Raw genomic sequence first — 248,705 nt, forward strand, 5'->3', positions numbered from 1 at the left:
GATTTGAATACGTAACGCCTCACTATTCATGTGTCTGGCCTGCTTAACTCTTTGAAAAATAGGTTGTAGAGCATGTGACCTGAGATATTAACTGCAGGCTGCTCGCCTTGTGTCTTCACATTGCGGGATGTGAGGGTTCCTCACAACCATCTAGGAGGTTTCTGGCGTGAGTTGACAACAACTTCCAAACACAGGTGACCGAGCAGCCAACAAGGAAGGGTGGTCTTCTGCCCCTCCAACTCACAAACAAGGGAGGACTTGTTGGGGATGTGAAGGTATGGGACAGCCTTGGCTGCGGTGACCGTGAGCTGGTGTGGTTCAGGCTCCCGAGAGGAGGGAGCAGGGCAGAAACACAGCCCTGGGTTTTGGGAGAGCAGACCTTAAGTCCTACACAGATCTGCTTTGAAGAATCCCATCAGGTACACCACTGGAGAGGCATGGTGCCGAGGAGAGCTGGTTGATATTCAAGCATCTCCCCTCCAAGCTCAAGAAAGGCCCATCCTGACAAGCAGGAAATCAAGCAGAGGCAGCAGGAGGCCTTCATGCAAGAGCAAAGAGCCCCTACCTGAAGTCAGGCATGAGACTGAGGTGTACAAGAGGTGGAAGAGGGGCACGAGGCCCAGGAGGCATATGGAGCTGCAGTTTGATCATGCAGGGGTGGGCTTAGGAAAGCAATAGCCCAGCTGGAGTTGGCTTGGGCAAAGGGTGTGAAGGGGACCAAGAAAGAATGCTACAAGCACATCAGCAGCAAAAGAGAGACTAGGCAAAGCTGCTCAGTAGGGCAGGGAAAGTGGTGACAATTGACATGGAAAAGGCCGAGGTCTGCACTGCTTGCTTAGCCTCAGTATTCACCTGTGAAGCCAGACTTCAGGATTCCCACGCCCCTGAGACCCCAGGAGAAGACTGGAGCAAGGAAGATGTGCCCTTGGTGGAGGAGGATCAAGTCAGTGAGCACTTGAACTGAACATACAGGAGTCCATGGCGCCTGATGGGATGTTGTGATGGATACACTTGACCCCTAGCCGTACTTTGGTTCGGGCTGACTGAGGCGCCACAGGCCTCACGTCCTTGAATTTTTGAGCTGGAAAGCCCCTGCCTCACATACAAGAGAGTGAAGGTGCCTTGCTGAATCTTTCAAAGGCTGGTATCGAAACACAAAAATGCAAGATAACCAAAGTACAGGAGATAGAAGCGGTAACACGAAAACGCCTGTTTTGCCTTTACTATTGATAGCAGCCAACTACTTCACTCTATAAATACTACCATCAGGATGGGCCCAGATTGAGCTCTCCCTGAATTGCAGCTGGACTGCACACAAGGTGACTCTTCCCTTGAGCAGGGATGTCTCTCAAGGGTAGCCATTCCTTACCTGAGTCTGAGAGATCCTTCCTTACCCAAGGCCGAGGGATCCCTCTTGTGGTGTTTAACCCCAGTCGGCAACTAATCACCACACAGCCGCTCGCTCACTGCTCCCACGCCAGTGTGATGGGGGAGAGAATTGGAAGAGCAAAAGCAAACCCTTGTGGGCTGAGATAAGAACAGTTCAATAATTAGAATAATATAGTGATAGTAATAATAGTGATGATAGTAATAATGGTTATGATGATGATAATAATAATAACAGTAATAATAATGATAATGTATTGAAAAGGAAAATAATGAGAGAGAGAGAGAGAGAGAAATGAAACCTGGTGGAAAACAAGTGATGCAACTGCTCACCACCCACCGACCATCGCTGCCAGTCCCCAAGCAGCGATCCCTGCTTCCCCGGCCAGCTCCCCCCAGTTAATATACTGGGCATGACATCATATGATACGGCATATCCCTCTGGCTAGTTTGGATCAGTTCTGTTGGCTGTGCCCCCTCCCCTCGGGCTTCTTGTGTACCCAGCAGAGCACTGGAAGCTGGAGAAGTCCTTGACCAGTACAAGCACTACTTAGCAACAACTAAACATCAGTGTGTTATCAACATTATTTTCATACTAAGTCCAAAACCAACACTATACCAGCTACAGTGAAGACAATTAACTCTATCCCACCTAAAAACATGACAATCCCTTACCCGCACCAGGTCCTCAGTAAGTGACTGCGAGCATGATGAATTAACACTATGAAATATTATTAATCCATGTAGCTACTCAATGCTACTACAAACATTGTACGGATAATTGCATTAGACATAAACCATTGACCAAGTCTGAGGCTAAGACTGGACCCAGCCACACCTCAGGGTGCACCAGAAGGAGTTTAGAAAGCAAGGGGGGACCACTCTGAACGTCACAACTCAACGGGAGGGTCCTCCTCACTCTTTGTGTCTCTAACTCTCTCTGTGAATCTCTCTAACTCAAGCCTAACCTCATTTTCGTTTGTACGTTTTCCCATGTAGTAATTAATAAGGTGAACCTTGCCACCAAACGTACTGACCCTTGTCAAACCACTTTTAAACTTTGTTAAATTCCATCAAACTGGCTGAACAGCAGAGCTCAGAGCGTCATGATCAACGGGGCAGAGTCTGGATGGAGGCCCCTAACTAGCAGCGTTCCCCAGGGGTCTGTGCTGGGCCCAGCCCTGTTCAACATATTCACCAATGACCTGGACGATGGGATAGAGTGTAACCTCAGCAATGGTTGAGTCTGAGCAGTAGCTAGGGGGAGACCCTACGGTTGAGTCACGAGGTTCAGACAGGACCCCCTTGCTTTCTAAACTCCTTCTCAGAGAGGAGTCTAGGCACAGCTAAATCCAGTCTCAGACTTGGTCAACGGTTTAATTTCTAAGGACTGTAGATGTAACCACCCCTCAGAGTAACTGCTGTCATTAACTAATGTGGCAGCTGCCCAGGCCGGTCACATTCAATGAGAACGCTCACGGCTAGATTAATGTATAGTACGATTTATTAAAGCAACAGGTACACAGGTTCTTTGGATTACCGGGGATGGAATTGCTGGTTACAAGACACACACAAATACCGAGAAAATTAGTAACACTGCTAGGCGACGAGTGCGTTAAGCAAATGCAGTATGACTCTAATGCATTGGAGGTTTAAAGTGAAGCTATAGAGAGGTTTATAAGTTTTCCCGGGGAAACACTTGATATAGTGTCGTGGTTTAGCCGGCAGCTCAGCCCCACACAGCCGCTCGCTCACTCCCCACCGGTAGATGGGGGAGAGAATCAGAAGGGTAACGCTCGTGGGTTGGGATAAGAACAGTTTAATAATTAAAATTAAAAAAAACAACAGCAGAAATGGAATGTAAAGGAGAACAACGAGAGGCGCAAAGCCCCGGGGGAGGGGGGAGGGAGGGGAGAGGGGGAACAAACCGCAGAAACAAACCGCCCGCGCCGCAGCCGCTCACCGCCCGCCGACCTGCCGCCGCACCACTCCCCCGTGCTGCCACTGCCCCCCCTCCATATATTGGTCATGGTGTCACATGGTATGGAATGAACCTGCCATTGGCCAGTTGGGGTCAGCCGTCCCCACCATGGCCCTGCCCCTCCCAGCTACCCCCCGCCACGCGGCAGAGTGCGGGAAGCTGGAAAGGCAGCCGACCCCCACAGTGAGGAGAATTAACCCCTTCTCAGCCAAAACGAGCACATTCTCCACCCCTTATTCCATACCATTTACACCATGACCAGGTCCCATATGATGCAATACAACCGAACCAACCACCACCCCTCCTCTTCCCATCCTTTAACATAATACACAGACATCATTCCCTTAGTTCATGGACCTTCCCTGTAAAATGTCCATTAAAATGTCCATTGAGTTCACCCAGTCCATGACTCTGGGCTCCATCTGTTGTATCAGTCTTTCCGGGTGGGAGAGATGGTGTGTGGCGTTGGGTTGCTGCATACCGAGTCAGCCATCGTTCCATCACTGCTGCACGGCTTGTTTCATAGTTGATCTTCCATGGGTTGGGAGGCTCGTACTCTGATATCATTGATACAACACAGAGGTGACACACAATATTATATAGCAGTTCACATTGTGCCATTCAGTTCATTGACTGTTTTCACCCAAAATCAAATCCCCTTGAGGCACACATCGGATTTCTCCATCCTCCCGCATCACCCACCAAGTGCACCCAGGTCCTCGAGCAAAAGCAATCCCACGAATGGGCTTGCCTTTGCCGGAGGCAGGAAGAACCCAGACTGTTTTGCCCAGCATACTTTTTGTGTGCACTACAGGGACTCTATCCCCTTCCACAGTATGTAGGATTTCTGACTGGGCAGGGCCAGCTCGGTTGGCAGATCCCCTCGTGTTGACTAACCACGTGGCTTTTGCTAAATGTGTATCCCAGTGCTTGAATGTTCCACCCCCCATTGCTCTCAGTGTAGTTTTTAACAGTCCATTGTACCGTTCAATTTTCCCAGAGGCTGGTGCGTGATAGGGGATGTGATACACCCACTCAATGCCATGCTCTTTGGCCCAGGTGTCTATGAGGCTATTTCGGAAATGAGTCCCGTTGTCTGACTCAATTCTCTCTGGGGTGCCATGTCGCCACAGGACTTGTTTCTCAAGACCCACGATAGTGTTCCGGGCAGTGGCGTGGGGGACAGGATATGTTTCCAGCCAGGCAGTCGTTGTTTCTACCATTGTAAGCACATGGCGCTTGCCTTGGCGGGTCTGTGGGAGTGTGATATAGTCAATTTGCCAGGCCTCCCCATATTTATATTTCAGCCATCGTCCCCCATACCACAGAGGCTTTATCCGCTTCACTTGCTTGATTGCAGCGCATGTGTCACATTCGTGGATAACCTGTGCAATAATATCCATAGTCAAGTCCACCCCTCGATCACGAGCCCACCTGTATGTTGCACCTCTCCCTTGATGGCCTGAGGTGTCATGGGCCCATCGAGCTAGAAATAGTTCACCCTTATGCTGCCAGTCCAGATCCACCTCAGCCACTTCAATCTTGGCAGCCTGATCTACCTGCTGGTTGTTTCGATGTTCTTCAGTGGCCCGACTCTTGGGGACGTGAGCATCCACATGCCGTACCTTTACAACCAGTTTCTCTACCCGGGCAGCAATATCTTGCCACAGTGCGGCAGCCCAGATGGGTTTGCCTCTGCGCTGCCAGTTGCTTTGCTTCCATTGCTGCAGCCAGCCCCACAAGGCATTTGCCGCCATCCAGGAGTCAGTATAGAGATAGAGCACTGGCCACTTTTCCCATTCAGCGATGTCTAAGGCCAGCTGGATGGCCTTTACCTCTGCAAACTGTCTCGATTCACCTTCTCCTTCAGCAGTTTCTGCTACTTGTTGTGTAGGACTCCATACAGCAGCCTTCCATCTCCGGTGCTTTCCCACAAGGCGACAGGACCCATCAGTGAACAGGGCATATTGCTTCTCATCTTCTGGTAGTTTGTTATACAGTGGGGCTTCTTCAGCACGTGTCACCTCCTCCTCTGGTGATAATCCAAAATCTTTGCCTTCTGGCCAGTCTACAATCACTTCCAAGATTCCTGGGCGACTGGGGTTTCCTACTCGAGCCCGCTGGGTGATCAGTGCAACTCATTTACTCCACGTAGCATCAGTTGCGTGGCGTGTAGAGGGGGTGTTTCCTTTGAACATCCAGCCCAGCACTGGCAGTCAGGGTGCCAGGAGCAGCTCTGCTTCAGTACCAACCACTTCTGAAGCAGCTCGAACCCCTTCATATGCTGCCAATATCTCTTTTTCAGTTGCAGTATAGTGCGCTTCGGACCCTCTGTATCCCTGACTCCAAAACCCTAGGGGTCGACCCCGGGTCTCCCCTGGCGCTTTCTGCCAGAGGCTCCAGGTAGGGCCATTCTCCCCGGCTGCAGTGCAGAGCACATTTTTTACATCTTGTCCTGCCCGGACTGGCCCAAGAGCTACTGCATGGACTATTTCTCGTTTAATCTGTTCAAAGGCTTGTCGTTGCTCAGGGCCCCATTTGAAATCATTCTTTTTCTGGGTCACTTGATAGAGAGGGCTTACGATCAGACTGTAATTTGGAATATACATTCTCCAAAAACCCACAACGCCCAAGAAAGCTTGTGTTTCCTTTTTGCTATTTTGTTGATCACATCCATTGGAATCTGACGACGACCATCTTGCCATTTGATTCCTAAGAACTGGATTTCTCGTGCAGGTCCCTTCACCTTACTTTGTTTTATGGCAAAACCAGCTTTCAGAAGGATTTGGACTATTTTCTCTCCTTTCTCAAAAACTTCTTCCACTGTGTTGCCCCACACAATGATGTCATCAATGTATTGAAGGTGTTCTGGAGCTTCTCCCTGTTCCAGTGCAGTCTGAATCAGTCCATGGCAAATGGTAGGGCTGTGTTTCCACCCCTGGGGCAGTCGATTCCAGGTGTACTGGATGCCCCTCCATGTGAAAGCAAACTGTGGCCTGCACTCTGCTGCCAGAGGGGTTGAGAAGAATGCATTAGCAATATCAATTGTGGCATACCACTTGGCCGCCTTTGACTCCAGTTCGTACTGAAGTTCTAGCATGTCTGGCACAGCAGCACTCAACGGTGGAGTGACTTCATTCAGGCCACGATAGTCTACTGTTAGTCTCCACTCTCCATTAGACTTTCGGACTGGCCATATGGGACAGTTAAAGGGTGAGTGGGTCTTACTGATGACTCCTTGGCTCCTCAGTTGGTGAATGAGTTTATGGATGGGGATCAGAGAGTCTCTGTTGGTGCGATATTGCCGCCGGTGCACTGTTGTGGTGGCGATTGGCACCTGTTGTTCTTTGACCTTCAGCAACCCCACCACAGAAGGGTCCTTTGCGAGACCGGGCAAGGTAGACAGCTGTTCAGTTTCCTCCGTCTCCAAGGCAGCTACACCAAAAGCCCACCTGTACCCTTTTGGGTCCTTGAAATACCCTCTCCTGAGGTAGTCTATGCCAAGGATGCACGGAGCCTCGGGGCCAGTCACAATGGGGTGCTTTTGCCACTCATTCCCTGTTAGGCTCACTTCGGCCTCCAATACAGTTAGCTCTTGGGATCCCCCTGTCACTCCAGCAATGCTGATGGGTTCTGGCCCTATACAGTTTGATGGCATTAAGGTGCACTGTGTGCCGGTGTCCACTAAAGCTTTATACTCCTGTGGGTCGGACGTGCCAGGCCATCGGATCCACACAGTCCAGTAAGCCCGGTTATCCCTTTCCTCCACCCGGCTGGAGGCAGGGCCCCTCTAGTCCTGATCATGGCAGTCACAACTCACTTCCTGTAAATGTGAATCAGGAGTCCCTCTATTACACTTAGAAATAAAATCTGCGCTTCTACTCCTCTGTCTGGGGACTTGCTCGCTGGAAACTGGAGCAGCAGCTTTCCTGGAAGAGCCTTCCTGAGTGACTGTTCTTCCTTGCAGTTCATGTACTCGTGCCTGTAGGGTCGAGGTAGGCTTGCCGTCCCACCTCATCATGTGCTCTCCGTGGTCACGCAGGTAGAACCATAGGGTGGCCCGTGGTGTGTATCCCCTTCTTTGAGCCAAAGGACGCTTATTCCTAACAGCTGAGACACTGCTCTGTCGAGGTGGGGAGTAGGACAGATCTTCCTTGAGTTGCTGGACCTCTTGGGATAGTTTCTCCACAGCAGAGACAAGCGAGGAAGAGATATTTGTGTTGTAATCCTGGAGTCTATCTATCACCTCTGCCACCGTTGGTGTCTCGTCATCTTTCCAGGACATCACTGCCAATGAGTTTGCATGCGAAGATGGTGCGCTCCGTACAAACTTCCGCCACATGGGTCGTGTGCACTCGGCTTCATCTGGATCTTTGGATGACCGTTGATCATCCAGGTCACCATAAATCACCTCAAACACAGCTAATTCCCTTAGATGCTGGATGCCTTTCTCCATAGCTGTCCATTTTCCTGGGCGATATGTAACATCTTCTTTAAAGGGATACCTTTCCTTCACTCCAGACAGGAGTCGCCTCCAGAGGCTGAGGGCTTGTGGTTTTTTTCCAATTGCTTTGTCGACGCCCCCTTCCCCAGAAAGGGATCCCAATTGTTTGGCTTCTTTTCCCTCTAGTTCCAGGCTACTGGCCCCATTATCCCAGCATCGGAGCAGCCAGGTGACAATGTGCTCACCTGAACGACGGCTATAATCTTTTTGCATATCTCGCAACTCGCTTAAGGACAGGGATCGGGTGGTCTCTATTTCATTTATTACTTCTCCCTCCTCTCCCCGCGATGGCCCTGGTTCTTCATCATCCCGTTCTAAACGAGTTGATGTCCGCTTCCAATATTTCGTCTTGTGTATGGGGGCAACTGATACTGGTACGGGTTTATTTTCTGAGCTAGCTCCGGTACTTGTTGTGGGGGTTTGAGTGGCTGCAGTGCCTGTCGTCCGGGCTGGGTTGTCTACAGTGCCAGTCACTTTGCATTTCAATCCAGAGACATTCTCTTCCCCCTGGGGGCACTGAATGCTGTTGAGCAGGGCTCGGTATGCATGGGCCAGACCCCAGCATGTTGCAGTTATCTGTGTCTCTCTGGAGTTCCCAGCGTAACAACATACTTTCTCCAAATATTCTACTAGTTTTTTAGGATTCTGCACTTGTTCGGGGGTGAAACTCCAAAACACTGGGGGTGCCCACTGCCCTAGGTATTTGCCCATGCTATCCCACATGCCCTGCCACTCATAACTATCAAGCCTCGGGGCAGATTTCTGGGTGATATTCTTAAGTTGCTTAGTCAAAACCAAAACAACATGCCCAAAAACTAACAATAAGTGCACCTTAACCACCCAAGGATGTTCAAGATACAAAGACGTTGTTGTAACAAAGGCACAGACATCATAGAACAAAGTTGCAAAGGTATTATTCTGTATTTCCTCCATATAAAATCTCTCAGAGGAGGAGGTATAATTGCTAATTGCCTCAACAAGGTGGTATCCGAAGTACAGTAACGGTTTCAGCAAAAACCCCAAATACCAGATAAAGCTGAAAACGAGTGTTTGTATAACAAATCTTGTAGGCAAAACATTACTAATCACAGCAGAACACAGCAGACTCAACAAACCAACACCGATTTTTAACACCAACTGCAAAAAAGACAACATGGTGCTGTGACCAGCAGCTGTTGTTATCTCCAACCCTTGAGCCCCACGTTGGGCACCAAAAAGACTGTCGTGGTTTAGCGGCAGCTCAGCCCCACACAGCCGCTCGCTCACTCCCCACCGGTAGATGGGGGAGAGAATCAGAAGGGTAACGCTCGTGGGTTGGGATAAGAACAGTTTAATAATTAAAATTAAAAGAAACAACAGTAGAAAAGCAATGTAAAGGAGAACAACGAGAGGTGCAAAGCCCCGGGGGAGGGGGGGGAAGGGAGGGGAGAGGGGAGAGGGGGAAAGAAACGCAGAAACAAACCGCCCGTGCCGCAGCCGCTCGCCGCCCGCCGACCCGACGCCGCGCCGCTCACGCGTGCTGCCACTGCCCCCCCTCCATATATTGGTCATGGTGTCACATGGTATGGAATGAACCTGCCATTGGCCAGTTGGGGTCAGCCGTCCCCACCATGGCCCTGCCCCTCCCAGCCCCCCCCCCGCCACGCGGCAGAGTGCGGGAAGCTGGAAAGGCAGCCGACACCCACAGTGAGGAGAATTAACCCCTTCTCAGCCAAAACCAGCACATATAGCCAAGTGCTCAAATCTTACCCAAAGGCGTCCCAGTGAGGGTAAAAGAGAGGCTCAGCCCATCGACTGGTCCCAGAAGTCAGAGTGGTACGCGATGGTGTCTTCCCCAACACCCCCTTTCTCTAAGCCTAATTTATACTATTTTTGACCTTTCAGGTGGAGCTTGAGTGACTCTAGTCATACATACCTTTATTATGACTGGTGTAAAGTTTCCTTGCTTTGCCCAGTGAGGGGTGGTTGCACCTTAGAGGCAGGTAGCTTTTGGGATGGAGGTGTGCTTTGGTATTATAATGACAAAAAGCACAGCCTTTTGTCAAAAGCATGACAGAGTGTTGGCTCAAGGTAGCAAATGTGCAGTGTACCAGCTCCATGGTACCGCGAGTTGCCATTGACCACAGAGCCTGGCCAAATGTGCAGTGTATCAGCTCCATGGTCACGGAGCCTGGCCACAGTGTCTCCACACCGTTCCATCTCTGGACAAATCCTCTTAGACGCAGTACACCAAGTTCCCCTGGCATTGCTGACGTCTAATGTTACGAGCCTAGGGAACTGCCATAGAATGGATTTCTGACCTGTCAGCCGCACCCTCCCCTGCAAGCTTCTTCCATGATGTACCTTTGCTAAAATCATAACTGTAATTTCTAAGTCACCCCCAGCGATTATTCCACAACGTACCAGAAGATATCTGTGATCAGAAGAATAACAACGTACTGCTTCTGTTTTATACATGTCCTGGTAGGTTTTGGCAAGAAGGGCTGGATTTCAGGTCCTCAGCAATCAATTGCCAACACAGTTTTCACTCTGATTAACAAGAGTTGCCCACACAGGACACTCTCATGGGATGCTGCGGAGATGAGTAACCTTTTCCTTGCACCTCCCTCCCTTCACCATAAACGCCATTTCGTATTTCTCTTTTCATCATCACTTTGTTGAGCTTGCTGGTCCTTAAGTCATTTCTTCTTCTCCCCTGAAAGTGAGGGAGGCCTGACAAAATTAAGGACTTGCCAACAGTTCTTTCTTGGAAGAGAGGGACCCTTTCCATTGCCAACACACAGGGGTAGGGGTCTCTCCTTGCCTGCCTCTCCGTTGAGCCCTCTGCTCATGGGCACCTTTTCATGCCAGTCAGCAACACACCAGCTTGCTGCATGTGGTCAACCACCAGCAGGAGGGAGGACGAAGCAGCTCATCTCCTCAACACCCTCGCACCCCAGGCTCACCAGTCACAAGGGAGCGCCCCACAGCACCAGCCCCATGCATCGAGATGACCCTCTGCAATGGCTGTTGACAGCAGCCCTCACCAGCCTCGCTTTTGTTTACCAGTCTTCCTTTCCAAGAGGTGCTTGCATCTTATCCAAACTTCAAAATGAAATCCTGCGGCTGTGCATTTCTGCCCACATGCAAAACCAAAGCAAAGGTGCCTTCCCATGGTGCAGCTGCCCCGGTAACTGGAGGGTGATGGCCTCCCGCTGTTCAGTGGAGGGCAGCATCAGCACAGGGGCACCCTGGGCACTTCAGCACGCTGCAGCTGGGTGACTAAGCTGACACAGCAAAAGGAGGTCCCTAGTGGCATGGGGGAATGCCTCCCACCCACTCACGTACCGTGCACCTCCCCTCAGCTCGCCGGGTGACGGCACGCACTCACTGCTCACCACTGGGCCACACGGAACCACTGGACTTTTTATGTGTGAGCTCAGCACGTAAGTCTGAGAGGAATGTAGCAGATTGATAGAGGAAGAAAAATTACTTCAAATTGACTATTTTAGCTCCTTTCTACACCGTTGCTGATGGGGTTTAGCTTGTCAATAAACTTAACCCCCCGCCATGGTAGCAAGTTGAAGAACGACCATTGGATGTGACAAATGAGTCATTTCCTCCTCCCACTTGTTTGGAGCTTTCTCCACCTGAAGGGCTTTATAACGTTTTTCTCTCCATTTCATTTCCAGGTTTAACCCACACGGGCAACATGTTGCTGCTCCCAGTCCTTCTTGCAAGTTCTCTGTGGTCCCGTAAGCCCTTTTTCCTCTCCCCTCTCCTTCCCGTGTGCCAAGAGCACAGTCGGGGCTCCAAACTCCAGTGGTTTCTTCCCTTCACACAATTTCTCTGCTTCCCCTTCCAGGTGGAGACACACAGGCAGTGCCAGTGCAAACCCCAGCCCTCCAGACGCAGGTGAAGGGCAGCTCTGTCACCATGAAGTGCCAGATGAGAACCAATGACATTGTGCACTGGTACAAGCAGCTTCCTGGGGAGCCACCAAAGAGGATACTGTACATGTCGGGACAGTCACCTGTTTTTGATGATAGTGGTGATAAAAGGAGATTTGAAGTTTGGAAACCTTCATCAGACCCCCTCTATGTTCTAAGGATAAAATATTTAATGCTGAATGATTCTGGCACTTACTACTGTGCCTATTGGTTTTACCAAGGCATCACAGTGTTAGATCAGCAAAGAGAAGCCATACAAAAAGGTCGTTTTGCACTCTGAACCGCAAGTTCTGAACTCAGTACATTTCAGTACTGACCCATATCTGCAACATCCACAAATCGGAGATTCCCAGTCATTTCAGCATAAATAGAGTGAACATGGCTCTTAAGATGAAGGCTTGATTCTCTTAAGAGGAAAGCTTGATTGTCCTGAAAGCACTCCCCTGACAGTGAACACACCCGTCTCTTTGAACAAATGTCAACTGCAAATTTATCTTCTCTGTTAGAATCCTTGGAGCTAGCAGAGAAAGACATCTCCATCCCCTCTGTGTTTTCTTTTTAAAAAAAACCTACATGAATTTAAAAGGAGGGAAGACCAGATGATCTTGCACACTCTCCTTCATGTGTTGTTTTTTTACCTTCCTTTGCATTTCGCTCTTGACAAATTTCTACAACACCCCAGAAAGCCCAATGTTATTGTCACACTTTCTCACTTGGTGTGTCCAGGGCAGAAGTTAAATCCTCAGCCAGGGGCCGTGCCCCTGGCAAGCAGAGACTCTCAGGCCCTTTGGGTTAAGTGCACTGAGTGTTACAAATCAGGGTCTATGATGAAAGACGAGTTTGAGGAAAGCTGCCATTTGCCATTTGACAGCTACGTCAGAAAAACTGAGACAGTTTTGTGCCTCTGAGTTCTGCGGTAGGACAGAGTGCACATCCTCAACATCCTGTGAGATACTCCTTTAATGCGTCTGGGCCTTCACAAACGACCACAAATACCTCCATTGTGGTGGTTTTCCAGTTCCACAGGCTCTGAACATCGTTTTGGCTGGACTTTTGGAAAGATTTGAATACGTAACGCCTCACTATTCATGTGTCTGGCCTGCTTAACTCTTTGAAAAATAGGTTGTAGAGCATGTGACCTGAGATATTAACTGCAGGCTGCTCGCCTTGTGTCTTCACATTGCGGGATGTGAGGGTTCCTCACAACCATCTAGGAGGTTTCTGGCGTGAGTTGACAACAACTTCCAAACACAGGTGACCGAGCAGCCAACAAGGAAGGGTGGTCTTCTGCCCCTCCAACTCACAAACAAGGGAGGACTTGTTGGGGATGTGAAGGTATGGGACAGCCTTGGCTGCGGTGACCGTGAGCTGGTGTGGTTCAGGCTCCCGAGAGGAGGGAGCGGGGCAAAAACACAACCCTGGGCTTTGGGAGAGCAGACCTTAAGTCCTACACAGATCTGCTTTGAAGAATCCCATCAGGTACACCACTGGAGAGACATGGTGCTGGAGGAGAGCTGGTTGATATTCAAGCATCTCCCCTCCAAGCTCAAGAAAGGCCCATCCTGACAAGCAGGAAATCAAGCAGAGGCAGCAGGATGCCTTCATGCAAGAGCAAAGAGCCCCTACCTGAAGTCAGGCATGAAACTGAGGTGTACAAGAGGTAGAAGAGGGGCACGTGGCCCAGGAGGCATATGGAGCTGCAGTTTGATCATGCAGGGGTGGGCTTAGGAAAGCAATAGCCCAGCTGGAGTTGACTTGGGCAAAGGGTGTGAAGGGGACCAAGAAAGAATGCTACAAGCACATCAGCAGCAAAAGAGAGACTAGGCAAAGCTGCTCAGTAGGGCAGGGAAAGTGGTGACAATTGACATGGAAAAGGCCGAGGTCTGCACTGCTTGCTTAGCCCCAGTATTCACCTGTGAAGCCAGACTTCAGGATTCCCACGCCCCTGAGACCCCAGGAGAAGACTGGAGCAAGGAAGATGTGCCCTTCCAAGAAGCTGAGTATGTAAGTCTAAATAACTGACAGAGAGAAAAGCACAGAAAAGCAGCATTCTGCACCTCAACTGGTATAATGCGCTGTGCTGGGGAAAAGGAGCCCTCCTGTGCGTGATGGCGTTACAGCTGAATGTAGACAGTGGCACAGTTTTGTCTTTCAAGAAGGCAGATACTTCCCCACATACAGTCTGTGCTGGCAAAAATGAAGCAAATGGCAGGCAGGCAGCACAGGAGGGGCATATTTGCACTGAAGAGGTAGCCTGGGAGACTTCACACCCAGGTCACGATGGCGATACTGGTGATGCTCCTCACTCGTCACTCCCACCCTAATGTTTCATTGATGATGGTCACTCAGTGATGAGGAGGGCTGCTTCTAACACCGATACGCCCTAGGACCCCTTGTTATAGGCAAGGGTCTGTAATACTGTGCCTCTCCTGAAAAGACGGCCCCGAGAAATTATTGTGAAGATCATTTACGAGAGAAAGCTGCAGACTACAGCAGTCCAAAGTTGATTATCTCTTTTGGGTCAGAAAATGAGAAATCATTCCCAGCGTAGAGAGTGCTGTGTGGTGGCTGCTGCCCAAGTGACCGTTTGCCATGCAGCCTGTGCAGGGCACCTTTGCAGGGCTCTGAAATGAGGAAAAGTACAAGCAACAGCAGAGGGCAGAAAACGGCTGCCTGGGAGACACGCACGCTTCACCCTGGCGTCACATCACCGTGTCTGGGGTAGATGGATAAGGGGACGAGGCAGTCCGGAGCTGCTTTAAGGAAGACTCAGAGGTGACAGTTCACTATGACTTACCTGATTTGTGCTACCAAAGCAGGCAGTATGTTCTAGGAAAGGCTGCTGAAACGTGCTTCTGGGACAGCTTTGGGGTGTCTGAGGTCAGGAGAACGTCCTTGGAAGGGCCAGAATGTAACCACTGGACTTTTTATGTGTGAGCTCAGCACATAAGTCTGAGAGGAATGTAGCAGATTGATAGAGGAAGAAAAATTACTTCAAATTGACTATTTTAGCTCCTTTCTACACCGTTGCTGATGGGGTTTAGCTTGTCAATAAACTTAACCCCCCGCCATGGTAGCAAGTTGAAGAACGACCATTGGATGTGACAAATGAGTCATTTCCTCCTCCCACTTGTTTGGAGCTTTCTCCACCTGAAGGGCTTTATAACGTTTTTCTCTCCATTTCATTTCCAGGTTTAACCCACACGGGCAACATGTTGCTGCTCCCAGTCCTTCTTGCAAGTTCTCTGTGGTCCCGTAAGCCCTTTTTCCTCTCCCCTCTCCTTCCCGTGTGCCGAGAGCACAGTCGGGGCTCCAAACTCCAGTGGTTTCTTCCCTTCACACAATTTCTCTGCTTCCCCTTCCAGGTGGAGACACGCAGGCAGTGCCAGTGCAAACCCCAGCCCTCCAGAGGCAGGTGAAGGGCAGCTCTGTCACCATGAAGTGCCAGATGAGAACCAATGACGTTGTGCACTGGTACAAGCAGCTTCCTGGGGAGCCACCAAAGAGGATACTGTACATGTCGGGACAGTCACCTGTTTTTGATGATAGTGGTGATGAAAAGAGATTTGAAGTTTGGAAACCTTCATCAGACCCCCTCTATGTTCTAAGGATAAAATATTTAACGCTGAACGATTCTGGCACTTACTACTGTGCCTATCGGTTTTACCAAGGCATCACAGTGTTAGATCAGCAAAGAGAAGCCATACAAAAAGGTCGTTTTGCACTCTGAACCGCAAGTTCTGAACTCAGTACATTTCAGTACTGACCCATATCTGCAACATCCAGAAATCGGAGATTCCCAGTCATTTCAGCATAAATAGAGTGAACATGGCTCTTAAGATGAAGGCTTGATTGTCTTAAGAGGAAAGCTTGATTGTCCTGAAAGCACTCCCCTGACAGTGAACACGCCCGTCTCTTTGAACAAATGTCAACTGCAAATTTCTCTTCTCTGTTAGAATCCTTGGAGCTAGCAGAGAAAGACACCTCCATCCCCTCTGTGTTTTCTTTTTAAAAAAAACCTACATGAATTTAAAAGGAGGGAAGACCAGATGATCTTGCACACTCTCCTTCATGTGTTTTTTTTTTTTACCTTCCTTTGCATTTCGCTCTTGACAAATTTCTACAACACCCCAGAAAGCCCAATGTTATTGTCACACTTTCTCACTTGGTGTGTCCAGGGCAGAAGTTAAATCCTCAGCCAGGGGCCGTGCCCCTGGCAAGCAGAGACTCTCAGGCCCTTTGGGTTAGGTGCACTGAGTGTTACAAATCAGAGTCTATGATCAAAGACGAGTTTGAGGAAAGCTGCCATTTGCCATTTGACAGCTACGTCAGAAAAACTGAGACAGTTTTGTGCCTCTGAGTTCTGCGGTAGGACAGAGTGCACATCCTCAACATCCTGTGAGATACTCCTTTAATGCGTCTGGGCCTTCACAAATGAACACAAATACCTCCATTATGGTGGTTTTCCAGTTCCGCAGGCTCTGAACATCGTTTTGGCTGGACTTTTGGAAAGATTTGAATACGTAACGCCTCACTATTCATGTGTCTGGCCTGCTTAACTCTTTGAAAAATAGGTTGTAGAGCATGTGACCTGAGATATTAACTGCAGGCTGCTCGCCTTGTGTCTTCACATTGCGGGATGTGAGGGTTCCTCACAACCATCTAGGAGGTTTCTGGCGTGAGTTGACAACAACTTCCAAACACAGGTGACCGAGCAGCCAACAAGGAAGGGTGGTCTTCTGCCCCTCCAACTCACAAACAAGGGAGGACTTGTTGGGGATGTGAAGGTATGGGACAGCCTTGGCTGCGGTGACCGTGAGCTGGTGTGGTTCAGGCTCCCGAGAGGAGGGAGCGGGGCAAAAACACAACCCTGGGCTTTGGGAGAGCAGACCTTAAGTCCTACACAGATCTGCTTTGAAGAATCCCATCAGGTACACCACTGGAGAGACATGGTGCTGGAGGAGAGCTGGTTGATATTCAAGCATCTCCCCTCCAAGCTCAAGAAAGGCCCATCCTGACAAGCAGGAAATCAAGCAGAGGCAGCAGGATGCCTTCATGCAAGAGCAAAGAGCCCCTACCTGAAGTCAGGCATGAAACTGAGGTGTACAAGAGGTAGAAGAGGGGCACGTGGCCCAGGAGGCATATGGAGCTGCAGTTTGATCATGCAGGGGTGGGCTTAGGAAAGCAATAGCCCAGCTGGAGTTGACTTGGGCAAAGGGTGTGAAGGGGACCAAGAAAGAATGCTACAAGCACATCAGCAGCAAAAGAGAGACTAGGCAAAGCTGCTCAGTAGGGCAGGGAAAGTGGTGACAATTGACATGGAAAAGGCCGAGGTCTGCACTGCTTGCTTAGCCCCAGTATTCACCTGTGAAGCCAGACTTCAGGATTCCCACGCCCCTGAGACCCCAGGAGAAGACTGGAGCAAGGAAGATGTGCCCTTCCAAGAAGCTGAGTATGTAAGTCTAAATAACTGACAGAGAGAAAAGCACAGAAAAGCAGCATTCTGCACCTCAACTGGTATAATGCGCTGTGCTGGGGAAAAGGAGCCCTCCTGTGCGTGATGGCGTTACAGCTGAATGTAGACAGTGGCACAGTTTTGTCTTTCAAGAAGGCAGATACTTCCCCACATACAGTCTGTGCTGGCAAAAATGAAGCAAATGGCAGGCAGGCAGCACAGGAGGGGCATATTTGCACTGAAGAGGTAGCCTGGGAGACTTCACACCCAGGTCACGATGGCGATACTGGTGATGCTCCTCACTCGTCACTCCCACCCTAATGTTTCATTGATGATGGTCACTCAGTGATGAGGAGGGCTGCTTCTAACACCGATACGCCCTAGGACCCCTTGTTATAGGCAAGGGTCTGTAATACTGTGCCTCTCCTGAAAAGACGGCCCCGAGAAATTATTGTGAAGATCATTTACGAGAGAAAGCTGCAGACTACAGCAGTCCAAAGTTGATTATCTCTTTTGGGTCAGAAAATGAGAAATCATTCCCAGCGTAGAGAGTGCTGTGTGGTGGCTGCTGCCCAAGTGACCGTTTGCCATGCAGCCTGTGCAGGGCACCTTTGCAGGGCTCTGAAATGAGGAAAAGTACAAGCAACAGCAGAGGGCAGAAAACGGCTGCCTGGGAGACACGCACGCTTCACCCTGGCGTCACATCACCGTGTCTGGGGTAGATGGATAAGGGGACGAGGCAGTCCGGAGCTGCTTTAAGGAAGACTCAGAGGTGACAGTTCACTATGACTTACCTGATTTGTGCTACCAAAGCAGGCAGTATGTTCTAGGAAAGGCTGCTGAAACGTGCTTCTGGGACAGCTTTGGGGTGTCTGAGGTCAGGAGAACGTCCTTGGAAGGGCCAGAATGTAACCACTGGACTTTTTATGTGTGAGCTCAGCACATAAGTCTGAGAGGAATGTAGCAGATTGATAGAGGAAGAAAAATTACTTCAAATTGACTATTTTAGCTCCTTTCTACACCGTTGCTGATGGGGTTTAGCTTGTCAATAAACTTAACCCCCCGCCATGGTAGCAAGTTGAAGAACGACCATTGGATGTGACAAATGAGTCATTTCCTCCTCCCACTTGTTTGGAGCTTTCTCCACCTGAAGGGCTTTATAACGTTTTTCTCTCCATTTCATTTCCAGGTTTAACCCACACGGGCAACATGTTGCTGCTCCCAGTCCTTCTTGCAAGTTCTCTGTGGTCCCGTAAGCCCTTTTTCCTCTCCCCTCTCCTTCCCGTGTGCCGAGAGCACAGTCGGGGCTCCAAACTCCAGTGGTTTCTTCCCTTCACACAATTTCTCTGCTTCCCCTTCCAGGTGGAGACACGCAGGCAGTGCCAGTGCAAACCCCAGCCCTCCAGACGCAGGTGAAGGGCAGCTCTGTCACCATGAAGTGCCAGATGAGAACCAATGACGTTGTGCACTGGTACAAGCAGCTTCCTGGGGAGCCACCAAAGAGGATACTGTACATGTCGGGACAGTCACCTGTTTTTGATGATAGCAGTGATGAAAAGAGATTTGAAGTTTGGAAACCTTCATCAGACCCCCTCTATGTTCTAAGGATAAAATATTTAACGCTGAACGATTCTGGCACTTACTACTGTGCCTATCGGTTTTACCAAGGCATCACAGTGTTAGATCAGCAAAGAGAAGCCATACAAAAAGGTCGTTTTGCACTCTGAACCGCAAGTTCTGAACTCAGTACATTTCAGTACTGACCCATATCTGCAACATCCAGAAATCGGAGATTCCCAGTCATTTCAGCATAAATAGAGTGAACATGGCTCTTAAGATGAAGGCTTGATTGTCTTAAGAGGAAAGCTTGATTGTCCTGAAAGCACTCCCCTGACAGTGAACACGCCCGTCTCTTTGAACAAATGTCAACTGCAAATTTCTCTTCTCTGTTAGAATCCTTGGAGCTAGCAGAGAAAGACACCTCCATCCCCTCTGTGTTTTCTTTTTAAAAAAAACCTACATGAATTTAAAAGGAGGGAAGACCAGATGATCTTGCACACTCTCCTTCATGTGTTTTTTTTTTTTACCTTCCTTTGCATTTCGCTCTTGACAAATTTCTACAACACCCCAGAAAGCCCAATGTTATTGTCACACTTTCTCACTTGGTGTGTCCAGGGCAGAAGTTAAATCCTCAGCCAGGGGCCGTGCCCCTGGCAAGCAGAGACTCTCAGGCCCTTTGGGTTAGGTGCACTGAGTGTTACAAATCAGAGTCTATGATCAAAGACGAGTTTGAGGAAAGCTGCCATTTGCCATTTGACAGCTACGTCAGAAAAACTGAGACAGTTTTGTGCCTCTGAGTTCTGCGGTAGGACAGAGTGCACATCCTCAGTATCCTGTGAGATACTCCTTTAATGCGTCTGGGCCTTCACAAATGAACACAAATACCTCCATTATGGTGGTTTTCCAGTTCCGCAGGCTCTGAACATCTGAACATCTGAACATTGTTTTGGCTGGACTTTTGGAAAGATTTGAATACGTAACGCCTCACTATTCATGTGTCTGGCCTGCTTAACTCTTTGAAAAATAGGTTGTAGAGCATGTGACCTGAGATATTAACTGCAGGCTGCTCGCCTTGTGTCTTCACATTGCGGGATGTGAGGGTTCCTCACAACCATCTAGGAGGTTTCTGGCGTGAGTTGACAACAACTTCCAAACACAGGTGACCGAGCAGCCAACAAGGAAGGGTGGACTTCTGCCCCTCCAACTCACAAACAAGGGAGAACTTGTTGGGGATGTGAAGGTATGGGACAGCCTTGGCTGCGGTGACCGTGAGCTGGTGTGGTTCAGGCTCCCGAGAGGAGGGAGCAGGGCAAAAACACAACCCTGGGCTTTGGGAGAGCAGACCTTAAGTCCTACACAGATCTGCTTTGAAGAATCCCATCAGGTACACCACTGGAGAGACATGGTGCTGGAGGAGAGCTGGTTGATATTCAAGCATCTCCCCTCCAAGCTCAAGAAAGGCCCATCCTGACAAGCAGGAAATCAAGCAGAGGCAGCAGGATGCCTTCATGTAAGAGCAAAGAGCCCCTACCTGAAGTCAGGCATGAAACTGAGGTGTACAAGAGGTGGAAGAGGGGCACGTGGCCCAGGAGGCATACGGAGCTGCAGTTTGATCATGCAGGGGTGGGCTTAGGAAAGCAATAGCCCAGCTGGAGTTGACTTGGGCAAAGGGTGTGAAGGGGACCAAGAAAGAATGCTACAAGCACATCAGCAGCAAAAGAGAGACTAGGCAAAGCTGCTCAGTAGGGCAGGGAAAGTGGTGACAATTGACATGGAAAAGGCCGAGGTCTGCACTGCTTGCTTAGCCCCAGTATTCACCTGTGAAGCCAGACTTCAGGATTCCCACGCCCCTGAGACCCCAGGAGAAGACTGGAGCAAGGAAGATGTGCCCTTGGTGGAGGAGGATCAAGTCAGTGAGCACTTGAACTGAACATACAGGAGTCCATGGCGCCTGATGGGATGTTGTGATGGATACACTTGACCCCTAGCCGTACTTTGGTTCGGGCTGACTGAGGCGCCACAGGCCTCACGTCCTTGAACTGGAAAGCCCCTGCCTCACATACAAGGGAGTGAAGGTGCTTTGCTGAATCTTTCAAAGGCTGGTATCGAAACACAAAAATGCAAGATAACCAAAGTACAGGAGATAGAAGCGGTAACACAAAAACGCCTCTTTTGCCTTTACTATTGATAGCAGCCAACTACTTCACTCTATAAATACTACCATCAGGATGGGCCCAGATTGAGCTCTCCCTGAATTGCAGCTGGACTGCACACAAGGTGACTCTTCCCTTGAGCAGGGATGTCTCTCAAGGGTAGCCATTCCTTACCTGAGTCTGAGAGATCCTTCCTTACCCAAGGCCGAGGGATCCCTCTTGTGGTGTTTAACCCCAGTCGGCAACTAATCACCACACAGCCGCTCGCTCACTGCTCCCACGCCAGCGTGATGGGGGAGAGAATCGGAAGAGCAAAAGCAAACCCTTGTGGGCTGAGATAAGAACAGTTCAATAATTAGAATAATATAGTGATAGTAATAATAGTGATGATAGTAATAATGGTTATGATGATGATAATAATAATAACAGTAATAATAATGATAATGTATTGAAAAGGAAAATAATGAGAGAGAGAGAGAGAGAGAGAAATGAAACCTGGTGGAAAAAAAAAACAAGTGATGCAACTGCTCACTGCCCACCGACCATCGCTGCCAGTCCCCAAGCAGCGATCCCTGCTTCCCCGGCCAGCTCCCCCCAGTTAATATACTGGGCATGACATCATATGATACGGCATATCCCTCTGGCTAGTTTGGATCAGTTCTGTTGGCTGTGCCCCCTCCCCTCGGGCTTCTTGTGTGCCCAGCAGAGCACTGGAAGCTGGAGAAGTCCTTGACCAGTACAAGCACTACTTAGCAACAACTAAACATCAGTGTGTTATCAACATTATTTTCATACTAAGTCCAAAACCAGCACTATACCAGCTACAGTGAAGACAATTAACTCTATCCCACCTAAAAACATGACAATCCCTTACCCGCACCAGGTCCTCAGTAAGTGACTGCGAGCATGATGAATTAACACTATGAAATATTATTAACCCATGTAGCTACTCAATGCTACTACAAACATTGTACGGATAATTGCATTAGACATAAACCATTGACCAAGTCTGAGGCTAAGACTGGACCCAGCCACACCTCAGGGTGCACCAGAAGGAGTTTAGAAAGCAAGGGGGGACCACTCTGAACGTCACAACTCAACGGGAGGGTCCTCCTCACTCTTTGTGTCTCTAACTCTCTCTGTGAATCTCTCTAACTCAAGCCTAACCTCATTTTCGTTTGTATGTTTTCCCATGTAGTAATTAATAAGGTGAACCTTGCCACCAAACGTACTGACCCTTGTCAAACCACTTTTAAACTTTGTTAAATTCCATCAAACTGGCTGAACAGCAGAGCTCAGAGCGTCATGATCAACGGGGCAGAGTCTGGATGGAGGCCCCTAACTAGCAGCGTTCCCCAGGGGTCTGTGCTGGGCCCAGCCCTGTTCAACATATTCACCAATGACCTGGACGATGGGATAGAGTGTAACCTCAGCAATGGTTGAGTCTGAGCAGTAGCTAGGGGGAGACCCTACGGTTGAGTCACGAGGTTCAGACAGGACCCCCTTGCTTTCTAAACTCCTTCTCAGAGAGGAGTCTAGGCACAGCTAAATCCAGTCTCAGACTTGCTCAACCATTTATTTTCTAAGGACTGTAGATGTAACCACCCCTCAGAGTAATTGCTGTCAGTAACTAATGTGGCAGCTGCCCACACCGGTCACATTCAATGAGAACGCTCACGGCTAGATTAACGTATAGTACGATTTATTAAAGCAACAGGTACACAGGTTCTTTGGATTACCGGGGATGGAATTGCTGGTTACAAGACACACACAAATACCGAGAAAATTAGTAACACTGCTAGGCGACGAGTGCGTTAAGCAAATGCAGTATGACTCTAATGCATTGGAGGTTTAAAGTGAAGCTATAGAGAGGTTTATAAGTTTTCCCGGGGAAACACTTGATATAGCCAAGTGCTCAAATCTTACCCAAAGGCGTCCCAGTGAGGGTAAAAGAGAGGCTCAGCCCATCGACTGGTCCCAGAAGTCAGAGTGGTACGCGATGGTGTCTTCCCCAACACCCCCTTTCTCTAAGCCTAATTTATACTATTTTTGACCTTTCAGGTGGAGCTTGAGTGACTCTAGTCATACATACCTTTATTATGACTGGTGTAAAGTTTCCTTGCTTTGCCCAGTGAGGGGTGGTTGCACCTTAGAGGCAGGTAGCTTTTGGGATGGAGGTGTGCTTTGGTGTTATAATGACAAAAAGCACAGCCTTTTGTCAAAAGCATGACAGAGTGTTGGCTCAAGGTAGCAAATGTGCAGTGTACCAGCTCCATGGTACCGCGAGTTGCCATTGACCACAGAGCCTGGCCAAATGTGCAGTGTATCAGCTCCATGGTCACGGAGCCTGGCCACAGTGTCTCCACACCGTTCCATCTCTGGACAAATCCTCTTAGACGCAGTACACCAAGTTCCCCTGGCATTGCTGACGTCTAATGTTACGAGCCTAGGGAACTGCCATAGAATGGATTTCTGACCTGTCAGCCGCACCCTCCCCTGCAAGCTTCTTCCATGATGTACCTTTGCTAAAATCATAACTGTAATTTCTAAGTCACCCCCAGCGATTATTCCACAACGTACCAGAAGATATCTGTGATCAGAAGAATAACAACGTACTGCTTCTATTTTATACATGTCCTGGTAGGTTTTGGCAAGAAGGGCTGGACTTCAGGTCCTCAGCATACAATTGCCAACACAGTTTTCACTCTGATTAACAAGAGTTGCCCACGCAGGACACTCTCATGGGATGCTGCGGAGATGAGTAACCTTTTCCTTGCACCTCCCTCCCTTCACCACAAACTCCATTTCATATTTCTCTTTTCATCATCACTTTGTTGAGCTTGCTGGTCCTTAAGTCATTTCTTCTTCTCCCCTGAAAGTGAGGGAGGCCTGACAAAATTAAGGGCTTGCCAACAGTTATTTCTTGGAAGAGTGGGACCCTTTCCATTGCCAACACACAGGGGCAGGGGTCTCTCCTTGCCTGCCTCTCCGTTGAGCCTTCTGCTCATGGGCACCTTTTCATGCCAGTCAGCAACACACCGGCTTGCTGCATGTGGCCAACCACCAGCAGGAGGGAGGACGAAGCAGCTCATCTCCTCCACACCCTCGCACCCCAGGCTCACCAGTCACAGGGGATTGCCCAACAGCATCAGCCCCATGCATCGAGATGACCCTCTGCCATGGCTGTTGACAGCAGCCCTCACCAGCCTCGCTTTTGTTTACCAGTCTTCCTTTCCAAGAGGTGCTTGCATCTTATCTGAAATTCAAAATGAAATCCTGCGGCTGTGCATTTCCTCCCACATGCAAAACCAAAGCAAAGGTGCCTTCCCATGGTGCAGCTGCCCCGGTAACTGGAGGGTGATGGCCTCCCGCTGTTCAGTGGAGGGCAGCATCAGCACAGGAGCACCCTGGGCACTTCAGCATGCTGCAGCTGGGTGACTAAGCTGACACAGCAAAAGGAGGTCCCTAGTGGCATGGGGGAATGCCTCCCACCCACTCACGTACCGTGCACCTCCCCTCAGCTCTCCAGGTGACGGCACGCACTCACTGCTCACCACTGGGCCACACGGGACCACTGGACTTTTTATGTGTGAGCTCAGCACGTAAGTCTGAGAGGAATGTAGCAGATTGATAGAGGAAGAAAAATTACTTCAAATTGACTGTTTTAGCTCCTTTCTACACCGTTGCTGATGGGGTTTAGCTTGTCAATAAACTTAACCCCCCGCCATGGTAGCAAGTTGAAGAACGACCATTGGATGTGACAAATGAGTCATTTCCTCCTCCCACTTGTTTGGAGCTTTCTCCACCTGAAGGGCTTTATAACGTTTTTCTCTCCATTTCATTTCCAGGTTTAACCCACACGGGCAACATGTTGCTGCTCCCAGTCCTTCTTGCAAGTTCTCTGTGGTCCCGTAAGCCCTTTTTCCTCTCCCCTCTCCTTCCCGTGTGCCGAGAGCACAGTCGGGGCTCCAAACTCCAGTGGTTTCTTCCCTTCACACAATTTCTCTGCTTCCCCTTCCAGGTGGAGACACGCAGGCAGTGCCAGTGCAAACCCCAGCACTCCAGAGGCAGGTGAAGGGCAGCTCTGTCACCATGCATTGCCGGATGAGCGCCGATAACATTGTGCACTGGTACAAACATCTTCCTGGGGAGCCACCAAAGAGGATACTGTACATGTCAGGACAGTCACCTGTTTTTGATGATAGCAGTGATGAAAAGAGATTTCGAGCTCGGAAGCCTTCTGCACAGCCCCTCTATAGTCTTCAGATAGATCATTTAACCCCGAGTGATTCTGGCACTTACTACTGTGCGTACTGGGTTATATCAAGGCAGCACAGCGTTAGCTCGGCAAAGAGAAGCCATACAAAAAGGTTGTTTTGTACTCTGAACCACAAGATTTGAACTCTGCCAAAATGCAGAAAGTTCCCTATTCCACCCCTCTCTCATGATTTTCTGTAGCTGGATAAGAAAAATAGGAAGTTGTTCATGACAACTGCTAAATTTATGATGTTAATTATCAGTACATCATTTCAGTACTCACACATAGCTGTAACATCCAGAACCAAGAGAGTCCCAGTCACTTCAGCGTAAACGTAGTGAACTTGCCTTTTAAGAAGAAAGCTTGATTGTCCTGGAAGCACTCCCCTGACAGTGAACACGGCCTGCTGTGAACCTATGTAAGCTGCGAATTTCTCTTCTCTGTTAGAACCCTTGGAGCTAGCAGAGAAACATATCTCCGTCCCCTCAGTGATTTCTTTTGAAAAAAAGGCATGAAGGAGAGAAGACCAGACGATCTTGCACACCCTGCTTCATGTGTTTGGTTTTTTTGGCCTTCCTTTGCATTTCAGTCTCTACAAATTTCTACAACATCCCAGAAAGCCTAATGTTATTGTCACACTTTCTTACTTGATGTGTCCGGGGCAGAAGTGAAATCCTCGGCCATGGGCCGTGCCCCTGGCAAGCAGAGACTCTCAGGCCCTTTGGGGCCTTTGTTGCTATAAGACTTTTTTGTCAAGGTCCAGCATAATGTTCCTGCTGGTGGCACGGGGCACGGGATATGTTTCCAGCGTCGGTGGTTGCTTATACCATTTTAAGCACATGGCACTTGCCTTGGCAGGTTTGTGGGAGGGTGATATAATCATCTGCCAGGCCTGTGCAATAGCATCTGTGGTCAAGTCCACCCCTTGATCACAAACCCATCTGTATGTTGCATCTCTTCCTTGATGGACTGAGATGTCATGGGCCCACCAAGCTATAAATCATTCACCCTTATGCGATCCACCTGAGCCACTGCAATATCAGCAGCCTGATCCACCTGCTGGTTGTTTCGACGCTCTTCAGGGGCCCTGCTCTAGGGGACGTGATCATCCACGTGACATAGTTTCACAACCAGGTTCTCTACCCGGGCAGCAATGTCTTGCCACTATTTGGCAGCGCAGATGGGTTTGCCTCTGCACTGCCAGTTGCTCTGCTTCCATTGCCATAACCACCCCACAGGGCATTTGCCACCATCCATGAGTCAGTGTAGAGATAGAGCACTGGCCACTTTTCTCATTCAGCAATGTCTAAAGCCAGCTGGATGGCCTTTACTTCTGCAAAATTATTCAATTCACCTTCTCTCTCAGCAGTTTCTGTGACCTGCCATATAGGACTGCATACAGCAGCCTTCCATCTCCAATGCTTTCCCGCAAGACGACAGGACCTGTCAGTGATGAGGGCATATTGCTTCTCATTTTCTGGCTGTTTGTTATACAGCGGGGCTTCTTCAGCACGTGTCACCTCCTCCTGTAGTGACAGTCCAAAATCTTTGCTTTCTGGCCAGTCCACAATCACTTCCAAGATTCCTGGGTGACTGGCGTTTCCTATTCGAGCCCATTGCATGATCAGTGCGGCCCATTTACTCCACGTAGCATCAGCTGCATGATGTGTAGAAGGGACCTTCCGTTCAAACATCCAGCCCAGCACTGGTAGTTGGGGTGCCAGGAGCAGCTCTGCTTCTGTACCAACCACTTCTGAAGCAGCTCAAACCCCATCATATGCAGCCAATATCTCTTTTTCAGTTGCAGTACAGTGCGCTTCGGACCCTCTGTATCCCCGACTCTAAAACCCTAGGGGTCTACCCTGGGTCTCCCCTGGCGCTTTCTGCCAGAGGCTCCAGGTACGGCCATTCTCCCTCGCTGCAGTGCAGAGCACACTTTTTACATCTTGTGCTGCCCAGACTGGCCCAAGAGCTACTGCATGAACTATCTCCTGATTAATTTCTTCAAAGGCCTGTTGTTGCTCAGGGACCCATTTGAAATCACTCTTCTTCTGGGTCACTTGCTAGAGAGGGCTTTCAATCAGACTATAATTTGGAATATGCATTCTCCAAAAACCTACAGTCCCTAAAAAGCTTGTGTTTCCTTTTTGCTAGTGGACGGAGACAGGGCTGTTATTTTGTTGATCACCTCCATTGGGATCTGATGACATCCGTCTTGCCATTTTATTCCTACAAACTAGATCTTCTGTGCAGGTCCCTTCACCTTACCTCGGTTTATGGCCAAACCGGCCTTCAGAAGGATTTGGACTATTTTCTTCCCTTCCTCAAAAACGTCTTCTGCTGTATTGCCCCACACAGTGATATCATCAGTATATTGTAGGTGTTCCGCAGCTTCACCCTCTTCCAGTGCAGTATGGATCAGTCCATGACAAATAGTAGGGCTGTATTTCCACCCCTGGGACAGTCGATTCCAGGTGTACTGGACACCCCTCCAAGTGAGACCAACTGTGGCCTGCGCTCTGCTGCCAGAGGGGTTGAGAAGAATGCATTAGTGATATCAGTTTTGCAATACCACTTGGCTGCCTTTGACTCCAATTCGTACTGAAGTTCTAGCTTGTCTGGCACAGCAGCACTCAACGGTGGAGTGACTTCATTCAGGCCACGATAGTCTACTGTTAGTCTCCACTCTCCATTAGACTTCCACACTGGCCATGTGGGACTGTTTAAAGGGTGAGCAGGTCTTACTGATCACTCTTTGGCTCTGCAGTCGACAAATGAGCTCATGGATGGGAATCAGGGAGTCTCAGTTGGTGCAATATTGTCACCAGTGCACTGTTGTAGTGGCAATCGGCACCTGTTGTTCTTTGACCTTCAGCAACCCCACAACAGAAGGCTCCTCCAAGAGACCAGGCAAGGTAGACAGCTGTTGAATTCCCTCCGTCTCCAAGGCAGCTACACCAAAAGCCCACCTGTACCCTTTTGGGTCCTTGAAATACCCTCTCCTGAGGTAGTCTATGCCAAGGATTCATGGACCCTCTGGGCCAGTCACGATGGGGTGCTTTTGCCACTCATTCCCTGTTAGGCTCACTTCGGCCTCCAATACAGTTAGCTCTTGGGATCCCCCTGTCACTCCAGCAATACTGATGGTTTCTGCCCCTATTGAGCTTGATGGCATTAGGGTGCCCTCTGTACTGGTGTCCACTAAAGCCTTATACTCCTGTGGGTCTGATGTGCCATCAGATCGACAGTCTGGTAAACTCGGTTGTCCCTTTCCTCCACCTGGCTGGAGGTAGGGCCTCTCTAGTCCTCATTGTAGCATTCACAACTCACTTGTAAATGTGAATCGAAAGTCTCTCTATTAAGCGCAGAAGTAAAATCAGCGCTTCTATTCCTCTGTTTGGGGAACTGCTTACTGGAAACCAGAGCAGCAACTTGCCTGGGAGAACCCCGCTGAATAACTGTTTTTCCTTGCAATTCATGTAACCACGCCTCTAGGGTCAAAGTAGATTTTCCACCCCACTTCCTCATGTCCTCTCCGTGGTCATGTGGGTAAAACCATAGGCTGGCCCATGGTGTGTATCCTCTCTCTTGAGCAAAAGGATGCTTTCTCCTAATGGCTGAGATACTGGTCCATACAGGTGGGGGGTAGGACATATCCTCTTTGAGTTGCTGAACCTTCCGGGACAGTTTCTCCACAGCTGAGATGAGGGAGGAAGAGATATCTGCTCCATAATCACAGAGTCTGCAAATCACATCCACCACCGCTGGTGCCTCGCCATCTTTCCAGGCATTATGGCCAATGAGTTTGCATACAATGATGGTGCACTCCTTACAAACTTCCGCCACGTGGGTCATGTGCACTGGGCTTCATCTGGATCTTTGGGTGACTGTTCATCGTCCAGCTCACCATAAATCACCTCAAGCACAGCTAATTCCCTCAGGTGCTGGAAACCCTTCCCCATGGTGGTCCATTTTCCTGGGCGATATATAACACCTTCCTTGAAGGGATACCTTCCTTTCACGCCAGAGAGTAGTCACCTCCAGAGGCTGAGGGCTTGTGTCCCTTTTCCAATCGCTTTGTCAATGGCCCCCCACCTAGAAAGGGATCCCAGTTGTTTGCCTTCCTTACCTTCTAATTCCAAGCCACAGGCCAATCTCAGCATGGTAAGGGTTGGAAGGGACCTCTGGAGATCATCTTGTCCAACACCCCTGCTTGCTGCTTGAGCAGGTACGCCTAGAGCAGGGTGCGCAGGACCATGTCTAGGCAGGTTTTGAATGTCTCCAAGGAAGGAGACCCCACAATCTCTCTGGGCAGCCTGTTCCAGTGCTCTGTCACCCTCACAGGAAAGAAGTTTTTTCTCATATTTTCGTGGAACTTCCTAAGCTCCAATTTGTGCCCATTGCCCCTTGTCCTTTTGCTAGGCACCACTGAATCGAGTCCAGTCCCCTTGTCCTGACACCCACCCTTTAGATATTTATAAGTATTGATAAGATCCCCCCTCAGTCTTCTCTTCTCCAGGTTGTCACTGGAGTTGGAGTGGCCATGGTGCCTGTTGTTTCTTTGTCATTTTAGATCCGGATGCCTTCTCTTCCCCTTGGGGGTATGAATAGTGTTGAACAGGACTCGCTAGGCATGGGCCAGGCTCCAGCACATTGCAGTGATATGTGCCTCTCTGGACGTACCAAGGTGACAACATACTTTCTCCAAATACTCTACTAGTTTTTCAGGATTCTGCACTTGTTCAGGGGTGAAGTTCCAAAACATTGGAGGTGCCCACCGTCCTAGGTATTTGCCCATACTATCCCAGATACCCTGCCACTCCTAACTATCAACCCTTGGGGCAGACCTCTGGGTGATATTCTTAAATTGCTTATTAACCTCAGATAAAACAGAAACAATATGCCCAAGCAATACCAATAGAAGTATCTTAACTGCCCAAGGATGTTCAAGATGTTGAAAAGTTTTTGTAATGAGGGAGGAGACATCATAGAAGAAGGTAGCTAAGGTGCCATTCTGTATTTCCTCCATAAAAAAACCTCTCAGAGGAGGAGGTATAATTGGTAATTGTCTCTGTGAGGTGGTAGCCAAGGTACAGTAATGGCTTCAGTAAAAAAATCAAATACCAGATAAAGCTCAAGGCTAGTGTTTTAATAACAAATATCCCAGGCAAAACATCGCTGATCACTGCAGAGCACAGCAAACTACAAAAACCAACACCAATCTTAAACATGTACAGCAAAAACATGAGTATGGTGTAGACTGAATAAACTAATAATGAGAACAGCTGAGTCGATGATGTGACCAGCAACTGCTATTATCTCAAACCCTTCGTTGCCCACATTGGTCTCCAAAAAGGAATGTTGTGGATTAGCCCCGGTCAGCAACTAAGCCCACACAGCCACTTGCTAACTCCCACCACCACAGTAGGATCAGGGAGGAAATGCTTCTGAGGAGGAGATGCTGAGTGCTTTCATCCTAGCGGCTGGTTGTTCTTGTGCGTGCTCTGCTCACCCCTATGTCAAATGTCAACTGCAAATTTCTCTTCTCTGTTAGAATCCTTGGAGCTAGCAGAGAAAGACATCTCCATCCCCTCTGTGTTTTCTTTTTAAAAAAAACCTACATGAATTTAAAAGGAGGGAAGACCAGATGATCTTGCACACTCTCCTTCATGTGTTTTTTTTTTTACCTTCCTTTGCATTTCGCTCTTGACAAATTTCTACAACACCCCAGAAAGCCCAATGTTATTGTCACACTTTCTCACTTGGTGTGTCCAGGGCAGAAGTTAAATCCTCAGCCAGGGGCCGTGCCCCTGGCAAGCAGAGACTCTCAGGCCCTTTGGGTTAGGTGCACTGAGTGTTACAAATCAGAGTCTATGATCAAAGACGAGTTTGAGGAAAGCTGCCATTTGCCATTTGACAGCTACGTCAGAAAAACTGAGACAGTTTTGTGCCTCTGAGTTCTGCGGTAGGACAGAGTGCACATCCTCAATATCCTGTGAGATACTCCTTTAATGCGTCTGGGCCTTCACAAATGAACACAAATACCTCCATTATGGTGGTTTTCCAGTTCCGCAGGCTCTGAACATCTGAACATCTGAACATTGTTTTGGCTGGACTTTTGGAAAGATTTGAATACGTAACACCTCACTATTCATGTGTCTGGCCTGCTTAACTCTTTGAAAAATAGGTTGTAGAGCATGTGACCTGAGATATTAACTGCAGGCTGCTCGCCTTGTGTCTTCACATTGCGGGATGTGAGGGTTCCTCACAACCATCTAGGAGGTTTCTGGCGTGAGTTGACAACAACTTCCAAACACAGGTGACCGAGCAGCCAACAAGGAAGGGTGGTCTTCTGCCCCTCCAACTCACAAACAAGGGAGGACTTGTTGGGGATGTGAAGGTATGGGACAGCCTTGGCTGCGGTGACCGTGAGCTGGTGTGGTTCAGGCTCCCGAGAGGAGGGAGCAGGGCAAAAACACAACCCTGGGCTTTGGGAGAGCAGACCTTAAGTCCTACACGGATCTGCTTTGAAGAATCCCATCAGGTACACCACTGGAGAGACAAGGTGCCGAGGAGAGCTGGTTGATATTCAAGCATCTCCCCTCCAAGCTCAAGAAAGGCCCAACCTGACAAGCAGGAAATCAAGCAGAGGCAGCAGGATGCCTTCATGTAAGAGCAAAGAGCCCCTACCTGAAGTCAGGCATGAGACTGAGGTGTACAAGAGGTGGAAGAGGGGCACGTGGCCCAGGAGGCATACGGAGCTGCAGTTTGATCATGCAGGGGTGGGCTTAGGAAAGCAATAGCCCAGCTGGAGTTGACTTGGGCAAAGGGTGTGAAGGGGACCAAGAAAGAATGCTACAAGCACATCAGCAGCAAAAGAGAGACTAGGCAAAGCTGCTCAGTAGGGCAGGGAAAGTGGTGACAATTGACATGGAAAAGGCTGAGGTCTGCACTGCTTGCTTAGCCCCAGTATTCACCTGTGAAGCCAGACTTCAGGATTCCCACGCCCCTGAGACCCCAGGAGAAGACTGGAGCAAGGAAGATGTGCCCTTGGTGGAGGAGGATCAAGTCAGTGAGCACTTGAACTGAACATACAGGAGTCCATGGCGCCTGGTGGGATGTTGTGATGGATACACTTGACCCCTAGCCGTACTTTGGTTCGGGCTGACTGAGGCGCCACAGGCCTCACGTCCTTGAACTGGAAAGCCCCTGCCTCACATACAAGGGAGTGAAGGTGCTTTGCTGAATCTTTCAAAGGCTGGTATCGAAACACAAAAATGCAAGATAACCAAAGTACAGGAGATAGAAGCGGTAACACAAAAACGCCTCTTTTGCCTTTACTATTGATAGCAGCCAACTACTTCACTCTATAAATACTACCATCAGGATGGGCCCAGATTGAGCTCTCCCTGAATTGCAGCTGGACTGCACACAAGGTGACTCTTCCCTTGAGCAGGGATGTCTCTCAAGGGTAGCCATTCCTTACCTGAGTCTGAGAGATCCTTCCTTACCCAAGGCCGAGGGATCCCTCTTGTGGTGTTTAACCCCAGTCGGCAACTAATCACCACACAGCCGCTCGCTCACTGCTCCCACGCCAGCGTGATGGGGGAGAGAATCGGAAGAGCAAAAGCAAACCCTTGTGGGCTGAGATAAGAACAGTTCAATAATTAGAATAATATAGTGATAGTAATAATAGTGATGATAGTAATAATGGTTATGGTGATAATAATAATAACAGTAATAATAATGATAATGTATTGAAAAGGAAAATAATGAGAGAGAGAGAGAGAGAGAGAAATGAAACCTGGTGGAAAAAAAAAACAAGTGATGCAACTGCTCACTGCCCACCGACCATCGCTGCCAGTCCCCAAGCAGCGATCCCTGCTTCCCCGGCCAGCTCCCCCCAGTTAATATACTGGGCATGACATCATATGATACGGCATATCCCTCTGGCTAGTTTGGATCAGTTCTGTTGGCTGTGCCCCCTCCCCTCGGGCTTCTTGTGTGCCCAGCAGAGCACTGGAAGCTGGAGAAGTCCTTGACCAGTACAAGCACTACTTAGCAACAACTAAACATCAGTGTGTTATCAACATTATTTTCATACTAAGTCCAAAACCAGCACTATACCAGCTACAGTGAAGACAATTAACTCTATCCCACCTAAAAACATGACAATCCCTTACCCGCACCAGGTCCTCAGTAAGTGACTGCGAGCATGATGAATTAACACTATGAAATATTATTAACCCATGTAGCTACTCAATGCTACTACAAACATTGTACGGATAATTGCATTAGACATAAACCATTGACCAAGTCTGAGGCTAAGACTGGACCCAGCCACACCTCAGGGTGCACCAGAAGGAGTTTAGAAAGCAAGGGGGGACCACTCTGAACGTCACAACTCAACGGGAGGGTCCTCCTCACTCTTTGTGTCTCTAACTCTCTCTGTGAATCTCTCTAACTCAAGCCTAACCTCATTTTCGTTTGTATGTTTTCCCATGTAGTAATTAATAAGGTGAACCTTGCCACCAAACGTACTGACCCTTGTCAAACCACTTTTAAACTTTGTTAAATTCCATCAAACTGGCTGAACAGCAGAGCTCAGAGCGTCATGATCAACGGGGCAGAGTCTGGATGGAGGCCCCTAACTAGCAGCGTTCCCCAGGGGTCTGTGCTGGGCCCAGCCCTGTTCAACATATTCACCAATGACCTGGACGATGGGATAGAGTGTAACCTCAGCAATGGTTGAGTCTGAGCAGTAGCTAGGGGGAGACCCTACGGTTGAGTCACGAGGTTCAGACAGGACCCCCTTGCTTTCTAAACTCCTTCTCAGAGAGGAGTCTAGGCACAGCTAAATCCAGTCTCAGACTTGCTCAACCATTTATTTTCTAAGGACTGTAGATGTAACCACCCCTCAGAGTAATTGCTGTCAGTAACTAATGTGGCAGCTGCCCACACCGGTCACATTCAATGAGAACGCTCACGGCTAGATTAACGTATAGTACGATTTATTAAAGCAACAGGTACACAGGTTCTTTGGATTACCGGGGATGGAATTGCTGGTTACAAGACACACACAAATACCGAGAAAATTAGTAACACTGCTAGGCGACGAGTGCGTTAAGCAAATGCAGTATGACTCTAATGCATTGGAGGTTTAAAGTGAAGCTATAGAGAGGTTTATAAGTTTTCCCGGGGAAACACTTGATATAGCCAAGTGCTCAAATCTTACCCAAAGGCGTCCCAGTGAGGGTAAAAGAGAGGCTCAGCCCATCGACTGGTCCCAGAAGTCAGAGTGGTACGCGATGGTGTCTTCCCCAACACCCCCTTTCTCTAAGCCTAATTTATACTATTTCTGAGCTTTCAGGTGGAGCTTGAGTGACTCTAGTCATACATACCTTTATTATGACTGGTGTAAAGTTTCCTTGCTTTGCCCAGTGAGGGGTGGTTGCACCTTAGAGGCAGGTAGCTTTTGGGATGGAGGTGTGCTTTGGTATTATAATGACAAAAAGCACAGCCTTTTGTCAAAAGCATGACAGAGTGTTGGCTCAAGGTAGCAAATGTGCAGTGTACCAGCTCCATGGTACCGCGAGTTGCCATTGACCACAGAGCCTGGCCAAATGTGCAGTGTATCAGCTCCATGGTCACGGAGCCTGGCCACAGTGTCTCCACACCGTTCCATCTCTGGACAAATCCTCTTAGACGCAGTACACCAAGTTCCCCTGGCATTGCTGACGTCTAATGTTACGAGCCTAGGGAACTGCCATAGAATGGATTTCTGACCTGTCAGCCGCACCCTCCCCTGCAAGCTTCTTCCATGATGTACCTTTGCTAAAAACATAAGTGTAATTTCTAAGTCACCCCCAGCGATTATTCCACAACGTACCAGAAGGTATCTGTGATCAGAAGAATAACAACGTACTGCTTCTGTTTCATACATGTCCTGGTAGGTTTTGGCAAGAAGGGCTGGACTTCAGGTCCTCAGCATACAATTGCCAACACAGTTTTCACTCTGATTAACAAGAGTTGCCCACGCAGGACACTCTCATGGGATGCTGCGGAGATGAGTAACCTTTTCCTTGCACCTCCCTCCCTTCACCACAAACTCCATTTCATATTTCTCTTTTCATCATCACTTTGTTGAGCTTGCTGGTCCTTAAGTCATTTCTTCTTCTCCCCTGAAAGTGAGGGAGGCCTGACAAAATTAAGGACTTGACAACAGTTCTTTCTTGGAAGAGAGGGACCCTTTCCATTGCCAACACACAGGGGCAGGGGTCTCTCCTTCCCTGCCTCTCCGTTGAGCCCTCTGCTCATGGGCACCTTTCCAAGCCAGTTAGCAACACACGCTTACCACCGGCTTGCTGCATGTGGCCAACCACCAGCAGGAGGGAGGACGAAGCAGCTCATCACCCTTGCAATCAGCAAATTGCAGCCCAGACTCACCAGTCACAGGGGATTGCCCCACGGCATCAGCCCCACGCATCGAGATGACCCTCTGCAATGGCTGTTGACAGCAGCCCTCACCAGCCTCGCTTTTGTTTACCAGTCTTCCTTTCCAAGAGGTGCTTGCATCTTATCTGAACTTCAAAATGAAATCCTGCGGCTGTGCATTTCTGCCCACATGCAAAACCAAAGCAAAGGTGCCTTCCCATGGTGCAGCTGCCCCGGTAACTAGAGGGTGATGGCCTCCCGCTGTTCAGTGGAGGGCAGCATCAGCACAGAGGCACCCTGGGCACTTCAGCATGCTGCAGCTGGGTGACTAAGCTGACACAGCAAAAGAAGGTCCCTAGTGGCATGGGGGAATGCCTCCCACCCACTCACGTACCGTGCACCTCCCCTCAGCTCGCCAGGTGACGGCACGCACTCACTGCTCACCACTGGACCACACGGAACCACTGGACTTTTTATGTGTGAGCTCAGCACGTAAGTCTGAGAGGAATGTAGCAGATTGATAGAGGAAGAAAAATTACTTCAAATTGACTATTTTAGCTCCTTTCTACACCGTTGCTGATGGGGTTTAGCTTGTCAATAAACTTAACCCCCCGCCATGGTAGCAAGTTGAAGAACGACCATTGGATGTGACAAATGAGTCATTTCCTCCTCCCACTTGTTTGGAGCTTTCTCCACCTGAAGGGCTTTATAACGTTTTTCTCTCCATTTCATTTCCAGGTTTAACCCACACGGGCAACATGTTGCTGCTCCCAGTCCTTCTTGCAAGTTCTCTGTGGTCCCGTAAGCCCTTTTTCCTCTCCCCTCTCCTTCCCGTGTGCCGAGAGCACAGTCGGGGCTCCAAACTCCAGTGGTTTCTTCCCTTCACACAATTTCTCTGCTTCCCCTTCCAGGTGGAGACACGCAGGCAGTGCCAGTGCAAACCCCTCCTCAGCTCTGGAGCCAGGTGAAGGGCAGCCCTGTCAGCATGGAGTGCCGGATGAGCGCCAATAACATTGTGCACTGGTACAAGCATCTTCCTGGGCAGCCACCAAAGAGGATACTGTACATGTCAGGACAGTCACCTTTTTTTGATGACAGTGCTGATAAAAAGAGATTTCAAGCTCGGAAGCATTCTACGAAGCCCCTCTATAGTCTTCAGATAGATCATTTAACGCCGAGTGATTCTGGCACTTACTACTGTGCCTACTGGTTTTTTCAAGGCATCACAGTGTTAGATCGGCAAAGATTAGCCATACAAAAAGGTCGTTTTGCACTCTGAACCACAAGATCTGAACTCTGCCAAAATCCAGAGGGTTCCCTGGTCCACTCCCCTCTCATGATTTTCTGCAACTGGATAAGGATAACAGCAATTTGTTTCTGACAAACGCTAAACATATGATGATAACGATCACCATATCATTTCAGTACTCACGCATGTCTGTAACATCCAGAAACAAGACAGTCCCAGTCACTTCAGCATAGATGGAGTGAACATGGCTCTTAAGACGAAGGCTTGATTGTCATCAAAGCACTCCCCTGAAAGTGAGGGAGGCCTAACAAAATTAAGGACTTGCCAACAGTTCTTTCTTGGAAGAGAGGGACCCTTTCCATTGCCAACACACAGGGGCAGGGGTCTCTCCTTGCCTGCCTCTCCGTTGAGCCCTCTGCTCATGGGCACCTTTCCAAGCCAGTTAGCAACACACGCTTACCACCGGCTTGCTGCATGTGGCCAACCACCAGCAGGAGGGAGGACGAAGCAGCTCATCTCCTCCACACCCTTGCACACCAGGCTCACCAGTCACAGGGGAGCGCCCCACAGCATCAGCCCCACGCATCGAGATGACCCTCTGCAATGGCTGTTGACAGCAGCCCTCACCAGCCTCGCTTTTGTTTACCAGTCTTCCTTTCCAAGAGGTGCTTGCATCTTATCTGAACTTCAAAATGAAATCCTGCGGCTGTGCATTTCCTCCCACATGCAAAACCAAAGCAAAGGTGCCTTCGCATGGTGCAGCTGCCCCGGTAACTAGAGGGTGATGGCCTCCCGCTGTTCAGTGGAGGGCAGCATCAGCACAGGATCACCCTGGGCACTTCAGCACGCTGCAGCTGGGTGACTAAGCTGACACAGCAAAAGAAGGTCCCTAGTGGCATGGGGGAATGCCTCCCACCCACTCACGTACCGTGCACCTCCCCTCAGCTCGCCGGGTGACGGCACGCACTCACTGCTCACCACTGGGCCACACGGAACCACTGGACTTTTTATGTGTGAGCTCAGCACGTAAGTCTGAGAGGAATGTAGCAGATTGATAGAGGAAGAAAAATTACTTCAAATTGACTATTTTAGCTCCTTTCTACACCGTTGCTGATGGGGTTTAGCTTGTCAATAAACTTAACCCCCCGCCATGGTAGCAAGTTGAAGAACGACCATTGGATGTGACAAATGAGTCATTTCCTCCTCCCACTTGTTTGGAGCTTTCTCCACCTGAAGGGCTTTATAACGTTTTTCTCTCCATTTCATTTCCAGGTTTAACCCACACGGGCAACATGTTGCTGCTCCCAGTCCTTCTTGCAAGTTCTCTGTGGTCCCGTAAGCCCTTTTTCCTCTCCCCTCTCCTTCCCGTGTGCCAAGAGCACAGTCGGGGCTCCAAACTCCAGTGGTTTCTTCCCTTCACACAATTTCTCTGCTTCCCCTTCCAGGTGGAGACACGCAGGCAGTGCCAGTGCAAACCCCAGCGCTCCGGACGCAGGTGAAGGGCAGCTCTGTCACCATGAAGTGCCAGATGAGGACCAATAATGTTGTGCACTGGTACAAGCAGCTTCCTGGGCAGCCACCAAAGAGGATACTGTACATGTCGGGACAGTCACCTGTTTTTGATGATAGCAGTGATGAAAAGAGATTTGAAGTTTGGAAACCTTCATCAGACCCCCTCTATGTTCTAAGGATAAAATATTTAACGCCGAGTGATTCTGGCACTTACTACTGTGCCTATTGGTTTACCAAGGCATCACAGCATTAGATTCAGCAAAGAGAAGCCATACAAAAAGGTCGTTTTGCACTCTGAACCGCAAGTTCTGAACTCAGTACATTTCAGTACTGACCCATATCTGCAACATCCAGAAATCAGAGATTCCCAGTCATTTCAGCGTAAATAGAGTGAACATGGCTCTTAAGATGAAGGCTTGATTGTCTTAAGAGGAAAGCTTGATTGTCCTGAAAGCACTCCCCTGACAGTGAACACGCCCGTCTCTTTGAACAAATGTCAACTGCAAATTTCTCTTCTCTGTTAGAATCCTTGGAGCTAGCAGAGAAAGACATCTCCATCCCCTCTGTGTTTTCTTTAAAAAAAAACACTACATGAATTTAAAAGGAGGGAAGACCAGATGATCTTGCACACTCTCCTTCATGTGTTTTTTTTTTTTTACCTTCCTTTGCATTTCGCTCTTGACAAATTTCTACAACACCCCAGAAAGCCCAATGTTATTGTCACACTTTCTCACTTGGTGTGTCCAGGGCAGAAGTTAAATCCTCAGCCAGGGGCCGTGCCCCTGGCAAGCAGAGACTCTCAGGCCCTTTGGGTTAGGTGCACTGAGTGTTACAAATCAGAGTCTATGATCAAAGACGAGTTTGAGGAAAGCTGCCATTTGCCATTTGACAGCTACGTCAGAAAAACTGAGACAGTTTTGTGCCTCTGAGTTCTGCGGTAGGACAGAGTGCACATCCTCAATATCCTGTGAGATACTCCTTTAATGCGTCTGGGCCTTCACAAACGACCACAAATAGCTCCATTGTGGTGGTTTTCCAGTTCCGCAGGCTCTGAACATCTGAACATCTGAACATCTGAACATTGTTTTGGCTGGACTTTTGGAAAGATTTGAATACGTAACGCCTCACTATTCATGTGTCTGGCCTGCTTAACTCTTTGAAAAATAGGTTGTAGAGCATGTGACCTGAGATATTAACTGCAGGCTGCTCGCCTTGTGTCTTCACATTGCGGGATGTGAGGGTTCCTCACAACCATCTAGGAGGTTTCTGGCGTGAGTTGACAACAACTTCCAAACACAGGTGACCGAGCAGCCAACAAGGAAGGGTGGTCTTCTGCCCCTCCAACTCACAAACAAGGGAGAACTTGTTGGGGATGTGAAGGTATGGGACAGCCTTGGCTGCGGTGACCGTGAGCTGGTGTGGTTCAGGCTCCCGAGAGGAGGGAGCAGGGCAAAAACACAACCCTGGGCTTTGGGAGAACAGACTTTAAGTCCTTCTGTGAAGGGCAGCACCAGCACGGGGGCACCCTGGGCACTTCAGCATGTTGCAGCTGAAACAGAAAACAGGAAAAGGAGATCCATAGCGGCATGGGGGAATGCCTCCCACTTCCTGCAGACCTCTGGGGGACAGCACACACTCACCACCCACCAGTGTGACCTCCGCGCTGGAACCTTCACACCCCAATATACGGCTGGAGCTGATCTGACTCACAGCCCTTCCTCAGTGGCTCTGGCTCAGCTTTTCAAGGGCTACAGTCCCAGGACCTGGGTACAGTCCTGAGGCAGTTTCCTTAAAGAAAAGCTGTAGTTGCTCACACCGGACTTACCTTTGGGAACTTCAGTGGGTCATGGAACCTTCATACAGAGGCAGAGGAGACCTCCTATGGCCCCAAAAAGCTCAAGGCATTTAGAGGAGCTGCCACTGGGTGATGGCCACCTGAGTCACTCATTTGTCCTCCTATGTGCTGCTCCCTTCTGCTGGGGACGGACTCTGCTCCTGGCTGGTTCACGGAGGCAGGCTTGGCATCACACGACCCAGATGTTGCTGCTGAAGGTGCTTCTGGCTGCATCAGCCCTTTGCTGGTGATGTAAGTTGCAGGGGTTTGGGAGAGTGACAATCTCTGAGCCCTGGGGGCTGGTTGCTGCTGTCACAACAGTGCTGTTTCTCTGCTTTCCCTGCGGATGGATGCAAAGCCTCAGGCAGCCAAAACGTTCCACCAGCAGAGCCGTGCAAATGACCGTGCGGATCAGCTGCCGTTTCTCTGGGTCACACTTTCTGAATACCTTCCTCCACTGGTACCAACACAACCCTGGAGGAACAACAAAGTGCGTTCTGGACATGCAAATGGGGGACCCTTCTTTTCATGACAAATCTTACAGAGATATTTTCTGGGACGAGAAGGCGGGGATGGAGTCCACCTGTACTCTGACAAGATATAAAATAAAAAAGCAGCAAGAGGCTACCTACTATTGCACTTACTGGGACCTCACATCCTTAGAAAACCATCAGGCAGCTAACACAAAACTTCCTCTGTTCTCCCAAGGGCTGGAAACCTCACCTGACTCCAGGGTCCTGCTTGCCAGGCTCAGCAGACCTGCAAGAATACACTAGGGTGACAAGTTGTGAAAAATACCATACAAGCCCTGCTTGGCTGCTTTAGGTGATTAACCTGGAAGGATAGGCAGAAGGGAATTGCATCACCAGCGTGAGGTAGAGGCAAAGTGTAACCCCACGTCCCTCCTTGCCTGGTGCAGGGTGCAACCCTGCGCTCTGCCTCCAGCAGCAGGCAACAATAGGTGCATGGAGGTGTATGTCTGTACAAACAGACATACAGGAGCAATTACCCAGAAATGCTTCCTGGTCTCAGGGATTTAGGGCAGCAGTTTTGCCTGCTTTCAAGGGACATCTGTTCTGTTCTGCCCTCTGATAGCTAATGTACCTTAAAATCTGGGTATGAAGAACGGACTTTGAAAGCTAGAGCACAGAAATTGTATGTTGAGAAAAAAAGAAAAAGAAAAAAAAAAGACTCATTACTGATCATCTAAGCAAATTTCTTGGGGGAAAGAGGGGAAAAGAAAAATGTTTGCCTCAGTAGTGAGCTCTCTTCTTAAATGGGTGGGTTTTGTTTTGTTTTTGTTTGTTTGCCTTCTACTTAAGTGTCAATCAAAGGAAATGGTTTGTGCATAATTATTTAACACATCGCAGTTGGCACAGTCTCACTGGGTGGTTCATTGCCACTCAGAACTGCTTTGCCACCACTTGAGTCTGGTCCTGACCCTGTCCCTGAAAGGAAGCCATAAGGAGGGCAGTGACAATGTGGCTGCTGAGTATTTTCTTCCTGGCGGCTGGTTTTTCTTGTGCGTGCCCTGCTCACCCCTATGCCTGCATGTCCACCAGGGGCAAAGGACACACTCTCTTATCTCAGCTTCGTGGGTTTCATCTTTCCTTTTCTTTCACACAGGCAGGTCTGCACAAGTCTTGCAGCAAACCCCAAGATCCATCACCAAGCCAGAAAGCAAAACAGTGCTAATCACCTGCCATGTCTCCCATCCTGATTTTAACAACCTGTTCATTCACTGGTACCGAAAGAGGCCCGGTGCAGCGCCCGAGCGCATTGCCTACATGTCCTCCAGGCCACTCCTTGAAAACAAGTCCGATGAGAGGAAATTTAGTCTTGAGAAGGACCCTGCCAAATCTGTCTGCACCCTGACAGTGAGCAAAGTAACTCTGCAAGACTCGGCTACCTACTACTGTGCGAGGTGGGATGCACAGCGGTTGAAGGCCATAGGCGGCCTGCACAAAGACGTGCTCTGCTTCCTGAACCGGAGCCTGAAGTGTTTGACCGCACGCAGGAACACCCCCACCCTACCTTCGCCATCGGCCTTGAATCAGACACACTGTACAGGCAGCCAGATCCAAGAGACCTGCTGAGCTAGCGCGGGCTTTGCAGACACGCGCTACAGTCAGCACCAGCAGAGCTCTGGTTTCACGTCACCAACAACAAGGTGGCGTTTTCATAGGTCTGGCTGGATTGTCTCTGGGTGGGTTTACAGGGCGGCCGGGTGGGCCAGCTGGCAGAAGGAAAAATCATTCTAGGCCCACTACCCTTCAAGCTACATCTTTGGAATAAGTCCCCAGTTACACCATTTGTGTGGCAGAACAGGGGGGTGCAAGTGAAAACAAACTTGAAGCACCGCTCAGGACTGCAGATATCAGATACTCATTTTGTACTCCTCTGCAGGTAGAGAATCTTGTCTTAGTTTCTCTTTGTTTTCCATCTGGAGAGGATCAAACCCTCATTTAAGTTAAAAAACACAAGTCTCTCAACTGACTTCAGCGGGGCTTCTCGTCCAACGCGGCAGCTAGCCTGCAAAACAAACAGCAACAATAAAACAGATCCTCAGACTTCCATTGTTCAAACAGAAAGACAGCTGAAGTTTTTTCACCCCTTTCTGTTTGCAGCCAAACAACTGATTGTTAAGGTCACAGGACCGCTGTGCTCTGATCCCAAAAGACCGACCCTATGCCCAGCCTCTGGCACAAGGTACATTTGGAGATGCCGCTCTGGGCTGTAACCTCTCACCTTACCTGTGACAAGAAACAGTCACAAGCGCAGCAATCCTCCTTCTGAGCTCCCAGATGGTGCTGTGTAGTCTCCTGGCCTTTGGCATTCAACTTGTGCGATGAGCAGGAGTTTGAGGGCCTTCAAATTCATTAAGCTTCAGGCTCTTACTTCTGCTTCCTTTTATTGGCAGTGGGACTGAGGAAAAGCGTCTGACCCCACACATTGTTTAGCAGCCTTCAACTACTTTACAAGCAGTGGTAAAATTGCTTCAGACTACACAATTACTTTGTTAAATGAGTTAAAGTAATCTGGGGGGAGAGTGCATGAGAGAGAGAGAGAGTGAGCGAAATCAGGTGAGTTTGTGCTGCTTGTGTAAAAGCTATAATCAGGCTGTTAACATTCAGCAGGGTGCAGCCACGCTGCTTTTTCTCAACGTCACCCGCCTGCTGCCAGCGGAGCCTCTCCGGATGATGCCCAAGTGAGTCATTTCCTTTCCTCAGCCGCAGCAGCTCTCCGTTGCTGTCGGGAGATCTGTCCCCTTCTTCCTGAAGGCAGACGCCAGCAAGAGCCATCAGGATGCTGCTGCTCCCGCTCCTGGCCCTGGCTGCAGCCTGGTCTCGTAGGTTCCCCTTGTCACCACAGCATGGCACGGGGCAGCGGCAGGAGGTACCCCTTATTTACGAGTGTGAGTGAACAGCAGGCTAAGAGCGCTCCTTGTGTTTTCTCTCCTTCTTTCTAGATGGACAAGTGCTTCTGAAGCAGAGCCAAGTATCTACTACCAAACGGCAAACGAAAACTGCACGGATTGAGTGTAAAGCCGAGGGCATATCTGACTTCCGGTCTGCGTATATACATTGGTACCGACATATACCACCCAAAGCTCCCGAACGGATTCTGTATATCGGATCAGATCAACCTGCTTATGATGACAGTTCCTACAGAAACAAGTTTGGGTCTTCAAAGAAAGACACAGATGTCTGCACTTTAACTGTCAGGGACGTCGACTCCAGCGATGAAGGTACCTACTACTGTGCCTACTGGGAGTCCCACAGAACCAGAAGAGCACAGGCAGCCCGTACACAAAGCTGCCTCTACCCTGAGCGGCAGGCTTTCTGTCAAATGCAGGGAAACACCATTGCACCTTCCTGCCTCTAAAACAACACAACAGGTTCATGCTGAGTATGTAAGTCTAAATAACTGACAGAGAGAAAAGCACAGAAAAGCAGCATTCTGCACCTCAACTGGTATAATGCGCTGTGCTGGGGAAAAGGAGCCCTCCTGTGCGTGATGGCGTTACAGCTGAAAGTAGACAGTGGCACAGTTTTGTCTTTCAAGAAGGCAGATACTTCCCCACATACAGTCTGAGCTGGCAAAAATGAAGCAAATGGCAGGCAGGCAGCACAGGAGGGGCATATTTGCACTGAAGAGGTAGCCTGGGAGACTTCACACCCAGGTCACGATGGCGATACTGGTGATGCTCCTCACTCGTCACTCCCACCCTAATGTTTCATCGATGATGGTCACTCAGTGATGGGGAGGGCTGCTTCTAACACCGATACGCCCTAGGACCCCTTGTTATAGGCAAGGGTCTGTAATACTGTGCCTCTCCTGAAAAGACGGCCCCGAGAAATTATTGTGAAGATCATTTACGAGAGAAAGCTGCAGACTACAGCAGTCCAAAGTTGATTATCTCTTTTGGGTCAGAAAATGAGAAATCATTCCCAGCGTAGAGAATGCTGTGTGGTGGCTGCTGCCCAAGTGACCGTTTGCCATGCAGCCTGTGCAGGGCACCTTTGCAGGGCTCTGAAATGAGGAAAAGTACAAGCAACAGCAGAGGGCAGAAAACGGCTGCCTGGGAAACACGCACGCTTCACCCTGGCGTCACATCACCGTGTCTGGGGTAGATGGATAAGGGGACGAGGCAGTTTGGAGCTGCTTTAAGGAAGACTCAGAGGTGACAGTTCACTATGACTTACCTGATCTGTGCTACCAAAGCAGGCAGTATGTTCTAGGAAAGGCTGCTGAAACATGCTTCTGGGACAGCTTTGGGGTGTCTGAGGTCAGGAGAACGTCCTTGGGAAGGGCCAAAATGTAACCACTGGACTTTTTATGTGTGAGCTCAGCACATAAGTCTGAGAGGAATGTAGCAGATTGATAGAGGAAGAAAAATTACTTCAAATTGACTATTTTAGCTCCTTTCTACACCGTTGCTGATGGGGTTTAGCTTGTCAATAAACTTAACCCCCCGCCATGGTAGCAAGTTGAAGAACGACCATTGGATGTGACAAATGAGTCATTTCCTCCTCCCACTTGTTTGGAGCTTTCTCCACCTGAAGGGCTTTATAACGTTTTTCTCTCCATTTCATTTCCAGGTTTAACCCACACGGGCAACATGTTGCTGCTCCCAGTCCTTCTTGCAAGTTCTCTGTGGTCCCGTAAGCCCTTTTTCCTCTCCCCTCTCCTTCCCGTGTGCCGAGAGCACAGTCGGGGCTCCAAACTCCAGTGGTTTCTTCCCTTCACACAATTTCTCTGCTTCCCCTTCCAGGTGGAGACACGCAGGCAGTGCCAGTGCAAACCCCAGCGCTCCGGAGGCAGGTGAAGGGCAGCTCTGTCAGCATGGAGTGCCGGATGAGCGCCGATAACACTGTGCACTGGTACAAGCAGCTTCCTGGGCAGCCACCAAAGAGGATACTGTACATGTCAGGACAGTCACCTGTTTATGATGACAGTGCTGATAAAAGGAGATTTCAAACTCGGAAGTATTCTACAAAGCCTTTCTATAGTCTTAGGATAGATTATTTAAACCCCGAGTGATTCTGGTACTTACTACTGTGCATACTGGGTTTTATCAAGACATCACAGCATTAGACGGGCAAAGATTAGCCATACAAAAAGGTCGTTTTGCACTCTGAACCACAAGATCTGAACTCTGCCAAAATCCAGAAAGTTCCCTATTCCACCCCCATGTCATGATTTTCTGCAACTAAGTAACAGCAATTTGTTCATGACAAACGCTAAATATATGATGATAATGATCACCATATCATTTCAGTACTCACGCATGTCTGTAACATCCAGAAACAAGACAGTCCCAGTCACTTCAGCATAGATGGAGTGAACATGGCTCTTAAGACGAAGGCTTGATTGTCATCAAAGCACTCCCCTGACAGTGAAAATGCTTGTCTGTGTCAAGAAATTAAGCTGTAAATTTCTCTTCTCTGTTAGAATCCTTGGAGCTAGCAGAGAAACACATCTCCATCCCCTCAGATTTTTATCTAAAAAAAAAAAAGACATTAATATAAAAGAAGGGAAGACCAGACAATCTTGCACACCCTCCTTCATGTGTTGTTTTTTTTCCTTCCTTTGCATTTTACTCTCTATAAATATCTACAACATCCCAAAAAGCCCAATGTTATTTTCACACTTTCTCACTTGGTGTGTCCAGGGCAGACGTTAAATCCTCAGCCAGGGGCCGTGCCCCTGGCAAGTAGAGACTCTCAGGCCCTTTGGGTTAGGTGCACTGAGTGTTACAAATCAGGGCCTATGATCAAAGACTGGTTTGAGGAAAGCTGCCATTTGTCTGACAGCTATATTTGACTCCTAGCCATACTTTGGTTCAGGCTGACTAATGATCCAGAAGCCTCACATCCTTGTGGGAACTTCCAAGCTGGAAAACCTCTGGGTCATGTAAAAAGGAGTCAAGGTACCTTGAAAATATTTCAAGTGACAAGTCTATTTGCTCATAATTTGAACCTGAAAAGGTATATTGTTGAAGAAGGCTCTGGCCACTGCATGTGTGTGTCCTCTTGGCACCGACACCATGCAGTTTGATCTGTAATTATTCCTACTGAGAGACTTGCTCTGTTAGAAAGCTGCAGTGTAAAACCTAGAGAGTGTCTGTAATTTAGACAATTAACTGTGTAAGACCCAGTTACTCCCATAAGCCTTTCTTCTTAATCTGGAACCACGTGCCAGAAGATATCTGTGATCAAAAGAATAACAATGTACTGCAACAGTTTTATACATGTCCTGGTAGGTTTTGGCAAGAAGGGCTGGACTTCAGGTCCTCAGCAATCAATTGCCAACACAGTTTTCACTCTGATTAACAAGAGTTGCCCACGCAGGAGACTTTGATGAGTGACCTTTTCCTTGCACCTCCCTCCCTTTACCTTTAAGTCCATTTCATATTCCTCTTTCCATGTCACTTTGTTGTGCGTGCCAGTCATTAAGTCATTTCTTCTTCTCCCCTGAAAGTGAGGGAGGCCTAATAAAATTAAGGACTTGCCAACAGTTCTTTATTGGAAGAGAGGCACCCTTTCTGTTGCCACCACACAGGAGCAGGTGCCTCTCCTTGCCTGCCTCTCCGTTGAGCCCTCTGCTCACGGGCACCTTTTCAAGCAGTTAGCAACACACGCTTACCACCGGCATGTTGCATGTGGCCAACCACCAGCAGGAGGGAGGACGAAGCAGCTCATCACCCTTGCAATCAGCAAATTGCAGCCCAGACTCACCAGTCACAGGGGATTGCCCCACGGCATCAGCCCCACGCATCGAGATGACCCTCTGCCATGGCTGTTGACAGCAGCTTTTGTTTACCAGTCTTCCTTTCCAAGAAGTGCTTTCATCTCATCTGAGCTTCAAAAGCAAAATCCTATGGCTGTGCATTTCCTCCCACACACATAACCAAAGCAAAGGTGCCTTCCCATGGTGCAGCTGCCCCGGTAACTAGAGGGTGATGGCCTCCCACTGTTCAGTGGAGGGCAGCACTAGCACGGGGGCACTCCGGGCACTTCAGCATGCTGCAGCTGGGTGACTAAGCTGACACAGCAAAAGGAGGTCCCTAGTGGCATGGGGGAATGCCTCCCGCCTGCTCAGGTACTGTGAGCCTCCCTGCAACCTCTTCGGGGACTGCACGCACTCACCGCCCACCAGTGTGACCTCCGCGCTGGAACCTTCACACCCCAATATACGGCTGGAGCTGATCTGACTCACAGCCCTTCCTCAGTGGCTCTGGCTCAACTTTTCAAGGGCCGTAATCTTAGGATTCAGGTAAAGATCTCAACTTTACCTGAAAAGCAGACATGACTGCAACCTTCTAACCAATTTTAGCACTTGCTAGACTGGAGTGGGTTTCCTGCAAATGTAAGCTCGATCTGCTTGTGCACAGAAGGCCCATCACTGAAGACTGCTCAAGAGAGTCACCTTCTTCTCCCACAGAACACTGTCCTCATCTAGGATCCCTTTCATCTTATTCTGAGTCTCAACGACAGCAGAGAGTGGCAAGCAAACATGCTGATGCTGGCAGCACTTGTGGCCACAGCCGCTTGGTCTTGTAAGTCCTTCCTTATTTTCTTACCTCTTCTCCTCTTCTCATAGGCACCATGGCTGTGCTAACAGGCATCTTCCCAAATTCCTGAATTCCAGCTAATGACATCATTTCTCCTCTTTTTTTTTCCTAGATGTATTTGCACAACAAATTCCCGTGCAGAGACCTATATCTATCACAAAGTTCAAAAACAGTGTACGGATGACATGTGAAATTCAGACAACAAATTTTGATAGCACTGTCATACATTGGTATCAACAGAAGGAGGGTAAAGCTCCAGAAAGGCTCCTGTTCTTTTCAAAAGGGAAAGTTTCGGTTGAAAGCGGCTTTCAAGCAAACAGGTACATTGTTGAAAGTGTTTCTGGCCAGAAACGGTGTGTTCTTACAATAAAAGATGTAATTCCAGATGATGCTGCTACTTACTACTGTGCCTACTGGGAGCCTCACTGTGATAGAAACTCAAAGATCATCGAGGCAAAAAAAATCCTCCCTCAACATCTGAACCACAGGGTTATTACTGTGCCACTCCCCCAGTCTTCTCACTCCATCCGATATGAGGTGCTGAGAGGCCAAACCTTTTTCTGCTACCCAAAAAGAGCAACTAATTCTGTACAACTGTCCTTTTCAAAGTCTGGGTTGTCATTAGCACTCCAATCTTCAAACACACACCTACTATTTTAAGGGCAAAGGAAGTCTTCACTGCCTTAAGGATTAGCTCATAAATATTGGAAACTCACCTGCTCCTTTGGTTTAGCACATAAATACTGGAAACTTACATGCTCCTTTGGTTCTGTTTGCACAGCCATGGCAGAAGTCTAGTGGCCAGTTGAGGGGAGCAAACATTGAATTGATTTTCCAGTCCAGCCACTGTTCTCCCTTAGGAAAGAGAAGACAGTAAAAGAAAGACAATATGCTGAAGAAAGTACCTTGGTGGTGGGAATGATATGCTTGCCACTGCCTAGCACTTCTAAGAAAAAGCTCTCCATGTTCTCCATTATAGTCTTCTTTGGTATGTGTGAGCAACTGTAAGTCCCTGGAAATATTGTTTACCTAATTGAGATACCACAAAATCCCACACGGACCAATTTAAATCAGAGATTTATAGTCTCTTACCTACCACAGCTGATGATATGTTGCTTATAACCATCCTCCTCTTTCATTTCATGTTACAGGAAATAGGATAAACAGGGTTTTTTAGAAGGAAGGAGTTTTACTGAAACTATCAAGTTTGATGGACTTATTTCAAATTTGCAGTGAGTTAGTATATGGCCCTGGGCACAGCAAGCATTTCACAGGGGAGACTGAGAGGAATAATTTTTGTTTGTGCCATTAACCCAGTATGTGCCTATTCATCAGCTTTTCTTTTCCTGATGAGGGGTGTAATTCGATACCTGAAATGCTGGACCATCACATAGCATGAGCTATGGGACTTCAGAAAGAAGGTCAGGTTTGCTGCAAATAAACACTAAACACCATTAGCCTCAGGTCCTGAAAGTCTTAAACACAAAGTGAAGTTTAAGCAGGCAAGTTCTTTTTGATTTCACGGTACCTTCAGGTCTAGCCAGTGATGTGACACACAACTCTTCGCTAGAAGTTGGTACTGTCACATTCTGTTGATCTCATGGCAGTTTTCCAGAGAGTTTCCTCTTAGTTCAGTGAATTATCCTTATTTTTTGTTTTCTGCCTTCCACATGCAATGGCTTCCAGCATCCATCAATGCTGCATTTGCAGTGCTGCAGTTAATGTTGATATTTTGCTCAGAAAGCTTCCTGAAGAAGACCTCATCCTTGTTGCAGCATGTGGCATCACAATGCCCATTTTATAATAGTAAAATCAATGTGGACCATTAAGAGAGCCATCTCCAGTGGTTTCACCACCTCTAGCACACTCTGGATGTCTCACAGGGGACCAGCACTTCCCAAGCTTCACAACAGCCACCCATGGTCTGTCCACAGAGCAAAGCCCCACACAGGCAAGAGTTTTCTACTCCCCTCCCCTCCCCTCCCCTCCCCTTTTGCTCCCCCACCCCCAGTGCTCCCAGCAGGAGCTCATAGGACACATTACTCTGGCTGGATGCACAGTGTCACCAGCTGCCACCCAGGGGAGTCCCTCCTCTTCCCATGCGGCATTGCTCACTCTGCACCAGGGCAGGTTTTCTTCCTCTCCAAGTCTCAACGACAGCAGAGAGTGGCAAGCAAACATGCTGATGCTGGCAGCACTTGTGGCCACAGCCGCTTGGTCTTGTAAGTCCTTCCTTATTTTCTTACCTCTTCTCCTCTTCTCATAGGCACCATGGCTGTGCTAACAGGCATCTTCCCAAATTCCTGAATTCCAGCTAATGACATCATTTCTCCTCTTTTTTTTCCTAGATGTATTTGCACAACAAATTCCCGTGCAGAGACCTATATCTATCACAAAGTCTAAAGGAAGCGTGCGCATGGAATGTAACTTTAAAGACGTCTCTGGAAATTTTGACAGCACTGTCATACACTGGTATCAACAGAAGGCAAATAAAGGTCTAGAGAGGGTTCTCTACTTCTCAGGGTCAAAAGTAGTAGATGACGGCTTCCAAAGGAACAAGTACTTAGCTGAAAAAATTTCTAGCCAGAAAGTGTTTTTTCTTACAATAAATGATGTCATTCCAGACGACACTGCTACCTACTATTGTGCCTACTGGTACAGTCACTGTGGTAGGAACTCAGAGATCACCAAGACAAAAACTCCCTCAGAGTCTCAACGGCAAACAACTTGAAATATCACAACTCACCTCCCCTAGCGTGGATGAGTCACCTGGCCTCAGGCGTAGGCTCTGAAGAAGCAGGACATGGCCGGTGCTGACTGACTCCTTGGAGCCATCAGCTGCCAAAAGGTAGAGATTTTGACTGAGCAAGTGCATAGTGCAAAGGGGACAGTGGTGAAGGTCCAATATCTAACCCATCCTCTCCAATCCGGCTTCTCCCCCTCTTCGCTCAAGCATGTCAGTGTTCTAGTTGTAAGGATTTATTTAATGGTAAGAGGCACATTTCTATATTGTTGTTCCTGGAAATAGGTCAGCATGTTGTACTGGAGCTCTTCAAAGCATCTGGCTTGACAAAGAAAACTGAAACAGAGAGCCTTATCCTGAAGGTTCATAAAATGTTAAGGAAAGGAAAAGGAGTGTTATTTTCACTTAAAAGTTTGTAGCTTTTGGAGGATGAAGATTTCCTATTTATTCCTCCCAACACCTGGAGGTGAGAATATTTGTTCACTTTTTTGGAGCTGTATCTGCCCTTTTCCCCCTCCTTCATGCTTATCAATGTGTTTCACTGCTGTTCATCTTAGTAGCGATGCATCTGAATCACCTAAAAAGTTGGAGACAGTTATCAAAGCTAGTACTGAAGAAAAGAGCTTTCCATAGTTAAGAACAACTGTCCATATTTATATCTCATACACAGTGCATCTCTCCTAGCCACTGCCTCAAGGTACATGCCGACTCTCGTGCCTGAGGAATTAATCCACAGAGGTTTTTCTCTACGATCAAGCTCTCCTTAATATCTTCCTTTACTGTGGTACCCTGATACTCTCCTTACTTGGTTCACTGAAGTGTAACTCATAATGGAATATTAGTCTGATGGGATGAAAAAGTGACACAATTTCAAATGTGTATTGGTTCTCCAAATCACTATAGTTCAGTTTTGTCCTACTCACATTTGCAAGGCCAGATCATACAGGGGAGTTAGACATACTGTCTGCAATATGCAATATTTCACCTTATTTGCTTTAATAAGTCCTCCCAGCTACTCACTGTCAGGACGGTAAGCCAACAGTTCCAGCAACTGCAGATGAGATGGTGGTGGCCGCCTCCACTGTGTGTCTAGGGACACGGCAGGAAAAAGTACCGGTTGACACCATCCTCTCTCTACATCACTCCTGCCATTGCTTTGTGGTTGAGATTACTTTGTTCCTGCCCAGGAGCCTTCAGAGTAGACAATTGCTTTTGTTACACCTACTTCAACTGAAAGACCTTCACACTCCGTCTAGTTCCTCCGTCTAGCCACAAATCATAATTTCTTAACGTTGTTTTGCAGTCGGTATGCCATGCGAGATCCCAGAAGCACTCAAATTCAGTTTCTCTTAAATGGCAAACTAAGCAGGGAGGCTGTTTGATTGACAGTAGTTGTAACTCCTCTGATGTTATCTTGGTCTGTTTTGTAAGGAACCTGTGCGCAAAGGAAAAGCCGCCTCCTCCTACCCGCTAGTATATGAAAAGATGCTGGTGAGCTGCTGTTGCAGAGCCTGGACTGATTCCAGGAGATGGGCAGACAATAACTATGTACCAGTGGCAGAAAATGCAACCTGCAGCACACAGACATCTTTGTGATGCTTATGGTGCTGGCTCTCCCTCCTTTCCCTCTGCTGAATTGTTTAAGGCAACTAAAAATTAACTCCATGCTAGTAGTACTTGTTGACGCTTAATTGCAGGTGAAAGGGGGTGTACCCCTTTGGGAAAGAGCAGGATCATCACCTGAAGGTATGTGGTTTTTAACATGCACAACCCTGTGCACCTATTTGTGGGTCTGAAATTGAAGAGAAACCCTTACCTAATTCTTAGGTGTTAAGCGGAGGGGCTATCTAACAAATTTGTAACACTTTAGGAAAGAGATTTGCTCCAAAGGGCATTAGATACCAGCTGAACAACCAGGTGCAAGTCTGAAATTCCTGACATCTTCCCAGTAGCCAAGGGCCAAGCTTTCACTCAGTCTCTCAGGGCTGCTTGGGAAAAAAGAAAAAAGGGGGGGGGGGGGATCTCCTTCAGTAATGGCATAGCAAGAGAGCATGTTAGTTTATTGCAAAGCCAGAACACAGTGTGGAGCACCTGGATCAAATACTTTGGCACAGGAACCAAGGTAATTATCTCTGGTAAGTACCATTATTATTGATCTGATTTTCACAGTCATTTAGGTTCTCAGATAATTAAGAATGAAAGACTGTAGGAAAATTAATTTCTGCCTGATAAATCATGTTTTGTCTGTGAAATGTGTGTGGTGCCCCAGTTGGGTGGGTTGATGGGCAATAAATACGTTGACCTCATGAATAGAGAAATTGCCTCTAGAACAATTACTAAATATTTATTAAGGGTGGGGGAATGGAAAAATGAGAAGTAAAAATGCCCTGTTCTGAGAAAGAAAAGTGACCTGCTTGAACGTTCACTCTCAGAACAGCAAGTAAATGATGCAAAAAGTTTCTTATTGATGGAGATGGTTAGTCTAAGTTGATTGGGAAGGAAAGTTGCCTGGAATGTAACAAATTTCTAGCTTCTGGCCCTACTGAAAAGTAACTGGTCTACTTTTGCATTTGTATTATCCTTAACCGTGGTGAATCTATGCAATCAATAGGATGAATGTTGTTTTCAGTATAAAGCATACAGCAATGCCTACACTACGTTGCTCAGAAAATACATTATACTATTAAGGTGACTATAACTAAGTCAACTCGTAAAAAGCAGAGGAAAGTTACAGGAGAAATTTAAAATGTTGTACATGCCTCTGACCAAAAATGTCCTCTGCTGCAATTAGCAATTAAACTGTGCCTGTGTAGAGGCAGCTGCTTTTGCCAAAAAGACGATAGCATAACCACTTACCAAAGGCATGAGTTATGGGGGTCAGTTAGTTTTGTTTAGAGCATGGACTTTGCATTTAAAATATGGGCTTCAAAATATGAGTTTGATGAAACTTTAGTTAAGCTGGTTTCACATATTAAGTAATTCACAAGATAGGACATTTAAGAAAAAAAAAATCTTTACCTGTATATTTAAATCAACAAACAACTAGTAAACTTCCTTCATTTCCTCTGGGAATCATAATGTAACAACATTTCTTCTTAAAATAGCAAAAAGAAGTTACTTCAGAGAAAACCTAGCACACCAGAGGCAACAGATCTTTGTTAGAGAAATCCCAGGGCTAAAAGGATTAGAACATAGTTATAAAAGTACAGCACTGCTTTCTTCTCGGGAAATGTCGGGTTTAAAAACCTGAACTTTTAACTCACTATAAAAATAGAAGTATTTCTAAAAGCGTCACTCTAGTCAATACTGAAAAGTCAACTATTGCACTGGGCCAGATTTATCACCAACCTCTAAATTAGAGACACTTTTTCTGAGGCCTGTGCAAGAAAAGCACAGTGCAGGAGATATTGCTAAGCATTATCAGGCTGTGGTATGCTGATGTCAAACTATTTGGAAGTGGAACTAAGCTTATTGTTTCAAGTAAGTACAAAATTTAAAACTTACCTCCTCCTGAAATGCTTTTCAATACTGTTAGATACTGGCTGCATGAAGTGCTCTGCTATTTTAGCACTAGCTAGTTTTAACCCTACCTAATGCTTTGCAGGATTTTCCTCTTAAACAGGATTTCCATAAGGAGAACACAACGTAATTGTTTTGTATTTATGCATGAAATGGGGGAAACACAACAGCTATTGCAGCACAGATGTATAACTAAGCCCACTAGTATTTTCTCTTTAAAGATGAATATAGATATGGCAAAGATAGCATTCGGAGAACTGAAATATTTTTTTTGTTTTTAAATATGCATATTCAACCTTTGTGATACTTCTCATTCTGAAAAAAAATGTGTAAAACCCTTGGGTTACTCAAATTCTTGGAAAAGCAAAACGTTTTCCTTTAAGAATATGTCTGATGATACCAAATGAAAGGAGTTATCTGAGGTATTCCAAGAGCTGTCTGAAGATACGTATAGTCGAAAGGGTCTCTCTTCCTTGCTTTCGCAGAAACTGTTTATTATCAGTTATTACTATTATTAAGGAAGAATGCCAAATTCAGAATTTTTTGACATACTTAGCAAAATTATTTTGCTTCAAGTAAACTTCAGGTGCTTTGATACTTGCCTGTGATTTGGCTCAGCTGAGCACCTGAGATGAAAACAGTTTGCCTAATTTTAACCATCTGAAAATGTTGTATCTGGTTAGTGGGAGGTTCAGTTCCAATCCATGCAGGGTTTTTCTTCATGTTACTGACAATAAAAATACTGGTAGGAGTCTTGTGCTGCTCAGATCTCAGCAAAATGTTCACCAATTCTAGGTCTGAAATTATGGGGTTATATAAGGAGCAAATTACTTGGCCAATACCTGATCAAACAGATCCTCTGCTGGGCTGCCTCTCTCCAGAAAGCAGAGATGGAGCCAAGGTGATTAATATTCACCACTGTCTAAACTTTCAGAAGACTAAAAGTAGTTGAGATGGATCCTGTCCATTTAACAGCATACATGCCCTCAAAAACCTCCATACTTTTTTTTTTTTCAGTTTAGTTTAGGCAACCGCTCCTTTTTTACTTTTCTAGGGTCTAAAAATTGATCACACAGCAAATCTGATTTTCTTTAAAGAATGCTATTTACCCATATAAAGATAACAGACCTGCACTGTTATTGCAAAGATGTTATTCACTGTGATTATTACAAGGTGTTCGGCTCTGGTACAAAACTCATTGTGTCAGGTAAGTTGCATGCTATTTTCCATACAATAAGCTATAGGAGCTTGGGGTGGTCATATAGATGAGTGCTATGGTGTCCTAGAGGGCACTTAGCCCACTTCCAGACTCAGTTGACACCATCCTTGTGCAAGATTCCCCTCCCTAGCTGGCCATTCCTACAGTAAGAGCCTTGTTGTATTTGAAATGCAGTCGTTTAGGATCACCAACATTTCTGAAAAGGAGCAATTTTGAGTCACTTTTGATCATACTCCTCCTTGGAAAGGCAGTGGAAAATGGCCGATAGTAGTTTCCAGAGCCCTCACTTTTTCCCCCAGCTGTACTGAAGGAAAAAGCAGGGAATCAAGCATCTGTGAATTAAGCAGAAAAAAAGAAAACCTTTTCCCAATACATATACAAAGAGCAATATGCAATGGCCATTGCATATTTTAATTTTTTAATTAGGCTAGTAAAAGTGAAATAACTTGTCTGTAATTATTTTTGACATGTACACAGCACTTTGGCAGTAGAAATAAATTACTACCCCCAAATGCTCTTATTGCTAATACGCATATGAAGAAGTGATCCTTTTTTTTTTGCCTTTCCTGCAGAGATATTTATTTTAATGGAAAGTGGAGGACAAAAATATTTTTTCCTATTAAATGTGCTTTAAATGCAATAATCCTGGAGTAAACAACTACACAAGCACAAGGCAGAGGAACTATTGCTACCAAATGTTTTAAGCCTGGTTGAATATATAAACTTTAATTAGCACATCCAGCAAAGATGGTTTATAATGATTTATGTCAGAATGACTAAGTAAATCCAAAATTCAATAGAAATATCCATGTCAGGATAGGTGTGGTGTTTTTAGTGAAAATCCTTACCTTGTTAATTAGGTAGTTGCCATGCTTTTAATATCTACAGTTCAAAATAAATTCTTTTCAAGCATCACACTAATTCTGTAGGATTTTGCCTGTATGTGGTCAAGGCTTCTGGCCAATTAATAGAGTAAAAGGGCTGTAGTGACCTCACGCTTAAGATCAGGCATTTCATTGCAGCTTGTCTTTTCGGAGGTGACTATCCAACATCAGCTTAGTAAGTTACTCCTAATGGAAAGAAATGCAGAAAACCAGGACTTAGGATAAGTGACCTTAATTCAATTGAATCATCGGGGTTTGAGCTTGAGCAGAATATTTTCCCATATCTATACTGAAAGAGGCAAACATAGAGAGAGCGAAACTCCCATCAACTTGTAATGAACTTGATTTTGTTCTTGTTGGTCTCTTTTAATTAGTTCTGACCAAAAGAAAGTCGCTTGAGACTTACAATAATGCAAGTAACAGAAGGGTTGGGATTTGAGAGACTGGTTTGGCATTCGCATTTGGTGGAATAGATGAGTTTTTAGAAGCTTACAGCGGAATGGAAATATTAATCCAACATAAACTGGCAATACAGGATTCTTCTGTAAGTATCCTTCCAGGAAATTTAGGGACTCACAAGGTTCCAACAGGGAAATTGAGACTGACCCAGCCTCTCCAAATCCAGTTTTTTTCCTTCAGCACAGAAGCAGAGTGGCTTGCTCTGCTAGCATGGGGCTGGTTTCCCTCTGCCATCTCAGATTCAGCTGAAGCTGGGTCTTCCTGGCAACTCACAAGCATATTGCTAACTTATTTGGAAGCAACAGAAAGAACAATCTACTAACATTTCTAGGAAATATTTTCATAGCAGAAATTATGGTAGCAATATTTGATTTCTTTGAATGCTATCTCCTAAATACTACTGAAGTACCTACCTTGTTTTCATCGAGTGCATTGAAGATCAGAGTTCAAAAAGCTACAATTATTTTTTATAACTATATATTATAAAATATATGTTGCCTAAGGATAGATTATACTTAAATTTATTTATACATTACCTGAAGTTGGATTTCTGCCTGTTTAAATCAAAATGGTGAAGATTAATGTATGCACTAGTTTGCACTAGTATTTTTTTCAACAGGGAAAAGCATGAAGCTCTGAATCAAAACCCAGTAGACTCAAAAGTCCAAACAAGTATTAGGGCAAAAGGATGGAGCCGTAAGACATAAATAAGAGATGTGGCCACTCAAAATAAATCTGTGGAGTAAAAGTCTCTTACCGTGATTAATATTACTAGGAATATTTGCTAACAGCTTTAAAATATCAAGGATTTCATGGGCATGAAGATTAATTCAGCATCTGATTCTTTTAAGGCAATGTTCACAAACAAGCTTCAGTGCGAACATTACCCTGTTCATAACATTCTCTTATCCTAAAGCCATGGCCCAAAAGATCATCTGGAACTGGTGATAGGATGCAGTGATAGGTTCTTGTTATAGGTTATATATTAATACACAGATGTACATTCACATATATATCAATGCATTATTTCCCACATTGTCAAGGTGATAACCTTTACTCTTCACGTTTTCTACAGAAACTTCAGGGGATATCGAAGGAGACTCAGTCTAGAAAGTTACAAATCTCAGGTGTCTAAATATTACCATGATTTTTAATGCCCACTGTTAAATTAGGGCTTCATCATCCATTTTGTCAGCATTCCAAATCCTTACTTTTGTGTACCTGCAAGCTTATTTATTTAAACCTGAAAGACTAACATAAGTGAAATCTGTTGTATGAGTACACACAATTTCATCCATACATCATTTTGTGAGGAAAGTTTTAATTATAGAAATCAGTGTCAAAAGAAACAGGTGCTTTTCTAATAAGAAAATGAGGCTAGGCTGGGACACAAAAAGAGATTTTAAAAACATTGAGGCTAGGTGGGCTTTTGCAGAGCACTTGCATGCACTGAATATAACAAAGTCTTTGGAACTGGCCCAAAGCTTATTGTTTCTGCTAAGTTTTCTAGTATCTAGGAAAATATGCCTTATTCTGATAATCTAAAATACAGAGAAGAGGGAATGTGATATGCTATTTTAAAATTACGATACAGGTTAAAATACAGATTTAAAAGTATAATACAGAAAAGTGATGTAGACTTTGCAGTAGCAGAATTCATTTCTTTAGCACTCAAATGCTTGTATAAGAGAGGTCAGGGTAAACTATAGGACTTCACATAAATTATAAATTGGCTGAAATATAACTTCTTTTGGATACTTAGGGCTACATCAGGTCATTACCTTGTGCAAAGCATACTGCCCAGGGCAGCAAGGTTAGGGTAACTCAGAAATATGGCTGTAGATTGACCCTTGGCCTCAGAGCAGGGGGAATAGAGGTGCTATACAGGAAAACATTGTGAGTGCCAACATATCCCCTAAACCATGGATGAGGCTCTGCATCTCTCTGTTTTGTCAAGGGGAAAGTCTTTCCCCATTGATTTGTCCTAGTAATGGTGGTTTATTCCAGCCAAGAGGAACTGAGGTCTCTTGGATGCACCACAGCACCAGTTAGCTGTAGGAAGACAATAACTAATCAGAAGATTAAAATGGTGGGGGGATACCCTGGACCTTTGGAAATGTTGGCATTGGTTTCAGTGTTGGCAGGATTTCATGTGAGGTGCAAATGGTTTTCCATCAGGAGAAACCAGAAGGCCCTAGGGAAGGATGTGCGCAGGAAAGATGGCAGTTGATGCTTCTCTATAGCATACATAGATGCACGTGTGATGTTTCCTTTCGGTACTGACTACTTGCAATAGTACTGTGTAGGCAAGCACAGCAGGATTTGAGGGTGAACGGCCCCGATCCCACATCCATTTATGCAGATTACAGTAACTTCAACATCCAGAGGATTAGGCTTACAACGAGTAAATGCCCATCCACTAGGCTTGAGAGGAATCATGGCTGTTCAGGACTGCCTTTCATTAATTCAGTTAAACAATGGTCTAGCATGTGTGTATTTTTAAATTGTGTGGTCAAAAGCACTCACCATCCTGCAAAAAAATTAATTTTTCTAGAAAAAATATCTAGAGGAAATATGGTAGCTCAATCAATGCCCTGGACAACAACAGTTTTGGCTTGTTTTGATTTTTTTTTTAAACAAGTGATAGCAAAGATTAACTTGAAACTTGATTTAAAGTATGTATTGCTAAAGGATCTTTGGGAATAGCAGCATTAGCTGAGACTGAATTAAAATTTTCTACATTAATGTAGCCAAATGAATCGGCTCTAATAGTTCATATGGCGGTTGTTAAATCTGGTCCTTGTCCGGCCAAAACGTCCCAAGCAGTTTCTGCAAAGGAATGTACTAGTGGGGGACCTACAAGGTATTTGGCTCTGGCACAAAACTCATCGTCTCCAGTAAGTGTTTTCAAAGACTTATTTTTTAAGTTTTGTAATGGGAAAGCTTTGGAGTGAAGGTTGTCAGCTCTTTAAGGTATCTGGAGTGGCTCACAGTAGGTTAGGACTATACTGTGTTATTATCAGCAATAATATCTGAAGTGACTGGCAATCAGGACAAGAATGCTGTATATGAGCTGAGTGTGCTGAGTTCTCTCAGCTCCCACTGGCTTGAAGGGGAACTGAGGAGCTTTGAGTATCAAACACAATTACTCTATTTTGTGGGATCATCCAAGTAATGAGAATTAAAACTTCAGCTTAAGAACACATTGACCTTATTTATAAATCTCATTTATAGATACTTATAAGGAAACTGTAGAGTTGTTGTTAAGAAAACTTCTGACAGTTAATCTGTAAAAACATAAAGTTTGAACCCAAATTCATTAATAGCTTATTAATTATAAGCCTAATTCCAGAATTTTATTTGCACAATGTTTTGCAGTCTCACTGCATTATTACAAGAGAGGAAAGACAGATTTTAGCTTAAGAAACGTCTGCACATGCTTACATGTTATTTTAAAATAAGACCTACGTACCTTTTAAAACGCGTCTTAGAAAGCTGTTTAACAAAGTTAACAGCAAAATTTTTGAAAGTTTAACTAAAACAAAAAAGACAGTGGAGTGGAAGTTCATGACTTTAAAATTTTTCAGAAAGGATCAGATCATTTGCCCAGAAAAGCCAGTGGAAACCCTCATGTTGACTTCAATGACTTAACAGATCAGCCTGAAAATACATCAAAATCTACAGCCAATTCTACAAGTTTTCATCCTTTTCTCCATAAACATACCCACAGGTTATGGAGAGATATTTTTTCCACATGCAAATATGTACATACATGTATATATGCAAAATTTAATTTGTTCAGTTCTCCACTGTCATCCATTTACCTATGTGTGTACCTGAGACTCTCCCATGCACGCACACAGTTGCAGTTATTCAAGCAGTACGTTTTCTCAGTATTGTGATATGATTTAGGTGTTTCATTTAAGCTAAGCACCTAGGGTCGTCTTACAGTAAATGAAAAGACATTGGCAATTCCAGAGGTGGAAATTATTCCATCTTAATAAAAGACTCTAAAATGGGCAGGATGAGCTAGCAGTTGGAAACATCTCTCTTTCCCTGTCTACTTAGATTTGATAATCCAAGACAACAACATCAAACTAGACAATTAAATTTTAGCCTCCTGAAATTAGTCAGGTTAATTTACTAAGCTTTGAAAATCTAAAAGAAACAGCTAAAATAGGCATGAGGCTTTGCAGGGTGCAATGTCACTGGGACAGGATATACATTGTGGTCTTCTGAAGATATAGTATTCTGGAACAAGTAAATCATTTTAGAAATTATTTTAACCTTGCATCCCTGGGAGGACTGATGCATAAAGAACATAAAATTAACCCCTAAATTAATGTTAGAGAACCATAAAATTGTTAGCAATTTTATTTCTGGTACAACAGAACTCAGTCCACACCTTCATTTCAATGACAAATCTCAAAGATGAAGGAAATTTATAATAAAAGGGTTATCTTTTTGAAGGTAGACAGCCTTATGCTTTGGTCATCTTTGTTTTTAAACACTGAGTATGAAATACTTCAAATACTCATTAAGTTATTTTAGGGGGGATGCAACGTAGATTGCTCTAGAATGGCCAGATCATTTAAAGAAAGGAAGCAGCTTTTTGACAAAAATACATGTTTACATTCATGTGTTTTCTCACAATGCATGAAAACTTCACCACTCAGCCAGAACACACTTTAAACCCTGTGCATCTGGCTGCTCAAATGCAGTGGTGGAGATTTACGTCGGAATCTAAAGAGAAGGAGTGGTGTAAGGAGACGAACACCTGAAATCTCTCTGCTGCGTTAAGTAAAACAGTCTTAAGTGGTACCTTCTATATAAAAAAAGTCAATTTTGAAAACTGTATCTAGTCTTCACTTGTAGTTAAGCGTAGGCAAAAATGATTGCCCATGAGCACTGCCTATACACACACTGCAGAAGTTCACATTTAACTTAAACAGACTCTTAAACTTACTATCCATTTTTATAATATCAAAATGTCTTCTCCCTGTGGACAAAATCTGGATGATTTGGACTCCTCCTAGTATAATAACATAAGGTTTAATCCAGAGAGGCAAATGAAATGGAGATTACCTACAGTTAGCTTGTGGAAACAGCTCACTTTTCATTTAAAATATATTAATGTATGTTCATACTGGGCATGTTTCAGAAAGCACATCATATACGACAACCCTGTATAGATAGATAAACTATTTGGGTATAGAAATGTATTACTTCAAATATTGAAACAAATCTACTGTTAAAGGAAGAGCATTGCCAACCTTTGGGGTCCAAAGCATTTTGTGATTCCATTTTCCTGTCTTGTATCAAGTTCTTCACCTGGCAAATACAAAGAATGAATTAAAAAAGATGGCAACAGTAACTTTTTGTTGCCTTCCCCCTTCCCCCCGCCCCCCAAAAATAACAAAATTAATATCAGCTTTCAGAAAATTAATTCAATAGAGGAGATGTTCATAAATTAGCATTGGGGACTTATACTGGGGACATAAAACTGCGAAGATTTGAAAGGTAGGTGGTCTATAAAATCCTGCAGAGAATTTTCATGTAGTTGTTCTTGCATAAACATTATAAAGCAATATTAAATTCCTCTTATCAAACATATGAGCAAAGCTCTTTCAGGAACTGTTACTATTATGTAATAATTGTCAAAACTCATGCAGACAAATACACTTTCTGACAGCAGTGCTGCTTGGATGGCTGCAATATATAGGCTCTCAGCAGTTACCTGAAGTTTTCAAACTCAGTTTAAATGGAGATTATCATCTTCAACAATATTTGTTTCTTAACATTTCTCAAAAGTAAATGAGTAGGTTTCTAAGGTTTTAAATAACCAGACCTGAATTTATTTTTCTAATAAATACTCAAGAAATCTTTTGTGAGATACTTTTTAATCTACTCTAGTACTAAACAGTAGGCTTAGTCTACTCTAGTCTTCCTCTATCAGATGTGCTGCTTGACAAGAAGCATGAATGAAGCAGTCTAGAGGTTAGTGTTCACCAAACGGTTTAGGACTTAAATAATGTTTCTCCCTACACATGGCACAGTATCAAACCATAGATCAAACATTCTCTGGACTCTGGAAGACTCTATATTGTCTAAACAAAAATAGTTTAGAATATTTTAATTGGGTCTTGTCTTCGGATTTTGAGCTTGAAATTCTGTACAATTATCATAAAAGCCTCTATTCATTTTCGTTCTCTGTAAAAGAACACATTTTAAAATAAGGTTAAAAGTAATATTTTCTATTCCCAATTATTCTGAATAGTACTGTAACTGGTTTAGACTGAAAACTAAAACTTGCCATTTGGGTCCATTGAAATCATATTTAATGTAAAGTGTGTTTGAATGCCAGGTTCGTCCAGCTCTCCAAAAACTTATTTTTACTTCAAGGATGGAAACAGCTGTAATTCATCCGTCCTACTACTTAAAATTCCTTTCATACACAAGACATTTCCATTCACATCCTAAGTATTTAATAAGAAATTAGAGAGCTAAAACATTTGCTAATAAGACATTTAGGTTGTTGCTCTTCAGAATTCATATTTTGTGGCTGCGTATTTATTTGCTGTACACTATTGATCTTCCAACTCTGTATTTAGCTATTTTTTTTTCCTCCAACAACCAATCCAGACAAAGAAAGTTCTCCACCAGCAAACTCTGAAATCCTGCAGAAGAAACATAAAGATCAGACAATATATGTTTGCCTTATTGAGAAATTCTACCCAGAAGTTATTCAGGTGACATGGGCTGATGAAGAAGGAGAGATAAAAGAGGACGTGGTAAAAGGAGACCCTTGGCAGCACTCAGGAGAGGATGACTACTCAATCAGCAGCTGGTTAACTGTGAAAGAGGAGAACAAAGGCAAGAAGTACAAGTGCAGATACCAACATGAAGCAGGCTCGGATTCAGTGATAACACAAGGTATATACTACATGTTAAAAATTTTATTCTACGTATTTTTATAGACATCACTTTTTCTTTGCAATAAAATGATAGAAATAATGCTTTCTATTACTGTTCCCAAAAGCCTCTGTGCTCCTTGGCACAATAGCTAAAATACACATTGGAAGAAACTAACAAAGTTTTCCAAGGAAAAGCAACCCAGCCTGTGCTATGCTCCCCAAGTGGACGTCCCTTTGTAACAGGAAAAGAGCAGTTCTTGAACCTCATTGCATGTAAACTAGTATAGCTCCAAAAGTTCCACACTGAGCCGTGTTGGTTACTTTCCAGTCTACAGAAGTTCCTGAAAACAGTATTACCTCTCTGTTACCCATGGCTTACAGATGTAAGTCCCTCTGACACCCCCTGACATTAGTCACAGCTATAAAAAACTAAGGACTTAAAAACAAGGTTGCTGGGATGTAGAGCAAGGTCTAAATATATTACTTACAGTCCAGCAATAATGAGATAATAAGCATGTATGAAAATAAGATATTTAATTACAGAAATATTGATTATGCAAAGAAAAATCTGATAGACAATGCAATTTAAAGAAAAAAGTAATCTATAATCAATGCAAATTGTTTAAATCGTGGTAATAACTTTAAGAAAAGTTGCCTATATTGGTTTAGATTAATCTTTTCTCAGTACCTACCTCTGTTCAACTTACTACAACTTAATGTAACTTCAGTGAGTGAGAGTATGGCCATAAATAGCCATTAAATTTCAACCTTCAAAATATACTCTGACAATAACATGCTTTAAGTTTATTTAGATGCAGAATGTATTTAGGGATGTCAGATCGACTGCAGTTCCCAATAAAAGAGATTCTGCCAAGGAACAGCCTAATGGACACATTCCTAAAAGGGCAAAGGCAAACCTCCCACTTATGGCAACAAATACCCAGTCACTTCTCTACGAGCATTTCCCCCCTTTAAAGTCTCTCTGCAAATGGATCCTACTCGAGAACATCTGCTCTGCAGACAGATCTTACACATCTTTTTTTGTTGTTGTTTAATACTAACTTCCCATTTCACTGTTACTTTACTGCCTCTTTTTACCCCTATTTCTCAATTCATGTTTGTTAAAATTAAAGAAAAGCCTAATTGGTCATTTAAACTCTCTTTCCATTAGATTCTTCAAAGCCTCCTCCTCAGGAAAACTGCACCACATATCCTGGAAACGGCACAGTTTTTAATAGAGGTAATTAAAATGTATTAATACGCAGGAAAGCGATGCATGTCATACAACAGTTAGATATTGCTACACATGATCAGGACATCATGGAAATTATCTAAATAGTATACAAGAAATCTTTTAAGCCTGGGGTCTATAACTTAAAAATGCTTCAATGCTATTCTGAATTAACTTCTGTTGTGGATTATAAGAAGGGGCTCTTGTACCCTTATTAGGTAGCTTTATCGGGAGCTACAAATGCTATTCAGTCTACTAGATTATTAGCCTGCATTAAGTGCCTCTTTTTTAAATACCTGTATAGTTAAATGCTCAAGGCTTCAGCTGATGCTCCATCAGCCAAGCAATTGCCCAATGCTTCAGACAAAGAAATTTTCTTTTAGCTTGAACAGGGATTTAGGAGGAATTGTGAGCACTTACATTCAAAAAATCCAACACAACAGTATTCAAGCAAACACGGTGCTACTGGTAATCAGTTCCAGAAGTACTAGAATTATGTTCTTGCCTTTGCAGAGCATAATAACCCAATGGCGTTGAGAGGCAGTCTAGTGCTAAGAAATCCGCTTGATCTAGAATTTATTAGCAGTGCAAACCCACTCAAAGGACAGTCAAGACATTGTATGTGTTTATACACTGCTCACTGGAATCAATGTAATTGCAGCAGTAAACAGACTACACAGTCCCAGTTCTACCCACCTTTTAGGAGGTTGCACAATATCGACTTTAAACAAGACTCTTCTGTCTTATATTTGTTACAGATCACTTAACGCACAGGACAGCATATTTAGTGTACATCGTCCTTCTTCTGAAGAGCTCCATGTACTACCTTATCGTACTCTTCTTCATCTACAGAATGTGGGCTCCAACCAAGCACCAAGGAAAGAAAGCATAAACGCTGGCTTAGGAAAGGCTTACAAAATCATCCTCAATTTGCTTTGCTATATGATTATCCATATAGACTCCCCTGCTCTCAGTGTTAGATGTAAAAACAAAACAAAAAAAAAATCCCAAAATAATTAGTGCATGGGGCTTGTTTTCCTTTAGTGTTAGTGTTTTTGTATCACTCTGGCTTTCCTAATTTTTCTGAGTATTGAGCTGAGCTGGGCTATAAGAGTAAGGTTACATGCCTTGGATTTTAATCCAAAGTCCATATTGGAAAATGAGGAAGGTAGTCATGTTAAAAGTAGTCATGCACAGAGAAATTTAGAGGTGCAATGGAGCTTTTGACATATAAAGCAGAGATGCATTTTGTCATTGCACTTAAGGCTTAATTAGGAGCATTCCTGTGCTGTAAATTCACAGGTACTTGTTCATATATACTTTCAATAATTTATTGCAACTCTCATGTATCCACCAAATCAGGACTTAAATGTTCTGAAATTATGTGTGCTTTAAGAGTTAACTAAATACAGCTTTAAAAAGTGAAGATAATATTTTTGAATGAAGAAGTTCGTTGAGCATAAAAGGAATTCTAAGGTACACACGTACAGAAACAGAATAAATCCACCAGGCCCCACACCAGCACCGTGACACAGACTGGAAACTTGCACATTGTATTTTTAAAGCAAGAAAGAGTTGTGATGATCACAAACATCATCTTGTTTAGAGATACCTTTTTAAGTTGAGCAAAACCTTAAATCTGAAGCTTTGATAGAGAAAGCGTTTTCACAATAGAGGAAAAATTCTCAGATGTTGGACTTCAAACTCTTCATCTCCAAGTTCCACAAATCAGTTCCTTCCAAATTTCTGTGGAAAAACTGGAAGTAGACATATTGGGGTAAAGCATTTGCTCAGTTTTGGGCAAAACACATTTGGAGATAATGCCTGCAGCATTTACACTCACTGTTTCAGTAATGATGTAGAGGGCAATAAAAGCTTTCCTCCAGATGAATTTGTGAGGCCTGTGTTCATTCTCCAGCATTTCCACAGCATATGCCAAGATGGCTAGAAAACCCGATTAATTCCTCTGTTCGTATAAATTCCTCAGGAAACCAAAGATCCTTAAAACCATCACTTTTCTGCTTTTCAATGTATTAAACAGGAACACTTTTACACAGAAAAATAAAAGCTAGCTTGTTACATCCTTTCTGTTGAAGAGCTAAGCCAGGGGGGGATGCAGTGCTGTTGCAATAGCACTGCCTTCTAGGGCTCACGCCATTGCAACAGAGGGAGAACATAAGTCAGGCTCAGTTCTAACAACCACAGCTATTTTATGAACAGTGTATCTTACAAGCAATTTTACAACCTGCATATTGAAGCCAATGCAACTAATTACTGCCTTCAATGTCAAGTTATTCTTCAATGAGAAGAAAGATGTCATATCTAGTCTTTAGTCACTCACTCTGAGAAACAGCTGGTATCCCATACTATTATTTGTTAAGGCTCAGTTCCAATCAAAGTGAAATAACATAGCTACAAAGGTATTTTTGGAATGCAGTAACTTTAGATTTCAGTAGCATTACTATCCTCATCTGCCCTACCTTTATCTCTGCTAGAGAAATGCTTGATTGCATTACTGAACCAAGATCTCTTTCATTAAAATGATCCCTAAATCCACTTGTTGTGTCTGATACGTGAAACTGAAAGATGCTGTCTATGTGCAGGAAAACAGAGAGAAAACACAGCTTTTTAAGCTTTTTGCATAAAACCCCCATGCCTACGTGCAATCCTAAACCATGCTGAGCATAGCTATCACTTCACAGTTTCTCGGGTTTCTCAAGTACAGGGTTGCAGGTTTTACATCTGCAACAGCTCACATGTCCCTGAAGTTTATTTATACAGACATATGCTGTTCATAGTAAGTTTTAAATTTTTATTTATTTAGCTGAAATAAGAGTACAAGTGGATTTTTTTAAGGCTTCTGGGTGCTGGGGTGTTTGTTTGCAGGAAGGTTTGGGTATTTAGTGGAAAAACCCTGTAAACTGAACCAGTCACAACTGGTTCAGAGGAGGTGGGCTGTGATGAGAATGGGTGATAAGCTGAGGACAGTTAGACCACAGCCGTCCTGCCTTTTACCACAGTATACTTCTAAACCATTTCCTTCTAATGGAAATACAAAGTGATAAAAACCACATGCCTACGTTACATGAAAATAACACAGTGAAACTCACTGTTTGCTACGCATGTTGGTCTGACTGCATGCTTGTGATATGTTTGTGTAGGGGCTATTGCTACCACAAAAACATGGGTACTGCAGGACGTCTGCAGGACTTGCAGTCTTAGTTATCAAGAATGCACGCCACAGTTAGATGTTATCTATTAAGTGTAAACTTCTGTAGTCGGGACTGTTGATGAAAGACATGTCTCCTCAAGTACATATCTTACCACAACTGATTTTCAGTGATTTCAAGCTCCTACAATTATGAGCATCACAGCTGCTCTACTCCTGTTACAGAGCTGCAGAATTAATACAAATACTACAAAAATGGTTACAGGCCATCTGGTGCTTCCAACAAAAAGAAGACAGAATAGGGTCAACTTTTGCCGTGAAAGCACAAAGGAGTAATATGCACAAATGAGTTTATTTGTGGAAAGGGATGTGCAATACATTCTTTATCTTGCTAGAATAATTTTGTGTCCTATACTGTACAACAACTTACATGCTTGAGAATATTGACTTCTCCACTACCAAAATAACCTACAAGAGGTGATATGGAAAACTACCTGTGGATTCCTCTCACATGTATCTGTAAATGAGAAAGATCTGCATAAGGACTACAGCAGTCTCCTAACAGCTAACTTCTGTTGATAGTAGGTACCAACACTAATAACTTTTAAGGGAATATTCAAATAGCGGACTATTCAGTTTGAGATTTTTTGAAATGCTGGGGCATCAGCACACATTTAGAAAGTGCTGAGGAAATAAAAATCTCAGAGGAACAGTTTGAGAATTCGTTCCTCTGCACCTATAGAAACTTACAGGGAAATAGATCAAATAACAATTAACAACTAATTGACAAGTTTTACTAGTGAGTCCAAAGAGTCATTAAATATAGTTCCACCATAGGTGAGTTTTACTTCACTGTATTACCAGTCTCTTGATAAGGTACACAAGACAATGCTTTCCATTAATTACCTACTCCTTGGAAGATTAACCTCAGGAATCACAGAATCACAGGACGGCAGGCATTGGAAGGGGACTCCATCTAGAGCAGGGGGCACAGCAACTGAACCAGGTGGGTTTTGAATGTCTCCAGGGAAGGAGACTCCACAACCTCCCTGGGCAGCCTGTTGCACCGCTCTGTCACCCTCACAGGAAAGAATTTTTTTCCTCATATTCAGGTGGAACTTCCTGTGTTCCAGTTTGTGCCTGTTGCCCCTTGTCCTGTTGTTGGGCACCACTGAAAAGAGTCTGGCCCCATCCTTTTGACACCCACCCTTCAGATATTTTTAAGTATTGATAAGATCCCCCCTCAGTCTTCTCCAGGCTGAACAAACCCAGGAACTACTGAATACATCTTGAAGAATTATTTTCATACCACCTGGAAGGCAATCTAATACACATATGTCAAAAAGATACATCTTTGTGAGATATTACAGCACATGGGAACCACTCCCTTTGTTTTTTAATTAATAAACTCTCCTATCAGCAGCTCCACCAGCAAGTGAGCCACAGACTCTGTTGCCATAGTTTCCAAATCCCAACAACTTCGCCCATAGAATTTCTTTTATAGAAGTCAAGATGAATGCAGATGAGTCAAGTCAACAGATATTGAAAAAAGGAGGCTCAAAAGAAAAGGCCACCCACTGCCCCCAGTGAGCACTAGAAGATTTTGAATCAGGAGCTTCAGCATCTCAAGATTTAATTCCTCCCCCAGCTGGACCTTTGCCATTTGTGGCAAAGTGAATGCATGAGGCAAGACAATTCTGAAAATAAATTAAGTCATTCCCAAAATGAGAAGATCATTTCTCATATTCAACAAAAGCATGCTACAAAAAGATGCAGGTCTCTGCTGCAGAAAAGTGCTCAAATGCCTCCAGAAGAAAGCTTAGGTGGTCACAGGGCTACGTGCCCAGAGACCCCTTCTGCAGGAGGCACTGCTTTGCAGGAAGGTGGCTTGATGGATTAGTCCCTTCAGGGAGACTTTTCCTTTCCTTTCCTGGAATAGCATAACTGCCAATCATTTTGAGGCTTAAACTGTAAAATAACAGTAGGAATAAACTGTTTCCAGGCTGATTTTGTACTAGCAGAATGATTAGTCAGCAACCAAGACTTCCTATCTAATCCCTTCACCTTTAATATGAAGTCTCTAACCTTTTTCACATAATTTAATGTAATTTCATTTCTCATATCCATAAAGAGTGCTTGAACCAACACTATTTCCTTGACAGCTGGGGCAGGCTAGCAGAAAGGAAGTGCACAAGCTGTTACTGAGGCTCAAGCGGCAGCTCGCTGAGCTCAAAGCAATGCCAGTCACAGGACCCTCACCACCATTTGCAATATGAGGCACGGCAGCTGAATGCACATGCAGCATTAAGACAGCTAAACTGCAGTGGACAACACATTAGCTCAATCAACTCATGCACATGGGCAGCAAGGAAAAGAAGGAACAGAAGGAGGGGGGTCAGAAGTGTCAGCCGTTTCTATCTTCAAGTACTATCACAAATATAGGGACAAAAGAACATTTCCAGATTGAGCATAGAGTCGTTCAGAACTTTCTGAATCTTCGACTGTTGTACCCACAGCAAAGGGCTGGACCTCCTCTTAAAAATATTAACAGCTTATGTTCTGCAGTTTCAATCTGCTTTTTTGGACCTTGTTTCCACCAACATTCCTCAATCCACCAACAACAAAACCAGATCACTGAACCTCTGTTATGTTTAACTGAATTACATTTTCCTTTTGAGACTTTAGTGTGATTTTAGTCCACAGTACTCCCAGGGATCATGCTACTGCATAAGGTTTCAAGGATCTCCACGCAGGAAAGACTGACTGTACCTGGAGCCCTAGCAGCCTGCACAGTAAGCAGGGTATTTCACGCGTGACCTGTATTCCTGTAACCCAAGTTTTCCCCCTCCTAAGCATTTCCTGTGTCAGAAACAGACCTTAATTTGCAGTGCACTGGTACAGCACAGCATTATACTCTTCATTGTCCTGATGCTTCAACACCCCTAGATGCCCTTCAACATCCCTTATGCTTCAACAGCCCTTATGCCAAGACGCTACAAGGTTTCTTACTGTTTTATCAACTTCTAACTTCTCTTGAGAAAGCTTTTAACACCTGTCTTGAATATACTCCAATTCCTAGTAGGTACAGAGCATACCTGCTCACCTGCATATAAGATGCAAAATAAATGCTAGCAAACTCCTTAATGCAAGGAAAAATGCACAGAATGTGCACAGAGGCTTACAAAGGGGATGAAAAATTATGAATACTTCCACCCCAGAGCTGGCTATCCTGCTTCTGCTGCCCTCTACTTCTTGTGGAAAGAATCCCCTTCCTTCAAAAAGCTTTGGGAAAGGCTGAAGGCTGAGCTCTGACACACTGCTTTAGACAGCACAGACAGATCAGGTGCAGAGTACCAACAAGATAGTACTTCCACTCTGAAGATGCCTTCTGAAACAAAGGTCTGGCAGGAGCAAAAATTCCTTCAGCAAAGGGTCTTCCAGCCTAGCTCATCATAGTGAAATGCCAGGTCAGAAAGCAAGGGGCTACCTAGTTTCAGAAGCCAGGTAACCAGCATCTCTAACACTGCAGCAGTAGAGGCAGCTCAGACTCCCAGCACATTAGCTCTCCACAGGACACAGGGCCAATAGCTCTGTTCTTCCCACCCAACACCACTGAGAGTGGGAAGAACCCTTGGTGAACAATCAAGGTGACCATAATTAAGGCATGAAACAGTGCTGTTAAAAAAATCACTCAGAAACTGCTAAGGCAGCAATTAAGCCATGAAAAATATCACCAACGTTTATAAATTTATAATACAAGATGGCAAAGGATACCTTTAGTATTATGGTGGTTGCTCCAAGGATGGGAGAGCACAGCCTTCCTGACTGCCACTCACCAGGCACTCCCACTCAAAGGAGGGAAATCTGATCACATATAATCACCTCCAGCTAAGGACAGGACCATACAGGACATGCAATACGAGACCAACAGCTGCTGCATGTTTGAAAGGTGCCCCCTTTCATTTGCCACAGCCACAAGCACACGGCCAGCTCCCTTCCTCTCACTGCACATTTCCTTTTGTACTGCATCCACACCAGTCATTTCTGTTACAAACCTCTACAATACTTCACTGGAAGCTGTTCAAGCCGTGTGTGTGTCAAACACAGAAGTGTTAAGGCCAGATGCTCCTTCCTGCAATATGGGCTTTGCTTCAGTTTACCCCACAGGAGATTCCAGGACTGTCCCTGCCATGGAGCTCTGGGGAAAATATTATCTAGTTACCTTAATACACCACATCCCCACAAGCTTGATGACAGTTACTCTGGGTTAATCTGTGGATTATTCAACACACAAATCAGAAATTCTAAAGCCCACAAATGCAGAAACAAAGCAGAGCCTTGGAGCATGCATAAGAGCAACTCGGCTGAACATATCAACCAAAGGGAGGTCAGGACATGGTCGAGCCCCAACCTCTGCTCTGTAGATTGCTCTTCTGGTACAATATTTACTATGTGAGGGTGACCAGGGGAAGCAAAGGGCCTGCACAGGCCCTGGGTACCCAGGGTAGGTGCTCAGCATTTAAGTGCACAGCCCTTGAATAGAGTCCAGGGCCCTGTCCTATGTATTCCAGAAGGAGATTTGGTCATCTAAGAGTGAGGGCTGACAGAGCCAGTGCTCAGAGAAAGGAGCTAACCTAAAGGAGGGCCCCCAGCCATCCCATTCCCTTGCTCTAGGGCTGACACAGGGCTTCTGCCCAGCATGGCTCTCCAGCCTGGAGCAGCCTCTCTGGAGAATGGGCTCTTTGGTCTTTCCTGTTCCTGACACTCTTCAACATTGATGACTGGTTGTGTTTTCCTTTCTGACAAGCCCAGCAGTTATAACTCTCCCCACATTTCTCATCTATGAGGAGAGCGCTCTCTGCTGAGAGAAAAGGAGGTTGCAAACCCTGCCACAGACAAGGTACATTGGGTGTAGGCGTCAAGGTTTTGGTAATGGGGAGCTATAAGAGGCCTGCTGTGAGGAGAGGCTGGGGCACTCTCCATTGTTCATCGCCCTTGATCCTCTGATCTCTTAGCTTCTCCAAGACCTGCTGCAGAATACATTTTCTTCTCCTTTTGTAGAGGAAGCTATTAAGTATCTGCAGTCTCTTCTATATTTCACTGGGTATAGGAACAACTCCACCAAACAAGTGACCTTTAGGTTTGCGTGCTGCCATTTTCTTTCTCTGCCTTGTGGGTGCATTCATATCTTCAGCTCATTTTTTTTCTATTTGTGTATTTAAAAACACAAATACTTTTCTCCTTAATCTCAGTAGTTAGACTGACTCATGCTAACCATCTGAATAAATGGTTCAGCAAGTAACAATTCCACCACAAAGGATAACAACCTGTAACTAAGTACTACTACACAGTTATAAAAATTTGATCTTTCCGTCTCTAAGTATCTTTTTTTACAGTTTTGACGCTAATATTTGTTAAAGCACTGTGGCTAAACAAGTCCTTTCAAAACCCAATTTTAAAACTATGAATTCTTGTAAATTCTTCTGCAAAGCTGCAGAGCCCACTATCTGCAGGTACCACAGCTGGCGAGTTCAACCATAGTAAATATTGATAAATCGTGCAAGATGAGCTTACAGTACTCTGCCGGGTTTTCTAATAAGGCTAAACTTGCAAAATAGTAAAAATGGTCTGAAACCAGTACAGATATCCTTATGTGCAGAGACATCCGCAAAGTTTTGAACATAGTTCATAGTCTCCTTGTGCATACCAAATTGCACATCCTCTCATGACAGATTTTGTTCTACTATTTGTAACTCTACAATCAATTTTTAGGAATAATCTTCTCGGCCTCAAGAAAAATGTTCATGGATGTTAGACAAGTGCTGCAACACAAACAATAGATATAAAGGATAAATTGAGACACCCTGGATTCCACAGAATAAAGGCTCTTAATATGAAAACAGCATGAACCTGCTCTATCCTGATACATTGTGGAGGGTACCAAAAATAGACTTAATGTATGATCACAAGTTAAAACTATAGAAGTCTAACTGTGGACTCCTACTTCTATATTGAAAAAAGTCTCTAGATATGGCTCACTTACTAAGGGGGTAAACACCCTCTGTTTTGCACCAGGAGATGCTAGCCCATTACAATCCAGTAAGAGGGGTACTCAGGCTCTGTAAACCATAATTTTAAATATTGTTTACTACAGCTAACACTCTAAGGAGAGAATATTATAGATAATTTTACATCCCTTGGGAACACTGGGTACTGTAGTTTCAAACAGACCTCTGATCTACATGCAGCATGCTGGACAGATCCTGTCAATAGGAGAGGTTCTTCCACTTTGCTCATTTGAGCTAGTTTATAATTTTCTTACAAGAAAACAACTCTATTCATAAAGGATGTTCACAGGAGAACTTCCTGCTGTGTTTTTAGATAAAAGGCTTCTCTGTTAGAATGAGCGGGCTGAGTTGATCCTGCAGCCAAGGAATCTGTGCAGCACACAGAGCCCAAAGGCCACTTTGTATGTGCAGCACAGCACACGCCTGCTCAGGTTAAGCATTATGTGGATCACTAACTCCACGATGTACAGCAGTCTCTAGTCAGGATCATTACATTCCACCCCCTGATCCACATGCACCTTTCCCAGAGATACCAGAGATTGTGTTAAGAACGTAACAGGCTTCTCAAGCCTTAAGTACGAGGTGCAATAGATCAGACAAGGTCTGTTCAAGATCACTAGCTCCTCAAATACAGCATCTTCTGCCACGTTCCCAATACACACTCCCAAACCACCAGTGACCTCCTGACATAGCAAAAAGCCTGCAACTATACCATTAATAAGCCCTTCATAAGAGGTACATACACAGGGCAGCCAAGTTAAGCTTCTTCAGCCCATATTATCCAGCAGCACCTAATGCTCATGTGCTACAAGTGACAGCCTCTGTTGGCATATACTGAAACAAAAAGACATTCAATATCCACAACTCTCCAGCCCCAAGGACCTCAGACTATTAAAAAAAAAACCCAACAAAAAACAACAAAACAAAATGATGGGGCATTAAAAAGGTTTGTTGAAAACAAAGCCTGAGGTTGGGGAAATAAACTTTAAAAGGAACTGCTCAGGAGTATAATTGTTTTCAAAATCATGTAAGGAGCTCATGGTGCAAGAAATTAATTCATCCCTCAAGAGCTATCCTGGAAGGACTAAGCAGCCCCCACTGCTGATAATTTCAAGCATCTGGGTTAGAAAGTTTTTCTCCCATATCCCCTAGGCGGGTTGCAGGGAATTTCAGTGCTTTATGTGAATTTTAATGCTTTCCCTTAGGATGCCAGCAAGCTCACAATTTAGTAGGTCATTCCCAGTACCTCACACCCAGGACAGCTAAGAACATTGCCTCCACAGGGGCCTGTAAAACACCTATGGAAGCCACCATGAAACACCACCCTCATTTAGTTTTTCCCTCTGCACCTCAAGGCAGAGCAGCCCTTGCAGGTCCAGATCCTCCTTCTCTTCTCAAGCTTGACAAAAGCACCAGAGAAAAGAGAAACAAAAAGCAATGTATAAAAAGAGAAAATGTGAAAGACCTCCTTTGCCAACAGGTAAGGGACTGAAGTAGACAGTGACAGAAGAAGCTGATCACTACCTAGATTCTTTTGTACTAATACCAGCACTCCTTGAAAAAGTGAGAGCTCATTGCCAGTATTCCCCCAATATACACACCAGACACTGAAAGAACATGCATAGTCCCCCATCAGATGAAACAAAGACCCTTACCCTTCAATACATGGCTCTTTAGAGCTGGTCTGACCACTTTCGTCTGTTGCTCCTTCATCTCTGGGAAGTTTACTCGGGGTGCTGAGTTAAGCCCACATGGAAACATCTCAGAGAGAGCCACCAGATGGCTCCCTTGTCCAGACAGCGTTAACACTCCCTAGATTATTCACTGAAGACAATTCAAGCAAGCATGGCTCTTTAAAAGACAATGTCTACAACTGGGCTGGGCATGAACTCACTCCCAGCTGCACTGCTTGCCATACGTCTTGCGTCCAAGAAAATTTAAGTAAGTATTTAATTTGATCGTCCTTATGGTTTAATTAGCAATTAAAACAACAAAAAAGCAACCTTTTCCTGGCACAGGGAAGTGCTATTTATTCCACTTCTCTCAGATTGTATCTCCTGCCTCTCCCTTACCCACATCACATCGTGAAACACATTCTCAACACAGCACTAGTTCATTTTTAAGCAACTGTAGCTATGATGTGTCTCAAATTATTCACAGCCTTTTTTGAGTGACTTTTCACAATCTACACTGAGAATAAATCTTACAAATGCGCTGATGTAATGGAGAATTTTTTCTAAACGTAATTTGAACAAGTGTGATTGACAATTGAGGGTGCCTCTCTTGCAACAGGTGTACTTGTTTTACAGCTGGGGATGCAGTTCTGTTTCTCAGAAGTTAGTATTTCAAGGAAACTTCCCTGTTCAATCCCTAGCACTTCTAAAAACTCTTTCAGCTTTGCAAACATATTATACCAAAGATACAGAAATTTTATTTTATTAAAGTGATTCCTTATATGCACTTGATGTCTGAAGATTTTTTTCATGACCAGTTACCGTGTCCATGTAAATTTTTATTAGCTACAGTGCAAAATCCCTCAGACCATGGTAAACTGCACATTTGGAAATAGGAAGACTATTCAGGCAGTTTAGCTAATGAAGTATCAGGTTGAAAAACCTCCCTCCTCAATTCTATTTTACTAGAAAATGGTAAAATTAAATCAGGGGCTGAAGAGTTCAAACTTTGAAGTTTAAACTTTTTTAATAGAAAGTTTTTTAAGAAATACTCAGGTGAGGAAGAGAAACAACTTCCAGAAAAACCCCACAATTTCATGGATCGTCTATGAAGTCCTAACCCAATGTAAGTAAAACTTGCCTTACTTGGGAGCCTGACAAACATTCCACATAAAAATTGCAGTCTCCTAACCAGTATATGAAGAAAAATGTCTGGCTAGATCGCCATTCTACATTGATCTGGTTTATGCAAGGCATAAGAACCCAAAATACCTTTGAGTGTCGTCAGCCTGTTAGAATTGTATTTAAGTGGCTTCAACAGGGTAAGGTTTTGATGTACTTCCTGATACACCTCATATCCTACTCTTCACTGATACATGCTTTAACTCTCCCAGAACAACTTCTGTATAAAACATCCCACAGCATGAAATTGGATACACAAACATACATTCTCTTGCTTCCATGACATCCCAGACATAACTCTAACTCTACAGAGATGAATGTGGGCCAAAAAAACCTCATCACTTGACATTTTCTAGTTAAAATTCATACACTACTCTCATGAAGACTAAAACATGCATTTCATCCTTGGTGGCTGATACTTGCCACTGGTGCTCCATGGGTAAACTTTAGAAGGTACCAGGCTGAAAAGCGCCAACTAGCTGGATGTACCTTTTTAGCTTCAGAGCCTGTGAAAGTTGCTAACCTTAAAAAAGCATGCTAAGTGCCTCCCTTTTCAGTTTCAAAGAAATGCACTGTCTCCCCAATTTTAAAATTGGAAGTTTTTGAGATACCATACAAGGAAGTCACAGTAGCATATGTGATTTAGCAAATGCTTCGACAGCTGGCCATTCCATATTTGTCAAATCAATATTTTATACTGGTAGAGAATAGGTTTACCTTAAGTATAGCTAAACCTGAATTACTTTGGACTTCTACTTTGCTAGATCTGCCTTCAGCATATAGCTCACAGAATCACAGAATGGTTTGGGTTGGAAGGGACCTTTAAATGTCATCTAGTCCAATCCCCCTTCAACAAGCAGGCACATCTGCAACTAGATCAGATGGGGCTCAGAGCCCCATCCAACCTGACCATGAATGTTTCCAGGGATGCGGCATCTGCCACCTCTCTGGGCAGAGAGGTTGTGCTGCTACATCACAACTCAGCATAGAATCTGCAAGAGGTCAGCTACTTGCCCCTTCCAGGCCTCAATAACTATTCGGAAAGCCTACGAACTCCATTGGATAGGTCCACTCAGCCCAAGCAGGTCCCAGCCAGCAATTCTACTGGAAGAGCAGGGAAGACCCCACATAACATTCATACCTTGTCACAAAATGTACTAATCCCTGGCAACATTAACACCTCAAGCAACTCAGATTGATCTTCTCAGAGGTCTTGAGTTCTCCTCTGAAGATAGATGCTCTTTGCTAGGTGCGTATTTTGCCCACTAAATGTCCCTTCGTAACAGTACACAATGAACAGAAGCAATATCCTCTCCCTTTGGAGTCTGAACATACCTGCCATCATCTACTGCTATGCAAGTTATTTTTGGCACACCGGAAGAAAACCGTCTAAAGGGTAGGGCTGCATCTGCCCAGTGTTAGAGAGGCACTCCAAAAAACATGGAAGGATGGGCTATTATTCATTGAGTAAGACTTAGTCTGGGGCTCCATCACTTAAGGCAGAGAACGTATATGACAAATATACTTATATTTGCTAGAGGTCATGGCAGCTTCCAGAGAAAACCCAGCCTTGCTTTCTTGACAGCCCTAGGCACATCAATACAGAAGAGAGAAGCAGCAACATGCTCAGGTTCAGGCAGGCTTTATACAAAGCTAGCCTTCTAGCCACAGCAAACAGTCACTGCAGGCTGCAGGGGTGCTGAGGTGACACAAAGCACCTGGAGGGAAGAGCTCACTCTGCTTACATCCTTCTGAGACTACAGAAGGGGACAGCAACATCAAGTTTGCACTCCTCACTGGAATTACTGACTCCCACGGCAAGCCTGTACGCTTTAGGTCAGCAGCCGCAGCACTGTATTAAGGCAGAACACTAGAAAACATTCAGCAGGAACTTCCTTCATCTGAACTGCTGAGACCATCATGGACAAAGTAAGCATAAGAGTGACTGCTGTTTCCAAACTACAGAAGTAGAGAAGTCATGTGCCTCTTCACATGGGTCAGGTGAGGCTGGGAACCTCTCCAATAGAGACAGAAGCTGTACACTTGTTCTCTGCCACTGTAAACTTGGGATGCACTTGCCTTCTTCATGTCCTCACAACAAAAGCAGCCACTTCAGAAAGTGGTAGATAGGCATAGAAAAAAACAGCCAGTGCTACACAGCCTTAAAATGGTTTAACAGTTTTCAGAGGTTCCTCTGACACACCACTTACTGCAGTACTAAGAGTGTCAGTTCACAAATGGAGGGCTCTCCCTTGGTGGCTTGAGGTTACGTTCTATCAAGGACAAATGCATCGAGTCCGTGAGAACAAAATAGGGAAGCTCTCTCCTACCAGTAGCTCTCTCTACCCTTACAATATCTCCCTTCCCATGCCCCATAGCAGGGCACCTCTCACAGTCTTCACAGCAAGCCAGACAGGCACCAAACTAAGGCAGAACCCAGATTCTATTTCTCAAGCCATATCTGTAGCTGTGCCAATTGATTCAGATGGTTTTCAGCTGGGCAGTCAAAGCACAGCTGACAGACTGGCTAACACAGGTGCTTATATGGATACAATGGGAGGAAAAGAGTGCACTGGCTGGCACTGGGCCCAGACCAGACTCTAGTACCTGGCAGAGGACACTTAAAGCGACCCCTGAAGCCATGCTAGAGATGCCAACCATTTCCCAGATCTCTGCTGTACTTCCTAATGCACTTACTACAGCATCAATTTAAAACACAAACCCTGGCAATAAACTAGACCTGAGGAGACACAAATGTTCAGAATCAAGTGATCCTAGGGGATCCACCTACATCAACCAAAGTCCTACTGATAGGACTGATAGGAGAGTCAACCTCTAACATTCAACCATCATTGCATGGGACATTTATAAAATGAGAAATAATGAACATTATTTCTCCCAGAAGAGTTTAAATAGAATCACCTCTGTTATAAAGTCACTTTATGCCTTACACACAAAAGTCACCTCCTTAAAAGCAAGTCAGTCTTTGGACTAAAGAAAACAAGAGAACCTTTTGTCTATGTCCCTCGTATGAGATGCCCAGATGTGACTCTATTTGTAGGAGATGTTCTCATGCATCATGAACTACCTAGGTGTTAAGAATGACAGGAAAACTCACTGATAACTAAAACATTTCTCATTTATTTCAAGAGATTCTTCTTTTTCTCTGCTGGAAAATTGGAGCTGTCAGACGATACTCATCTGCAAATGCATCTCCTTTAAGATTCCTGCAAAAATAATGCAGCAAAACTAAGTTTGGATTCTATTTCATCTCCAACTCCCTCCTCTATTTACAACAGTTCAACTTCCAAATACTACATTAGATCCTGCTTTGAATTGGTGTGTACTACTAATATCAGACCCTTCTTCAAAGGCTGTCCTGGAACTTTCTGCCCAAAATAACCCCCGCCATATCCTGCCTTTTAAGAGAGGCCACAATGCTTCACTGCATTAAACTGAGAAGTAGGACACATACACAGTTCCTGGGATCATGTTGCCTGCGTTTCAGAGGTGGTGGCCTTCACGTGCTGGGTGAACAATGGTTATCCCAGTGCTGAGTCGGGAGCATGCCATGTCGGTAACATTCTGAAGATATCGATGAGAAGGCTCAAAAGAATCCCCTGTTCAAAGAGTTTCAAGGCACATTAGTTCATTTTACACCCAACATTTCAAGGAAACATGGATCTTAAGGCACAATACATACAAATGAACTAACAGACATTAAGCAGCTGCCAGCTGTAGCTATGCCATTCATCTCTCCATTCAAGGAGTAAGAAATACTTATGTTGATCCTCTTCAAGCCCTGATCTGCCATTAAAAAAAGAATATCCCGCTTTCTCTGGTGAAATGCTCTTTATTAGTAGCTCTAATTTCCTGTTTCCCTTCATCCTTACAACATTGTGAAACACAAACAACACAGTATAGTTTGGTTTTAAGCAGTGTTTCAAACAGTATCCATCTTCAGTTACCTCTTTGCTCACAATACAAGCAGTTGGATAAATGACACTGTTATATCAGGTTTCCAGCACCATTTCATGTGCATTTGTAAGAGAAGATAGCTTGAAACAGTCCACTTCCCTAAAACAACACTGTAGGAAGTACAGAAAGGGCACAACCCTTTCCAAACTCCCCTTACCAAATAGCTTTGCCCTTGGTGTAGGATACTCCAATCCTCTTTCACTCTAGAGTTCCTGCTCAGGCTCTGCCAGACACCTCTCAGGTCCAGGTCTTGCATGCTCTTCCCCATCACCCATTCTGGCCACTGAGCTGCTCTTGCTGGGCGATGTATGGTGATGAGGCACGCAGAGACCATCATCTAAATCCTCATCAACGCTGCCCAACTTGTGGCCAGGACTCAGATACACCTTCTGTGTCAGCCCTGCTGGTAGCTGGGTCAGTCACCTTCTTCCACCAAAAAGCTGTCACCTGATGACCATTCTAAGAAACGTGGACCTTACCATGACAGAACTCAGCCAGCACCTCTGGCTTTCCTTGGCAAGTCTTCACTTGTGCTAGGCTTGGTCTGGAAGCTTCTCCAGCACCTTCCAGATTTTTCTCCTGATATCGCTCCCTCCTTACTCAAGAGCCTTTTACATACAGCTTCCCTCAGGCCAGGCACATCGTCTGAATTCAGTTGAGCACCTGCAGAATCTACATGCCTCAACACCAGCTCCAGTTCTCCCATGCTCTCATTTCGTTGAGAAATAGTGGGATTTGTATTCTCAACATTATGTTCTTCTAGGCTTTCCCCAAGTCTAACTTCTTTCTGTTTAGAAAAGACTCTTGTTGAATGAGTTGTCTCTGGAAGGACAAAACCCTAAGGACACACTGCACAAGCCCTTATCTCTGAATAGCACTGCTGGATGGACATACTTTTGTAAAACACATTGCCAGACTGTTCACACTGCTTTGAAGAGGCAATCTCCAGCTCTGGCACTATGTTAACAAGGAAATAAAAAAAGATAATTAAATTCAACTCAGAACAGAGAGTCGTACTGAAATATAATTAACAACCCAGAGAAGATTTGCTTACTTTCTAAATCCATCAGTCAGACCAACTGCAGAGTTTTCTAAAAAGATTTGCAAGACCCAATGTGTGGCCACCAAGATAAGCTTGGGTGAATATAGTATCCAGAAAGCATCCTGAAATAGGCTACAGCTTGGGTATTTTCCTCACAGAAAACATGAGTTCTAACAGCAGGACTCCAGGATATTTCAGCTGCAGCTCATAACTATTCTCCAATCAGCCTTTTCCAATATTGGGCTTTTGAAAAAGTAGCTCATCATAAACACTAACAGACCACAGAAAAGGAGATTTTTCTAGTCAGCCCTTCAGTAGTTCAGGTTGCTAGGAGGCAGGGATAAAGAGTCAGACCTTTCAAATTTTTTCCCCATTCTGCCAGGCATCTTCACTCAAAACCTTTAGCCTTTGCTGATATTCAAGTCTGCTCCTCACCACCACTAGTACAGCCACAGCTACCCCTATAGACAATTTCTCCATTCTCATGTATTACCTCACCGTTACTACTAAGGAGTATTCATGATGCGGTTATAAGCACACAGTCCTCCTCCTTACTTCAGGAGGAAGGAATACCCAATAGATTTCCTTACCATGGTCTGGGTGTACTTCCTTTATGGCATTGACACTGGGAGATTCACAATGGTCTTCTGAAATGCAGCCAGCTGGCTTATTGTCATCTGCTATGGCCTTTATCTCACTCTCAGGGATTTCTTCATGTTCCAAAATATGTTGTGGAGCTCCCCTAGGGAGGGGAAAAATACATCACTTTTAGGACAAGGAATTATTTCTGTTGCATTACACCTGCCTCCCTTCACTCTAAGAAAACTAGAGGAGAATCGACAAATTAATATGAGCTACTTACACACAATGCTCTTGTCCAGTGACAACAGGAATCACAGGCACTGAAGGAAACACTCCTGCATTCTGCCAACAAGAAAGGTTTCACTGTGATTAAGCAGCTGAAACAAGACTGATAGTCCCCAGAAGAGCAAGGCTTCGATGACTGACGGCAGCAGAGAAACCCAAATTCTGCCACGCTTAGAGCCAGCCCTCTCCTTCACCTCCACAGGCAAATTGTGTGGATGTCTGCAGGAAGAAAGCAATGGAGATACTTGGAGGGGAAAACTCAGAAGATTCCTTGGCAGACAGAAGTAAAGGTGCAGACCAAAGATGGAAGGTGGGATGCCACCACATCACAAACCCCCCAACCTTTCTGGCCCAGCAAATGATTGCCATAATTTCCAAGCAGCACCTGAAGATGGGAGCCCAAACAAGGCTGACACACTTGTCTAACAGAGGAACAGTGCAAACCAGGCTGGTGCAGTTATTTTCAGCTCCACATACACACATCACAAAATCACATTATAAGAAAACTGAACTGTATGTAAATCAGGTGTCATAGACTGTCCATTAAAAGGAGAGCACTAAATCTCCTTACAGAAGGAAGAGAAGCAAGAAACAGGAAGAATTAATGACTAGAACCGGGGGGAACCCAACAAGAGCTATCCTGTGTAGCAAATTGACTTGTCAGAAGTCACTGAAGTTCAGAAAGAGACCTCAGGCTTATGTGGAGCCAATTCTGACACCCCCCATTACTGCAAGACAAAGACATTGTTCAAAATACCTCAGCAGGTGCCTGCACTTGCTGTGACTGGAGCAGTGTTTGTAAATAAATGATCTCAAACTTCAGGCACTGATTCTCTCCCTTCAAACACAGAATGGCATCTCTGGCTTCTCTCACTTTAAGCTTCTCCTCCTGCAGAGCCAGAGCCAGAGCTCTGTTGTTGGCTTGGATGCTCTTCAGTGGCACATGGCTGCTGGCTGCAAGAGAACAATCTGTTGTTACACATCAGAAATTAAGAACAAGCATGGGACAAATTGTGGCACAGGCAAAAAAAACACCTTACTTGCACCATTGGCATTTGTAGACAAGGGCTCATAAGCTTTCCCCAGCCTCATCCATTTCTTGTTTCTCTCTTTTATTCGTTCTTTCAAGCTGGCCTTACTCCGACTCCTTCTATATGGTTTCCACAAGGATTTGGCCATCTCCTATCTTCACAAATAATAGAGGCAAAGGAGATACCCACAAATGGCTGTGGCAGGGAACTGGGGAGCAGCAGATCAGGCTACGAGGGTGTCAGGAACTGCAGGGAGGCTGGGGTGGCCCAGTAGCCCCTCACGGCCCTGCTGAGTGCCCCGGCAGCGGCTGGGCCTACACCTGCCGTGCACCAGGTGGCTGCAGCTGCCTGCAACAGCCTGCAACCACCACAACTGCCCCCAACAGCCCCTGCCAGGGCCCACGGTCACTGCCACAGGCCACCTCACCCCTCCTGCGAGACTGCGCATGGGTGGGTGCAGGTTACATTGCTGCTGTTTCTGCTGCTTGGCCTGACTGGCCTCGCCCGTGTAGCTTTTATGTGGGGTAAATCAACAGCTTGCAGTTAGTGGACTCCTAGTTTTTAGCAGGAAGTGTGGGGTGAAGATCTCCTTCTGAGGCTGTGGAGATTCACTGTCTCATTGGAGTTTGGTAGAAAAAGCCATCAGCGCATTAGGCACCTCAGAGTCTGCTTTTTTGCATGTGATCTCCTACAAAACACAAATCAGGAAAACCTAGCTTCTCTTCACCTTTTTGGTGCTGCTGTCCGTCCCTAACAAACACTCACCGAATCTTTCCACCCGGCCTCAACAATGCCCCCCCCATGGACCAAAGAAAACCCCCACAAACTTGAGGGAAGAACAAACTATGCTGGGTGTTAAAAATCATGCCCTTAATAAAAACACAGGTATTATGCCATGTTACAATTATCCTTATGCCCACTTTCTACTAACTTCGCACCTTTTTGTTGGCAGTAATTGGGTATAACTCTGCATATAGAAGGCACTAACAACCTTCTCTGTCCCCTTGCAAACATCTCTAAAATTATCTGATTAATATAATTAAACTCATGGGTTTTTTTTCCTCAACCAAACCCCAGTTGGTCTGACGAAAAATAATAACTTTCCCTATAAACTTTCTGTAATTACAGCTAATACTTTCTTTCATTTGGCTGACAAGCAATTTGTGGTCTTCAGCAATGCTGGTAAGGTCATGTAGCCACTATTCACTTGCCTGTCACAGATACACTAGTTCTGATTAAATGAACTGTGCTTTAATTAAAAAAAAAAAAAAAAAGGCTTTCTCTATTGCTATCCAAGTGTCAGTCATTATTCCTTACAATCTTTTTTCTTTTTCTTGCCTATACTTGTATCAAGACAAAAGAACCTCGTGTTCTTTTTCTGTTACTGCTTTTCATGTTACCTCCCCAGATCATTGCAACAGTCTCCGGAACATTTTCAGATATTTCTCTAGGTAATTTTTTTTTGTAAATGTTTTAATTCCAGTCCACACTGATTCCCGAGTGCAGAAATTGGATGCTTTTCTCAAGCCAGTGAACAACCCCTAAGTACAGGCCCCTCTGAAGGGAAGACAGAGGTTAACACAGGGCCTCTAGATGGTGCAGTCAGGCCACATGATGCTGAAATGGAAGATGACAGTGGTCTGGTTGAAATAGCTGATGTTCAGGGGGACACTGTGATGCCTGGGGAAGTGGGGAGGGTGGGATGGTTAAGTGAGAGTGGACACTTGTCTCCTGAGATGGTGCTTCCTCTGCAAGTCTCATCTTTCCTGAGGTCACGCAATAAAAACACTACTAAAAATTTAAAAACCTACTAAAAACCTTAATCTTTAGAAAGGATATACTGATGCTTTACCCCATCATATGCCAAATAAGGCTTTAGGAGAGTTTTGTACATGTGAACACTCTCAAAACCCACAAAGGATCCCCTTTATCTTCAGAACACACACCATTAAGAACAATTAATCAAGACCCTGATAGCTTCTTCTGAACAAGTACACAATGGAATGCAAAGCGTCAAACAGCACAGACAATGATCTATATGATCACCAAATTACAATTGTCTCCTATTTAATACGCAGGCCTAGGGAGATCTGCTACTTACAAGGAGACTTCTCAACAGGGAAGGCATTTTCTTTTCCAAGTCCACAAGGCATCCAAACCAAGAGACAGAAAGCTTCAGTTTTGCACTGTCAAGATGGGTGTTCTTTGGAAAGCAGCTCTGGTACAAGCAGAAGTACTAACCCTCTGTATTGCAAAGGTCCTGAAACCTGCCTTGCTTTGGGAAATACTCCTGAAGGGTAGCAGTTTACAACAGGGAAGCATCTGATACAAGTCCAAATAATGATTCCTCTGAGATCAAATGTTGGGCTCCTGCTGGCCTCAAGGGAAGTCCAACACACGGGCAGTGCCATTTCCGATACTTCTGAATTGCCACTTGTGATGTGCCAGCTTGAAAAGAGTGAAAGTTCTTAACAGCATTCACTGTCCATAGAAAGTAGGCTACAGACAAAACCCAACCCCTCTAGAAAGCACCTTCTTCCTTGTACTGCCTCCCTCCCCCACAGCAGTACTGTCAGAGAGTAGCAGACCAGGATAACAAAAAACACCACTTTCAAACTCACTATTTCAAAGCCAAGAAAATACCTTTGAAGAATATGGAGATCGGAATTTACTATTCTGCAAAGATTGTGCTCTGTCCTGTTGGTATCTCAGTATTTAAAAGAAAACACAAAACATCTGTTTTTGGTCAGTAAAGTGTCCATTTAATAAACTCCTTAGCCACATTTCCCACCCCTTCCTCCCACCCTAAAATTTCAATTCACACGTAAGCAGCAGATGACATACAATTTGATGGTGTACAACAGAAGTTTATAAATCCACACTCTTAGTAATAAGAGTCAGAGGCCCGTATTTGACAAAATTACCTAGAACTCAGATGTGCCCATGCAAAAAAAGCAGATTTTTATATACAGTCCCTCCTTTTTTCTTATAAATTTAAATATTTTACAAAAATGTATTTTCAAAATGTATAAAGTTTAGTGAATACCCCAAATGTATCTTAAAATAAAACGTTATCTGCTTTCAAAGGTTATTTCAACAATGAAGTCTAAATTGCACCAGATAAAAGGCACTTGTGCTGTGTGATGTCTTGAGCAAATATATGTTAGTTTATAATACAGTAATACAGTGTCTTCTTGAATTCATGCAGTTGTCTCCAAGCATCAAGCATCATTAAAGCAGCCAAAAGAGATCGTGAGTAAACTTGATTCCACAGTTGTAAAAACATTTTTTATCACTAAGTTGAACATACAGCATTGTGCTCCAGCTCTGACTCTAGAATCAAATGCTACAGGAAAATTGCCGTCATTCACATGGGAATTCAAACTACATTTCATTCTCTCATAAGTTACAAAAAAGTATGCCATTTAATTTTGAAACTAAAATATCAATGAACAGCTCAGTGTTTCAAACAGTTTGTGCCAATGAAAGTCTGTATTTAAAAACACTCTAGGGGCTAGTTATTAAAGGAGCAGTGCATCATACTTTGAATTTCCACTTCACTGTTGAGATAAAAGCGCAGTCCTATTTGCCTTCATCTTCTCCAGCCTTTTCATTAAGTGGCTATTGGTCATCTCCATCTCCTCTATCTTATCCATTGCTGTTCTTAACTATAAAATGAAAACAAGTGTTAGGATGACTTTAAGTTTAATTGGATTTTCTGCTGTTCTTAAGCTTTGACAGAGGAAATTAGACCAGGAATACAAGTGTTATACGCTTTATAGCAGTCCCACATAAGTTCAGACGCTTCCGTTGTTGCAGTCAGATGAACCAGGTTGGGAAGCAATTGAAACATGAAACACAGGCTCATTCCAAAAGAACCAGGCGTCTGCAGCTTCCTATTACATGCTATTTAAAGGTAAAGTCCTCTCCACCATTGTTACTTGCTGATGGAGATATTGCCATGGGTAGCAGGCATCATGCTAGTCATGCAGCAGCTCTTAAGCAAGCATGATCAACAGCTCTGTTAAATACCGCTTCTTCCCAGATCCCTGTGAGGTGCATGCTGGAAACTTCCCAGGCTGGCACTTGACACAGGGAGCATTTGACTCCCCAGTAACTTTTACAGAAGGGTTAGTTGGAAATACTACAAGCTATCAAATTCAGAAGAAAATACAATCCGAGATCCTTCCTTTCAAGGAAGGACTGCATTGAATTGTTATTAGTGTCTACTTTTCTGTGTTACAATTATCTTCTGAATGCAACACAGACTCAGAAGCCTTCTCAAAACAAAAAACAACTGAGAAGCTGCAACCGAAGACTAACAAAAAAGAGCTTGGAGGCAAAAGACAGAGGAGCTCAAGAAAGGAGCATAGAGCTGAAAAGGAAATCAAGTCAATTACCTCTCGCTGAAGCTTCCTCTTTTCAGCTTTGAGCTCATCTTCTACTTTTTCTGCATTTTCTGCTGCATTTTTATACCTTGCAACCTGCCCCTCAAGTCGTCCAACCTGCAAACCCAAACAAGAAAAAAAAGGAACAATTACTCAGGTATTCCACCCTGAGCTCACCTGCCACTAGCTGTGCTTCCCTTTCTGAAAGCCACTGTAACACAAGGCATCCTGTGAATTACCCATAGTATCTCCCTCTGGAAAGAGGAGGTTTAACTGTGTTAGCAGCAGCCATAACTGCAAAGAGACTGTTTAAAAGAACTAATAAAACACTAAAATAAGTTGTGGGCAGAAACTTGGAATGTCCTTCACAGCCTGTCCCTCCCTGGCGAGGTTCACAGGAAATGATAGAGAATGGAACATAATATAGGACACAGCATAGAAGATACAGAAGGTTAAAGAGCTAAGCAGACGGGGGGGGGGGGGCGGGGCGGAATAAAAAAAAAAAAAAAAAAAAAAATCAATAATTTGGGAACACATGGGATTAAAAACAAAACACGGAAAGCTGAAAAGCAGAGGCTGTATGAAAAGGGACAAAGTCGAAAGGAGACTATAACTGTTACCAGGACAAGATGCAAGATGTCTTGAGCTCAAGCAGAGTTCAGCAGTAAAGAAGGGCCTCGAGACAAATCCTGGTTGCAATCTGCAGGTGTTAAAGCCCACTTGCTGGACTGTTGTATTTATAGGTCCCTGCTACCCCCAAATCCATAGGACAGGCTAGTAGCCTATTGCCGTGCAAGAGACACCAGCTATGCGTCTCTGGTTCAAATTATAAATCCTTTACGTGATCTTTAGGTGATCTACAGAGATGCTGAACTATAATACCATATTACTGACTTAAAAATCACTAAGCGTGCATAAATCCACGTGAGAGATATATTCACATATCTCTAAAAACAAACTCTTAATTTCAGAAAGTAAATTATGCACCTTCTACAGTCTATACAACTTTCTTACAAGTAATTAAGCTACATAAACTGATTTTCTTGAACTGGTAGCTTCAGTTCTTTATATTCTGCTGTATATTCACACCGTAGTAAATTAACTCCAGATTATTTTCTCTTACAGTTAGACTAAGCACAGATATTGAACTGCATGAAATATAAAAGACAAATATAGTGCCATTCTGTGCAAACTGAAGAGCAAACAGTAAATCAAGCTATGAAATATTATTTCATAGCTTTTGTTGAAAAAGAATATTATAAAAGCATGCAGAGCAAGTGTAATGATAACAATAAATATGAAGACAGACACACTTACGTTTTGTTCCAAAGTAGTTATGTCTTGTTCAGCTTTTGACAGCTTAAATTTGTATTCACTAATTTGCCTGTTGGCATCTCCTAAACAAAAATTGACATGAGTATATTACTCAAAGCAACTCTCTAAGATGGCAGTTTTCCTTTTAATTAAAATTCATTAAAAAGACCATTTTATTGAGAAGCCCATATACAGGACTATAAAGTAGTAAATGCTTTCAGAAATCTTTTCTGAGTGTATGAAAAAGAAATAATTTTCCTGTTATTTACAGAACACAATTACTGTCTCTGTAAGACTGTGCATTAAATCTCGGATGTATAAATGAGATACACAACTTTTAAAACACACCTGTATAGATCAAACTCATCTCTCAGAAAAGAGAATCAACACAATAACCAGCACACACTGCAAAATGGGTCAAATCACAGACAGAAAACCAGCACCATTTAGAATCATAGAATCATAGAATTTAGTGCAGACATCTGTAATAACACTTGAATAATAAATGGCACAAGGCTTGAACTTGCCTGACGAACTCCAAGAAGCTTTGCAAATTATTTTGGTGTTATATTTTAGCCCTGACATTGCCAGTGCTCTGCTCATGTTCATTGCCACAACGATACTAAATGACAATCTGTCAAACATGGAAAGTTTTCAGAAATAGCTTGCTTGAAAATGGAAAAGTAGCTTAGTGCTTTTATGAAGCAACATTGAATATTGTGTTAAACTTTAATAATTTTTCTTGTTTTGCTTCAGAGGATAATAGTCTTTCAGATTAAATTTCTGTATCAAAGATTCAATTAAAAAATCAGGTAGAATATATTAACAAAATATCTTAGCTGAAATTCTATCATGTAAAATTGAAATTGTTCAAGTAGTGGCACCCATTCTAGGGAAGTTCAACAGAAAAACAACTTCGCAGAATGTTGCTATTCAGCACTGAATGAGGCAGTCTTTTAAGCTATTCTGCAGTGAGACATTTCCTGCAAGGAGAGATACCAACAGAAAACTAGCTGCTCAACGATATATTCATCCACAATACTACTACTGCATAACAATATAGGAAAAGGAGTTGTTGGAAGAATGTGTCCTCTCCCCAGCAAGAGTACCTTTGAACAGTAACGGTACACTTACTCTGCATTTCAATTAGCTGCAAGTCAGAACCGTTCTCTAAACCTATGATATCTGTATTCATGCCATCACTCCTAGAATATTTCTGTCGTTCTTCTTCCAGCTGCATCTTCAGTTTTCTAACCTGAAAAACAAGTGTTCTTTTGTGAGAGACTCCCAGAAGTTCAGTAGTTGTGTATCTAAACGTTCAATGGGAAAAAGGCAAAGCAGCCCTGAGATGCCACTGGCTGAGATGGTCCTGTAAGTGGGAGTAGCAGAGCCATGCAGGGGAGGCAGGGAAGCCAGTCCCTCAGGCCTGTGGCTGCAATCCCCCATCTCCATTTCTGGGCGAGCACCCTCTGCATGTCAATGCACAGTCCAGACCCACCAGTTTGGTCAGTGATTCAGGGATCTGTGTGCAATACAGAGGCACCCAGTAACTCTGGCAGAGCTGCCTTTCCGGAGGAGAAGGCGGCGTTAAACTCTGTTTATACATTTCTTTTACACTCTAAACACGTATGAAGATAATGAACAATATCCTGGCGAGTTTACAGAAAGAATAATCCACAGCTTTTTTGGGGTCCTATCTTTTACTCAACCTGGAAGCAATGGTCCTAGGCAAGTCTATAGTACACATTAGTCTTAAATGGTTCCATTTTATTCTACAGCAGCCATCTCTGGATTTTTCCAGTAGTCAGGGAACATAGATTCCTCAGCTATACCCTCTGTGTCTGGCATTTATGAAAGAAGTGGGAGCCACTTTTTTTGACTCTCTTATCAAAATACTGCCCTACAGATTAGTGTTAGGGGACTTATACTTGCAAAACTCCCACTCATGATATAAATAAAATATTTTAACAGTGATTTCTACAATCATATTGTGAAAAATGTATCTTTATAGACATACTTATATACTTACATTTAACAGCCTTGACTGAATGCTAGAGTTTATTGGCATTCTAAACCATGTTATCTATGCTAATTAAAGTACATTCCCAGCAAAAACAAATGCTGACACCACCACTTTAAATTTGCAATGTGTTCAGCTAGAAGCACAAAAACTATGGTATTCTTAACAATTGTTCAATGGATGTGTTTTGTTACGTCCTTTCTTCTCAATACTGAACTGTATTAAAATACAACTACTTTTATAATATTAATTTTTTATTTGAGTAACTGAAATGATCAAAGAAATAGTACCACTTAGCAATTTGGAAGAAAGTTTCACTTGAGCTTATGAGAATGTCATTTCACCGACCTTAGTATTTCCACATAAGGCAAAATAAAAGAATGAACAACTTTAAGCACGTGCACTAATAGCAGAGTCAGCAGCAAGTTAGATTTCAGCTAACCAGTTAGTGAAACGAGGGCTCTTTACCAACCAAGACTGAAGTCACATGGATAAGGACACTAGTGAGAGGAGCTGATAATTCTTGGTAGCCAGCCAGGTAAGAAGCTAAATATTTTATTTTGCTTTAGTGCTTAAGTATTTGGTTAAGAACCTTTGGTGCTTAATATTTGTTTATTGCTAGTATATTAGTAGCCTGAAAAAGGAGACACAAAGTTCTATTTATGAATAGCTTGTTTTACCTGGGACAATAATTCTTCCTTTTCTCCAGCCAGTTTTCTTAGCCGGACATCTAAAAACAAATTCAAAAACAGAGAAATCTGTAACTAAGAACACATTTTTTCATAACTTCTTGTTCATTTTCAAATAAAATGCTCTTCAAACTTAAAGCTAATAGCACTGGAAGCATAACACTTTGCTATCTCACTAATAACAACATACCAGACTTCAGTTAATAGCAGAAAAAAAGAGAAAGATACTAATAAACAATGTGAATGAAATATAACAATCTTAAAAGCAAGACCTCTGAGAGTTTAGTAATTCTTCAAAGTAAATGAACAACTACAAATTTTTTTTTTTAATAGAACACAGCTTTGTCCCAATATCTAGAACAGCCATTTCCAACAACATTTTCTTCTGATTGGATACTCTTCTCCCTGTCTTATTCTGAAAGATTGTTATCTATCCAGGAAGGCACTAAGCTGCTTGTCACGGTTCATCCTCAGGCAGCAACTAAACACCACACAGCCGGTCGCTCACTGCTCCCATCCCTGTGGGATGGGGGAGAGAATCAGAAGAGCCAGAGCACAAAAAAAAGCCTTGTGGGTTGAGGTAAGAACAGTTTAATAATTAGATTATTATAATAATAATGATTATGATAACAACAACAATAATGATAATATAATAAAAAAGAAAAGGGAAAAAGGGGAAAAAAAGAAATGCAAACAATACAACCTCTCACCACCTGCCGACTGACGCTGCCAGTCCCAGAGCAGCGATTGTTGCTTCCCTCCCCCATCCAGCTCCCCCCAGTTAACATACTGGGCATGATGTTACATGATATGGAATATCCCTTTGGTCAGTTTGAATCCGCTCTCTTAGCTGTGCCCCCTCCCCTCCCGGCTTCTTGTGCCCCTGGCAGAGCATGGGAAGCTGGAGAAGTCCTTGACTAGTACAAGCACTACCCAGCAACAACTAAAACATTGGTGTGTAATCAACATTGTTTTCATACTAAGTCCAAAGCACAGCACTGTGCCAGCTGCAGTGAAGACAATTAACTCCATCCCAGCTAAAACCATGACACTGCCCCATTCTTTAGAAAGTGTTTTCAAACCACAAAAAAAGTACTTGGGAAAGGATCAATAGGAATGTTGCAATGTCTCTAATCAGTCAGAAGATCAGCAATAACTACAAAACAGTCTGTCAAGCAACACTATGCTAAGATTAGAGCAGCTCCCTTGGAAATTATAACTTTGACAGTAAGAAGGTATAAAGACATCTGTGTTTCACTATGATGGAGCCACAGCAGAAACATGTATCAAGTCTAATATCTGCCAAAAAAACCCCAAACTATTATTATATGTTATGTCCAAATATATTGCAAGTGTATAGAGATGTTTCTTTGCATGTCAACTAACAAAGTTTTACAGTGGATTGACTATGCACGCAATAACTTGTTTAACCAAAGGATAAAAGAAAGTTAAACTAAAGGCCCACAAAACCTCTATCTTTGTTTTCTGTGTTATTTTCTGAATAGTTTTTAAACCTCAGTTATTTTCTATGTTTGTGGGGGGTTTTTTGGTTTGTTTATTTTTTTCTTGTCGTGGTGGTGGTGGTTTTTTTGGGGGGGGGGCTGCCCTTGCTTTATACTAATAAAGGCAGAAGTATTTCAAGGAAGGGGAAAGAATATATTGTTTTCTATAATGGAAGTTCTTTCATTGATTATACATACTTTTACATAATTTTTTTCCATGAAACACAACTGGAAGCATACTAATCCAAAAGACTACACTTTCAGGCAAGATATTTTCTGACAGTAATAAAACAGAAACTGGGACCAAGAGATCTAATCAGTTATAAAGATCCAGGCACATACTTGTTTTTTTTTTACTCAACAAATACATCTGTCTTTTTACTCAGCGTTTAAAAAAAAAAATCATAATCTTGAAAGTTGTGTAAGCATGTATTCCAGAAGCACCTCCAGTATCTTCTTGTGGCTAAATCACAGTCCACTATGAACAGAAGGGAAACAAAGACTTCAAACACTCTCCCAAGTATGTTAGGATATTTTTACCTAGTGGTCCTTCTCCTGCAGCTTCCAAGACTTGAGCAGCTTCCTGTGATACAACTGTTATTGCACCAACCACTGATTCATGGTTTACATCACCATTTGGTGTGCCATCTGGAATTATAACTAATCCATGTTTCTAAAAATACAAAAGAAGAAAAATCCTATTAATACAAGAGCAGTGCTAAAATGTAATTGGACAGAAAAGTTATTAAAAAGCTTTTCAAGTTGAAACAGCTACAATGAAATACACCATTTGTCCTACCCTACGGTCAGGTTTTGAGACTGCACAAGAATAGTAACCATCATTATTCTTTTTCATTGACCTTGATTTCATGCCCCATTCCTGGATTTCTGTTACTGTAAAGCAACCACTGCCAACATACCTCTCCTCTCTTCATTGTTTCCTTCAGGTGAGCCAACTCCTCTCTGAGCTCATCTCGCTCATTCTTAATGCAGTCAAAGTAATCTTTCTGTCTTTCTAGGGCCTGGGTTCAGGCAGATAGCAAGAAAAAGAATGGCACAGAGAAAAAGCATATGACAGATAGCAGAGAGGTTTTCTACAAGTACAAAGAGCTCAGTAAAAGAAATTAAAAAGCGTATTTAATATATAAACATACATCTCTGATAACTACCTTTTACAAGTCTACCCTCATTGCTGCACGCTTGTCATGACGTGATTTTTCCCCATATGAGAGTCTTAGTAGATTCTATAATAGATTTTTATTTAGTGGATTTTATTTTTTGTAATTTTGGTATACTAAATTGAATACCAAAAGAGTAAGTGATTAGAAGAATACAGGCACTCTGTGGTCAGAAGTAAAATTTGCTGGAACTCAACTTGCAAAGATCCTAAAACATTACATTCATTGAACTAATTTATCTACCTTTTGTAAGGTATAGAAGTAGAATCTTACCTCATTAAAGACCTTGGATGTATCAGCCTGTCATTCACTTACAAATACTATTTTCTACTTGCTTAAGTATTACAACCACCCTTTACTAAAACCAAAGCAATCAGTTTTTAAGGGCGGGGGGGAGAGGGCGAGCAGGAAACACTAGCAGCGCTATTTTAGCACAAGAACAGATTGCAGCCAAAAGCGCAATACAGACGTAGATGGGTTTGCCTACTGATGCTGGAGCTGTGTTACCTGGCAATTAATCAGACATTTTCACTTGGACTGGGCAGCATCCCAGTATTACATTCAAATTCAATACTGCATGCATTACAAATAATCCTGACCATACAGCAACTACAAAAGTGTACACACATCTTACCAAGAAAACTATCCGACTAAACCTTGTGTCATGCATGAATGTTTAGGAATGGACTGCTACAAAGAAAGAAATGAAGGTGTATACCTTTGTATTGTAGCTGCTCCACATGACAGTTGCAGTGTGCTGAATTTTAATAATCATCTAGAATCTGTATCCTCAAGCAACGTTTTAACGCATTACTCAACTTCAACAGAAAAATTTAAGTGCTACTGCACTTGATTTATTAGTATGTAAATATAACATTTAAAATATAGGTAATTCAGCACGTGTGAAAGTATTAGCTGTCATATCGTAGTTTAAGAATTCATAACGTGTCCTTTTATTTCCTAACATATACTAGACCTCTGTAACTACATTATAAGCAGTGTTAAGAACTTTAACCATTACATCATTTTTGTCTTCCACTTAAATACAACATACACGTTTTCCATTTTTGAAGAATAGCAGCAGAGACAGAGAGGGAAGTAAGCTCACTCACTTGGACACAAAGGCCCAGAATCACACTGCACACACACATCGTCTGTGTGCTTGGCAGTGCCCTGCGATGCTGCTGACCTTCCCAAAACATCGTTTCTATCCTCATCCTCTATGCACAAGTGTTGGAAATAAAAATTTTGATGGGGAAGGAAGTGAAGCTGATATAAAAATATAACTCTACCTATAGAGAGATGAGTAATCATTATTCAGTGTTGAACCTTCACAAAAGCTATACTAAACTCAGACATGCCATTGCCAATTTCAAATCGGCAATGCATGTACAATTTGGAGGCACCAAACAGTAAAACAGCTGTATATTTCAGGAGTATAACCTGGAAGTTACAGTTCAGTGTCCTCAAATTGATCTAATTTAAGACTAAATACACATGCAAATTCCAATCACTTTGTAGAAACAATGCAATATAGGAAGGCAAGTGGTAAAACAGACTCATGGTATCTCTATTGTGCTTGCCTCCCTTTCTTCCTCTGAGGCAGCATCAGTCATGCATGTACATTGTAAAACTGGGTTACAATTCTAATTATGAACTACCACTCTGTGAAGCTTCTCAGAGACTTCTGAAGGTGGAATAGAGTAAAAATTAGCAGAACTACTCAGTATGGGGGAGAAAGACTCAAAAATTGTGAGCTAAGAATAATATGTAAATGTTTTAAGATAACTAAATGAGAAAGAAAAGACAGCAGCATTTTTTACATATTAAGAACTGAGAAATTTCAATTCCAATATGGTAAAAAATATGAAAACTAGAAAAAGATCCAGTTATGGTTTTTACAAGAACGCAGAAACTGGCAGGAACATTTTGGCTAAAAAAAAAAAATATCTTTCTTGTCAGTCTGGCTAGTAGTTACTTTGAATAGATGATATGCTCTGTACCAACTCTAGCAATGTATTTGAAAGAAAAAAGTGCTTGCACAAAAAAATTGCTCAAATTGGGACAGTCCAGTACACAAAGGTAAAGAGTAAGTTTGGAAAGAATACTATTAAAGATAAAAAAAACCTTTCAGAGAGATGTTCAGAAGAAAACTTAAACGTTGAAATATTATTTTATGATGGAAGAAAGAATTGCAATATGGATTGAAGGACTGAAACATGAAATAAATATGAACTGAATGAAGACAATATAAGAGGGCTTTTTTAAATCTGGGCAGCAGCAGTTACAGGATAGCTTTTCAAAGTTAAATACAGCAATTTTCTACGAAATCTCCATATGTGAAAATCTTGTGTAAAATTCAGTTAGACTTACTGATTCCTTTCTAAAGGCCATCCAGCTAACTCCATCTCACCACCAATCTACTTGCGGCCCAGAACAGCCACAGGTTCAGAGCCTACTTACCACCAAGGATCAGGCTGACTCCGAGACAAACTTCTATGCTGCTCAGAAGCAGAGCTGACAAACTCTGCCTGACCTACATTAGCTGCGTAGTGCACATCAACTCAGTTCTTCCTGTACCCCTTTCTTTTCTATGCAGGAGCCCTACAGATGCTCCTCAAAAGGTCCCACGCAACCATTGTTTCAATTCCAACTCTCAATTTCAATAGTTGGTAACTCTAGTATTTTGTTTGTGGTATCACAAAATCATCTTGGTTCAGTGCTGCATCTAAGCTAACCAGCCCTAGAAGGATCAGAAGTGAAGCACAGGAATGTGCAAGTGTAGCTGCACAAGTCAGTTCAAGATCATATTTTTTAGCACTAAGTATGCCAAATGCAAGCACAATCTAAAAATACTCACTGGGGCTTCTCTACGTTTTGACCCTTAGCTCCTGCAGCTCCGTAGGTTTTCCGTTATTTGAGATATTTTGTCTCTCTTATCCCAGGCGGTGGAAAGCAGACCATTTTAAAATCCGCTAATCATTACGCAAATTGTCAAGATGACAACAGAGGCAGGAGCTAAATGGTGAGCAAGTTCTAAACTGTTCATGTTCTTTAAATTGTATTTGCCTCTAAGGAGATTAAAAGCTTTAAAAATAATTTCAAATCTGTATAAAATTGTCACTGTGGATCAGTGTACATGCTCAGGCAATTCCTACATTTGTAAAGAATAAGGAAATTATTGTTTTTTCAAGCCCTTATTACAGGTTAAAAATATTTTGTAAAAATTTATAAAATTTTATGCATAAATTTATTATATTATAGATTTAATTAGTATTATTCATCATTATGCAAGTGAAGATGAAGTGGAGCTCATTTTCTAAACAAGACTGCAAAATGGTTTCAATATTTAAATTGGGAGTAGCCTTCATTTCTTTAGAGTACACAGCATTCCTTGGAGGGTGGGGGGCATCCATCTACTTCTAAAAATGAAAAAATACCTTTCCCCCCATATTTGTTTCATACCCCTATTTTTTTATCTTTCCAATTAACTGTCTCCTGGAGATCAAACACCTCTTTGGTTATGGAGTCTATATTCTGCTGCATGCGTTGATTCTCCTGTAGTAAATAGTATGAGGGAAGAATAAAAGAGGAAAGAGAAGTAAGGAAGTGAAACAAGAAACATTCAAAGACATAAAGGAAATTAAATAGTAAAAGCCAACCAAAGAGTTTATGAGCATGAAGTTAAAGGAAAAGGGTGCTACTAAGGGTTACAATATTTCCCTATGAATTAATGCAAAAGAATGGAAAATAATTTTATTCAATCACTTAATGTTGACAGAAGAATTTAATGCAACTAGAGCTACTTTTCTTTAGTAAAGACTGGGGATAACGTCCTTTCTTTCGGAAAAAAATTACCCTGTGGTAATTTCCAGATACCTTCAAGTCCTGTTTGGAAATGAACACTTATGTTAACAAGTGGTTTTACTAATATTTTACAAAAGAGAAAAACCTTATTGAAAGTATAAAGAACGAAAGTTGAACTAAGCATCCAGGAATTGAAATACAGAGGCTGATTGCTTTCTGATACTATATTAATACATATCAAGTGTGGTCCTATTTTCTCCATCTGACTAAATGCATTTTACTGTTTGCCTTGCAAATAAAATGACAATTCTTTGATACACTCATATAATTACATATGAAGATGACATAAGAATTTTTAGGGCTAGAGATAATTTTTCTTGCCATCCCGATGGGTGAACTTTATTTTACATCTGGGAATGGAAGACAATTTCTTTCTGTGAAATGGCTTCAGCTAAATTCTCTGTTAGTGTTAATAGCTGGACAAGTTACTCAAATAAAAGGTAAATAGGGGGCAAACTGTCTTTACCTTTGAAGGGACTCCATACATTGGGTGAAAATTCAAACATATGCTACATTCTACCAAAGCAAATGCTCCAGACAAATCAATCTATTGTATATTCTTGATTAACATACTTCAAAAAAACCCAAAAAACCACCAAACCAAAAAACAAACAACCACCAAAGAAAGTGCTTTTGTCCTTCATAGTGAAGCCAAAGAGAATCCAGAGCAAGTGACAACCAGAGCAAGCTACAGACAGAATTTGCTAAGTTTTTGCTTGGCAGCATTAATCTGCAAAATGCTGCTTCTTAAGCTAATCTTGCTACTTTTCTTCTGCTAGTAAGTCCTCCTAACTCCACTTCATGAAGCAGATTATTTTCTCAGTAACCATAACAGATCTGGAACTTTTCAGAGTTACTATACTACTGCCTGGAAAGCACAAGAACTTAATGGGGAAAGAAATCAATTAATGAAATGCAATATTATATAGCTTTTGAAAATGAGGTCATGGAAACTTTGGCCCATACACTTAAAATAATCAAATTTTTTTTGAGAGAAACCAAGAGGCAGTGGGAAAATGATGAACTAATTCAACTACAACTTACAGTGCCAGAACCAAGGTCAGTGGGGGAAGTAGACACCTGCATGTTGTTGACAATACATATCTTTATGGACCATTTTAAAATTAAGACTGGTAATAGCTCTAGGATTTTAGGGCAAACTTCTTCTGGAGACAAATCAAAGAGGCAAGAGGGAAAAGAAAATAACACACCACACATCCAGCAACATTGTTATGACCCAAGAACACGCTGACCAGTGTTGCTATATTTATGCTTGACTTGTAAGCAAACAAACAATTGATACTGCAAACTTCAGTGGTTGATGTTCACAAAAATCTGAAATAACTGAAAAGGAAACTCTTGGGAAAGGCAAAGAATAATATTTGGTATTATCAATGCATCAGAACTTCTGTGTGTGCAAAAAGATTTTGGTCACACAGACATTAGTTCTGCCCTCACAAGGAAGGAAAGACATAAGGAACATTCATGAGAACCACGATTCTTACAGGAATTAAGGTTTTTACACATTTGAAAATCTTGCAGAGAGACATTTTAACTTTCTAAATTAAGAGAGACTGATAGCTTAAATTCTACCCAAACAAGAAAAAATGTCTTAAAAATGTGAGACAATATTAAGCTCATTTTGTGTATGGTGGCGGCTCCCATTCAAATCTTACACCATATTTATTTGCACACGTTCTATCACACACTATCATATGAACATACCTCTATCAATTCATCTCTCTGTCGAAGGCCCTCTTTAAGTTCCTCCAACTTATGCTGTAGAACACTGCATGTGTGTTTCTGTCTTTCCAATTCCTATATTAAATAAATTAATGATTTATTTTTATTTATTTTGGGTTTGACACTCATTTTCAATATAAAGTTTAAAAAAAGTTAGTAATAGCACTTAACATTACCTAAGAAATTATAGCAACAGTTTGAGAAATTCTACCTACCAAGTAGCCAAAAGTCACAGAATCAGTGTTTTAGATAAGTTCTCCAGATACATACTATACAGAAGATTTTATTTAATAAAATTTAGAGTGGAGAGAAAAATGCCATGAAGGTTTAAGAACAACAGTAACGAGAAAAAGCTCAGATACTGATTTTATCTAAAATTTCTTGAAAAAACTGCCACACAGATCTTCCCTTTCCAAGAAAGTGGGACTGAACATGTCCTATATGATTCAAATGCATATTTTATCATTAGTGTATTGCATTAATTAAATGCAATTAATTTGCATTTAACTGGGGTCATGGGGTGGTATGTGGAGGTTAGGACATATTTTGATTTTGTTTGGTATTTTGGGGGGGAGGGTAGCTGGTTTGGTTTTTTAAAAACCAAAACACAATACTCAAAACATGTTTGGCCACTGAGAAAGACAGACTTCTCTACTAATCCAAGTAACTGTTCTAAGTAGTCCAGTCTTCTATGGTTTATCTTAAAATAAAGAAAGTCTTAAAAATCATTACCTTTGATTTCTCTTCATTCTCCCTATAGAACTCTGCTATCTGTTCTTCTTTCTCCTCAATGACGTCCTTTAGAGTATCCACTTGGTAAACCAAGTTGTTTTTCTCATTATCTAGTTGAGCATTGGAAACCATAGCTTTCTTGTACTTCTCTTCAACTTCAGCCAGTGAATCCTATAGAGAGTAGAATGGCTTAGATTAGTCTAACTTTTTGATGTATTATTATACGTTAAAATACTACCATAATACTGAAGAGTGCTACCTGTTACACAGTAAAACTACACAACCATTTTTGTTTCTGAATTATTATTCAATGTCTTCTCTTTAGAAATACCAAGTCACAGTTCAATTTCGATTATTAACGTTAAGTCATACACAGCAATGAAAAGTTATCATTACAAATGTATGAAAATTACAAGATAACATTCCACTTGCATTTTCTACTCTACCTTCGCAACTTAACTCACAGGGTTAAAGTAATAATATCACAGCTTTATTGCATCTTCAGTGCATGCACAAGAAAAAAAAAAACTTCAGAATGAGGCAACAAATCTGACAGGGAACTCAGATAATTAAATGACTAGAAAAGATCACAGAAATATCCTTAAGACTAGCTTTAACTTAATGCTCATTATTTAAACAGTGCTCTATACCTCAGATCCAAAGTTTTAAGGTAGTCATATTTTAAGTAATAATGATTCTGTTTAAGCAGACACTGTCTTTACTTCTTACTAAGATTAAAAAAAACAAAAAAGCATGTAAAGATTCACATGCTTAATTCTGTACCTGAAGGTACACATAGACCTTGCTATTACCCTGCTATGCAATTCTCTCATGTTTACCAAAATCATCTATCACATTATTTTTTCTCAGTACTATAACAAATGTCAACTATTCAAATACTAGAACAACTATCACTCCAGGCACTTTAAAACATGCAGTGATTTCAATATGCATGCTTTTAAAAACACAGAAATTGAGCTTCAGGGTCCTAATTTTAGAATTAAAGAACTATTAAGTGATTCCGCTTCCGAAGTAGATCTGTGCCCTACTACAAATCCCCTACTATGTCACACAATCTGTTCTTCAAAGGCATAGGCAGTATAAGCTCCATATTTAATTATTTGTATTTATCACAGTAGAAGTACTAGCACAGGAAGGACACCAGGCTTGGGTTTTCCAGAAAACAGAAAAGTAGGACTAAGGTATTAGAAGAGAGGGTGGTAACAGTCTAAGTGTCCTGAGAAAACCTAAAACACCCAACCCCCAAGCCCTACTCCATGTTATAAATCACCAGTTTGAGAAAGCTGTTCTTAAAATACATATTTTAGCTTCTATAATTTTATCATAGCCACATGTATTTAGATACCTGTTCCATTCACTAAATTCTGGAATTTTGTGCTGGAGAGAAACATTAGTTTAGAACCCCCAGAAAACAAATAACTCATGACATATCCAGATCAGAAGACACATGACAGTATAAGTAGTGAAAAAATAAGAAAGGAACCATTATCATTTGAGAAGCAGTAAATAGCAAACAAAGAAGACTAATGATAAAATAGAAAAAAAATTTTTAAAAGTAAAGAACACATGTAAGTGCATTCAAGTAATTCTTAAGTTTTAGATTAAAACCACAGAAAACATTTGTGATGGTGTAGACATGACAAATCTTGTAAAGACTGGTAAAACAAAAGGTCAGAGACACTAAAGCTTCCAAAGTATTTCAAAGAGTAATTCAATTTAGAGGAGAAAAGGAAAATACTGGGATTAAAGTGAATGCTATAGTCCTTTTATGAGGAGATGCAAAACTTCATGAAAAGTGCAACTAGGAAAAAATTCCAATTTGGTTGTTCCTGTGAGTGAGGTGAGTGGACTCATGTAGTAATTTAGGTTGGCAGAGATCTCTGGATGCCATCTGGTCCAATCTCCTAATTAAACCAAGATCAGGCTGCTCGCAGCTCATCTCCAGTTCATTTTAAGTGTCTCCAGGGATGTAGGCTGCAGAACCTGGCTGGACAACCTGCTCCAGTGTTTGACTGCCTTCCTTGTGAAAAAGTCTTTTTCTTGAGGTCTAACTGGAATTTCTGCCCTTACAATGCAACTTTTGTCTGGTGCATCTTGCCCTGTCACTGTGCACCTCTGAAAAGAGTCTGCCTGTCTTCTCAACAGCCTCCTATTCGGCAACTGAAAACAGCAGTGATACTGCCGCCCACCCACTCCCCAAGACTTAGCAAATCCAGCTGTCTCAGCCTCTTATTGTATGCCATATGCTCCAGGACTCCAGCCTTAAAGAGGACATAAGGTTGCAGCTTAAAAAATTGGATTAAGATGTCATTAATCAACAAGTTAATTAGGGGAAAAAAATCTGTAGCTATGGAAGAAGAATAAATTGATTTTGAGACAGAAGAGTGAGAATTGCTTTCCAGAAAGAAACTAAGCTATGCCTAAGATTCTCCAATCAGTAAAAAAAACCAAACCAGAAACATTGCTAAGGCTCCTTTGGAATTGTTACTTCTTTTCGAATAAGAGCATTACACATGTTCCCTATGGTTCAGGAATTCCATGTAGTTTCTGTAATATTCCAGTTTGGTGAGAAATAATATGGATTTGGAAGAATTTCTTAAACACTTGAATGAGGCACTGGGATGCCTAAGGATGAAAGAGTGGGAATAGGCTGTAATAAAAATGGATAATAAGGCTTTGCACATAACCCAAAGCTACAAAGCAATACCACCCACAATTCTCTCAGGAAAGCCAAAGGGCTATGCAAATTAGGCTGCTTGGCTAGAACAGGCAGACATCAAAAGAGTGCTCTGTTAACTGCATAAAAGAAAAATTTTGAGGAAAGAAAAAGGATTCCTTTCTAGTTGATGCAAGTGAATATAGAGAGAATCAACAAAACTGAATCAGAGACATGAAAAGATTTAGGCCTAATTGAATCAGGACTATCCACACAAGAGTTCATTCTGCTGACACCCAGCAGATTTGTAGCCAGGTGAAAACTCCTCTTAGCAGCACAGTGGATGGGCAACCACAGAGATATGAAGTTAGTGTGATTACAAATCAATGTTACTCAACCACTAGGGAAAAAAAACCCAATTGACCAACCTAAACAAAACTTAAAAGCAGTGTAAAAGCAGGTATCCTAGTAACTCTTCTAATGTACACAAGAAACAACTGCTAAAGCAGAAGTTGAGAAAAAGGCAATACCTTCCTCATTAGGAGGAAGGGTTCCTGAAAAAATTCTCTATGGAAGGTAAATTAACTTAGCAATATATTATTCAGTATTAACAATAGCATAAAATGCAATTCGATTTTGTAAGCCAAGCACAGGTCAAGATCTTACTGTCTATTGCACATCCATGCTTTTTGGTACCTGTAATGCAGTGCAATAAGTAATAGTGCGTTAGTAACGATTCAGAACAGTAGTCATTAGATGCTGGGAAACATGCAGAAGTGTGAGAGAGATCCGTTCTGAAAATATGAAGCAATCTCACATTTTATTTAAATTTAGTACAACCATAGATATATCTAATAATCTTGTAATCTACTGCTCTTTGAAGTCCTTTTAATATTCATATAGCAATACGATTAAAACAAGACATACTTCATCTGAGCATATGGCTATCAGATTCAAAGTTACTTACCCTCTAAACAGGAAGTAATTTTTGCTACACTGAACAGTTCAAATTATATATTCTCCCTTTACTATACCATCTGATACGTCATTTAATCAAGGAAATTCAAGGAAGCTGTTAAATACATCACTGTTACATGCTCTAGTACAAGCAGCATTCATTAAATTCAGTCTCTATATGAATATAAAGCAAATATGGAAAGATCTCTTTACTTTTACATGGAACCATTTGTAATTAGGTAACAGGAAAGAGAACAGAACATCATTTGGTGTACTCAATTTCCCTTCAACACGGAAGAGGGGAAAATAATCATACTTCAACTGCAAACTGTTAATTCTGTGAAAACTTACAAAAGAAAAGCATACATACAAATTTAAACAAAGTCAAAGTAGAGACAAATCTCATTAACCTAACACTGAAAATACCAATTTAGAAAAAGATAATGGGAATGTAAACCATAAGCATTAAAAAACCACCCCAAACATCTTTCCCAGTGGCAAGGGAGTAAAACAAAAATAATCTCATGCAAGCAATATGTCTGCCCGGATTAATTTCAGCACATCTTTCAAAATTATTACTTTGGTTTTGCTTTATAAGATGTAGTATTTGCTGAAACCTGGAAGACTTAATTCTTAATTTCTTAAGTTCTTTGTCATAACTACTTCCCATTTTTTTCTTCCCCATTCAATACCTAGTAATTATTTTGAATATCCATGTGTTTGCTAACGAAACTCTGAAAGATATAAACTGAATGTCTCATTACCTTACCAGAAAACACCTGCTAAAATACGAAAGTTTAATGTTATTTTAACATAAACTAAATAATGAAGATATACTATCTCATGTACATTTAAATAACAACTTAATTTACCCATACGACAAATTTAAGATTATGCTCTCTATGGATTAAAAGTTAGATACATGCTTTAAAGAAATTTAAAAACGTGTTAGTAAAGCCTTATATAGTTAGTGGAACCAGTGGTATCTCTGTTACCCAAAAACACCGATACAGAATGCATGCTTGGGAGGAGCCCTGATACCTTTAGTTCTTTAAGTCCCTGCATGTATCTCCCTTCTACATCGTGTATCTGGTCCTTAAGATCATAGATATCCTGCAGGACATAGGAATGAACCATTGCATAAGAAGTATGGGGAAATAATTTATAGTTGAAAAAGCATTCAAAGGTTTACATGCATTTCTGTCAAATGCCAAAGCCTGCAATAATTCACATAAATTATGATTAATTCACAATAACTTGATGGAAATAAAATTTTGTTCATATCACTGAACCCAAGCAATCCCAAATAGGACAGAATTGTTTCAAATTTGACATAAACAAAGTCATATTTTAATAACAGAGAAATCTTTTGTGATTAAAAATCACATTCTCGTAACTTTTTCGTACTATTAGGAAACCAGAAGATCTGTAGGAAGAAAAAATTCCTCCTAACCAGAAATACAATTTTAGACTAGCTCCCAATTCTCTCAAAAATGCAGTTTACCCGTAATTCACTGAGGGAGGCATCAGGATCCACCAAACTGCTCGTGTCTCCACTTCCTCTCCTAGATGAGTTTCCACTCAGAGGAGTTGCAGTTACTGAATTGCGAGATGATGGCTTATAAAAAGGGAATAACACTGAATCAGGAATTATTCTGTCATTTCTGATACACTTGACTTCACTCTATAAATTGCTTCACAGTCATAGAACACCTTTCTTTGTTTTTACTGTTTCCTAATATTAGTTTGTAGACAATATTTTCCACCACTTATGTTTTCTCTAGGTGAGATGTTGGTTTCTCTTTGATGACTTACCAGTTATCACAACATTACAGTTCTGAGTCTTCTGAAGACTTTCATAAGGAGGCTGTTAGTGTTGAAAAACTGTAGAAGTTCAAAATATTTCTAAAATTTATAATTTCTGCCACCCACGATACAGAAGAAAGTCTCCAGTTGAATCTAGCATATGAACTTTGATAGCCTTGGCCTCTTAAAAATCCAACTTTTCCTGCTTAATATTTCTCACACAGAAAATAAATTCTCTAAGAAACCAATACTTGCTACAAGTAAACTAAAGAATAAAGTTCTTTCCTCAGGAAATAGAAGGTGCAAAACATAAATTTTGTAGATAAAAAATATGTCTAAAGATATCTCTTTGCAAGCTCTTAAAAATGACTACAATGTACTCAACTAAAAACACACAGCATTTGTGCTTTTTGAACTATTTTAATAATTGTAAATTTATGGCTGAACACTGACTTTCAATAGTTTTTAAATTAAACACTCTTACCCTTGAAAATATTTCTGAATGTGATTTTTCACTCTTTTCTTCCAGCTGAAAGAGAAAAGGGAAAGTGATCACAATACACCTTTTGCAATAAGGGACTACTGAATCACCATCTTCTGGTCAAAGATACTAAGAAATATTTAAGAAAAATGAAACAATAAAAAATTTCCAGAAATAAGCATAGATCAAGACAGGAAAAAAATATATTCAGTCTGAAAAAGTAATTTTTACCTCAGTTGCAAAATAAATGAATGCTTGTAAAGAAAGAGTCAGAAACTTAAAAGTTTTCTTTAAAAAAGTCATTACCAATATTAAAAAAATGTACTGATCAAAAAGCATGTTTCATTATTTTAAATTTCAACAGGGTAGTGACTACAACACTTGGTGGCATAACACACACAAAGCTTCATGCAAGTGCACTTCAGACAAACCAGTGACACCTGTGTGAATGTCCTAGTTACTAGAAAACACTTTTTTTTCTTCAATCTCTTTGGTGAAATCTGCAATTACATCAGGACGAACACAGTTCAGGTAAGAGCCCATAACTAAAGTGTACTAAATAATAGCAACCTACAAAATAATTTCAATTCATATTTTACGTATTAAAGTCTGAGCCAGAAAAAACTACTACACCCCACCTTCTTAATTAATGAAACTCTGATATTGCAAACTTATATTGTAGATTCCCATATTTGCTATATTTCTATGAATCAAAATAGGTGGAATTAAATGAAGACATTAACATGTTGCCGTATTTCCTAAAATAAGTATGATACATTGAGTACGGTATCTCAAATATCTGGCTTCCCTGAAAGCACCTGTCTTTCTCCCTGCCCAGGACAAGAGGCTGGGAGGTCTGCTACAATTCCAGTAGAAACAAACATTACTTTATGAGATCTTTCTTTTTCCTTCTGTTGTGGTTCCTACAGAAGCAACGTTGCCTTTCCATGGCAAATTCACCGTCTCCAATGACATACTGAAATTGTAAATTACGAATATTTGTCACCATTGTGATGGTAACACGATGTTAAAAATCCAATTCATCTGAAGTATCCGTTTAGCACAACTTAAAAATACGATTTTGGAATCTAATAATACATAAAAATGAAGATGAAAATAAAAGCAACTGAGAAGGTAGGTAGCATAATTGCCGGTCTCAGCCTCCACATTTTCTTTTAGCAGAGCATTAATTTCAGGAAAAGCAGGTTTATCACAGGACAAAAAAGGCTAAAACTTGAACTGGAGAAATGATTGGTTTATGCCATACTTTGAGCATGTTCAGATGATAAATACTGTGCATTATCACAATACAAGTTACATAGCTCTAAGAGTATTAAACAATCTAAATGCAGAATCACAGAAACAGTGGTTGTAAGGGTACTTTAGCAATCACCTAGCCCAGCCTCCCTTCCAAACCAGAACTGCTGCCAACAGCCCAGGTTAGCTGTGGCTATATCTAGCAAAGTCTCACCAGCTCCTGAGGATGGAGGTTGTTCTCCAGCCTCGTGTAACCTGTCAAGAGTGCAACATTAACCTCCTTCTAGAGCTTCTTGCAGTGGCTCATCTGAACCTCCTCAGCTGCAGCATGAGGCTGCTGCCCCTTGTTGCACTGCTTGGCACGGGTATGAAGAGTTTGGCTCTTACTTAAGCAGTTCCAGGCTGCTGATCACCATGTAGCATCCCCTTTGCCCAACTAAATAAGTCCAGTTCTCTCAACCTCTCCTCCTCCTGCATGTGCTAACACTCACTGTTATTTCAAAGACATGTCTAAGAAAAATTTCCCTATTTTTCCACTATTAAACACAAAAGATTTGACTACAAGCAACAAGAGCTTCTAAAACTTATAGCAGCAATAAAGAGAAGGCAGCTAGGTTTGTTGTAAACGATGTTCAGACTAAAGGGATGCACAAGAAAACCATCACAATTTTCCTGTACCATGCTGCATAGATTTGGGATTCAGTGCAAGAGCATAGCCAATAATGTGTGCTCCTGTAACAGATCCCGACAAAAATCTCATCCTGGATGAATGAACACTAAAACACATTAAGGGGAGCACAGTTTTAAGTATTTATTTTTGTCACTAAACCAAGCAATAGTATTCCAAAAATACACAAAAGACCTAGGCATTGTTAATTTCCACAAGAAAACACCCCAACATTTTACATTTAAGAGATGCTTAAGCTTATCACACACACAAAATGTGAAGTGTTAACACTTGTCACATGCTTCTAGAAACAGGCAGAAAACCCTTTAAGATAAAGCAGCATGCTTTTAAGAAATTCAGACCAGACATTTTTATGCAAAAAACCATCCCCAGCCTCCACAAACCTATTTGCCATTAAATAACTCTGAACGCTTTTACAGTATTTACTCTTTCAGAGCATGAAAAGACAATCCATGGTTAGTAAGTTTGCTGTATTCATCACAGTATAACAACAAGAATTGCACTCACACTATTCAAACCTTGGACATCGTCTGCATCAGAAACAATGCTTCCCCTGCGGTTGGAACGACTAAAATAGTCAGCAGCAGTTTCACTTTGATCAGAAAAATCAGAGTACTTCAAAAGAGAAGGAGAAGGGTAAGAGAGAACTGAAGATGATACCACAGGATGAAGTTTATTTAAAAAAGAACAAACAGGAAATCCTAACTTAGATCTCCATTATCGGAATTTATTCTAGCTTTTCTAACAGTTTAACAGTTGTAAAATCTTAATCACTCTTTTAGATTTTTGCTATTTTAAATGTGTCTACATGAACAAAACATGTGCCGTGCTGATATGAACACTTTTGTTAGCATATACATGGTTTCTAAACACACTCTTCTCATGTTTATTATCCTTATACTTTACAGTTTCTAAAACTAACATTTATTAATTTTCCTTATTTGGAGTAATATAAAAAATACAATCGGAGATACAAAAGAGTTTAGTGCTAATATGGTGCCAAGTATAAGCTACAAAAATTACCTTTTTTAAAAAAAAAGGTGTGTAGATCATAAAAACAGATTATATAAGCAGAAGTTGTTAAATAGAAGTTATTATTTTCCTCTACAAATGTCTTTTCTTCAAATCAACACAATCCCAACACTACTAATTATGAATATGATCTGGTCTTCCTCTCACTCATAATTTTAAGAGGCCTTAGAATATAAGACAAGCTTACTCCCCAAAGCTGTATCTCAGACAGGCACCTAAAAAGGTGAGGAAAAAATGCTAATGCTACACATCACTGGTAAAAAAGGCAAGATATATCTAACCACATTACAGTGCCACATGAATTCAAGTGAAATATTTAACTGAGAAAACACTATGCATGTTAAACATAGGATTTAATGAGAAGAGTAGGTTTATCAGAAATGTTGTACTATAACATTCTACTTCAAAGGCAGAGAGTTACTGTGAACATTATATTTAGTTTTAAAAGTGATTATGAAAGAAAAAATCTTTAAGTGAACAGTTTGAAAATATACTGTCCTTATTCCATTTTTACTATTGTAAAAAACAATCCTTAATTTCTTTGTACTTGAGGTACAAGTGAAGTAGCCTCATCTTATTCCAATTAAAAGATAGTTACTTGTTTTTCATGCAGATGTGACCAGTTACAGAGAAAACAGTTTGCTGATAAACACCTGTCTCAGACTATGCATGCTTAGGATTACTGAATTTGTATCTTTTGTCACTGCTTGATTATGTTCTATTACTCTGACAGAATTTTCTAGCAATATCTACAGTTTAAATATTTTTTTAAAATAACAAAGTAAATAAATTTTCACAGTCAGAAAGTTGGCCAAACTTTCTTATTTCACAAAGTATAAAGATGTTGAACAGAATTCTGCTTGTATGAATTACGGTTACAGCAGAAGAACAACCAACTCAAGAGCTACAATCTATGACAACACCGTGCTCTTTTTCCTTCAAAACTAATCTATCTTTGCTCTTGAAAAGTCCATATGTCTGAAACCTTACTGTTCCTCCTTCTATACCTTTTGCACTTCTAATATGTTTATCAAAACCAATACAGTTTAAGATGGAGATGCACCATACAGTTTATCAGTGTTTTTTACTGTTTCCATCTTCTCTCCTACTTTCAATTTCCAATGAGCACTGACCTGACTTCCAATGCACTACCCAGAGTGAAACCAAAATTAACCAGAGAAACAGTAGAAAGTGAAAGTGAAGTTCTGAATAAGATTTCTATTTTACCTGCTGAGTACCCTTTTCAGAATTATTTCATTAAACAAATACATTAACATAAATAACAAACACTAAAACATTAAACCTTCACTACTGTGAGTGAATGGTACCTTGGCACTATTGGTATCACCTATACATACTGAGATCTGATAAATAAATATATTCCTATATATGTACGAAGTATATATTTTAAGGAAATTAATGTTAAGAGAAACTAAGGAGACAAGCAGTATTTTCACAGCTCAAGAGACTTTAGAGATGATGTTAATATCTCTCAGGTTTTGGAACTGCATAATGCAGCAGCAAAATTCCTTTTTTCCTACACCCTCAAAAATTCCCTCTGACATCTTTTGTAGCTAAAAATATCCAGACTCTGACAAATCAGTTATTTCACCTCTAACATCAAGAATATGTAAAACATAAAAACAGAACATTTCCAGTTAACCTATACCAGAACACTGATCTACTTTTTTTGTGTAGCATGACAAGTCATCAGCTGCACCAATGAAACCAAGATAGTCAGGCAGTGGCAAAACTAGGGTGGAACTACTTAAAATCACTTTTGCAGCACAAAAAGCCATCTTTGGAATGACCCTTTTAACACAAAACACATCCATGAACAAACTTCTCTCAGTTTTGAATACTGGTCACCATAAAAACGAGCTAGCTACTTCCTACTGCATGAGACAACAGAGTTTGCATTAGTCCTCTTCCTGAAAAGAAAGACTTTCACATGTATTGTAGTAACAGTTTTGTGTGCCTGCCCAGCTATGACATAAGGTGGTAACTCCATCAACGTACTATATTCTAGTTTCCAATTGCTTCCCATTATATACATTGCAAACATTTAAAAGATGTTTAGAAAAGCAAACTCCTTATTGCTTCTACACTTTACTGTCTTCCTGCTAAAACTTTACATATGGCTAAAAAAAAAAAATCACATCTCTGACAAATTAAAGTTTTTGATGAGGAATTGAAAAATCGAGTCTGTGTGTTGATCAGTAAAAATATCCCCAGTGTAAATACTCATAAACATTGTGTATTAGTATCAAAGCATTCAGCAAATCATGCAAGAGGAACGCTCACCACAGGACTACTTCGAACCGAGCTTGCTCTTGAAGAATAACTGTACTCAGATGGCTAAAGAAAAGTTATGAAGGAAATTTTCACAATTATCATAGATTTTTGTCTCCAGAAAACAGAGATATTAAAGAAACAACCAAAAGCCTCTTACACTTACAGTGCGAGAACTATATGAGCTATGTAATCCATCACCACACAAAGATGCCTGAGAAAGAGGGAATGAAATACCATTTATATTCAGTTTCAGAAACAGTTATGCCACAGTCTTTTACACTGTAATTCTTACACACTATAATGTACTCTGGCTTATCCCATCTATGGATTTTTCCAGTTAACATTAAACTTTTTGATGGGACAAACAGTTTTTAAAGATTTCCAGCATTTCCTCCTACTATTAGGGATGTCTATTTCTAAATATAAATCTAAAAGTTTCCTTGAAAAATAATTTCTTTTTAAAAACCCAAGTCTCAACTATTTTCAGAATACAATTAAATTAAATATTTAAACTACAATGTGGTTTTCACTGTTCTGAAGCTTTCAAAAGTTTTAATCCACTCTAGGAAGTGAAGCTATATTGTATACTTATCTGCTTTACTTCATTCTCACCCATGCAGGCTTTCCTGAAGGAGAATGTGTTACGGTTGGACTCAATATCAAAGGTCTTTTCCAACCTGAATGATTCTATGATTCTAAGGTACAAAGCTGAAGTCTATGTATGCAGTCGATAATACAAGCAGCTCAGAGCAATACAATTAGAAACAAAAAACCTACAGTCTCATGCTGCTTTCCCCCTACCTATGAAGAGATCTCTAGTAAAAGTTAGAATTACATGTATATTAAAATTACATGTAATAGCAGTCATTATGGCCTCATTCTCTCACTGGATCTTCTAATGTTTTTTCGAGATATGCACAAAGCCAAAAAAGCAAGTTATCTCTGTTTGCAATCCAAGTGCAGAACAAAACCTCACTAACTACATTAAAATATTACATAAGAATACTTGATGATTTTCCACATAGGTTTAGCATGTCTCTAAATGGCAATATAAGTTGAATTTGAACTACTGCACCAGCGAAAGGCTTAAAGTTTCAGGCACACATGCCACTTTTTAAAGACGACAACCTTTTCTGGAGCTATCTTAACCATTTGTCTGGCACTTCTAGCTACTTTTTATTTTGTAAAGATGCAGACTAGGTTGTCATCCTATTACATTTTTGTATGATTATTAATTTTAAATATGTCATCTTATTTGAAAGCATTTAAAATGTATTTACCACCAATTTCTGTAATCTTTTCCTATTCAAACAGTTAGCTTAACTTGTTTAAATACTTTTTAGTATTATACATGCAGTTGCTATTTAGTATGCTTGGATTAACTTGTTCTAACCCAGTGTTCAACATCATTGCTGTATTCATAAACTTTATGCTTGTCTGTAAAAGGATCAGTAAACCAGCAACTACTAAAATAATTTTAAAAGGCAATTTAACAATGTTAAAAACATTAAAACTGAATGCCTCCACAAAATGACACACACAAGCTGCAGCTTTATTTCAGTATATGAAAAAATGCGCATGTAATACTGCCAAGCCTTATGGCCATACATTACAAATTTAAGGCAACCATGCAAATGGTGCTTACGAACCAAACTGATACTTCTTATCAAACCAGTGTTTACAGAAGGAGACACCTATGAAGAAAAGTGTAATTTTATATTTCTGAGGGCCGTTCAAACATCTAATATATTATTTTACATTGTACTAACCCTGTAACTCCTAGTTGTTGCCACCGGATCACTATACAGAGAAGACGACGACTGTAGTGTGAAGAATAGAAAAAGTCAGAAACACTTTTTCTGTGTACACTAAGTTTTTTTAATCTATTGCTCTATAGTCACCAAAAGTTCCAAAACACTGAAATACTAAATTCTACATCTACAACAGGCAGGAACTTTAAGAAAAGTTTGGATAAACATTTCACGGAAACCCATTATCTTTGAAATCATATTCTAAAACATTAAAGAAATCTAGTATTTTTATCAAAAGATTTGTAGAAGAGAATGGTAAGAAATTTAAGTAGTTTTCAAAAGACGTGTCACTTTCCTCTAGCTACTTATTTAAACCTGAGCATAACGTTAGCTACAGGTACGGGAAGATACTACCCATCTCATGACAGACCACTGATTTATCATTTATATGACTGTAGAAGAAAGCAGTACACGGATGCTAAACTTAACAGTTTTTGGTTTTTTTTGAAAACAGGACTTCAAAAAAGCAAGTGTCACAGCTGCTGCTTTCTTTATATTATACAGCAAACATGAAACAGAATCTATTTTGAATTTAAAATCCCACGTGCAGCACACTAACTTGCATGTTATCCATTTATTTTATAAAAGGCAACCCTTAAAAGCAAGAAATAAAATTGTAACTACTATTAACTGTAATAATTTCCAGTGTTATAGAAGGAAAGACAGAGAAGTTTGCTTTGTATAGCATAAGGTAGCAAAATTAAATATAGGTATTTTATACACATTTAAAAATGAAAATAGGAAGACAAGACAGACCCGAGTATGGTAGGAAGGAACTGGTTTACTATATCTAAGACTGCTATAATTTCTTTGATCATAGTACATTCCACTCTGTGGGGGAAAAAAGAAAAGAGAAAACAAAGGTTGCATCTGTAGATCTTGTAAACAAAAGTTCCATCTCAACATGGCCCAAATGTTCCCAAGCTTAGAACTTTTACAGACTGTTGTGAAAATCCTCCCTACGGTTAATTCAAAATCCATGTAACTTTCTGAAGCAAGTAAAGCACAAAAAACCCCAAACCTACTTATGTTCTCTGTATATCAACATCATCTGTATTTTAATGTCCTGCCCAACCAAAGGGGTAAGAGGATTTGGGTTTTCTCCCTAATAAATAAGAAAACCCTGAAAAGTTTATCTAAACCTTGACAAGTGCATCATGAAATACATGAAAAACATATTTGACAAAACTCTCTAATAATTAGTGCAATGATTTGCTTGACCTTTTTCCCCCACTAGATACCATCCTGCATAACAGCATTTGGGGAGAGAAGGGGACACAAATTCCCAAGATTTTAAGAGGGGATAGATATTCACGTGATCAGCAGTAGTCTGTACACTACTACTGTTCTTTACACCGAGCACGCATCCTTCAGCTTATTTCTGTTGTTTTTTGACACTTCCTACACAGACTGTATATATATGAGTATGTGAGGGAAAAAATTGTTTTACACATATAAAGAAATAAAAATAGAGATCACAATGTGGCAAAAAAAGTAGTGCTTTCAGAAAGTAGCACCTTCTTTCTCAATAGGCCGCAGGAGACAAAGATTTATATTACTCATTTATTTAAGAACTGAGGGAACAGGAAAATAGCACCTCAAAAGTGTACAGCGAAATGCTGTAATACAAATAATAAGTAAATATAAAAATTTTTTCAGCCTTGTCTCAACACAGGTGTCCACTGCGGCTCTGACTCCCCCAACCCCCGACACAACTGCTATTTGATCAGTGCCAAAACCCTCTGAAAAATTACATCAAAAATACTTAATTTCTTGGCACTGTATTCACATATGTTACACACTGAACTTTCTAGACTAGTTTTTGGAAGATCACAATAATCCACATCCTTTCTCAACAGTTTACCAGGTTAACGTCACGGTTTCTAGTAAATTCAATCTGTTTTACATCTACATTTAAAGTATATTTAACTGATAGGGGACAAAGTGTAAATAATAGAACACGTATCTCCATACTGACTGAATAAACTCTAACGCAGGGAAGTACTACTTTTAAATATTTCTGAGAGCCTTCCACAGGCCTCCAATAGAGCTTGATTTCTCTTCAGCTGATTCCATTCATGGCATTCCACTGACATGAGCACAGTTTCAAACACTCAATTTCAGGTAAGAATTTGGTCAATACTAGAGCTTTCTTTTTTCCTGAAAACATTTATGCATATGTCAACAAGCTAATAAATTTATCCACAACTGTATTTGTATGTAACTCTATGTAGCTAGTATATTTATAATAAATATAGTAGAAAACTAACCAATAAATCTTTACGGGAATAAGCAGCTTTCTTCTTTGAACTATGAGATTCACTGTAAGCATGACTCTAAGAATAAAATTTAGAAAATTAATGCCACTAAATAACAGCATCTTCAATCTCAAAAGGTAACGAAGTCAAACATAAGGATTTAATGTATTTATCACCCACCACAGAAAATTCTAACTATGTGATTAAAATAATAGGCCATACTTCTATCACTGTGTAAAAAAGGACTGATAAGTGAAACTATAACGAAGCTTATTGCTGATTAACACAGACTTGCCTTAAAGTAGTGTTCACATTTCACAAATAATGTAAAACCAATTCACTAAAAAAGTTTAACATCACAGACTATTTTAAGCACTATATTATGTTCACCTATCTGTAGCTAATACAGATAACGCTGCTGTTTAAACAAATTCAGCTTTTTAAGCTTCTTGCATAGTCCTTTTAGTGGTACTCTGTGCCCTTCTTTGCTTAAGGAGACACACAAAAATACTACTTGGTGTAATACCAATGAGGATGCGATGCACTCTACTATCGCTTCATAATGATAAGAAGGAATTTTTTTAAGTAAAGGTATAAAAACTACCTGTTTTTTCTCAGTACTAAAGTAGTTTTCCATTAGATTAAGTTAAAGTTTCTATATGAAGATGGAGACTACAAATATACGCATACACACACTTCTTAAAGTTTAGAAATAACAGAAAAAATACTAAAAAGTGCTTACTGTAAGATAGCTGTCTTTAATATGTGACTTCATTAGATTTTCTCCCAGAGAAAGTTTACACATGCATTCTATGGAAAAGTGTTAGAACCATACAGCTATTTAGGTCTGAAAGTGTGATAGTAGAAATGTATATATTTTTTAAAAATAATTTAAAGTAGCAAGTTAGTGTCATTACACCTTAAAAACAAAGCACAAAAGCAGTCTTCACTCAAAGACATGCAAAGTGTTAACATACAGGGACCGAGTGTCTTGTAGATCTATCCTTAGCACTGTCATACTGAAGTAAAAGAAAATGAAATTAAAATCACAAAGTTAAAGCAGAGATATAAAAATAATCTTTTTTCCCAAATAATGACTAAAAAGACTCTAAAAAGAAATTACAAGAAAATGTGTTCTACTGATTATGAGAATTTATACATGAAAGAATGCCATTTTTATCCAGTCCAAAGGGCATTCTAAGGCTGGAACACTTTTATTAAAAAGCTGGTTTGTTTTTTTTTCCCCCGCTCCCAACAGCATTCCAGTTTCTAGTAAGTGAGATAATTTTGGACAGCAGCAGGTTACATGACATAATTAATGTGGTTTTGGTAACAGAATTTTAAATAATTAAGCTGTCTCATATGGTAGATTGTATTAAACTGAGACAGTATTTGTTAGGTTATGTGATAAAAGACTCATCTCCACAGAGGCAAAGGAGCTCAAAGGACCATCAGCCAGCCCCACTGTTGAGGTGTGAAACCCATCATGATGTGGGTGCTCTTCAGGGCGCCTTACAGTCTGAGGGAAGTTACTGCCTACATGGCATGGATACAGAGCAATAGCATCTTGGGGTCAGGAGAGGAACCGAGCGTGGGGAAAGGAAGGAATAAATGTGTTTTCAGAAGCAGCAAGTATGCAAAAGAGGAGGAATAGTGCAATGAAAGGGCCACCTGTGTGGAAAGAGACTGCTCACCTACCAAATTTGGCAACTCAACCATATTTATGAAAACAGCTTTGTTATAGTAGCTTAGCCAGTGTCCCCACCCTTCTTGTCACTCAACAATGGCAAAATGTGTGGATTTTATATTTGTTTATAAAGTAATATAGGCCAGGTTTAATTCATATTATCTCATATTGTTTTCATATTATCTCAACAGTTCAAATATACCCAATATTCATACTGTATTAAATAATAATTTAACATTATTATTTACAGACTATGGTACCTTTCTGCGTTGCTAAAAGTATTACCATATAAGTACCATAGGATACTGTACCAGTTTTAAATAACCTAAAAATTTATTTTTTAAAAAGGTTTTAATCTTAATTGTTACCTACCAATAAGCAACCTTGCTATCAGAGAATGAAGATTGATCCCTCAGAAAATCGTTATCATCACAACACTTAACTTACACCTTAACTATTAACACCTTAACAGTCTACTAACAAATATTTAAGTTGCCTAAACTAGGAATACCACAAAATATATAGATATACCCATTTCTGAAAAAGTAAAATTTCTGTTTGTATTCCAGCCTTGACTGTAGGACTAACTTTGCAACATAATTGGGGAAAAAAAGGTTTCCTACCATAACTTTTAGCAACATCTTTATATCTATCGAGGTTGATGCAAAACCTCTACCACTTTATCTTACTTCTCGTGGGGCATTAGAAGAGTGAGACTGGAGAGACTAATTCAAACTTGAAATTATTTTCAAGACAAAATTTAACACTTTCTTTAAGCCCCCAAACCTGCTATTACAAAGTGTTCGATTATATCAATCATCGCAGCACTTCAATTAATACCATTTTGTACAATAAAACATGCTTCCACCAAGCTACTGCTTTGGTAAGTAGACACAGAAAACATTATAACGTGAACACATCAAAGCATGCTCATTCCAGACTACACACCACAAGATCTCTCCTTCTGGAGGTACTTGCTCTGCTCCTGTGAGACCCACTGACATCCAAAGAACTCTTAAGAATGAAATTGTAAAAATGTATCAATATATAAAATAATTTTTAGAAAGATCTAATGGTAATTTGTCCCTCTTCTGGCCTATATATCCAGATCAATGACAAGCTGATTTCTAGGCAGATCTACTAAAGACAAGAAAATGTTTACAAAGCCTCAATAACACCACTTTTTAGCACTGTATATGACCTAAAGAAGATATAGGAGAGCCTATACAATACAATAAATGCTTCTATTAGCAGTTTTTGGCGCACCTTGCATCATTCAAGTAAGTCTTTGCCACTAACGAATAAGACATCCTCACACTCTCAAAGAAAGAAAACCCTGCCATCATACCAAACTCTTCTTCAAATTGCATCCTAAGGCACTACTACTTTTTCTTGCACATGTATTAGAGAAACACAGTAATACTTAAAGTGCAAGAAAAGACACAGCAGCGAGCAGACCATCAGCATCAGTTTGGAATGAAAGCCCAAGTTACAGATAAGTATTACTCATCGCAGTAAGTGGCATTGATTCAGAATGACTCCAGTCAGCAGTAGTATTTATTGAATAAAAATCTGCATGTTTGCAGAATTTCTGAGACAGCTAAGGAAAATGGGAAGGGACATTTTTCCCATTAGATTTATCTGAACTAGACCAGTGTTTGATCATTAATAACACCTTCACATCTGACCATTACATTTGATGTCTAGTAGTAATCATAAGACAATTGACAATGCAGGTAGGAATCTTAATACTCTACCATTTCAAGACAAGGCAATTAATTCGTACTAGTTGGCAATATATATAGTTGGCAATATATAGTTGGCCTAAGTGAGTATAATTACTCAGCTTTTTAGAAAAGGAAGAAATTATATTAGACTGGAATAACACTAAAAAACTTAAAACTTGTCATCAAATGTATGTTATTCCAAATAACTGATTGGAATACATATTTATTTCCTACTACATATACTTCCAAACAGTTTCCAAATCCCTACTAAATTATTTTCAGCAACAAAGATATACTGTAAACAAACGTATGTAGAAGAGGAAAAAAAGCACAAGGTATTTATAGTAAAAACATAGAGAATTAAAGCATGGCAATTGAGATTCTTTTTAAATGCAGAGACTTAAATACATAAACTTCCTTGTTGACGTTTATGGAAATAAAATATCAGATGAACTTCAAATTACATGTGATTTAAAATACCGACTCTAAAAATTTTAATACTTGGAAGACTTAAAGCATCATCTGCTACTTCAGAAAATTAAACCACAGCCCTAACATTTTTTTTAGAAAAAAAAAAAAAACACAAAACCAATGATGCAAAAGGAAAAGTATACAGTTTGAACACAAACCAAATATGAATGTCGACTGGACCGGTGAGAATACCTGGCCCTCTCTGAATCTTCCTGAGAAAGAAGAAATGCAGAGTTATTTCATAGGACGAAAGGAAATTAAAAAAACAAAAAGATGATGACAAAGTACAAGCAAGCAAAGGTGCTGTTAGCACTTCTAATGCTGTGTATTATTTTTGAAAAATCCATTGTGTCAAGTGAACTCATTCAAGTAAGAACAACTGTGATTTCACCTGATTTAGGTAAGTATGCCAACATACTACATTAGGAGAGGTAAATAATGGGGGTTAATATAATAATTAGCATTCAGTAGCCAATTTTTCTTCTCATTACTATATTGATGAAGAAAAAAGTACAAGATTTAAATTAAGCAATTAAAGTAAAATTTAAAAAAGCTTTACAAAATTACAAATACATTAGTAAGACATTTACTATAGAATTACTACAGTCAGATTGTGAATATTTTTAAAAGTTTGTAGCCCTAATAGAGGCAATTGTTCTCAGTTTCCTCATACATATTTCAGATTTTCTCCTCTCTTATAGGAGCAAAGGTTCTTAAGGAAATAGATCAGTATTCTATAGGTAGTTCTGCTCTACGACAATAGTAAAAAAAAAATAAATCTAACTTATAAAATCTGGGGGAGGACAACTAGCTAACGCACCTTAGTATCTTTTGTCCTCTTGAATGATCAGGAAATGTTCGTTTTGGCTCACACAAGGGAATATGTGAGAAGCAGCACAAAATAAAACTAATTTAAAATTAAACATTAAGTGCTTCACATGCCAGAAGCTTCTCAATTTTTTAGTTACAGTAGGTAAGCATTTTAAGAGTAAGCTTAATCTGAAACTATCCTATTTGAAGGCTACAACAGGGCTCTAAAACTAGAAATCCTTCCTTAAATTACTCACTTTCTACAGTTTTCCATATGTCAAACTATTCTAAAGATTGTAAACCAGTTATCTTTAGAGTTAAAAGCTCAGCCTCCAGATCATAGATGGATGTCTAAAGTCTAAAGATGGCTTTCATACTGCTTATGGTCACGTGGTTATTTTCTTGCATTATCACTGGAGACATTAAGTCGTTTAAAATTATTTTGTTACTATTCAAGACACCTAGTTAATACTCTGCAAGAAAATAACTTCTCAAAGAGGGGAGAGAAAAGAAGGGGGCGGGGGGGTAAAAGAGGTTCATTTCATAATGACATTTTAGTCTTTCTGTCTAGTGTCTACTCTGAGGTTTAAAATGAGCATTTACACTATGTACCTTTTCAAGAGATTGCAGTCAGATCACTGCCAATGTTAAATACACTTCGGGCCTGTGGTCTAAATGGACAAATACCTCTTAATAACATTTGCAGCTTGCAAGCAGACAGTTTGCTATATATATAAGATTCCTCTTAATTGCCGGTATATAACACTCCAGCTAATAATATGCTCCTATAATGCAAAGCTTCAGCTTCCGATGAAATTTTCTGTACATTTCTGTAGGTGATTTACTTGGGGTAACACGTCTCTTCCTGACATACAATCAGAAAACAGAAAGCCATCGTTAAGTGTTCAGCATATTCAGGTCAAAGGATAAAGTAATACATTACATATTGCAAACAGATAACTGCTGCTGGTAGCTATCAAGCTTGATTTCTAAGAATTTAAGTTTGAAATATGCACTTCATCTGAGAGGTTAGGCCTCCCGATCTAGGAGTGGAGTGCACATCTGCTCAGAAAACTCCTGCAGCAGATGTGCCTCTGACAAGTGCAAAAAAAAAAAAGTGGCATTCAACTGAGTAGCATGAATTTCAAAGTGAGATTGCTCACAAATGACATTTGTGTTCCAGTATGGAAACTCTTGCTCTCCAGCAAAAAAAAAGTTCAAACGTGCATTTTTCCAAGAGATAACAGAAACCTATGTTATCCTTTATCAGTGACATAAGAACTAATATACACACAAATGTCAGGTAGGCAAAGAGACTACATTAAGTCAGCAAAACTTTTGCAAATAAAATTCTGATGACAGTTCTAGGATTTCTCAACAGAAGTGCTGATTAACTGTCATGATAGTTTTAACTATTTGAAATTATGCTTAGCCTTAGCACGTATTCCTTAAATCATCTTGATTCAAAACATTCACATAGTGAACACTTCCCTAAAACATACAAAGAAACTCACATGTCCCATGTACCTTTCTAAGAGGCACATGAAGTTTGTGAAAGGAACTCTCTAAAGAAACATTACACTAAATTAGTATAAATTGAACAGCAGCTTTCTCAGCTTGTAACTCAACTATCTCTACTACTTTGTACTTAGTGGATTTAATCTAAATAACTGAACAATCAAATATTTTATCATTATTAATGGAAAGCGAGGGGCAAGGGGTAAAAGAATGCAACTGATGCATAGTGTGATTTTTTTGTGTTTGGGTTTTTTTTCTGGCTTTTTTTGGTTTTGGGGTTTTTTTAGATCTTTTACAGTTAGTTTTTGTGAGTCATAGAAGTGACTTAATCATCAGTGAAAAGATAAGCATTTGCCATATTACTCGAAGAGGAAACAAATGCAAGTCTGCTAAGAAAAAAGTAAAAAACACAACCCCCAGAAATTAACAGAAATAAAAACATTTGCTATTGAAAAAGATGTTTACCTAGATTGAAACTAATGTAATTTCATTTAAAATAGATTCATGACTAAGCCAGCACATGGTGGAAACAAAAAAACATTTCAAGAAAAGTTCTCATTTCATAGTTCGTCTTTTGCTGCCATAAAATGCCCTGCATATCCACATCCATATATAGTTCGGATGTAATTGTTTTCAGTAATAAAACACTTTTAAATGACACACAGCAAACAGTTAGTCAATTATTTCCTCCAAATCCTGTGTTAGTTCTCTGAGTGGCAAACACATGCACAACACGTGGTTTCAGCCTACCATCCATTTCTGGATATGAGCCCATTTTCTATCATATGAATGCTGAGAAAACTACAGAATGTAAAAACAAAAACAAACAGGCCATTTACAATAAAGATTAGACACCACACAAGACTGGACTCCTACAGCAAAAATTTGGAAAAAACCTAAGTTAATTGCCACGTAATCTTCAGTATCATATCAGATACCTACAGTAGCTAGAAAACTGAAAGTATGCAAAATAATGAGAACCATAGAAAATTGAGGCAAAACATGTTTTGTAGATTGTACTTGTTATTACCACAGGAAAAAAACAGCATTTACATGAATTTGCACGTAATCGTGACAAATAATAAACTCTCAATTTTTTGCATGCTACGTCAAAACCTGAATCAAATGCAACCACCATGAAATAAACATGCTACTGAAAATCTAGTTCCTCAGTACTCTTTCCTGAAGAAATGCAAACTTTTTTTTTTTTTTAGGAGAAATGTGTGGAGCAACACACAACTGTATGTGTAAATATTATCCCAATTCCATTAGTTTTTTTTAAGTAAAGATCCTGACAATTGGTATTTATTGTGAACATTTTCAGTATATATACGGGAAGAAATTGACTGAAAACCGCATATCCAAAGTCACATACGCAAATTATCCAGTTACTAAGTATATTATAAATACATTAAAACTAGAGCAAAATAATTCTCTCTACTTTTTCATAGTTGTTTATCCTATACATGAGGCAGTGTTCATTTTGAGTACGGTCATGTTTACTATTTATGCTGTGCTGCCAGTTATTCATATTTACATGGACCTTTTGCACAGCAACAAGCAAAGAAACTGCCACATGTGTTAAGTAGTTGTTCTTATAAAAGCACAGAAGTCACCAGCTGACTCAGCTGCAAGCCTAGTAATCCAAATCCAGACAATATCAAGCTTCACATTAGAAGTTGAAAACTGTTCTTCTCTATGCAAAATTATTATGCAAGCCTGAGTTCTGGACATTGTCATTATGTTCCCTCTTCTGCTCTTTTAAAAATCAAATAAGCAGTAATAGGAAAGCCTCAACCATTTAAAAATCTGAAGATAAACATTTAGATTAATTTTTGGACAATTTTCACTGCTAGCATGGAATTTACTGTATTTGTTAAAGGTAAAACATCCAAGCATCTGATTTTGCCTGTAAAACTAGAATTTAAAAATCACATTAAAAATGTTTTGGTTTTGCATTTGAAAGAGTGCTAACAGCTTATTTTGTACAGCAGATTTTTTCCCCCACAATACGAGTTCAGATTAATATTTTGTGAGGTGCTATCCACAGGTAAATAGAAAGCAAGTTGTCCTTTTGGATGCATAACCCAAGGGGAACGAGAAGGGTATGGGGGCAGAGAGAGAAGCTAACAGTTGCCTGATGCTGAAAATAGTAGCATGCAACTGAATTACACCAAAAGACAAAATCTGAAGCAAGTACAGAAATAAAATACATTAACAATTTTAGTAAAGGTTTGCAATAATTCCTGGTGAAATACTACCTCTTTTTGCTGTCGCTCCAGCTCTCTCATACGTATATCTCTTGCTTCTGCTCGAGCTGCCCGTTTGGCTGCGAGCCTGGCTTCAGCCTACAAGCAAATTGAAAATACTGGAAGTTAGAACCACATTTTTTGTACAATGGCCCAAGTACTCAATTTAATAATCTCTTCACAAAAACACATTAAGATTCTAACATCACACTGCATAAGTACTAAAGAAATCTCAGTTCTCAGAATGAAATTTCAGAAATATCATTAGTAGCCAAAAGAATTACATGTTGATGAGAGAACTCAGTTCAGAAATATTACTGTCACTAAATCTAAAATTCCATGTCTTGCATACTTTAACAGGACTTTGCCTATGCATAGTATTTAAACAGGCATGTATGCAGCTGCAGAATCTTTGGCCACAGAAAGACATTAAAACAAAAAAAGAATCAAACCAAAAAATATTAAACCACTACTGTTCATGTCATATTTAAAGGCTCTGCTATAATTTGGAATTATTTCAAAAAGCAAACATCACTTAGAAGTTGAATTACTTCAAACAGCAATCAAAATCAAATTGATTATTGGGCAAAATGTAAGTGAGAAATTTAAGCTTACAGTTCCTTAAGAACTAACTTTAACATTCAACATCACCAAAAAGGGACTTCCCTACCTTTCCATTCAAGCCCTTATACTCCCAACGTCTTCCTTGGACACAGCTCCAGCGCTCAGAATCTACTGTAAGTCAGTTTAACCAAGTACCATAGCACAAAGTTAACAACAGAAAGTAGTTTTCTGAGTTTTCTGCTGCGTTAGTAAAATGAATTGGCTTGTACAAGGATCTTATGAACACCAGACCCAGCAAAAGGGACAGGCAGGACAAAGAGCAGTGAGACCTCCCCCTTTTCAGTGGCAAAAAGCTGTTACAGCTCCTGCACTGCTTGTGAAACCTGGTTATTGGCAGATGCAACTATATATTTTCTCCACTTTCTATCCAGCCTCAAACAAAGAAAAAACACATTGTCTTTCAGACCCTAAATGCTACCTCAAATTTAGTCAGTTGATTACATGAGGCAATAACTTCTGACATAAAGCTAGTAGCTGAGGAAAACACAGGCTGAGTTTTTTTCATGTTTGGATAATGAGCTGATAAAAGTTTTCTCTTAAAGTCTTAAAATATTAAACCACTAAAGCCAGGTTTTCCACGAAAAATTCTAGTTGTCTATCTAAATGTTAATTAACAACTTATGAGAAGCACCAGCAGCCAAAAATTCAGAACGCCTAACATCCAAAACATTTCATTTTATAGAAGTTTTAAAAAATGTAAATATCAATGGGATTTTGCCTTTGGTTAAGGAGAGTTTGTTTTGGTTTGGTTTTTTTTTTGTTTTGGTTTTTTTTTGCTTTTGCCACTAAAACAGCATAGCTTTATGTAAAACATTAGAAACCTATAAAATGCATGACAATTGCAAATAACTACCTTTTACTATGCTTCAGGAAAAATGGGGTATTTAACTCAGAGTTGAAGTTTAAATTATGATTAAACTACAGGTACAAAAATATTTATCAAATAATGACAAGAAAGAATGCAAACACATTATAGCTTTATCACTTAAAATTGTTTGTCTTAACTTCAAATGACTCTCATTAACACTGTTTGTCTATATTTTGCATATTCAGATTAAATGATTCAAAGTCTGAGTCAGCACTCTTGTCTGCCACAATGTAAGCCGCCTTCACAGCAGCATGAAGCTACTCTGCTTCCTACATGATGACAGCACAGAGAAAAGCAAGGGAATTCCCAATGCAACAGGAAGTCTTTCCTCACTTGCAGCCCTACCCTGTAACTGCCTGTAATCATAGCTCTGTCCCATATAAACTTTCAAACAGACATGTATCCAGCACAGAAAGGACCCAAACAGCTGATATGTCTGGGTTTCGTTCTGTCTATAGATCAGCAGACATATGTGTCTAGCCTTCAGACACTGGCAAGGCTTTATTGTTAAATATAGAAAGTTCATTCCTTCACTGATTCATGCTAAAAATCAATTCACATTTCATGACTCTATCCTAGTCCTACAGCCAGAGACCTAACCTTCACCTTCCTACAGTGCAGGGGACACTCCATTTCTTCCAATTTACTAAGCCTTTGATAAAATACAGGTGTACTCTACGAACATTTGTCATAAAATGGGTGTCAAACTGAAAAGAAAACATCTTTTTAGAGAACATCTTTTGCTAAAAAAAAAGATTGGTATTACAGTAATCATTAATCTGAGTTACCAGATTCCTCTAAAAAGTACACAGTTTCAAAAAGACAAGGGAGTTGGCAAGGTAACTGAAAGCACAGTTCTCTGGCTTCCTTCACCAAAGCATAGAGCAAGAGACAAATCACATCACCATTTGAAAGGCCATCATACATAACTATTCTCAGCAGAATTGTTAGAGAGCAGACCTCATGTTATTAATACAACACTCATACAAATTGTGATAACTATATAACTGAAATTCAAAGTTAACAGTAATAAAGAAACAGCTATAATTCAAAAGGACAGTTTTCTGCCTTGGTGCTGCTGTTCACTCTGTTGTGTTACCAAAGAAAGTCCATAAAAGTTATGAAACTATTTTCCACCAACATTCTTCACAAATTAAATTCTTCAGCTACGTTGAAAAAAAGTCTTTACATACCTGCTACGGGAAATACAGTGCCATAACAGCTTTGGATAGAGAACAGTGTTAAAAAGAAGCAGCTCTTTGGACTATTGAAGCAGCACAGAAATCTAGACTTTTTTTTTTTGGGGGGGGGGGGGTGTGTGTGTGTGTGTGTGTGTGTGTAAAAAAACCCACCCAACCCCAAACATCAAAAGGACAGGCAGACATATTATAATGCTTTCTAATTAAACTAGTATTTGAATTAAAGGCCATCTTAAATACATCACTATTCCTTGCTTGTAGGAGCTTGGGAGTCAGTACCAGTTGCTTTCCATAGCTTGCACTGAACAAATTCCAGTATTACAAAACTACAGGCTGGCCACTACAGTCTTGGTTTCTGTTCCATTGGTCATTATTCTCTATAGTCTTTAGAACAGACACACATAAATAAAATATATTATTTATTATAAAGATATAAAATAATATATTTGAAGTACAGCTTGTTAAAAAATGTTGTTACATACCAAATTTCTATTTTTCTGATGTGAAAATTAAACTGTCAACTGTCCAAGATCTAGCAAATCCGACACTGTAAAAGTTTCAAAAGGGGACTTCTGACTGCTAAAAAGAAATGTGATAGCTGAATTTTCTTAAACACTTCAACTGCAAATAAGAGATGAGATATCCAAACCTGTTAGAGCCATACCAGTACACTTACACTGGTGGCTAAATGGAAAGAAATCAGTTGGTTATATATTCTGGAGGGCAAATAGGAGCCATGAGATATAGATACAATAATTTTGCATGGGATTTATTGCGAGAAGTGATCAAGAACAGAAATAGAGGACTACAGATAAGATCTCTGCAACAAGAGAGACCGGGGAAAAAACCCAAAAACAAACAAAACAAAAAACCCACCAAAACAAAACACAAGAAGAGGCCCTCAAGACTTTGGATAAGAAAAGAAGGCTTAATAACTAAATCTGTAAACAATTTTTTTATATAGGCACACTGATACTACTCCTTATCTTTTACCTCCTACCCTAAGGACAAATACATGATTTTAAACCAAGTGCCATAGCTGTGTTTCTTTGCGTATTAGCTCTGCTCTGAGTAACAAAGCAAAGCTATCTGTTAACTGCCGAGTTCTGGAATTCTTAATTTCAAAATATGCACTTAAAAGTATTACATGCAAAAATAAAAGCAATGTTTCCTTGCACCTGCATAAAAAGCATTTCATTCTAGAAGAATATGATGATTCTGGCTGTTTTCAAGCAGTTAAGCCACCACCTTCAAGCAGTAGTCACTTTGATTAGGTTATTTTATTGCATATGTTTTGTAAACGCATGGGTAGCAAGAGAACGTTCTCCTTCCATTGCAGGCAACATGGTCAGTTTTCTCATTTCCACCTAAAAACTAATTACTAACAACTACTTACAGTCATTTAGAAAACCATCTCTGCTTATTCCATTTTCTTCTCTTTTGTTTTTTTTTTTTTAATAGCTATACTGCCACAATCTTTTGAAAACCTTCCAAAACATTTTATCTCAACTTCCAAGGACAATATTCAGTTCTTCAGTTAAATCCAAAGTATTTTTGGCAAGAAAGAAAGAAAGCAGAAAGGGAAAAAGACCAGATTTTAATTTTAATGCCTTTGTAAGAGGTTGAGTCTGGAGTCTCTCCTTTCTGATGTGGGCTTTTTTTTAGTGCCTTCACAGCAATGATTAAGTTCTTCACCAAAATAAGCAGCATACTACTACATAGAATTGATATGGTAGAAGCTTCCCGCTGTGTTGACTAAAGAGAAGCATAACATCTGTCGCTGTAGCGCAGACAGGCACCATTGCCCTTCCCCTTGCCTGCAAGAAGCAATTCACTAGAAAGCAATAGTATTTTAATGTTCATACTGTAGAGAAGGTGATTCATTAGTTAGCTCAGATTCAGCATAAAAGCTTCATAAGGATAAAATACAGCCTATACTAAAATATGTTATTCACCTCTGAAAAAATATGAATGCTTTTCATGGAAAAATTAGAATTATTTTGTCATCATGGGCTACAATATGTGTAACTCGCTCTTCTCTCTGTCAAGGGATATGCAGTGTTTACAAGCCTGCACCTTCCGATGCAGGAGGCCCAGGCAAAGAAGGTTTTCCTTCTCCCACCAAATGGCAGAGGCAAGGGCACCAGTTACACGGCTCCATTTCTGCCACAGGGTGTTTGACAGAACACCAGGACATTCTGCCAGCTCTGGCAAAGCATCAGGGTGAGCATTTTAAAACATTCACCATATTTCTTAATACACTATTACACACTGCAATATAAAGCTTATTTCATAATTTCTTATTAAGTGACATGCATTATTTCTCTCTTCTGTTGCTTATTTCTGTATTCTCATTGCCACGCTTTTTACCTACTGTCATCTCCTCCTGTCTCATGGACCCAAGGCAACACCATCTCTCATGTGCCAAATGTATTTCATATGCCTCCTCAGAAGTATCTTCCTTCCACTCTTATCTTATGTTCCTACTCTTTCTCCAGTTCCTACAAAGCAAAGACTATAAACAATAAAACCTTAAGGTTTACATGACTTAACAGTTTAGGATTCTTTATTTCTGATGGCTCTCATTCTTTTTCCATTTATTATACACATACAAAGTCTCTAGACTACCTTACCTCTTATAAAAGATTCTTAGCCACTATTAAAAGTAGGAGCAAATAAAATTTCTAATTAATACTAAAGTAGAAATAGCCGATTTAAAAAAATATTTGATGTGATCTCTTATTAAAACATAAATTCGAACATCATGTAGCATCTACAAACACAATCTTTGAGGGTGGGGTTCTTTGGGGTTTTGATTGTTTTCTTAAGAAAAGCTGAAGCTGTGTGCAGAGAGAAACACATACTGAACTTTGAATAGATTCAATATGACAAAGCCTATGTTGTTAACTGTTTTTAAATTCACAATATAGCATTCAAACATCTTAAGTTACTGAACTCTTGGCTTTTTCTACCGTAGCAACTAAGTAACCTGACATTTTTACCAAAGTAAGAACAACTGCACGCTACCCAAAGTTTGAGCAACCACAGAGGGAATTTTAAATCCAAATGCATCTTTATTCTCTCCCATGAGAAAACACATCTTAAGAGTTTCCAGGCTCCTGCTATACAATGAAACAGAGTCATGGGAACAGTTCTTGAGAAAATACAGAAAAGATGCTACAAAGAAAGTGAAGAGTGATGCAATCATTGCCCACAAGCTCTCGTTCTTTGTCATCTGGAGTTACTCAGCATTGAAGAATGGAAGGGTTCCTGAAGCAAGCATGGAAAGAAAGGATAGAAGAGGTAAATCCTGATTGTCCCTTCAAACTGCTGCTTATCGGATTGAGGCTGGTGAGATTACAAGAGTCAGATTCTTCTCGCTTTCTGGCATGATGTTGATTTTATCTGAGCTTGAACTGAAGACAATATAAGAACACAGAAGTGACTGAAATCTCCACTCTTGCATCTAAGGCTGGTTGTGGAGAAAGAGGTCTCAAATAATCACGAGATGTCCGATGACAACAGGTTATGCTGAATATTTAAAATGAAAAAAACAACTGGTCTGTAAATTACAAGGACAAGTGAAGCAGTGATGCAGATGTCAGCTGAAGATACTTGTCCACAAAATAGCTTTATAAGCAGAGAATCTCAACAAAAAAAAAAAACATAGGGAAACAGATCTTGAGATCATATCAGCTCTATCTAGTGTAGAATTACTATAACCTTGAGAAGATGAACTTCAATTTTTATTTATTTAGTTATTTGTTAAACAAAAAGGATTCCTGCATAAGAACCTAATCTGGACAGGAGCCTGAAGTCACACTAGACGATAGCTATCTGTTATTTGGAAAGGCAGAACTTTCCATGTGGCAGAAGAAACTGTATTCCACACCAGCTGGTTTATATTCTTTGTCAATCTGAGAAAGCGAACAGGTTCAGAATCCATTACAACAGCTAGAGAAGTAACCAGAAGGTGGTGTACAGGAACTCTTCCTATCTTCAGGAGGTAGGCTTTTTTCTTCCTTTATTAAATAAGAGATTAGCTGACTTCAAATTAACCTTGTTGTAATCAGAAGACACTTGCCAATACTCCATTTTAATGTAGCTGGGCATTTACACTCAGAGTTCCTTTTTCCTTGCAGGAAACACCTGGACAATATAACCTACCACCTGTTTCTACAGCTTCTGAAACAAACATGATAAACTGGTAATCCTCCCTGTTGTACCAAGGTAAGACTTCCGAACTAATCAACTGTAACCAATCTCACTTAACACCGTGCAATATGGAGAACACATTGCTTCCAGAAAAGGATGCACAGATCCCTGTCCCTGAATATGTACACCACCTTCACTCTTCCTCAGTTTCAGCGTGTACAGGGAATTCAATGCCAGGAAGGATATCACACAACAGAACACAAAAAAGTAGGTCCCAAAGGAAGAGATCTGGTAACTCAGAAGTTCTTGGAATAAGGCAGTAGCTCACTCCAGTGTTGATGTATGATAGCATACTCATGCCCTGTTTAGTGCAGAGGCATTACAAAACAACTGTCTACATAACAGTGCTAGTGCTACAAGAAGTGAAGGAGGAGACACAACCAACAGAGGAAGATGGATAAAATTGAAGTTATCTCACAAGGAAGAAGTAGCTTGACCAACCCCCTCAGATCCTATGATAGTGCCCATGTCTTCCATTAAATACTTTCATATAAGATGATACATCAGATTCAACCAGTGCAGAAAAATTACTATATAGAAATGAATTTATTGAATCAGTACTAAAGAATTATTTACACAAAATTTCCTAGAAAGCCAATGTTTGTTGGCACCATAAGGAAGATATCACATTTTTTGACACGTCCCATAGAACAAGGAAATCTCAATTTTGTCAAATTAGGGTGGTGAGGAAGAATAAGATTAGTGCTTTCAGAAATCTGAACTTTTAGAGGGAAAAAACCTGAAACTTCATACGCTACGCTAGAAGTCTCTGCTAGCATTACAAACTCTGATAATTCCTACCATCCTTTTGAGAATGTTCTCAACCCCAGAGCACTTCTACGAAGTTTTTCTGTGCAGATCATCCTGAGCGTCAGCCTTTTGTTTCAGCATATTCTGATTACCAACTCTTGATACCTAGAACACCTTTTAGGAACGCTTCACTCACAAGACATCTGACTTCTGGATTACAGGGCTCAATTCAACTGTTGTGTAACATCTGCTAAAAAGATAATTTCAGAAGAGGAAGTTGAAGAACAAAACACCCTTTGACAATAAAAAGGTAAGCCATGTTGCTGACATAATGACCTCAGAATGGTAAAGTACATCTACTCTATATATTTATTCATGCACTGAGAATTAGCATGCCGTATGTCAGCATGGTAACCCAAAATTTTTCCCCAGCCTCAAATGATAAAGGCATGTGTATGGCACACGAAAATCAGACGTTATTTAAAGACAGAACTTAGTTTGTTACCTGGCCTCTGCTGTTATATCCTACAAAATGCATTCTGTTCCTTTAAAGTACAAGTTTTCTTCAGAAAAAGTTGGCTAATACTATGAACTACAGCTACCAATTCAATGACAACAGCTGCTGTCTGACGTGGGATCTAATGCCAGCTTGTCCTACACAGACCTCTAGCTATAAAACCTAGTATTAGCTTAATGCAGCACTAAGGGGGGGAAGAAATCCTTCATTTTTGTTTAATTTATGCTCATGCTCAAAGTTTCATTGAGGGAGTTAGCAACGTAAGAGAACAAAGCCCCACAGTAATTTTAAGTAAGGTAATACTTATTATACCTTGCTATTGAGACCTTTTCTTCTAGGCTAAGGTGCAAGCTGATGTTATAGTATTGGAACCAAACAGAGAATACTAAAAAAAAAAAAATTACAGCCAGATTCCTTCTCCTTCATTAACTGTTTTCCACAAAAATGGAAGATAGAACTTGATCAGTGAGACTGTACATGACCCAAAGGCATGGTAGGGCAAGAACTTCCATTAGATTTGGTGTGAACCTAACTTTCTGGAAAGTTACCAACTAAATGAAAATTCTTTTTTGCTAACAGAGCATTTCCTTTGCCTACAGCCTGTGATGGCTACATTTGAAAAATCATAGTGTTTTCAAAGATCTAACACCCAACTATTTTGTCTTACATACACATCTATGTATACATACTATATACACAGAGAAAAACTTACATTAGAAGGCCAATTAGAATCCACATTTTGCACTCATTTATGTCAACTAGTGTGAGCAGCTTTGTTGACAGTGAAGCTCAAAGCTTCTGTATCCAAATGTATACAAATAGTACTAAGGCTTTTGTTTCCAAGGCACATCGTTTCCTCCCAGAAAAACTGAAGTTCAAGTAGACATCGACTGTAAGACTCTAAATTGCAGCTGCCTCCTTCCTATATCCGGTGGGACAAAATTTCCCTTTGTATCAACTTCTTGTTAATTGCATTTTAGGCGTGTTACCTCCAGCTCTCTATTATCCAGATGGTGAATCTGTTATAAGTCCTGTTATAGCATGCATATTAGGCTTATTTTGACAGAAATGTGACCTTTCACATATGAAACAGAATATAGTACAAATACCTTTTAATACTCATTCAACACTAATACACTCTACTTACCATCTTAAGAATACTATACAACACAATGGGATAAATGTGGAAATTTTTTTTTAGTTTTAGACCTGAGATCGCAACTTTTCTTTCTGACTTCTCATTTATCTTTAGCTAAACATATAACTACCTATAGAAATATCTGCTAAGCTTAGTGTGATCCTGTGAAGTTACATTAATCTTTAATGAATATATCACTGTGACAAGATTTTTGAAAATGTGATTTTGTTTTTTTGTATCAGAAACTCTTATTTTATAATAATTGTCATATTTTTGGCTAATTACACTAATGCACAGCTTAAAAATTTTAACTTTTTATGGATAACAAGATTGCTTCCATCCCTATTTCTGAATTTAAGAAAATTTGGCATTAACAAACCTCTCTGGCAATATTACTCAGAGCTTCATCTTCTGCAGAAAACCTGTCTTTCACTGGAGTTCTCTTCCGTCCTGATCCAGGAGTTCCCATTTTTATTCTCTGGTTCTGTATTTGCAAAACAGACAGGAAAAAGCTCAGTTTTCAGACCTGGAATTAAAAACAAACAATCCACACCCCAAAATGTAATAATTTTTCCAGTACTTTAGCTGTATGATATTCAAGAAACCTACATGCCATTGCCTCAAATTTATCCAGCAGTTGTACTTCTGAGAAAACATCATCAAGTCTTGTTGCAGCTTTACAGAACACCACTGCATCCTACAAAGTGCACCCACAGCATTTTTCTACTGAACAGAACCCATCAGCTTCAAAGTTATGCACAACTGTGCATAACTCAATGACAATACCTCTGCACCCTTTCACTTTCCACAAGTCTTAAAAATGGACACAAAGAAAACCTGTAGGCAACAACAGGTTCAGATATTAAACTTACATGATCACTAGAGCTCTCTCCAAAAGAGAAAACACAGATTCAGCAGACAAACTTTTCAAAGCATTCCAAGCAGGTAGATGGAGCTTATTTACATTTTAACACAGCTGTTGTCGGGAGAAGTTTTACTACAGTAGAGATAAAGACATTTCTGGACAAACAAACATAATTTTGCCTAACAAGATTCCTAATTTTGGAAATGAAGAGAGAAACATATTGCAATCAAATAAAAATCACTACCAAACCAAAACATAGCACATACAGCCACAGACAACAAAACATTACTCAAAAAAAAAAATCTGAATTAGTTTTTTCAAATATCCTGAAGAAACCCTACTTCCAGACATCAACACCCTTCTGATACCAGATCAGAATTTGGTGGTAGTCCAGCTATTTGATACAAACAAGTGTCCCACAAAGGGCTTGGGAAAACACCTTCAGAACAAAATTTTCTTCGTGCAAACAGAAAAGGTCTGAGGTGAACTACTATCGACTATCCTTTTGAAACTGAACTGGTGCAAGAACTGTCTTTCATACTGGGTCTAACCAGCAAGCATTCAAGAATTCTTTACAGTTTATTCGGGGGGTGGGGGGTGGTGGGGGGACAGCTATTTTTGTGCAAGCAGGTTTTACATTATTATTTTTATACAGCGATCACAAAGCCAAAACATACTGGGGTACTTTCTGGTACAAAGATTTCAAGTAGCATCACAGCTTTTTTTTGTTGTTGTTGTTGGCTTCTACATTTCCCCTCCCCTTTCCCTGTAACTTTATGCCACCAGTCCTCTTTTCCATGCAGGCAGTCTTTTACTGTGCTTCAAATTCTGCAGGTATTTTACTATTCTTTATATTTGCTGATGAGAGAAAAGACAAAGGCTTGAAACTAGATGTCCCGGTTCATAAAAGCTCCTGCATAGGACAAATACAACAATTAGGCAATAATCTTATTAATTTCCAGTTGCTATTCTGAGACCAAAACTAAACATACTCAGTACTGCAGGTGCACAACTACTCCGCTGTGTAAAGACCTTAAAAGAGATCTTGTAGTGTTCGTGGATGTGTAGTACAGGAATAAAACCACAGTATCTGAAGGGGCCAGAAAGATGCAGTTCTGTTGTCCAGTAACAAACACACTCCTGATGGGGAAGAGTGGAAATAAGTACCTCCCTGGATTCCATCCATTCCTCCACAGGCTGCTCATTCATTTTGCAGCGGAGACTGTATGGATAAAATACAGGCATTTGGACCAGCACAGAGGCCTCACCTGACAGAGAGTGTTTTTACCATCTGCTTGTGGCTCGTAGTTCAATTTATTTGTACTCCCCCACAACATCATCATGATGATGATGATGTTTGTTTTGGCTTTAATTCTGGTGTTCGGTAGCAGCACGCTTTCAGTTAGAAATAAAAGATTCCAGCCTCACTCATATCAGACACTGGGATGGGTCTTGGAAATAGAACAGTAGAGCTCAAACTCAGGGTTGAAGGGAGATTCTGAGATAAGGCCTGGGACAAGTATTGCCACTGTTAATCCATTCAGTAAGAGCCTGTCTTTTTAGTCTTTAAAACAAACATGTTTTGTACTCAGATTAATTTAGGTATATACATGCAGAAAGCAATTTGGAGATATCTCTGACAAAGGTTTAAGCTCAGAGCTACAGGCTGCTGCCCACATATGGAAGAAATATCTCAAAAAAATCTGCACCTTTTTGTCAGTAATTTTTATTGTCTGCCTTGAAATAAGAAAAGCATATAGGACCCAAAGTAGAAGTTGCATCAACACATAAAATAATACTCCCCTAATACAGAAGGTTTTCACAAGGGTATATATCAGCCAAAAAAAAAAGAGAAAAACAAAAATCAAGAAATTATGTTATTACAATGTTTGCATAAGCAACAGAACTCAAACTTATGTACTAAAAAAGGTCATTAAACATGAAATGAAATTCTTTTAAATTGGATGTTATGGGTTGTATTTTTTAACTATTTACCACATAAGTAAAATCTGCAGAGTAACTGCATGTACCATAGGCTTGAACTGCATTTGTGGGCATCCTTTAAACAACATACCACTTCTTATAGACAACTAACTTTGGCTTTTTAATTCAGTGAGATTCTCTTAGCTGGCAGATTGATTTGGGAAACTGAATGTAATAGGTTAGATATCTAAGACAGGCATGTTCAGGCTGACAATAAATACTGATAGATATACATGGAGTAGTGAATTTAAAAAAATTAGATGCTGATTCTTTAAATGAGAAAAAAGCCCTCGATCTCAGTCTTGCTGTAGCATAATTGTGCCAAAGTCACTGTGAAGGAAGGCAAGTGAGGCATCCCTTCCGGCCATCTGCCACACTCCTCACCTAGTATGAGCACAGAACTTGAGACTGAGCCCAAACCCAAAAAAGGAAAAGGGGACAGATTACCTAGAAGGTGTACAGAGATGCTGCCCTTTGCCTACAAGGAGTTAGGAAAGACAAAGCTCAGCTGAAGGCAAAACTAGCAAAGGCTGATAAGGACAGAAAGAAGAACACCAGGAATGAAGGACTAAGAAAACTGTAGAGCCATTGCTTAGTGACACGGGGGACATAGTGAAGGTGCTTGCAAGATCCACCCTTGGCAATAGCGCCTGGATAATAACGAACGTGACAGTAAGAATTTGTGTGTGCGCTAACCAAAAATGCAAGATTGTCTAACAGGGCATTTGCCCAAAACCAGTCATGTTGAAGAGCAAGAGGATCAGCAGTTAGATTAACAGTAACTACAGAATGACAAAGAAACATTTGAAATAAAGGAGTGCTCTTGAGAAGACATATAAAAAAATATGAAAAGCTATACCTGTGGGAAAGGCCTTGGAGAGGAAGCAGCAGCAGTCAAAACCTGGTTTGGCGCTGCCAGAAGTCACCCCACTAACTGCATATCTGTCCAGGCCAGACAGTGCAGCAGCCCTCCTGAAGGATGCAGGGTGCTGCACCCCAGAGACCAGGTGGTCAGTACAGGGTGCAGCAAGGGAGGAGAACCCACACCTTTGGTGCATGTGGAGCTTGTGAGGTGCACTCTCACTGGCGCATGCATTAGGGCACTGCAGGGAACAGCATAGGTACATGCAAACCTGGAGTGCCCACATCTCCAACAGGAATCTTGTGCAAGTAGGGGACCCTAGAGCTGAAGAACAGAGGGTAGTTAAGCACTGGCCTAGAGAGGCTGTGAAAAGTCCAGCCTTGAAGATAATAAAAACTTGACTGGACAAGGCTCTGAAAAACCTGATCTAATTGACTACACTTTGAGCAAGGGGTGATAGTCAGACGTTCCTTCCAAAATAAAAGATTATAGGATTCTACAGTTATTATTGCTGTCACCTTTGAAACTAAACTTCAATATAAGCTTAATTTAATAAAATTTAATAAAACATTTTAATATTCCTTCAAAGGTCATGTCACAATGTCTTCCATTCCATGTAACTTTTATTTGAGCTGATGTACATCAGAGTATTTAATGTCTTGTTATAGTTCGGTACTAAAGAGATGTAGCTTTATCGCTGTCTTGGTTTCAGACTAATTAGTCTAATACTAAATGTATCATGATGTTACTTCTCCATTAAACATACGGTGCCAGATATTTCACATGCATGCAGAAATACTTCTTGGGTGCTTCACTTCCTTAACTTGCTAATTACAGGAAAAATTATTATGCTTCGTATTATAAAGAACTTAATATATGCTGTAATATTAGGATTTTCACAGAAAATAACTAAGAACACCAAAACAAAACACAACCACACAAAGAACAGTTTGTTACACCGGCCTTCCTAAACTATAAAAAAAGAGTAAAATGAAAGTACATCATGATCTGCTGCATTTACAGTTCAGAATTCCTGAGTCACATCTATTACATGTTTATTTCTTACTGCAGGCTGGGTTACATATTGTATTACATGAGTGTTGAAGTGACATCCTCTTGTATTTCATTCCAAAAACTTGGCATGTCTGAAGTACCCAAACCAACCAGAAGACCTGTGAGGAAATCCCTGAAGTTCCCTCTCTCATTGTCTTCACTTCAGGCCTATATAAATTTTATCTCTCCCCCAAGTCTTTGCTATTTACTCTTCTTCCTATTACTTTCTGGCTAAAGGTTCCCTTTGTTTCTTTTTCACTTCCTAGAAAAAAGCGTGACCCATCTTACATAAAACAGAAGCTACACAACAGTTTACGGCCCTATCACTCACCACCTTTAGTGGCACCACCTGTTCTGATGCCTGGGTCTATGCCAGTGTACTTGGCATCACATACATGCAAGGCATTCAGATACTACAGTGTGAACAGGCTATAAATAAACAGACTGAAACTCTCCTTTTCTCTTTCACGTAAGACCAGAAGATAATTAAAATTCACCTGTAGAACAATCTTTCTATATTTGATCCAACAACAGAAAAGAGCAGCCCTGCTCTAGAACCACTGGCTGTTAGAACCAGTCTCAGTTTCCTAATTAACACTAGAATATAAGCCAGCAGCCCCTGCATTTCTAGTCGAAAGCCACAAACACAGCAGTTTATATCTTCAAAGACGTAAATTCTTTTAATCCTCAGAATGAGTTTCACCTTTCGTCCCTAATATCCAGGCAGTTTCTTGCTATTTCAGTTGTCCACTTCCAAAGTTCATGTTTTTATCTGCTACAGACCTTTAAACTTCTGAATCAAGTGGACCACAGAGGAGGTTCTGCAGAGTACTGCAATAGTGCTAACTGCCCCTGCTGCTGAAAATTGGTATATTTGACATGTGATAAGACAGTTAAACACTACTGGGAAGCTGTTGATTATAAAATATAATCTGAATGTAATTCTACAATATTAGAGTACATAAATACCTATGTTTGTTACAGAATTTCTGTCTCTTAACAAACAAGACGTAGCACTAAGGATTTTCTCAACAAAACCCAAAGATCTTATAGAATACATGGTAATAGTCTGTGTGATCTATTTCAATTATAAGTTGATCCAACTTAAATTAGTGGCTAAATTCTCTGATTTCATACAAACAAAAAGGCAATGAAGCCAGTGGGAGAAGGGAACATCAACACAGAGAAAGGCTGGAATTCCTTGAAATCAAACAGTCTAAAGACCTAAAATAAAGAATCTGAATGAAGGTTACTTGGGCAAATATTAGAAACACATTAATAAATAAGGAGGATGAATGTAAGGAGCAGGAATAAACAAAAATTTCTCACCAGCAAATGATTCACAGGTTGCTGATAAAGCACAAACAGCAGTAATTCATTTTTATTTTTGACAGTTCCACAAATGTTAAATATACTAAAAAAATATACGTGTGAAATATACCTAAAAGAGCAAAAGCTTTTTTCAAATACCTAACTGAAAAGAAAGATCTAAGAAGCTGGAGTGCTATGCAATGAGGACAGAGTTGAAATTAAAGAATCTAAATATACCTCGTAAGTTAACTGAACACTTACTCTTTACTTCAAAATACGAATACCGCTGATGAGCAAAAGTTTGGAAGCTACTATAACTGCAATTAAAGCAAAGTTCTAAAAGTTAACATTCTCAGAAGAACAGTAGAAAACTCAACCCAGCAATTTTAAAGAACTGCCTCATGAAACTGCAGCTCTAGCAACACAAAGCTACAAATAAGCCAGAGGTATTATTACTGCAAAACAACAGAAATAGCATTCATATTTGGGAAGGAGCAGAAAGAATCACGTTGGAAATCTTATCTGCTTAACCTTTGGTGCTTTGTCAAAGCAAACTCTTAAGGAGGCAGACAAATAAATGGACATAGAAAAATACATTACTTGAGTTAAAATTATGCAAGACTAACACAAGAGTCTTCCCCAGAAGAATGCCCCTATACAAGGGTACGCTCTTTGGAATTAGTATGCCTGTCCGTGGGCCCAAAAGCACCTGAGGAAGAAAAGGAGCTGCACGATCACAGGGTGACCATGACCCAACAAAGGAGTGTGTAGGGAGCAAGAGAGGGAAACAAGGAGGGTTTTAATGCAATAGTTTTAAGGACTCATTTAGAATTTTCATTCAGTGTGACCTTGTTCAGAAAATGATTAACTGAAACTAGAACTATTGCAAAAAAAAAAAAAGCTGCCAATATGAGTAAAAGAGCCTAACATTCAAGGGAAAAGGCAAAGACTTAGAAAAGCATGTAATTACTGTCTGCCAAAAGATTACAGTGCTTACCACTATGATGGAGGCAGTCATTCCAGTTCATGAATAGTGTTTCCACTTAAAAAAACAAACCTGCTCATCTCTAATCATGGCCCACTTCTGAAACCGTTGACACAAAATTTCTGCTCTGAGCAGACAAGCTCGTGTCAGCTTCTTCAGGAAGAAGAGTTACTCTCTGGATAGTTGACAGTTAATCCGGTACAAGCTGACAACTGTACAATCTACCCCTTCAGTGCAGCATATTGGCAGTTGATCTGTCATTTTAAAATCTCAAAAATACAACTTCTAAGTCTATGGTGTTTAGCAATAGAATGACAATTCCTTTGAGGGGGTTGAAATCCCTCAAGTCTGTTGGCATTATGAAGCTATAGATGAACACAAAGTCACCAGTTAAGAAAATCAAAAAGCCATTATGCCATCTGCAAGAGCGCTGCCTCCTGATGGAGCCGTAAAGTATAACCGTGCCTGGTTTAGTGTTGGTAAACTTAAAGCAATTCAAGACAGTAACTGAACCAAAGTATCCTACAGGCCTGTAGAACTACCAGGCTATCTTTGGTGACTTTTCTCAGCCTTTTCAAATTACCAAAATTCCATGACAACATCATACAGCGATGCAACTTCAAGCAGTGGCACTTATTTTATAAAGTATGAGTTCTCTGCCAGTCAATTGCTAACAGCTGTACTTGGTGATCCCATTACTCCACAATATCCTGTATGTAATGTTTTATTTTATCATCAGTGACAAGGAGCATCTGCAAAGTTCTTATAATGGTCACTCACCAGAGGATCTCTCAGGGCACAGAGTAAAGCATATGAAGGTTTCAGAGGAGCAGTGTAACAGAGTTGGACTTTTCTAGAATCAGTGCTACCGTAAACTAAGAAATCAACAAATAAGAAATCAAACATGATTTTAAAATATGAGGAAATGACAGTACTATGATGAGCACCATGAAAAATGATAGGCATGCCTAATAAAAAAGTCACAAGAATCTTCCATAAGTGTTTATTCTAAAATGGAACAACCATCATTTTTACAGTCAGCTTTTTCAAAGTGGATATCCTTTCTGTCATTTTGCAAAAGAATGACTGAAAAAAACCAAACCAAAACACTGCTACTATACTGATCCTCCATTTTTTTAAATGAAACAAACAGAGCGACCCATGGTAACAACCCACATTCAGTAACAAGCTGCAACTATTTAAGGTATTTTTCCATTACCAATTTAATACACTCCTACACTCTTTTCTACTACTGGTCCAGTTACAGTCCAACAAAGAAAAGCTACTGAAGCAAGCAGGACAAATTCTCCTGGCTACCCCTTAGAGCTCCTTCCTCGATCAGCCAGCATCACTCCTGCCAACTAGCCCTTGGCTGCAGTAGCAAGCTGGTAGGCTCCAAAACACTTGATCCCACATGGCCCTTTGGGAGGTGCCCCTCACCTCTTCCCTTGGAGCAGCTCTAACTCTGCATGCCTAATACAAAAAATTATGAACTGTCATCTTCACAAGCGGACAGCACTATTTACATAAACTATTTTCAAGGACACATAATGCATAAACACAAACTGTCCATGATGTACACTTATATGTTACCTAGTTTCCAGATATTCAAGATAATAAATTTGGATTACTTTCTCAGCAACTCTAATAACTTTTTGTAACGCTGCTGGACCGTACTGATCCACAAGTATCACCACACATCTTCACATGAGAATCTTACAGACAGAAACTACAACACAGTATCAAATCTGTCATTGGTTTCTAATTCTCTTGCTGGCATTGTATACCAGATGTATTAAATTATATAATACCAATCCAGGTTTTTGGGTACATGCATATGACAACTTGTGTGCTGTGCCAAAGTCTAGCCATAACATGTTCTACAGAGTCCAATTTAAACAGCAGTTTCTAAAAGTTCAGATGTGTTAAAGTACTATATCATCTTCTGAGACCAAGAGAGTAATTTAAAAAAGAGAAAATAGGCTCCTTTGGAGTCAGTTCACAAGAAGTACTGACCTTTGGGGCGACAAGCTTACACCTGACATTTCACACAACCGTCTTCTATTCACAAGTTCTCAGGTAAAGCCAGGAATTCAGGTCAGGTAAGACTGGCTTCACACTCTAAGGTAAACATCTCCGAACCCAAGTAACACAAAACAATGGAAAAAGCATGTCATGTACATCAAACTATTTTGTACTGCTAGGGGACCTTTCATCTGTTCTTATGTCCTCACTAAAAAATTACATTAACCAAGGAAGCATATGTATATTAAGAAGAAAACCATTTCTAGGCCCCAAAATATTTAATTACATCACTTTACTGTCAAGAAGCAATGAACGTTTAAATCAATGCTTACCTGGTGAGTTCTTTAATCTTAGAGGAAATTTGTATCAAAAACCCCACACATCTCCAAAGATGTTCGATGCAAACTGATACTTCAAAGGGATAAAACTGATCCTAGACTGTCCTCATTTCAAGCCAAAAATGTCTGTAACTGTCCCTAAAATAAGGGAAGCTGTCCCTAAAATAAGGGAGTCACTGACTAGATCATACAAATTCAATGTAGTACCACTATGTCTACAAAACGTTTTTATTACTGCTGAAATACATAACACTGCCCTTCAAAGCATCACACTGGGATTCAAACTGCGATTCACTCAGAACACACAAAGCAGATCTCCCTGTCTGCTCAGGGCTGTTTTTGGGCTCCTTCCTAAGTCATGAATGTACCCATCTCTCTTAGTAGCACCATCTGCCTCTTTGCAGTTATAGCAGCAGGGCATACTGAGAATAAATAAAGATGATCTGAAATAAATAATAATAATATAAATATTATAAATAATAATTTAAAAACCCAAACAAAACAAAAAGCCCGACTAAGCCCCAGAAAGGCTGACTGAACCCTACCACAGCTCTCCACCGAGGGGGTATGCCCTGTTGCCCCGGGGAACAGCGAAGCTATGCTTCGATGAAGTGCGAAAGGCACTGAAATACACACGGCTGTGATTTCAGGACATCTTCCTTTCTCTTTCCTCTTCTCCCCCTCACGCCGCCGTTCCCACTCAGTACCGAGGCGTGACCGCCGCCTTCCCGCAGGCCCGCGGGGCGGGGAGAGGGGGATGGAGGCCGGCCTGCGGCAGCAGCCGCCGGAAGGGCTCGGCCGGCCCCGGCTTCCCCCGGGCCACCCGCCTGCCTCAGGTCTGGCAGCGGCAGTGGCGAAGGGAGCCGCCCCGCACACCACCGCCCCGGGCCGCCGCCCGTATTGTTCCCTTTTCCCTTCACCCACCTGACGAGGCAGACCCGGCAGAGCCCCCGGGCCCTCCCCGCTTCTCTAAACCCGCAGAACCGGGTTCCCGAGCCGCTTCCCCGCCCCGCCCGGGTTCACATGCAGATGCCACCCTCCCCCCCCCCCCTTCCCCCCCGCCCCTCGCCCTCTCCGTGCCCGGGCCCCGGGGAGCCTTACCTGCGGGCCAGCCCGGCGCAGCACCGCCACGCCGCGATACGGAGGGAGGGAGGGGGGCTTCTGCACTCTCCCCTACCCCACTTCCACGGGTGCGAGGAGCTCGCGGGGCCCGGGATCGCCTCAGGCTCCTTCCTTCCCTCACGCCCCGCACCCGGAGCCCATAGAAAAGAAGCAGAAATCGCCCCAGGGCGAGCGCGGGTGCCCGCAGGCACGGACCGTCCGGGAGCCGCGGGAAGGCAGCTGCTACCTCACGTCACCCTTCCCCACCCCCCTCCGCCCCTTCCCCGTGAGAGGCCGGAGGAACCGGAGCTTTCGGCAAAGACGAGCACAGCGCCGCTCCGGGCCGCCCTCCTCCTCCTCCTCCTCCTCCTCCTCCTCCTCCACGCCCCGCACTCTCGTCTCCTCCCCTTAGTGCTGGCGGTTACAGCCACATCGAGAACCTGGGCAAGAAACAGCGGTTAATTTGAAACGGCCCGCAGGGTCCTGCGGGAGGAGGAGGAGGAAGGAGCCGGCAGCCACTGCAAGAGCGGTACGAGACCCGCCCCAGCCCCGGCGCCCTACACAGAGCGGCGAGGCCCACTGCGCACGCGCCGCGGACGGAGGGGCGAAAGGGCTGCGCGCACGCATGCGCGGGGCGCGGCCTTGGGGGCTCCGCCGGTGGTCCCGGCCAGCGCTGGGAGGCGGGAGGGATGGCGGTGCGCGCTTGTGTCTCGGTGCGCCCTTTCAGCTCAGGGAAGGCAAGGCAGCAGTTGGCCCCCGGTGTTAATTGCGTTGCTGGAGGAGAAGCGCCTTCCTCTCCTCTCCCCGGTTCTCTTTTCCGCGGCGGGGAGGGGGGAAGGTCGTGCCCTGAGGCGAGGAGGTGCTGCGGTGTTCCCCCCTCCCCCGTCCCGTTATCACCGGGCAGGCCGGCTGACTCGCTGCTGTGGCGGGGAGAGGTAGGTCTGCGACCTTCTCCTTTGCGTTTGCTTCTCGGTTATTAGCTGGGGTTTCGTTTGTATGGAGTGGTGTTTCCCCGGGAAGGGCCCGGCGGGAGCCCCGGGAGGCCGCATCTGCCTCTAGAGAACGGCCGGGCCCGAAGGAACCGCCCCGCTCCCCTCGCGCCCCGCCACGTTGTGCGTCCTGCTCCCGCCGTTTTCACCTGGCACGCCACGCCTGGGTTTCGGGAGATTTACGTGGATGGGTGCCAGGCAGGGTTTATGGGTAAAAATCCTGTGCAAACGTTTACGCCTTATCATATACTGCACCAAACGCGGGCGGACTTCTGTACCGTCAAAATTTAAATATAAGCAAGGATCAGAGTCCCTAAGGATACCATATAGGGAAGAAATGACTGTACCATTAAAGATGTACTGAATTATACACAAAGAACATAGAGGTGATCAGAGGTCTGGAAGAGATGGCATTTCGTACGTGAAAAAGCGCTGCTAAAATGACAAGCCAAGGGGCAGGACTCAAGAACATTCACCAGAGCCCTTGGCAGTGGTCAAATGTTGGCTTACTAAAATAAGCTCAAGTGGATGTGCATGAAGGAAAGATAAAGGGACACGCCAGTGAGTTAAATCTATTACAGTAGACATAAAACAACTTCCTTGAGTTTCATTAGTATTTTGTAACTTTCTGAGAAACGCTATATCATCTCAATCCTCTTCCTTGCTTGATCATACAGCATAGCCTCACCATGCTTATTTTTAACATCACATTAACTTCTGTAGTATTAGATGATGATCTCACTGCAGGGAAGTGAAGTAGAAAGTGTCTCTTGGAACATCAGTAGAAAATACAAAAAAAAAAAAGTACTGGATTAAAACTATGTTTTCATTTGATGTTTATCCTTACAGAAGGACTCACCTGATTTTCTTGGCTTTATGGAGAGTCTTCATTAAAAACATCTCGTGTCATTTTGGTTTGGTCTAGCTGGTGGGAGAACTCTTGTTCCCTCTTGAGTGGAGAGTTTGTGTGGAATCTTCTGCAGTGTGGGATGTCCCAGGTCTGGGCAGGATGATCCCTGTAAATATATTGCTGTATAAAGGGGGAAAAATTTTCAATTGTTTGTACATTTTTCTCTGATGAATGGTTGGTATTTGAATACGTTTAGTCTTTTGATATCATAGGCTGCACATTTTTCTTTAATGATGGAGCAAAACGCATGTCTCCTGGAGAGCAGACATGCATTTTTGTGGCTTGAAAGAGCAATTGTTTACTTGACTGAAAAGCGGTGCACAGTGCAGTGTATACACAGTGCAGTTTCTACAGGCAGTGGTACAGGATGTCACAGTAGCAATTCTGAGTTCAGCATCATTAATGAGTGGTTAAAACAGTCAAGTTACATCGAGTTTCATTATAAACCTTTAATTAGAAGCCAGAAAATTGAAGTTATATTTGAACTTTTGCTATTAAATGGCTGCAGATACAAAATATACAATTATTTATGAATCTGCCTTGAACAAATTCTTACTGAAGCTACTGTAAAGCTTGCTTGGTTACTAATGAGTTTCTGCTACAAATAAATGAAGGAACGAAGTATCACTGGATCTGCCTTTGAATATATTTTTGTCTTCGGTGTTGTCTTTTTATATGGGGGTGGGGGTGTTTAATATAGATTCATATGTAATTGAACCTGCTGATTTACCCTCTCCTTTCCCTTTCCCTTCTGAAAATCTCTCTCTAAAACTGTTCTTCTCAGTTGAGGCATTCCATGGGTGAAATCTTAGTTCTTTTTAGAGTTATGGTCACCTAAGTAAGTATATCTAGGATGATTTTGTAAGTCAGTTTTATGGAACACTATCAACAACTATCAACTTCCTGCAATAATTTGTATACATTTTTAAAGACATTTTGTCATCGAAACAGCTTCAATGAGAGAAAAATGTGTTTTCCTGTGTAATATTTCCTATTTCTGCAGTTTTGAATATCTTATCTTTTTTTGTTGCTCGCTTTAGCATTTCTAATCTTCCCATGAAGCTTTTGTTTCATGACTGTTGCAGCTTCTGGTAAAGAATGTAATATTGGTGGCTACACATCTAGGATTATAGTCTAACTTGATCCCTGATGTGATTCCCTGTTTTTTTTTCCTTCTGTGTCCTCCCTATTCTTCTCTCTCTCTCTTTCTCTTACACCCACCTCCCACCCCTTTATGGAAAGAGTAACTTTCAGCTGCTGGTTTAACTGGTAGGTTGGTTTACTGACAGAGACTGATTGGTGTAACATAGCATTTTAAGAAGTTCTGACCACCTCCATCCACTTATTGTTCTCCTTCCCATTTTGTCCCTTTCCTTTCCTGTAGTTTCCATCTCCTCATTTCAGACACTTTCACTCAACAATTCATTTGGCACAACTGAACATACATTTTTTTTTCCAGCTGTAGTGGATCCTCTTTTGGAGATTCCCAGTGTTGTTAGTAACTGCTTGTCCCCCTCTCCCCACAAAAACGGTGTTCTACTATTCCCTCGTGCCAGGTGGAAAAATCAACATTGCGTGGCTATACTGTAACATAAGTACAAATCCCTTTTGTAAGGCAGGGAGCAACTTTTGCTTGTTTGTTTTGTTTTTCAAAACAGTTATTGGATGTGCTTAGAGAAGGCTTCTGCCCCACCCTTTTACTCCTGTCCTCCCCACCTTCTGTTAAGAGTTTAACCTCCGCTAAAGATGCATTTCTATCATCAGATACGCAGACACTAATATATATTATTTAAATGTTTTCAGTCTCAGTGTTTATATGTTTTGTAAAAATTCAAGCGGAGAAGTAGTAAAAAAAAAAAAAAAAGATGCATTGCCTTCATTGGATGACCTTTTGCATGTGATCTTCTCCACACCAATTTTTTAACTCAAAAATTATTAGGACCCAGAATATATTTACAAAACATTAGTTCTGGGGAGCCATAGCAATCAGACAGTTTCTACTGGAAGTTAAATGTAAAAGTTACATAAACAGACACTGGGCAATTTATAATCCAGTTACTAGACTAATAAAATATATTTTTAGTTACTGGAAGACTAAATAGAGAGAGCAAAAGAATGAGGAATCCTGTGGCACAGTCAAAAGATCTTTAAAAAGATCCAGTACCAGCTCTGTCGAAGCTCGTGACATTATTCAAAGTAATGTTGATTTTCAGTTACATTCAAAGCAATAAGGAAAAGGGTTACATGACTTCAATGTAAATGGTGGGAAACAGTGTAAGACTTTGAAGGGAATATTTGAAATAGTTATAAGGCAGAATGCATGCAGATTGTATGCTGAACATAATCACAAAATTCTTTATTTAAATACATACATATAACATTTACCAAGTAGTGGGAAAAAGCAAGCATTCAGAATCCCTAGCCGTTTTATTGTGGGGATATGCACATTTCACGGCTGTTCTTGCAGGGTTAATAGAGACTAGAAGGTTTCTGGGAGTGCTAGGTAACTGCAGAATCAGTGAGATTTAGTTTTTCCCTTTACCTCATTTCTAATAATGCAAAAATCTGTAGAGCACAGTAGGAATTATGCACAAACAATGCATTTTGATGGGGATCAGCATCCACAAATCTTTTTGGTGCACTCCAGCAGTAGAATTGCATCAGTAGTTCTGGTTCAGATCCGTTGCATCCTCAGCAGGGAAAGGGTTGGACCATCTGTTGAATAGCTGTGGGTAGGGCTAACTGAAAAATTTGTATTCCAATGTTTTCCTAGAAGTCTACATTTCCAAGTAAATGCAATCTTCTGTAGAAAACATCTGTTTTAACACAGATTTGTTAATTGACCAAACAGTTGAAAACAGAATGCTCCCCACATCCTAGATATTTATTGTCACTATTTTGTTCGGGTTTGTTTGTGGGTTTTTTTAAGTCTTTTAGAAACAAGGTAAGCACTAGAATATTGTGGTTTATGTTTAGAATGGGTTTATAGGAAGATTTTTGTAATTGCTACAGATTACTATACGTTGTTACACCATAAAATTTTAAGCACTAGAGTGCTCTGAACAGTGGCCAAAGATCAGCTCATTAAATAAGAGATAAGGGGAAGACACTGGCATTATTTCAATCGATCCCATTTAGATGTAGAAAAAATTATGAAATATCTTAACAAGGTTTGTGGACTGAGAGCTTGTGAGAAACTTTTTTTTAAGAAAGTGAGGCTATATTTGAAAAAAAGACTTCAAAAATTGAAGTTTTACTTTAAAATTTGAAGGTTTTCACATTATACATAGCGGTATATTTAATTTTCATATACAGCCTTTCATTATTATTCCATGGTAAAAACAGGTAGAGATCCAGGTATCGTCATCCTTACAGACCTGGTAGATGTACTTGTAAACGTCTTTATGTTCTATTTGACATATATATAAATACTGAGAATTTCCTATGCTAAATACCATTCTTGAAAACTGAATCTGAAGTCATGCCCTATTCTTTGTGTGTTATATATCCCCCAAAAGAGATTGTAAATGCTAGTTGCTCTTACTGATGCAACACAAGCCATGTAGAGGAAATCACCTCACTCTTACACAGTTGTGCTGAGTTTGCAAAACCAACAAGCAGTGTCTATATTAAGCATAAGTGAGTAAACACATGGCTTTTTTAGTATGTACTCATACGTTTTTCTTAGTTGCTTTTCTGACACCTGTTATTTTTTATGTAGAAACATAATTAGAGTGTAAAATTTAAATAGGACTTTTCAATACTTTTAGATTTTATAACATACTGAAACTGAATGGGCATTTATCAGAACTCTCCTATGCCCAGTATCCCCACAACCCAAACTTACTTAACCTACTGTAGTTCCTGCCAGGTATGCTGAGGTGAACAAATTCTTAATATTACTAAGACATATCTACTTTGTTTTTTTGTCGTCTTTAGAAAATATAATGAAAATTAAACTACTTTCTTAATTTTGCTTCCTACCTGAAGGAACCACTTTTGAAAATCTCAAGTACTGCAGATTCTTGATATAATAAAAATAGCTTTCACTGAGCCTTCATCTCATTTTCTCTAGCAACAAAGCTGCCCCTCTGTATAATGGATTTAAACACCAGATGAATGGAATAACTGAGAGCCAAATTGAGAGAGATACTTCTTTTCCATTAATATTGAGTCTGTGTGCTGCATGCTGCTCCTTGATGCTTTGGTGCACTTCTCTGTTGGTGTGTGTCTGACATTAATTAGCAGTATTGTTTGAAGATGAAGATGGATGGTTCCTTCATACAAGTACTGTTCAACTGGAGAAGCAAGAGGACACTGAAATTTAAATTTTAAATGTCAGGCTCTGTACTGCACTTTACTTTAGAGATTGTCAAATCTGTGTATTTTTCACAGAAGCCAGTCAATGTTAACTTTGCATGTTCTTTGTAGACTTAATCACCCTCGCTTCTGTCCAGTTTTTTTTACACTCCTGAGCAGATACTGCCACTACAGTCAGTGGCAGCTATGGATGTTCAACATTCCTCAGAGAAACAGCCCATTCAAATTAAGCAGATTTGGTTTAAAAATTCCATTTACTGAATGAAAAATCAGTGTATGTACAAGCTTTGGAAAACTGGGAATTAAGTAATATTTGTCTATGAGGTATATGCACCCAAGATCTGGAGCAAAAACAGCTTTGCCAAGTCATGACTAGAGCTGATAGTAGCTCCAGTGCTTGAAATTTTAGGACTATCATACTACACAAATTAAAAAAAAAGAAGTTAGGTTCACAGAAAGGCTATTCTAATGGAATTCAAACACAAACAATGAGGAAGAAGAATGTGAAAAATTCACAGAAATGTTCATAATACATAATTAAATTAAATACAATGTATACCATGTCTTGCCTGTAAAGTCTAACCTATTGACATTTGTCTTTAATCATTTACCTTATAAAGGATTGTAATACAGCATATCCCTCTTCATTCTTTCTTATGACAATATGTGGATCCTTTATTCAGCTACAGAGTGAAGCTACTACAGGACTCCAAATGTCTAGTTGTAACATTAGAACTGGCCAAACTGAAAAGTGGCTGTAAAATTTGCAAATATTTAAGCAAATTAACTAAACTAAATTAAATTTCTAATATTCCTTTAAATGTACATTGCATTTTAGAGCTCGAACATAGGATTACTTAGATTTTGTAGCAAATTGATCTCTGTGTATACTTGATGTTGAATCTTCTGAGGGTTACGGCAGCTCAACCTTTGTGACACAGAAGTAATAAAAAGCAAGTTTTTGTTTCTGTATGTATGTGCAATTCTGATCTAACAAACATTAACATTGTAGAATTCTGTATTTGATACATGAACAAGAAAAAATTATTTGCAAGGTTTTGTTTTGCCTTTTCAGGGGTTTTTAAGACAATCATGCAAATGATCATGCTTGTTAAGGGATGTGCTAAATTACACCTATGCACATGCATACCTCTGCAACTCTGTGAGACTTCTTGAATATTAGTAGTCAAACCGATTGAAACACAGTAAACAAAGCTATAGATTATGCAAGAGAAAGAATCTGTCTTCTGTTGTTTCTAGGCTGAGCAAATGTAAAAGCGGTATAAAAGCAAGCAGATGTCACTCCAAATACGTACTGGGCAATTCTACTTCCAGGCATGATTTAATTCTGAAGAGTGACATGAAAGTCTTGCTCAACATTTCTGTAGCTTCGAAAGGAGATCCAGTAACTTTTGTGATGATTCATGTCTGAATATTTTGTACGCTTATTAACTATTCCAACCAACTCAGCTAAAAAAGGCAAAGCGAGCACACACAAGCTAGGTTATAGTTTCTTGTGTGGGCTTGTTTATTAGCATCCAGTTAAGAGAGCCAGTTGGTTATTTATGCAACCTCAGCTCAGCTTGCACAGGTGTCACCAAGGGCATCACTTTTAAAAAACTACAGGATTACACAACTGTAATGAGGACACTGTTTGGCAGGGAGAACTTTTGTTACAGGAAATGAGACGTGAGCAAGAAATAACGCTGGGTGACTACAGGAGCCAAAGCTGGGTTTGTGGGCCTGGCAGTTTTGGGGGGTGAAAAGCAAACCAACCAAAAGAAATTCCGCGAACCCCCAATAAACCCAAACTCTCTATGTGACTACAGAAAACATATCTGGTGTCAGAACCAAGGCACGACATATATGAATATTTTTCATGCTGTTTTTACAGTAATTTTTCAGAGCAAAGCTATACTTTGAACCACACCTTAAGCTTTTAAGCAACAACTTAGTTTTGCTGCTTTGTTATAGACATCAGATTCTTTAATTACTTAAGGCTGAAAAAAAAACTTTTAGGATTTATTCATGAAAATAGAATGGGTTAATACACCCATTTAAGAATCCTTCAAATCGCCAACAAACTGCAATTTTTGTTTTTATATATGTTATACATACATGCAATACGTATATGTATGTATAAAACAGAACATCCAGCACTAATAAATATTAAAACTAGGCTAAATGGAATCTCAAACAGGTTGCAGTGTCTAATGAGAAGCAATTACTTAAATAACCATTTCATGCTGTTAGGTTCCTCCTTCACCAAAGATGTCACAGTATTCTCTTAACTCTCCATGCCTGCTTTACTTCAAAACCTCTGAGCATAAATTTAGTCACCAGACCAGCATAAGTAAGATGTATGCTGACTTTTCAAGCTTTGCCTGTTTCCTGAGGGAAATACCACAGTTCTCAATTCCTGGTAAGCAAGACAGCCACGTTCATTTTTAGAACAACCAGTCCTGCACCTGCGTTCGTCTGCTTTTGTACCTTATGGAGAGGATGTTTGGCAGGGTTGCTTGTAAATGATGATACTGAACATAACCAGTGGGATGGTAACTGGTATCTAAACATAAAGGTCTAGGTCGATCCAACTAAATTTTAGTTGCTTGAAACTACATGATAGTTGTGTTCCTTATCTGTCATCCATAAGTGCAGAAATAATGTCTGGAATATAAACTAGAGCAGGAAAAAAGTGGTTTGTTAACTATAATGTGTTGTTACTATTAAAACATGCACACCTTTTCCTCAAAAAACAACCAAAAAACCCAGGGACAAAAAAAAAAAGAAGAAACTTTCACGCTGGATGAGGAAAAGCGGTAGGAACTACCTTATATCAGATTAGCTTTTTGAGGGTTGTAGTTGTCCTTCTTTGTCAGATTTAAAGGAGAGACATCCAGAAAGGCTATTAAGAGGTGTGTTGTGAAATGTTACCCCAGAGGTTATTTGGATCAAGAAAGAAGTTGTAAGGAAGACACTTTGTAGACTACTAGTGTTTCAGAAACAGTAACCAATACATTTGTCAGTACATATAGATAAACTGAAATTGATCTAAGCTTTTCTTAGGTGCAATTATTTTACTTGCTGGCTCTACTTTTGGCAATTTAACATAAGATTAAAAGTCAAACCGAACAAAACTATTCATATCTGCCATTGTCTGTGCTAGGTTAAGATGAGAAATGTGAGAGTTTCCCTTGGAGATGTTGTAAAAAATCCAGAGGCTTTTAATTTGAAATAATTCCCCTGATAATGAGAAATAGAAGTTTAGAGCCTGACACACAACACCGGGGTGTGGAGAGTAACACCAGTGGCTCACCCAGCCACTGTGACGCCAGCCCATGACGGGCACAGCGCTAAGACTGTACAAGGTCAGCAGTTGGTGGGAGGCACCCTGGGCTGACAGGTGCCCTGGCAGTGACCGCCAGGCTGCAACCCGGCCTTGCTCACTGGCCACCTGGGAAGCTGCTGCTCTCCACCCTAAGCCAGGCAGCTAGCCGAAACCCAGGGCAGAGAACTCTTTCGGTTTAGCACAGAGAAGACAAAGCAGCAGGGGTATAGTAAAGGTAAGAAGAGAGAGAAGTAGGTGCAAAAGTATAGGCTGTTATCCCTGGCCAGCTGATGAAAGCTGCTGCTGTTTGCAGCCTCTGGCTGGCAGGGAGTGGACTCTCATGCAGGTTGCTATCATAAAAGCACTTGGAGGGTCAGGATCACAGAGATGTGAGGGTTATTACACTGGTGTACTGAAGACCTGATACTTGTATCCTTAACATTAGGCAGTATCACTGCTCTCATTTCTCAATACTGTGTTGTTATCTCCACTGTGATACCATTTTCTGATTCTTTGTCTCTTCTGTATTTGCACTGTGAGGTCTGATTTTGAGTCCCATGTTTCAAATGCTGTTAATAGTTTATATTTTCAGTATTTATACTTTCCTCTATTTCCAAGTATATCAACAAATGAAAACATACTTAAGTATTTAAAATATAACAGTCAGTAAGATGAAGTTAAAAAGCAAACAATTATTGGGTTTTATTTAAAAATGAGAAATATTTTCTGTGTTGATTAATGCACCTGATATGTTTCTCATTCTTAAAGAATGTGTTCCATTTCAGTCATCAACCCGTTCAAGTGTATGCAGTATTTACATTTTTCTCCCTCCCCTCCTAAAAATAATCTTCTCTGGACGCATTGGAGGCAAACCTCAGTTTTCTATGCTTTCAGTATTTCTGTCTTTGAGCAGCCTTCATCTTTGAGCAGTCTTAGTGTTAGACTAAATCAACAAAACAACAAATTTCTTCCACTGCTGCAAAAATTAAATTAGTTTTGCTAACTAGAAGTAAAATTACTAGTTGTCATTAATGGAGTTTGTTTCTTAGGAGTTAAATTTCTTGTCTGTAGTGGTAATCTCAAATAACCTTAAGGGAAGTCTCTCCCTCTTCATTAGTTTCTTTGCACCATATAACAAAGCTTTTGACTTGATCCTTTCTGCTTTTGTCTTCTTAGGGTGTCTCTGCATGAATGATGCAACTGGATTTATCTGCATGTGAAGCAGTACTAAAAAAAGGCAAAACTGTGTTTAAAAAGCGCAAATCTTTGAACTTGAAATTCAGAAATTTTATTCATTTGTGGACAAAGAGTGATTTAGAGACTGCTTACATACCCGTCTCTGCTCTGGATTGTATTTGCAGTCTACCACCTATCTGTTTTCTTTGCTCTGAGGCTTGTGTTGAGCGACTACTCAGTTTACCTGTATGATGTCTGCTCTTCCAGTTTTGCTTTTGGAGACTAGGTATTCTCCTGAGGCAGCAGTTTCTCCTTTGAACTCCAGAGAAGTACGATTTTGATTCTGAAGTATTTCAGACTGCTTAGGTACCCAAAACTGCTGGATAGCTTCATGGCTGCTTTGCAGGGTGTACGGTGATGGCAACAAGAGAATGTGTTGTAAGTATGCACTGTGTACTCAAGATTACCAACACCACAGTGTCATTCACGGTGGTTTGTTATTTCGTAATAGTCCACAGTTATCTCCCTGTACCTAATTGTCCTTCATGGCTCCTGCTTGAGCACCTGCTAAATGGGCTTCACCAGTGGACCCCAAGCTCTACGTGGCTTGTGGGCAGTATATTACCCCATGAGACTTTCTGATGTTGTTCATAGCTATAAGACTTAAATTAAAAGGTTGTAACAGAGGTTAGCAAGAACAAAATTTGATCTTACCTGCAGTATGTTACTTCCTTAGTATGGTCCCTAAGGGACTAGCAAAAGTCTGGACCACTAGACTATAAAGAATAAAATATCTAGAAAAATATTTCAAATAATAAAATTAATTAATGTATAAACCTTCGTATTGTGCTTAATTAGATTAAACTTCAAGACAGCAATTTTTAGTACGTGGAGGAAGAAGAGGAAATCCTGCATGAAACATTTTCAGTGCAAAGTGTTAGAGTGCGCTTTGAACAAGAATTATATGACGCTGGTTAATACATTATGACAGCAAGTGAAGAGTTCTTTCTTGCAGTATCTGAACAAAGCCAAAAGGAAGTTACGCCTTCCTTCTAAGTATCTGTGTGCGTATTTATAGTATAATTATGAAATGTTAACTGTTTGCAACACTTTTTCTAACCGTAATGCATTTTTCTCTTCTCTCAGTGTTCCACCTGCAAAATCATTTTGATACTTTGGATTGTGGTACATCATATTGAAGAATGAGTTGAACAGATGTACAGGGAGCTACATGATGTAGAGATAACATTTCTTGCTATTCTGGATAGTTATAGGGATGAACTGAATAAGGCAGGATAATAGAAGAATAATACAAAACACTTTACACTTGGAAATCGAAGACTAAATAATACACCTCTATTCTAGTCATGACTGGTAGGAGACAGAATTACGTCTCAGTATTTCCATGAGTTCTGTGTGTTCTGACCCAAGTATCCACAGCAGGCCCCCCTGCCTGAGTGCAAGGTCTGGCCTTCATTTCTGGCGAACGATTCAGTGTAGCACTTCTGTGAATAAGTATTCTCACGTGTTTAATAGAAAAGATTCACAGAGTAAAAGTCATACTGTAAACTCTTTAGTAAACAGTGACTTGCATCATAACTCTGAGTTTCTTGGTCGCATGCAAATTGCTGCTTAATCAGAGCAAGAAGCTCACAATATGGCTCCTGGTTTCATAAGAAGGGCCTCCCGGTGTTGGAAATGAAAACCAAATTGCCTGTAATCCTCTAATTTTAGCTGGACAGAGTAATGACACAGTTGTGTTGCTCTTTTTATGCCGAGCTAGCTTGCTTTATGTTGTAGTACCAAACCAACTTGTAAAATTGCTAGTGTCTTTCTGGAGCTGAACTTTCAGATTATGACCTCTGCCTGACTAAAAGACACTGAATGCAGTTTAATACTGAGGCAGTCCCCATCAACAGCATCTCTCTTGTCTTATCTCCCACAGGTGTTATTCCAAATGAAGTTTCAGGGGCTGGAGGACAAACTGAGGTCAGCTTAGTTTTTCTTAATATAATAGTTGGAGTTCACGTTGCGTTTACTCTAAACTGAACTGCGTAAGTGCAACCCTTAGGTTAACACCCTCTCTCCTTTCAGAGCCACAGGAAAGTCCAGGTGGTTTGAAGCAAATCACCTGAGGAAATACTTGTGTGAAGACTTGTCACTATTTTGTTGAAAATAGGGGTTTTTTTCAGCATTTCTTTTTCTTTTGTAAATATAACAAGGTAATACTTCAGTTACAGGCATCAGAGTTTACTTTGGACAGTTGGAAAACTGGTATTTTGCCATTTAGAAGGTAGTGGTCCATTTTAATAGATGCACTCATTAGTAAGGAATGTTTTATATTAAAAATTCAGTACGTATTATTTTATATTAATAATTAAATATAACTATGCTGTGACCTGTACCTGGTATTTGTCAAGCCAAGCCCAATGTCTCTGGCCTTTTCCGAATAAGCAGGAATCAAAGTGGCAGAATAAGCTGAGCAAAGTCTGCGAGAACAATTTGATGATTAGAATTTGAGTTTCATTTTAAATAGTGCATGTTAACTGATGAAGATGCAAAATCACATAGTTGGAGTGTTCTGAGCAGTTTGGTAATCACTTTTAAATAATAGTTTTCTCAAGTCCAAGAAGTGCTTCACATCGCAAGATTCTGCATTGGCAGCATTTGTTTGCAGATGAGGAGAGATAATAAAAAGGAAGCGTGCCAGCACGTCATCCTTACATACAGGTGAGCTCCCAGAGACAATGAAAAAACATGAGAATACATGGGGAGCATCTCTTTTCATTATGTGTGTATGCAATTAAGTAAGGATGTCTTCTAGACCACAGGGTTAAAAATATTTTAGATTATAAATCTGGGAACAGTATCAAATGGTCCATGTTTCAATCCCATATCCACCACTAAGTTGCTGTGCAGTATTTTGAGTTTTCCAGAACTCATTTTGCTCGGCTGTAAAATGGCTTTTGTTTATTTTATGGGCGTACATACCATCAGACCTACCGACCATTTGTTTCTAAAGCCCTTCAAGAAAGCCAGACATCATGTGTGCAAATCAATACTGAATAATAACCCTGTTCCTGTAGTAGTTCAGCAGGGGTGATGAAGTGTTCACTATTTTCAACTAAAAGGTAAGTTACTCTTCCATTCGTAGAAGTGCCCTGTGGGCCTGTCACTGAGAAGTAGGCCAGACATGAAAGGAATGTCAGGCCTAAAGCCCTCCAGTCTCTTCAACCAGATATTCCGCCCTACTCAGTGGGTGGCAAAGCTTGTAGTAAATCCTTGGAGCTAAAAAAAGGAATTAAGGACGGTGAGAAACACTTCCCTCCAAAACGTTTGAAAATTAAGAGTAGTAGGGAATTCAGAGTACAACAGGTCTCAAAAAACAATATAGCAGTATCAGGATATTACCTTAAATGCTGAAAAATTCCTAATCTGAAATTCGTTGTGTGTTCTTAGAGATCTGTTACATTCATAGCCTTCACATGTTCTGAATTCAAGCACTAATTGATGGGTCTGGCTACATAAAACTATTGCCTTTGTGCTTTTATATGTAATGGATTTGTGTAACTGCAGAACAAAAATGTGTATTTGTTGTATTTTGTAGTTTCTAGAAACTGTGATGCACGGTAGTAGTATAATTATTCCTAAATCACTGTTTCCCTCTATTCTGCATCCATCAGTTTCATACAGTTGATACTGCACAAGGAAAGTGAGTGTTTTCATTAACAACCTATCAAATTAAACAGTAATTGGGAAGAATGCTTCCTGATTCTCCTTGAAATAGTTGCTTACCTTGATGGTTGCAAATATTATTCAGTACACCTCTTTAAGAATCTGTCATTCTCAATTCCTCAAAAGTGAATTCTGCTGGGTGTAGTATCTCTAGTGATGTGGTTTCAGATGTTCCACACTTTACCTAAAGGGATCACAGAAATTAAATTGGGTTTTTTAGCTCTTCCCAACTGAGTAGCCTCAGTGTCTCAAGATCTTTGCATGTAGGTTAGCCCTGCTGACTAGAAATGATGAACCAAAATAATTTGCTGTTTCTTAACAACAGTGCTTAAGGGCAAAATATTATCACCGCACTGGAAAAATCCCAGCAGGGAGATAATTGTCTTATGAACGTGTATCTCATCCATTTTTAAAAAGCATCCAAACAAGCCATCGTTCCTTTGACCTTGCTATAAGCAGGTCGGCAAGCAAAGAGGAAAACTATGTGTTTGCAGGGATTTGGGTAGCATCACTGTTCTTAATTAAAATACCAATAGAAACACCGAGATGGGAAAACAGCTTGCCCAAGGCCAGTGAGCAGGGCACTGTGGGGGAGCTAGGAATGGAACCCAGGTCTGCTGTAAAGAAGGCCTGTCTCCAGGAGGAAGTTCTTTTTTTAAATATAAGGCCCCTGCCCACACAGTGTTGGTTTTGGGGTTTTTTTTTAATATTGTGATTATAGAAAAAAGAACAAAAGTACTTAAGTGAGAGTCTGGTGACAGCTAATTTAATTTTAAACTTTTGACTGGCATCACTGTTGATATAAAGGATCTGCTGTTTTACAGCATCATTTGCTCTCTTTTTGTGGCATCCAGAGCTTTTAAAGGAAGTACAACAACTAAAGTGAAATGGAAGTTAAGAGAAGGGTTTTGATGCTCTAAACAAAGCAGAAAGGAAATGCTGCTTAACAAGGTAGTGATAAAATGAAGATTCTTGTTTTAGGAAAGTAAGACTCTTGCAGGATCTGAATGTTTTTAAACTCTCACCCCATTGTTGGTATAGTTTTGCATTTGTAATATTGACAGTGACTCTAGGGGCATAGTCATAATCTTCTAGAACACTGTCATCTGGTGGTGGTTGTAAGTCACAACATTTAGATAAAAAAGTAAAAATGGCAATCAAATCGGGCTCGGCAAATGCTCTGGTTATCCACCAAGTCCTGCTTTCATCTTAAAACCGGCAGGGTTCTAATCACAGCACTATAAAGGATTTACCTTGCACAGCTAATTCTCATTGTGTAGGCTGCAGGTACAATGAGTTGTCACCATTTTCACTGCACTATCAGATAACGTGCTGTCATTTGTAACCTTTGCGCTGAAGTAACGATCAAAATACTTCCTAACAAACTGCTTAGCTGTGCACTTATGTATGCTTTATGACTGCTTTAACATCGACATTAGTATTTTGAATTTTATGAGTAGGAGTAAAAACTGCAATTATTACGAAATGCAACATTCTGTAAGCGGTCAGTAAAGAACAGTGGTGTGTACATAAGCTCTGGACAGTAACTCCTGTTACATGATTAGTGCTCCCTTCTGCTTGGGTTTGTTTACTCCATTACCAGTTCATGTTTGTTTATTTTGAAAGTAACTCCCTCAATCTCAAATATTATCCAGTATATTAGGCATTATTTTAACAGCATGATGATGTAAAGAAAAATTCAAACATGGCAAACCTTTCCAAACAAAATATGAATCAACATTAAAAAGTTATCAGAAATGCTATGTATGTTACGTTGCTTTCTTTTATGTCTTTTCATATTTGTGGTGGATGACTGGATTGAAAGAACCAGCTTCCAGCAAATTCATACCTGTTTCATAAAGTAATTGGGTTGTAGGTGTGGGCAAGAGTATTGAAATCCATATTCATAATTTATGCCCAGGGCTTTTTTGTGACTTCCACAAAGCTGCAGTGACTTAAGGACAGCATTTTAAACATCAGATTAGACTGGAGGCCATACACACAAATACTTCAATCATCATTAGCAACTAAGAGAGTTACTGATTGAGACAGTATCAAATTATTTCAGTAACAGAGTTGCTTGTTAGCTGAACTGGAAGTAGCACTTAGTGGGATTAGTTCAGTTTAAAGTTAAGCAAATTGCTCAGCAAAGGCTGTATGTTCCTGAGCGATCTGAACTAACCCTGGCAATGTAAAGCTATCCAGCTCCTGCCTGCCTCTGTCCCTCTCGAAGCAGCTCCTGTACTCAGGGGACTCAGCACAGTGAGTCAGCAGAAAATTATTTGCTCTTTTGTCAGGTTAGTTTTCTGCAGACTCAACATACAGAAGTGACTAAGGGAAAGGCCTGACAAGCACTGGAGCTAGTGCAAGGCAAGGAATAGGGCTGCAGGAATGTGTGGGCCACTAAGCTGACAATTATGGAAGGCTAGACTGCCATGAAAACAGTCTTTTACATTTATGCTCTATTCCCTTTTCCACAAAAATACATTAATGGCTGCTATATATTTAATTGGGAACAGACCTTTATTATTAGTTATCCACCATAACCAGTGCTGTTCGCAGAAATACATTTATCTTTCACGGGCAGTACAATAACATCATGTTTCTCTTGTTTAGCCTGCTAACTGGTGTACTTAAGGAAGCTAAAAAAGGAAAGGCAAATCTTCACTTTCTACTATTACTTTTACCTTCACAAAGAAGTCAGATCAGGTTGACCCTCTAGAAATAAGGCAGTGTTCAGTTAAATACAGGATTTTGGCACCGTGTGTGAGAATATTGTCTAGGCATTTCTCCCAGGACTTCTGTGGGGTTTGGAGTAAATGCTTTGTATATTGCCGTATGCTTTAATCATACTTGTCCAGGCATTAAAACATTTAAAGCCCTTTCAGAAAGGTTATGATTGATAGTATTTTGCAGAGTTATCATATATGTCTTCAGAATTTGTATACTGCCACTTAATGTGGGATACCACTTTGTATTATCTAAGCCACACTAGACATATAGGCACGTATCATAAAATATCACTGTTTTGTGCCAATTTAAAAGCACAGAAATTCACATTGTCCTCGATTTGTTAAATGCCACCAATCTCTATATGATTAAATGATACAAATATTACTTCACCTCTGCCTAAAACCCAGGTTAGGTACCTCCTGTGGAGAACAGGAGGTGATCATGTACGTTGAAATTTACACAACAAAAGACCTTGCTGTAGTAAAAAAAATCCCTTGGAACATCTAACTGCCATATGATTACCACATTGGGTTAGTATTATTGCAACTCATTAACAGAGTTCTAATTAATCACCTTACCATTTTCTGTAGCAACTAAGGCTTTAGTGTAGGAAAAAAACCCTTTTATCATAGTTTCTAGTCTCGTACTTGTTCTCTTCCACATAGCTTTTAGTCCTATTGAAACATCTGCACTATAAGAAACAGTCAGAACATACTACCTCAAGCTTTAAATTTCCCAAGGAAATAACGCAGATCTCTCTTTTGTGCTAAATACATTTTACGGAAGAATTAACAAAGCTGTTTTTCTATTTCATAGCCGCATGAGCTAGTGTCCTTTCAATTATGCATCTATCCATCAAACTCACATACTACATTTAGTGACTTAGGTTTAAAATGAGAGTGTAATCTGGAGATGCTGAAGAGAATGTGAAAGAGAGCACATAGGTGTGTGAGAATGGCAGATCTATTAGGAGACTGAAGGTCCTTAAGGGGGTTTCCCAAAGCATCCATCAGGCAATGCCCCTCTCACTTGTTAACCTCTGAATTGTACAGCTGTGCTGCTGCATGTCATATTTAGAGGGAACAGAGGCTACCTGACTGAAGTAGAGAATTTTTGTGTTTGATGGCTGCAGTAAACTTAATTGCCCATTTTATCTCGTTTCCTTATGGACTTCTATTCAGGCGTTTTTGCCCCGGTAGTCCTGGAGACTTCCCTATACCTCTGTTTCAAGTCCACCTATAGAAAAGAGAACATAAAAATCTTCAAACTACTTATCTGACTATTACAGCTTGTAGGTTCAGACTAGCTTTTTTGGAAGATGTTAGAAATCAACAGGTTTTCTCACTAGAGATCAGCAGAGCGTGCAAATCACTGCTCACATCCGATGTATGCATAGTAGCCTTAATGGGAACACAAAGATGATGATCACTACCAGCTTCTCCGTTTATCTACAGATAAGTAGACAACTGAAAATTACTTTTTTTAACATGTAGCAAAAAATTAGGAAAAACTAACAGCAGTTGTTTTGCTGTGGATTTATCTTGCTTTTTTTTTGGTCTGTATGCAAACTATTTTCTATCCATGTAATACTTAAAGATGACAGGAGTGTACTTCAGCAAAAACATTTCTGGATGTTTGTGATTACCGCATACAGTCTTTGTCATATGGTGCTATACAGAAGACCTCATGGTTCAGCATTTCTTGGAAACAGTGTAATGTATTTCTGGCCTTCATACAGCACTGTCAATACAGCAAGGTTCCACAGAGTCCCCATGTTGGAGAATGAATGCCAGCTACTGCCAGCCGCTCTCTGCACCTACGCCAACAGGACCGAACCCCCTCCGCCCCCAAATCTCATCCAACAAGGGCTCTAAAGCCATAGGGTTTAACCTAAAGCGGTCAAGAACGTTCCCCCTCCCCCCGCCCCAGTTTTCAACAGATAATAGTAACGGTGGCAAACATTGCCCTTCCACTTTAATGGTAGTGTATTTGTAAGCAGTAGACCTCAGGTTTACGAAGGGAAGAGCACTCAAAACGTTTCAGGGTGGACTAAATAAAAACAGCATCACTTTCTTATCAGCAGATAGATTTTCAGGCAGTTACAAAAAGCAAATTTTGACCATTTTTGAGTCGGAAGTTTTCAAAAGCCCAAGAACCAAGCATCCTCTTATTACTGTTTAATTACCTTGTGATAAGAAGGTACCCGATTCTTGGGCTTGTGGAAGCTTCTACAAGCTTGTGCATGAGTCTGTCACTAACCAGCCCGGGGGTTGTGTCAGCAAGGGCACAGAAACCCGTTACTGCATTCTGGCACATCATGTCTCGGCACTGACTGGCCATACCCCCGCTAAGATGAAAAGGGTTTACTTAGAGTTACTTGGCCAGCCCTCCAGCGCAGTCGCTGTGGCAGCAAAGGCCAAAGAACAGGCAGCTGGAGCCGAACGGCGTCCCGCTCCCCGGCCGCGGGCAGGGCTCGCAGCGCCCGCTCCCCCCTGCCCGCAGAAACGTACCCCTCAGGTGCCACGGAAGGGAATGCTGGGGTGCACCGTCTCAAGGGGAGGAAGGCCGGAGTACACCTTCTCCCTTCGTGGCTTTATGAGAGGCAGGACCCGAGGGGGTACCGGACGCCACGGCTGCCGCCGCACCTGCGGCCTTCCCTCCACCCCCCCCCGCCCCCGGGGCGGAGCTGGCGCCCCGGTGGCGACGAGGTTTGAGGTATCGAATCAGCCAGTTACGGCGGCCCCGACAGCGGCGGGAAGGCGCAGCGAGGCGGCAGCCGGAGGGGCTGTGGTTGGCGCTCCGTTTTCCTCCTTCCTGACAGAAAAACGATGACTCGACCGTGGGCGGGCACAGGTTGCTCTCTGTCCGCGCTATTCCCAGCACGGCGCCGCCTCCCGCCCCGCAGCCGCCGGGGGGGAAGAGGAGGTAGGGAGGGAGGCAGCAGCGCCCCGCCGCGGTCCCGGCGGCCAGAGCCGTCCGGGCGGCACGCCGCCATCGCCCGCCCCCCGCTGCCAGGCGGCGGGATGGCGCAGGGAATTCCGCCGTGAAGTTTGCGCCTCACCGCGCCCCGTACCGTGCCGAGCGCGCCCCTCCACGTTGGCGGCGCAGGCGCAGTAGGCGCCACGCTCACCTGTTCCGCGGCGGCGGGGACCCAGGACGGAGAGGCGGCGGCGGCAGCGGTGGTTTCGCGGGTCCGCGGCGGGCGGAGCTCGGTCCCTCCGCCGCCACCCTCCCCTCTGGCACCCCTCGCCCGCTGCGCGGGGCCCTGCTCCCCTTTCTCCCTTTCGTCACCATGTTCAAGAAGCTGAAGCAGAAGATCAGCGAGGAGCAGGCGCCGCCGCGCGGGGTGGGGGGACGGGCGGCCGCCCTCCCGCCGCAGGTACCGCGGGCGTGGGGCGGGGCGGGGTGGGCGGCGGGGGTCAGTTGGGGCCTGTGTGGGGCCGGTACGGAGCCGGCGGGGTAGGGCCGCGCTGCGCCCGGGGAGGCCTGGGCGTCCCGCTGGCCGCGGGTGGGACCGCTGCCCCGCTGCCCCGGCCGCGGGGGGACGGGGAGTATCGCGGCGCAGGCCTCGGCCCCGGCGTCCCGCCTACGGCGGGAGCCAACTTTGTTGTCAGCAGTCGCCGCCTCCGAGCTGGGAGCCGCTCCGAGGGCGGCCGAGGCTGTCCCCTGGCCGCTCTCCCCACACAGGCTGTCTTCTGGGGGAGCGTGGAAGCCGTCTCTTGCTTGAATGTCAGACAGAGCGAAACAGAAGCGGGTTTCTTCTTCAGCGATTAAAGGAATGACGCTGTCGTGTGCGCTGGATAACAACCCGGCACTGACATAGCTAGTTCTCGTTTTCTCTCATCTGAATGTGCTTTTGCTTCCTGTAAGCCCCTTCTGTTGCCATCGCATAGAGGGCTGATCTGCCTACTTTAACCTTATTCTGCTTACCTTAAACTTATTCTTTTTTTTTTTTTTTTAAACTGTGGAGAAATTGAGACTATAGTATAGAGCTGAGAACAAGGCATCTTTTTTCCTTTAGGCATTATTTAATTGGCCATTTTTCTCTTGCGTGTACTTTCACAAAATTATGATTAGTATTGGATTCTAGAAATTACTGTTTTTAAATTATAATAATGCACATTAGGTATGTCATGGGGGCAGAGTATCTCTGAAATACAGTATCAGTATCCCTGAAAACGACAGTGGCCAAAAAAATGTTGTGATGATTTCGTGCATGTGTCAAAGCAGAGTAAACTCGCTCTACCAGTTCAAATTTGGGTAGAAAGACTTTGACAACTTAACTTTGTATTGGCAAACTCTGCACTGAAAATTATAACGTGTGTCTATGTCTCCTTGGCTTTTCACTGGGTTAAGTATCCTTTGTATCTTGGAATCTAAAAGTATAAAACTGGTATAAACTCTGTATCATGTGAATGCTAAACTAGAGGCAGATAATTTGGTTAATTTTTCTAATAGGCAGTCGGTTGCCTGGGTTTGATCTGAATGTAATATGAACCACTGGGAGCTCTGACACTGCATAGCCTCTCTATTAGACCATGGTTTCAAAGCTGCTGACATTCAGCTATGTAGTATTTTTTAAATCACTCATTTGTCAAACGGGGCAATATTTTTGGAAATGGATCTACTGTAAAGCTTTATGTAACTTGTTGAGTTTTATTTTAAGCCCTTTCATAGTTATTAACTCTGGGTCTTCTCTAGTTGGTGAAGGTAAGTACATTTTTGTCAGCGGCAGTTTAGAGTGCTGTCCTGAATTGGCATTTGTGGTTAACTTTCAATGCAGTGTAAAGAGATTGAGCTGCAGAGCTTACTATTCTCAATAAGCAGTAGCTAAATTATTATACCATGCACACAATATTGTAACCCACTTAGTTCAGGATACTCAGTGCCTGTGTTAAAGGGTTGGCACTTGCTGACAGTGTTTTGGATAAATTTGGGCCTGAGTGCACATGTGCACCCAACAGAATAATATATTGCAGTCTTTATTTGGCTGTTAAAAGTAACATTGACAAAGTACATGAAACCTAATACAAGAGTTTATGATAAACGATACTTTGACCTAGTCCGCTATACTGTGGACAGAGTAGATCATGTAACTCAAGGGTTGACATGAGTGGAAAGGCAGAAGCAGATAATGAGAACAGAGATTTTTTGGTGTGTGTAAAATAGTTATCTTTCAGTATTGCTTATTCTTCAATTGCTCTCAAGTACTGCTAGAGGGAAATTAGAGTTAAATTTTATCTTAAAAGTAAAATAGGCTGGTCAGCTTACTCCTTATATCTTATTTGAGAACAGATTCTGTAGGTGAGGAAGGAGCGAGAAGGTTTTGAGGCCTGTAAAATGTACTGGAGTCTTGCAGAGGGTGTGGAATGTTTTTGTTACCTTGCTTTTAGTAAATCGGATCCTTAAAATGCATTCCACTTGTTGGGTACTCTGTCATCATATAGATTATCAGCTATTTCCTGTCGAGACACTGTAAAGTCAGATTTTCCAAACACTTAACTTCTCTTACTTTTATGAGACTTCCGTTCGGATTCGTTTTTGCCATCTTCTTATTCCCTGTTGAAGGGAGTCTTCACTCACCATATCCTCTCTACTCTATTTGTATTTTCTGCTTTGAGACCTAAAACTTGTCATTTGTCCTCTGGTTTGTAGTGTCCAAGACTAAGTTTACTGACCTAAGACTGATTAAATCTGTAGGTAAAATTGCTCAAGTGTACCACTTCTTCTGAGGAGGCCTTTGTAGGCCTTACACTTTTATATGAATGGTTAGCGAACTGATGTCAGCGTGTGAGATTGAGAATACCTGTGCTCTGCCCCTCACAGACTGAAGGACACATCAGTTTTTAACTGCTGACAGGGAGGAAAAAAAATTCTATTGCAATACCAAGTGTCTCTTGGACTGGTACTTGTTGAAGATGGTCACCTGACAAATAGGGATGAAGAAGTGGAGACATTCCATGGATTTTTTGCCTCAGTGTTTAATAATATTCATAGACCTTGGGCTGCCTGGTTCTCTGAGTTGGAGGGCCACAAGTGTGGAAACAAGAACTTTCCATCTGTGGAAACTGAAATTGTAAGGGACCAGCTGTATCAGCTGAATGTTCACAAGTCCATTGGGCCTGATGTGATTCATCCCAGTTTACTGAAGGGACTAGCAGATGTTACAGCAGGACCCCTCTCGATCATCTTGGGAGTCTGGGGAGGTCCCCGCTGTCTGGAAGCTAGTCAGTGTTGTTCCAATTTACAAGAAGGGCATGAGGGAAGACCCAGGAAACTACAGACCTGTTCGTCTAAACTAAGTTCCTGGAAAAATGATGGAGAAGATCATACTGGGTGCTATTGAAAGGCATTTAAAGGACAAGGCAATCATCAGGCACAGTCAACACGGATTCACAAATGGAAAGTACTGATATCCTTCTACGATATGGCTACCCACCTAGTGGATGAAGGGAAGGCAGTGGATGTAGTTTTTCTGGGATTAGTAAGGCTTTTGATACTGTCCCTCGCAGCATCCTTCCGGATAAGTTGTCCAACCATGGGGTAAGCAGATTCACAGTGTGCTGGGTGAAGAACTGGCTGAACAGCAGAGCTTAGAGGATTGCAGTGAATGGGGCTACAGCTGGCTGATGAGCAGTCACCAGTGGTGATCCTCAGGGCTCAATTTTAGAGCCAGTCCTGTTGAATATTTTTATTAATAATCTGGATGCAGGAGTTGAATGCATCCTTATTAAGTTTGCTGATGGTCCTAAACTGGGAGGTGCTGTTGACTCCCTCAAGGGACAAGGGGCCCTGTAAAAGGGTCTGGATAGATTGGAGCACTGGGCAGTCATTAATGGCATGAACCTGAACAAGAACAAATGCTGGATTTTGCCCCTGGGATGGAGTAATGCTGGACACAAGTCTAAATTGGGGGAGGAGTGGCTGGAGAGCAGCCCTGCAGGGAGGGGTCTGGGGGTCTGGCTGACAGGAGGCTCACCAGGGGTCAGCAGTGTGCCCTGGCAGCCAAGAGGGCTAACCACATCCTGGGGTGCATCAAACGCAGCATAATCAGTCAAAAGAGGTGATTATCCTGCTGTACTTAGCACTGGTGTGGCCTCACCTTGAGTATTGTATGTAGTTCTGGGCTCTACAATTTAAAAACGGTGGTAAGGTACTAGGAATGTGTCCCGAAGAAGGGACCAAAGCCAGTGAAGGGGCTGGAAGGCATGTCCTCTGTGGAGCAGCTGAGGTCATGGGGCTTGTCTAGTTTAGGGAGAAGGAGGCTGAGGGGTGACCTCACTGCTCTTGACAGCTTCCTGAGGAGGGGAAGTGGAGAGGGAGGTGCTGATCTCTTCTCCCTGGTACCCACTGCCAGGACACGTGGGAATGGCTCAGAGCTACATCTGTCAGGGGGGTTTGGACTTGACGTGAGGAAACATGTCTTTCCTGAGGGGATGGTCAAACGCTGGAACAGGCTTCCTGGAGAGGTGGTCGATGCCCGAAGCCTGTCAGTGTTTGAGAGGCATTTGGACAACGTCCTTCATACCGTGCTTGAACTTTTGGTCATCCCTGAAGTGATCAGGCAGTTGGACTAGATGATTGTTGTAGGTCCCTTCCCTATGTTCACTGTGAGTCGAATAACAATGAGACTGTTATTTGCCTGATACGCCAGGGGTTTTTCAGCTCCTAAAACACTTTCGAGGACACAAAATACAAAGGCTACAAGTGGAAACAGGGTGTTATTTTTATTTGTATTTATCTGAATCTGTTTCGGAGCCAGTGCTCACAAGCATTAACACAACATGCATGTGTAGCCAAGAGCAGGCTGTGTTCTTCAGTTCTGCTTAAAAACCCATCCCTTGCAGTCTGGCAAAGGCAAGTCACAGAGCTGCAGAAAGTAGCAGCAGGAACACTGGCCAAGCAGTCCCTGTTTCTTGGAGAGTGAGAATGTGAAGAATGAGGATTGGGATGACCACAAACAAAGAAGAGGTGTGTGGCACCGCGGGGGTATTTTCCAAAGTATGACACAGTGATGACAGGCACAGTTTTTGCCTTCCAAAACCTCTGTCACTGCGCTTCTTGGCCAGTGATGCAAGAAAAGCGCTCTCGTGCCTGCCCTGCGCTCATATTGCATGCAGGGAGAGCTGGAAAGTGGCAGCTCCTGGTGGTGCAGCAAGCCTGGTGCCCTTCCAAGCACAGGCTGTTTTGCACAAGCAAGAATCCCCAGGGAAATGGAGCCAAGGGAAGAGCAGAGCTCGCTTCTGCTCCAAACTTACAATGGGCAAGAGAGCCAGAGAGAGCCAGGGCACTAGTGGCACCTTGGAGGTGCAAGAGCAGCAGGCGAGAACCGGGCGAAAAGGGCCCAGAGGAGCCCTGACAAGGGGCTGTGCTCAGTGCTACAGAGGACAAGAAGCAGCCCCCAGGGGCCACCGTGGGGGCCTGCCCTGGGCGTCGAGAAAGCTTCCTCCCCCCGGATGCGGGGCACGAGGGCCACCTTCGTGGAGCACGAGCAGCAGGCACCTTGCCAAAATGGCCCAAAGGAGCCCTGGCAAGGGACCGTGCTCATTGCTGCAGAGGAAGGCAAAAACCCCCAGGGATGCTTGCTAGCCCACCATGGGGGAAAAAAAGCCTTCCTCCCCCCAGCTGCAGGGCATGAGAGGCCACCTTCGTGGTGCACGAGCAGCAGGCAGTGACCCAGCTAAAAGGGACCAGGGGAGCCCTGACAAGCGGTCATGCTCCATGCTGCAGAGGAAGGCGAAAAACCCCCAGGGACCAGTGCCAATCTGCCCTGGGGGAAAATTCCTTCCTGACCCCAGCACTGGCGATCGGCTACTCCCTGAGCATGTGAGCGAGACCTGTCTCCTTGTCCCACAAGCTGGTCATGCCTCCCAGGAGATGCCCAAGCCCTATTCTCCCTCAGCCTGGAGCCATCTTCAGGGGCTTCCGAGAGTGGCCAAATGCCCCCGGCCTGACTGACCGTGGGGGCAAGAATCCTTCCTGTGCCTGCTGGGACACCAGTGGGTGCTCCAAAGCACTGGGACCCCTTGCAACATCTCTGCATCCCTTTCCTTGACACTGCTGCCCCTGGTTCCCCAGGGGATGAGGACGGTGAGCTCTGCAGTGCTCCTCAGGAAGGCATTGCCTTGGTCTTGCACTGCTATCCAGCTGAAAAGGCCTGATAGCCTTGGGTACCTCCAGGGGTTGGTGGTTCTTCTCATCTCCCGAGGGGCTTGTGCCTATTCCCTGAAGGCTGAAGCAGGATTTCCATCCAGCAGATGGGCTTTGAACATGGCCCCACTGGGAGCTGGCCTTGCAGCAGAAAACCTCCAGCGTCCTCATCCAGTGTCTTCCTCTGTCAATTCCTCCAAGTAATTCCACTGGTTCCTCAAGGTCTTGCTCTCAGACGTCTTCAGGCTGCCCCTGGGCCAGCGCTGGCATTGGCTGCTGGACGCTGCTGCTCTTATCCTGTTCCAGGGCATTGTGACTGCAGCGTTGATGTCACTGCATTGCTGGGTGATGTCCGCCCTGTTGGCCAGGCAGCTGGTCTGGATGATCCCTTCCAACTGGCCTAATCTTTCTGATCATTGCATAAGATCAAAGAGTATTCATGCTGCAGAGGTTAGTGCTGCTGAAACAGCTCTCAATTGACAAGAAGTCTGAACGCAGCAGTGAAAGCTGTAGAACTGTTAAGGGTAGAATAAAGAGAGATGTCCATACTCCTTCAAAGCAGTAGCAAAGCGGCAATGAACATTTGGAAACACTTCTCCTGGTGTATGGTGAGGGCCAGAAGCAATCTTTAAAACACTGGCATTAGATTAGGAAGTAGGAATAAAAGAAGGGGGGTAGGCTGTTGGCATGATTCAATTGTTGTTTTTCAAACTATATGAATACTTTTGGCATGAAGACTTTCTATGGGACATAGAGCTTTCATGGTGAATGATTTTTCAGTACTGGGTAGGGTGTTTGATTTCTGAGTTGCATTTTCAGGTAGGAAGATTGGGTCCACTTGGTTAGGCCTGTAATTATGACTGATTTTGGAATAATCTTGTGTTTTCTAATTCATTATTATCCAAATCTTACAAAACTCATATGTGAGTGTAATTCTCAAAAAATACTGTCTTTTTTGATAATGTCTTTTCAGTGGTCTGGTACTCAATCGAGTTTTAGAACATCCAACTCTGTCTTGTGAGACAGGCATTTTGCAAGGCGGAATTTAAGTATGCAACCTCAATGATGGTGCTGCAACAAAGTATTAAAAGGATATGTGGTAGTTATGGGGCTTTTTCAGTTTGTCTTTTGTTTTGTATTTTTTGTGGGGGGTGGTGGTAGTGGTTTGCTTATTTAGTTGGTTTGGTTTGGTATTTTGAGGGGGGGGAGGTTGCAACACCTTTTGCATTCCGGTTATACTGTAGAATATACCTATTGAGGGAACTTGCTAATTAATTTCTTTGTACATAAAAGCTTGTTGATATTTTAATGTCATTATGTTTGCACTCAAATTTTACATTTGGATTTTGAAGTACGAGGCCGGCAAGCTACGTTTGGGTTGGGTTGGCATGGCTTGTTGCAGCCTTACTCAGCATGAATTTGTGAATTTTTTTTTAATATATCATCAGTGCTGACATGAACAGTAAGTTCCCATTGACTTCATGAAATGTGTCATTTTCTTCTGCCCTTTTTCTTTGTTTAGTTTGTTTTATAAGTGTTGTTTGGGTTTTTTTCTTCTTTTGTCAGGTGTGGGGTTTTTTTGTTTTCTTAAAGGAATCCGATGGTATTCTGTATGTAAATGCTTGAATCCCTGACAGTTTGCAAAACTGTTAAACCTGAGGCAGCTGTACTGTGTCGCTGAAGTTTTGAGTTTCAAATGTAGTCTAAGAGGACTATGGTCAGCAATAATCAAAATAATTGATTTTATTGCATGGTCTTGTGGCTGATTCATTACATTCTTCTCTGGAGACTTTGTAGTAAGGTAGAACTTGTCACAGACAATATGTGGAAATAGTGTTTTTCTTTAAAGGGAAAATCTAGACCAGGATTTACTATAGTTAGTAATTGTTGAAATCAATTATGATATGGAATAATTAGTTCTGGGCTTAATACTATTACTTGTTGATATATGTGATCTCTGTGTAGGTCCCTTCCAGATCCCTTTCACCAGCTGGCAACAGAAGCAGGACATCTTCATTTACAGATCAGAATGATGAAGGCACTTTAACACCAGACAAAGAGGTCAGTTGACAACTGCTTTTCTGTATTTTTCAACTTTAACTTTAAAAAAAAAATCTGTCTTTGTGTCCTTGATTAACTTTGGTTTTTATTCCTCAATCTCACTATTTTCTTTGCATTGATAGATGTGAATAGTCTAATTTTTAGGTTAAATACTGAATTGTTTAGTAAAACAGGCCTTTAAGCTGTAGTGGTGAAGCCCTAGATTAGGAAACCTTTTAAGACCTTCTTCAGGTCTTAGAAATCTTACCCTGAACTGAACTTGAGGTAGCAGGACAGAAATTACGTTCAGAGAGACTAACTTAGTTTTTTATGCCTCGTTTGGTTGAAAAGCTGGGGGAATCCAGTTCACTGCACAGGTAACTTGAGGTGGAGGAGCCTAAAGGCTTAGACTGAGCTCTTGTGAATGTTTATAACCATATCAGTAATAATTATAAAATCTACCCTTTCCCTGCACCCCCACCCCCCAAAAGAAACAACCGACCAGCCAGCCAAAAAAACCCCAAACAAAACCCAAAAGCCCAAACAACAAACCAAACTGATTCTAAATTATCAATCCTGAAAATCCTTCTCACAGAGCAAACAGAGGACATAATCCACACTCATTTTCTTTTCATGTTGAATACTATGGCTTTTTTGAAGTGGATTGATTAAAAAAGAAAACAAACAAACAAACAAAAAAAGCCCTGACTTAGCAAGCATGAAAATAGGCCAGTGGAGTAAGGCAGGGAACTTCTGTGATTCTGTGAACTTTATCACAGGAAATACTGAATTTCTAGCCAGAAAATTCAGCTGCTGGGTTTTGCTGCAAAAAAGATGTGCTTTCTTGCAGTGGGACAATCCATTTTAAGACCATGTTTTGTTAGGAGAAATACCTGAAATTTGTCTTAGATTCTATTATGAATGCTACCAGTGATTACAGCTTGGCAGTTTGCTTCCTGCAATGATAATAGAAAATAAAGGAAGAGTACCTCATGATTTTGTTGTGTATTTTGGAAATGCCGTATTGAGTTTTCTAATAAATGCTTATTTTCTCTACTGTTCTGTATATATACATATATATGTATGTAATGACTTCCCTCTGTCCCTGGAGCAAGGTTTTCTGTTAACTGATGCCCCAGAATGTCAGCAAGCAGTGTCACCCAGGATAAATACTGCATTCTATTCTTAATGCAGAGCATAGAAGTGGCATATTGCTCCATAAGTACTACCACTGTAGCCTAGAAGGAATGAGTTGGTGCTAAGAGTCGGTGTCATCGGTGACCAGTGCAAACATAAACATTCCCTTTTTTTTTTTTTTTTTTAATTTTATTACATGTATCCATTGTAGGATATACTGGAGGCCTGTTCTGGCCAAGGTTTTCAGACTTCTTAAGCAGCAAAAGCTCATTGGAATGTGAATTTTGAAACCATGAGACACAGTGATGTTCCTCTGTGGGGCTGATTCACTGTTTTTTGTCTCTTTATTAAGTTGTTGATGCCTCTCATTAATTTGGTGGTGCCTACACAAAAGGAAGAAATCTTCCTCTCTCTTTTCAGTGCGAAATAAAGGGAAAGATTAAGCGGTAACACTCCTCATCCCTTCTGTTATACAAGTACCAACTGCTTTTCTGCTCAAATAGTATAACTCTCACATTGAGTGAAAGGCAGAATACTTTTCCTTAACTTGTATTTATTTTTGAGGATGTTTGCTTTTATACCAGATCTGGAAAAGGTTTGTGAGCCTTAAGGTTTATATGCTTTTACAGTTTTATCACTTGATTTAGTGAAAAATACTAGCAATACTTTACAGTTCAGCTAACATTTAAAAAATGAATACATTTCCAAATGTTGTTGGGTGCTACTGATATGTCACCTGTATGTATAAATGCTTTCTGTAGTGTTCATTATTTCTATGGAGAACTAAATTTTGTCTTGTACTGCTTCATTAGATATATGTTACCCCCCAGCAGACTGTTTTTTTTCAGACTGCTTTTCCAGACAAACAGGAGAAGCAAAGAATTCCCCACAGGACATGCCAAGTTATGTTAGAAGAACATTGTGCTCTAAATACAGTGGTTACACTGAAATGATCAGAGAGGCAGAAGGAGAAATAAGATTAAGAAAGGAAACAGAGTACTAAAGTGACCTCAGACTTACAGTTATCCTTGGGCTTAGGGAGCTGCTAAGAGAATTTTACTTGTGAAACTTATTCTGTAATTAGAAATTCAGAAAGTAGTGAAGCTGCTAAGGGAATGAAAATATCTTCTTTTCCTGTAAGGAGTGATTTTAAGTCAAATGGAAAGTTTCAATGAAAGACAGATAAATTTAAATGATCAAGGTGTGAAATCTCCTTTCTCCAAGTATATCTCATAAATGTTAACAGAATGATTAAAAGCAATTTGTTGTTGTAATTTGTTTGTTGGATTAAATTGTCATAAAATTCAGTTCAGTGGCAGTATTACTATGCTCAAAGAAAATGCATATATTACATACTATCTCTGAAAACATATGCCCTGATTATATGGGGGTGTGATATCTTTTGGGAGGTGTTTTTTGCAAGTGTTCTCATTTGATCAGGCAGTTACTTTATGTACAGGTGTCAATGGGTGGCAATGAACTGCAGTTGGACAACATTTAATACACTGAAAATATATGGTTTTTGAAGAGTATCATATGCTGCAACATTCTTGCAGTACCCGAATAATTGCTACCTCTTTTGGTACTGAAAGCTAAGCAAAATTACAGTGTTTCATCGTTCTCTTGTATGTTCTCTGTCCTCCCTCTGGGCTTATTATGTTTTAGTATATCTTTAATAGATGATGTTTTTGGATTTTTAGTGTAATATCAAAGTTGCAAGTATTGAATGTGACAGCTTTGATTTAAACTCAGAATATTTTTAGAATAAAAACAATTTCAGAGTGATTTGCATTTGTAAATGACAGCATTAGTCTGATCAAAAGAATTACAAGAAAACATAAAGGCAAACATTCCTGACTTATATTCTTCAGTGATAAGAATTTTTTTTTAAAATTTCCAAAACATTCTTGGTTTAAGAAAAAAAACTTGTATGCTCCATTCATGGAATACTAGGTAAGTTTCTTTTTTCATGCCTACTTTCTTCTTCAGCTTGTATTTTAGTGGAGCTGTGGATCTCCAGAGGCAGTGTTCCGCAGAAGCTCATACTATTTTCGTGTATGAGTAAAAAGCAGAAGTCTGTCTGGTTCTGTATTCTGCTCTTGCCAGTAACCCATAAAATATGTCTACAGTGTGAGATAAAAGCATATATTGGTACTTCCATAGAACCTTTTCAGGCAATTTGAATATCACGTGGTCTCTGAGTTGATCTTGATGCCATTTGAAACAGCCCTGGATGATTAAAACATGCTTACTTCGTGCTTCCAGTCTTTCTAGGAAAGAATAGTGTTTGGTTTTCAAACTGTTAATGCATTGACTTTTGAACAGAATTTGAGGTGAAATACATGAGTTGTATTCAGTATAGTTCCTAGAAGTTCAAAATTTTCTTTAATATACTTACAAGCCAGGCTGACCTGCAGAAGATAACAAAGCTAGTTTGGAGCCATCAACTGAGAGCAAACAGCTGATAGCTTGCTGTGGATGACCTGCTAGTCATGCAGATCCAAGTATCACTCACATCCTCATGAGTGTTATGGAAGTGACAGCAGAGCACAATATATATAGCTCTTCTTAGAGCTAAAGATAAACTAGCTAAGGTGCTTTTCAGTCTCACTTTAGTGCTATATCATGACTGTGTTTTTTAGATTAATTGAAATGTTCTTCTAGTGTGGGCTATTAATAAAGCAGAACAAGTAAAGCTGAAGTAATATTCCTTCAGTAACTGTGTTAAGGCTGCATCTTTCCAGTATTCATAAATGTCATTTGAAGTACTTGTAAATAGACGTTGCCATGCAAAGAAGTTAGTGATTCAGATACGTCTGTATTTTTTTCCTTTCTGACATGCAAATTTAAAACGAAATTGTGGAGGCTGCATAACCTAGTTTGTATCTAAAGCCTGGATTTTACAATTCCTGATGCATAGACCAGCATGTTTAGATTGCTCATCAGAATGAAAAACAAACCAGAAAAGAGTTGTGTTTGGTTTCTGTACTACCTCCTTCTGAAAATGCAGTTCTGCACTTGCAGGTTCTGGGGCTTTTTTAATTGCAGAGGGAAGCCTTGAACTTTCAGTTCTTTGGGTTTTCCTATACCCTGGTCACAGGAGGGTTGAGGCATGAAAGGTTATGTTGCAAATTGCACAATCCTTCTATAAATAAATATTTGTGTTAATCAGCAAATCACTGAATTATTCACAACTTTTTTCTGGCATTCTCCAACTTGGACAAATAACCAAATTTATGTATTTATTTTGCTGTGGGGAATGAGTTACTTGTCAGTAAGAGTTGAAACTCTAAACCTTTAGCCTGGTAGCTGGCACCCCCCAGGTCCTTGAACTAGATGAGCAAGTACTGGCTTGTCTCTTAGACAAGCTTATAGCCTGATCGCTTTCCCTCTATCTTACTGTGCTTGTATACAACATAGCAAAACTGTCCATGTACAATTACAGAAGCTTTTAAGCATTAACATACTACAAATGCATATATACCATAATACACTTTGCTAACAAAATTTATTAATTTGCTTGATAACAGTTTAATCTGAAATTTGGAACCACTGATTCTCTTCTCTTTTTTTTTTTTCTGGAAGGGAACAATGACTGCCTTTGGCTATCAAATGTGTATTATATGTATGTAACATGCATTGATTCAACTACTGCCATCTCCAGAGCAGTGAGACCCTGTTAAATTCTAGGTTTTGTTTCACAGTGTGTTAAGGAAGCCCTTTGATCTAGGGATTGCATGCACTGTGGCCTTAGCACCCCACTCATCAGAATTTTAGCAAAGGAAGATTTGAGCATGGTAATTCTTCAGAGGGAAGAGGAATAGCAAGAATAATATGAACACAGTTGGGTCTGGAGATTAGAAAGTCAAGAAAGAGCAAGTAAGGCAGCTTAACATAGGCCAAACTTGAGGGCTACAGACACTGTTCATAATTTTGGAAATACAAAGTTTATTTAAAAAATAACTTTATGTATGGTTCTTTGGTAATACTGAAGGAGACAGCATCATCTGCTGCCTGGCTTCATCACCTAATTTGCCTCATTTGTAACTTTCTCTTCAAGATAGAAATGTTTGTTGGTTAGTAAGATTTTATTTGCCAAAAAACGAGTAGGAGTTAAATATTGTGACAAAAGATCAACAATATCGTAGCCTTAATTTGGTGCCTGAGATTAAGGTCCGTATGGGGTAGGGAGTTTATTTACCCTGGAGTATATCTGAAACAGAACTTTGGAAGATCTTAGTAGTATTCATATAGCAAGCTTCAAGTGTGATTTAATGGCATTCAGAGGATTAGAGAAGGTTAGTTAAAGGTTTATTTACATCTTTCCACATTCGGTCTGTTTCCAGTATGCTTCAGCCCAGTTGGCTTCCTTGCTTGTCTAGTTCTATTGATCGCATTACTGGCATAGTGCTAATGTGGTGCTAGTGATACATTACACAGTATAGCACCAGATATGTTTAATGTTTCTGAAGCTACTAAGATAATTCAGAGTGGGTTTTAGGCCAGACCGTGAAGTGCAAGTGGAAATATTTATATCTGTGTAATTTTGGCAGACTAGCAGGTTGTTTCTTGCCTTTTCTCCAGGCATAGGTGAATAGGTCTTAGTGCCTCCCTGCCCTCCAGATTTAACTAGACAGCTGGTTTTAAAGCCATACTGAATAGTTGATTAAAAAAATTAAAGAGTGCAGATAAAAACACAGGTATATATTAGAAAGCATTAGGTAGTGTAATTCTAGGACTCATTAGACAGCTCTGTTTATAATTTAGCTGTAAAAACATAGCAGGTAATGAGCTGCTGGAGTAACAAAAATACTGTGAGCAAGCACTTAAATATTATTGTTGGGCACCCAACATCTGAGAGTGGAGGATGAACTCACTAATGAGAAGATGCAGCCGGTTCGAAATGTGCTAGGAAATGCCTCTCTTGGACCATGACTGAGTATAGTCTGTTTTTGGTAGCTATTTGAAGTGTGAATCTCTTGGCTGCTAGGGAGGAAATGTTTTGCAATTTCATTTTGATGCAGTGGTTACTGTTCTGCCCCAGTATTGTTGTCTTCTGCCCCTCTTTATTTGCAGGGTTGGCTCCTTCTCTTTTGCACTGTCCTTAACTCAAACCCTTTATTCACAAGTAGGGTGAAGCTGAGGTGATCTAGTGATGTTCTTGGATCGGGGTTCTGACTAATGTCTGTGAAACTCAACAGTGTTGTTAATTGCATTCTACTGTTTATGTAAACTATTAGTTGTGATAAAGAGGGTGGAGTTTTATGTCTGAAAACTCAAGCAGTACTGCATCAGTTTATATTCACAAGCTTTTTTCTTTCTTTTTCTCAAAACCATAACAGTTAGTAATGTGGATTGGCATATTTTAGGCTGTGGATAGCTTGGATCTTTGATATTGCTAAAAAGGAGTTACATACACTCGCTAACACTTGCCCACCAGGTAGTTTGAACGAATTTTTAAAATTACTTTCCATTGTTTAAAGCTCTCTGTCATCTTACCCTTAAGTTTTGAGGTTTGTAATTAATGTTTTGTGAAAGACTTACTGTCTAAGCCTCCTGTCAGAACTTGGCTGCACTGACATGGTCATGGACTTCAGGGGATGATTGAAAATATAACAATTCATGGATGCTTAAACATACTGATGGTCCTATTTTTTTTTCTTTATTTCAGGTGAAGAATAGTAACTTGTTAGAGATCAAATAGGAATTCTTTTTAATGCAAGTTGCTTGGTGTACTATTTAATGGAATTAGGATTAAGCAAAACAATGCTATGGTGAAAAGTCACAACTTAGTATTTTGAGAAGCAAACATTAGCATACTGTTACTATGAAGAGAGAATTTGAACCATCTGTGATTCCTGAAGTTCTTGACAGTCATGTTTTTAAAAGTGACATAACTAGGCTGAAGATAATATATGTTACATATTGAAAATGTTCATAATCTTTTGGGTAATAATGTATGTCATAATCCATTTATGAGTGCTTTGCAAACTGTGTTTCATCTTGGTAACTGGTCTTCTCTAAACATACAAAGTAATTTTTATTTTAAAGATCTCATTATTTTATTTATGGTTGAGAATTTGCATGCTTCTAATTCACAAGGCCACCAAGCCTGCTTGTAGTACTGCTGCTATATGTTTGTACACTTGTGTATTCGTAATATTTGCCAGTTCTTTTTCTGGCATATACCCTTTCAAGAGGTCCATAAACAAAATGCATAGCATGGCCAAGGCTATGAGCTTCTACAACCATCACCACTTAACAAAGATTTTCTAGAATTACTAACACCTGCCAGCTTTCTTATTTGTGTTTTGCCTAAAAGCTCAGATGAGGAAAGAAACTTTTGTGGGTTTTACACACTTGAATCAATATATAGCTGGAGCTTTAACACAGCTTACTTGTAGGAATTATACTTCTAATGGACAGAGAGAGAGGGTTGGGTGTCCAGTCTGACCAAACTCAGCATGTGGCTGCAACCACAGTGGATGCACTGGGCAAGTACATAACTGAGAGCAAAGAAGGCTCAGTGGTATCTGAAGATAAGTCATCCACGGAAGTTTAAAAAAAACCTACAATATCAGTGCCTGAAACATTATCTTTGGCTAAACTAGGAACTTTTCAGTTGTGTGTTTCGTTACGTCTAAATGATCAAAACTGTATTTTGGCTGTTCTGAAATGATCTAATGCATATTTTCTGGTTATGTCCTGCCTTTATCAAGTTCTGTGGTCTCATAAATTGCTGTATTATTTTCTGATGTTTTTAATAGTGTGGAAAAATTGAGTAAAGTCATGCAACATTCTTTACCTTACTACTTGATTTATTTTCATTTTCCTGCTTTTTGCATTGAATGACAGCTGCTAGCTGGGATGATAGCAGAACCTGCTTTTCTCTCTGAGTATACTATCTTTGCTTTGGATCCCACCAAACAACCTAAGCCACAGAGTGACGGTGTGGTGAGTCATCCCACCCCTCTTAGCGATGCCTTTAGCAGGGGGAGGAGAGTACTGTACTAGAAGGCAAACCTAGTGCTGCTTGTGGCTTGTTCTCACAAAGGCATCTTAACTACCGTGTTGCTAACCCTGCACTAAATTTCACAGAGGTAGTACCTGATAGCTCCTGGCTGGTGTGCTGTATGATGTGAATTTGTTGTAACATAAAAAAATTAACACATTTTCTGTTATACAGGTAACCACACTCTACACAACATTTAAATGATTGTTGCACAAGTTTGTACATTTGCTTGGAATTCATTAATGCCTTTGAAAGTCTTATTCTTCATTCTTATGTAAGTCTGTATGTATTTCAAGATAAATGGATATGATAGACAAAAACAATCTCAATGTTTAAAAATTACATGCTTTTTGCTGTGTACAGTGAAAGCCTCACAACATCATTTACCACTAATGGTAGCAGGAAATAATTATCTCACATAGACACTGAAATTCAGCTACTTCTAGTTGGTAACTTGGCAGCTATTATTGTGAGGATAGTCTTTTTAATAATTAGATTTTATTTTTAATATCTGTTTCTTTGCTGGAAATGTTCTCATAGTACACGAATGGAAAAGATCAGAGAGAAGAGAACAAGGAGTGGAGAAAAAGGAGGCACAGGGAGGAAAGCAGCCTTCTACTTCCCAACACAGGCACATACAAACCTGTATTCTTCTCGTTATTGTCACAGGAACAGTATGGCATCTTTCACATGCTTCAGAGGCATGGCAATCCTGAGTCCCTAGTGATTCACAACACAGTGTTTCTTAAGAGTCCCAGCTCACTGTCATACTTCATGACTACTTTGCTTTTCCAATTTAGCTAGTGCTTTTTTGCTGCTTATGAGGAGGCTGAAAATGAGAAGTCACTGAAAGCTATAACAGGATAGAAATTTGATAAGCAGAAGGACCATATTGTGTTGGACTTGTCTCTCTCAAGCTAAGCAAGATTGGACTGAAACAATGGTTAAAAAGGTGATCTGTGGAAAGTCTTAATTTGTTGTAAAGTGTTGTACTTGCTCAGAGCATGCCCTTAGAGCACAGATTTATTACTAGCTCAGCCATGGTGTTCTCAGGATTGAGCTTTTTGATGGGGAGCAAAGAGGATGTTCAGACTGTGCTGAAATCTGTAGTTTTGAAATAGTTACTAGATTATTTTTTTTTTTGTTTCAGTTCTAGGTATTTTGACCATATTCCAGGTCCAGTGATCACTACTTAAAGTTTCACTGCAAATTTAATTAAGCTTTTCTACACTAACAGCAATAAGTTGTGGGCTATTCTTCACTATGCTACAGAACATCGCTAGTACAGTTGCCTTTAGAAAAACATATTTCTGTGAATGCTCAAGTGTTGTCTTTATATTGAATCACTGACTTGTATATTTATGTGCAAGACTGCATACATAGCAAATATTATAATGCAAGAGTTATTGTTAATGTGTTTCCGATGAGTATTAATAATGCATTACCTGTAAAACTGACTTTGCTCTCTGAACTTTTTGAAAGCTCTAGAGCTGTACTTTCACAGTAAGAATTGAGGTGGAGAAAATAATTATATAAAAGTGTATAGGGAAGAGGAGGGGCGATTATAATCAAATATATATTAAAAAACCCCATTATATACATTTGGGAAACCTAGGTAAACTAAAGATGCGGGAGAGGGAAAATTTCATCAGCATACACAAATGCGTATTAATTGTGCTAAAACAGACCAGTATTTTAACTGTGTTTGTGCAAGTGATATGTGACAAAGCAACTTGCCTGGTTGACATGGGGTGGACGGTGGACATTGACTACATGGACTTCTCCAAGGCCTTTGATACGGTCCCCTACAGTCTCCTCCTCGAGAAATTAATGTGTTATGGCCTAGACAAGTGGTCTGGGCAGTGGGTGGGGAACTGGCTGACAGGCCACACCCAAAGGGTGGTGGTAAATAGCTCTTTTTCCAAGTGGCAACCTGTCACTAGTGGAGTCCCCCAGGGATCAATATTGGGCCCAATGTTATTCAATATCTTTATAAGTGATCTGGATAACAGCATCAAGTGTAGTGTGATGGAGTTTGCTGATGACACCAAGCTGAGTGGGGAAGTAGGCACTCCAGAAGGGAGAGCAGCTGCTCTGCAGGGAGATCTGGATAGGCTGGAGGAGTGGGCCAGCAAGAACCTTATGAAGTTCAACAAGGAGAAGTGTAAGGTCATGCACCTGGGAAAACATAATCTGGGAGTGCAGCACAGACTGGGACCCACCTGGCTGGAGAGCAGCTCTGTGGAAAGGGACCTGGGGGTCCTGGTGGGCAGGAATCTCAACATGAGCGAACAGTGTGCTGCTGCGGCCCAGAAGGCCAACAGGATGCTGGGTTGCATCGAAAGGGGCATCACCAGCAGAGATCAAGAAGTCATTAGCCTGCTCTACTCAGCGCTTGTCAGGCCACACCTGGAGTACTGTGTGCAGTTCTGGTCCCCGCTATACACAAAGGATGTGGACAGGCTGGAAGGGGTCCAGAGAAGGGCCACCAAGATGATCACAGGACTGGGAAGCCTGCCATACGGGGATAGGCTGGGAGAACTGGGTTTGTTCAGCCTTGAGAAAAGGAGGCTCAGAGGGGATCTCATCACCATGTACTGGTACTTAAGGGGTAGCTACAAAGAAGATGGAGACTCCCTTTCTACAAGGAGTCACATGGAGAGGACAAGGGGGAATGGACACAAGTTGCTATTGGGGAGCATGAGAGGGAAATTTTTCACAGTGAGGACAGTCACCCATTGGAATAATCTCCCCAGGGAAGCGGTTACTTGGCCATGTTGGACACTTCCAAGAGTTGTCTGGACAGGGTCCTGGGCCATCTTGTCTAGACTGTGCTCATCCTAGAAAGGTTGGACTTAGATGATCCCTGAGGTGCCTTCCAACCCGTGATTCTGTGATCCAAGAGAGTGAGCATCGTAGGGAATTGGCTGTAATTGTGGACTTTTTTGGCATAGATGAAGTTAGTATAAACTCTTTACTAACTAAGCTGCTTGGGTGTTGTTGCATGAAGAAACAGTTCCAGTATTCTTGGACAGAGAGGGTTTTTTTTAAAGAGAAATAGAAATGAGGGAAGAAAGTGTATACTAAGCTCTCCTTCCTTCTTCCATAATTTACTCAATTTTGGAATACCTGAGAAGGAGGGAAAACAGTAAAATATATTTAAATGCAGACATTTAAGCTTTTACTCTTTAGGCTTATGAATATTTTTGCCTTTGAGAAATAAATAAGATGAATTAGTTTGATTTTCAGAAATAGGGAAGTAAGGAAACATAAGTGTCACTACAGCGCCCTAATGTGCTCCAGTTAAAAGTGAGCTCTGGTTTATACAGCTTAATTACAAAAAGCAACCTTCTGATTAGAGACTATAAGTATAGCTCTCTTCGGATGGAAATATAGTTCTGTATGTTCTATGGGATTGTGGAGGAAAGACTTCTGTTGGTCTCCAGAAACCCTGACATAACTGCTGGTTTTAAGACTTTCAAAGTGCCAGCCTGTGTTCCGTGTTTCTAGTTTTGCTGGAACATCTCTTAAGGCTTATGAAAGGCTATGGCTTTTAAGCTCTCTAAAGCCTCTTGAATCTGTACTTATATATAGCAACTTCCATTCATGCTTACCTTTCACTGTGTGGACGCCAGACTGACCCTTTGCCCTAGAGCATAGTGACTTAGAATTGCAGCAGCTACATACCTCTGGTGGTCCAGTTTTTAGATGAAGGGTTACCAGTGTACCCCTTTAATGATTTATGCCGATAGATAGTCTAATCCCAAGTATAGATTCTACTTCTGTTCACACACATTGGATACAAAGATTTCAGCACAATTAATAGGAAGATTTTAAATGTGGCTACATTAGTTTTAGTTTTGAAATGGCCTTTTTTAAGGATCTTCGAAGATCCTGAAATGGCAGCTTTTTAAGGATCTTCACAGGAAAGATCCATGGTTTTTATATTCATAAACACCTTATTAGACGTAATAAATCTACTTAATCTTGTGTTTTTAATATAGATCTTAAATACTATTAAATTATTCTTATGAGTTAGACGTACAAACCCTCCATACTTCACTTTAATTCTTTTTACAGGTATCAGAATATATGGGTTTGGAAAGAAGTATTTGTAGTTACTTTGTAATTCTTGGTAAAGTATTTGTCTTCCTCTGTTGTCAGTCCAGTACTAGCACTGAGGATGCATTGTAAATTATAAAGCAGAAGTTAAATTTTTATTTGGATTACCCTCACTATTAATTTTCCAGTTAGGAAATGAAAACGAACAGTTAATGGAGCCGAGAATAAAATGTAGGGGTGCTTTAGTTTAAAACCCAGTAAGAGCTCTTAATCCACTAGGAATAAATCCACTGCAGCAGGATAGTGCTCTGAAGCAGAATGCAGATTTTGTTCAAGCCAGGTGAAGCGCGATTTCCAAATCCAAACAGTCTTCTTGTAATGCTGGTTATTGCTCATTTCGCTTTGTCTGAATCTGGGTGACAGCTCATTTCGCTGGCTTTCTAAACTGTCTGGTTTTCTCTTTATTCTGTGGTATTTTTGTACTTCCTTAAGTTTGCTCCATGTCAAACCTTTCTGAAACCCTGTTATGCTGTATCATTCCTCTTCTACATTTATGTTTATGTATGCTTATCTGCATATCCACACAGAGTAGAAGCTGTGGGTGTAATGTAGCAGATACATGGATGATTTATATTTTAGTTGTATATACACTTAGTTATACACAAGCTGTAAAATCTATCAGGGTACATCTTGATTAAAAGTTATACCTGAATTCCTCATATTTTCATCATAATATTCTCATAATATTAATCATACTTAGATATGTCTCAGTGGTTTGCTTCTCCTGGACAAAAATCATATCGAAGATGGTTTTTAGCATGTTTTGCTGCTTCAGTTTGACGTGTTTTAAACACCAGAAAACCATCTGGATTTATACAGGTTAGAAAACACCTGAACGCAAGACATAGGAAAAGCAGGATAGACACACTAGGAAAAGAAATGGTTGAACTCTGTTAAAAAAAAAATCCCAAAACCCAAACCCCAACCAAAAAAAAAATCCAAACAAAAAAAACCACCCAAAACTATTGTTACGTTGAGTTTGGGGTTTTTGGGGGGCAGGGTTTGGGCTTGGTTTTTGTTTTTCTTTGGGAGAGCAGCGGAATGTACGCATGAAGTTTTGCACAGGATGTTTTTCCTGGAAGTCTGATTTTCTTCCTGTGCTTGTTTGGAGTCTTAAACAGCCTGTTACCAGCACTTTCTCCCAGGTAGTTGCCACCCACCCACCCACAAAAACGTACTTAAAGAGAGAAAGACAGTGTGATTCCATAGTTACTCATGTTGGCTGTAAACAGCACTGGTCATCAATTAAGAGTTTTTCCTGCTATCATTTTGTCTTTTTGGTATGTCTTTGATTTGTGCATAAATGTTACATAAATAATCATTACGAATAATTTGAGATATCAGCATTTGCAGATGTCTCATACTAATCCATGCACACATAGCTGCTTTGTAGTTCTGTATATTGCAGCAACCTGTTTTGAATTTAACAAACTAGCTTGTTTGCATGAAGACATCTTAATAAACGTTCAAAAGAAAGTACTAAAAACAAAGGCAAGGAAAAAGCACAGGTGCTATTTCTAGGCATCACTGAATTACAGTCCTTGCAGTCTATTCCTTCTAATAGTTGTTTTTCCTCATGTAGGTCTTAACTAGACCACTACTTCCCAGATGCCCAGAAAACAGTGGAAGTGGACGAGCCTCACCACAGGTATAGGGGTACATGGCGGGGTTGTTTCCTCCTTCACTGCTGTTGTTGTCTTTGTGTTACGTTGGCTTAAGTGCCCTGTATATATCTTCATGCTGGAGTAGGGATGACAAGCACTTGCCATATCAGGATGCTGCGGTGTTTTGTTTGTGCATAATCCCATTAGCTGGTATTGAGTGTTGTCACTGATTTGTGGAGCTTTGTTTGTAGGGACAGGTTAGTAGTATCTGACAGCGTGCCACAGGCTGCCTGCGTTGAGGTGCATCTCAATTCTCACGGACACAGCCAGCATGGGATATGGAGTGTTAACCTTGCTTTCAAGAGCAGAGGGCATATGGCGTGGCTAGAAAGCTAACTTCTAGCTGAAGGAAAAGAACTGATAGGCTTAAAAAAATTGTAATATCACTCGTGATAAAGGTGGAGGTCAGTTTTTAATACGTCTCAGGAAAAAGTTTAGCTTGCTGGAGTTGGATTAGCATTGGCTCCTAGCACATGTGACTCAACATTTGTTTGTGGGGGCAACGTTATGGAGTAAAGCTTTCAGATCACTTCTGTAGCATCAGCAGGATACAGTACCATAGCACAGAACCTTTTGTTTTAGAACAGAACAGCATAAATACTTTCGCTGCATAAATCAGTGATTGCATTTTATATAAAATCATAAAGCCATTTAAAATAAAAAAAGGACTGTTTAAGACAGCATCTGAGAACTAACTATTGTACAAGGACTTTTACAATGAATTTGTTTTCTCAATCATAGGAAAATATCTTTGTGTCTTTGAGATAAATACAGCCTTCTGTTTAATACATCAAGAAGTGAGTCACACTATTTTTTTTTCCACATTTGGACAACAGTAAATGCATCTATCCATTTTAGTTACATATTCTTCACTTTTTAAAGGGGTTACACAGAAATACATTATTTTAGAAGTTTAAATCAGAGCTGTAGTTTATTGGATTTAGCTGCTGCCTGAAACTGCCCACATCTGGTAGCTGCCTGCTTGATTTTTCTGCACAAGGAGGTGATTCTTCCAAGGAAGTGGTAGCTATTTGGTGTCATGCATGTGTCTGGGAACAGTTGTTCCTTTACCCAGGTCAGGTCTCTGTTTCCTGGGCTTTAGGGTGTGTGTCTGCCTAAAGCAGTGCAGAAGTAATTGTTTGCTTTGAATTTTTGCAGCTAAGTGACACTCAGTCTTTTGCCCAGAGGCTTCAGCTCCGGGTTCCCTCCATTGAGTCTTTGTTTCGAAGCCCAATAAAAGATTCCCTGTTCCACTCTTCTTCTAAGGAGTCCCTGATACGAACTTCTTCAAGAGACTCGTTGAATCGACTGGACTTGGACACAGCTGGTCCCACCTTTGATCCACCTTCTGACACTGAAAGTGAAACAGAAGAGCCTCCGGGAAACATCGACAGCCTCAGCAAGGAGCGGTTGCTGCAGCGACTGCGCAGAGTGGAGCGCAGTTTGGGCAACTATAGGGGAAAATACTCAGAGGTAGGCAATGTTGTCACTGTCTTACCTGTCTTACCTGTTGTCACTGTCTTACCTGGGCGGAGAGGGGAAAAGGTTGAGGCTAAGAGATGCTGCAGTAGTGGATAATCTTTTTGTTTTCCTGTTTGGAGCAAATGGATCAACCTACAGCTAACATGGACATTAAGTTATGGTTGTAAGTCTAGTTATTTTTGGCCTAGATAGGCCATATGTTGTCTTGGTAATAAAATGTGGAAATCCTTTTCTTCTCTTGTTTCTAAATAATTTCATTTTGTCAGCAATAGAGATTAATTAGTAGTTACTGACACAGAGAAGGCCTATGATGGTTTCTACGGAAAGCCCATAGCGAGGGGTGGAGTGCAGTACAGAGGTGGGCATGGCTTGTACTCACAAATGTACCTTTCTTCTGAACTTGTTCCTGAAGTACACAATGTATATTCCATGTATATGCGATGGGCAAGCATTTCGTTTCCAATAAGTAAGTTCTACTCCCCATAATTTCCAGGTATTCCATGGAAGGAATTCATTCAAGGACTATTTCTTTTGCTATTTTAGTAACAACTGATGATACAAGTAGTTTTGCTCCCCACTTTCTAAACTGTTGTGAAAAGTAAAGCTTTCCAGGTGGTGGTGTAGAATTTTTAAAGTGTGTGTGTTTTGCATTTAAAACTGGCCAATTGCACTGTTTTTTACAGTTCTTTAAATGTTTGCCCTCAAATACAAAAATTCCTGTGCAGACTTTTGGTTATTACTGTTAAAATCCCTGGAATCTAAAATATGTATATGGCAATTACAGTATTCAGCATATGCCTGAAAGAACAGTTGTCTTCCATTAATTTAGGAATTGTTGTCTCCCGTTAATTTTTCATTCTCATCCAGCTAGCGTAATAAACTTGAAAAAAAAATTCTGTAAACAGTGTTGCCAAAATGAAAATTCTTCCATTTGTTGGTTTGTTTTGGTTTGGTGTTTTGTGGGGCTTTTTGTTGTTTGTGGGTTTTTTTGTGTGTGTTTTGGGGGTTGTTTGTTTGTTTGGTGGTTTTGTTTTTGTTGTTTTTTTTTTTCTTTAGCGTAGTCTATCCAGCAAGTCTTTTCGTTTTCTCCATCAAAAAGGTCTGGGTTTTTTTTCCTGGTTTTCTGAATTTCCATAGTTCAGTTGGAAAAATATTGTTTTGCTGGAGCTTGGAAAAAGGTAGTTTCAATATATAATGAGAACTTCAGATGTAAAATTTGTTTCTCGTTTAAAGTAGGATACTCAAAATACTTAGGATACTTAGCATCTCAAAAAATATGGTAAAGGAAACCATCCGTAGTAGTTTTAGTTCTCTTTTAAGTGCAAAATAAGTATGACTCTGAAATTAGAAGTATTTTTGAATTCTGAAAAATTGTGATTTCTTTGAAATATTAATTTGAAGCTGCCTTTTGACTTAGAGATTTCTGGGTTCGTTGATTTGGACTTGTTTTCATTTAATATTTCAGCAGTTTGAAAACAGAATATTCTATTTCCAAATGCCATTATGCAAGTTCAGCTTTGGACAACTTAGGCAATTGTGATCAAATTTTTAATTACACTAAATTGTGCAGTTACTCATGAAGTCCTATTGTCAGCTTACAATGAGAAATATTGTCCACTTCCAGTGTTTCTTTGTCTGCTGGGTATATGCAAAGCACATGGGATGAGAACATTCAGTATTAGACAGACCTTTTTTTGCTAGACTTGTGAGGGTATTTTTAATGCATACTCATTGTAAAATTAATTTTAGTTAAGCTCTCTGGAACGTGTACCCTTACAAATGTACATCCCTTTGGGGTAACTGTCTGGGTGTAACTTTGATACAGTTGTTTTTTTGACTCTCTCTGTTGAAGCATGGTGGTTCTTAAAGGTCTTTTTAGTGAAGGGAAAACTGTGTGAATGCTGAGTAACCACATTGTTTTGTATGTGGGTTTTACTTTTTTTAACACATTGGAGATATTTTATAAATGGAAAAAGGAAACACTGAGAAAATTTAAGTATGTTTCTGTCAGAAGAGGTTTCTCAAGTGAAGTGAAGAGTTCGAAAATGCTGATAGTGATACAACTAAGCAAATTATTGTGATAGCTATAAGCAGATACATTATCATCATTATACCTGATTTCTGTGTTTTAGCTAGTGTCTGCTTATCAAGTTATCCAGCGGGAGAAGAAGAAGCTACAGGTAAGTGGTACTTTTCATCCTCTCTTACCTGAATGCTTTTCTGAATCCTAAAATGTGTAATGCAGATACTGATTTAATTTTTGGTGCAGTGTGTGTGTGCATTTACACAATATGTTGTGTATATATTTGTGTGTGTGTGTATACCAAAAGACACAGCTGGGATTTCTAAGGAAGCCAAGCTTGGTTTGTCGAAATAACTGTGAAGGTATTGTACTCCAACCTTTTTTATTGTATCAGCTGAATTTGGGTGATAGACTGCCAACCCACAGTTGGCAGTTTATGATAATACTTGCACTACAAGTTTGACTTGAAAGAGAAATACAAATCATTAATTTTTCTGCTTAAATGCAATTCTATGAATATTTTTTACACTTTTATATAAGTTACATTTATTAAACCTGCTGTTTATTCTTCCTTTTTTTAAGGGCATTCTGAGTCAAAGTCAGGATAAAGCACTTCGCAGAATTGGAGAACTGAGAGAGGTAATTTCCTGTATTGGTTGAATATTTACTTTATACCACACATACGTAGGATCTTTCTCTGCCTACCTTTTGATTTTTTTGTTCATTTTACAAAATACTTTCTGTTGCACAGCAGGATATTTTTCATTTGTTTATATGAGGTTATTTCTCTGGCTTGTTTCCCATTCAGCAGCTTATTGTCATACTCTTAAGATAGAACAGTTAATCATACTAACTGAACTGCTTTTCTGTTCATCATGAAATGGGTAGAAATGCATGTGAGTCTTGTGGTATTGTTGGGCCCAGCAGTAGTTGTCTTGTGCAATTTGTTGCTCTTCTAGTATTGAGGAATACTAATGTTAAGAAAATACAACCAGTAGGCACTTTTAAATAAAGATTTTATTGACTATCAATAAAATAATTAAGGATCTAATTTAAAAAAAAATCTATCTTGATGTCAGTTATATTATTTACATTGTTTTTATGGATTTGCAGTATAGTTTGGTTTCAATCATAAAATCAGGTAGGTTGTGTTATGATAATTGTCTCCTTAGGTTATAGTGAAATTAAAAGGAGAAGCTATAATGTATTTGGTATTGATAATAAACACACTGGGCTTAATTAAAAGACATGTCCAAATTATTGGCCAGAGCAAATTAAAAGGGCAAGTTCACAAAAGCCATATTGTCAAGCCCTAGTGAAGCAGAATATGAAGCTGACGCCTTTACTGCCCTAGGAGCCAGTGCAGCATCAGGTTTGGAGATGGGTGTGCGAGGGCCTCTCTGTCCATGCTCTGACCTTGCCTGGGAGGTGGGTACCAGATGGCTCAAAGCCACGGGCTTTCTCTGTGATGCACTCCATGTTTTGGCATGTGCTGTGCAGAGCAGAGGCAGCAAGAGTCATCAGACCCCCCACAGCAAGGTACCACCATTGCCTGAAGGCAGACTAGCTCCAGGCAGTCAGGCATCTTGCCCACAGACAAGGGCCAGGGTCGGTCCCTTGAGGGTGAGCATCTGGATGTGTATGTACCCAAGGCTCATGCTCATCTGCAAGGGGCTGCCCCAGTGCAACCAGTCTGGCAGCCAGTCATTTCAGAGGAGGTCACTGGCAAATTGTAAGGCAAGCTTCTTCAGTGATGAAGAGTGTGATCCAGGTAAGCAGGCTGTGAATTCTGTGTGCCACAGGGGTAGCATTTTGGTTCAAGTCCGTGCTGCTTCAGCCCCAGCAGCTGAGAACAGTGAGCCAGAGTGCCGGGTGTGCTGTCCTCCTCTTAGCCAGAGCCTGCATCTGGGCTGTTGCTCTGTCCTAAGCTAAACTGTCAGCCCGTAGGAGGGGAAAACCCACAGCATTACTGACAGAAGTGGCTTGCCAATGTTTGTTTTTTTCCAGTTCACCACAAGGTCAAATGAAAGAAGCTCATTCTGTGTTAAGTCTTTATCTGCATGCCCCAGTAAATTTAGTTTTCCAGCTTATTGGTACTAGGTAAAGTTCAGCAGGTGTATATATATCAGAGTTAAAGCTTTGGTTATGAAAAAGGGTTGGACATGTGCATACTTATTTTTCATTTCCTCTGTCATAGTCTTTCTGATCCATGTATATATATATAAAGTTTTATATATATATTTGTCTGATTTGTATATATATTTGGTGTAAAATTTAAGTTCTTTCTTATAAACCTTGTAGATTTAAAAATTGCTCCAAATCTAATACGGATATTCTTTTTTATTAATTGAAAAACTTCAAAAGGTAAATTTTTGGTCTTTTGGAAGCCCAAGTCTTATAACAATAGGTAAAACAGACTTAAAAGAAAAATTACAAATAAAATGGTATGTTTCCACTGTGGAAGCTAAAATGGTACAAAATAGACCATTCATGGCTGTAATATTTTGTTATCAGCAATTATTTTTAAAAATCCCTTTCCTCATCAGATAGTCCATTTTCCCCATAAATATATTGAATCGGACAAGTTTCTTATAAGTGGGCCATGTAAGAATAAACTAAGTCTCCTTTGAGACCAAGGTGTCAGTGTAAAATAGTCCCTGGAAATCAATATGTCTTTTGCTTACCTTAGTTTTTTTTCCTGTGAAGACTTCAAGCAGTCTTCAGTGTTCTCCTTCTGAGACAAGGATCAGAAGGGACTTTGGAATCCAAAGAGAACTATTTCTGTGTTGGTTTCAGTAAATCTCTTTGGCATTTGCTCTTGCACTGAGCTGCTTTGCTTTGCTTGGAAGGAGTTGCTTCTAAAGCTCAAAAGCACAAGGCAGAAGTGTTATCAGTAGCTGTTGAGAACCTGAGGCAATGCAGTATTAAGAAGTGGATATAGTTACTTGGGAAGAGAGAGGAATAGTTTTCCCACTGACGGCTCCCGGCACTGTCCTCCCTGTGCATGGCTGGGCAGGCTCAGCTCACACAGCTGTGGTTCTCAAAGCTGGTATCAGGCTCAGCCATGGCAGCCAGGATTCACTGTTGAAGGTAAGGGATACGCAGCAAGAAAGCATAAAAGCAAGATTCAGAGTTGGAGGAAAGCAAAGCAGAAAGTACATAGTGCCTGGTGTTTTGTCTCTTGTTTGCTTTTTTTTAATCCTTTCTTTCCATCATCCTCTGTCTTTGCCTGACTAATAGAATCCATGTTTATGGATGGCGTTTGCTTTTAGACAAGCGATCTTTGCAGAATAATGGTCATATAGAAGCATTAGTTTCCTGGGGTAAATCACTGGGAAGATATATATGGATGAAGTAAATATATAAATTTAAACAAACTAAAATACTAGTTTGGGAAATTTACAGTGTATGCATGGAATGTGTATGGTTCTGTTTCAGTAAGCAGTTAGATGTGAATTAATTTAACATTAAATACATTTATTTTTATTAGAACAATAATTATTTAAAGAAATTAGAATATTTAAACTTCAAAAGCATAGGAAGTAAATAAAAGAAACCTCCCTAAGGCAGTATTTTATAAGATCATGTAGATCCTACTAATGCATTTAGGCAACATCTACACGTTTCTAAAAGTGTTCAGCCAAATGAATGAAAGTAAGTAGCAAGTAAAGCCACATACTTAAGTTCTTTGGCATTCTGTGTCTTTCTCATCTGAGACACGTTTGAGGACTGAAAAAGCTAACTTTCTGCTCTTATAGAAGGATTTTCTCAGATTAGAATGGTAGCAAATTGAATGAGCGTAAGAGAAATTCACATTTCTGCTGTTTATGTTGACTTAATCTGGTGGTTAAATGAAGAATCTGGTTTACCAGAGTGCAGTCTTCAAACTGCAGGAGAAAAGTGTGCATGGAAAACAGTTTTCAGGAGCAGGCTTGAAGTGATCCCTACACAAACTTTTTTTTAGGAAGAAAGAATCCTTGATAATTTTGCATCAAATGTAGACTCTTGCTGCTTTAATTCTGGTATCGGAATGTTCTTATCACGTTGTGTGGAATGTTGTATAGTAAAAGAAATATCTACTTTATGGTTGTATTCTGGGGTCACAACTGAGAAGAGGTATTAATAGTATTTCATAATATTTTGATAAGCCTTTTGAATTCACATTTCAGTTGTTATTTGAGATGTATTTATTTATGATTCTCAGGAGCTCCAGATGGATCAACAAGCTAAGAAACATCTCCAAGAGGAATTTGATGCTTCCTTAGAAGAAAAGGATCAACTTATTAGTGTCCTGCAAACTCAGGTAAGGTACCTTACCCAACAGATGTTCTTTAAAACTGCTCTTCCTAGTTTTTTTTTTAATTATGTATTTCCTATAATGCATGTTCATGTTTCATTATAATTGCTGCAATGTTGTATATCTTCTTGAAAATTTATGATTATCTGGAAAATAAGTGCGTATTTTTGTGGTAAAGGATACCTTTGTAAAATCTCACTCACGTTAAATGATTGTTTGATTTGCGCTTAAATATCTTTGTAATGTCTTTGTTATCAAGAATATAACATTAGTAGATGTTTGAGCTAAAATTATTTTGGCAAAATTTGTGTTTTGCTTAATTTGTCTTTGTTTCGCCACTAATAATGATCCTGTTTTTGTTAATTGGAAACATAATTCTGATTGTTAAAAAAATGTAGACAGACTTTTCATTTCTCTACTTGCTGATATCAGTTTTATTTAACTCTCTCTAGTTTTGAAGATGAAAACGTGACCTACTTAGAATCCTTGGGTTTTTTTAACAAAAAGAACATTTTGTTTAGGTATCATTGCTGAAACAGAGGTTACAGAATGGTCAGATAGGCACTGAATTCCCTGATCCAAATATCCAATCTGAACCACAAGTTCAAAGTCCAACAAAAGAAATCAGCATAGAAAATGCTGTGGAACCAGGAAGCAATGGTAGGTATTGCGGCTTTTTCAAGAGAACTTGAATTTTGGGGAATAAGCGTAGTGTTATTTATGATGCAGTAACAATACTTAGGGCTGAACATATAATAGTAAGGATATATTTTGTAGAAGACAACAGTCATTTTGAAAACCCTGGCAGCTAGAGGACAGTATAACCCTTCAAAGATACTAAATCTTCATAAGAATTCAAATCTGATATGCCTTGCCTTTGTTAATAATGATGATAGTATTGTATTTATTGCTTCTGCCGGTAGGGGTTGTTACTATCCCCACTTAATATGATTAAGAGATTCTGTCCCCCATAAGCAACAACCTATCCCTGGAGTTTGGAGTTTAGAGGGGGGACCAGTTGCTAGTCTGACTCTCCATTCCCACCCATCCCATCCCATCCCATCCCATCCCTGCCCCATCCCCCCGAAAAAATAAAAGCAAAGGTCATATTCATGTTATTGAATAATCTAAGTATTCCTCACATCAGGAGGTTATTTGACTTATGGAGCTCCCACCATTGTGTATATTTGATTACTGAGCAAGGGATGTTATAATGCTGACACATAATGAAAGTGTCATTCATCAGTGTCCTTCATAAAAGGAAGGGTTCGGACAGAGGTGAACGTGCATATTGAAATGCTCTTTGTTTTAGCATCTGCCATGACTCTTGTATGTTAGGATGGCTTGAAGGGTTAGATCAGAGATTTTCTTTTCCAGCATCATGTCTTTTGTAGTGCTTAGAAAATAATGTGAGTATCCAGTCCCTAAAAATCAGGGTTCAAGATGTTTCCTGCGCTGGAGTCTGCTTCTGGATTATAGTGTGCAACACTTATGGTCATGAACTGAACCTCTGAATTTGTCTGATCCTGTTTTCATGCTAAGTACTTTTACACCCTCCAGACCATTGGAGCAGAACACACAGTAAAATATTACCCAATGTGTTAGTTCTACAGGGAGGAGTACAGCTCAGAAAGACACAAACCACCTTTATCCTGCCGAATGTGGTATTGCCAACCTGGATATTTTAGAATTAATGTCATACCCAGCCCTGGGAAAGCAGGAATCTGTGCTTGGCACTTGAGAGATATGATTTGCTTTGCTTTGCATTTTTTCATGCTTGTGAACGTTCTGTTAGTAGCAGCAGGCAGGTTTGTAAATTGTGATGAGTTTTTAATTGCAAAGAAAACCATGTTGAATAATAGTTTGTTTTTGAAGCTTGTATAGTTACTGGAATTTTTAAAATTAATTTGGGGCGAAAGGCTTTATTTACTATTCTCTGTATGTGTAGCATGTTTCTGGCAGTTCTAGTAGTCACTAGGAAGTTTTGCAGACTTTGAGGGACTTTCTGTAGAGACCTATGAGTTGCCCGCAATGTGAATGATAAATGCAGATCTACGTTTTGGGAACGGTGTGCATATGATAATGTTGGTATGTTGTCTTGTAGAGGGTAATGAAGATTCTGTTAAAACACTGGAAGCTCTTAATCAGCGGGTGAAGCGCCAAGAGAACTTGCTGCAACGTTGTAAGGAGATGATTCGGTCACATAAGGAGCGCTGCGCCCAGTTAACGAACGAGAAAGAGGCGCTTCAAGAACAGTTAGATGAGAGGCTTCAGGAACTGGAGAAAATAAAGGTATGGAAAATGCTCTTCATGGGTAGCTACTAAAACACAGTAAGCACTCAGATATTTCCAAAATTTATTAATAGGGCAGGTCATTAAACAAACTGTCCCTGTACTATTTTGCTGTTACAAGTACAAGACCCACCTGGAATGAACATGTTGAGCAGTTACTCAAAAAGTTGTAAATAAGGTTATGAAACCTTACTGTATGAATAACCATCTGTGCTTGTTTTGGCTGAGAAGGGGTTAATTCTCCTCACTGTGTGGGGTTGCTACCTTTCCAGCTTCCCACACTCTGCCATGTGGTGGGGGGCTGGGAGGGGCAGGGCCATGGCGGGGGCGGCTGACCCCGACTGGCCAATGGCAGGTTCATTCCAGACCATGTGACCCCATGACCAGTATATTATGGGGGGGCAGGTTGCGGCTCAGAAAGGCATGGCGTCGGGTCGGCGGGCGGTGGACAGCTGCGTTGCGTGAGGTTTGTTTCAGGGGTTCATTCTCCTCCCTCCCTCCCTCTCCCGCTCCAGGCTTCGCGCCTCTCATTGTTTTCCTTTCTATTGCATTTTTGCTGGGTTTTTTGTTTTTGTTTGTTTGTTTTTAATTTTAACTACTAAACTGTTCTTATCCCAACCCACGAGCGTTACCCTTCTGATTCTCTTCCTCATCTACCGGTGGGGGAGTGAGCGCGCGACTGTATGGGGCTGAGCTGCCGGCTAAACCACGACACCATCAAAATGGTGTCAAAAGTAAAGTAGCTGTGAGAAGTTGGGGTGAGGAAAAGACTGTCCTAGCACAGAATACAGGAGGTAAAGTGAGAGAAGTGGAGCAGAGCTAAACCTTTAAGACACAGTGGAAGAGGCAGCAGTTATGAAAATGAACAGAAAACACAGAAAGGATGGACAGTGGAGAGCACAATGGAGTGAAGATAACATAAGTGTAGTCCCAAAGCTAAACTATTATTTTGCTCAGTTTTCCTTTTAAGGCCATTAATGCTGAGTGTGGAGTAAAATTAAGGTGGCTGATAGTAATGGGAACATGAAAATGTGGTAAGTATAGCTGTATTCAACTTGAGTTCTGGAGATAAGATTGTCTTCTCTGTCTTGGTCTCTGAGTACTAGTGCAGTTTGAAAGAGCTCTGAAAGACTCGAGTATTTTAAGGACCTTTTCCAGAACAAGGCCCGTAATGAGCAATTATGTTGCATTGTTGAGGTCCTCTTGTAAGCTGAGATCAGGTAATAAAGCAGGTGCCTTAAGCGTGTTTATTGCCCATTTTACTGTAGCAGCTCTGACATGCATGAGAGAACTGTGGAGGCTCTAACAAAGCTGAATTATTATGGAAGCCGTGAGGCAGCTTTGCACTGGGAGATTTAGAAGTAATTTAAAGCTGCCTACTTGAATTTCCCTGGATCCTATTCTGTGCTCTTAATCCAAGGCATAGTGCAGGGTAAGAGCCAAACCTAACCTGTTTGTCAGAAGGCAGTATTTTCTTATAGATGGCAGCACATTAAACTTGTGGTTGGGGTCTTTTGTTTAGGACCTTCACATGGCTGAGAAGACTAAACTGATTACACAGCTGCGTGATGCAAAGAATTTGATCGAGCAGTTAGAACAAGACAAGGTAAACAAGATTTTCTTTCAACTGTGTAGTTTTTGAAGAAGATTGTTTGAAACTCAAAGTATCGGGCTTCTTGCTATTAGAAGCTGTTCTTAATCATCTGATGTAGTTTGGTTTATGTTTTAGGGAGCAAATAATTTAAGCTACCTGAGAATTTTATTGTATAGATACTTTAGGGTATTTATCTGTTAGGTTACACTTAATAATGCAAGATGATGTTGTTTAGGAGGGAGAAATTATGCTGAATGCGTTCCTCAATTCCAGCTTTAAAAAAAAAATCCCCAAACACTAAAGAAGATGGGATATAATGTAAATTAATTAAAAAATTACTATTGAAGGAAAAGTAACTCTTAATCTTAAGAATATGAAGAGTTTCTCAGTTTTTTGTACCTTAAAATTTTTTTTTTATCGCAGTCTTAGTACTTGAAGTAACTTCTGGTGGCGTTATAAGCAACATGACTAGCACTCATTATGTATGCATGTTCTCTAAGGAGAAGCACGCACACTAGAATGGTTTTAATTTTGGTTTGTTTACAGAATGCATATTTCAAAGAAAAGTATCTGTACCAGAAGGGAGGTATGGTTCTTAGTTGCTGGAGGAGTTCTTTTCACCACTAGATAAATTTTGGCTACTCTTCAAAATAATCCCTATTCTTACCTTCTTTTTGTTAGCGTTTTCTGACATAGAAAAAAACACCGTGATCTCTGGTCTTGTAGTAATAGGCTAAAGTTTATTCCTGTCAAGGATTGTGTCCTGGATTGAAATTGTTTTAGCTATATGTTTTATTCATTTGCTAGCTTTTTATCACAAGGGCCTTTTCTATAGGGCATGGTAATTGCAGAGACGAAGCGACAAATGCATGAAACATTGGAAATGAAGGAGGAGGAGATAGCCCAACTGCGTGCTCGGATCAAGCAAGTAACTACAAAAGGCGAGGAATTGAAAGAACAGAAAGAAAAATCTGAAAGAGCTGGTAAGAAATTCTGGGAATTATTAGCTTTCACATTTAAACATGAGAAAGCTTCAGTGTGCTCTTTTTACACTTTTTCATCAGTTGCTGTTTGCAGTGGGTATCAAAAGAGGCTCCTTTTCCTAATGTTCTACATATCACCCCTGCTAGTGTCATTACTAACTTCACTTCTGGTCAGCAGAGTTTAGGGACGTTTTTGACTGGTTTGTCTCTGCTATCCATTCAGCTAGAGTTAGGAAGAAAACTGCTGAAGGGCAGCTCTACCTTCCCGTTTGTAGGAAAAAAGATTGATAGAGTTTTGTGCCAGTATAATTTCAGGAGGGAAACTTTTGCAACTCTGTATAATTTATCATTATAATGCCACTAATATTCTACATAAAAAACATAGCAGGAGCATATAAGACCTTGGGAAGAAGTAGAAACAAGAGGATGTATTACAACCATAATAAGCATTTTTCTTTCAATAATCATAGCAGAAGCATTTCTCATTTCTTTTTAGTGAAACAGCAGTGATGATTCCTTTCACTTCAGGCTTGGAACCTAGTGGTCATGTAACTATTACGCGCTGTAGTTTGCTTTTGATGGAAATTAGGTAACATTAATTATGTGTGCTTGCAGTTCTCCTTTTGCCTGAAACTAAGTTAAGAAGGTCAATCTGGCCCACCTTTGCTTTTTAAACAGTGAAATTGTTTTGCACTATATGTATCAAAATTTTTTTTAGAATAATTGAGTTTGCTCTTATAGGCATCTAAAGGAGTTCACTCTTTTGGCAGAAGCTCAGATGTGGTTAGTTTGTATAAAACACTATTCATATTTTCTTTCTCTAAAAACACTGAGAAGTTCAAACAATACAGTTTGTAGGGGTCTATTTTACTTCTACGTAGATTTAGATCAGAACTTTCAATTTTAAAGATTAGTTTGGGTAGAACATTGTGCTGTAATACAGAAAAGCAGCTTCAATATTCATTTTGTGAAAGTAACAAACATTTTGATTAGCTACCCTCCTTGCCTACCCTTTCAGGTTGCATGTGTCTTTTTAGCTCTGGAAATTCATATTTCAGAAGTCAGTCAGGCCTGCTAAAGTTGGATTTTGTTCAGTTCTTCGAGACTAGGAAGCTTTTCTTCATGATTTAAAAAAAAAAAAAAGCTGAAGAATATATTAACGCTTCCATAGATACAAAGTGATTGTCATAGTTTTTTGAAACACAGCTTTTTTTAAGCAGTAGAAACCTCTTAATTATGAACTAATATTTAAACGGTGGTTAATACAGTAATTTCCTCAGGTTTGCGTAGGCAGAAGCTGAGAAAGGGTTAGAGGTGATGCTCTGGATACCTGGAGAACTTAACTACTGCAGTGAGAAGTAATTTTATTTATGAATAATGTGTTGAGTACAATGCACTTTTCTAGGGGGAGATTTGTGTGTTAAATATGCTCTCTTTTAAATACAATTTTAAAGTACTTTTGGTAACTTTTATGGTGCGTATTGGGAGAGCCTGAAACTACTTATAGGTCACAACCTTTGAGTTACCAGTTTTAAGAATTTGGCAGTTTCCTGTATTTGAGGTCAACATGTTTAAAGTTCTGTTTCTTGGGTAGTTAATGTGAGATGACTTTAAATTCTAGACTTCTCTTTTTCTATATTATGATTTAGTGAAGAATTAACATTTCTACAAATACAATATTCCATTAAGTCAGTTTCATTTATTTTATGGCAAAATAACGATAAGCATAATACACTTGCGCTTAGAATTTACTTTGGTAGTGCTTTATTGTAGGTTAAAAAGCAGTATATTGTTCTCCTTCATGTTTTTAACTTGCCTAGAGTTACATGTCTGGCTATTTCCTTTGTAATTCAGTGACTATAGTGAAATGCTCCAGTGTTTGATTTAATGTTAATGCATTTTTGTGTACTGAAATAGAGAAAAGATATGTATGCTTATTTTGTGTGTGTTGTGTAAACTGTGACTTGGTCTCCCCAGTTGAAGTTCATTTTTTTTGTAGTTAGAGGTACATTATGTTGAAATCTCACAGAGCATCTTGTTTTTGTGCATCCACACATGCCAATAAGTGAATCATGGTGCCTTTCCCAAGCCTTGTATGAACAGGACTGGGGTAAGGGCTCTTTTTCTTACATCACACATTGGGTGCTTGAACTGGGCTCTAAAAAGTAAATTCTGTGCTTCTCAGGTACTTTTAGGCATAAAGTCCTTTCTGACTTCTCCGGATGCAGATTATTGATTTATTCATATTCTGTACAGTAATTAAAAAGAGTCTTTAGAAAGCAAATTCATTTTGCTTTGCCGTTCTTACTAGGCAACATTTCTTTTGCAAGCTTAATTAACGTATGCTTTGCACCTTTCTACAGAGAAACAAAAAGCATGGACTGTGCACTTGAAGTCCTCGCTAGATGCGCAAATCAACTATAGGAAATTAATTCAACCTCTTTCTCTCAAACTTTTGACAAGATGCCTGCTCTCAGCCTTCAGTAAAACATGTAAATCCCTCCTTTGCCACTCTGTTTAGTGCTTTTGTCACAATTTTCAGCAGTAGATGGCACTATAATTGAAGATAACCTGTCTGCGGCACTGGGAGGGTAAGCAAGAAGTCTGCAGTTGGTGTTACACTGTGTAGGAGAGGCAAGGCAAAGGGAACTGAGACTGGTGCTTTGGAATAGTGTATGTAAAGCAGTCAACTCTCTAGCACACATTTGACATAAATCAGTTTTGCAGCCTTGCACTTCTTGAACTCTGCTCAGTCTCTTTTTGTCTAGTTTATATACTGCACAGGAAGGTTTCTGGTTTGTCTGGCTTGGTCACATGAATGGAATTTTGCAAGATTCAACTGAGACTCTGTTGGTGTGCTTGCTACTGTTTGATTTGCCACTGTGCCTTTATGAGACTTCACTTAACCAGTTCCTTGGTTAGAAGATCTTCCCTCAATAGTAGCTCTGCTGGTTGGGGAAGAATACAGGCAGTGCCTTTACTCTTTGCATTCAGAATAGATGTATTTGAATAAAACCATGGACTTTTATTCCAGGCTTTTATCCACAGTAGAATTAAAATCTTCCATAAATTACTACTACTAATAATAATAATTTAGACCACGTTCTGTCTACTTGAAGGTAGTTGAGCCCTCTGCTGGTTTGAAACTCTGTGTCATGCTACACTAGAATGAACCACTTCAAATAAAATTGTTCTTTTTTGCTTAAGTGCTAAAAGTGCCTGAGATGCATATAATGTAACTTTTAGAGAGCTAAGTGTGTTTGTGTCCGGTGTTGCTTCTTTGTGCTTTCATAACCCCTTGGTGTTTTATCCATCAGCTTTTGCTGGCTTTTGTATTAGCATCCTGCTTGTGATTATGGTGATGCAACTGCATGTTGCTCAGCTACTACATTATCAGTAGTCAGTCCTAGTGCAAACCTGGATCTTCTTTGGCAGATCTGTGGGCTATGGCAAATGGATGCTCTTTCCTTTTGCAGAAGGAACAGGTTTTTAAAATGAAAATGAAGTGTATGTTGCTCAGAAAAAGAATCAGAAAATGTGTATCGAAAAGTGAAAAAGCTTTTACTTGCAGGCTTTATTTGCAAGCTATACTTTGTAAAGGTCTCTGGGTGTTGCGGGTTTTGTTTCTCTTTTTTTTTTTTTTTTTTTGTTTAAAGCCATTTATGATGCTGTAATACTGAAGGACTTGGCCAATCTTGCTGGCTGTGTGTGCTTTCATTAGGGCTGGGTGGAGCATCAGGGAAGTCAGTGCCATTCTCCAAACGGACTTGTGCAGGCTGTGTTCATCACCACGTTGTGCCCAGGGTGGTGAGGGGGTAGGACTTGAGCTCTGTGGGTCCCTGGCAGCAAATGCCTTGATGAAGACTCTAAAAAAATGTGCTTGGAAAGCAAGGAGCTATAAGCCTCATGCATGCTTGCATTATGTTTTAGACCATTCCGCTGTTTGAAATAATCTCTGGTGTTCTTAATTTTTCCTAATGAGTTTTAGTACTTCTTTAAGTAGAACTAGGAGTGAAAAAGTGAATACAATGATATACTTTTAGTATTGCCAGGGTCAATAACAACCTTGTTTTGCCCTAAAACGTGATTGTTGCTGTGAGTAGTCAGGGAAAGGTTTCCTCAGAAAACAGAAGAAAATTTTGGAAGGGGTCAGAATTTGGGTGAATGCAATTGTATGGAATTAAGTTACGTGAAAACAGATTTGCAGCATTGCCTCAAAAGTATAGATTGTGGTTAAAAGCTTCAGTTTTGAATGCTATTAGATGATGTGGAATGGAAATTATTATTCTCTTCTCAAACTTACGCCTGAATGCTATTGAAGATCGTTTCAAAAAACCAAGGATAACGAGAACTGCTGTGAATGCCTACTAAATAATGGTGAATCAAGGGAACTAGAAATGTGTGTGTTCTTACTGGGATAGAACTAAGTGGAAGAAAGCTTAGCATACTAAATAACACTTTAAAAATTACTTTGTTCTGTCTGCTCCCAGAATAGTACCCAAGTAGTCCAGGGTATAGTGGAATAATATGCTTTTAAGATATACCACAGGAATTTATTTGCCTTATTTTTATACCTAAATGATCATCTGTGAAGTGAATAAACTATGTCAGAATACTTCTCCTTAGCATGGGAAGAAGCTATGGAATTATTGCTTCTGATTTGTAAATGAAAATGTGTTTCAGCAGACTTGTGCATCTTGTGCAAATGTAAATAAATTTTATCGCAGCAGCTTGAGTGTTCTTTTGAAACATCTTACGTATATTTGAGTTTTCTGGGAGCAAATATTAATTTTTTTCTTATTTTATTTGTGATGTTTAGAAGCACAGGACGGTGTTTATAACACACAAGTGTTTTTCTGGTGTCTCTGAATTGCATTGATAGTAGTTTACATTAAAAGTAGAGGGTGAAATAATGAAATTAGTAAAGCCCTCTGTATGGAAATCAACCAAACCCACAGTTTGAAGAGAAGATTATCTAGGTTGTATAGTTTGAAATGAACAACTCTTAGGTAAATAAGTGCCTGGCATTATAATTCAGTGTTCAATTCAGGAAGAAGTCTTTTATGATTCAGTAAAAAGTGACTTGCATAGTAGTCATTCCTGGATTATGCTTGTTTTAGTGTCAGAACAACTTGTGAATTGCCTTTTCTTCATGCAGCTTTTTTTTTCTTCTTCAAACTTATTCAGCACATATAGCCAGAAAAGGAGCCAGTTTATTTATATGGTTTATATATAGAATAGCGGTTTTAGGGGAAGAATTAAAAACCACAGAGTGTATTGGAAGACATTCACAGATATTTGTCAGTCTTCTTTCCTTTCTAAATAATAAACCTGTGTGAATTCGTGATGGATTCCTGAGTTCATTCTTCTGTGACTTGTGTAATTTACACTTACTGAGAACTCTCTTCTTCTATCAAGGGACGTAGATATTTCTGAACTATCATATAACTTTTTTACTTTGCAGCTTTTGAAGAGCTTGAGAGGGCTCTGAGTATTGCCCAAAAGACAGAGGAAGCCCGGAAAAAATTGCAGGTAGAAATGGATGAAAAAATCAAAGCAGTAGAAAAGGCAAGTGAGGAAGAGAGGGTAAATCTTCAACGGGAGTTAACCAGAGTGAAGCAAGAGGTGGTTGAGATTATGAAGGTAAAGCTGAAACTCACCCTGTATTATTGGCTTTTAATATAATCTTTCAATTACAGTTAAACTATAGTTGTAAAATACATTAGTGTATCAGAACTTTGTTATAAGGTTTTTTTTGCTATTTAGAAGTTCTATAAAAATTAATTTCTGGGATTAAAGATTTACTTAAAACAAAATAGAAAATTGCCCATATATTTTTTTTTTCCCCTCTAACAGTTTAAAATCAGTATGTTAGGGGCATGTAAAAATGAACAGCATTACTCTTTGTTTCACAGTATTTAATAAAATTATTTACTAGAAGTACACATGAGACTTTAAAGGGAGTCAAGAAGAATAAATTAATGGCAATCAGCTCACGCATTTCCAGCAGGGTTTTGGGTTTTAATGCTAAGTACTTTTAACGATTATCCTAGCCCGGTATGTGCAAACATTTAAGAACTTCTTGCCAAACATTTTGCTAGTCAAGAATTGCTAAAATGTGCTTTTAGTATATTCAGGTAGGAATTGCAGGAGTACTGCATGTGCCTTGCAACGCTGTAAATTTGAACACCTTTAAATTGCAGTTCTTGTGTTGACATTTGTTATGTTATTAATTTTTCTAAGAGAATACACTGATGCTTTAGGGGGATGACTGACTTGCATTACATTATTCTTAAATAAAGCATGTATGTAGGTTGTAGATAGCTGTCTATGTAGAGTATCACCACCCGACTTTCTGGCTCATGAAATAACAAGAATACAGGGAAAGCCATGTACAGAAGTTCTTTTTCCAATTTATTATCACATTTGAACTGAAATGGAAAACACTAAGTTCACCTTGGTAGGAGAGTCTTTAGAAAATGTGGTGTTTCTTTTAGTAGAACTGTGGAAGACTTGAGAAGGAAGATAGATGTCTTCAGGCTTGAAACTAAGAGCTGTCAGGGCTTAATATTAAGTGCTCCACGTGTTTGTTACTTATTCAAAAGGAGCAAAGAGATGGTTCTGGTTTCCTCTCTCTGTCTGCTTTTCTTACTAAGAAATAGTACAAAGTGTTTTGTTGTTTAATGTTTTTAAATTAGTTTTTTCTGACTGATTCACAGAAGTCTTCAGAGGAACGTGTTGCTGAACTAGAAGAATTCCATAAAAAAGAAATGGCTACTAAAGATCAGGAGCTAAATGAGAGATTACAGGCCCAAGAAAAGGTGTTCCAGGAGAAGATGAAGGCAGCTCTTGTAAGTATCCCTAAAATGTGATGAAAGACGTTTCTCTAAGTCTGAGATGGGACTAGAAGTCTTAATCCGACCCTGTTCTGCAGTGCTAAAGATATGAGTGTCCTCCAAAAGTTAAAGAGCTCAGAGACTTCAGCAACATGAAAGGAAAGCAGGTGCAATGATCCAGACTGAATAATGATAACTAATCACTATCGCTGCTCACTAACAGGGGCACCTTGTGGGAAAGACTTCGTTTTTTAAAAAACTCTTTTTGTTAGACTTGGGTTTTTTAATTTCTTCCTCTGGATCATTGGTGATTAGCCACAGCAACTAGAGTAAAAGAGCTACAAAGAATGGGGCTGTTACTTAAAAGTGTTGGTATCATCATGTCTGCGTTTGTTGTGTTATGTGAATAGGGTTAACTAATCAGTGTTTGACCTCAGAAAATAATTTTCTTCTAGGTTAGGCTGGGAGGAATCACTGGGATTCTTTGCTCTTTTTCACAAGCTGTAATCTACTTTAGATGATCGTGTAATTTTACCTAACAAATAGTAGATTCCCTTTTGTGCTCTTTCATGATTGTTGGTGACTAGGACTGAGTGACTTTGACAGTCCTGTCTTGACTATATGTTTCTACCTGTTTCACAGGTTATTTTTTTAATTATAAGGAACAGAAGCTTAAAAATACATTAGCAGTGGAATCACGTGAGGACAGACCTTTATTCCTCTAGGATGTTACTCTCAATTAATCATGGTAAACAAACCAAAATGAAAGGCTGGATTGCATTTTGTTTTTTATACAAGGAGAAGTAGAAGACAAATGGTTCCGAAGAAGAGAAAATGGAAGTGATTTATAACAGTTTTGTTTTCACAGATGAAATGCAAACTCTGTGTGTGTGTAGGGAAAATACAGGTGATGAGTATATGACTCCTATTAACTGGTTTGTAAATATCCTATTATACTGTTTTTGAAGGTGTGATGACTATAGTTTCTTGTTTTTATCATAATTTTTGATACAGGAAAAAAACCAGAGTGAGTGTTTAAAAACCCTTCAAGAACAGGAGCAGCAAGAATCCCTGGCCTTAGAAGAATTAGAGCTGCAGAAGAAAGCAATACAGTTAGAGTGTGACAAGAAAGTTCAGGAGATGCATCAAGAAGTAGAGACTTTTAGAACCGTGAGTAAAGATTCCAAAAGACCTAATGTTTAGAAGAATTCCTTTCAGTGGATGTATTTAACTGTGACAGGTTTACAAATACTGTGGATTTATTGTGGTTGGGTTGTTTTAATCTGATGCTTCTTGTACAGGCAGAAATGTAATGTATTGCCATAGTATGCTGCAGCCCCTAGTTTTTTACAAGATTAGGTGACAAAATATAGAAACACATTCATGTTACATCATGGCATGGGATATGAATTTGTATCTATCTACATAATTTTTATATATGTTATACAGGAGAGCTAAACTTTAAACTGTTTAACTTCTGGATACTGCTACCATACAAACACTTACAAGGATACTTGAATAAGTGAAAAATTTGCTTAGGTTTTTGAAGTGTCCTTTGCATTTTATGTAGCAGGTAAGATTGTATTATCCGCTAATGCAAGTTTGTACATTATTCCATCACTACCAAATATTAGTTTGGAAGTTTTTCCTATAGAAGCATTTTAACTTTACAGCAGCATTTCCAAGAGAGGTGGAATTGAGATAAATCAGCAGATTTATCAAAGCTCCGTAATACTGTAGTAGACTCCCGATATCTTTTGTCCTATGAATCGGTACTTTAGCTTAATAAGAAAGTGTGAACATATATCTCATGAATATCATATAAATTATTTTATTTTAATTAGTTAAATTCTTTCCAAGTTTTAATTGTATCTATTTTCACTGCAGTGAAATAGAAAATTTTTTATTAAATAACTAACCATAAAAGGAAGCAAAGCTGACAACAAAAGAGATGAATGCAAGGCTTATGTAAAAAGTTGTTATTCACTAAAAATAATGGAATAAGTGACTTGTAGTTATTTGAGCCTGGTGAGATTTTTAAAACTGTAATCAATTTATTACCTTTGGAATATTCATATTCTTTTAAAATGTTGTTCTCTAACAGAGAATTCTTGAACTGGAAAGCTCTCTTGCAAAGTATTCACAAGATGACAGAAAGCAGTCAGAGGAATTAAGTACTCTGGAATCTGAAAAAAAGCACAATAAGGAAATCAATGATATAGTTGAAAAACACAAGGAAGAGTTGGAGAACGTGAAACAGCAGCAGGAAAAGCTTTGGACAGAAAAACTTCAAATCTTAAAGCAACAACAAGTAACTGAAATATTAAAAATGAGAGAGAAACAAGAACAAGAGATAAACAGAGTTTTGAAAGAGAAAGAAGCAGTTTTCCGTGCACACATAGAAGAGATGAATGAAAAAACATTAGAAAAACTTGATGTGAAACAAACAGAATTAGAAGCACTGTCTTCTGAGCTATCAGAAGCATTAAAAATACGTCATGATTTAGAACAAGAGCTCTCAGAATTGAATAGTAAAGTGTGTGAAGCAAAGCAAGAACTGGAAGGAAGGTTGGAAGAAGAGAGGAAACGGCACAACGAAGAAGTTGAAATGATGTTAAAAGAGCATGAAAGGTCTATTCAAGGTGTTGAGAAGGTACTCAAAGAGGAACTCAACAAACTCAAGCAATCATTGGAGGAGAAAGACAGACATGTGGAAGAACTAAAAGCACATGAACAGAAACTAAGGGAATCTGCAGAAAGATCTGAAGCTGAACTTGTCCAGGTGTCTGCAAAGCTAGAGGACCTTTCAGAGTCTCATCGGAGTACTTCTAAAGAGCAGGCAAAGATTTATGAAGAGGAATTATCAAAACTGCAGCAAAAACTGACAGATCTTGAAGGTGAAAAATTTCAACTTAGTGAGCAGCTAGAAAGAACTGATTCCCAGCTGAATGAAGTCAAGAATGAGTTAGAGGCATACATCTCTCAGGTACATGAATTGAAGCAGCATTTGCAAGAGCAAAGCAATGAAAGTACACAAAAAGTAACTTCTCTAACACAACAGTATGAATGCCAGCTGAAGGATCTACAAAGAGAGACTGATGAGACAAAGAGAAGTCTAGCTGAGAAGGAAAATGAAATTGAACACATGAAGAAGTTACAGAACAAGCAGGTGGAAGAGCTTAAACAGAAACTGTTCACCACAGAGGAGAGAATTAGTGCTTTACAAGGAGAATATGAAAGTAAACTGAAACATCAGGAGAACAAAATGGAGAAAATTAAACAGAAATTGAAAGATATGCAGGAAACTCTCAAAAAGAAACTTGCTGAGCAGGAAGCTAAACTTAAAAAAGAGCTTGAAAACAAGCAGTTGGAGTTCAGGCAGAAAGAGAGTGAATTCAATGCTAAAATGTTGGAAATGGCACATGCCAGCTCAGCCGGAATCAACGATGCCGTGTCAAAACTGGAATCTAATCGGAAAGAGCAACTAGAGAGTCTTGCTGAGGCTCATAGGAGGGAGTTGGAAGAAATTACCCAGAGCTGGGAAAAAAAACTCAATCAGCAGGTTGAAGAGCTCCAGGAAAAACATGAAATGGAACTGCAAGAGAAAGAGCAGGAAGTTGGAGACCTGAAACAGAAACTTGCCACCTTCAGTGCTGAGAAGGAGGGCTCCAGAACAGAAATAACCCGACTGAAGGAAGAACAGGTAAAAAGGGAGGAGTCCCTGAAGGAATTGCAAGAACAACTAAGGCAGTCAGTGGCTAATGTGAATGCTTTGACAGATAAGGAAAGTGACCTGAAAACACAGTTGAAAAAATTGGAAAGTGATCTTAATCAGTCCCTGAAAGAGCAGTCAGGACTTCAGGAACAGCTCAGTAAACAGAAAGCAGTTGAAGAAAAGGACAAAACCAAAATTACTGAGCTGGCTGATAAACTGAAAACACTTGAAGAGAAACTCCAAACTGTGCAGTCTGCTCAGTATAAAGATCATGAAAACTATGAGAAAAAAATAGAGGCAATTCAGCTAAAAGAAACTGAATTTAAAAGGCAGTCAGGAGAACTTGCAGCCCAGTTAGATGCCTATTGGAAGAATGCTGCAGCTTTATTGCAGACAAAAAGCAATGAATTAATTGAAAAATGTAGTGAAAAAATTGGCATAGTAACATGCAAAATTGCAGATTGTGAGCGCAGAACTGCAAAAGTTAAAGAAGCAGTATTAATTAAAACAAGTAAGATTCCTGAACTGGAAGCTCAGCTTAGAGAAGTAACAGAGCATCATTCTGCTGCAAATACTTCTTTGCAAAAGTCAATGCAACAGCTGCAAGAGAAGGACAATTTAATTACATCCATGAGAGCTGACATTGAAGGACTTGTAACAGAAAAGGAACAGTTGCAAAAAGAGGGAGGGCATCAGCAGCAAGCAGCATCAGAAAAAGAAACTTGTATAACACAGCTGAGGAAAGAGTTATCTGAAAATATCAATGCTGTCACCTCAATGAGGGAGGAACTCCAGGAAAAAGAATCTGACATCTCTGCTCTCAACAAAACAATTAATGACCTTAATATGAGACTTGAAAGCACAATAAGTTTAACAGAGAAGGAAGCAGCCATGTCTCTGTTAAGCAAGCAACATGAAGAGGATCGGTTGCAGTTGTTAAACCAGGTGCAGGAGTTATCATCCAAAGTTGAGACACTGAGTCAAGAAAAAGCATCGGCTCTTGAGCAGGTAGATAATTGCATGGCCAAGCTGTCAGAGTGGAAGATGAAAGCACAAACCAGGTTTACACAAAGTAACGATACTATTAAAGATTTGCAGAGCAAACTTGAATTAAGCAATACTGAAGCCAATAAAAAAGATGAAGAGCTAAATAAACTGAAGGAGCAGCTGGCTAAACAAAGCAAGAATCTTGATAGTTTAAAAAGTGAATTGGAGCAAAAGCAAAACAGGAGGGATAAGCAAGAAAGTGAGTTAACTGCAAAGTTAAAAAACCAAGCAGCAAGAATTACTGAACTAGAAGAGCACATTGCTCAGAAAACTTCAGAAAATGATTCCTTGGTGGAGGAACTTAAAAAGTATAGTGAACAAAAAGACACAGAGCAAAAAGAGATAACTTGGCAACTCCAGCAGGCAGAGAAGGTGGCTTTTGAAAAGGACAGTAGATTTAAGGAGGCTGAAGAAAAAGTGCTTAACCTTGAGAAGCAAATAGGCTCACTGACAGCTGAATTTGAAGCAAAGGAGAGGGAATTTAACGAAATGAAGTCAGCGATACTTAAAAGCAAAGAGGAAGAACTGAAAGAATTAGAAGAGAGACTGAATGCAGAGAACAGCACTAAGCTGGCAGATCTGAAAAAGAAGGCAGAGCAAAAAATTGGTTCTATTAAAAAGCAGTTGATGTCTCAAATGGAAGAAAAGGAGCAGCAATTTAAGCAAGACAGAGAAAATCAGTTAAGAGACTTGGAACAAAAGTTGCAGGAGCGAGAGGCCAAAATTGAGTCCTTGGAAGAAAAAATTAAGTCAACAAGAGATTCCACAGAATTAGAGAAAGAAATGCTGCAAAAAGTAGAGAGTGTAAAAGCTGCTGTAGAACAAGAAAAAAATAGCATGCTTGAGAGTGTCCAACAGACATATGAAGAGAAAATGCACGTATTACAGAAGGGCTTAACTGAAAAAGATGAATTGTTGCAGAAGTATGAAAAGGAACAACGGGAGAGTAATGACTTTCACCTACAACTGCAAAACAAACAGGAAGAACTTTTAAAAAAACTAGAATGCATTGAGAAGAGCCATCAGGAAGAACAGAGTAGGACTGAAAGCCTCAGGAAAGAACTTGAGGAGCAAACAAAAAATTACTCACTGTTAGCAGACGAGCATGCTCGTTGTGGTGGTGATTTAGCAAGCAGTAGGGAAGAACTAAAAGCTAAACAACAAAAAAATCTTGAAATGGAGAATGTAATTGGAGATTTCCAGAAAAAATTGCAGGAAAAGGAGGTAGTCAGTCAATCTTTAGAACAGAAGATAAAAGAGTTGGAAAATAATCTAGTCAAGGAAAATGAAGTGCATAAGATTGAGGTGGAAGATATGAGTTTGAGATATGAAGAAAAGCTAAAAAGTTTACAGCAACAGTTGGATGAAAGAAATGAAAGTCTGCAAGCTTTTGAGGAAAATGCTGAAGAAAAGACTAAATCTGGTTTGGAGCTGCAGAAGTTACTAGGTGATATGCAGAACCAGCAGAAGGATTTGCAGACTAAACTAGAAGAGACTGAAAGGGAGAAACAGAAACTACGCAAAGAAGTGAATAATCTTCAAAAAGACTTACGTACTCTGCGAAAAGAACATCAGCAGGAACTTGACATAGTAAAGAAGGAGTCCTTAGAAGAAATGGAGCAGAAAATCAGGTAAATCCTTTGTTCCTGGTCTTGCTACCATTTCTTTGTTTTATCTTTAACCACTAAAACCTCAAGAATACCTTTTAAAAGCTCAGTTTGTAACAACGAAATAATGACTGGTGTTTTTTCTCTCATTTGCTAAATAGAGTTAAAAAAAACAGTAAGAAAAGAGCTATTTGAAAGTAGCACTTCATGAACACATAAACCACTATTTGAGTTACCAGTTTAAAAAGTGATCTGTCTTTTGGCAAAGTAATACAGCTTTTGATTTGTTTTATAGCAATGATAATTTTCAGCATTGCCAGAACATAACACATAGTTCTATTTTCCTCACACAGGAAACCCAAGTTTATTAAAACTTAGTACTGAGAGCTTCATGTTCAAATTATATCAAGAATTGTTCATATGTATGGCACAAAAATGTATACTGCTCAGCGCTCTAACGGTTTCTCAAGCAGGGAATTCCCCAAGAGCTCTGCTTTTATGTGGCACATTCTTTACTTCCAGTTCTTCCTCAGGAAGAACTCCGTATCTTTTGGAAGGGTTCAATTCTGGGTTGTTGTTTTGGTTTTTTTTTTAAATGAAACACCCATGCCTTCCAGGTGAATTCAATCGGATTGGAACAAAAAGCCTCCCTGAATCCCATGGAATTAATATAATTCCAAACCATCCCATTCTAAAACAGTTTTAGAGAAATTCCCAGATCTCCTACCTTGCTGCACTGTTCTCTCACTCTCACTGTTCTCTCACTTTTAACATTTTATTTCCTCACTGTATTTTTTTGATATTTTTGTACAGATGTGAACAAGAAGACATTGAGTTAAAGCACATCTCCACCTTAAAGCAGTTAATGAGAGAGTTCAATACTCAGCTGGCTCAAAAAGAAAGGGAATTGGAAACAGCAGTGAAAGAGGCAATCAGTAAGTGAAATACTGATATAACTGTAATCAGTAAAATAGCCAGACAACCAAATCATCAGATGTTTTGCGGAAGGGCTTTTACCTGGGACTCTGATAAAGTCAACATGTGTTTTATAACTGCCTAGAGAACTCAGGGAGAGAAGGTCTCTTGCTCAGGAAATAACATAGAAATGTTATTGGTAGTGCAATTAGGAAAATGCATATGTAGCTGTTCTTTGTTACCCCGCAGGTTGAATCTTTGATCTACCACTCTCCCTGTTTGCATCTGTCATGGCAAGAGTTACCCATGATAGCCATAGGTACCTATTTTTTTATCATATGTTCAAAAGTAAAAAAAGGAGAGTAAGATTTTAGAGGTGAAAGCACATTGGTAAGTTTTCATTGTAATACTACAAACCTTTAACACTCCACTGTTGAACATATGGCACTGAAAGGGTGCCTTTTAGAGAAACTTCGATCCATCTGGGAATCAATTTCATTTTCTTAGCTGTGTCTTGCAGACTTCATTCACTGTAACTACTAACAGGTACCCACTGGATATGATGTCTGATAGCTATACCATGTGGGTATAACTAGAATACACCATATTTCATCTTCTCTCCTCTGTCGATCTTTTGCCACTGTAGTGTAAGTTGGAGGCTGGAGAAGTGAGCAGAGGGTATCCTTTGACTCCACAGCTACTGGAAGTACCCGTACAAGTGAGGAATTTCTGAAGATTTGCAGATGTTTCAGTCACTTCCCTAGAGAGAATAAGAGATGGATATTGGTTGTGATCTTAACTTTTAGAAAAATGTTCCAGCAACAGGTAGAAAAACCTGCTCTGGATACCAAACTGTAGACAACAAAATTCATACATATTAGGATCAAGTGACTTAATTATCGCTGACAGTGTAGAAAAATGGATCCTCTTGACAAGCTTTCCTTAGAGATGCCTTCCACAGTTGTCTTTAAGCTTTTTTTTAATACTGTTGTGACATAATTTAACAACATAAATATGCCTTTTTTATATCATCTGCCCTTTTTTTTAAATAGGTAAAGCCCAGGAGGTAGAAACTGAATTGATAGAAAATCATCACATAGAGACAACCGAGTTGCATAAGAAAATTGCTGAAAAAGATGATGATCTAAAAAGAACTGTGGCAAAATATGAAGAAATCCTTGAGGTATCTTTCTGAAAAGTGATATGACTACATACATTTCAAAATAACTCTCTCCTTTTTTTCATTGCGCAACTAGATAGAAAAACTGTAATTCTTTCTGGTAAAGATCTTACTGCTTGAATCACACTTGATATGTGTGGTGACCTAGCTTGCATTTAAAATAGTGTTTTCTGTGTTTTATGAACATGAAAGAACACCAGAATTTAAGCCCTGGCTCTGATCATTCAGTACAAATTATACAGTTAGGACCTTATGTCCTTGAGCAGTTTGTGTTCCAGATTGAAATGAGGAAAGTGGGTGAGTTAAATTTAAGCTTTACTAGAGTTGTGCTGGTGTTGTATGTTGCTTCTTTTAAGGATTTAAATACAATGTTTATGGGTCATCCTTGTTCTCTGGCCCCTTTCTCTGATGCTCTGTCCAGATTGCACCATAGCCCTTAAAGTAAGGTTCTGTTCCGTGCAGGGTGCAGTCTGTTTGCATAGTTTTTACTCTAGTAAAGCTTTCATTTTCACTTGTAAGTGAGCAGTTAGTCTGCATGATATTTGCAATAGACATGGTTTTGCTCCAGTAACATTTCAGCCAGAAGTTAGCAGCCAACTTCAGTCTTGAAGATGTTTTATCTCCCAAGGACGCCTCCTATTTTGGCCAAGTAAATTGTCCCAGCCCTACATGTATGGCAATAAAAGCTTAAATAGTTTTCAGTGCTAGACCGTACATCGTATTGGCATGCAGCTTTAATTTTGCTAATCTTAGTCCTGTTTGCACAAATAATTTAATAAAAAAGAATGTCCCTTGAATAGAGCTAGCAGTAATAAACGTAAGTACATTTCTGTTTGTTTATGCTAAGTTACCAGCCCCAAGGAGCTAGGTACTGAGTCTGACTGAGTGTTTAATGCCAAAAATTTCAGTATTGTAGGCAGGTTGGTGTGTTCCATTCTGATTTTGAACTTCTAGGAAGTTGGATGGAGGTGGCAGGGTTTTAAATTGTGAGTCCCCTTCTTTTGTTTCCTAATTTAGAAATATTGCATGATATAAAACTGAGGGTAGGGGGATTTTTTTTTTTTGTGGTGTTTGTTTTTTTGTTGTCATGGGGTTTGGTTTTGGTGGTTGGGTTTTTTTTTTGTTTGTTTATTTTGGGTTTTTTTATACCATAGTTCTAAATTCTGCATTTCTGGAGGATTTATATTTCTCTTACATGAATGTGCAGTGTGTTGCCATTCAGGTCCTTACTTTACAGGCCCAAATAGGTCTGTGATTTGAAGTCATGCAGATATAATTCCTCTTTGTTTTCTGATGCATTCAGTCTGTATGTGTGTTAGAAACATGCATGCTGTACTCAATGTATGATCTTGAAGGTTTAGGCTAATTTGACTTCTGTGCAATTGGAAGACATGGACACATTTTTTTGCATCTCATTGATGATGGCAATGACAGTTGCCTGCAACTGCAATAAGCTGTAGTTTGATATTTTAAATTTCAGAGTACGTGTTCCTTTTTTAGGTAATGGTATATATGTGAGTGGTTTGTTTCTGTTATTTTGGGGAAGGAAAAAACCAATTTGTTATCCTTTTTCCTGAAAAAATACTGCAAACATCTCAAAAGTTACGAAATATTTATGTTAAATTAAGTGTATGCCATATTCATTGAGATCTCTGATGTAAATGGGAACATATGCATCAGCAGATGTATAGGTTTTCTCAATTTAGCCTGAAGTTACCAGTTATTACCCCACTTATACCTGACTTGGTTCATGATAGGTTTGAGAAATTTTGCCTCAAGATGTTTATGCAGAGAGATTTGTCTCTGTCATAAATAGTAAGAAGATGAAGCAAGAATAATGCCAACTGCAACAATTAATTTTGCTCGTATAACTTTGTAGATCTTTGTTGCATTTTAAACACGTTTAATGATGCTAAAAAGTCGTCTAACTTGATTTGAGCATGTATCCTTAAGGATGAGCAGGAATCATTCAATCTGTTAAACTTATATGATTTATTTGTGAAGTGTTCCCCTGGTACTTCTCTTGCTTTATCTGGTGTTTTGTTATCTTTCATAAAAACTTTTATTATATAAGATTTCATCAAAGTCTCCCTAATCAAAGGACTTGCAAACCAGCAGAGCCTGTAATTTGAAGCATAAGCCTTTTTTCTTCAACTAAAGTATATAATTAGAGAAAAATTGAATGTTGTGCTCCAGCTAGCCTATTTTAAGCTTATCTATGAGCTAAAAAGAAAATATCTAACTTCAGGTGTGTATTCTTTCATTTGTCGTAATGCCTCCTATGTGAATACAGGATAGCCTTGTGGTTAAGATTTGGGAAATTATGACTTTATTAACTTTATTGACTATATAATCCAAATAGCATGCAATTTATTTTCAGAGTCTGCCAGATACTGTATAGAACAATAAGTTCTTATTGTAAATACAGATTCTGCAGGATATTTGAACCCCACATGATCTCTAATTATTTAAAATTTCAAATTATAATCTCTGTTCAGGGTTTTATAAAAATAATGGGTCACAGGTAGGTCCTTTTCAGAGAAGTGTCATTCATCATCTTGAGTTGAATTTCTTCTCTGCATTTCATCTGCCTTGTATGACTAAGAATGATGTGCATGCAAGTTTGATTTATTTCACTGAACAGTAATCTAGAAATTGTAAGATTTTAGATTCTTGATATAAAAAACCTCAAAAAACAATAACCACTCCACCCAAAAAAAAAATCCCAAACAAATGGAAAATAGAAGCATCTTAATATGCCAGGTGTTGAGGGTTTTTAACTAGAAGAGTATAACCATTTTTTAAAAAAAAAACTTAGAAAAGATTAACCGTTGATGTATTTTTGAGGGCATGGAAAAAATCATGTGAATGAATGAAAAATAACACTGGCAGTCATGATGTTTGAGGAAGGTTGTTATTGAAGACAGATATTCTTAAAAACTTCTAGTCTGTAAAACTTGCTTCAGTACTGTGACTTCACATTCGCTAGCATTTTGGGGAGGGTTGCTTTGTTTCTTTTTGGTGTGGTGGTTTTTGGGCCAAGGGGCTGTGTGGGGAGGGTGTTTTGCTCTTAAGTAGAGTGCATGGAACACATGAAAAAGTGGCCTTACAGGGAAAGACTTATTTTTTTACTTATGGCATATCCTAAATCTATTAAGCCTGGATGAGCTTTCTAGTTCTGCACTTCCTTTTCCTGTGAATATTCTGTATCACTATAGTTTGTACTCCTGAGATTTTGAATGGAACAAAATTTTGATCAGCAGCTCTGTTCTTGATAACAGTTGATTAATTGTACTAATTTGATCTGAAGTACTACTGCATATCAGAGCAGGCAGCTCACTGCCCTGAGTGGTTAGCATGAGTGAAACTAAGTTTTCGTTGAGTTCAGCAGTAGAGATGTGCACTTTGAATCCAAGTGCCTTTTTATAAGCTCCCTAATGTGTTATCTTGCAAACAAGGCCAGAGGGGACCCAATTTTTAAAAGTGGATTAACTTGCTATGATTTAGGTCATCATATTTTTCTCCTATGAATCTTCACACTGTCATAAAACATACAGGAAAAGTTCATTTCCTCCCTACCATTCTTGCTACTGCTTCTTTCCTCCATGCTGCACAGTGCCCTGCAAACCCTTGTGAACAGGAAATCATTGTTTCTGAAATGTGCTTAAAACTGCTTTAGTAACATCTTTGTGAGATTGAGTGAGGAAAGGATATAAGTAGTTGTCACTTCCAGAGTAGAGGAAGTAACTGTATCATCACGTGTCCCTTTCATGAAGGTCATATAAGCAAGCACGATCTCTTCAGTAATCCATTTACTGGATTATACTCAAATGCTGTTTTAATGATTCTAGCTATGTAATCTTAATTGTCAAAGGCCTGCAAAATCTTGTTAAGCTCCTATGTTTCTTAGTTGCTCTTTTCTGTAGTCCTGTAGTGTAACTAGCCTTTATACTGAATTGCAAGCATATTCTTTCTGTGTATAGCATAACTCCTTTGTTATTGCTTTCTGTCCACTGTAGTTCAGGTTTTGAGTGGTTAGATGATCGTATAAATAATTTTTTTCCTGTGTCCTGAAGGCTCGTGAAGAAGAGATGACAGCAAAAGTTCATGAGTTGCAGGCACAGCTAGAAGACTTGCAAAAGGAATACAAAAAAAGAGTGGCAGAAGAGGAACATTGGAACAGTGAAAAAGTGAGCTGGCACTAACATTTATCTTTACATCTTTAGGTGTGAAATGCTTAGTCTTCATGAAATTTTGTAGTTTGCATTTAATTGGATTTTATTTATATATCTGGCCTTCACTTTCCCATACAGTTTCTATTCTTTTAGATGTTAACTTCAAAAGTGAACCTCTTTAGAATCTGCAGTGCTTGATACAACCTTTTTTTTAATGTTATGTTAAAAAGTCCAGTTGTGTGGTGATTATTAAGGTGGGGGTTTTGCCCTCTGCATGTGTATTTTTTTTGTTGGTTTTACTGGAAGCCCTTTAGAAGGAAAGGAAGTTATATTGGGTCATTTTTAGTGTAATTTTTTTAAAATTCAAGTTGAAAGGGCTCTGAAATATTGCCTTGAATATATCAATTATGGACAGCGAGGTCTTCACTGAAAGAAGACTAAGTGCATGCTTTTGTCTTTCTAAGACCACATTTTAGTTTGAGGGGTTCTTTGATGAAAATATTAATGGTTATTATTACACTGAGAAGAGAAAAATTATGAGGTGTTGAGTCATTGATAATTCATATTAATCTTATTTTTTAAATTTTCATTTTGACAACAGACAGCAATGGGGATATTAAATATATTTATTTGGCACTACAAACTTAAAGTACAATTACCTCACTATCCTAACATTTGTACCTTCTGCCTTGCACTTGCTCACAACACCCTTTATGTTACTTCTGTTAACTATTCCATGACACGAGTGTTGTTTTCATAACAGGAAAAGCAGAAATATTTGTATGCGACTGTCTTGTATTCTTAATCAACGTCTGTCTCTACCCACTGATTATAATCTTACATAATCTTATTATCTGGAGGAAGATTCTTTAAGGGACTCCTAAACCCTAAAACATTCTGAAAAGTACGAAGGGTACTTTTTCTTTAGGACTTCTTTGTTAACTGTTCGCTACTTACTTTGTTATATAAGTCTGCTATAACAGGCAGTCATTTAGCATCACATTTTACATGCATCTTCACAATTATATATTCACTGATAGGCCATGAAGGTTATATCAGATCTATATCTCAGCAATGGTATTTCATATATTTCTCAATTACTCCCAGAAATGCATTGAAAAGATTTGGAATAATAGCAAGACCTATAAAATATTTGAGTATTGCAAATACTACATCTCTATGTAAAGATCAATCTGCCTATAATAAACAAAATAAACAGCTGATTTGCCTGTCTTTGGAATCTTGTCCACAGTTCTCCACTCCTTGGAGTTTCCATGGCAGACTTTTGGGGAAACTCAAAGGAGTCATTCCATCTGTGGTGGGTATAAATCAGTTGAGAGAACTCAACTGCTGGTAAATAGCTTTGTTTTAAAGGACAGATGATGTCTTATTCAGAGGGGAGGAAAACCTGTGTGGTAGTGCATGTACTTAAGTACACTTAAAGCATCCAGGTTCCAAATGCTTGCAGAATAAGAATGGGATTTTTTGGTGGGTGTAAGGCAGTTAAATATCCATGATTTCGCTGGCATACAGGCATGAAGCTTTCCTGAGTAATTTTGAAAATTCCAACTACATTCAAATTTAGCAAATTGTTCACAAGCTTTCTTTTGCATAGCTGTAATTCAACTGAACGTCAATTTCATATTTCCTACTATTTGCAATGGTGACTTAATCTTAAAACAACATAGCTATTCTAATAGTCAGATCATGCTACTTAATGTGCAGATAGCTCCTGGTACATCTTCTGGTCCAGTCAAAGCTTGAGTATTTAGTGTGCTGTGAGTAAGTGGGCTTGCAGTTCTTATTTTATCAGTATTTCAGGGTTGGATTCTTGTTCCTTGACACAGTCTGTTCTGGTGTTAGGAGGTAGTTTTCTTTCTTCCTCCTTAGAAATTGAGAGTTGCTGTTTTTCTTACTTCTTACCTGTCTTAATTTGTCCATTGCCTGTCCTCAAAATGTCTGTAGGAAACTAATTTTGCTATTACCTGGTAAAATAGCATATATTTCCAACTGATGCAATAGCATATATGTGCAACATTACAGAGCTAGATGAGAAAATTTGCTGGGGCCTGTGGACCTTGTCCACATACCTGAGCAGAAGTGTACAGATCCGCATCTGGATTTTACGTGTGCATTCGAGTGAATTCTGTCATCCTACATTTGCTGTGGTATCTTTTGTCTTTTTATCTGATTATCTGATCTTACTTTGCCTTGTCTTTTTGTCTTATTTCTTTTTTATTTTGTTCTTTTGTAATATTTTTTTTCTCTCTCCCCCCCCCTCCCCCGCCTTCCCCTTCAGCACTAGTAGTAAAACAGCTCAGAAGTCTTCTGTTGTCTGGAAACAACTTTTTGTTGTCTCAAGTTGGAGCCTCCCAAGTCATAGGCATTTGTCTTTTAAAACCTGTTCTGCTTATTGTCAGCCTAGGCCAAACGTCACACATAACATGTACACTTTGACATGAAGTGTAACTAATCAATTCAACAATATTTGTCTGACTGTGATAAATAGTTGGCAGATACTAACATCCTTAAGTGTTAGTGTTGGGATGTAAAAATATCTGAAACTGTGTGAGAAAATGAATGGCTGATCAGATGATTGAGGTCTTCAGAAGAAAGAATTGCACTTGCAGGTTTGAGATCCATAGATGAATGATTTTCCCTTATATTGTGTTTGCGGAGTGTAGGAAAACCTACTGGTTTTATGAACCTACAGAGAGGGGGTACAGCTTTCCTTTTTGATATAATTCCAAAGAGGCTCAGGAAGAAACAAGTAGTATGTACCACTTCTGTGTTAAGGTATAGGTTAGTGTAAAAAAAAAAAAACAAACCCACAAATTATTTTATGTTAAAATTATTTTACAACCTTGAGTTATACCCATGAGTACTAATGCATTACTTTCCTTAGAGTTGGAACACTGAAAGATAGAAATTTCAGCTTAGTATTGTCTCTGTACTTCATAAAAATTGCTATCTTTGCAAGTTGTAGAGCTCATGAAGCTTCTAAGCTGAAGCTATTTTCAGTTAAGTGTTCACATTTCCAAAGGCAACTTGGAGAATTAAGGAAAAAAGTACAATATTGTGAATAGTATTAATAGTAGTTAGGGTTTTCTGGCTTGTGCTTCATGCTCATTCAATTATTATTCATCTCCAATATGCATTTGGATACACTAGGTTCCTGAAGATACATGTATGATAATTGTCTTACAGAATCAAATGAGAGAATTTAAATGTAAGCTTTATGCACTGTCAATACAAACAAGTTAAACTCTATTTATGAGACTACTTATTTTTATAAGTCTATGCATGATTTGGTAATTTCAATTTTTATCATCCTCTGTTAACTCACTGTATCAGAACTAGGTGGTTGATATTTCTTTCTTTTTTTACCCATGACCAGTGCTTGATATACTCAGTATTTTTAATACATTTTAATCTAAATTTGTTGTTCTTGTTGTTCTAGGTCATGATAACAGAACTTCAGGTAAGTCTTAAATTTTATTGATTTTTGCTCTCTAGATAATTCTGTTTCATAGCAGTTTGAAAGCAGAAATACTGCTTATAAGTTTCTGTGCGCTAAAAAGAGAAAGATTTATTGAAAAGGTATCCATGATACACCTTCAGCAGTTTCTTTATGATTTCCATATATGGCTGTTCTTTCAGGCACAGCTTGCACAGAAGACAACACTAGTCAATGATTCAAAACTGAAGGAGCAGGAGTTCAAAGAGCAGGTGAGGGTGCTGTTTGAAAAAGCAAAAATTATTGTTGTTTGATACTTTGTTTGCAGTATTGAAAGGTTTGTCCTTTTCAGCTGATGATGAAGCACATCTCTACACAGGTACTGTAGAAATAATAGGCGTGTAAAATAGTTTTGACTCATACTCGCCCTCCGGTGATCTGTGCAGTTTTCAAAGTACTCCTCTCCCCCTGAGAATGAAAATACCACATGCTTGTGATACAGGTTAGCAAAACATTTGCACAGTGAAAAATGGAACAATGCACTTCATGAAATTATGAATCCTTTCTTTTTCTAAACTAAATCTTTTCTGATGCTAATTTTTGTCATGTTTTCTTTTTATGTATGCTTATTTGTATAAAATAGACACATGTATATATGTATACAAATACATATGCATAACATTTGCTATAGATATTCTTATGTGTATATACATTTTCTTAAGTAGTTTAGGGACAATTTTTAACGTTTTCCTTCCTTAAAAAGCAAATATATTTTGCTTTCATAGAAGGAGTTGATGTTTACCTGAAAACTGTTTTGATTATGCTTATTTTAGCTGCTTGTGATCACCATTTATCATTTTGACTGTCCTCTATTTAGATTCATGTACTGGAAGACCGGCTAAAAAATTATGAGAAGAATATGTATGTCACATCAGTTGGAACACCGTACAGAGGTAAGTACACAGTTTTCATCACAAATAAGTTTTCTGTTGGTTTGAAAGATAAGCTTTGGTTTAGACAATTTATTAAAATATCAGTCTCTTTAAAACACTCGTATAATAATTTTATGGTATCATCCTTGTTTTGTCTTGTCTGTTATAATAGAGCTGGTGTGTGATTTCAGGTGAGCAAATCATACAGATGTTGTTTGGTGTTTGGTTTTGTGACATACAGTTAAAAGAGCTCTATATCAGAGTTCTTAAGCTTTCTGTATCTCCAGGGGGAGTGGTATAGGCAGTGGCACTCAAAAGTGGGTCAGGAGGAGTTATCCTTTTGTCTTGGCTAATTAAATATATGTTTTATGACTCTCTAAAATTCTTAATAATACAAATATTAGACTGTACACATCTTCTGTATTTTATTTACTACTTTGCAGGATCTTCTGCTGTGACACAGTAGTAAATAAAATAAAATCCTGCTTCCGCTTCTAACCTTTGTGATATGTGTCCTTGAAAGTGGTTTTGAAGCTGAAAACCCCCTGGCATTTCAGGCAAACAACAGTCTTGCTATTCGACTCATGGTGAACACAGGGAACAGAAGTGGAATATACTAGAGTAGAATAGAATAGCCATGCTATGTTGTGCCTAGGTTTCTGCATGACAAGCTCTGACCTAGGGCAGAGGGCTCCATCCGGGAGGGCAGGTCTCTGCAGTGCAGGGGCCAGGCCCAGCCAGGAGGCAGGGGCAGAGACAGGCACACCTACAGCATGGCTCAGGCAGGGACTGGAGGCCCCAGGCTGAGCTGAGACACGTCCCCTCGGCCCTTGGCAGGAGACGCTGGGGCTGGGGGTCCCAGGGGAGGCTGGTCCCAGCCACTGAGGACTATGAGCACCCCCGGGCCCTGGCAAAAGGACACTTGCACTGCTCATGTGCTCTCCTTTAGATGTTTATGCTTGGCCCCTTTGGAGACAAGAGTATGGGGCCAGAGGGACCTTCTCTCTGACAGAGTACTGTTGTTCTCAGGCTCTTTTGGTGTAGCGTGTTTTTCCACAGGAAACAACTCAGGCATTTCTAAAAATGGGTACATGGAGTAAAAAGCAATCCATGGGAAATGAACAGGTATTGCTCACCTCAAAGAGATTCGCAACCCTTTAGTTGAGGAGCACGTCCTTGCTTCTGACTGAGGGCTTGATCTTTGAGCCTTGCTAGTGTCACAGATGTGGGGTGTTGCCATCCTGTGGGGATCCAGCTAAACTGGATGGACACAGAAGGCTTTCAAAAACCACACTTCATACTTGCTTTTTGCAAACTTGTGCAGATGGTCCAGTTATCTTGAGCCCATCCATAGCTCTCATCTCCACCAGAAGGTACATGCTTCCTTCCCACAAAGTGGCAGAGCCAGTTCCTAGACTGGGACATGGTTATGGTTATTCAATGCCTTCTGCTAGCGCTGGGCTGGAAATAAGTGTCATCAGAGATTCTTTGGCATGTACTGCTAGGGAAAGGAGAAGGCATAGGAAGGAGGAAGTATAGCATAGAATAGCATAGTTAGGCTGGAAGAACCTACAGTGATCATCTAGTCCAACTGCCTGACCGCTTCAGGGATGACCAAAAGTTCAAGCACGGTATGAAGGACATTGTCCAAATGCCTCTCAAACACTGACAGGCTTCGGGCATCGACCACCTCTCCAGGAAGCCTGTTCCAGCGTTTGACCATCCCCTCAGGAAAGACATGTTTCCTCACGTCAAGTCCAAACCCCCCTGACAGATGTAGCTCTGAGCCATTCCCACGTGTCCTGGCAGTGGGTACCAGGGAGAAGAGATCAGCACCTCCCTCTCCACTTCCCCTCCTCAGGAAGCTGTCAAGAGCAGTGAGGTCACCCCTCAGCCTCCTTCTCCCTAAACTAGACAAGCCCCATGACCTCAGCTGCTCCACAGAGGACATGCCTTCCAGCCCCTTCACTGGCTTTGGTCCCTTCTTTGGGACACATTCCTAGTACCTTACCACTGTGTTCAAATTGTGGAGCCCAGAACTACATACAATACTCAAGGTGAGGCCACACCAGTGCTAAGTACAGCAGGATAATCACCTCTTTTGACTGATTATGCTGTGTTTGATGCACCCCAGGATGTGGTTAGCCCTCTTGGCTGCCAGGGCACACTGCTGACCCCTGGCGAGCCTCCTGTCAGCCAGCACCCCCAGACCCCTCCCTGCAGGGCTGCTGTTCACTTTGTCCCAAGTGCAGAATCTGGCATTTGTTGTTGCTCAATTTCATGCCATTGGTGGAACTTACATTCATATGACTGACTCTCAGTATAAATATTCTCTTATTTTTGTTTACACAGATGGAAACCTTCACCATACTGAGGTTTCCCTCTTTGGGGAGCCTACTGAGTTTGAATACTTGAGGAAAGTGCTCTTCGAGTATATGATGGGTCGTGAGACAAAGGTATGGAAAGTTGTATGTGGTGACAAGTGATTCAGGTTAGAATACAGTTCAACATCCTTGCTTTACAGATTTGAAGTACCATGTGTTTGTGATTTGTTACATGCTGTTTATTACTGACACAGGATTTGATAGGCTTTCACGGTTTTGTTTTGGGGTTGGTTTATTTTTTGAGAGACGTGATCCATACCTTAAAAACTTTGTCAGTGAGCTAAGATAAAGGGGGGAAGGGGGTTGTTACATCTCTCACCAATGTACCTCTAAGACAAAAACCTTTATATGTACATATGGTTTTACTAGCGAAAGATCTGTTTTTGGCCAAGTTTAATGTAAAGTGAAAATGTATGCACAATATTAGCAAAAGTGCTCTTTTGATTCATCTTGACACAAACATGGTAAGTAACATTTGGATTAAATAATAGTTTGTTAGTAACTCTGAAGATGATGGCGTATCTCTCTAATTGTTTGCTTAAAGATATTTTATAGGGTTCCCAAATCCATATACTTTCTCTAGCTAGTATTAATTTACTCTTAAAATTAGGCAAAAACTGCCCAGTAGGCTTCTTGTTGTATTCTGCAAGCTTGTGAAATAATTCCTAAGCTAGAATTTTACTAGCCTGTAACAATACTGATGCTTAGAGATTGACCAGGTTCAAAAAATGTATGGCATAACACAAACATTTTTCTTGGATGATAAATGCTATGTGGATTAATTTTTTCTATTTGTCGTTTTTTTTTCCTCCTCCCTGGAGTTCTTCCATTCTTTGTTGTCCTGCTTTCAACTTGGACAACTATTAAGCAAAGAGATTTTATGTAGGTTTCTGTGTTAATTATCTTTGTTCTCATTGTGCTCTGTACAGAATAAAACTTGGTCTGTGCAGGACATCTTGTCCTTATGGGGTTCCTCTTTCTCGCTCTTTTTATCCCATTTTTCACTTTGATAATAATTCCTTTTTTATTAAAAATATAAATCCCTGATCCAAAAACCCTAGAATCACTAGTTACCTTCTGTTCACAAGCCTGTGGCTCAGCGGACAGCTCTCCTACTTCAATAACAAACAACTGAAATCATTAAAGAAAAATATGCACATTACTGGGTTTTATGATTTTGAATTGTGAGGGACTTAGGCAAGAGAAAATGCTAAAAAAAACCCTGTAGCCACACTTCAGCTTCAAACAAGTCTTGAGGCAGCTGCAGATGACTATTGTAGATTGCTGATGTACTTAGCAAATTTGCATTCAAGAAAACCTAATTTGAAAACTCTTTTCACTCATTAAGGCTATTTCTTACTGATCTTCAAAACATTACAATACACGCCTCAAAACTTTGGATAATAGAGTTGTGAGGATTTTTTTTTCCTTTTTATCAATGACATACTAAAATTTGCAGTTGGTTTCTTCAAGAAGAGTAACAAACAATCAGTGCTAAAGTAAATTGACTTTAAGTCTCTTCTGTCTTTCAGCTGCTTTGATTAAAAGCTATCTGAATAAATATGTGTATGTATGCATTTGTAGACATATATATCTATTTACTTGCACTGGAGATTACATTGTATTTAACCAGAAGATGCCACTACAACATTTGCCTGCACATGGCTCCTTAAAAACAAGATGAATATTGGGAACAGAAAAAAAAAATCAGAAAAGATAGACAGCTGGTTCCTACAGGAACTTGAGAAGGCATTGTTTGAAAGTTTATGTATTTGAAAGGGGAAGTATATTTAAACAAACAAACAGCAGAAATAATTTTCAAAGCACTACAGTTTTTCGTTTCAGGAGGTTAGATGTAGATAGGTAAAGGTGAATGACAGAGTCCTTAAAATCAAATGTGATTCAATGTGATTTATGTATTCCTCTCTGTTGTGTGTTCATACTAATTTGATTACCTCTTAGCAATTTTTGATTGAGGGTGAATGTTCTGACGTATTGCAAGAAGGGAAGAATTTCTGGTATTGTTTAGTCCTCTATTATTAGCTGATCAAGGGTGTAGCTGTACTAGTATTTATTAATGAAAAAAAATGGAATGAAGGATAGCATTTTTACCAATTTAAATACAAAGGTAGTTTGGTCTCTTCACTTTTGCTTCAGAAAGTTCTTTCAAGCTGATTTAATCTGCTGGTTTTCTTTCAACCATTGGATGTGTTGCTGGAAGACACAGAGCTTGATGTCTGCTCTCATAGGGATTGTATCATATAAACTTCAATTTACTGAACTGTGTCTTGAAAACTGGTTTCATCCTGCTACACTGACTGGAAGACCATGAGCAATGACAGTGTGATTGACAAATTTTTTTAATACACGGTCTAAGTGTGTTAGTAAAGTATTAACATGTGCTTTTTTCCCCCAACACAGTCCTTGAGTTAAATCATCTGTATCAAGGTTTACTTCCTTGGTACAGACTTGCCTTCCTCTTGGCCTTTGTTTTCCTGGACCAGATGAGGCAATTTTTTCTAATTTTCTCTTGTAAAGATCATTCTGGCATCCTTTCTCTGTGCAGGGTTTCCTTGTATGGTGCAAATATGTATGTCATGTTTCAGAGGTGGTTCAGCAGTGGAATTGGTGATCTCTGTAGACATTATTTCCTCTTTATTGAAAGGAATTCAAGAGAATCTATGCAAACTATCTAGGATGGATTGCCATTTATGCAGCCCAGTTAAATGATCCTGGAATAGTATTAAGTATAGGTGTTAATGAATGCACCAGTTGTGTTATTGTGCTGGAGACACAAAGAGAAATGTTGAGGGTTGATAGTGGTTCAGTATCTTAAGAGTCAGGAATTATGGTCATAACATGTACCCTATCACATTCTTTGTAAACTGCACATGTCTCTGGGGGATTTTACTGTCTTGCTCTCTAGTCCAACTTTATATTTTTCCTCATCCTTGGCATGGTATATGAAATGAGATTGCCAGCTTTTTCTAAGCATGCACTTTGTTCAGAATATCTGAACCTGGAAATACATGGCATAAACCATTAGGTCAAAGAAAATAATTTTCTCTACAGACACGGGAACAGTTGCACTGTCCAGCTGTACTGCAGACTGAATCTTAAGTCTTGCAGAATTCTACTTGTAACTTTGTTATGCTGTTTGGAGTCTGTTCTGAGGCTGGAAAATCAGTCCAAGGGTTGCATGCCTGTAATAAATGTTTGTGTTGACACTGACTTAGGTACATGGAAGAATATAGTGGAATACATATTTGTCAGAGATTGTAAATTTATGTAGATATTTTTCTGGCACCTCAACGTGCTTTTGTACATTGCAGAAAAACGAGGGATATTTCTGTAAAACTTTGGTTTTGAAGGTTCTGCCTTTGACCAGCAGCTCTTGAGTGAGGGAGAGCACTGATCAGTATCATTGTAAAAGTATTATTTTCAGAGATTACATATCTGACTGTCAGCCTCATAGGAAGAAATGGGAATGCAAACTGTCACATCTTATAGCAGAACTAGCTATTGTGCTTGAAAAAGCTCAGAGCCTTTCTATAGGTAGGTATAGAGATGCACACAGAGGAACATATGTGTGTGTACTCACACGCTTAAACAGTTATTAGGGTAGTTTTATAGTAGAATAGACTATTAGAGCAATAAAGTAAGCCTGTATTAACCATACTACCCTAAGTTCTGCAATGCTTGTAACTTTGTTTCATAACTATGCAACTGTGAATAGTGTTGAATATTTCTACTTCAAAATCTCTCTAGTGGCTTCAAAGACTTGGAAATTATTTCAAGTCATTGCTAGTGATAAATTACAAAATGCATGTTTTCAGGAAGGAGAGTTTTAGATAGCCCCTATTTAAGTTGGCACATAAGTTTCTATGCATTCATGGAGTATTTGCAGTGTTTATAGATTTTTCTTTAATATTTGCATGCCATTGTGTCCTGTAGAAAACAGTTAGAAGAGAGCTTTCTTGATAGCTCTGTTACTAAGAGTTTGAACAGATTGTAAGATCAGCACTCTCTAATCTGGTAGTCCTAAGTAATTGTGATGAGGATTTTGGCAAAAGAAATTAGAAAAGTATAATGTTAGTTTGTGGCACTGAGCATACTCCTTTGTGTATCTGGGAACTGCAGTAGGGGCACTTAATGATGGGAACTATTAATATGTTAAAAATTAAGCTTTCTGAGCTGAAAGGATTCAACAGGGTTTGGTTTGGTTTGCTTTCTTCCCATTTTTATCCCTAGTTAAGTTATATACTGAAACAGTTGTTGCAAATTAGGGCTTTACCTCTCACTCTTAGCTGCAGTCATTTTTGTCCTGCAACTGATTTGTTGCTATGGCCTGCCTCTTCATTCCACATGTGAGACTGGTAAAAAACAGTAGACATTCAGAGCAGCAATCTTATCTCATCCACATTCTTCAAGAGCAGCAGTTACTCCTTTTGCAGCAATCACCTTCTGTTTGAGCTGCGCTGCAGCTCTTACTTTGACCTTTCTTGTAAAAGTCACCTGAACGTTGTTTTATGCCTTTTGGAGTTTTTTCTTCCCACTCATCTGTTGATAAAATGGAAATAATCACTGCCTATTTTGCACAAAGCTTTGATATTCCTACGTCTTCTGTCTGAGGATGTCTAAATGATTTGCTATTTAAATATGGGGTTACTGTATACCAGCTAAAAATATTTACACAACTGGAGCTCCACACCTGACATTTGGATCTGCTTTCTCAGTGTTTTATTTCTTTAGAAAATATTCGCATGATGAATCACATAGTTTAATATATGTTGCGTCATATTTGAATCCATAAGGACCCTCTCAGGTGCCATGCGCCTGAAATGTGCCTTTCAGAAAGGCTGTGTTAAAATCAAATGTAGTTGGAGCAGTATTTGTAACTACGCTGTCTTAATAATGGACTTCAGGTATTTAAGCATATATACCACAGAGCTTACATCATATTACAGTATCTGCAGTTTGTGACAACATGAAATGAAGATTCTTCATGGTTTTCATATAATTCACATAAGATGTCATGCATATATGATATAAAACAAGTAGTTATATCTTACTCGTTTCACTTTTTTCCAATGATATTACTAAAAATAGCATCCAGTGTTCTTAAATGAAATGCATTTTAAAATATTACAAAGCATTTTAGTGCATATGAAATTGCTTATAGATGACCTATTTCTTTTTAGACAATGGCCAAGGTTATAACAACAGTGCTGAAGTTCCCAGCAGATCAGACTCAGAAGATACTAGAACGAGAAGATGCTCGACCATTGGTAAGTTATAAGTAAATCAAGTTATGGAAGAGATTAGGTTGCAAGAATAATAAATTAGAAACTTTTAAGTCTCCTTTTTCCCCTGTGTCCACGTTCAAGAAAACTCCTTTTCTCCTTCCTTCCCCCCTCTTCAGTGGAGTGTCAAATTCCAGCTGTAGGTTTGAGTTTATAGCAAAAGTGAGGGGGGAAAAAAAAAAGCAAGCATACTTTCTTAACTAGTATTTCTCATCCTTGGTTAAGCCATATTTCTGATAGCTATGGGTACAACAGAACAAAGCAAGTTCAGTCACTACCACTATTCTGCAGATGAATTTTCTAATCAAAAAAGTAATCTGACAGAAAATTAATAGAATCATAGAATTATTAAGCTTGGAAAAGACCTCTAGGATCATCAAGTCCAACCGTCAACCCAACACCACCATGCTTCCTAAATCATCCCCTGGAACGCTATGTCCGCATGTTGTATTTTTTTTAACATATCCAAGAATGGTGACTCCACCACCTCTCTGGGCAGCCTGTTCCAATCCCTGACCACTCTCTCAGTAAAGAAATTTTTCTTAATATCCAGTCTAAACCTCTCCTGACACAACTTGAAGCCGTTTCCTCTCATCCTATCACTAGTCACTTGGGAGAAGAGACCAACCACCACCTTGCTACAACCTCCTTTCAGGTAGTTGTAGAGAGCGATAAGGTCTCCCCTCAGCCTCCTCTTCTGCAGACTAAACAACCCCAGCTCCCTCAGCCACTCCTCATAAAACTTGTGCTCCAGACCCTTCACCAGCTTTGTTGCCCTTCTCTGGGCACGCTCCAGCACCTCAGTGTAATCCTCCTTGTAATGAGGGGCCCAAAACCCAACCAGTACTCGAGGTACAAATGTTTCATGTTTCTTAAATTTATAGGTTTCTGTGGGGTCATAACCATTTTTCATGAAAAATACATCAAGAGAGATTTTTCAGCCCTGGGATAAAATTTCTGGCAAAACCAAATCCCATTTTGCTTGTAGACTAGAAACCTGATGAGCTCAATCACTTGGGATATGTGTGTTTCAAGTGGGATATGTACATTTTTATCTTCAGTGAGTATCCTACCAAGAATGGGTTTTGTTTGGGGGTTGGTTTTTTTGGTGGTTTTCTTTTTTAGTTCTTGTGTGGTGGTTTCTTTTGTCTGCTTTATTTTTATACTGAAAAACCATCAAAATAGGTCACATTCACTCTGGGTCAGGACAGGTCAAAAATAAGTGTCCTAAGTACTCGCTTTGGTTTTGCTTGATTGGGTTTTTTCCCCAGTTTCAACACACTTACTATTTTGTGGCTGTTGCTTGGTATTTACCAGTTAATCTATTTACCAGAAAGGTGAATTCGGGTTTGAGAAGCAGACCCAAAAAAAGAAGAATATATGAGCATAAACATTTCTTTGGGGTTACTGTTACTGTTTTATGTATGTGAGCTATTTTTTATTACGATGAAAACTTCAGTAATAGTTTTCTCTACATTGTTTCTCGAGTCAACACTGATCTCTCTATTTGTGGGTCATCTTAGTAAAATATTTAGGAATTTAAGTGAGAGGAAGAATTGTGTTCTGTTTCTGTCACTGGCCTTGCATATATATTTATTTGCAGAAACAGAAAAAAATAAAAAAATTAACATTTTTACATTTCAGTGAAGTAGTTACATTAAAGTGCTGTTGATCCATTGAAACAAATTTAAAAAAAATTCTACCACTTCATCTGTTGGAGTATCAAATCTGAGGAAAGTGTTAAATACTTCAGCATTTTCCTGTACACTTAGTATGTTTGAGAGTGTCTTGCAATCTTAAATATTTAAAATACGTTTAGAATGACACAAATGCTGATAATACTGCAGCTCCAGTAAGTATCACACATCCCAAACATGATTTTTTCTTAATGCTCACTTCCTGTGACCTCCAGGTAGAAAGCTGGTGCCTTATTTTTTGTTTTGGCAATCTAGAGTAATATTTAGAAAACATTTTAAGCTCTCTGTTGGCCAAAAGAAAGGTTAGAGAGATGGACCTTATTTTGCAGTCCTTTCAGCTTTTTGATACTTGAAACCTGGCCTTCCTAAAACAGGTATTCACAACTTCTGATACTAAATAAAAAGGTAGCTTGAATTCACCCAGTAAGTTTTGGTCCCTGGTGTTAAAGGTCCTTGGAATTAAGTTTTGGCTAGAACATACAGTGAGGTTTTTTGCAGGCTGCAAGTGCTTTGATTATTAAGGATATCATCATTCAAAGAGCTTTGTGCACTGATCAGAAAATTCTGGGGTTTCACATAGCAAACCTTTCCTGGCTTAGAAAATGCAAATATTAGGACATATTATGGAGGATGTAGTAACTTTTTTTCTTCACTTTCAAAGTTACTAAGTTTGTTTACTGAAGCACAAATTATTTTGGGGGGCAAGTCTTTTGTAATTCTGTTTAGGACTAAAAAGTTGGAGGGGTTTTCATAAATTATTTTGTCAAGAAATACGCTTGGTTTTTTGTATTTGGTTTATGGACATTTACTAACACGGCAGTAGTTTTTCTCCACACTTAATATTGGAGTGATGCTGATATTTGAAAATACCCAGTATTTAGATCTCATGTGCAATAAAGCTTTGAACTGCAATATAAATGTGCATTTTTAACATAAAGCTTGCTTGTTTGTGTGTTAGTTTATGGTCAAAACATCTATAACTAATTTTAATGTGTAAATTGTTAATTAACTGTGCTACTGGAAAAGAATAAGTGTGTGTAGTACTAAGTATCTGTGAGTAATTGTTTACCCTCTTAGTAGGCATGTATTTAACAGTTTTCAGAAAACTTTTGACAAATCCCTACATCAATAAACATATGCTAGATCAGTGTATCTCCTTCACTAACCTAGCTTTTACTACATAGTTATTGTGATCCAACTGCAGCAATCTCATTCGTGAGCAGATGTCCACAAAGTTCTTATCTACACTATTAACGGAGTAGTCCAATAAGCTGTTTTCTTCCTGGCTTTGTAGTTTGCCTCACCTCGCAGTGGTATCTTCTGAATATCCCATCAGTCTGTGCTTAGTTAGCATGTGGGTGAGTGAAGCCTAATACATATTTGTTCTATTTAAGTATGAAACCTGTAGTATGAGACTAATCATTCTCCTGCTTTTTTTTCTTTCCTGCTTTTGTTTGTTAAAAAAAAATCACATTTTTTTGTTCTATATGTGTATGATAATCTTTGTTCTACTCTTAATCATGTTTTGCTTTACCTAGCCAAGTTTGAAAATAGTAAATATTGATTCAAAACTAATCCTTATGAGTTAAAAGCATAACTTGAAATGTTGATTGAGCTACAGAAATCTCAGTTGTCGAAAAAAAATATCAGATTTTAGATCAGTATGTAATATTAAATCTTATTGCACTTGGCTTTGTTTTGTCTTTATTCACTTTCTTAGCTCCTTTTTTGAATAAGCAAATAAGTCAGATTTATGGGAGATGTGTACTGTACTGCTTGAAATTAATTATTAAATCTTATAAATATGAGAGAGGATTATTTTTAAAAAGATTGACGAAATATCCTCTGTAGAGGAATTAGGATATAATTGCATTTAAACATCAGTACCTTTCTGAATCAGAGCTTTACCTTGGTATCAAGAGAAGCTAGAGCAGAAGGAGAACAATTTGGGGACCTTGATGCTCTCAGTTTATTGTGCCTTTTTTCAGTTTTTATTGAACTACTTTCATTACGAATCTGCAAGACTAATTGTAGTGTTACTGAAAACCAACGATTGATTTTAGGTCTAGAGATGCAGGTTGTATCAGATTAGCCAAGCTAAACAAGGAACACACAAGCAATAGCAGTTGAGAGAGGAGTAGGATATGGAAATACATAGGTAAAACTTCCTGCACGGCTGATAAGATTACAATTTGAGTCATTAGTGGTGTATGATAGTTAATAAACTCTTCAGATGAATTCTATAGGATATGGTAGGCCCAGTTTTCCTTCTCCTCCTTTGCAACTGAAAAGCTTTGCACAGTTGCCAGGAATTGATTCATTGCATGTGAAGCAATCACTATCAGCGGGCTGAAATATAGTGGTTGGCCTGCACCCCTGCCATAGCAAAATGGATTAACTTAAGCTGTTTCCATTGCCAGTTATCAGAATGCAGTTGACAGGCAGTCATGCAAACACAGCCTTCAGTACAAAATACTATCTGTTTCAAAGGAAAAGATCTTAGCAAACAGTCATGGTTTCTACTTCACTTTGTGTTCTTTTAAACCTTTGAATACAATAGCAGATGCATTTTATTGCACTTAAAACACAGTGGAGCTTGGACCACTTGCCCCCTAACCTTGATCACTTCTTGACAAAATCAGCAACTGTTTTTTCTAGCCCTCTGTTGAAAATAATTGAATTGTTTGTAACGATAGGACAAAGCTATTTACCAACACTATGGCAGAAAGCATGTTTGAAACTTAAATTCTTGTTGTGCTGTCTGTAATGCTGGTGTAAAAAGTTCAGGCGTTCTCAACTGCATTTGAAGCATATCACAGAAGGGCTTGATTCTGACCTTAATGTCAGCAGTTGGCTGTTACACTTTCCGAACCTAAGCTAATATGTATGGAAACTGTTCAGACCTCATTATTGGACTGTAGTTTCTTACTTTATCTCAAGTATTTTTGTGACTTACGTCAGTAGATAGCCAGCAAATGGGATAATATTCTTGCATGTATAAAACTTGGAAATTAAGATCATGTTGACTTCACTGTGAAAACAGTAATAATTTTCCTGATAGAGGAGGCTTTTGGCTTTTTGCTAGCCCCAAAATTTTACTTCAGCATTTCAATTTTGATGATAGGCCTTATGCAGAGAGGACAACTTTGTTTTTCATTGGATTAAGATGCAACGATGTGGCAGACTATTTCCGTTGAGACTCCTGACTGTTTTGCTACAGGTTCTTTTGTTTTCATCACAGTTTCTCAACTGTTTTCAGATACTGGTATGGAATTACTTGCTCTAAATCAGTTAATAACTTGACAATTTGACTTACCTGAAATTTTTCCATCTCCATTCCTATCAATAAACATCATCATTATTACTCTAATATTAAATGCTTCTAAGTTGCTCTACATAATATAGCATTTGTTCATTTGTTCTAACTTTTCATTCCTTCTAGTCATGGCTACGACCATCTTGAAGAAATTGTGATGAGAATGTCTCATGACACTGCTGCTTAGAAATATGTTCATATCTCTGTTGTTGACCTTCTCAAGGGACACGAAGAAAAGCTATTATTCAAGGTCACAAATGGAACAGCAAGAACCAAAACTCAGCACCACCTTTGGACCGTGAATATAGTTAAAACTGCCTTGACAAGAAACGCTAATCAGGGGTTATCTGGTGATGAGTCTTTTTTCTCTTCTATTGAACGCTGTCTTCTATTTTGTGTTCAGAGGTTATTTTTTTAAAGGAGAGAAAAGACTTTATCCTAGGAAGGAATTGTCCACTACTGTATCTCTATACAGGCTTTACTGGGTGTTTTTTAAGAGTTGAAATAAATGGTTTGTTTCTTCTATTTATTTTTTTAGTTTTGAATGAACTGTGCAATACATTTTTGGATGGGTAGCAGTTGAGGTGATTTTTCCTGATGAACTAGGCACTCTTTATGACTGCTCTCTCCCGATGTGATCTTACAGTTGTTTGCTAAAAGTCACTTCTATATGCTTTTGCCTACAATAAATCCAAATTGCAGTACCTCATTTGTTTACTCCTAGCTTTTCTACTTATATTTTCTGGAGAAAAAGTACATTACTGTAAATTGTAAATAGTTAATACATAACTGTATCATATGCTGATCTAAGACTGTTGACAGCACTAATCTGACAAGAGCTGAGATGAAATAAAGTTTATTTACTGTATAATTTTGAAACTTCTTTGGTAAGATTTTTCTTTTGAAAGGATCCACCAGTTTTGTTCTTATTCCTGTTCAAGACATCCTTAGCTGAGACATTTCCACACTCATAAGAAGAGCTGTTCAAGTATGTTGAGCTGTAAGAAGTCAGTGGGGCCCTTCAGATTTTTCAGGGCACCTGTAAGACAGACACATGATGAGCTGAAAAGTTGGCATAAGAATATAGCAAGTAGGGAAGTTTGCTTTGTAAAAGTTCTAAATTATGTATTTTTGTTCTTTTAAATAATGCCTGTCTGGTCATTTTGGCAGTAAGTTGTATTCTTCTGAAGCAACATGCAAGTACGGACTAATTTAACTTGTGCTCCAGCTACATATCAATAACTGTTATCTGTACTGTGTATGCTAGTTTGCCAAGATGATTCAAGGTGATCAGTCCTCCATGAATATAATTTTTAACCAGTGTTTATAGGAGCAGGAGTCCTCTGAATAGCTCATCTCTGACAGATTTGATTTGTTGTCCTGCTCCAGCTGTTGTACCCAAGGGCACTACCCAAAATTTTGTATTTCTCATGTTGTTATCTAAACAATCTCAGCTTCATATGGTATTAGAGTTGCAATTACCTTGGCATTGTTGGCATTTCAAGACTCTGCATCCCCAATATTTGCCTCTGATTATCTATGAAGTTCAGCCTTTTCTCACATAATTCCTCAATAAACACCTGTGAGATCCAGCCATTCCTCACAACACTATCCCTTTTGTCAGCTTGTCACACTCTTACCTGTCAAGTCCAGTGGTTTTCCGCATCCTGCTCAGTTAGCTTACCCTCAGGCCAGGGCACAAATAGTAGCCCAGTATTTCTGCATGGCTCCAAAAAATGAGTACAAGCCAATGACATGTAGGGTTTGTCTTTTTTGTTTTGGGTGGTGTTGTTGTTGTTGTGGTTTGGGTTTTTTGTGGGGTTGTGTTTTTTTGGTTTTTTTTTTCTTCAAATGCACTGGGATTCACCTTTGTCATCTGCAGGAAAACAAGTGAAGAAGCTGAATTCATTTGCACAGTTTTGTGTCCTAACAAAACTGGGAGAAATGCAACAATTTGAGCGATCCAAGGCCTATTGTGTCCACCAGCTGTCTAAAGAATACATCTGGCTTTAAATTATTATTTACGGTGTATGGGGACATGCCTTTGATAGTTAAGGACCCAGAGTTCCATCTTTTATTTCCTACTGCCTTGCCTCTGGCAAAAACTCTTCATTTTTGTGCCCTTTATTATTTATAGCTTCTTTTTTCTTTATATCAAATTTGGTTTAAAAAAAAAAAAAAAGTATAAAAAGTATTTGTAACGGTTCCAGTTGTAAGATCATCTTTTTGCTTCTGTTGCGTAGCAGAACGGCATCCTCCAGCACATCGCAGCAGCCTGGACCAGACTTGACATGGGTATGTTTGGCTATGAAAAAATGTGTGTGCCTCTCGTAGCTGGCTGAGGATTTGTAGGATTTTGCTATCACTACCATTACAGCAATTTCAAATATAGATTTGAATTTCAGGTTTCCATGTAAGGTATATGTTGTCTTAGGCTTTGGGAAATTTAATGCAGGGATCTGTTACTCTGACAGTGAGTATCACCATGATCACTTGCAGTTCTCTTGTCCTCAAAAATAGGCTATTTTTCATGTTTTCTCTTTTTGTTCTTTTCTCTTTCCATGAAAGATACTACTTATAGACTGTACTTTGTCAAGCATGACCTAAGTGCTGTGGAGCTGCACTGAAATAGCCTGTATAATATTCATACAACATTGGATGGAGTAAATAATTTCTTTTTACCCGGAAGTGCCCTAGAGTTCTCCTTGATTCTTTTTGTTTTTAAACTAAAATCAGATAGCCACTCCCCAAATTCACATTTTGATAAGCAATTACATAACTCTTCCGTAATGTAATGGGAAAGTGTGTTAAGTACAAGTTTTGTCAGACTGAAGTTTTAACTGCTGCTAGATTTTTTAAGAGAATATGTAAATAAAGCATTGCTTCAGAGTTTAAATAAAGGAAATTAGTTAGGTTGAAAGCATGAAAACAAGAGCTTCCTTTGAGTAGTGTTTTTTTTCTTGTTGGAGTGTCATAAAATACTGCTAGTAGTGCCAATGTGACTATAAACTAATATACTCCAGGCCACAAATACTTCTGATTATAAAATATCCTTGTTTAGACACACATAGCTAAAAGCCAAAAACAGTGTCAAAGTTTTGGCTGCCTTTTTAGCAAAGGTTAGAGGATCCCAAGCTTGTTCAGACTGGAGTATTAAAAGATGCTGCTGCAAGAGAATGTACTTGAATTGTCTTATGTTGAACTTTTCCCCAGTTTTACATGCAATATACATCATATTTATAATTTTATGGACCCATACACATGTGCATATTTAAAAATGTGTAGATCTATTCATAAAGATAAGACTTAAAATGTTTATCAAGTGTCCTAATGATTAGCCGTTGTTAATTTAAGTGAAAAATGCCAGTTTTTACTCCTGTATCATTTCAGCACCTAGGCTGATATTTATTAGCAGCATATTATTTCAAACTTCTTATAAAACATTATATATAAATTCATCCAACTTTCAGTTCTGCCATTTATAGTCCTTTGTGAGCTGTACTAAAATTTTTCTTTCCTAAATAGTACGTGATTTCTGGTTTTCCCCTCTAAAATGAGGATTCTAAACTCTCCGAAAACTAGGACAAGTACTGAGAGGATTGGTTTCGTTTTGTAATACATACTTCTTGCATACAATCTTATTGCCCATCCATATGTTCTACAGAAAATATTTTTTTCCTCTAAACTGTTAAATTGAGAAACTTATACTTTGTTTGCTTTTTCAAGAAACACTGGTGCTTTCACAACACCATTACTGAGTCATTATGGAAATCAAGATGAGCAGAAACTGGCAGTCTCTCCTGTATGTGTGGAATATCCAGACCCAGCTATATATGAATCTTCATGGTTGTTCCTAGACCCCGTTCCTCAGAAGCATTGCTAGCATGGGATTTTGAAACTCTGCTTGCTGGTGTATATTCATAATGTTGCAAATTAGAGATGCTAGAACAGAAGTAAGCCATAAGTTGCATTTTATTTTACATTGCATTTATGATCTAAGAGTTGCCACTTCTAATTTTCTCTTCTGTTGCAGGCTCTCACACTGATTCTAGTCTTCCTCTGTTAACATTGAGTTAGTGGCTTGTATGTATTAGAGTAATTATAAAGGCACATTGACTCAAAGTAAGCAAGTCTCTAGAGGTTTCTTTTGTTGTAGAACAGTGACAGCCATTATTTCCTACAGCTGCTACTTAATACCATGTGACATTTCAGAGAGGTGGTAATTAAGCCCATGGTAATTATATGTTTTCTTACAGCTGTGCTTAGCACATCGTGGTAGAGCAATGGATGATGATGGAGTTAAGTGTGGTGCAGACATCTGCTGTGACATGTGACTTGGTCCCCTTGGTTGCAGCTTCTAGAGCAGCTCAGGTCACGCCGTTACCTGGTGGCCATTGGGCAAATGAATGAGGTAGTTGTGTTCTAATTAGGCGTGTTGCTGTAACCAAAGCCACTTTGATTTGGCAGGTAGACCAAGGCACGTGTGGCTCTGGGGGCTGACCAGGTTCAGGGTCTGGAGGGCACCCAGGGGGCTGATGCCAGAACAGGTCAGTACACCTGCGGCAAGAGACACCTTTGCCTGCTGAGCTGTAGCAGTGTCTTTTTGTGGCTGGACGGCTTGAATCTCCAGCATTTCTGTAAGCGTTTTAACTTCACTGAAAGGAAAAGGGATGAATAACAGAGTGTATGCAGTAATCTTTGCCACTGTTTATATTTTGGAAACTTCAGTGGTCCAAGAAGGTATTTAGCCTTCTTATTTAGATCTATGATTCCTACTTCTTAACAGTGCTGATGTCTGCAAGAAAAATAGTTGCATTTAGTGGTGTTATGCACCGTCCAGTTTTAGTGGAGTAAGGGAAGCACTTAAAAGTTTTCTGACTTGGATGAGGCAGTAGTGTATCTTTTGCAAATGAATCAAAATGATCAAACAAACAGTATGCACAAATTTAGAACAGGCATCTCTCTGTGCGGCCAACATGACACATGCTCTGTGGTTCCTTAACTGTAAGCTGCTGCTTCTGCTGAGCCTTGCCAATCTTTCTCGCTCAAGCCACAAGCCCTGGAGAAACAGCTGCAATGGAAAACTGAGAATGAGTATCTGAATGGGGAAGAGAGATGAAAAGTAGGAACAGAGTAAAGTTATTTGGGATGTAAGATTCATCATGGCAGATCAGATGAGAAGTATTAAATATATTACTGGTTTTGTGCAGAATTTTTGAGTTTAACATGTTTGCCATGTCTCTGACCAACACGCCAGCCATTGTGGAGGGGGTAGAAGTAATCAGTCATGAGCAGGCACAAGCTGTCTAGAAGTAGACCTCCCTGTTGCCCATAAGATTTTGTGCCCCAATACATGAGAATTGCTGGAATGGAGTATGCTGTGTTACTGTAACTGGATGTTCTGGTTCACTTACACATCTATATATCTTTATGCATACTACCAAATTGTCATCCTTGCTGATGCAACAAATTATTCTGGAAATGAACTGCAGGATTGAAAATAATAGACTTTCCTTATCCCTTAACAGAATGGGCAGTACTTCCCTATGTCTAGAGGTGGAAAAACCCACCGGAGGTGGTTTATAAGCTTGAAAAAACTAAATTGCAAACTGTACAAAAAGAAGACACAGCCAATCCAGCAATTCTTGTTGGTGTATGTGGTTGCAGTGGCTGTCTATGGCTTATGATATACAGAGTAGTATGCCTTAAAAATAAGGGAGATTATTTTCCCTCCTCGCAGCCTAGGCTAGGACCAGAGTTACGTAGCCCTTTTAGAACGGTGATTAAATAAGTGGCAAAAAAAAGAAAGAGGGATGAGGTGAAAGACTAAGGTCTTCCTTTATGGTGATGAAAATAATAAGTAGGCTGAGCTTTTTTCAGAGAGTGAATGTTTTGGTTTCCCACACTGAGTTCTGGCTTTGACTTCCCTGAAAAGTGATTCCACATAGAAAGAAACTGTCCTTACCTTGAAGCCCTGCAGCCATGGCGAGCGTTATCTGCACATTATTTAAAGCACAGCACACTTCAGCCCTGAGATTCCAGTGCTGTTACTCACTGAACTAAAATCTGATCCAACCACAAATTCAGTACAAAATGTGTCTAGCTTAGTTAAGTGTGGATTTCCCTCCCACCCACCTTCAGGTAGCACATTCAGGACATGATGATTCTCAGGGTATTAAACTCTTCAGGATGGTGCACAGTTTCTTTATTTTATGGAGGTTCTGCCATGGTGGGACCTCATTTCTAGGATAGACCAGTAGAAATGTTGCTATAAATACAGAGTGAACAGGAGAGTTCCACATTGCCTGTCCTTTTCCTCAAGACGAGAAAATGCTACCTAAAAACGCTATGGAAGTTGTGCTGGTCTTAACAGTGCTCTCCTTATTCAACCAGTGAATAAATACAAAACTGCCACGCCGGTCCCTGGGAATCGGGGTGTGCCTTTATCCATGGGCCTGTCTGACATACATCTGTAGGGGGTTTTAATCACAGAATCACAGGTTGGAAGGCACCTCAGGGATCATCTAGTCCAACCTTTCTAGGACAAGCACGGTCTAGAGAAGAGGGCTCAGCACCCTGTCCAGACGACTCTTGAAGGTGTCCAACGTGGCCAAGTCAACCACTTCCCTGGGGAGATTATTCCAATGGGTGACTGTCCTCACTGTGAAAAATTTCCCTCTGGTGTCCAATCGGAATTTCCCCAATAGCAACTTGTGTCCATTCCCCCTTGTCCTCTCCATGTGACTCCTTGTAGAAAGGGAGTCTCCATCTTCTTTGTAGCTACCCCTTAAGTACCAGTACATGGTGATGAGATCCCCTCTAAGCCTCCTTTTCTCAAGGCTGAACAAACCCAATTCTCCCAGCCTAGCCTCATATGGCAGGCTTCCCAGTCCTGTGATCATCTTGGTGGCCCTTCTCTGGACCCCTTCCAGCCTGTCCACATCCTTTGTGTATAGTGGGGACCAGAACTGCACACAGTACTCCAGGTGTGGCCTGACAAGCGCTGAGTAGAGCAGGCTAATGACTTCTTGATCTCTGCTGGTGATGCCCCTTTCGATGCAACCCAGCATCCTGTTGGCCTTCTGGGCCGCAGCAGCACACTGTTTGCTCATGTTGAGATTCCTGCCCACCAGGACCCCCAGGTCCCTTTCCACAGAGCTGCTCTCCAGCCAGGTGGGTCCCAGTCTGTGCTGCACTCCCAGATTATGTTTTCCCAGGTGCATGACCTTACACTTCTCCTTGTTGAACTTCATAAGGTTCTTGCTGGCCCACTCCTCCAGCCTATCCAGATCTCCCTGCAGAGCAGCTGCTCTCCCTTCTGGAGTGCCTACTTCCCCACTCAACTTGGTGTCATCAGCAAACTCCATCACACTACACTTGATGCTGTTATCCAGATCACTTATAAAGATATTGAATAATATTGGGCCCAATATTGATCCCTGGGGGACTCCACTAGTGACAGGTTGCCACTTGGAAAAGGAGCTATTTACCACCACCCTTTGGGTGCGGCCTGTCAGCCAGTTCCCCACCCACTGCCCAGACCACTTGTCTAGGCCATAATGCATTAGTTCTCCAGGAGGAAACTGTGGGGGACCGTATCAAAGGCCTTGGAGAAGTCCATGTAGTCAATGTCCACTGCCCACCCCATGTCAACCAGGCAAGTCACTTTGTCATAGGCCACCAGGTTTTTCAAGCATGATCTGCCTTTAGTGAATCCATTTTGGCTTTTCCCAATCACGTGCTTCATTTGACTTGTGATGGCCCCCATGAGAATTCATTCCATAACTTTCCCAGGGATTGAAGTAAGGCTGATGGGCCTATAGTTCTTGTAGATAGGGGTAACATTTGCCTTCCTCCTGTCCTCTGGGACATCCCCTGTTCTCCATAACTTCTCAAAGATTATGGAGAGTGGCCTTGCAATGATGTCAGCCAGCTCTCTCAACACCCTCTTGTGGATGGTGTCAGGGCCCATTGATTTGTAGGGGTCAAGCTCCTGTTTTGGGTTTTGGAGGGTTTTGTTTGTTTGTTTGTTTTTAATGCAACTTGTTTAATACAATAATAGAGGAAGAGGGGAGAATGCACTGGTGGCAATGGCGATGTGTGGTTGCTTTGTAGTGCTGTGCACGGCCACGCATAGGACCTGCTATGTTTAGGCTTTTAAGCACAGGCAGAGATACTGCCTTAGTTACTTGTAGTGGTATGAAACCTTTTTAAAAAAAAACAAAGAAAGAAACAAAAACCCCCCAAAATCCAACAAACTTTAGTGATTAGAGACAGCTTTTCTGCTTGGAGAGCTAGACTTGACCTCACACCTTCTGGATGGGTGCATGTGGAGGCCTCAATAAACGGGCAGGGCAAGCCAGAAGTTTTGGCAGAGCCAGCAGCTTCCTGTAGGCAAGAGCACTGTGGGCCAGAGAGCTGCTGGGTGACAGCCAGCATTGCGCTGTACAGGTGGTCTCTGCAGCTCCTCTTTAGTGTGCTGGTTATGTGCAATTATTCATTAAACACTTTTTGTTAAACACTTTATTCCATTTGTCTTCGCTGACCCTTTCTGGGGCTTGTGCATCAGTGTCTCCTTGGAAATAAGGTTTTAAACAGGCAGAAGGTGAGGGTGACTTTCAGTGAGCTGCTAGACAGCGGGGGCCCACTGCTTGTTTTATATAGTGCTGGGAGATGGAGCTAAGAGGCAAATACATGAAGTCACCAGCTTATTTTTAGGCTGAAAATAAGAGTGTGTATTTCTGGGAGGGATGCTGACTATAGGGAAACCGGAATTAATGTTTACTTTAGATAAGCTCTAATATTGACTAAAAATAGAAGTCAAATTATGTATTGTTACAGACATCCTTCAGCAGGATCCTGATGGTTTTCAGAAAGCCCTTCGTGGCTGCGGTAATGGCATACTATAGTTAGGGAATCAAATAAACTGAGTGGACAAGAGGGGGTAAAAATAGCTTCAGTTCATGCCCTTTTGACAAGGTGACAATTAAACTTTGCTTATATCTCATGTCATTGTTGCTGTCAACTAATTGTGAGCATAGTTTGTTTAATGTATCGCACTGGGATGCCTGGACTAATTTGTCATGTGTCAGGGAAGGCAAGGTAATTAAACATCTCACCTGATTTCATGCGCTCTGTGACCAGTCCAACCAGGCTGGTCCCAGTTTCGTTGGTGATGTTGCTGAGGACAGAAGCATGGCTTGCTTTCACCTGGGGCATGATAGTCGCTGTCTCCATTTTGGAAGACATCCCAAGCCTTTTCTAACATTGCTAGTGTCACCTGGTCAGTCCTTATCAACTGAGCGAGGGGGCTAGGAGTGTGCAACTTTGTTTTAATAGCGTGATGCTAGAAGAGACTCAGTAGAAATCAGCAGGTGAACCACGAAACTCTCACATCGACCTCCAAATTTGTCCTTTTTTCTTGCTGGTCTATGGGATGACAGGGTTGTTATTGCCAAATTCCTCCCAAAACCTCTCTTATAGCCGGGCCAGTCACTGAGGTGTGTGAATAATGTCACTCATAACCAAGAGAGCCTGCTGTGTTATCACAAGTGCTGTGCTTCTCTCTTCATGTTATTTGTAGTGAATATCACCCTGGGGATTGCAAATTCATTGCCTTAATTCCATTGTTTTAAACTGAATTATACCTGCAAAAAAAATTTGTCCTTGAGGGGCTTGGGGTTTTTTTTGGTGGGTTCTTTTTTTCTTTAAATCCCTGGCATCAACACAGCATCCTTCTTGCTATACAGGTTCTCAGATTCATCGCTTTTCACATTATCAGACTGGATAACTATGATGCTTCTGGCATAGCTCATGCCAATAACAAGTCCTATGGAGTCCCGCAGTTTACTTTTCTGAATGACTGTGTAGGTGCAGCACACGCCAAATCGAGCCATAGCATACTAGACAATTTAGAAATAACTGGGTCACAGAAGGGTCCTGTGTATCCCAAATTATTTAGCTAAGGGCTCAAGCTTTGAGTGCCCACACACAACAACTGCAAAAACTGTATTTTCTGTGTGGAGAGAACAGGTTTGGATCTCTCAAAGATGATAAATAGGTTATTGTTCACCCGAACTTTTCACACAAGGACTGTATGATAGTTAACATGTGGAATAATAAACACTGAGTTGGCCGGCTAATGGAAAGCAGATGTGCCAAGAATGCCAAGCTAAATGTTTGAAAGCTGCGGTGTAAACTGGACCTTTTGACAGTGGCTAAAGCTCGTGTGACCACCAGGGTCTCAGAATAATAGATTTAGAAATGGAGGCTAAAAAGGAAAGTAGAGATACCACTTCGATGTATAAATCAGTGAGATTTGATATCCTGTAGAGAAATTGTGGATCACAGTATCCATCATGTGGCCAGTATTTCGTGACTTTCTCATATCTAGTACGTGTCTCCCACTTGTGATCTTTGTTTTGATGTAGTGAAATGAGATAAACAAGACAAAATTAACTTGTATTTGGCTTAAAAAATACTCAACAGTCTAGTTCCATTAAAACTTCTCAGAACCCTTCCCTGGCTTTCTGTGGGTTAGGTCCTGGCTGTTGAAAAGGACCTCTATCACTGGAGGTTCACTAAAAAGTGAATATCAAATGAAGGAGGCAATCAACAATCTCTTTATAATTACATACCTAATATCTTTGTCTTAAGCTGTAATTTTATAGAAAGCTATAAAACTTATTGGCATGTAAATTGGTATGATCTTTAAGTCTAGTCAATTCCATTTAGATTTAAAACTCTACTTCTGATAATAGGATAGGTCCTCGTTTATATTACTGTATTTGTTTTGTAGGTCTTGTCATCAGCTAGTCCTCTGAGTATGGCCACAGCACACCTACTAGGAAGGGTTAGCTGTCCGTAACGCAGCGGTTTCCATAAGCTGCTGCAATAGCATTGCTGAAATACAGGCTGCAACGTGGCTTTCCCCACCTTGGGGGACAGTAGAGTCTAGCTGGGCTCAGCACTTGGAATGTGCAGATCGAAATCAGTGGGATTTTTTCCTGGGAGGGGATGCTTGCAGAATTTCATTTACAATTTATCCTTCTCACTACAATGTTGCAAGCGTGTTTGTTCTCCTTATAAGATTGCTCCATTGTCCTGGGGATCCTCCAGGAGAAGGGGGAAGAGCTGTCAGTGGTTTGCAACTCAGATACCAGCAGTGGGATAGGGCTAAGCTACTTACGAGAACTGATAAGGATCCATTGTGTGTCTCTGTCTCAGATACCTGAATTCTTGTCAGCCTGAGGTTGATGTAGAAACTGCAGATTTTGTGGCAGGTCTAATCAGCTCCTGATGCTGGACAAAGAACAGTAATCAGTAGGGGGATCTGATGTATCATTTCTCTGATGTATTTCTCCAGGCAACCTAGCACTCCTCCCAGAAGTCCCAGGGCTAGCAGGAAAAGAGGTATTCTTCTGGGAAAAAAGAGAAGAGGTCTTTCTTGAAAAGTCACAATTTCAGTATTCACCTCCTTTACTTATAATCCCCATGAGGTTATTAAGAAGATGATGGAGAAAAACTATAGGCTGGGGCAATGCCTTTTGAAAGCTAGTGACACGTTTTTTTCCAGCTTGTATGATACGTTTAACCACCTCCTCTAGTTTGAGTTTAGAATTCAGCCATGGGTGAGAGCTCGCTAGTTACACAGAATGGTAGGGGTTGGAAGGAACCTCTGGAGACCATCTCGTCCAACCCCAAGAAACATTAAGTTAGATGAGATTGAGACAGTGCTAGCGAGCAAGTTCAATTAAGAGCATATCACCCTTCTTAAGTACAGGGATATTCATGAGTTACGTTTTAGGGCTGTCATATTTTTGATTGTGTTTCAGTGATTGTTTAGGAGGTAC

At 40.6% G+C, this 248,705-nt stretch overlaps 3 protein-coding genes and 1 long non-coding RNA gene across 18 annotated transcripts; 3 read left to right on the forward strand and 1 right to left on the reverse strand.

Annotated features, from left to right (window-relative positions):
• The first annotated feature begins 43,429 nt into the window (after window positions 1-43,429).
• On the forward strand, window positions 43,430-67,296 carry LOC104042888 (uncharacterized). Its single transcript, XM_064441801.1, is given in 12 exon segments — window positions 43,430-43,660; window positions 43,663-43,719; window positions 43,721-44,003; window positions 45,358-45,420; window positions 45,531-45,744; window positions 46,606-46,672; window positions 48,221-48,317; window positions 48,445-48,756; window positions 60,006-60,053; window positions 63,799-64,089; window positions 65,242-65,310; window positions 66,060-67,296. Coding segments are annotated over 12 exon segments (1,734 nt in total). The 5' UTR covers window positions 43,430-43,561; the 3' UTR covers window positions 66,194-67,296.
• A 19,765-nt stretch (window positions 67,297-87,061) lies between these two features.
• Window positions 87,062-145,657, reverse strand: LRRFIP2 (LRR binding FLII interacting protein 2). Of its 12 annotated transcripts, none has more exons than XM_064443879.1 (27): window positions 145,303-145,657; window positions 135,159-135,263; window positions 125,481-125,567; window positions 123,970-124,020; window positions 121,050-121,103; window positions 119,642-119,707; window positions 117,984-118,025; window positions 117,019-117,084; window positions 115,505-115,579; window positions 114,707-114,757; window positions 114,587-114,631; window positions 113,101-113,148; window positions 112,947-113,000; window positions 110,118-110,225; window positions 107,669-107,713; window positions 106,883-106,996; window positions 106,420-106,491; window positions 101,745-101,915; window positions 100,995-101,087; window positions 98,868-98,960; window positions 95,145-95,246; window positions 94,765-94,897; window positions 92,714-92,763; window positions 91,148-91,268; window positions 90,017-90,096; window positions 88,712-88,816; window positions 87,062-87,979 (listed from the first exon to the last, which is right to left on the reverse strand). In XM_064443879.1, exons 2-27 carry the CDS (start codon window positions 135,246-135,248, stop codon window positions 87,869-87,871), a joined length of 2,127 nt encoding a protein of 708 aa, XP_064299949.1. In that variant the 5' UTR covers window positions 135,249-135,263; window positions 145,303-145,657; the 3' UTR covers window positions 87,062-87,868. The 12 variants fall into 12 exon arrangements, with proteins under 12 accessions (XP_064299949.1, XP_064299950.1, XP_064299953.1 ...); XM_064443880.1 differs by lacking the exon at window positions 145,303-145,657 and adding an exon at window positions 144,196-144,531; XM_064443883.1 differs by lacking the exon at window positions 119,642-119,707 and having other exon boundaries at window positions 87,063-87,979.
• A 69-nt stretch (window positions 145,658-145,726) lies between these two features.
• Window positions 145,727-158,429, forward strand: LOC135312024 (uncharacterized). Its single transcript, XR_010371637.1, has 3 exons — window positions 145,727-146,237; window positions 156,026-156,463; window positions 157,172-158,429. It is a non-coding gene; the product is annotated as an uncharacterized LOC135312024 (long non-coding RNA).
• Window positions 158,430-165,428: 6,999 nt separating this feature from the next.
• GOLGA4 (golgin A4) lies at window positions 165,429-237,557 on the forward strand. 4 transcript variants are annotated; one of them, XM_064443893.1, is made up of 26 exons: window positions 165,520-165,872; window positions 173,609-173,704; window positions 181,676-181,774; window positions 187,537-187,602; window positions 188,777-189,091; window positions 191,233-191,280; window positions 191,706-191,762; window positions 195,328-195,426; window positions 195,942-196,080; window positions 197,525-197,712; window positions 199,235-199,318; window positions 200,142-200,289; window positions 205,754-205,932; window positions 207,009-207,140; window positions 208,140-208,295; window positions 209,230-213,518; window positions 214,308-214,429; window positions 215,462-215,592; window positions 219,666-219,779; window positions 223,225-223,245; window positions 223,425-223,493; window positions 224,099-224,174; window positions 226,506-226,609; window positions 231,739-231,825; window positions 234,832-234,895; window positions 236,980-237,557. In XM_064443893.1, exons 1-25 carry the CDS (start codon window positions 165,786-165,788, stop codon window positions 234,859-234,861), a joined length of 6,936 nt encoding a protein of 2,311 aa, XP_064299963.1. In that variant the 5' UTR covers window positions 165,520-165,785; the 3' UTR covers window positions 234,862-234,895; window positions 236,980-237,557. The 4 variants fall into 4 exon arrangements, with proteins under 4 accessions (XP_064299966.1, XP_064299964.1, XP_064299963.1 ...); XM_064443895.1 differs by having other exon boundaries at window positions 165,522-165,872; window positions 188,885-189,091; XM_064443896.1 differs by lacking the exon at window positions 181,676-181,774 and having other exon boundaries at window positions 165,429-165,872; window positions 188,885-189,091.
• The last annotated feature ends 11,148 nt before the right edge of the window (window positions 237,558-248,705 follow it).

This window comes from Phalacrocorax carbo, chromosome 2 (genome assembly GCF_963921805.1).
Source record: "Phalacrocorax carbo chromosome 2, bPhaCar2.1, whole genome shotgun sequence".
In the NCBI taxonomy this organism is placed as follows: Eukaryota; Metazoa; Chordata; class Aves; order Suliformes; family Phalacrocoracidae; genus Phalacrocorax; species Phalacrocorax carbo.

What these genes read in the sequence shown, in the direction of transcription:
- LRRFIP2 (XM_064443879.1), bottom strand. Translation starts at nt 135,248, where the DNA reads ATGGGAACTCCTGGATCAGGACGGAAGAGAACTCCAGTGAAAGACAGG. An exon ending in TGAGTAATATTGCCAGAGAG is followed by an intron (nt 125,568 to 135,158) that starts GTTTGTTAATGC and finishes ATTTGCTTGTAG; the next exon opens with GCTGAAGCCAGGCTCGCAGC. An exon ending in TGCAGGAGAAGGACCACTAG is followed by an intron (nt 92,764 to 94,764) that starts GTAAAAATATCC and finishes ATTTGTTTTTAG; the next exon opens with ATGTCCGGCTAAGAAAACTG.
- GOLGA4 (XM_064443893.1), top strand. Translation starts at nt 165,786, where the DNA reads ATGTTCAAGAAGCTGAAGCAGAAGATCAGCGAGGAGCAGGCGCCGCCG. An exon ending in AGCCACAGAGTGACGGTGTG is followed by an intron (nt 181,775 to 187,536) that starts GTGAGTCATCCC and finishes TTCCTCATGTAG; the next exon opens with GTCTTAACTAGACCACTACT. An exon ending in ATAGGGGAAAATACTCAGAG is followed by an intron (nt 189,092 to 191,232) that starts GTAGGCAATGTT and finishes TCTGTGTTTTAG; the next exon opens with CTAGTGTCTGCTTATCAAGT.